General features: G+C 42.4%; 4 protein-coding genes and 2 long non-coding RNA genes across 12 annotated transcripts in view; 3 read left to right on the forward strand and 3 right to left on the reverse strand.

Annotated features, from left to right (window-relative positions):
- Positions 1–961, reverse strand: part of EDN1 (endothelin 1) — a 3,983-nt gene extending 3,022 nt beyond the window's left edge. Inside the window, exons 1-2 of the mRNA XM_059852334.1 lie at positions 827–961; positions 528–666 (exon numbers count right to left, since the gene is read on the reverse strand). Coding sequence (XP_059708317.1) covers positions 528–666; positions 827–890 — 203 coding nt within the window. The 5' untranslated portion in view covers positions 891–961. The remainder of the gene's footprint in view (positions 1–527; positions 667–826) is intronic.
- LOC132330273 (uncharacterized) lies at positions 798–4,126 on the forward strand. The gene is made up of 2 exons (XR_009487260.1): positions 798–933; positions 1,846–4,126. It is a non-coding gene; the product is annotated as an uncharacterized LOC132330273 (long non-coding RNA).
- A 32,935-nt stretch (positions 4,127–37,061) lies between these two features.
- HIVEP1 (HIVEP zinc finger 1) lies at positions 37,062–158,129 on the reverse strand. 4 transcript variants are annotated; one of them, XM_059852357.1, is made up of 9 exons: positions 157,748–158,129; positions 153,337–153,483; positions 88,772–88,825; positions 63,032–68,964; positions 56,666–56,799; positions 55,101–55,276; positions 52,977–53,081; positions 41,611–42,128; positions 37,062–38,781 (listed from the first exon to the last, which is right to left on the reverse strand). In XM_059852357.1, exons 2-9 carry the CDS (start codon positions 153,374–153,376, stop codon positions 37,636–37,638), a joined length of 8,106 nt encoding a protein of 2,701 aa, XP_059708340.1. In that variant the 5' UTR covers positions 153,377–153,483; positions 157,748–158,129; the 3' UTR covers positions 37,062–37,635. The 4 variants fall into 4 exon arrangements, with proteins under 4 accessions (XP_059708340.1, XP_059708351.1, XP_059708348.1 ...); XM_059852368.1 differs by lacking the exon at positions 157,748–158,129 and adding an exon at positions 157,135–157,268; XM_059852365.1 differs by lacking the exon at positions 157,748–158,129 and adding an exon at positions 156,450–156,669.
- On the forward strand, positions 155,219–158,319 carry LOC132330301 (uncharacterized). The gene is made up of 2 exons (XM_059852383.1): positions 155,219–155,847; positions 157,157–158,319. Exons 1-2 carry the CDS (start codon positions 155,573–155,575, stop codon positions 157,638–157,640), a joined length of 759 nt encoding a protein of 252 aa, XP_059708366.1. The 5' UTR covers positions 155,219–155,572; the 3' UTR covers positions 157,641–158,319.
- A 108-nt stretch (positions 158,320–158,427) lies between these two features.
- Positions 158,428–224,108, reverse strand: LOC132330303 (uncharacterized). Of its 4 annotated transcripts, none has more exons than XR_009487282.1 (6): positions 223,637–224,108; positions 215,997–216,105; positions 186,834–190,154; positions 186,099–186,195; positions 160,895–168,522; positions 158,428–160,098 (listed from the first exon to the last, which is right to left on the reverse strand). It is a non-coding gene; the product is annotated as an uncharacterized LOC132330303 (long non-coding RNA). The 4 variants fall into 4 exon arrangements; XR_009487281.1 differs by lacking the exon at positions 186,834–190,154 and having other exon boundaries at positions 160,895–166,174; positions 168,298–168,522; positions 214,511–216,105; positions 223,637–224,107; XR_009487280.1 differs by lacking the exon at positions 186,834–190,154.
- Positions 224,109–232,750: 8,642 nt separating this feature from the next.
- On the forward strand, positions 232,751–264,007 carry ADTRP (androgen dependent TFPI regulating protein). Its single transcript, XM_059852421.1, has 6 exons — positions 232,751–233,794; positions 240,989–241,123; positions 242,546–242,647; positions 253,082–253,197; positions 256,910–257,061; positions 262,850–264,007. Exons 1-6 carry the CDS (start codon positions 233,642–233,644, stop codon positions 262,891–262,893), a joined length of 702 nt encoding a protein of 233 aa, XP_059708404.1. The 5' UTR covers positions 232,751–233,641; the 3' UTR covers positions 262,894–264,007.
- Positions 264,008–288,358: the final 24,351 nt, after the last annotated feature.

Here is a 288,358-nt window from a genome sequence, read left to right on the forward strand (position 1 = left end):
AAATCCTACTAACACGTGGGACACATTAATTTGCAGCAGAGAGCAGTGCAAGGCAGCTAGAGCCACCCGGTGTCAAAGTATTCCTTCCAACCTCCTAACTTGTCAGAAAGAAAACCGCTCAAATTCAGGCTGGCAAAATCATGCCTTTGGCATTTTGTCTGATTCTGATTCATAGCGAAAAGTATTCTGCAGCCTTTGCTGAGCAGCACCCAAAGGAAATTCTGCTGCCCAGATTTTAGGTAGGCAGGTGTGCTAGGGCTATTAGGAACTATCTGCCCGATCTGGGTGGCCCAGTCCTGCTTGCCTGCTTCTGGTGAACAGTCTCGGCGCTAAATGTGCCAGAAAAGTAGGAGGAGGAAGGTAAAGCAGTAGGAGAACCTGTGCAAACAACTAGTCCTTCCTCCCCTTCCCATCTCTGCAGGGGGGTTGCGGCTCTTAATTTTCGCCTTCACACCTCCCTCCCTTTCTTCCCAACCACAGGAGAACCCGGGGCTGGGGAACTGCCGAAACCCCTCCACTCCACTCACTCGGGGGTGTTGATCCAGATGATGTCGAGGTGGCAGAAGTAGACGCACTCCTCGTCCATCAGCGAGGAGCAGGAGCAGCGCCGAGCGCGGCGGTGCGCGGCGGCGGGGGGCGGCGCGGCGTCCACCTCGGCTCCGGGGGCTGCGGGAGGGAGCGGCAGAGCTCAGCACCCGCGGCAAGGCAAGGCAAGGCACCCGCGCATCCCCTCCCGCTGCACCCCTGAGGCAGCCCTTCCCGGAGCCCGCAGCCCCCCGCGGGGTCGGTCCCGGGCGGAGGCGAGCGGCAGCGGACCGGCACCTACCTGCCGGCAGCAGCCCCGGGCAGAGCACGAAGAGCAGCGACACGATCATGTGGCAATAATCCATAGCAAGCGGCGAAGGGCGGATGGAAGAAGTGAGGGGAAACAGGGTAAAAATCAATAAAAGGCGAGGGAAAAGCGGAGAAAGTGTGTCCCGGCGTGAGGACGGAGCGCCGTGGCGGGTGCCCTGCGTGGCGCGGCTCGGTGCGCCCCGGCGCGTCTGGCTGGCGCGGCGGTCCCCGGCGCCCTTTTATAGCGAACCCCCATGGAGCGGGTAAACAGCTCCGGCGCTATTTTATCCCGAGACAATGTTATTCTCCTATTAGTCACCGCGCGGCAACGTGCGGGCCGAGATAAGGCCGGGGCTGGAAAGGAAATCGCCTGCAAACTTCAAGAGCGGGGGGCGGCGGCGGCGGCGGCGGCGGCGGGAGGGGGGGCCGGGGGCGCCCCGGGGGCGGGAGTGGCGCGCCGGGGGCCGCCAGGGGGCGCCCTGCCCGAGCGTCGCACCTGGGGGAGGCTCTGGGCTCCGGGATTCAGGGATTCTGGAATCCAGGGATTCAGGGATTCAAGGCTCAGGGATTCAGGGATTCAAGGCTCAGGGCTTCAGGGCTGCGGGGCTTCAAGGTTCATCGCTTCAAGGCTTCAGGGCTCGGGGCTCTGGGCTCCACCTGCTGCTCCTGCTACTGCCCTGGGGAGAACGCAGCAGTGGGACACGGGGGTCCCCTTATGCGCGATGATGGATGCCTGACTGCGCTGGACCCTGCCCCGCTCCCCTCAGACCCTGTCAGGTGGGCTCTGGGGTCTCAGGAGGTTTGAGTTTGGCAGCAGCAGTGGAGCATTGGGGTATAATCTCCCTTTTCTGCCATGGTAGGGCAAGGTGCTAAAACCAGCGTGTTTTAGGTGTGAGCAGGTGTGTAAAGCCAGGCAGGGAGGAAGGAGGGAAGATCTGTGCCTGCCCTTCACCTGTGGCTCTCATCGCTAATTCTGACGAGGTCTTTTTTCTGACATGTTTGTGTTTTCAGCCTTCTGTCAAGGAGCAGAGTCAGTGTGGAAGCTGGACTCTTGAGGAGTGGCTGCAGCAGTGCCATCACAGATATAGACATGCATGGAATCCACTGAGGTCCCAACTGAGGGAGCCAGCCCATGACTATAAACTTAATTAAGTGAACTCAGAATGCCTGTGATCCGCCGAGGAGCCGTCGTGCTGCGAAGCGTGCCAGTTTCACCTATGATAAATAGATAAGACTCTCTTGGTATTTGTGGTATTTCCGTGCACTGTGCTGTAATAATAGAAATGACCTTGGCTATCACAAAGAGCGGGACTGTTAAGCACAAGTTGCATTGTGGTCTGGCAGGTGAATGGCCAGTTTTTTAAAGTATCAAATTATCCTGTGCCACTGTATCACAGCGGACAGACTGTCTGCAGCCGTGCTGAGTCAGAATAAAGGTCCATTTAACTGGGATCCTCTCTGCCACAATGAATGCTAGCAGATGGAATGAGAAGGAGTACAAGAACGGAATGCAAGTGGAGACTAATCCTTTCCTCGGTGTAACCTCCCTGCTTCTAACAGGATGAAGTGTAGGGGCTTTCCAAGTAATAATGAACATTTAGACCATTATGCTGAATAAACACCAGTGGCCCCATCCTGAGATGGTCGTATCTATTTATCAAAGGTATTCTAAAAACTGCCCTGTAAAATATCTCTGAGTGGAGAAAGCTGGGTTATACAACTTTTTTTTTTTCACACCTCTCCAGCGTGGGAGTTTATTTTCCAGAGCAGGGATTATATTGTCTTGTGTATTATGTCTCCTTGTGTACATAGGGCAGGACTTACCGGAATGCCAATGTCTGTACCTATGTGTTTGAATTGCTGCAGTCATGATAAGAATCTGCCAGCAGGGGTCACACAGCTACATACAAAAAGTAATCACAGCCCTCCGAAGTAAGGAACTTTATCAGTGTCCTAAAGTTAGGAAAGAAACTAGGTGACTCTTTTTTCTTTCTCGGCATTAAAAAAAAAAAAAAAAAAAAAAGAAAAAAAAAAAAAAAGAAAAAAAAAAAAGAAAACAAGGCAAAACGTGAAGCAGCTGTGTAGGTTGAAAAATAACAATCGTTCTGTATTGAGTACAAATATGCATAGCCTTTCCAGGCCTGACACTTCTGCCACTTCAAGACTGTCTTTCATGCCAGTGCTTATTTAAATTTTTTTCCTGAGATTCCTTTTTCTAAGATGTGCTCTTGGAGCCAAGATGACTCACATTGGTGTAAGATATTTTCAGCCTTGTCAGACTACCTTGTTAGAAAGTATTTTGTTAGCTGACAAAAACAGCATGCATGTTTCCTCTGAGTAACAAGGCACAAACATATCGCAGGCACTTCTGAAGATGGTGTCCTTTTTTACCTTTATTTTTAATAACAAAAACATTACAGCAATTTTTCATAAGAATTCATAAATATTATTGTTGTCAGAGGCCCATTTCCTCTGATTCAGCGATTTTTGGTAGCTCCACTTTCAGATCTTGAGACTAACCAGAATCGAGCTATTCTGGTTGCTATTTGAGTTGCTTGAGTAATGCAAAAACAAACTTTTGTTCCATTTGTTACCAGTGGGTCATTTCAGGCCACGGGGAGTGCCGGGCCAGGAGGTGGGTTTCCCCAGGAAGGGGTAATCCTGACCCCTGCTTGGACACTATAAAACAAGATCAGCTTTGTGCCATGCAGAAATACCCTTTGGGAATTTGAAAATTTGCTCACTTTAAAGCTGTTTAAAGGAGGAGTCCAACAGTAGGGGTCACAATAGGGGCCTTATAAAATCTCCTGAAGAGGACTGAACTTTGGGCAGCAGCCAGTGTTTGCAGGATGGAAACACAAAGTCAGGTATTCCACAAGTCTTCCCAGTGCACGCCAAGCCAGATCACCCCAAGAGCTGGAAGTTTGCACTGTATTTGCACTGCTGCCCATGAGGACAAGGGTGGAAGCAGGAGCTGAAGCTGGCTGCTCCTGCAGCAGTCCCTTTCTAGCTGGAGCACCTTGGGCTGCCACCTCTGAGACATTGTGTTACAGAGCACAAACTCAGCTGGCCAGCCAGGCTGTGGTTGGAACGTTCCAGCTGGAAAGGGCCATGGCACCGACTTTTCTAAAGGACATTTTGTTTAGTGTCAGAAATGTGAAATGCCTGCTTATCAGCAAAACAATAAAAGGAGACTGTAGAACTGTGCCTTTCTCTCTAGGGAACAAGGGGAACAACATGCTGTTTTCTGCAGATTTGAAACACTATTCTCAATTAAATGAAAGTTGTATAACTTGTCCCCTCACTTTCCTCACTGCCCCTCTTGCACCTTACTTTCCTCTTAGGGGCTGTCCCATCTGCCCATGTCCTATTTTTATACAAGATGAAAATTTTTTACATAACATGCAAACCAAAGAGCTGACTATGCCATGCAGAGGGGACCTTAGGCTTGGGAGGTGGGTCCATGCAAACCTCAGGAAGTTCAGACGGGCCAAGCACAAGGTCCTGCACAGGAGTCATAGCAATCCCAATCCCAAATACATGCTGAGAGATAATTGGATTGAGAGCAGCACTGAGGAGAAGGACTTGGGGTTCTTTTCACCCAGAAGGTGGTTTGGCACTGGAACAGGCTCCCCAGGGAAGTGATCACAGCACCAAGCCTGACAGAGATCAAGAAGCATTTGGACAATGCTCTCAGGCACATGGTGTGACTCTTGGAGAGTCCCATGCAGGGCCAGGAGATGGACTTGATGATCCTGATGGATCTCTTCCAGCTCAGCATATTCTGTGATTCTGTGGCTGGGGGTGTTGGTGGAAAATTAGCTTCATGTGAGCTGGCAGCATATGCTTCCAGCCCCTAAATTCAGCTGTATTAGGATATACATCAAAAGCAGTGTGGGCAGCTGGTCAAGGGAGTTGATTCTGCCCCTCTTCTCTGCTCTGGTGAGAGCTCACCTGGAGTGCTGCATCCAGCTCAGGGATTCCCAGCACAGGAAGGACATGGACCTGTTGGAGCAGATACAGAGGAGGCCATGAAAATGCTCAGAGGGCTGGAGAACCTCTTCTATGAAGATAGGCTGAGAGAGTTCTTCAGCCTGGAGAAGAGAAGGTTTCAGGGAGTCCTTAGAACAGCCCTTCAATATCTCAAGGGGGGCAAAAAATCTGGAGAAGGACTTTTTGCAAGGGCATGTAGTAATATAGCCAGGGGGAATGGCTGTGCACTGAAAAGAGGGTGGGTTTAGAATAGGAAGAAGTTCTTTACTGTGAGGGTGGTAAGGCACTGTAACAGATTACCCAGGGAAGCTGTGGATGCTTCTAGACACTTCTAAACACTTCAGTTTCTAGAAGTGTCGAGGGCCAGGTTGGATGGGGTTTAAGCAACCTGGTCTGGTGGAAGGGGGCTTGGAATGAATGATCTTAAAGGTCTCTTCCAACCCAAACCATTGTAGGATTCCATGATAATTTGAGCTCTTGGAAATTACCTTATTCTCATCTATGACTACCCAGCCCTATAACGTATTTAATTCCCCTTACAGCTGTGAGAGTCCTTGGGCAGAAGTCTATTTTCTTGCAAACCAACTTTCTTCATTTCTCCCCATCTCCTGTTAGTGAGGTTTAGCAAAGGACAGGGTTGCCTGTCTCACAATACACTTGTGGACTTATTAAAGTGCTGAAGAGAGGAGTAAGGACAGCCAGTCATCCAGCAACCTCAGCCCTACATGTATGGCCCAAACAGATCCTGTCCAATATCACCAATGATCATTTTCTTTCCAAAATTCACTCCACATACAAAACTGCACTTAAGCTAGGGAGGAAAGTTGCAGTTATATGACCCTTGGTGGAGGAAAGCCTCTATCAGAAAGTTCTTCCAGACCATGCACGTCCTGATGCCACAACATCATGTGGCAGTGACTAGATACCATTTAAAATACAAAAATCAAGCTCTGCTTCGAGCTGAAATAGATGAGAAAACCAGCTTTACTGAGCAAGGTTCACAGTTTCTCCCAGGGCTAAAATTGCTATTGTCAGAAAAACAAGTAAGATGGTTTGAAGAGATTCAGGTTTCAGAGGATGAAACCTGTTGTGAAACCTTCCTCCCACTTATACTTTCCACAACAAAGAGCTGAAAGCAACAGGAAAATATTTCCCTGGAAGTAAAGTCATCTTTAAAATGAGGGAAACATCAGCTGGGAAAAGGGAAAGGCTTAAATAGCCTGGGAATAAAGAATCCATGTAACTTTTAGGTGAGAGTTAACAGGAACTTCTCCCTTACTTCAGTGTCCATCTCTGCTGCGATATTGTGGGAGAAAGAGTGTCCACTTCCCACTGAAGTGAACCACAGTGGCACTGGAGGCACTTGGCTGTCCCCTGTCCCAGCAAGTTGTAGCAGTTCCTCCTGTTTTCATCTTTTACCCTGCATCTGCTCTTGTGCAGGGGCAGCAAGCAAGCAGAATACCAGGAGCAAGGGAAAAGGTTAAGCTCCGTGGGTGGAATATGGGCAGGTGGTCTGAGCCCTGCCACCCAGGCCTTGTGAAGGTGACAGAGGTGCCTGGTACTGCCAAGGGTGTGTCCTGTGGGTGCCAGGGTGGCTCAGGTGGGTGATCATTTCTGCTGTGGTAGCTCAGGACCCTGCACACAGAGGCCCCAAAGGAATTCAATCCGCAGCCCTTTGTGCTACAAGCAATTTGTATGGTGGCGTTCAAGCTGGATTTAATTTTTTAATTGACCCAGTTCTCATGTAAGTGTCAGCATTAGCAGAAGTTAAAAGGCAAAGGCCTTACTTCTGGCCCAGAAAATCTTAGATTGGGAAATATTCCAGAGAAGGAGCTCTCTGTCTTATGCCTGGTCTCTAGCAGACACATGCACCTTCAGCTGTGTCAGACACAAAATGCTGGGTTGATCCCACAGGGCTGTGTTGTATTCTCACAGCTATGCTTGGACTCCTGAGTTTGCTTTAGAAAACAAGCAATACATCTGCGTGGTCTTCAGCTCCATTCCATCACTCAAGTTCAAAATACAGACAGCATGAACTATGTCTTCTAAAAGTGTAAAAAGATGGTGAAAGGTTACATGTATCAATAATCAGCCTCTTAAAAATGAGTTTTGCAGGTAAGAGTTTAACTACATAAAGATTAACATCAATAAATACAAGAGATTAGTGCAGGGACTGCAACAGAAGGCTTTAGCAAAGAAAAGGAAAATATTAAACAGAAAATGTTACTTGTAGAAAACCAGATCTAGTTTTGTATACAACCTCTTCTGTGAATACAGCAGCATATGACAGAACACTTATTTGCAAATAACAGTGAGTGGAAAATGTGCTTTATCAGGTTTGTTTACTTATTTCTTGGCAAGTCTGGCTTGCAAGGAACTCAAACCCCATGCTTCCAATTAGAAAATCTTCCATAGAAAATCACTAAGAGCAGTTGCTCTAACTGATACCTTGCTCCTATCAATAGGGCATTTCAGAGTTTCGTGTTCTTTAATCAGAATCACTTTCCCATGGCCTTGTCAAAAAATCAGTGATGCCATCCCAGTGTCCAGAGCTGGGAGTTGAAGCATGGAGGACAGTACTTGTGCCACCAAATGGTTTCTAAATTAGATTAACATGTTAGCTCACCTGGTGTCTGAACTGCCCTCTGGAGTATGGAAAAGGGCCTAAGGTGCCAACTGTCCTAAATTTAGGCACCATCCTCTTCTTAATGTCTATAGATAGCTGAGGATGAATCCAAGTTGGCGACTTGTCCAGGGTCCCCTCAGAAATTGATGAGGGAGTGGAGAAATGAGCTGTGTTCCTCGAACCCATGTCCTGTATCCTGCCCACTACATTGTCAACCTTTCCAGTACTTGGAGGTTTTTTTATCAAAACTGGCTCTTTTTTTTCTATTTTGATTGGTCCATCCCTTGGATTTTATGTTGCTTTGCTCAGAAAAGGTACTTGTGAGGTCTTCCTGCAGTTTGCTCAGAGGTGCTTCTTTGAATTAATTAATGTAATTGACTGTTGATGCCTAATTTTTCCACCTGTCATGTGACCTGCTCCACCTTTGAATGAGTCTCCAAAGACTCAAATCAGTAGAATTCTGAGAGCTGTCTGGCTCTACCCTTTCCTGAGTGCATAAAAGCCTTGCTGAAATGAAGGTGATTAGAAAAATGCATTGTTCCAAGAATGGTGTTGAACTTTCTTTACAGCACAGTTCTTTGGCCAAGAACATGTGGCCCCTCTGTGACTGCTTTGTCCCCTCTGTTTTGAGCCTGGGGTTTGATGAGTGGGCTTGCTGCTTTCTGTCTTTTCTTTCTGAGAGAAATGAGCAAGGGCTAGGAAACACCAGGGGTTTAGATGTGGCCTGAGCCATGGGTGTGGGTTTGTTTTTCTCCTGTTCCAGGTACTTGCTTTGTCCCCAAACCCCTTGGCACCACACTTCTGTGCATGACTGCCTGGAAAATGGACAGGAAAGTAGCTTTATTACAAGCCAGTGCCTCTAGCACTAAAGATCTGCTTGTCCATTTGGGCATATGCTTGTCCTTTTTTTTGACCAAAGTATATTTTGTGTGTAGATGGAGTGTTGATCATCTCTCTCCAGCTGCAGTTCCTAGTCTTCATCTGTCCTTGTTTCTCCCAGAAGAAGGCTGCTTTGTGAGGAAGCATTGCTCTGAACATTCTCAGCTTGAACAAATTACACCGAAAGCTGACTGAGGAGTGACACTCTAGACTAACTACAGTTATTTAAAAAAAAAAATAATTAGAAACTCTCCTTCTTATTTATAAAGGGACAATTAGAGGGACCCTCTCTTCTTTTACATGGGACATGAACACTTTAAAATATCTATGTCTGAGGCAAAATGTGGACCACACAGATCCAGGGTTTGTTATGGCAATTACTCATTGGTGACACTGACAAGGAGATTTTGTGACCTGTCAAGGCCAAGAAAAGAGGAGCAGCAGCCTGAGGATAGATGATGCCCCAGCACTGAGCTAGGATTGCCTTACAGGCTCCACCCCCCGCCTTTAGATGCGAGAGCGAGCCTGTTCTGAAGGGAGCATGCCACCTGCGGCACCGGCGCTCCCCAGCACACCGCCGAGTGCCCGGGAGATGTGCGGGGATGAGGCACCGCCGCCAGGGAAGGGGCTGGAAATGTCTCCAGGCTCCCATGAGCAGCTGAAAAGCCAAGATGCCTGACAGGGCTGTGTGTCGATACTTGGCATAAATGACAAATAGCATACAGGAATGAGGCCAGCATTTCAGGCTGCTTTCACTAAGTGTCCTTGAGGCATGTCTCTATTACAAATTTTTCACCAGCCATTTCCATTTTGACTTCTTGTCACAGCCTGAGCTGATGCCTCCGGTAACTCCACTGCAGTCTCTCAGTGCCTGCAGCCAGTCCTCTCTGTTCTTACTGTTTCAAGCAGGTTTACTTGCTGTGTCAAAAAAGGCACTGCAGTTTCCTCAGTTTTTCTAAGCATTTAGCATTGTAGTTGCAGGGATTCAGCTGAAATGGAGGAAGCTTCTATAGGAGAGGCATCCCCTGGGACTTTACCCTGATGGTGTAGCACAGCGCAGAGCAAATGCCAGTCCATGCTCTGACAAAGTTTGTGGATGGTGAAGACTTTTCTGCCATTGTTACCAGCCCTGCATATGCAACATCCTTTGATTAATCCTGTTCCAATTAGCTGGGCTGGAGCTACCCTGTTACCATTGGCATAACTGTATGTGAGCCTTAAGAATTGCTTCCTAGTGTCAATTGTCTCCAACATTTACCATCTTCCAGTTTTTAAAGAAGTCTTCTTATTATTAAGACAAACATATTCCACCTTTCCTAACAGGATTATGATATAAAACCGTAACATTGGTTTCAATTTTAACAGAAACAATCAGCTTCTTGTAATGGGTCTAGGATGAATCTTTTGAAAATAGGAACTGTATATATCACACAATATAGGTCAAAGCATCAGCTGACAGAACAGCTGACAGAACAGCTCAGCTTTCTTCAAATTCTTGCAGACGTATTTCCTGTTCAAGTGAAAAGCATCTTTCTGCAAAGCTAAGTTGGTTTTACACCATCTGAAACACTGAAAGCAGTTTCATTTTAGTTTTAGGAGGGCAGAATAGTAAGGAGGGTTCAAGCCTGACTGCAACAAAGTTTAGCATTGTGTTTTGAACACATTTCAGTGATTAGCTATCCATATAGTTTTATTACTAGTTTTTAAAAGGGCTTTTAAATCACACTTTTCTCTAGGACAATGAAACTTAGTTGGGAAGATATCCAGGCCAAATGCAAAGAAGAGAAAAGCCTCTTTTCACAAGAATTTTGATCCTGACACCAAGTTTTTTAACTTCGATTCAGCCACTGGTTACCAGAACAGCCTCTTTTCCCAGAAGAGTTGGAGCTGGCAGTAAATTTTGAAAATGTGTTATTTTGTACAATGGAAAAGAGAAGTAAACCCCTTGCTTCCTTTGACCATTCAAAGAGTTTCCCTCTTTGAATTGGGCCACATAACACAGTTCAAATCTTTGTCTGTTTCTTTGCAGCTTGCTTGTTCCACTGGCAAAGCAGAAATCAAAAGCATCAAGGCAAAGTGATCCTCTCAAAACCCACTTATCTTGACAGGAAAATGGTTTAAGATCAGGCAAAAACCAAAATCCTCACTTCCCTTTTCTGGAGAAATTATGCCATGTTCATTCGCAGATCTGTGTCTCATTTCCATCCACTTAACCTTGTTGTAAAAATAGGATGAAGCAGGGCACCTAAGGGCACCTACCCTTTGCTGCCATTAGTATTCACAACTTTTCCACTCTCTCATTTAATAGAAATATCAGTTGTGACATTTGAATGAAATAGCATCCTGTTTTCCTTGAAGTTTGCTGGTGATTGTGTAAGATATTCCTTACAATGGGAAGGTGGGATTTCCAACACTGGTAGAAAAGAGAGACTTTTACTGGAAACAATCATCTTTGCATCTCTGGGAAAACCTTACCATGTGTTTTCAGTACATAAGGGAGGCTTGCAAGAAAGATGGAGAGAGACTTTTTATGAAGACCTGTAGTGACAGGAAAAGCGGCAACAAAATACATTCTGCAAGGTTAGAATTAGATTGGACATAAAGAAGAAATTAATTATGATAAGGGTGGTGAGACATTGGAACAGGTTGCCTGGAGAAATGGTGGATGTCCCAGACCTGGAAGTGACAGGGAAATTGGAAATGGATGGTCTTAAAGGTCCCTTTAAACCCCAAACATTCTGTGTTTCTTTGGGCTTCTATCTTCAGCCGAGACCTTGCTCGCTGTGTCCGTGCCACCACTGCTGCGTGTGCTGTACAGAACATAAATGGTGAAAGCTCAGCTGCAGTAAAGGGGCTGGTTCTTGGACCTTGCAGGTGGCTCTGTGGTGCAAGAAATGCTGGGAAATCTGCAAGCAGGGCCAGCACTGCCCATCTCCAAAGCTGCAGCCAGGAGGGCAGGGAACTTGGCCCTGTGGCAGGCTGCAGTGGGAGACCTTCCCAGAATGAACCAGTTCACAGGGTCCGTGGAACTGGAGCTCTGTCTCCTCATCCTCCTCCTGAGGAACAATTACAGCAGGTGAACTGCTGCCTTGAGACAGAGAACCTGCCAGGTGTTTCCTTGTATCAAAGTACACTGTAGCAAAAGGAGGCACTGATTAGTGCATGCAATAGAAACTGCCCTGCCAATGCCCTTTTTTTTTTTTTTTCCATTTTTCATTTCTTTGGTCTTATCAGCAAGGGCATGGTTTTCTCAAAGGTTATTTGACAGCCCAGAGTCATGGCTCAAACACATTGGCCCGCAGCATGAGAAATACAGCTAAGCAGTGAAGGAATTACAAAGTGCTGCATCCTCTCTACAATGTAACATTAACACCTGAGTTAGTCCCAGAGCACCACAAACCAAAAAATGGTATGAAGGACAAAAAGTAATTAGGGAGTCAAGCCCTAGAACTGGGCACAAGGAAGCAACACACATTCATGGAGGGCCACTCAAGAGAGACAGCTCCAACAGAAGATCCCTGTAGCTGCTGGAACTGCAAGGTCCCTGCTGCAGTGCTCATTGGAACAGGTAACCTGTGCTCAGAGGTGCTAACTGCCTGACCAGCTCCACTGGCTTTGAGAATGTCTTTGAGCACATGCTCGAGTGTCTGCAGCATCAGGGCCAGATGTCTGTCCTTTTGTGGGGTGCCAGTACATGACAAAGTGCAGGTGGCAGAAGGATTTCAAACATCTCTTGAGGTATTGCATTCTGGGGAATACTGAGAAAGGAAATTCATGTTTCTGAGCTCACAGGTACATATGGTCACCCTGCTGAGATCTCTTGTGGAGTGTGCCCCTGGCATATAGAAGCCAAAGCTCAGGAGCTTCATTGAGCAGAGGACATTTCTCCTTTTCCAGGTTTGATCTTAGTCTAATGGGTTTCAGGAAATATTTTTTCTTCTCTCCATTCAGATCTGTGAGAGGTGTGGTTCTCTCACCACAAGGGTTTAGTGATGTTTTTTTGCATGTCTGAGGATGTTAGAAATATTTCTGGATGCTGTTCTGTATCTTAAAAGTGGCCAATGACATTTCTTAGAAAGTTTCTCCCTGGTCAAGGAGACCAAGTGTAGGAAAATGGCAACCTGGAGGTGCAAATAGATCCAGGGCTTGTCTCCAGTTCCTATTATGGAGAGGTACTTCATTATAATAACGACTTTCAGTGATGCAATAAACTTCATGTCACATACCCTGTGGCACAAAACAAACAAAACCACCTCTGCCTTTGTAGACCTAGCAGTTATTTTTAAAGTTCCTACCTGGGAGGGGCGAGCAACAGGTTTATAGAGGAAAAAGATGTTGCAAATAGAGAAAAAAAAAAAAAAAAAGAAAGAAAGAACAGCCTGGAAAGAAGAAAATGAGAGGGTGGTAGGAAGTTTAAGACGCGAGAGGTATTCTGAATGCAAGGAGACGAGCCCAGGTAGTTCAGTGCAGGGAATCAATACCACAATTTAGTATCAAGTTCCCAAAAGAAGTGACTTCAGAGGGGAAAGGAGAAATAGATTTTCCCTGAGTAGTGACAAAATCCTAGTCTGTTCTGGCCCGGAGAGGCTGCTTAGCTATTCAAGACTGAAAAGCTGTGTTGCTGTGGGTGACCGCAACAAGCAATTACTGAAATCTTCTTTTGCTTAATAGTTAAAAATCGAGGCTGAGACTTTCACCAAAAAAGTGCCTAAAACAAGTTGCTGATGAACTGAGCACAACTTGCATGGATTATGGAGATACCCCAATTAAACTGTCCCACTGAATTCTTTTGGCCGTGGGCTGAATTTCCCCTCCCATAACTTTTGCCCGCACCTTTCTCTCCCTGAGGGCTTCCAGGCTTGCATTTATTGTTCAAACGAATCAACTTGTTTTGATACTATAAAGAACAGGAAAATGGGAATGCTGGCGCTCTTAACTGCAGTGATAGGCGTCGTACTACATTGTTATCGCGGCGGAAAAGAGCCGGGGCTGGCTGCGCTCGCCTCTGCAGCCTGACACAGCCCCGGTGCCTCTAGGTGGTGCCTGGATCTGCCGCCTGGCGCCGGGAGCCGGGAGCAGCAGCCTCGGGCTGGGCTTTGCTCGGCCAGAGATGCCCCCAGCCCCATCCCACATCAGTGCCCTCCCGGCGCGGCAGAGGCAGCAAAGCAGGCCCCTCTCTCTGAGAGGGGGAGACTCATCTAGAGCTGGAAGGATCCCTGCACAGCAAATAGGAATGTCTGCAGTTCATCCCGACCTCAGATACGGGCTTCATCCAGACCTGACTGAGATGCGTTCTCATGAAGCTGCATCCCAAAGAAATCCATGAGTTGTTTTGCTTTGAGGATGCTGAAAAGCACTGTCTTCTAGAAAAGTTGTGTCTGTAAGGAAATGTAACCAAGTTTATACCCTTCAGACTGAAATGTTAGAAGAGAAAAATGAAGTGCTTGTGGGGCATCAGCAGGAGCAGGTGCCCATTTCTTTTCTGCTCTGCAGCCTATTTTGCTAACCTGAGTAGAGTGAAAAGTGTGCTGTGTTTGGCAGGAGCAACTACAAGAGAGACCTGTGGAGCAAAGGAGGCCATGGAGGATACAAAGCTGTCTCCTACCCTTGACTATGAGGAATTATTAAGGGCAATATTGTGTGAGAGCAGTACTAAGGATTGGAATTGAAAAGCTCCACTGAATTGTTAGGTGTGGAGCAAGCGGTTCTTGGTGTTTCTCTTTCTATCTTTGAGGGGAGGGATATTCACTAGAGAGGTTCACAGCCTTGGGGTGGTCACACAACTCTTCAAAATGCACTGTGCAGCTAGGAAGCAGAAAAATTCTTAATTGGGAACACAGGAGCTGCCTTGGAAGGGTTGCTATTTTCTTCCCTGGTGCACCATCCTTTGAGTGAAGTGACAGTGCTTGTATTTAGTATAGGGACAAAGAATTCACCCTTGGGCTTCCTACTTGTCCCTACAGGTTTCCATTTGCTTGCATGTAAGGAGTGAGCAAACCTGGGACAAAGGATGAGGTGGTGTCTCAGATGGATGGACATCCGAGAAGGGCCATCTCACGTGTCCAGCCAGAAGCAGGAGGTGCCCAGCTGGAGGAGGGGGTACATCTTTGGCATGCACTGCTCTCCCGAGCAGGCTGAGGGATTAGCCCCTGGATTTGTTTTTCAGATGATCCCATACTAACAGCTTTGGGTGGATTTGGTCTGGCTTCTCCACACTGAGTCCTTTGACCTTTTAATCCTCCTGAAATAACCTATTCCTTCCCTGCTGCTGTCAACTCCCAACCCCTCCAGATTTCCTTTTGTTGTTTTTCTCCTTGGACATGTTTTAGGAGGTTGTTGCAGCATTCCTAGTGGACTGGGTAATTAGCTGGTGGCAGCTCTGGCTCCTTCCTCCCACTGGACTGTACCTGTGGCTGTGCTCATTTCAGAGTGCTGCTGGACAAGGGTGTTAGATTGCCAGGTTTTTCTGGGCTAAACCAAAAGTCTGGCTTTTATGATAAATAAAAAGGCATATCTCTGACTTCTTTTCCCTTGTTTTAACCTCTTTGTCCCTCATTCCAATTGGCAGGACCAAAGGCTTATGCAGTTCTAAAGAGGAAGAAAATAAGCCTGTGGAAAAGAAAAGAAAATTACAGCTGGTAAGTGAGGCCATATATAGTCGTGGTGTGGATGGGAGAGGGAGGAAAAGAAGAAAGCTGGAGAGAGCTCTGGGAGGAGAGGGCTGCAGAGCTGGTCACATAGCTGAGGTGAAATATTTTAAGGACCTGGAATGTGGGGGAGATGCAGAACCCCCTAAAGCCACTGCACGCATGCACACTGCACTAAAAGCTGTGTGAGAATGTCTTTTACAGGCCCAGATTGAGCTCACATTGTTGTGAGGCTCTGAAAGAAGGAACCCAGCTAATGGCACCTCCATAGGGAGGTTCAGTCAGCTTTAGCCAGGGGATGGGTCCCTGGTGTGTTTTTTCCCTTAGATGGATAAGACACTCTGTCTCCAGCCATGTCCTGCTGTCTCCTTGGCTTCCTCTGCCATCAGTGGCTGAAATAAGAGGATCACAAGTAGCTCTTTAAAAGCATCTCACACTAGTGCAGGAGAGGAATAATTAGTCCATAGTTATTCTTCTGGGGTTAGGTCTTTAGGCAGACAGGTCAATACACTTTCTTCTGCTGTTCATCTTCAAACTCCTGTGTAGAGGAAATGCAGGGACTGCTGAGAAAATTGTGTGGTGCCCTGCAAGGCTTATAGGTATCTGTGGGATTTAACATTGCTTTTAAAATTACATATATACTCAAGATTTTCTCTCAAGAAAGATGGCTTAAGCATGCTGGAATTGGAAATGTCCTTTTCCCTCATCACTCGTCATCATCTTGTACAAAACTGAGTGAGCTCGTGGTAGGCTGACTACTAGGTGGCAAAATATACAGGTGTTTCCTTGGCTCTGGACAAGAAAAGGAAGCATAATGGGGACTCTCAGCTTTCTCCTCTTCTCTTCCAGGGAGAGTTTGTTGGAGAGGGAATGCACGGAAAGGAAGTTGGAAAGCTGAGGGCCGCGGTTGCTGTCAGTGCCTGATGCTGCAAGAGCCAAATGCAGAGGAGGAGGACAGCAGTGCCTGATCCAGCCCAACACAGGGACATTCTCCCAAGGGATTGGAGAGGAGCAGAGCTATCTCAGTAGCTCATCCCACACCTCTGCACAAGGACAGTACTGCCAGGCTTGAAAAGGTGTGGATATTTCCCCACACAGCCCAGCAGGTTTGTTCACTTTCCTTCTACAAATAAAACTCTGCCAGGGTCACAGTTTCTGAAGAGTTTACACTCACTTTCCATGTGAGCAAAGGAAGTAACAAGTTCTTACACTCCTTTGCACACCTGTGAAGGATGATGGCATGGATATGTTGGCATTATACTGCAGACCTGCTGTAAGACCAAGGTTTTGGGCTTAGTTGTGTGTGATACATAGGGAAATAAATTCCATCTGAATGTACAAGATAAAGGAAGCAGCCTTTTCTCACCTGCCATGATGTCATGTTTCATGTTTGATTGAAAAACAAAACAAAGCGCAACATGGAAAAATCTTCACAAAAATGTCCTAAGACAGGATGCTTTTTGCTTTTTCCAGGCAGTAGCATAAGTAGTCTGATTTTTAAGGGGCATCTGTGTATGGAAATAGTCAGAAACCTCTACAGCCTCTGCACCAAATACTATTAAAGTAAGCATGGTAAATATAACCCTGAGCACTGTTTGTATTTAACAAAACCCCAACAATCCAAACCACTGAAATTTTGGCAAGTCTTTAAAGTCAAAACCCAAGAATGGCTGAGCTGCCACAAGGGTCTTCAGTGGGATCCTGGAGAGTTTTTGTCAACCAGTGGTTGGAAAACCAAAAAAATAGATAAGATTTTGAGTCAATTCCTTCTCCTAGGAGTTGTCTCACCTTGCTCACCCTCATCCAGGGCCCAAGCGCTACGCTGCATCCCCTTCAAATCCCTTGTGCATCCATTCAAATCCCTTGTGCATCCATTCACATCCCTTGTGCATTCTGTATGCCTTGCTGTGAGATGGATATCAAGCTGCCACAATCCCTTTCCATGTGCATGGACCCTGTGCTGTGTCTGACCAAAAGCCACCCACATCAGTCCAAGGCAGATTCCTAGGGAGGAGTAGGAGAATGGAGAAGGAAATAACATGAGACACCCCCATGAGTCACAGAAGACGTCCTGAGCCAGGGCTGGTGCTTTTGAATGTAGTAGCTCTCCAGGGATTCTTATTCCACTGAGCTGCCTAGTTTTCAGAAAACAGATGAGCTTTATTGTTCACAGCATCTCACAGCCAGCTGCTGTGGCTCACTTGTATTTGGTGTGAAGAAAATACATCCTTCATTTCATTTTCATTCTGCTTTATGATCCTTAGTTCCTGTCACGGAGGATCCTGCATCCCTCCCTCCTGAACAGGCAAGGTTTTACAGATTCCTGTCATCACCCTGCACTCCTTCCTGCCGTACTGGTTTCCCACTCTCCTGTGCTGGTGTAAGTCAGAAGTAGCACAGTGAAGTCTGCAGAGGCTGTACAGGAAGCCCAGAAGAGAATATGTGTGTGTGGTTTCTTAATGCAAGCTCTGGTGTACCCCTGCAATTTGGCCCTAAGTCTAACACAACAGATTTCCTTATGTTACATCTAAAGCTACTTGGTGCCATTAGTAACAGAGCAAGAAGCCAGTGATCTTTTCTCTCCCGTCCAGAGGGAACAGAAAACAGGGACTTGAATGCTAAATTCAATTTTCAGCTTTGTCAAGTTATTGTTTCTGGTTTGAATGTTTTCTGAGCTTTGGTTTTAGAAGCGTTCAAATTTATATCCCGTAAGTCCATGCTCACCCAGAAATTCAGTGAATTCAGGGGAAACAACTGGTCTCTGAACAGCTGTTAGTTTGGTTTTGAGTGCTTCAGAGGATCTTATTAAAATAATAAATTTCCATAGGAACTGCTACTGCAGCATTTTTTATTTTTTTTCTTCCCCAAGAGGAAAGTTATGCAAGGCCCTGGATGATATCAGCACATCTGGACAGCTCAGAGACTGGGGGGGTTTAGTGGAAAGAGGAGATAGATGATAAACAGCAAAGAAACTCACAGTTTTCTCAGCTCGGGGCAAGTGGTGGGATCCTGGAGGGAGAACTATAAACTCTGCCAGCACCAGGAGGGCCCTGCAAGGCTCTTTGCTCTCCAAAAGGGTGCTGTGTTTGGCAGCCACCACAGACAGCAAACAGCTGCTGATTGCTGCAGTGGGAGGTGCAAGGCCAAGCAGATTCGTTCGCAATTCCAGCACTAAACACTCATCCATAGCTACAGTTTGTATTTTTGCTCTTGGGGATCTCTGCAGGGAAGGTTTGTTCCCCTTCTTGCCTAAGTAAGAAATATTGCACAACAGGCAGGTGCTGGATGCCTTGGAGCAAATTCAGCTCGGTCCTGCTGATAGGAAAACCATGGGATGTGCATGCAGGTGGAGGAGAGCCTGCAGCAGCTCTTGCACCTCACAGCTACCACTGTGCAGTTACATCCTTTCAGTGCCTTCAGATGCAAGCCAGGGCAGCAGCTACTTGCATTTTAGCTTAGAAACTCACAGCTCACAACCACAACTCCCATATCAGGTTCACAAGCCTTCAGGACACAACTGATGGTGCAGGCGGGGGGCCCTCTGGCCTGCTGCTAAAAACAGACCTGCTCATTCAAGAGAAAGTGCTGCACAGTTAAAAAAAATTGCTTTCATTTAAGTTTCTGCACGTATCTTCACAATATAACTGTTTTTCAATAGAGCCACCTCTTAAAAACATAATTAGAGGTCAAATATTAATGGAAAATCCATGTCTTCAAATGGAATTAAAAGTACTGATACAAAACTGCCTCTGCCCAGAAAGTTCCTGTGCTTGGCTAAACTTTCTGGGGCTGGTCATTACTCTCAGGAGTAGAGTTGCTTAAATCACGTTGATTCATAATCCTCAGCAAGAGAAAAATCAATGCTGGAGTGCTTTGCTTGTGTAACAACACATTTTAGTGAGGCTGGAGTGTCTCTTCAATGAGATAATATCAGGCAGTTAAAATATGTAGAGAGAGCCTCCTGAATTCATTATGAATCGATTTTTATCCTTTTAATATTCTTGATTACAAAGGAGCTCCTGTATAACACACGGGTCTTTTTCTCTGGCAGTTCACCTCTTTCTTGTTCCTTGGTGTTCTCCCAGAGCAGGCTGGTGATGAGCTCTGCATAAACTGAGCCACATAAACTCAACATTAAAGTATCTGCAGATAGAGAGGAGAGCCAAAGGAAATGCCTAATAGCCCTTGCAATGACAAAAATAAGAACTTGTTATCAGTCTTTCTCAGGTGTCCTGGCCTGGGTGAACGGGAGCTGGCTTCTCCCATGCCTGTGGACATGCCTGTTACAGCTCCTCCGTGGTTTCCAGACAAATTTCCAGGGATAAAGTGATTTGACAGGATTTGGTTAAATAATTTCGTTTACTGCCTTGCAAGACATGAAGAGTTTAGTACCGAGTGATGATAAATCATGGTCTCTCTTCAAAGGGTGCACCACATCACTTGGGCTGTGGCAGCATGGGTTAGGTCTCCTCAGTCTGGACTGTCTCTGGAAAAGCACAGGTTTTGGGGGTTGTTTTGCCTTTTCTCAACAGGATAACCTGTACCTGTAGGCTGAGCTCACGCTCTACAGCTGTGCCTACCCCAGGTGATTTTTCCAGTGTAGTGGCATCATTCACCAGCCACATCTTCTTGCAAACTCTTTCCTTCACAAATCCACCAGGAAAAGGGCATAAATATGCCTGACCTCCTGTTCTGCTTTTCATAGGCCACTGCAACTCTACTCTGCCTCAGCCCAATGAACTAAGCAGGGCTTAGGAGCCTTATTCTGCTCAATTTTTTTGGACAAATTGAGTACATGCTGAAAATTAGTACCTGATGTATGCATGGCTAGAATGTGTACTATTTGACTATGTCTTAGTTTGCTTATTTATAGATGATTAAATACAAAAATAGATTAAAGCATTTGTATGCCAGAAAATATGTTTTGGATGGGGCTGATAAGCATTTTTTCATATGCTATTTTAATAGCAGTAAATATGTAGACATATGCAAAAACCAAGGGTACCAGTGGAAAATCTTTCAACAACAGATGCTGAACACTACTAAAGCAGATTTTATGCTTAAAATCATAATTAAAATTATTTAAAGTTCCTAATATACTGATGATACTGTTACTCATCTCTGAGACTTCTAGATATTTTAGTGTCACTTGAACTGCAAAAGTGTCTGTTTATTTGATAAAAAATTTGTTGTATTTTCTTCTCTTCTCCACTTTTTACATCCAGTCATATCCTCCCTCTCCTTGACCTGGGCTCTCATCCTACAGCTTTACATTTGCTGCACAGAACCCCCCCTTGCCCTGAGCTCTCAGAGTGGCTGAGAATCCTCAGGCTCTGCTTCTCCTCAGGAGGTGAACTGCCACAGAGACGTGCATCCATCAGTGTGCTGTCATAAGCAATGGTGTTAGATAAAGTGTCCAGCTGGAAGGGGAGGAATGCTGCTTTTCCCATCAGAAAATGCCCACCCACTCCAGGGGCTAAATTGTGTCTAAGGCCCATTTGTGCTGATGTTCCCTATCATAGCAGTGATCTCACAGCATGCAGGTGGAGGAAGCATTTTGAGGCTTGGGGCTGTCCTGCACTCACAGGTAATTCTCAGAAAAGACCCAAACCTGGGAAATTATGTTCCTCAAATGTGATGTTTGATCCAGGATCAGTTCTTTGCACAGGAAGCAAAGAACTTCTCTGTTCTTCTCTGCAATTATCCCTAAGTGAAAGCTGTTACTCATGCAAACCTGTCCTTGCCTCAGTCAATTTAATGCAGCAGAAGTGATGACGACTTGTGCAAGCAGTCTTCCTGGCACATGGATTTTTTTCTGAGTAAGAAAATAGAGATGCATCATTTTGGGGCTCTGACCTTTGCAAACTGCTCATGTACTCCAATTCTTAATGAGCAGGCTAGGGAGGTATTCCCCCCCTCTATCTTAACATAAAGAAAATGTTTAAAACAGCATTTTTGTTCTCAGTGATCCATAAAGAAGCATATTTTCAAGTTTGTGCCCATGTTAGATTATTTATATCATTACAATTGGTTTCCCCATGGAATTTGTTAACATGTTGTTGGCTATTTTCATCCTCCACATGAAAATGAATCTACTGGGTATCGCAGTGCTCAGATATGATGAGGTTTTTTGATGAAAGACTTAAATTGCATCCGAGAAACACGAATTAGAGGGTCTAATGTCCCCCCAGAGGTTTAATTTAATACACAAAAGGAGCTGATCACTCCCTACTGAGGTCATTACACGGGAATATTTTTTCTAACAAACAGAGTAATTGGGACCAGTGGAGATTGTTTCCCCTGCCCCTCTCAAGAAAAAAGGATGGGTCAATTTTGGCTGCCTTCAGAGGTTCATAAGTTTTGTGAGTGATCATGCCTGAGATGAATTTTGTTGCTGTTGTTTTTATAAGGAACAAAGAACTCGTGAGAACCCGTACTCACACACAGGTATTGCTTGACATGGTGGCCTCTCCTTTCCCCGTTACAACACGACACTGCAGGAAACCCCTGAGATCCAGGTCCCCAGAAGCCTGGGTACCCAAACCTGAGTGCCAACACCACCTCCTTTCACTGTGAAACCCTCACAACACGTGGTGGGACAGTGAGAAGGAGGGTGCTCCTCCCAGAGGTTGCCCCTGTCCTGGGTGCCTGAAGGAGTTCACGGCCAGGGTAGCTGGCTGCCACTGGACAACATCATGGAGCTGATCCCACCCCATCTGCTGTCCCCTTGAGACTGCTCTGTGGATATCTGAACTTAAGGGCTGGGCAGTGCAAGGCAGATCCAGTAAAGTCCCCACATACCCGTTTAATTCCAGGATAAACAAACATGTGCTGAGGTCACCCCCAAGTTATGGCAGCGTGGGAGCCAGAGGGATGTCAGCAGGTCAGGCCACAGGGTCAGGGAAGATGATCCCACTGCAGTCCCTGGTACAGTACCATTAACCTCTGCAGCTTCTGGGCAGTTAAAATTTAAACCCTTGCATAAGTGGTTTGCTGAACTGATGCCAGAAGGATCAGTGTCTTGCAGGACTGAGCCCATTAATTCTCACTCTCTGAGAAGTAGAAGGGGGAACAGATGAGCCAGAAAACTGAGCAGCTTTGGACTGTTTGATCCAACTAGGAGAGAAAATTCCAAAGTCGAGGAAACCTCATAGGCTTTGTATAAAAAGGCAAAGGGACTTCAGGGCTTTCATGCCACAGCCATGCTTGGGGCTGTGGCAACCTCAACTTTGCATGGAAGAAGGATATTTTTGCACAGCAAAATAAGCCAAGACATTATTCATCATGCCAATTTGTAGGCACAAATTAAGTGTATCACTGGTGTGAAATTCAGCCCCTTATTTCTAACTTGAGCAAAACTTTCTAATTTTTTTTTTCTCAGTCTCCTACTGAAGAACAAAGCACTCAGGAGAACAGGCAGCCAGGAGACACGCTCACTCCGTGAGTGCCACTAAACTTCTCTAATGGATACAGATGATAACAAGTATACTAAAAACAATAATAAAATTATGACTCAAACAGATGTACTTGCAAAACAAGGCTCTCCACCACACGGGTTTCTCCCAGTGGAGAGAGGCTGTGAGAACAATCAGGTGACACTGTTTAGTCACGTCACTTAGCTGCATGCCTGGAACACTCTGGGAGCTGCTGCTGGCGGGGATGACGCCGTGAGACCCTCTGCAGAACATAAACACTGTGCTTCAGCAAAGTCTTTCACTGTGGTGTAGATGGAACCATTACTTTTCCCCAGGGATTTAGGCACTGGATTCTTTCAGGAGCCGTTTAATAATTTCGTTTTATTTCCGCTCAATCTGTATAGGAAGGCTTAGTAAAAGGACTGTTCATTTTGACAAGATTCCTCAGGGAAACCTCAAGACAAAATAGCAGTAATTTCTTCCACATATAACTCACCAAGAAAAGTAGCAGTGGAAATAAAGGGGGGTAATAACAGAAAGGGGAAGATTATCTTTTAAAAGCAATTGCTTAATACCAATGCACAGTGAATATGTTTAATGTCATAAATATTGGTTTACTTGGGGAAGACAGGAGGAAATGTCAGGAGCAAAGAGACTCTTACAGCTAAAATGAAATTAAAATTGGCAAGTGTAAGAGGAGAGGGGAGGGAGGGGGAAGAGAATCCCACTGGTGGGAGTCCCATGGTCCTGATGAGGACTTGATAGCTGTATCCCAGCTGTGTGTTTCCTGCTGCTCGGGCTGCCAAAGCTCCTGCTAACCTGGTGGCCTTACTGGTTTCCTTTCTCCTTGAAGGGAGACAGCTGAGGCAGAGACCTACAGATAAATACACATCTGTCCCTGGTGTGAACTTGCTTGCAGAGAGGAGACAAGTCATGAAGTCCCGTTCCCCCCAACATGTGAGGGCTTTATTTTCCTGCTCTGAAATGTCCAACATTGCTGATCCCCAGGCTCTTGACCCAAGCAGCCCTGCCTTTCTTCCCATCCTCTGGCTACACTCCTGACTGATGACACCTTCTTTCTGCCAAGCGCAAGGACACAGGAATTTCAGAGCTCTGTCTGCCACTGGCAGTCCCTTCCTTGCAGGAATGTCCCCCTGCCCCTGCTGAGATCTTGGTGTTGCTGCCTGGGGAACTTGACCAGGGCTCCTGCCAAGCCTGGGAAAAGCTACCTTCCAGAAGGAAGAGGAAGCCCCATCCAGCAGTTATCAGTATAATTTCTGATTGTAGATCTTTCTTCATGCCTCCACAACCAAGGTACAATCTATGTTCTTGAACTGATTAAGAGACCACCGTGCCCAGGCCTGCAAAACAGCACAATATTTTCTCACCCATACCTGTTCTGGACCTTCTGGGCCCTGAAACTTCAAGCACACACTCAACTCTGCAGAATTTTAGTTTAGTAGCAATGATTTGCCCCTTGGACTGCATAGACACCTGACTTTATGGTTTGTGATTGATGTGGTAACCATTCCCCCAGCTGATTGTGCTGCTTGCAGTGGGTCAAGCACATAAATCATGGCAGGTTTCAGGCTTGGACTTTAGGATAGAAGCTCTGGCCTAGAAAATGTGTTGAAAATACTCAGCTGGATCCATCTCTAAGCTGAGGATGTTGGTGACACTGAGTGCCTGGCGGGCAGGCATGGCTCAGTGTCCAGCACATATCCCTGCAGGTAGATTCGTCCTTCCCTCACATCAGGCAACCAGCCAGACACTGGGATCTTAAAAGCAAACTCCCTTCCCATAAATTCATATGTCTATAAATTTTACAGCCATAGGGAACATTAGGACTCTCTGCTCTATCTTTTGTTTAATTGGAGCCAAAGAGGCTCATTCAATAAATTCTGTGTCAGCTCAGAAGTTGTGATTGAGCCATGGAGAAAGTTATCCAAATATTGACATAAGACTGAAAGGAATGGGTAACATCCCATATTAAACTCTTCTCATATTGGCTGTGTATCCTCATTTGCCTTCTATCTTGGTAACAACTCACATGTCTCACTCAAGCTTCTAGCTTTAGGTCTTTGCTGCTTCTTTATTCTTTGCCAGATTGAATAATTTTTTCCTCTGCCCCTCCCTAAAAAAAAAAAAAAAAAAAAGAGAAGTGCCCTTGTTTGAGACTTAATAGCTGGGTTTTCCAAGCTACCATCACTTATACTTCTCTCTACTATCTCTACTATTCTGTGAGCAGGCTCCTATTTTGTTGCTAAAAGCTGATTTATTTCCAATTACCTACTCTTTTATTTTAGTGTGAGAAGCCCTGAAGAGCTTAAAGAGAGCCTCTTGAAGGAGAGACAGCAGCCATTTAGACTGTATGGCAATTGTTGTGATGGTTGCTCCTACAGATGACCCTGGCACAACAGACAGACACGTGGATGTTTACCTCAGCTGAGGCTCTTGGTGCTTGGCCAGCAAGGCCATGTTTTAGCCATAATAACAGTGCCTTGGAAGAATTAAATTGCAGAGTTGGAATGACTTAGAGCAAATGCTGATCCCAGAGTCATAATGTACTGACTGGACTGCTGGAGCTGTGTTTGGGCATTCAGGCATTAGGGCTTCCATATTTGATATTAATTCTCTTCACAGGGTTGTTCTCTCTAATTTTTTACAAGGCAGAACTCTTGGGAAAGGCAAAAACGCATATTATACAGAAAGAAAAGCCTGAGGCATGATTGCTTTTACAGCAGGCAGCTGCAGGATCCCATACATAACCAAGAGCAATACAAAGCTGCCTTCCTTGTGGTGCAGCAGATGTGGTCAGCAAAGACTTCGAGGAAGACTCAGGAATTTGGTGGGTATCAAACAGACTTGGGGATGTTCTTTTACAGTTGTTGTGGCTATATTCCTCAGGCTCACACTGGGTCAAGAATGCACAAATTTCTGCTGAACAGAAGAGAGAAAAGCAAGTGGAAAGAGAGATACCAGAGCTTGTCCTCCTCGCCTTATACAGACACTGTCTGAGAAAGATCCACTTCAAAATGATAGGAAAATCGATGGGAAATGGGAACAAGGAGGTAGGAAATAGTATTCTTTTAGTTGGAGAGAGTTCTTGACAAAGAAAATTCAAAGCAGGTTACTTCCACATCCCAAAACAACTGCAATCCTGGGCCTGCCCATCATTGCTTTTCCCAAAATCTTGCCCCATGCACAGACAGCTCAGCTCTCTGTGAACCCAAACTGAACCAGGTTGCTCCACTTCTAGTGCTCAAATCACTACCACAGGAATTAGAGCTCTGACTTGATGTTTATCACAAATAGATATTAAATGTGAGACTGAGTGTCAAGCAAGCAGCTAAAATCAGTCTGAGCACAAGAGTGATTCTTGCTACACATTGTGGCAGAAAGATCTGCTCATGTGAGCCCCTGTCCTGCTCCTTCCTCTGCGAGACCACTGTGCTAATGAAAAATTCATCCACCCAGAGGCAGCAGCTTTCTTGCTGCCCTCTCTCCCTTCCATAGTCTGCCTCTCTCCTTAAGAACTCCTCTCACAACCCACACAAATTTCTGGCTGCTAAGCCCAGTTTATATCCCATTTCCAATCTGTGAGTGTTTTCACACTGATGGGCATCTGCTCCAGGCTTCTTGCCTTATCCAGACCCTCAACCCATGAACGCTGGGGCGATTCCTCACCTAGCTGTTCACATCTTCCATGACAGCAGATAACGATGGTGTTCTCCTTCCCTTATTCTTTAACCTTCCCCTCCCCTTACATCTTTCCTGACATAGCTGACTCCATATGGTGCTTCTCAAACTGGAAATCTGGTCTCTTCAGTGTCTGGATTGTCCCTGAAATAACTGGAGAAGAGGAGGTTCTACAGACTCCTTTTGGCTCACATAGAACAAAAGGACAATTTTCTCCTTTTTCTCCTGCCGATTTTTAAAATAGAGCTATTAGTTTTCTGGATTGTTATTCTGCCTGACTTAATGAGCCATTCTCCTCAAACACTTCACATTAACATGTTTATGTATTGCTTGCCTGGCTGGGCTCTTTAATAGCATGCCTTTGGTTCAGGTGCTCCCAGCAGAGGCTGCTCTGCCAGGCTGCAGGAAGCTCTCCATTCACTGCAGCTGTGTCTCCAAATCATGCTCTGTGTCTGACTGCTTTTGGGGCAATTGCTCCACAGTAATAAGAAGGAATTTGATAAATTTGATCTTTTTCTACGGGACTCATTCACACTGTGCCTTGGAGAGATGAATCAGTCTCATTCCTAGCAGGTTTTTTTCTGCAGTATTAGCTGAAGGTCCCAGTAGGAGGATTATTTAAGAATAGAGTCTAGATTAAGATATCCTGCTAACCCAGAATGTGGCTAGGAAGGCTGATGCAGGGAGTATCAATAGGTTGGGGGATAATCCTAAAAGTAAATCCATTTTAATTTTAAACAAGTTTGGCAAGCCAATGCCATCCTTGCCAGAACAGGGATGTCTGATCTGGCTGATTGACTCTGGTGAAGCCAGTTTCCAATGTCAGGCTCATTTCTTTGACTGCTGTTAGAATATCTACACCTGCAGGGCTTTTTTTCTCTCTTTTTGCCCTTGTGCTGGGTAAACTTGTTCTGATTGATGTAGCAGCCACAAGAAGGCAGACAGTGAGAGTAAGCCTATCTACCATTCCTACATTGTGGAAAACTTCCTGTGAAATTGGATTAGCACTTAAATGTTTGTGACAGAGCTTTATGTTCTAGGTTTTGTAAATGTTCTCAAGGAAAAAGGAAAAAAAAAATCACTCCTCAAACTCTCTATCGTTTGGGGACAATTATAGTATTGCCAGATTAATTACAGTGTTTCTACAATGCTCTCCTCTGATTCTACTATTAGAACACAGCAGAAATCAGAGTCTGTTTTGACCTTTATTCAGAGTCTCCTGTTAAAGTGACTTTCACAACAGAACTCAATTTGTCACATTTTATTTGTACTTTAATTTTATTATTAACAGATTAATGAAGCTGGTAATGGGTTTCCCAATGCTCCCTTTGGAAATGTGAACTGTGTCCCTTCCTCACATCAATCTGCTGTCAGCAGATGAAGTGCCTTTGCAAAATGCTATTAACTGTTACCAGAAGCAATTAGTCAAAATAGCAAGTCAGCTTCAAAAGGAGAGACTCCAGATTCCCTCAGTGTGTTAGTAAAAGAGCATTAGTAGGATTTAATCTCTCCAGCAGCCACAAGCTTTAGGCTCTGCAGTAGATGTCTGGGTAAATGATACATAGAAATGCATCAGACTTAAATTTGCTCGAAGGAGCAATGCCAGGTTAAAAAAAATAGAAAAAAAAAATCACTTTCTGGTGTCATTAACAGCAATCCCTACAGCGCCAGAAATGCCCACGCTCTGTTGTAAGACACTGTCTCTGTGCCAGCGTTAAAAATCCATGAGTGAAATCCTGGCCTTCCCAAAGGCAGCGGGAGACTGCTTGCGACAATGCTGAGGCCAGGCTTTGTCTTCTTTGTCATAATTTTCTGGCCCAAACAAATATTTGAAAAGTACTTCACATCACCTTCCCAAGCATCAAATTCCAGCCCCTTCTCAGAGAGCTCTCTTTTTCATGCTGTGCCAGAAAGTCACAAGACAATTGCTAGTGAGACACACACAACCTCCAGCTTCACTTCCCCCCTGGGAAGTGATGGTTTGGCATCATCATTATTCCCACAGCTTTATTGTCTGATCAGTATTCCACAAGGGGGGCAACCCTGCACATGGCAGGAGGGGTTGGAATGAGATGGCCTCTAAAGTCCAAAACAACAACTAAATAAACTATTTAGTGCAATACAACACATTCCAACCCAAGGCATTGCATGATTGGATGGGCCTGACAAAATTGCGTCACCGTGCACATACAGACCACGAGGTGTGCTCAGTAGATGGCTCCTAGCAGGAGGAGGTAAGAGGCTGAACCCTTCTGAGGAACAAGGCAGCACTGGGTAAAAAGCCAGCAGTCCCCAGCTCCCTCATCTCTGCCCCAGATGAACTGACAGGGAGGAATGTGGGGGAGGTGAAGCATCTGGTTTAATGTCCTACATGCCTAGCGAACTCTCAAGCATGTGCTGTGGTATTCCTACTGCTTCCCAGAATGGATATACCAACAATTGCCCCCCTCCTCTTTCAAACGTTGGAAAACAATGTTATCCATCACTATTTCCAGTGCATTTCTAAACACATGTGCATTGCATACATGGGACCAATTAAAACAGGAAGGTAACGAAAACAACAAAAATTCCACTGATACTGAAAATAAAAAAGATTATCCATTTGTCCTCAGGAATGGGCAGGGAGGTTTCTGTTTCTATGCAAAAGTTTAGTATTTTTCATGTCATCTGGCCCTAGTCCCACCTCCTTTAGGTGGTTGCAGTGGCCCTGATGGCTGTCTGAGCTGCATCAGGGGGCAAACTCTGGGCTCAGTTCACATACCTCTCACAGCCCTGCCATATGCCAATACTCCCTCACTGGGGTTTCTTTTTGGAGGCAAAGAACAACTCAGCATCAGACCTTGAGGACATTTTTCCTCAAAGAAAACATAAACAGCTGAACCCCACCCAGGGACTTGGATAAACTACAGTCTGGATAAAAACCACCACCCTTTATTTTGCCAAGACCTCATTGATTAAAAATATGCACATCCAAAGATTTTGCTGAGTGTTTGCAGAGTGTATTCCTGCTGGGTATTCTTTCCTCCACTGCCTTCAAGTGAGTAGTCACAGTGCATAAGGTTAAAAGGGTTTCTTTTCCCCTCCAAGTGCAGAAGGATACAAGAAGAGTTAGAAGTCTAGGACAAAAAAAAAAAAAAAGCCTGGCAGAGTCCACTCTAAGATGTAAGAGCAGCACATCCTATCTTCTTTGATATGAGCTTAATGACAACAAAAGACTGTCCTCTGGTCCCTCAGTCAGCTCTTTCCACTGATTGGAGGAAGAGCTTCTTGAAAAAACACAATACATTCTTCAAACACTCCCATAAAAATGGCCTTCTGACTATCCAAACACATTGTCTGTCCTCTTAGATCAAGCATGGCTCTTACACTTAAACATAAGGATTAAAAGGCATCCATTTAGAGGAGAGTTTAAAATTCTATTTTAAAAAAAGCTCAGAAGCTTAAAAGACTAATTATTTGTGTAATCTTCAAGATCAAACGTTGCTGAAATAAAGACTTTAACTCCTTTATCAGATAAAACCTGTGTGCAAAGATTGCAAGAGGAGAAGAGACTATTAAGATAATCTAGTTTGACCTCATGACCTCAGGTTTTGGCGTTTCACTGGCACAGGACCCTTTCAGTTGTTCATGTAGCTATATGGAAAACTGAATAAAACCACGGAGGATGCAGCAGACTACATAAACTTGAAAAAAACAGACCACAGGTGTTCATGTTCCTTTAATTTTTGTGTTTGTAGGCAAAGCTCAGTGCTTAAAGGGATAGTCCCAAGTCCTCTGCTGATGCAGTTGGTGCAGGTCTTGCTGAAGCTCATGGATGTAATTTTCCATCAGATGAGAATCTAGCCTGAGAAGTTCCCAGCTGTAAGGGAGAACTAAGTAAGTACAAAAGTGCAAATATCTGGAAAGGGCAAATTGCAGAAATCTTTGGGTAAACTACATTCCCAAAGTCTCTCTCCATTTTTTCTTCTTTTTGTCTTTCTACTTTTTATGACAAGAGCTTCGGATTGTGTCCACTGTGCCAGTTTTCAGCAGGACAGGAGGGAGAAGCTGGGACAAATTTCTTTGTGTGTGTCTTTTCTAATCTGTTAGAGCTGTCTGATGTCTTCATATCTAATACATTTGGGACCTTTGATGTGAGTTGAAGGATGTCTCAAGAAGGAGTGATGATTCACAGGAAAACAGGATATCCACAGGGGAGCCAGTTGCTCAGTCCAGCAGAATTAATCAGCATTAGATGTGTGAGTTCTTGCTCTGAGACACTGTAAATAATAAAAGCATCACAGATCATTATAGGTGTGGGAATAAACAAAGAGAGAAACACAATTTAAACCTCTAAGTGTCAAAAATGCTTTCTGAACCACCCACTTGATTTTTTGGTGGAGCAAAACTGTCTGGTGTCCAGATGAAAACATGACTTCTGTTTTGCAAAGAGGCACTGTTTCAACATTTGCTTCTGTTCTGGCACCTAGACTGTTTTTGCAAAGCAGGGACACACCTAACGCTGGGTAACAGGTCTGAAATACAAGAGCTGCCTTCCTGTGCCCAGACAGCCCAACAGCCTGGTTACAATGCCATGCTCTCCCTGGCTTGCTCCGTCTTGCAGCTTGGTTTATCTTTCCCTCTTTCCTCTCCCTGGCCTCGTTTCAGCCAACGAGTGCCTGCAGCTGGCCTGGCCGGAGCACAGGAGCTTGGAGCAGCCTCCTGGGAGGGAGGTGTAATTAATAGAAGTGCCCCTTCATCCAGGGACCTGAGGGACATCAGCCTTCCTTGCTGTGTAGTCCCTGGCTGATGAGGAGGGAGCTGGTGCTGCACTAGAGGATGGTGACTGCACCTTCCCTGGCACCTCTTGGTGGCAGGAACACTGCTGTGGTGTTGGTAGCTGAGTGTGGAAGAAATGGCAGCACCATCTCCTCCTCCTCATGCTCACGTGTCCAGGATGAAGCCCCTGTGATTGGGTTGTACAAAGGGTACGATCACTCTGGACATAGTGTTCCTCAAGGATACTACTTTGTTAGATCCTGTGCAGGACAGCTGGGTGCCAGAAGGGCAGCTGCTCAGGCTGGGGAATGTTTGAGCATTTGCAGAATCAGGGGATGTAGTAATGTTCTGGTCAAACAGGGAATTTTGGCTTCTTGTCAAAATTCCTTCTGATTAGTCAAAAATTTCTGTCAAAAGATGCCTTTTAATCCTTCATTTTTACTTGATTTGCCTTGATCATCAGGGATGGGAAGAGTGAAGTCACAAGATAATGGCTTTCCACTCAAGTGCTTCAGGTCTGGACAGGTCCTGCTCACAGAATCATGTTTGAGTTCAAAGGCACCTTTTAAAGGTCATCTATTCCAACCCTCCTGCAATGATGCAAACTCCTTTTGCAAAATCTGCTCCTGCACGAGGCCCAGCACTGAGCAAAATCCCTACTGGTGCACCTTGTCCTTGTGCTCCTGGGAGGTGGGTGGATGTTCTCAGTGATGCTCCCTCCATGCTGTGTCCCTCACTGCAAGTTCATGTCCAGGGATCACTCTTGCCTTCCACAGGCACTCTGTGAAAAATCTCTCATGAAAGTGGGGCTGCAATGGGAATGAGAACTGTGCCAACCAGTGGGCTCTGAACTCACTTCCATACCTGGATCTGGAGCAAGAAGATGATGGGGGAACAAAGGGCTCTTAGTGGTCAGTGATTTTAAAGGAGAGCTTATTATTCATGATATGAGGTGGAACTGTCACCTGTGTCACATGCTCTCTTTCTCAGAAGGAGGAATCCAACCCTGAGGTATTTAGGTACCAACACCAAAACACCTCAGACCTGAATGACCTGCAAATGGAATTTCTGAAGCCCAAAGGGATGTTGTAACTGCCTAAACTCAACAAAAAGAGGAAATGCTGGGGGCATTTGATGTTACAAACAGCCTTCAGTTGGCCCATTTCCAGCACAAATGCCTCATGCTTGGTAATGGATTTCAAATACACTAAAGAGCACAGGCCACAAAACCAAACAAGCCTTAACATTTGACCTTATTGGGGAAAACAAGCCTACAATTACCAAAGAAAACTAAGCATGCCTAGCTAATTGACTCATCTTAGGACTCTAAGTTTTGTTTCCATGACTGAACCATCGGAATGTAAAGCCTTGCCATCTTTCAGCTAGCATGGTTTCCTTAGATCTCATGGAATATCTGAAAGTCACCAGTCACCTCCTAACATTGTGAGTAGTCTGTTCAGTATCAAGAGGAGAAATGTACAAACATAAATGGCAACAACATCTTTTTTTTTTTTTTTTTTTCCCCTGATTTAACATTCCTGGAACAAAATATGAACATCAAATCAATGATTACAGGCTGTTACACCCTTATTGCTGTATGCTCATCCACCCACTAACATTCCATGTAAAATTACCCAATAATCAATTTGAAGCACTTTAAAGTAGTTTGTTTTCATCCTAAGTCAGTAACAGAATCAGCAGTCCAGTTTCTAGAATTAAGACAAGGATCTTGTCCTCAAAGACATAAGCCAGAAATGGTGTTAAGGCTTTGGTGGTTTAGGTATCATTTAAAATAAGACCATCTGTAGGTGCTGAGACTCCTTACAGGGAACAGAAATTTCTGTAAGACATGGGAAGACAATTCTAGACATGCTTTTTTAAGTCATTCATAATGTAACATTCACAACTAGAGATTGGCCAGGACACTTTCTGCTCCCATGAAAAACCAGGAAAGCAAGGAAAGGAGGAGATGATAATGCTGGTCTCAGAGGATCTTTCCAAAGCAATGAAGCAATGGCCCATCAGATAAGTCAGCTGAAGGTATCCTGAGTGAGCACTCTCACTTGGATTGTTTGGTTTCCATGGCTCTTGGCAAGTCACTCATGCTAAAACTGAGGATTTTTTATTTTGTTTTGATGAAACTGTCCCAGTGTTAAACACATGTTTGAAGGGCAGTTTACAGGTTTAAACTACAGTGTTTATGAAAGCTTAGTGAGGATTATCTTGCAAAAAATGAGGACTTCTGGAGTAAGTTATATAGTGACAAATTAATTTTATATTCTGTTTAACCACATGTCAGTAAACTCAAGGCAAGAAAAATCTGTTAAGAAACCATACAGAATGTTTAGCTAAGTGTAAGGCATGGGATGTCTGTTTCATGGTACATCTCTGGCTTTGAGGTGGGCCATATTGTGTTCAGCCTATGTAGGTTGTCTGAGATGAAATGCATGTGATGGGCACTTGAATTTGTATGCAAAACACTGCTGTCAGACTTTCTGGCAGGGGACTGGCTGATATGGACCAACTGTGGGCTGCTCAAGCCTCAGGGCATAATTTACATCAACCTGAAGCTCAGCAAATTACTTGAGAAAGAAAGGGACAAAGGTGTGTGCAGCAGCAGTAACCAAAGCAGGGCAGAGCATCCCTGCACCTACAAAGTGCTTATTTCAGCTGTGGTCCAGAAGCTGAGAGTTGCATCTGGGGATGTAATGCCACAGGTCAAGAGATCTGAGGGCTGGTACATTGGACATGTCTGTCTCTGGTTTAGTTCTTGACCTAAGAAGTGACAGGCAGGCCCCAACGGGACACCGGCACATTTAATAGAGTTCAGTTCCAAACCCATTATTATTGTTATACGGACATGCTGCCTCTAAAACCAGGTACCCACACCACCAGCAAACATCATGCATTGCAAAGAGAAACCAAGTAAGGTCTAAGCTGAAAGAGCTACAGGCCACTGGCCACGAATTCTTTTTCTAGTGAAGGCTTTTGGCAGATCACAAGGAAGCATCTGCACAGATCCCACAGAAGCTGAGTGTCAGTACTCTGGCTGTATTTGTACCCAGCCTTTAGCTGGCACCTGCTTGCACCTTCCTGCTGGGAATAGGTTGTGAGAAGATGCCAGAATGTGCCTGGGTACACTGAGGAATAACAATTATTCTGGCCCTTCAATGTTTAAACAGCTGTGCTGTCTTTGCCAGAGGGTGTCCGACAGAGATCCCTGAGTAAACAGGCCGGTGTTATTTATTCCAATTCAGCTGTGATAATTCACACCATCTAAAGAGCAGCCTAATACTGCACTGGCAGGTTTCTGAGATGCTTGCTACTGCTTTGAACAGAAGGATCCTTGGGGCAAGGGGAATGTGATTTCCCCATCACTGATGACTCGGGACAACATAATAAAAGATAAAACACGATTTAAAACAAAAGGAATTAATTCAGAATGAAAATGCAATTGCCAAGGCAGCAGTCACAGGCTTGTGCTCATGCAGGACACCTGTGTGTGCTGACATATTTATAGATGTTGGTTACAGGCACTAACACAGGAGATATACAGAGTTTAACCTTCTCTCAGGTCTGGTCACACTCCTAATTTGTTTCTTCTTGTTGCACAAGCTGTAGGGGGAACTCAAATACCCATTTGGAAACATCCCAGATGGAAGGGAAACAGTGTAATATTTAGGACCAGAGTCTTCTACAAAACTGTGATTTCCTCCAGCCTTGATGTGAATATTAGATATATCTGCAACTACCTTCTAATAGTGGAGTTCCTGCTTTAAATGTGGCTTATCTGCTTTTCCTGGTTAAGTGATGATTCAGTATTTGTCCTCAGATCTCTTGACCTGCAGCAACTCCCATCTTCTGGGAGTTCTTCTCCCATCTCACGGCTGAATCAGTGCCTACTCTCTTGGTCCTTTCTCCCTGTTGTCCTAAAATCAACTTACCAAGTGACACATCTTAACGTTCCTCTTTATGACATATCTGTTGTCATGTCATTCTTACTCTTCAAGATATGCTTCCATCTCTACCCCTCAGCATCTTCAAAACACCTAGAATAGAAAAGACAGATGCAGATCAACCGATTCACTAGGCTGAATTTTCTGTTATACTGGAGACTTCCTGGAATGAATCCTGAGCAGAATACGAGCACACCACAAACTGTTCATCAAGTAAATATTTAAGATGTGTATACAGTAAATCTCTGGAGTTTAGTAAAATCAAGACTCAGGGGCATGTGCAACAGCAATTCCTTACCCACTGCTGCCTCATACAACTAAGGAAAATGGTAATAAGTTGTGATGGCATTCAAAATTTTGGAGACAGTTTTACTTTGCTGTAAAGCTATTTGATTCTGTCATCTTTTTTTGGTCATGCTTTAGACAAATATGCCCAAGTTAATTATCATCCTAGTTTGTTGGTAGGTGTAATTTCAAAGGAGCTAAAACTAATGCAAAATTTCTTGAGTTCATTAACTGCAAACTGTCACCTGATTCTACTAGAAAAATCTTCAGGCTCTTAAAGCACATATAACACGGCAATGTTTTGGTTCTAGCTTTGGCTGGATGGGGTAATTTCACATAGGTAAAAATGATAATGGTACAGGACATGTTGACACCACTACTACACTTATAAAAAGAACATACAGATCACAGTGACACTTCACACAGGGCTTGCACACAAGACACTCAGAAATCTGAAGTCCAGCGCTGCGGGGAGCCGAGGACTCTTAACTCTCATTAAGTTCAGTGTGAGTTGAGAGGGCTCGGTGGTTCGGGCCCTCAGTGAGGCTTGGCACATTCCTGTCAGAGACAGGAGTAATTTCCCCTTTCTGGTGTGTGTGCTTCTAATGGCTAGATTAGTACAATTGCCTGATAATCACGAGTAATAGAAATGGCTTTCTGGTACTGAAGTGCTCTTTCTGGAAGTTAATAAAGCTCATTCAACATCGCCTACAGTTTTACAACACGCCGTAATGGAATAATGTAATGAGTACAATGTGAGTGCTGTACAAAAGCCAGTGTAAAGTTAAAAATGGATCTAGGGTAGTGCTGCTTTTGAATATGAGTGGTGCAAGGTATAAATTACTTCCTTGAGATGGATACGGGAGTTAATCTGTGAGCAATGCAGCCCAGCTCACATTCAAATTCGCTCCCCTTTTTTTTGTTTTTCCAGATTTGCTTCCCATCCTTTTCTTCCAGTTGTTTTATATGTGTTCATCCTTGCTAATTCCACAAAGGTGATTGTGCTTTTAGTTTACACCTTCCAGTTTCCTACTGGAATTTGGCTATTAAAGGGGTTATAAAAACTTCTGTAACAATGTGATAAAAAGACACAGCAGGAAGCCAACTCTACTTAAAAACTGAAGCATGAATCCCAAGACAATTTGAAACTTCTAGGAATGTGTAGCCCTGTAACTTGTCAGATGTGTCTCCTGCCATAGATGGAACGCCCAAACAATTCAGTGATAATTTTACATTGTTTTCACTACGTGCAAACAGAGGAGTATTAAATTTCATTATTCTGGGATCCATCCATGTTTTGTATGCCCTTATGACAAGTTTGTTGCTAAAACAGCATGTTAACTGCATGTGTAAAACCTCTAGTCCCTTCTTCTTTCCCTGCATGAATAAGACAAACTTGTATTTAGGGAGAAAATGGCTTTGTCTACCTGTAAATGAAGATCTCCTGAAACGCAGTCTCCTAAGAGATGGATGTAATCAGTTATGCCAAACCCTCATTACAGTAGCGGCATTTTCACCAACTGTATGGCAGATTTTGCAATTAACACACAAAGAATTATTCCTTTCTTGTGTAACAACATTTTAATGTCAGTAAAAAGTGGTTTTATAGTTCAAGATTACAAATAAAAAAATATTTCATTGTGACCCTTTTGCCATTTTCCCTCAGGCAAGTCTTCAAATTCTAGTTAGGAAAGAAACATGAGGTGGATGGATGTTCGCTCTGCAGAAAGCTGAGGGACTCCCTCCCCACTCTGCAATTGCCAGATGTTTTGAGTGGAAGATTTTACTCCAAATAAAGCCCGATGAGTTACTCTCTCTCCCACGGCAGGTGAAACCACAGGGGCTTTTACCATCGCCAGATCCTTTCAAGCTGAACCAGCTGGAAGGGCACAGAAGGGCACTGAAAGGAACGAGTCAAGCACCTCTCTAGCTACAGGACTGCATCAAGAAGGCACAACATAAGCAATGGTAAAGTCAGTAAACAAAATTTTACTGTAATATTTTGTAACACAGATACTGTATTTCTCTTTGAAGTGTAAAGCTACCGTCTTACACAAGAAAGATGGACAGACCCTTTTCCAAGACTAATATGGATACAATAAATATGGAGTTTTACATACTAGATCTGTACACAGAAACTTTGTCCCACAGCCATAAAAATTTACATTTAACAGTGCAACATATAATTTAATCCTTTATTTATCTGACATAGGATGTTTACTTACTAAACACAAGCAACTACCTGGTTTTAATATACATATTTTATATATATATATTTTATATATATATATTCAACAATCTGTACAGGTTTCTAAACATAAAACTCCAAAAAGGCACAATCGTCTATACAACATGTACAAAAATGGCTGGAGCTGACAAGAAACAACAATTATTGGTCAAGAGTTCATGATTGCACGAAGATTAGTAATGGGTTTGTGTCAGAAAAATGTGCTTTAAGGAAAGGAAGGTTTGCAAAGAAACCTGCAAGTGTTATAAAAAAACCCAAAAAACTCTAAAAATAAACACACAATGAAAAACAAAAACTAGGTTGCTATTACAAGTCTATCCTCATCGTCACTGCTGCCATCGCTAAACTGCACCGTGTTTTGCCGCTGGGGCGGGGCGGCCGGCCTGGGTACCTGTCTGTCCGGGGTGACAGTTCGGTGGACTGGGGACTTGCTTAACGTGTTGGGATTCGCCTTGGAGCGGGGCTCTGCCGGGGCAGCCCTCTTCACCTGCCCCGGGTGAGGGAGGTCACGCTTTGGCTTGCTGGGGTTGGCGAGGTCAGTCTTTTCAGGATCAGCTTTCCCGGGACCAATGGGGTTTGTCAGCGGGGTGGGCTCGGGATGGCTCTTCCCGCCGTACCGCTGGCCACCAGCCACCGCCTGAGGAGAAGCATCCCGGCCGGCCTCGGCTGTGGGGTAGCCGACAGGAGCGGGCTCCAGCTGGACCTCGCTGGGTTTGGAGCCCGTGGTGGCTGCCTCGGAGGCTCCGTGCCCCTCGGCGCTGGCGGGGCTGACGGAGGGGATGAGGGTCGGCAGGGCGATGTTCAGGATCTGCAGGCCAGGAAGGGGTCCCTGCGGGCTGGGGTTGGTGCCCTGCGGGGCCGCGCCAGCCGTCAGCACCTGGAGGCCGACGGCGTTGAGGGTAATTCCCGGAGGGCGCATCTGCGGGGCGATATTGGTGTTTGCCAGGCCCAAGATGTTCACTGTCTCCATGCCCAGCGGTGGCAGAGGCTGCAGGTTGGGCGTGCCAAGCCCCTGAATGCCCGGCACGCTCACCTGGCCGATGGGAATGCACGGCACCACGCTGTTCACCTCGGCGACTCCCACGGGATTCGTGGCTGTGCCGGGGGCGGTGCCGCCTGTCTCGCCAAGGGCGCTGGTAGTTCTGTGAATCACGCTCACAGCTGGGATAGTGAGCTGCACTGGCCCCGCCTGGATGGGAACAAAGGTGGAGTAGGTGGCCAGGCCGGCAGGGACCACCTGTATGCCCCCGACGGGCACCATGCCGTAGGGAGCCTTGGCTTGCTGCTGCGAGTGCAGGGGCAGGTGGCTGAAGAGGTGAGTCTGGGGGGCTCTCAGCTCGGCAGCCGGCTTCTCCTCCGGGATTTCGGTGTAGGGTGATGGTGCTGTTGTCGGCAAGCTGTGGTCTGCCAGCGAGGACGGGGAGCTGATGGAAGGCGAGCTCTGGGAGAGAACAACACAGGAGTGTTAATGAGGCAGCCACCACTGCCCTTCAGTGACATGAAAACACGAGGGAGCTGGGAGTGCTTCCCATGCTCCCTTTTCAGAAAGAATAACAACAAAATGGTTCATAGTATATAGTGCTCAGCTTAAACAATGAACTGATTTCCTTCCTTTCTTTTTACACCTCCTTCCTCACCCACTAATTGCATTTTCCTCTGCTAATTACCCTTGCCTAATTTCTCTCAAACACTAGTGCTCAAAAACATTGTAGAATATCTTTTGCACGTGTGTTTTAAGTGGCGAGAAGGCTTTGGAGACTTGTTTTATGTGGAAATCACCTCAGGCAAGAAGGTTAAATAAGCATAAGCTGGCATTTTTGATGCACTGGGTTCATCTCCTGAAGGCATTACAGCCTCCAGCAGGCAGAGGCAGCATCATGGCACATTTGTCATGGGTGCTTCTGATGTGACAGACAGGGTATGCAATGACAGGAGATGGCTGAGAACTACAGCTCCTGCAGAGGTGGAGCTGATGGGTGAGTACTGGAGTGAGATGTGGGATCTACATCCCATTGCTGCCTCAGCTCACTGTGATTTATTTGGGGCACACACCTGGATTTATAATACTATTTTTATCCTCCCTTTTCTTCTCCTATAGCCTGTTACTGACCAAGGCTTGCAAGTCCTTTCCTAGAACCTCCTAAAACAAGTACTGTGAAAGTGCAATTGCAATCTCATGGTTATCTTTTTGTTTCTGGCACACTGATCACACACACGCACACTGGTGCAACCTTACTTAGCTTTTACAGTCCTAACGCTCAAAAATTCCCTAGAGCAGGCAAAGACCTCAATATCAGAGAGAAATGCTTTTGAAATCTGCTTGTAGAAAATGTACTGGCAAAGGGAGAATATGATTAACTGGCTGTGCAGTGCCACCCTGTCTAAATGCGAAGATGGGTGTGAGAAAGAAGACAACATCTTTCTCAGAACTGACACTTCACAGGAGATCCTGATAAACTGGTATGGATGTTTTTGTAGGAATGTACAACAGCCTTCCTGACCTATGTGGACTCCTTTTCTCGATTGCAAGATCTGGGATCCACAGCCATTCACAATAGGAACAGACTGCAGATTAACCATTGGAGATACAAGGCTGATGCTTCTTTTGATCTAGGAAACGAAAAGAAAATCTGTAAAGGAATTGCCTCCTTGTATTACTTACATGCCTTCCTTTTTTTTTTTTTAATATATTAATGTAGATAATTATTAGAGCTATATAAATGAATACCATTCAACATTTTTAATTGCATGAATATTTACTTGAGGCTTCAGTGGTTCTATTTAAGGAGGGATTATGCTCAGTTAAATGTCCTTCTGGTATCCACTGGCAACAATGGAACCAAAACTCCAAATACTAGGACCCTTCCCATTTTATGACAGGCATATACAGTGATCAGAGACCACTTCATTTTATTCTTTGTCACACTACAAACTGGCTCCAATTAACATTTGAACCTGTGTCAAACAATACAATGCAGCAATAATTTTTACTGTTTCTCCAGTTGTCAACAGTTTGCTATCTTAAACTGTGTAAAAACTAAATCTAGTAGTGTAAATTTTCAAAGAAAAACCAAGCCACTAAGTACTTAAGACAGATTGAAATTTTTACTTTTTATGCTTTTGAAAATTTTCAGTAACTGCATGCAGTTAGGTTTAGGCTTGGACTTGATGATTTACAGATTTTTTCCCAATCTAAATGATTAATTGGTTCTATATAATATTTCTAAATATTGCATTCATCATGGAGAAGGCAGTGCTTTGATTACTCCTTTAATTAAACTATTGTGCATCTCAATTTTTTGAGCGTTGCTCTGAAAAGCTCAAACGCCTTCATGGTCTGTAGCAAGAATTAAAAATTTTAAAAACTATCTTTAGGGTCAGTCTGGTAAGTGATTGTACCATCCCCATCACAGTCCAATAAAGCCATTGCTGAACTGAAAAAGGCTCAGCACCTGCCACTACTCTCCCTGATTTTGTGGGCACAGTTTTAAAAAAAACAGTTGCCAAAATTACTGAATGCTCCCACAGACCTGCACACAGACTGACCTCATCTCTCTGCACACTGCTTTGAAAATCCACATGTCTAACACGTGCGTGGGCAAAATACATTCTTTTCTGATTAAAATCTTTCAGCTTGGACAAAAGCTGAGAGCACTGGGAACTCAGGTCTCAGTCCTGTGTTCATCTCTCCTTTTGTTATTGTTCAAGGGCAAACTCCTAGTTTCCTTGGATAGCTGGCGCTCTTTCTAATTGTACTATTAAGGATTTTTGGAGGATAGATAAACAATTGCACAATTTTTTTTTTAGTGCTAAGGCAAAAAATTTTGGGACTAGATTAATTTCCCTTTGGAATTACCAATGATTGTATCATCATATTTCAGAGTGAAATGATTGCTGAATTCTATCACTTTCCCCTGAAAACATAACCACCACCATATGTTCATTCCACATATTTGTTATTTCCTTCTGATTTGTAATACAATCTACCAGCTTCAAACGTCAGCTGAAATGACCATATTACAATTAAACCTTTCAGGAAGAATACAATCAAATTTAAGAATCTGAAAAGCGATGCTCCTACAACATCCTTGTGTCTACAGTCCTATATACTTGTGCTTGGACTAATTTTTACTGTTCTGAAAGACTCATCACCAAGAATTCTAAGAATGAAGGGAAAGGCAAACATTTATTCTTTGAAAAATCTCCAAGAAGATCTTTTTAGAAGGAGGACTTAAAATCCCTCTCTCTCCCTGGTTTTAGACACTCCTACCTTTGTAAGAGCTGCAGTTGATATTAAGGAGTGGCCCAAGGCTGGATGTGGATCAGGGTAATCCACAGACATCTGGCGACCTGGAGATGCAGGAGCAATGTCCGTCAGTGCCGCATCAGCACTGCAGGGACCCACTCCTCTCTCCTGGGCTTTGTCCTCATGTGCTTCCTGATGGGTGGACTCTGCTGGCGACCTGGAGGTCCTGCTGACCGACTGCACTGTGCTAAGGACAGTCATCTTGGTCAGCAGCGCTTTTGGGAGACCATCCATGGAGTCCGTGTGAGCCCCGGTGAAGCAGTCTGGAAGCCTGATGTCGTCGTCGGTGCTGGCGGCATCCTGCAGGCCGTGGCGAGAGGGCTGGTGCTGGGGGCTGGCTGTCACCGAGGGCGTTGTGGATAGCACTGACTCAGCCTGGCTGTCTTCATCATCGTCCTCATTGTCATTTTCATCTTCATCGCCACCATCAGACTCCTCCACGTCATATCCTGACCGGTCATAGCCAAATCTTTGCTTCTCACCTGCAAAAGCAGAAGGAGAAGTTAAGACAATGAAGGCCCTGGACTGACTGGGAAGGAAGCAGGAGACAACAACTAAAACCACCAAAAAAACCACATGGCACATGTATTTTCCACTCACATCCCACTGCATCAAAGCAACAGGGAAGACTTAAATTTTGTTTTTTATTTTCTGGCTTACATATTTAACTGCACAGCTACATGATCTTTCATCTTCTGCTCCTATGTTGTTTTTAACCTTCTGGATTTGGCTGTTTTCCTTCATGCCACTTGTAACCATTTGCTCTAAGTCACCCTTCACTCTTCTGCTTGGGGAGCAGTGAGCAGATTTCCGATTCCTTAGGCTCCCAGTGCTGACATGTGGGACTGGTCTGTCAACCTTAGCAGTGGGATATTCTCTGGCTGGTTCTGACTCATAAGTGGGCGTCCTTGTACCTAATATGAATCATGGCTGCAAAGGTTTTTGAAGGATGCAAACAGAAAGACTGGAGGCTGTTAGTCAAGAATCTGTCTCGTTAACAGGCAAAAGAGACCAAAATTAGACCCTACTAGATTTCTTCACTTCACTAATGTTTTGAAGAGCTTATTAAAAAATTACCTGAGATGTACTAGAAGCCAAGAAAGCATTAATTATATCAAAACTTACCTATGAATCTTTGCATAAAGAAGCCCTCCTAACAGCCAAACCTCTGTCTAGGGGTAAATTTCTCTACAAAATACAGCTATACTGCAGCTTTTCACCTTCTTTTGTATCTAACTTGGAAAGAGAGCTGTCTTTAGTGAAGCGACAGAAAATCCCATCTGCTACGTCTGATTCCGAGCCAGACTGTCTGGGATCATATTTTATAAAAGACAAAATGCTTTGAATACATTAATATTTTGTATTTGATTAAAGGTCTGTCTCTTGAGCTGTCCAAAAAAACATATCTGCATAAAAATCATTTGGCTCTGTAAAACCAAAGATGTCTGGTTAAATAAAATCTCAGAGATGCTGTTCTAGGGAAATCTACGCAGTAACTTACCATCAAAATGAACAATTCTGAAAAAAATCATACTTTAAAAGAATTTTAATATACTGCCTATACTTTAGGCTGCTAAGTTACCAAAACCAGAACAAACATTTTGAACTCCAAATAAAATAAATGGGTTTAACTGAGCTACCTTTCAGTAAGTTACCCACCATTATAAGCCTTTATGGTTTCAAATGAGCAATGCAATTGGGAACTAATAACTTCTTTGAAAAAATCCCTCTGTTACGACTTTCCCCCTCTTTGCCTACACAATGATTTGTACATTAGCTAAATATGGAAACTAGATTTCCTACATTTACTACAGCAGGTGTGAACATGTCAGACATGTTATTAAAAATACCCCAAATCCTCCAGGTCATTGGAATGATCCTAACAAAAATATTTATCAGAATTTTAAGTAGTCTTAATTTATAATTCTCATCCACAGACAAAGCTGTTAAAAATAGAAAATACATTTTAGTGGAAAAATTAATTCATTAACTTCCATTCCAAAATTATGGCAAGTATGATTGTTAAAGATATTATTAACAACAACATGTGGACTGACTAAATGTTTTTGGTATTTTTTTTCTCTATAATTTCTATTCTTCATATAAACAGTATTTTTTCAGCACCTTGCAAAGCAAACATATCTAAAATGTTAGAACATCTACATATGTTTGATTTCTGAATGGAAACAACTACCTCAGCCTTCAATACCAATGACAAGCTAGGAGGGTCCCAGCGCCCTGAGCTGGAGGACCATGGCAGTCAACTCTGAAGTCGTGTGGGAACTGCTGCTCCAGCTGGATGCCTAAAGTCTATGGGGTCTGATGGGATTCATCTGAGAATACTTAAAGAGCTGCTGATGTCATTGCAAGGCCTCTCTTGATTTTTGAGCAGTCCTGGGAATCTGGAGAGGTCCTTGCTGACTGGAAGCTGGCTAAGGTTGTCCCAGTTTTCAAGAAGGGTAAGAAAGAGGACCCCAGAAACTACTGACCAGTCAGTCCCATTTCTGTGCCTGGTAAAGTTATGGAGAGGATTATCCTGGGAGGTATTGAAAAACATCTGGAGGACAACACAGCCACTGGTCACGGGCAGCACAGCTTCATGGGAGGAAAGTCCTGCTTATCAAATCTGATTTCCTTGTATGGCAAGGTAACCCATCCTGCTAATCAAGGGAAAGCTGCTGATGTAACCCATCCAGATTTCAGTAAAGATTTTGATAGTGTCTCTCCCGGAATCCTCCTGGATAAAATATCCAGCTCACAGCTGGATAAACAACACATCAGATGATGGGTGAACAAAAGGATCACAGGTCAGGCACAAAGGGTTACAGTGAATGGGGTGACATCAGGCTGGTGACCTGTCACTTGTGGGGTTCTACAGGGCCCCATCCTTGGCCCTGTGCTCTTCAAAATCTCCATAAATGACTTGGATGCAGGACTGAAAGGGACACTGAGCAACACTGATACAAAACTGAGAGGAGTTGTTGACTCCCTCAAAGGCAGAGAGGCCCTGCAGAGAGACTGTGACAGATTAGAGATGGGCATTCCCCAGCTGTATGAAATTCAGCAAGGGAAAGTGCTGGATTCTGCACCTTGGATGGAACAACCCTGGATGTACAGACAGACTGGGAAATGAGAGGCTGGAAAGCAGCCCATGGAAAGGGACCTGGGGGTCCTGGTCAGTGGCAAGCTGAACATGAGCCAGCAGTGCCCTGGCAGCCAGGAGGGTCAAGCATGTTCCAGGGGATATCAGGAGTCTTCTCTTTTGAAGAGCACAGGGCCAAGGATGGTACCCTGTAGAACCCCACAAGTGACAGGTCACCAGTGTGATGTCACCCCATTCACTGTAACCATTTGTGCCTGACCTGTGAGCCATTTGTTCACCCAGCACATGATGTCACATCGAAAGGGTGACCTACATGGCCAGCGGGCAAGGGAGGGCATTGTCCTGCTCTGCTCTGCACTGGGGCGGCCTCACCTCCAGTGCTGGGGGCAGTTCTGGGAGGCAAAATATGAAAAAGATATCAAGCTGTTAGAAAGCATCCAAAGCATAACAAAGATGGTGAAGGGCTTAGAGAGCAGGCCTTACAAAGAGAGACTGAGGTCACTTGGTCTGTTCAGACTGGAGAAAAGGAGACTGAGGGGAGACTTTATCACAGGCTTCAACTTCCTCGTGAGGAGAAGAGGAGGGACAGACACTTCCCTCTGGTAACCAGTGACAAGACTCAAGGGAATGGCCTGAAGTTGTGTCAGGGAAGAGACAGGTTGGATATTAGAAAAAAGTTCTTCACCCAGAGGGTGGCTGGGCACTGGAACTGGCTCCTCAGGGAAGCGGACACAGGACCAAACCTGAAAGAGTTCAAGAAGCATCTGGACAGTGGTCTCGGACATGGTGTGACTCATGAGGATGGTGCAGTGCAGGGCTAAGAGTTGGACTGCAATGATCCTTGTGGGTCACTTCAACTCAGAATATTCTGTGATTTCCTCAATGCCTCTGTAACAGATATTGAAGACTTCTCTATGTTTCACATCTAAAGGGTGACCTACAGGTTTCTTGCAACTCTTTAAATAATGCAGGGCACATTGCAGTCTTGGAATTCACTCTGGACTCCCTCTTAAATTCAGTCTCTTTACCAATGTCACATAACTATTCTCCACGAAATCCTACTGATTCTTGCTTTTTTTTCCTCCCTCTCTCCTCATGAATCACATTTTCTATGAAAGCTGATGTCAATCATGAATGATTGTTTCTACTGGCAGGAGGAATTACCTGAAGTGATTAGACTGACTTGATGCATTTGTAAAGCAAGGAAAAGATATGTGCAAACAATGATTTAGAAGAAACCATCTTCTTTCAAATCAACATTTAAAAATGCTACCAGATTTACCAGCAAATGCTGCTTATGTAGGAATTTTCTGCATCTGTCCCAGCTTTCTACAACAAAGCCATGGAAAGAGAAAGGGAAACTGTGTGTGGAACACAGATTCCTTACATGCAGGACTCCATGGGATATCATTTCCCTCTATTGTTTCCCTGTTTACCTCCACCCTTTGTGCATTTGCCAGCTTCTGTTTGAGTGTGGTTTTACCTGGAGCCAGAGCCTGCAGTGTAGGCGAGGTGACAGCGATGAATGTGGTTCCCTGACTCCCACACTGCTTTGCAACATCAGATGAGTAAAAAATAAGATTCCTGACTTGCTTGTTCTGGCAATGCACAAAGGAATGCATTGCTCTGGCTTTTGTACCTGCATGCACATTTGCTGAAACAAGAGGTGCCCAGGCTTTTCCAATCATAGATCCCACTAAGCACCGCTGTGGAGTTCAAGAGGACCCAATGCTGGAGTTTTAAGCAGTAAAAGACCCAGGCAGGTTTTTGGGTCTCCCCTGAAGGAGGCATCAGGCTGAGGCTGTGACCACTCTTTGTGGTAGAAGATTCTCTTCCAAGCAGTGTCTTTTTAACTAAGCAGCATTGGCTCCAATCCAATTCTGGTAATTGTACACTGCCTACTAAAGTTCCCTGGCAGTTTTAATTGGGGAAAGATTAATTCTTTGCTTCCTATCTTGAACTATGCACAACTATAACCATATGCTTATGTAGATTATATATATACACACATACATACATATAACTAAAACTGACTCAATTTCCAGTGGGAACAAAATTACTTCTGTGTTTAACTTTGTATGAGGTTGTAAAATGGTGTATGGTATTTTCGAATGAAGGATGTATCATAAATGTAAAGGCTCCTAACATATGGAGAAATGGCTTTTGGCATGAAAGTTCAGTTTCTTTTTTAAAAAAGAAAACAGGAAAAAAGTTTCACACTATTAAGTGAAGGCTTATGAAAGCTACTTCTCTTTCGAATTTGTAACTCAACTCTCACCATTTTAACAGACAAACTCTTCAAGACAGCCTCACTTTTTTACAAAGAGTCTTTTTGGAAGAGTAGGTGATGACTTTCATCCTCTGTCAACTGCTGCAATCTTTTCTTTTAAATTCTTAGAGAGACTCTTTCTTCTTCCTGGACTTCACAGGAGTAAGTGAATTTTACAGACCTGAACTGTGCAGAAATTAGGAACAGCTGGAAGTAAAGGCTTAATAGAAACATGGACAAAACTTGACTGGGGATTTTGTTCACATGCCAGCTACAATTATCTTTAAGAAAGCTGAATTTTTTATCCTATGTATTGAAGTGTCTAAAAATCATAGGCAAAAATACCTTAGTCCTTCATTTATTTCAGTCCTCAGTTGGTCAGCTCTGTACTGTTTGTGGTGTTGGTGTTGAGCTTGTTGGACAAGGCTCTGTCATAGTGACATTTTACCCCAGAGCAGAAAAGAAAGAACTCCAAGTTCTTTAGCACAATAGCATTAGCTGGAATTATCAGCATCCTAACATGTCCATTTGTGAAGTGCCTGGGGCTGGTAAGTCCACATACTGCTATTCCCACAGCTGGGATGCTATGAATTAGGTTATTGAAATATGTCTCCTTATGTACTTTGAAGTTTTTCATTTTATTACAAGGTTTTCCTATAGGAATCCTTACAGTACATGGTTTTTACAACAGCCATCTAATTATCATTATACTGCAAAGTTCTAAAATAAAGGCTCTTCAGAACCTCAACTTACAGCTTTTAATTTTAATTGCAGTATCATTGCCACATGACCTGACTTAACTGAGGACCTGCTACAGATACAGCAATTTCTGCACCAAATCCAGTGATGAAGTTCAAAAGCTTATAACTTTGTCACATTTAGTTATAACTTAATAATATTTAAGTAGATTGCCACATAAAGAGCAAAATGTTCATTTACATTCTTTCAGTGGCAGGAAGACAAGAACAGCTTGAAAACACAAGGCTGGACTGCTCAGTTTTACAGATTCCTAAGGAAATGTGCAGTTATGTAGATGACTATATGACTGCCATTAGCTCTACTTATGCAGATTAAAGACATAGTTTACTAAGTATCTATTCACAATCTATTAGTATCTTAATCTAAATTTATTACATTTATTGGCTTTTAGCACCTGAGTAATACAAAGCAATGTTCATTGTCTCAAGTTCTGGAAGTATCTTCAGTTATAGATTGGCATTTACATAAAAGCATTTAAAAATAAAACATCCATTCTATATCTTATATATTCTCCATCAAACTCAAGAAAAAATGTAGACCATGGCAAGAAAGGCAGAAGTATTTTTCAGCATGTCATTATATGATCATAAATCAGAAAGTGAGGTCTGTGTGTCATCAATTCACTCCATTCTTCTAAACAATTACAACTTAGACTTGCCTTTCACCCGTTGTATTGGACTTGCAATAGATCCTTCCACAACCATTCACGCAAATTTAAAGAGCAGTAAACAAGATACAGTTAAACAATGCCAGCATCTGTACCCAGCCCTGCTGTCCTCCTGGCACTCTTGGCCTGTTCATAGGCTTCAATTATCAGATTTCATTCTTGCTTCAGCTACTGTCCACTGCTCTACAGGACTCACAGTGACATCTACTGGGTTAACTTCAGACTGGTAATCACCAGGGCTCCTCAGAAACGAGAAGAAGAAAATCTGTGGGCTTTTGATTTTCACTCCTAAGATGACAGAAAGTAATGAAGTGAAACTACACCAAAAAGTAAGAGCAACTTCTGCTTAAAGAGATTATTTACACCTAAACCTTCTTTAGTAATTTGTATATTGTAAATCAAACCTAGCACTAGGTAGTCTAATGTCAGGCTGTGGGTGTAGGGCTTCACCATGCCTAACGTACATCTAGTTGAAAAACAGACACTGATATTAGAAAAAAAAAAAAAAAAAAAATTGTAAACTACACAGAGCCAGCCTTCCATTCTCTTTGTAAAAGGAGGATATTATTGCAAGGCTTTTCATTTATTTTCACTTCTTAAATGCAGATTTAGTGAAAATAGACTGAGTCATGATTAAGCTAATGAAGAGCCATTGAAACTGACTTAAAATCTACTGTAAGTAACATATAGCTAATTAACTTAGAACCGTACTAATAATACTGCAGAAAATGAAAATATTTTCTTAATATGTGCATGTGTAGATATCTATAAACACATATCTGAAAATTACAATTACCTATTTTTACTGGTAAAAATAATGAATATTTTGGGATAGAATTTCTGCAGAGAAACCCCTTAAATGTTTTGCCCATCTGCTGATTTCATTATCAAGAAATTTTCTTGTGCAAGTTTTACTCAGACATACCATACCGTACCATTCATACAAGAGCTTATTACAAGTTCCAAGTTTTTAACTGTTGCAATTCGAACACGTTATTGTTGTTTTTAAGACTAGACAGCAAAATGTTGTGTGAGCATGTGAGCAGGGCCAAAGAGGATATCCCCAGTTGCAGTCTGTCACACTAAACAGTTCACCTCCTCTGACAATTTAATTCAGATATTAACATTCCTCACATTGTAACCCAGTATTTTGGTGACAAGAACATTCCACAGAGCAGAAGATGAAAGATAAATGGCTGAGGGAATCGTTTTGAATACAAAAACCCAGGCCAGAAAGTATTTACTAATACCCAAATGATGACAAGTCCAAATACAAAGAATGCTATGTTAAAAGCTCTGATCACATACAGTCTCAGACAGCTAGAGAGCATCTTTCTTTTTTCCTGAGACACCACAGCACAACAAAATTTCAGCTTCTCAGATTACTGAAAAAACAGACTCTATGTTTGTGTGTCTGCCTGTGCTCAGGATTGTGCATGAGTTTGCACTCCTGGTTCAGTCTGTATCCATTTAATCTGTACTGCTGTCGGTCACAGCTGGCTTCTCATATGAATCTAAAAATTTGTATATTCAAATAACTGTGATTACCCAGACTCTAAAAAAAAAGCTACAAAAGACTGGAACCAGCAAATTCCTTTGGTGGCTTTTTAAATTTCCAGGGTAAAGTCTCTAATTCAAAGTGGAATTCTAGTGAAAGACATACAGCTTAGTTATTTTAAGCAAAGGTGCAGACATTTCTATTACCATAATACCAAATGTTCAGATAATGAATTAGGTGGAGACAGACAGATAGACAAACAGACATTCTACAGGTCAGGAAACAGGCCAATTTCACACAGTCTTCAGGAAGAAGTATTTTTTTCTGAGGTCATAATTATTTCTTATCAGATTTTCTGCACCTTCTTCTACTGCTTCTCACGTTGCCTTCCAGCTGAGGAAAGCAATGGGAATAACCAGACCACTTTTTAAGAGACAGAACATTTTCAACAACCAAACCCCAAACATTTAAGCATTTGAAGACGTTGGTTTTTAAAACATCTGAAGGATAAGTGGCACAACTGTGCCAGCAATGCATGCCAGAGGGAGGAGGGGTGGAAGCACCAAAGATGTAACACCACAAGTGCAGCTCAGCCCATCACACTGTCCTTTGTGGGTGATGTGCTGCTGCCAGGGCTGTCCCTGGAGCCCAGACTTGGCACGAGAGGTGCTGGCCCCAGTGTGAGCTCTGCTGCTCTGCCCTGGGGAAAGGGTAGCCAAAGAGGTGGTTGAAGCCGATTCAAACGCTGCCTAAAATTAGCATGTTCAGGATTTCATGGCAACTGAAATGGGCCAACTGAACCACACAACAAAAAACACTTATGCAAATACATCACACTTTTTTCCCCTCCTCTTGATTCTGCCTTAAAAATAGGCTGACAAAAAAAATTCTGAATTATCATGAGAAAAACCTTCATGGTTGGCCTGGTGAGCAGACGGATGAAATCACATTTTGAAGTGCAGGGTTGCTCACTGAATTTCCATGGATAATTGTAAATGCCCTGTGCTCTGCAGCAGCTGGAGAGGCTGGACTGGTTTGGCTGCAGCAAATGCACCTTTATCAGGGGTTTAATTACCCTGATTCTTGGATAAGGTTTCTAGTGCTGAACTTTGTGCTGCACTGCTGGTTTTGCTATGGGTACCTGAGCCAGATCCTTTGGAAAAGGCAGGGATTTATCACCAAGTTGGTTTTTTGGATTGGGGCTCCAGTAAAAGAAAGAAGTGCTACATCCTCTATTTTGGGGAAAAACAAAATAGGCATTGTAGTCACAAAATTAAATTCCATGAGGAATTTCAAGGATTATGTAACAAATCCTGTATGTGTCTGTGCTCTTTTTTTCCAAAATAGAGCATTTCATTTATTAGGTAATTATGTGCTGAGCAAAGAACATATTTCAGGGCATAAATAATATGCTATGGTCAAACATGCCTGTACATGATATGTAAAAAGGGAAAGCCTCTCTCTTTCTCAATCGAATAGTCTTGAAGTCAAAGGAAAGCATTCTTTCAACAAATGTTTGAAGAGGCTTCCTTTCACCCCATGTTACTGAAAATTCAGTTACCGCTGAAACATTTCCCATTGCATTATAATCACAAATGCAACTTTTAATGCATGCGAGTGGGAATATCAATTTATCAATGAATAAAATGTATTCAGTTCCTAATAAGTGGAAATATCTGTTCATCTGTAGTTTAGAGAACTCACAAAAATGTAAATGCTCCAGAACATTGCTTAAAAAAGTGACAATTTTTCTGTCATATGAAGACTGAAAATATTAATAAAAATTCCTCTGTAAGAAAAAGACAGTAATTTGTCCTGCTGCTTATCTTCTGTGTTATTTATCTGGTACCTCAAATTGTCAAGGGAGACATATTTTTTGCTTACGAAAAAAGAGTACATTGAAGAAGGTCAAAAATGGGAAAAACACAGGTTTCTTTCTACCTAGTGCACTACTGAATCACAGCAGCTGAGTCATATTCCCAGCATTATTTAGAATTAGATTCAAGATGATTCGCTTATTCTGCCAGTGGTTGTCATATGGAAGCAAGTGCATTCATCTTTCTTTCCCTTATAGCTTAAATAAAGACCTCCAGTGCTATCTTTCCTCCAAGCCTCATCCACAATCTAATAAACTATCCCACTGGAGGGAGAAAAATACACCAAGGCAAGGCAACAACATTCATCTCCCCACAGAGGAATGTGAGGGAGGGAAAAATGCCATCACTGCACTGTGACATGCCGAGATCTCAAACAGTCCTAATGCACAACCCTGTTCTCCATCTCACTGGCTCTGCTGCAGGCACACCTTTCTTATCATGCCAAGCAAGTCACTCATGAACCTGGTTTGGCTCTCTTTGATTGTCCTTGATCTCATCTCCTCTTCAGCAGAATCTTCTAGGGATGTGGGAAGTGCAGAATTCAAGTTTTTTAGTGAATACATTCAGTCTGAAAACATTCTCATCACTAATGAAGAAGTAGAACAAGTCAAGATGAATAATGTTTTTAATTTCTGTATGTTCTCTATCTGCAGATTTAACCCAATTATTTGTGAAGGAGGACAGAATTCTATGCTGGAAGATGATTAACCTCCTTGCAAGGCATTCAGCAATATATTTGTGATTTGTGTGGCATGTTAGTGATTTAATTTCTATGAAATATGCATCCCAAAACTTGGACCATTTCATGCACAACTATTTTCAAAGAAGCACTACACTTGACTGCATTTTTTCTAGGCAAACAGCTGTTTTTCTGGTATTTTCAATCTTGTCATATTTATCTGTGAAAGTGATAAAGTTAAACTGCATAACACTTTGTGAAAAATTCAGCAGCAATTTATCCTTAGCATATGCTTGTCATTTCTTTCAGTGAAAGTTTTCCCAGTGTTTCTGGCTCCCTTGGACTAGCTCTTAAGACTTTTACCTCCATATCTTTTCCCTGTACCATAATTAAAAAGCTTTGGAAAAGAAAGGTAAGAAGCTGAGATGACAAAATAGACACAATAATTCAATAAAGAAAGAAGACTTTAATTTCTTACCAAATTCTTCTTCTCCATCCTGGTCATCTATTAAGCCTACTGAGACTCCCAAATCCATGCATTTCTTGCTATGTGCCTTTGACTTCATATGCTTTGTTAAATTTCCTTAAGAAAAAAACAAAACAACATTATCTGCTCTCTGAGTATACAAATGTCTACAAATATATGCTTAACGTGTCCATCTCTTCTTCAGGTACCTTTATAATAACCTTATAATTTGATTTCAATCAAATTATAATATTTCAATCAAATGATAATTTGCTAGAACCTTGTCCCTCAATGCAAGCTGTCAAGGGCTGCAGCAGATTAACTATCCTGAATGCTACCAACTGGCTGTCTACATTTAGGAAGTTTTTTATTGAGATAAAATAGAAGAGGATGGAAACTCTAAATTATTATGTATTTTGTACTGGTTTAAGAGATCTCTCCTTTGTTTATGGCAAAGTATAAAAAGGGGTGATTCAGTCTTCAAAGTCATGTTGACAGAAAACTATCACGTGAAACTGAAGTTCTTATCTTGCAGCTCTTCCAGTATTTGATGAATTCTATTTTTAGTGTAAACACTTTCAATGCCAACTTAAGCAAACATGTTAATTTTATTCAAAATCAGAGCATGAACATACTTGATCTGAATCTCAAAAGTGAATGTGCAGCTCAGAGGCCCCACAGGCTGCTCTCCCCTTCTTAAAAAAGAAAATATGGTAAATATCAAGAAATGGCTAAGAGTGGCTCAGATCTGTAAATGATAAAATGCATGTTACTAGAAATAACTGCCCACCTTAAACTTCACAGAAAACATTTCTTGGAGGTATTTAAATAGGAAAAATTAAAGTGTAATGCTGACTCTTCTATGGTTATGGAGTACTTTATTTCTGCTTTGAAATGAAGGTGGTAACTCATCCCAAATGTTGAAATAATTGTTGCAAATATATTGACTCACAAATAGCAAAATTTCCAGTCTTTGCACACTTCATGAAGCTGCTGGCTACACTGTCCTGTCATGAAGAGTGGCTTACCAAACATCAAACACCCAACTGTGTGACCTGACTGCCAGCAGCAATGGCACGAGCCAGGCACAGCAAATGCAGAAGAGGGTATGAATACAAGTATCTGCTACGACTGAAACCAGGGAGATCTTTACACGGGCAGAACTTAATTACTTGAACTTGGCCAGCACCCCTCTTCTGCAAAAACCATAATGAGAATTTACTGCATTTGCACTCCAGCATTTCATCATGAAGGCAATATGATGACCCAGCTTGTCAGGATGCAGTGATGAGTTTTGACACATCTGAAGGCTATTCATCCCACTTTGTGCAGCACTGTGTTATTTCTTGGAAGGTTTCCACCACTGCGTAGTCTCAAACCCACTAAAAACACAAATGTTCCTGAGGTTACAGCTTGGGGGGAATTGTTGCTAAATGATGTTCAAAGCCAAGAAAAATTTTACTGCTTTTTTTTCCCTGAAATTATTTTGGCTGTGAACTTCTCCTGTCTGTTTCACTTGAGTCCTGGATGTACCACTGTTTAATATATTGCCTGCATAAACCGGGATACACTTAAGTATGTGAAGTTATAAACAGACTTTAAAAAGGAGACATCCAACTCTGGGTCTTCGAAGGTCAAGCAGAAAGCAACCCTTGTCCTTCAAGGGTAAAAAAAAAAAATTCAACATAGTAATTTATTAGAGGCCAATTTCTTTCCTAGAGCAATTGGTTGAGTGCCAATACAAGTAGAATATATGTCCACCTCCTACCTCCAAAAGACACTGTAAGGGATTTAAAATTCTGTGTCCCATCTCTATCTAGGATGAGCAGCTAACCATCTCACTTGTCTTCAGCTAACATTCATCATACTCCCATAACTTCCCTCTTCCACTCCAATTTCTCACCCACTGCGGCATGCCAGACAGTTCATTCATATAAAGATGTGATCATATGAATAAACATACAGAAGACAAAGGAAAAGCAGAAAATAAATTACAAATATTTGAAGCATTAGATATAAAATGCCACAGAGAGGGAACCTCTTTAGCTCATGAACAGCCAACTAAGAGAAGAAAATAACTGTACTTTAAAGTAGAAAGAAAAAAAGGGAAAAACATACCCAGTAAAGTAGCCTTACCTTTAGTTTTGAAGGAAAAGTTGCAGTAATTGCAGTGGTAAGGACGGACATCAGTGTGTGTGCGAATGTGCTTCTTCAGCATGCTGGGCTTCTTGCAACGTATCCCACACTCCTCACAGATATACTTCCCTCTCCCTCTCCCTCTCACATACACATAGTCTTCGTTTGACTTGTACCTAGTAACAGCACCATAAGAGTAAGGCAATCAGTTGTAAAGGGAAAATGAGTCCAGCTAGAAACCCTCATCTACCAGAATTTTTAAAATAACACATTAGATGAAAATCCCTTACTGACAAAACCAATCACGCTCTTTGTCTGTCTGCTCATTCCTGCATGTATTTGTTAAATTCATGTCCATATTTATCACTAGCTAGTCATAGACCTGTTTAGGAACAGCAGCTAATCTTTTTAAATAAAGGTACTGTTGATACTAAGTATTTAAAGATTTCAAATTTCCTCTTAGCAACACAGGAACATATTTTTAAAGGTGTCAGTTGGAAGCAGGTTTGAGCACCATGAGGGAGCTTTAAAAGCGCATCTTGGAGGCTCTGCCTTGTGCAGAAAAGGAGTAACATTAGTTACAATAATGAGAAAGTCTTTAAAATTCCCTATCAATGTCCTCTGGACTCAGCCTATGGGGACTGTCTCTAGATAGAAAAAGTCATTTGGATTCAATTATGCCCTTCATATTTCCACTCAAGGATGCCAAATGTGTTAAGCTTTTGTGACCTGGTCCTTGCAATTTCTGCATCTGAGCAGAGACACAATGATATTTTACCTGGACAGCTGGTAATGATTTAACTGCTGGCCTAGACTAGATTCAAATTGGGAACTAGTAACTAAAACCCTACAGCTGACCATTGAGACTAATCAAACATGAACTATTTGCGCTACAAAATTTTACAGGTGTCACTGGCACTTTTCTATTTAAAAATCCGCTTTTCTATTTAAAAATCCGCTTTTCTATTTAAAAATGTTATGAGATGTTGCACATAGTGCAACACTGTAGCTAAACCAACAGATATTTACATCAGGCAACAGATTTGAAGTATTATGGTGCAGGGAGGAGGGCTCTCAGTAAATATTTCCATGGCACTTTTCAAATCAGAGCTCTCCAGCCTGCGTATGCCACAGCAAGCTGCCAGACAGAGACGGCACTGCAGGCTGCTGCTTAGCCCCTGGACTATTTCCTCTCCAGCTACAGTTATACAACCTTGCTGCAGAATAGGTATTATTTATCATGTAAGAGAAACATAGGAACAGAATTTACATCTCTGGCTGTATCTAGCCGCCCTTAGCACTGATTAATGCTCATTCCCTGGAAAAAAAAAATGAATCGCACAGCCTACTGTTCTTTATTTTATTACCCCTTCTCATAACTCTCATGGCTCCATGCTACTGATGACTTTCCATTTTTCTTGGAAACATAAACCAGCATCCACAGACCACAATATGGGAACTGTTGTTTAAAATAAATCAATCAGGAAGCAAAATCTCTGCAAAGTCTAGAATCTAGGAAAAAATATCTTCTCAATGATATCTAGTGTACAAAGTACAATACTTGCCCTCCATCAAATATTTTAACTCTTCTTGGTACAGTTTTGATAAATGAATTTTCTTTATCATGCTCAGTGCTCGATTCAGAGTTTTCCTTATTGCTGAATTCAGTTGGAGTCAATTTTTTCCTGTTTAATGTTCTCTGAAAGAAAATGAGATATGCTCATCATTAAAATCAGTGTCTTTCATATCCTATTCAAACATTCAAGTTATGGTGAATAAAAGCATCATAAAAGCCACAATTCTTATTATTGTTTTTTAAAACTGTTAAGATACAGGAAACAAAAAATATCTTTTGCTGAACTTCTTCTCTACTCTGCATTGCCTGTTTGTGGGCTGATTAATCTATACAGAGGTTATGGCCCTGTAGGAAACCAGGAATGCTTTGAGTCTGAAGGAGGACATTCCTTTTCTTTGTCCTGGGAAGATAAAGGTGATGCTTTTTAGCTCACAAATAGCCTTCAGAGAATAATGTGTACAATCAAACTGAAGCGCTTCCTGAACAGCAGCACCTGGACCAACCTGTCTGCTGACCCAGGATAGAGCAGCACCTCATGGCCTGCAGGAGCTGCCTTCCCACGGCACAGCAGAGAGGAGAAGGGTGGGAAGGTGGGGTGTAGCTAGGGAGGTTATTAACAGGTAACATTTCTGAGTGCTAATGTTTTTCAAGAACTACAGCTCTTTTGCTCTGAAGACTGACTGCTCCCGATTTGGTGAGGTTATTAACAGGGGTTCCAGAACACTCCCAAAGCAAGACTCCACACCTAATTTCCTACTGCCAGACCAAATTACAAGAAAAAGCATACAGTTGTCTAGAAGAACAAGATTATATTTCTTCACTTTGCCTGATTATTAGTATAGGAACTTTTATTTTGTTTAAGGAGGATGAGTTCCCCCAACATTTGCCAATTAAAATGTACTCCTTCCAATCCTAGGATATTTATAAAATGGGCAACAATGAAGGAATGATCCAATTAGCCAGCAATTATTACTGCTGTATTTATAAACTGTTCTACCCACATAGCTGGCACATTTACCTCATTTGCTCATATTGATAAGTGAATAAAATGATGAAAGAAAAAAAATCTGGCCTTATGTTTTTCACTCATTATAAAATTTAATGCTGTAAGCTTGTGAATTCTTGGCAAGAGGAATGACTTCACTGGCTGGCTTAAAATGACAGATCAGTTATGCTGGTTGTTACATACATTGAAGGGTGACATCATTCTGGCACCTGGCTCTTGCCCATTGTCCTTCATGCAGCCTCAGACGCTGCCTTCACTTCTAATTCCCACAGGATAAGGAATTAACACAGATCGGAGGAAAAGCATCTCCCTATTCAATTGAAAGCCCCAGGAAGCTGAACATGCACAAGCACTTCCCCAATCCATACAATCCATACACTCTCACAGAGCCCTCTGGGTTGATTCAGGCTGCATTTTCAAACATCTGAGCACTTCTACCAAAGCACACATGACAACTCTGCCTGTGTGTAGGAAGAAAGAAATTTCACCCTGCATGTTTTAACAGCACTCATACAAGGTGAAAGGAGATGATGCTCTGGGTGAGAAATATCAGAAGTGAAGCCTGCTCCAATAATCACAACTCAGCCATTCTGCAGTTCCTATACACTACCTGGCACATGAACTGCTTTTGTTCCCACTGCAAACAAAGAGTAACAGCGTGAGATTTGTAGCTTAACAGGAAGAGAGCTGTGGAAAATACAGAATACACACAATAAACCGAACATATAAGTATTTCCAGCAGCTGAAATAATGAAATCTTTTAGTGCCTGATCCTTCAATACTGTATACCAATTTTTTTTTCCAGATTTATTTTTAAGTAGTGACAAGACAAAGGAAAAAGAAAGATTACAGAAGCCTTAGACCCACATTGTTATCCAAACTATGATGAAACTGTTACACTAAGTTGCATATTTACAAAAGTATTTAGAATGCAAAAACTATCATGAAACCAAGTACCTCAGATGCTCCCACTACCCAACTTTTTTTTAAAACACGTCTACGTACAGATATAAGACAGCCCAACTTGTGTTAAAATTATTTACTTCCCCTGCTGTGCTTAAGTTTAATGGTTATTTGCTGCTTTAGGAAATTGTTTCAGTGTCTTGGACATGTAAAATGCCGATATCAGAGTAAAAGAAGCATTGAGTTTCTCACAGAAATCTAGAGAAATACTCACTGACAATGAAAAAAGCAGTCTGTTTAGCTTTTTCTGAAAAATTTCAAACTGATGAAAATGACTCGACCCCTCTGTACATTTTAAAGAGCAACCAGTCTGTAACAAGCAGAGGTTTCTTGTGCGGAAATCCTTTAATGCACCTCACCTGAAATCCCCCCCAAGCCTCACATGAACTGGTGGAAAGGGCAGAAAAACAGCAGTGCAGTAAAATGTTCCTCTCTATGATTACTTCTGCCTTCTGTTTTTAACAGAGACACTTGTCTCTCTACTGCCATAGAGAAAAGGGACATGATTCATTTCTACTTTCTCATTTTGCTCCAATTTACCTCCACTGTCCTCAATTACTACTATAAAACTGAAAAAAAAAAAATTGCTCTTAGGGCTGGCCCAGAGACCAGAGTTCAACAGATACTTTGGTACTTTACAACATCCTTTGGAAAAAAAACATGCTTGCAGCCTGAATCATCAAAGTTATAAATTTCACATTAGAATATTCATTAAACATTTTTCCCACTTGCACACAGTCACTTGGGGAAAATGTTTTTAATATCTTTAACCTTTTACTAGTTTACACATAAAAATCTTCTGCATTTAACTACTTTCCAGTGGTGAGCTGGACTGTTGTGGCATATCATCCAAGAAAGGAAAGCTTTCCACAGTTAGGAGAAACTTTCCATTCTTCAGCCTATCCTTGCTCAAAAATCATCACCCTGGAATACTGCACACACTACTGATACACTTTAGTGAGAAGAGCCAAGATCAATGCGCAGGCTTGAAAAAGATATAACACCAGTGAATTCAAGTGAGAAAAACTGGTGAAAAGTAGTAATAAATGGAACAATAAAATAAAAAGAGGATGGAGATAAAATAAGCCTTTTCCATTCAGGTGAAACCTCCTGTTACATTTTAACATACTGCACTCATTCCAGGAGCTTCTTTCACAATAACATTTTGTGGTTTGTTTTCTGAATCACTGGAACGTGGCAACTTCACCTATTGCCTCTGAGCAGTGAATTGTGAAGAGCAAACAAAGTCCCTGCGCTCCTTTTTGTTTGCATTCTGTTCACGTGTATCTTCCTTTCCCATGGTACCTATTGTTGAAAGAGCTGCCTTTTTTTTTGTGACAGTGATTAGTAGTGGTTATACAGCAGCACGAGGTGTCTGTAAACACAGTTTAGTTCTGGGGGCAAACCCAGAACAGTTCAGCAAGTTGCTTTATCTCAGTGAGAAGATCAGCAGTTAGAGCCCCACGAGCAGAATACACCAAATGAGTCTGGAGAGGGCTACGGCTGTGAGAGAGGAGGTGAGACATAACAGTCCTGTGTTTTTATTATTATTCATAAATTGGATTGTGGTAGCACTTAAAGCTCTCTGTCAGATCAGTGTTAAAGTGTGCAAACCACTTGAGCAAACACAACCCCCAACACCTGCAATCCAAACCAAGGTTCCCCAAGGAACTCAGGACCCTGCCAAGTTTCTAAGCAGGAAATCAACCACATATTTTTTTTTTTTTAGAATTATTTGCTATTTTCTTTGTTGGCCTTGTTTGTGTTGGGTTTTTTGGTTTTGTGTTTGCTGTTTTTTTCAATGGACTATTAATTTCCAAAATGATCTCCAATGTTTTCCATCTTCAGACTCCAACAAAAAAACCCCAAAACAGTGGAATCACTGGGCCTGAGCTGAGGAATTTCAGTTTCTGCTTTTTTTAAACATGGCTTCTGTGAGGAAGATTCCGAGCAGGCATCAGCTATTCCATTACCAGGTCTAACTGGAGACTGGTAACAAAGAGGTACACTGTAACAGCAGCAGCAACACCATTCTGGAAAACAGCTTAAATCCTGCTACCATAATCATTAGAAGGGAAAGCAGACAAACTTCAGAAGTATTAGATCGAAAAACCTATCAGATCTTTGAAAATTTTAACTTTTGCCATGGTACACCTTGCTCATACAATCTGAGGTGCCAATTAAACTTTAATTGGTGCTATTTGCTGCACTTTTTTCCTTAGTAATGGCTCCAAGCAAAGCCTGTAAATTATCCCAAGCAGAGCTTAAAAACTCTTAATTTCTATCATGCTCATGTGCTTCATTCAAAATGTCAGCAAGAAAGACTGAAGAAAGATTAGTAACTGTTTCTTTTGTGGCAGAAGCACTGTAAATGTACCTGACAGCTGCCTATTACAGCATTTAAACACTCCTGGAGTCTTTTAAAATGGTGCTGTCAAAATATTTTAAAAAAATATTATTATCCATTATTTATATTCTAAACAGAATTTGTTTGTACAGAAAATCTGTTTTTCAAGAGGCATACAATTGCTTTGCTATCACAGAATTTCTTCTGAAAGATTGTTCTTCAAAAATAAAACAAACATGACTTGACACAAGGATGTGAGACTTGCCTTAGAAAGACTTGCTCAACTACATACAATGAAAAAAGCTAAATGTTTGTTTCCTTTTTGTTTTTTTTTAAACTTAGCACTATTTAAGAGCAACATCTCATAAAATGTATGAGGAAGCAGACTGGAAAAAAAAAAAAAAAACAGTAAGAGTTTAATCCAAGGCAGCACATTAACATGGAACCAACAAATAGATTCAACCACAGCACTAAAACAAAATCAGCAGCTTGTATGCATTTTCCACAGGGAACATTAAGGATAAAGTTTTGGACTCCAAATGTTAGCAAGCCTCCCACTGATTTCAGCAGGGCCACATTTAACTCCACTGCATTTTTGGCCTTAAAGGTTTCAGCATATCTTCCTGTAATTCTGAAACTACTTCACTTATCACACAGTTTCTCTTGCTATTGCTTTTCCTCCCACTGACAATGTTGTATCTTAGCAAAAAGGAAACAGAAACATTCCAGGGTGACCTCTGACAGCAGCAGATGCCGTCCCTCAATATCCACACAAACAGGGGTCTTTTCCAAAGGCTGTGGAATGTCTCCTCTAGAGTGACTGCTGGCCTATGGACCCTGAATCCCAATGTCTGGGACCTTTTGCTGATGGCAGTAGGACAAATTTCAGTTACTTTTATGCCAGCGCCAAACCATTTCCATGCCCTGAAGGATCATGGAGAAAGGAAGGTCTATGGCTTGGTGGATGCCCTGTTTTTGCCAGCTCCAATGTGTTTGGCACCAAAGACACAGCGTATGCAGTGCAGAGGAAGGAAAAGCACAAAACCATGCTGCACGCTTCAGAGAGCTTTACAACTTCAGTAGATGGCACAATAAAATCCACTGCTGGGTCCATTACAGAGACACAGACACCTGCTGCCATAATGCAGGGCTAAGAGCCACCTTCACCCATGCAGAGCAGTGGTTCAATCATTAAGAACACCAAATCCAGTCTAAACCAAACAGCTTTGGTCTTCTCTGTAACAAAACTGTCCAGCAAATAAAATCTTGATCACATCTGTGCAGCCCCAAAACAGCTAAGGAAATAACAAGAGACTATTTTGCTCTGCCACTTTGGACTCTGGAATGATGTGGTTTTTTATGTGGGTCACAACCTTTGCCTGGATTACATTCCTAAGCACAAGATTTAATGTTATCTTTGGAGCCATATCAATCCAAGAAGTTGTCAGTGGTTTTATGGCAGTGGCAATTTTGTTTAAACCTTGCTATTTTTGTCATTATTTCACACCACTGATTAACCAAGGAGGGAGAAAGGGAAATGTTCCTCTCACAATTAGATGATCAGTGATGGTGAAAACTGTTTTCATGGTGTATCCATGGACACCTGCTCAAGCTGAGTACTCTTTTGAAGCAGAAAATACCCTTATTGTTCTTTCCTTAGCTGAATTTTAAGGCAAAATATGTAATTATGATCTTAAATTAAGTTAGAAATGTTTAAAAAATATTTATATCAGATTTATTTTGTTCTACCCTTTTCAGGACAAAAAAATAGCCAGACACATTCCTGCCACAATGAACACTCAATACACAGATTTAAGCCCTGGAACTAATTCCCATAAAAAATGATAAATCCTTATGAACAGGTTTCCTAATTGAATTATTTAAGATCTTTTTAGCAGTTTGATCCAGCATAATTAGAATAAATAAGCACATCTATGGTATGTGTCATGCATATTACATTCTCTAAAATAAGAAGAAGCATGATTTCCAAAGCAAATCCTCTGTAAATGATCAATATATATCAAACATAGCTTAAGTACCTTGGTCAAGCTGTTCTTCCACTTGCTTGAATAGACCAATACATCAGATCTGGGGTGCGTAGTTCTTGCTAGAGTGTACAGTGGTTTTTCAACTTTTTGTTTGGAATTGAGGAGGGAGAGAGCTACCTTTGTCGACAAACCAAGTGGATTGGGGTTGTTGGGACTAATGGTCCATGTAGAATAGGCAGAGATTTTTTGATCATTTTGCAGCAGGTGCAATGGTCTTCTCTTCATGAGGTAACACCAAGTAAAATTTGTTGTGGTCTTGAGGCTTGGAAATGACAACCTCTGCATTTCTCCTGCATTCATCACAGCCAGTGTCGCTACAGGCGTTGCTTGGCCCGGGCTGCTGATGTGGGTGCCCTCATCACTGTTAGTTGGGGACCTTCTTTCTTGGCTGCTACTTACAGCCTTGAGAAGAGAACTCTGGCTGTTAACTGGAGACAATTCAGAAGGTTTCCTAACTACAAACACTGGTGATGTGGAAGACTTAAGGTCTTCGGATTCTGGTGACTTCTTTAGGGTTTCTGAAATCCCAGTGTCAGATGACTGATGGTCAGGCAGGTCTGAAGTACTGGCCTTGCTGCTTTTTTCATGCTGTGTAACAACATCAGGATCCAAGAGGTGATTTTCAAGAGGCTCTGTGGTGCAAACCTGTCTTACCAAAACTGGTTTCTTTTGCTTACTAGTAGGGTCACTAGATCTAATGTTCAGTGAATGCAATGGTCTAGCATCTGTCATACAAGCAGCTCCACTCTCATCTTTAACACGTTTTTGCTGTTTTTCCATGGCAATATCTAAACTGTTTGCTGGGGAAAGCATTCGTTTACTTGAAGCTGTAACTTCTGGTTGAGGGAAGAGTCCACTTACTGGCACTTTCTGAATTATATTCGAAGAGCTTGACAAATGTGAATTTCTGGTTCCACTTTCCAGTGGTGAATTTTCAAATTCAAATGAATTTGGCAAAGTCCTCTGATGATCTTTGTGAGATTTTGGCAGCTGAGTTTTGCCTTCAAGTGTTGGCACCATCACAACATTTGTTTTGCAGAGGGACTGATTTCCCTGATCCTGGGTCACTAAAATGTGAGGCAGGGGTGTAACAGTTGCGAAGCCATAGGATGGCATACTGCTCTGAATACGGACGGGAACCACAAAAGGAGGAATCTGATGTATCTGACTGCTGCAGTTATTAGGAACAATTTGCTTTAGAGGAGGCACAGAGTACGGATTAGACATGTCAGAGAGTTTTGTCTGCACTTCAAAGGAAGATGTATTCTGGTCCACCCCAACTTGACTTGGACCAGTCTGAGTTGATAAAGTATTTTTTAGCAATTTAGAAGAGTATGGCTGACCTATATGTAATGTTTTAACTTGAAGTTGATACTTAGGAGCAAAACAGTCCTTTTTTTCATCAGGATTACAAGAAAGTGAGTTCATGCTTGCTTGTTCCCCTTGGGCTGATGTTTTAGTAGACGGCTGAGAAGGCTGGTGAGTCAAGGATGGCTGGCCTTGATTATTCAACATGTGATCTAGAGGCTGCTGAGGTGAAGGCAGGCTAACAGGATTACAATTTTGAATCATTGAATGAGGTCTGGAGTTAGTCTGTGAATGCTGAGTACTTGAAGGAAACTCCGCTGAGGGTTTGCCAGAAGTCTGCAGTCTGTGCAATGGCACTGCAGGCACATCTGTGGCATGAGCTGCCTGCAATGAAGAAGTCGATTTCACTTGAGGCTGTTGATTTTCGGGAGCAATATTTAAAGATATTTGTCTTACAAATGGCCCCCTTCTCCTTTCTAGCAGAGGCACATGTCCAGCAGCTCCGTTTGCAGATGACACTTTCAGAGTGGCTACCTCTACAAGTGGGACAGGTTTTGATGGGGACATGCTTCCACAGTCGAAAGACTTACTCCTGTAGTCCACGACCTCCATTGAGGGCTGCGTGCAGCTGATTTGCTCTGAGGCGGCACGTCTCATTTCCCGGTAATGAGGTCCAGGCACTGCCAGTGCGTGTGAGCCAGCAGGAATCATGAGGAATTCTGACGACTTACTAACAGGCTCTGCTTTGGAAGGGTTCTCAGCCTTTAAAGTTTCATCTTTATCAAGTGAAGTTGAGAAACTGGAGGCATGAGACAAGCTACTCTCCCGACTTAGGCTTCTGGAAAGAGTGGAGTCAGTGCTAGATTCAGCAGATGAATGTTCCATTTCAGCCAGCCGAATTCTCTTCTTCTTTGGTGGAAGCTTTTCTGTTGGCAATTTTGACAGCGTTTCGCTGCGTTGTGGCCAGTTAAACCTTTCTGTCTTTTCGGGGTCACTGCATTGGTTTTCTTGCTCTCTGTCTGGTTCTTCTGTGACCAGTATTTCAGGAACCTGGATGTTATGCTGGCGAACGAGTCTGGATGGCTGAAGTGGTGCACTTCTCTCATTAGAAACTAATTGGTTTCCCTGAACTTCCCCTCTAGGTGGTTCTGAGGACAAGGGTTGGTGACGCTGGGGAGTGCTCAGATGAGAGTGTCTGTCTTCTTGGATTACAACTGTATTCAAAGAGCGGTGCTTTGCACCCTTGTTGGGCTCTTGACAAGAAACTGGCGATACTCTTTCAAATGACTCTGATTTCTCAAACGAGCTATTTCTGCTTAGTGAATTTGTGTGCTGTATTACTGAAATGCCAGTCCCTTGTCTTTTCAACTCCACCTTTTCTTGCACAGCTGAACTTGCCTGCTTTTCAATGAGGGAAGCCATCTTTGGCTCAGTAGTCTGATCTGTGCCACGAGCCACTAGCTGAATTTGGGAATTTTGAAGTAGAAGTTTGCTTGGTTGTTGTGATCCTACCACAGTTGTGGCATTGTGTTTTGACAGACTGGAAGAATTTGCTGGCTTGCTTTGGCCTTCTGTGTTCTTCGATGGTACACTCGTATCATTTTGCTGTGGGTCATCATCATCACCAACACTTTTCATTTTCCTTCTTTTCCTTATCTGGGGTGTCTGCTCCCAGACACCAGTTGAAGTTGTGACTCTGTAGTGTAGAATTTGAGGCTGTGTACTGTTCGGAGCAGTTTTGTGCTCAGGCTCTCGGACTGCTGCTTTAGTTTTAGGTCCATGCAACTCTGAACAATAAAATTTCTTGTGGTTTTCAAAATTTTCCAGTTTTCTATATCTGTTCCTGCAGGTTTCACATTCAAACATTGTTCCTCGCACCTGAGGGGACTTCTTTGTTTTTTCTGAATTTGATCCCTGTGCCAGAGATTTGCTCCTTTGCAATAAGGATTCATTTGATAAATTACACCCCAGATAATTTTCTTCTACAGATCGCACGGGTCCAAGACCTTGGCTTTCACCAGTAGAAGAATCTTCTATTGCTGCCTGTCTGACCAGGGTCCGAGGATGTCCACCTTGGTTCAGTGGAGCAGCAGGTCCCGACACAAAAACGTCATCATATAAAGAGCCAATTTTATCATCAAATGACTGGCTTCCTCGAAGAGGATGAGAGGGAGGTATGACATTAGGAGGTACTGCTGAGTAACTGGTGGTAGGCATGGAATTACTTCGTGTTATAGGTAAACAGTCAAGGGACGGTACAGAAAGAAGAAAAACTTGTTTGGATTTCTCAGTGGGTGTGAAAGGAGACTTTGGTATATCAGAGCTTGAGCTAGTTCTTCTTCCCATGGGCTTTAAATCAAACTGGAAAGAATCCTTAAATATGTAAGATTTTGGTGAATCTATGCTTCCTCTTCTTGAGAGAGATGTTCTTCTTGGTTTCACACTATCTAACTGTTTGTCATCCACAACAGCTTCATTATCAGAAATTAACTTTGAGATACGCTCCTCAAGAGTTTTCGTTGCCAAGGGAGGTCGCATTTGGCCAGAGAGAATCAGATTTTTTTCGGCACAAACTGTTTGTACCACTGATGCTACCATGCCACTTGCTCGTGGCACACAGGGCAGATTCTTATTTGGATCTTTCTCAGAGGTCAACAATCCCCTTACAAAAGGAGCTGGAGGGCTCATCGTTTGATCGGCACTTTCGGAACGAGAGAAATAACCGGAATCAGTACTACCTAAACTTCTAGGGCTCAAAAGACATTTTCCTTGCTGATCTTGAGAACCATCAGTAGCCTGTTGTCTCTGGAGTTGAGCATGCACTGGTTGTCCTGTAGATCCTGGCTGTTCCTCCAACAGGCCTGCTTCTACTTTCTGATGCTGCTTTATGTCATTCTCCTTGAATGAGGCCGTATGAAGAGTTGTGACTTTAGAATCTCCTTTTCTCTGTGCTGCAGGAAGCTCAAGTGCTGGCTCTGTCACTTTTGGGCTATCAGCCCTCAACGGAGAAACATTTACAGAATGAACTACTACTTTTGGTAAAGCTGCCCTTACTTGAGGTTCTGCATCATGTAATGAAGAGTCACCTGATAAACAGTCTGTGTTGCTTAATGGAATAGGGCTTCCTTTCTGCAGTGTTTCTGCACTTGAAATGACTTTCACTAATTGTGCAGGTTCCAGTTCTTGATCATCTTGTCTTTCATCTGCAGTGCCTTCATCTTCACTTTCACCGCTTTCTTCCACATCTGAATGAATGCTAAGTGCTTTGTCCGAGTCATGAGATAAGAAGAGACCACCTGAATCTGGCTGCAGGACAAGTCCAAGTTTGATAGCGTGTGCATGAGATTTTTTGTGCTTGTAGAGATTGCTTTTGGTTTTGAATGAAAACCCACACGTCACACAAGGATAAGGTCGCTCTCCAGTATGGGATCGGATGTGCTTTTGGAGAACACTGGGCTTGGCACAGGCCCGATTGCAATACTCACAGACGTATTTCCCTAGCTTTTTAGGCTTCTGGTCTTTCAAGAGGTTACATATTTGTTCTACACCATGGTTTACAACTGATGCTATCTGGGCTGAATTATACACGGGACCTATTGACAAGTGTGTTGAACTTGATGTGTTAATTGACAATGGTGAAGACGAACTAGCTACTAAGGGGTTTTGAGAAAAAACCTGAGTTACAGCGGAAGATGAGGTGTGAACGACAGATGAAGTTACTGCTATGCTGTAGATCTGCTGGAGCTTGGGGTTTTCTTGACTCTGCTGTTGCACCAGTGACCTAGTTAAACTTGGACACATAACAACCTGGTGATTTTGCTGACTGGTTTTAGTCATAAGGTCTTGTGAATGAGAAACTGATTGGCCTTGTGCTTCTCCAGTCTTGGCTGTTGTTGCTACATGCACATTGTTCAACGTACATGGGTAATAGGGAGGTCCAGCTGCAAACTCCTGCTGTGACAAAGCAGACTGATTTTTCACACTTATTGTATTGGACGTGAGACTAGAAGAGGTGCTTACAGTTTTATTTGGTCTCAGTTTCTCTGTCTGCATCCCATAAGGGGAGCACTCTTGTGCTAAGGTGTTCAGTTCAGGCTCCATAGCTTTTAGTAAGACATCGAAAGCAGTACGTGTACACGGGGATGACGTACTGCAATCAACAAAATTAATACATTCATTACTGTCAGTCTTTGTATTACTTGATGAGGAGTTTGAGGGAGGCTTCCTCTCTGCTGAGTTCGGTTGGTTTGCATCAGTATCCCCCGCTGCCTGTTTACACAAATCTAAGGACTGATGTGTCAGTGAAAGCTTTGCCTGCATTGATGTCTCAGATTTGGTTGTTTCAACACTTATCTCACCGCTAAGTGCTCCCCCATTTTGTTTGGTACATTGATTTCCATTTTGCACGGGCAGGTGATCCTGTGCCGCGGCATGTTCGGAGGCATCTGGAAGAGCTTTTAGCGGTGAAGGGTCTACATTTTGCTTAACCTTGGCTTCAGCAGGGCTTCTCAAAGGCGATTTTGGTATTTTTTTAAGATGGTTTTCAGACACAATCTTTTTTCTTTTCACACCCTTAATTGTATCTTGGGTTCCTCTAGTACCAGCATCTGTGATTTCTGTTAAAACACAAAGAGAATAAAAGAATTAAAAAAAAGAATATTCAAACTGGATAATGGAGTATATTTTTTATTTATACCGTTTTACCATCTCTAAGTTTCAACAGTAAGCCCTGGGGCATCAGGAGTGTCTGTCTCTCCAGCCTCCATTACTTTCAGCTAACAGTAAATGTATCTTAGAGAAGATCTACTCTGTTTTCATCTAAAATGAGCAATGCTTTCCAACTGATGCTTGAAGACATTACAAAAGTAATTCACTATAGGAAAAGCTTCAAAGGAAATGTAAGAAAAGGAAGGCTACTGAAGGAATATTTTAGTAACTCCTTTTCAGACATGTAAAAGAAGCCTCTCTCTTGCACTAGTTTAAGAATTCAAATCATTATAGGAGGAAAACTAAGAACCAAGACACATATGTCATGTTTGTCACTTTTTCCATCTCTATGTTCCCATAGTCAAGGAATGAACACAACTTCCTCATGGTTATATTTGTAAGTAGATTTATCATGGAAATGGCACAACCACCCACACCATCTGTCAAATACTGTATTTCAGAGCTCCAATTACTGAATTTCAATAGCATTTCAGATGAGCAACTACTGTGGATGAATAAAATCAGTCACACTTAAATGACTTCCTATTTGTGCATCATGAAACAAAATAAACTAAATTTGAATTATTTCATTACTAGCTACACTTGTTGCTGATTTTAAGCAGATATGCATGCAGAGTTTCAGGGGGGTTGGGAATAGCAAATGAATTAGAGCATTATTCAGCAGAATAATTTTATAGGAAGCACAGGTACTTGTAGACAGTCCAATTCCCTCTATAACAAAAACCACAAATAGACTGAATTTCAGTGTTGATACACAGAAGCCTTTTTTTTTAGTGGATACCCAAGTTACACATCTTTGTCTACTTCAAGTGTATGATAATTTATCAACTAATTTGCTTTTCTTTTACTTCTATCCTAACATAGTCAGAGCCACTGCCTCCACTAGCAGCACTGGTAGGGCAGAGGAACCTAAATATTAAATGGATGTAAATTCATTTTTTTAGGCTTTAACAACTCCGTCATCATGCTGTTAGCAAAGTCCCTACTCGTCTGACTGCCAATACTAAAAGCAAAGGATGAATCTGATACGACTGGAGGGCTGATGGCTCTGGGAAGGTTCAGACACACACATTTTGGGAAGCAGCACTGAGTAACCTCAAGCAGTTTTTCCTGCATGAGTAACTCAGGAACAGAGGTTTATGTGCAGTTCTAGGAGAAGAACAGCCTTACAACAACACAAAAAGGGATTAAATTGTCACAGTCAAGGAGGCATGTGGAAGAATCTCAGACTTCCTGGTACTCATCAACCCTACAGACCCTTGGACTGGCACACACTGTCCCCTTGCAGAAACACCGGCTGAATTCCATACTGTGGTGGGAGGAAAGCCAATGCATTGTGTGCATCTGACAAGAGATACTGCAGCTAATGAATCCAGAGTGAAATTCCTGTTCCATTTAGATGAAATGCATGCCATGCCTAAAGCCTGCCTAGCACAAGAGAATGCAAAGTGACCAGTAGGGGAAAAAAGCAAAGATGTTATGCTTTCTCCATGCCAGAGCACAACCCAACTGGGATGTGTGGTAATGCCAGATACTTGGAATTACAAAACCTAAAATCTGTCTCAATGCCAACTTAATTATACACATATATTCAGTTAGGGTGACTAGATATTCAGATTACTCTGCAAACTGAAAGATTAAAGACTATATATCACACAATTTGCTGGTTTTGGCTGGGGTAGAGTTAACTTTCTGTACAGTGGCTAGAAGGGGAATTACAGAGTCTTGGCTGCTGGCTGGGGTGAAACCACAGCACACATAACTCATTGCAAGTGTGGAATCTCTGCAGAACCTCACCCATACCTCTCCCAGCCCTACTAGGGAAAGCCTACCTATGAAGAGTAAGAGTCTGTTTTGCCACATTCAGCAGTCCCATGAAAGAGATGCTTGAATCCCTTGCCAGAACTACTGGCTCCTAGTTCTGGTAACTCTGTGCTCCTCTTCGGCATCCAGAAAGAAATTTCTGTGGTAATTGTTCACTTAACCTTTAAATGAACTTTGGATTTATTGCTGTATCTTAAAAAACTATTCCTATTAGGCTGGATTTAACATATTCAAAGCCAAGCAGTCTTCCATCACAACGTTTTGCACTTTCCACTGCTTCACAATTTAATAGTGACTTAAACTAATAACTTATCATTCATACTATTAAGGGTGAATTCTTTACAATTCATAGTCTACTATGACTGTTTTTTCTTCACTAACAACAAAAACCAATTTTATACGAATCAAAGAGAAAATAACAAGGTAATTACATAAAAGCACGCTTTTAGCCATGGTTTGGTGATCTCTCTGAAACATGGCCACCTTAATTGCTCATAAGTGATTTGGTTCCTTTTATGCACATGCTGTAGCTTTTGTGCTGTCACAATCACGCCTCCACACCGATCATACTGCCGGTGTTTGCACCGGAGCACTACGGGAAGAGCTGGGCAGATTACACAGCTAGGAAAGTAAGAGTGCCGTGAATTGCAAACATCCAAGCAAATGTACACAAAAAAGACTAAGTTGTTTCATACTGCAGCAACTAACCAATCAAATGATGTGGTGCTTCCTGATATATTGGAATATTCAAAGCTACTGTTTCTAGGTTTCAACTGTACAGTGCCAAAGAACAAGGATACTCAGTCTGCACAATGTACTGGTGAACTGGAAACCAACACAGTTGAAAGGTATAATGTGGCTTACAAAAGCCTTAACAAAAGTAAAAATGTATCTCTAATCTATCAACAAGCAATTAAAAAGATTCACTCACTTTGAATAACAAGATCAGAATTTTCCATAATATCTTTACTGCTTTACTTTTTAAAATGCTGTTCAACACATGCCAAAGTATAAAAATTGTTTGGGAAGTTGAAAAGAAAAGAAAAAAGAGTAAACAAAGGCAAGTTATGCTTGCATTACATATGGAATAAGTATTTTTTTTAGTCTTCACAATAAGTGTGCCGCTTCTATACCAATAAAATTCCAGTTTACAGAAATCATGAGAACTAATTTCTGATTTGTATTTCTGCCTCTACAGATTTTGTGATCCCAGAGATGGAGTCATAGAATTGCTTCAGTGTACCCATCTATAAAATCTTGTAAAATGTACTTACTTGACAACAACTTTACGTGGCTTAAAAAATATTTAAGTCCTGTCTTCTACCCTACTCCTGGATAATTTAGAAATCTTTATTATTCTTCTTAATGGAAATATTAACCTTATGCTTCCTAATAACCAATTTTTTGGCATATCTGGAGAAAAAAAGGAACTACCAACAACTTTGCTTCACTTATTTTTAGCTTGTCATTCTTTTTGTATAAGTCTCTGCTTTGTATTCCCAGTTTATGATGAAGATATTCCACTATAGGTTTCTTAATCTACAGCTACATGATTGCACAAAGGTCAACTGCATCAGTTTTTCCAGAGGCATCAACAAAAGTGGCAGAAAGCATCGGTCCCCAAGTGCTAAAGACTCCTCTGCCTTGCAACTTTCAGGAGTGCGATGACTTGCCAGGGCCTTCTGTGTACCCACATCCACAAACTGACACCGAACAAACAAAAAGAATGTAAAAACATCCTGCTGTGGAAAAAAAGTATGAAGTTGATCTGCTTTTCTTTCTCTCCCTGCCATGCCATGTGCTCTGCTTACCCCCTCTGCAGTCACCCAGCCATTCTCATAATTCAGTGGTAATTCCCCCTTTCCTCTGGTGGTGAAGTGGTATTTCTGAGAACTGCTGTCACCTCAATCAGATGTCAAAAAAGAATCTTTCTCATAAGCTCTACTACATCAAAGAGGATTAAGTTACCCAGGCCAGGAGAAGAGGGGACAATGCCGCTGTGCTCGATATCCCGTTTTTCACATTCCAAGGACACCAGAGCATCTCTTTTGTGCTTTGCCTGGTTGTCTTTGTTCTGCCTGCTCTCAAGATTCTCCACTTAATTCCTTTGCTTCAGTATGAATTCTGCACTCAAAACATGACAAGAGAAAGCTGATGTTTCTAAACATGATTTTGTTCACCTACAATTTCTCTGATGCACTTCGCTCTACGCACAGGAAATAGAACAACAGAACACAGGTGTGATGGTGCAGATAGCAATCTGCAGAGTAACTCACACAGCAAATAAGGGAAGTTATAAGTGATCTGATTTTTTCTTCTAAAGCATTTACTGGTGAACAAGAAAGTGTCTTGACAAAATGATCTCAATGGTTTTGTTTAAGTAACTTCCAGAACTGCCTGTCTCAAAGCCTACATGTTATTATAACACCCACTCTCTTTCTCTCCCTTCTAATAGAGCTACAGGCTTGAACTTAAAGAAAAGAGTAAGAGGGAACCATGGAAGGGCACCACTCCCTTCTCTCTCAGTGCCATCCTGTGAACATGGAGCAAGCAATCACTGTCTATCCCTGCAGTCCAATGAGCATCATAATTTTCATCACATGTACTCACTTCACATTGCAGAAATTAAAAAAATCACTGTTGGCTCCCATACAAAGACCAGAGTTTAAAATCCAAGTGCCTGATCTTTTAGCTCCAAATCCGTACTTTGGCTCTCAGGGCACTGCAAGTAAGACCAAGTCTCTTCTAAAAGTCTTCTAATTGATGTCTTAAATGAACGGCTAAGAGGTTACTGTGACACCCAGCAATGCTAGTGGTCCAAAGATGGAAGGGTCCCCAAAAGAGAGAGACTGTTACTAAGGACCTTATTCTGATTTAAGCTAAGCTTTACATACTCTTAATTTTGATTTCACCAAAACTATCAAAAGCACTCCTCAATCATCTCATTGGGTCTGTTTCCATGAATAAGAACACGATTATGAAATAAAGAAATAAGGAATAATATATTTGCTGGCAAATATAAGGCCACCAGGACTCACATTAAATGCAGCAAGGAATAACTAAATATTCATTTTTTAATAAGTTACTTTTTCAGCTTCATACCACTTCCTATGTGTTAATTACAGCCATAAATATTTCCCCTAACAACAAAAGCTTGACTACATAACCAACCCATACAACTATGAAAATGTTCACAGCCAACAAGTCAACACAAACATTTGAACATGATTAACACAAGCTTAATTTTAAGTACAAAAAAAATTGGATTTTAAAGCAAAACAATTTGAAGAGTTTTATTTCAGTGCCTAATTCCAGGCTTCATGAAGTGGCCAGAGGGTGGTCACTCCCTGTCTCAGAGGTCAGGAGGCAAGTGACAGAACTTGGGGCACTCCAAGCCAGCAGTGCTATTTGAAAAGCCCTGTCAGCAGGATTAATGCATGTTTATGTACTCTTATTACTGAGAATACCAGTCCAGACATATGTAGAGCAGACCCTTAAAAAACACTGGATTTGTATGTAAAGCACATTTTAACATGGATTAGTTAAAAAGAAAAGTAAGGAGGAGCTTTGACATTCAAAGGCTAAAGCAGTATGACAGGGATTGGATCAAGTGTTCATCTGTGCCAACATTAGTCCTTTTGTTCATACCAGCCAACAGCAGATGAGCATGCATAAAGTGAGTATGGCTTCAGGATTTCACACAGTCTGTAAGCACATGATTATTCTTCTTGGTGTTTTTAACAGACAATGATGATATGTGACCCATCAAAGGTATTGTACTGGCTGTCAGGCACAGGTTCCCCAATCCTCTTTCAAGGGTCATTTCCACCAGATTTTTGTACTGGAATGACTATTTTATCAGCATAATTTCTCATTATTAACCAAAATACTAAATATCCTACCAATACAAGCTCCAGGAAAGGTGCACCTGTGTTAATATGTAGTACTTGCACCTATTTGTGTAGTGCCACTAACCTCAATGACAGCACACATTTTTGTAAAGTCAAATTAAATTTTAATGCCCCTACTATCACACCCTGGCAAGCCCATAAAATCAGTGTTTCTCAAGTTCATATATTAAAAGTAATTGTAGAGAAAAATATATATTGATCAATACACACCAAGAAATCACATCCAGTACCTCTACCACTGAGTGAATTTTCCAAACTGAAAACTGGTATTTCATACCATCACAAAACAACTCAGGTGGAAAGGGACCTCAGAAAATCTCAAGTCCAGCCTCCTGCTCAAATCAGGGCCAGCTATGGGATCAGACCTGAGTCCATAGGGCTTTGAACTATAAAGTATTAGAAACCTCCAAGCAGAAGAGTCTACACAGCTTCTGTGAGTAACATTTTCCACTGCTTGACTGTCCTCATGTGGAACAAGCCAGTCTGCATCACTCTTGTTTCAACTTGTTCCTATTGCCCTCATCCTCTCACCACTCTCCATCACGAAGTCTGACTCCATGACAAGCACCTCCAAAACCACCTCTTCTCAAGCCTGAACGAGCCCTGGTCCCTCAGCTTCTCCTCAGAGTGCAAATGCTCCAGCCCTGATGGCTGTGGTGCCTCAACACTGAACTCACTCCAGTTTTCTGATGTTCCTCCTGCACTGGGGGAGAGTGAGGAGCTGCTGGTATAACCAGAGTACCTGAAAGTGGTCTAAGGGTTGCTGAGTAGAGGAAGATAATTCATTCCCCTGATCTGGTCATGCTTTCATCCATGCAGCCCAGGATGCTGTGGTCTCCCCTGCAGCCAGGTATGCTGCTAGTGGGCACCCAGCTTGCTGCCCACCACTCCCCAGGGCCTTTCCATAGAGCTGCTCTCTGGCCTGTCAGTCCCCAGCCTGGGTCTCCTTCTGCCTGGGTGCAGGGCTTTGCATTTGTACTTGCTGAACTACTCCTCTGGTTCTCCACCTAGCCAGACCTTACCACCCTCACCAAGATACAGCAATATTGTGGGAAACAGTGTCCCCTTGTCCCCAGCTCTACAATAGAAGCCATTTTATCATAGTTATCAGAGCTTTCATCAATTCCCATTGTTATGAGATTGGAACAGATAAAGCTGAATGTCTGCAAAGTATTTTTGCTCATATTCATACCCAAGACAGTGCTTGCATGCTTCCAGAGGTTTTCATCTTGTGAAGTCATCATGATCAGAAAACACAACAATGATACTTCTCTCACTACGCCAGGAGCAGCATCCCCAGGAACCCTGCTTTTCTATTTTCCTTTTTGCTTAATTCCTTTTCTCATTTGCGACTTCCATCATGAAACATATCCCACCACTAAATTCTGTTCACATTTCATCTTACTAATGGCAAAACTAACAGGTACCTCAACAAAATCAATGCAATATAAAAACATTCTGCTCATATGGAATTTTGGAGTTTTCAACTAGAGACATTCCAAGAAATACCCATAGTGCTGGCTATCAAAAATAAGCAATTGCTAAGAACTGGCAAATATCATTTAGTAATGTTTAGTAAAAATGGCAAAGTTTAAACTACACAATCTATTGTTTCTACTAATTCCATATTTACAGGAGTGAATTGTAAAGGTATGTTACCTATGAAGGTAACACTGAGGAAAGGAAGAAGTATTTCTTGCCTTTGAGTAATGTTTCCCTGAAATAATAGGCCTGCCTATACTCCTCCTGTGAGGGAGAGAGAAGCCAGTGTGGGAATGAGCAAGGGGCTCCTTAGCCCCCAGGTTTCAGGACCTCCCTCACCAGTGTTTAAGTTGCAAAGTTACACTGAAGCTGAAAGGAGAGAATAATGTTCTGGACTGACTGAAGCTACAGTGAAGAGATACAGATAAGATCCAGTAATTAATTCAAACCATAAACGGTTCCTCCCCAAGAACATACATAACCTCCTAAGTGAAATACAGCAACTGACATGTTTAAAGGTTCCAGCCACAAAGGTGTCCTCTGGGCTAGTCCTCACATATGGTGAAATACCATTGCAAGGGCAGAGCGGATTAGCTTTATAAATTGTGCAATAACATTTTAGCATAAGCAAAGGGAGACACCTTTGCCCCCAGGCACAGGGCTTGGGACTTATCAGGAAGCTCTCCCATGATACAGTTTCATCTCAGTTGTGAGAGCCTGCCAACCCTTGTTTGGCCTTGGGACAGGTAAAGAGGAAATGATAAGCTGCAGTCTGGGGCTGTCTTCCCAGCGGCACCTTTTCAAGTCGTGGCTACTCACATCAAGACACCCTTGACTTCTGATGAGGTGTAAAGGACATAACTGCCCAAGCTAACAAGACCAAGAAATACCTTCTTTAGAGCAGTTTGGTCTCATTTAGTGCATTTAGCACCTCAAGTGAAGAAAGTAACAACCAGCAAATTTTTAGCCATAAAATCAGCATGTTTGATGAGGAAGACCATGAAGATCAAACAACAATAAACATATCACAATTGAGGTAACTGTGAGAGCCTCCACTGAGACATTCCAACGTTCATATGCAAACAGCAATTAAATGCAACACTTGGACACATCTGAAAACCTCTGACCAAAGGGAAATAGGATTTTTTTCCCCAAAAAGAATTAATTTCCTGCCCAGCATGACATACATTAAATGAAACATGACAATTGATGCTGATCAAGATTTCCTACCATTATGGTGTAAGAAACCAGCAGAGGCTGAACCAGTGTGAAGTTTCATAAGACTTGACATTGAAAGACAGAGGAAAAGCAATGCAAAAACAGCAGACACTGACCACACAGGCTATAGTTAATGCCTAACTAAACACATGAATTGGCCATGTATGAATATTCAGCAAAGGCATATACTACAGAATTTTAAACATCCCGAAACAAATTTAAAATATTTACTATATTAAGAAGCCCTATGACATTCATGTACTGGCTCTGCATCATAGCCCTTTAACAGCTCTATCTTCCTAAACTACACAGAACCCTTCATACCAAGGTAAGAAAAGAAACCACATTTTAAGTGCTGTTAAGATAAAGCACATTGACTATGAGTAAGTGGCGAGACAATGCTATGATAATTCACATTACCAGCAATCACAGCCTAAGAAGTTCTTTCTTGCTTGGGCACTCCAAAGACAAGCAAAAAGACAGGATGCCTCCCAAAAGGCATATTCATGAGCTCCAAGTCAAAGCCAAAGCAGAAACCAGTTCCACCTAATTATCTATGTGAAAACAAAAGCTACTTAAATATAAATAGTTAAAGAAACTACACTGCCGGAAATTAACTATCTCAGGGACAAAGAAATTTCCCTTGAGTTTCAGGCAATGTTGTCAACAGTTTCACAACTAAAGTACTTGTTTTTAATTTAAGGATATCCAATTGTTACTGGAAAGTCAGGATTTGGCTAGCAAATTATTAGAACATCTTCCATCTCTAACACCACTGAAGAAGGAAGGCCATGAAAACAGAATGACAGACAGGCTCATGAAACAGCAGCCAGTTTAAGGGTTTTCAGCAGAGAGCAACTGCTACATGGTCAGATGAGACACTGAATACAAAATATCCAAACATGAGTCTGGGGAGAAAAAAACAGAAATGAAAGGAACAAGATGTTAACTAAACCATCCCTGCACATAATGATGCTCAAACAGAGCAAGCTCCTTAGTCACATTCTCTGCATTTCTTTAACATAATCTTCCATTTGAAAAGCAGGGATCAAATGGAGCAATTTCCATACTGCGTGTAGCAGCTCATTAGAAATGAAGAGTAGGAAAAAGCTCACACCTAACAACCTTATTCAAAGACAGAGAAAGGACCAGGAGGTTTGGCAAAAAGAGTAGGAAAAGTCCCATATAGAAGGTCTTTCTTTTGAGACTAAGTGGTGCTATGAACACGACAGAAGTAGAGTAATCAAGTCCATTTGACTGAAACCTAAATGTGAGAAATGTCCTAACCAAGGAATATCCAGATTGCAGTTTTGTCATGCTGCAGGTGGAAATGATGATCTCCCCAGGGTAGGTTTCCTTCAGCATCAGTGGGCAGCCCCCAATTCCGAGCTACTCAGAGTCCTTACCCCAGCCTCACCTGCCCTTTATCCATAAATGTGCAGTCTCTCTTTTTGCTCTCTCACACATCCATATGTTCAAGGAGATTCCTAGGAAAGGCTCCATGCAGGTCAGCCCATAAGCATATAGTTACCAGAGAGTGGTACATTTCATCCAACTCATCACTCATCCATTTATATGTTATATTTTCCCTTCCGAAGCAGACCAAAGGAAACTAACAACTCCCTGAGCTAAGGGAGTATCAGGAAAAAATGAAAAAAAACTCATTACTCATATGCAAGGCAGACTGCAAGGAAGCTAACAAGTAAAAACCTTGCATTTCCACAACTGGCTTGCTACCAGTTCACATCAGCTAAAATTAGCACCCTATTGAATTCACTACGCGTGTGTGTAGGTATGCTCTCAAATTAGCCAGTTTGTTAGCTCAGCATCCTCCCACCACAAAAATGAGCTTGTTCTGGCCTCAGATTCTATAAAGTTGAAAGAAATCCTTCTATTCATTAAAGCAGGACTAAGCTCAAAATTTTGCTGTGTCTGAAAATATAGCCACTGATTTAACAATCTACTGTACAGTGGATTTGGAATAGATTCTTTCCATTTACTATCAGGAAGATGCTTTCCCAATGATTGTTTTATAATGTTAGTTTGTAAAATGTCCCTTTGAAAATTATACTTGCAGGTTGGAATCTCTTTTGCTGAACTGTCACTCAGAAATTTTGCCATACTTGTCAGAAGAAGTCAAAATACTATCACTTTATTATCCCATTAATGTTTTAACCAAGTTCTCATAATAGCTCCAAAGGATGAAATTTTCAATTTAAAACTGTAAATCTGTTTGTCTGCCTGTCAAAACAACACCAGCTCTTGCTATGTCTAGCACCAGCAGTGGATATACCAAGCAGATTTCATCTGCTAGTTGTCTAAACTAAATGTACTAACAGAAGAAAACTAAAATAGAAATAACAGACACAGACATTGACTCACAATGCAGGAGGTCTACAGGAGCCAGAAAACTTCCCTGGGTTAAGCCCATATTCTAACGTTGTCTCTCAGAGCACAGAACACATAAACATCCCCATTTTTATCAGTTTGTCCCCACTGGCTAAGTGGGGACATTAAAATGTACTTAACCGTTGAAGACAAGAGCAAAGAAAAATGAGGTTAAATGATATCAGAGACTATTTCTGTTCCTACAGAAGTCAGGAGAGTTTTCTCACTGCTCTTCATGGGCAGAAACCCCTGTATTGAATGTGCTTGAAAACAGAAGGGACCTTTCAAGTTGTCACTGTTGTTATTAGCAGCATGCAATGTTCCTTCAATGTGAAAACATCAGAGATTTTAAGAATAGATGTGACTTTATGAAAATGTGAGATCTTGTATGATATGAGCTACAGACATGAATAGTTCCTGCATTAAGCCAATCATAGATGTCTGAGCTGATGTAAGTATTTTAAGAAGACATTTCAGTCTTGAATGAAAGCCTTATATATTGACACACAGAGAACAATTTAAATAAACCACCACTCATATAGATGTATTGACATATTTAAATGTAGATACAAATACTTAATGAAATCAGGTATCAGGAAAATGCACAAGTGAATTGCTCGAAATCTAACTGCTAAGTGGTAGTTTTCAACACTTGGAAAGTAAAAACTAGGTAGTTCTGGTGTATGTCAACAAAAAAAAAAAAAGCTAATCCTCTCACCAGCATTAAGTAACAAATACGACAGTACTGTAATGTGCAATTTCTGAAGATTATTTACATTTATTTCTAGCCCATAGGGTTGCTGAAGACAAGGATGAGAAGATGAAAATAATCAAATGAAACTCTGGATCTTGGTTATGTACCTTGTCCAAAAAGTAAGGCAGTTTCCTACAAATACAAAATGGAAAGAAAATGTTTTGGACTAATGATACTACACTGGTACCACACAGCAGCAAAGAATCCAGAAAGCTCCTGTGCCGGCAAACCTCCTAGAAAAATTCAAGGAAACATCTGAGGAAGATGACGTCACACTAAGCAAGTAAATCAAAACATGTAAATTGTTTAGCATCCCATTTCCAGATTTTTGTCTGATACCTCCCCTTCTCATTCCACTTTCTATTTCTCCCAAGTGAAAGAATACGGTATTGACTGCAGCTGTCTGGCTGTGCTCAGTGCTAGGTTTGATAAGCCTTTGAGCAATCCAGTCTAGTGAAAGGTGTTTCTGCCCATGGCAGGGGGTGTGGAAGAGGCTAGAACGAGATGACCTTTAAGGTCCCTTCCAACCCAAACCATTCTATGATTCTGTGATGGCCTAGGGAACAGGGCACATCACCAGCAGGGCTCCCACCTGTTTTTTTTGGAGAGGTGTAGTGGCAGAAGGCAGGAATGGGAGTGCCTAGGAGGAGGGGAGAGGAGGGAAGGTACCTGTCTGCTCCTTTGGGGCCAGATGGTGGGCTGGTGAGAGTCATCTGTAAGCTGGGACACGACAACATAAAAACAGCAGCAATCTTTAAGGTAAGACATATGCAATGCTTTGTTTACTAAGCAGAATGCTGGTATATTTATAATAATTGATTTCTAACTCCCTCTAAGATTTTGTCAACAACATGCATTCATGTAACAAGAGGAATGATAAAGCAGTGAGAGTTTGTAAAAACTCTCAAGATACAAAATATGTCTACCAGGAATCTGCGGAAGAATATATATTTGTGAACTAAAGTCTCATGCTCACATTTATAAAGACAAATCTTCTCACTTAAATCTCAGTGCTGTTCAGTTTACTAGAAAAATAACATCCTGGGTAAAAAACAGCAGATGGGCAAACAAGGTAAAGGGCATTTAATTTCGGTTGCCTCTCCTCCATGCCAAAACACTGCTTTGAAGGGACTGCAAGTGTGGGAGGGGAACATATGTGCATGTGGATTGTGCATCTCAGAGAGTACTTGGTGGTGAATGCAATCTCTCCTTTCTTTCCTCTTTCTATGCACGACAGCTCAAAGGTCCACTCACTCCAGGAGAGGTTCCACACAGCTATAGCAGGACTGAAGGAAGCAAATGGAGAGTAATATTCTGCATGCAAACAGTGACTACAGAGCCACTCCACCAAACACTGCTTCAACCTTTAGGCTTCAGAGATGTTATAGATGGATAATGAGGTGATTGGCTCTCGCAATTAAGGGATAACTATTGTGTGAATATTAAGAAAAACTTTATTGATGTATAGTTATTGTAGTTTAGATGTCCTCTGTTCTCTCCATAGCTCTCTCTCCCCCCCCCCCCGCCCCGTATTGTTGCCATCAGACAGCTGGGGTTGTCTAGGACAGGTAAAAAGAGGGGGGGCACATGTGTCCCTTGCATGGGGCAGTTGGGAATGGAAAAGCTTGGTGCTTAGGGGGTGCAGCATGGCAACACCTGATCTCCAACCAAATTACAAGAAAGCAGTTTCCACTGATAAATGGCAAAAAGAGCCTGACAGACTTTTGGAGGGGCCAGGGCTGGCTGATGCAACCCCCAGGGGTATAAAAGATTGAGCATTCATCTTGAAGATGAACCAGTCATGTGGTATCCATGAGGGCAGTTCCCAGCGCTGTAAACTTTTCCTTATATAATCCTTTTGTTGTATTTTTGTAAAAGTTTAATAAACCTTTTTAAATTTTCAAAGTGAGCAGTTGTTTCTCACAAGAGACAGATCAGCACCCATTGAAAATTATGATGGACACTTCAGGCAGCTCCATGACAGAGGCTGGAAATAAAGGGGTACTTCAACAGCACCCCAGAGTTGTTTGGATCTTGCTGGAATCCAAACCAGGGCTTTGAATGGTTCTGTGGAGGAGGTTTCTTGTGAGCACTGACAGAACCTCCGGCCATTTGAACAATCACCGATCAAGTCAAGCAAAACTCTTGAGTCGGCCAACAATGTTTCTGTATCTCAAGATAAACGTGAAGAGGCTCTACTAATATCAAAGCATAGGACTCTGGAAAAGAGCTGATCTGCATGAAATTCTAGTACTGTCTCAGGGACAAACTGCAGTACCTCTGAAAGGGAATGCTATCATCAAGACAGATCTGCCACAACTGGCCTCTGGAATACATGAGAGCAACTCAGAAATTCAACTTCACAGACTAGAAAGTGAAGAGCTATGCTGAGGATCTGAAACTGATGACACAGAAGAATGAACAGCTTAGTATTTAAATTCCTGCATCTCCAGCTGAAGGCAAGAAACTGAAAAAGCTCTTTAAGGAATGTGGAAAGGATGGAGTGAGAAACTACACCAACTTGACTGATAAGCAAATGACAGACTAAAATAGGTACTAAACAGACCTTAGCACAGACCCTTTAATTCAAATGAGTACTCCATAATGAGTACTCACTATCAGAACTGACAAACTGCAAGGGACCAACATAATGCACTGACCTGAAACTTAAGTAACAGCTTATTCCTTTCTGCTATTTATGGCATTGCCTTTTCTGGGGGTGAGACTAGGTGTGCTGCAACAAACAGCCACAGCAACATGGATCCTCATCATTCATGCTATGGAGCACAGACCTTGAAGGAAAGGTGTTATTCAAGAAGTAATTATTCCCATGCTTCGTCTGAATAAAGTCAGCTGCAATTGTTGAGGTGGCATGTGATACAAATCCTCAAATCCATAAAAGAAAAAAAAAAAAGGCTTTTCCTTGAAGCTAGACACAGAGATATTTTTCTGGGAAGAAATCAGGAGAAGAGACTGGCAGATGCCTGTATACCCTTAAGAATGTCTGGAAGTATGAGCTCAAGACGGATTTGTTATACCATATACAGCCTGCATAGACAATCAGTAACCTGTTTAAAGTTTTACCTATTGAATAGGTACAGACAGTACACTGATCTCCCCCTTTCTTGCATGTGCTATTTATAGCTGGGATAGAATCAAAATTCTTCGCAGAGGCTTATAGGGAGCTGTGTTTTGGATTTGTGCTGAACACAGGGTTGGGGATGTTTTCATTACTCCTGACCAGGGCTTGCACTGTGTCAGGGCCTTTTCTGCTCCTCGCACCACTCCACCAGAGAGTGGGCTGGGGGTGCACAAGGAGTTGGGAGGTGACAAAGCCAGGACAGCTGACCCCAGCTGACCCAGGAGATACTCCAGACCGTATGGCATCATGCTTAGCATGTAAAGCCAGGGGAAAAAGCAGGAAAGAAGGTGGACAGGAGGAATGATGTAATTTGTCACTGGACAAATGGCAGTGGACTTCTGCTCCCCTGTAGATGGAAGAACACCTGCCTGCTGGTAGGAAGTGGTGAATGAGTTATTAGTTTTGCTTTGCTTGAGTGCCTTTTGCTTTATCTATTAAACTGTCCTTATCTCCATCTACTTTTCTCACTTTTACTATTATGATTCTCTCCCCCATCCCACTGTGGGGGAGTGAGCGAGTGGCTGTGTGGGGCTTAGCTGCCAGCTGGGGTTAAACCTTGATACTGCAGAAAGTCAAAAACTTGATCAAACAATAGGCAGCAGCGTATTCAGAGAGATGAATTCACACCTGACTAACAACTAGGACAGCCTGCAAGTCTAAACTCCAATGAGGCTGATGAACACATTCATGTCTCCAGTCCATCACAGACCACCCTATAGCCTGAGGACACAACAATCACCATGAAGGAGAAGGAGAATGAAGAAATCCATCTTCATCTTACCCAGAAATTTATCATTGACCCTTTTGGTGAAACAGCAAGAAGCAGTTACCTGAAATGATGGAGTCCAAAGAGCCAGAGAGACCCCAGGATTGGAAGGCAATACAGAGTACACATCTGTATTGCCTACCAATGAGATGAGAGGGTCCTTTTGGAAACCTTTAATCGATTTTCTGGCAAATCTTGGTGCTGCTAGAGTTTGTCACCAACTTGAGTGTTTTGAATGTTCCCCGAACATCCAAAAGCAGAGAGAGAGAGATGTAGGTAGCAGACAGCATTGCTGACACCAGGTATGGAGAAAGCCAAGTTAGTTCCACTAGTCCTAAGGAACACAATGGCAGTGTTGGTAGTACTGAAGTACCTAGCACCCAGAGCGCTGGGACAGGCAAAGAACTGCTGCAGTGGTTAAAGCAGGAAACAAAATGCTTACAGCACTTCAGAGGCTGGACTGTCTCTGAGGATGACCAAATCTGATGCCTCTGTGGTGATCACAATCTGACAGAACTTGACTTGTCTGGAAGGGAGAAGACAGAGAGACACCCTTGGAATGGCTTTCTTAGGAGGATGGCCACTGGCAGATCAAAGATAAAGCAGCTGCATTCACCTGAATGTTTTCCAGCCCACAATATCCACCAAGTCCCACACCACAGAAAACTTCAACTGCATTCTCAAGGAGAAATTTTGTGTAGCTCAAGCTTACCATCCCAGATTTTAAAGAATATCATGTGGAGCAAGACCTTCTCTATCACATTAATTAAACACTGTACATGTGTCAGAAGACAAAATTCAGCCCCAAAATAGGGGCACACCCAGGGGGTAAAAGAGCATTGGGAGACAGCAGCAAAAGCAAGGAAAAGCACAGTTTCTCCGCCTGAAAATTCAGAGTGGCAACAGACCAGCAGAGAGAAAATGAAACTACATGAGAATTAGCCACCTTCCACACTCGCTGAGCAGGAAGCTGAGCACAGCCCCTAATCAACATGTTCCTGATCTCAAGTGGTTATTTGAATAAAGGCCACTTGAATAATTTGTGGACTATCACTTCAAAAAACAAAAAAGCACTTGCAACTTTATACTAAATAACTAAATTGCAAACTTGAAAACTATGTCTGCCCATTTACTGCCTCATTTGTGCTTCAGTCCTACTCCAATTTGCACTTAATTGGATTACTATAGCTAATGGCAAAATGAGGTGTTAAATACATGTATTTCTGTAGTCAATTAAATTCAACTTAAATCCTAAACATGTATAAAGTTATGACTGATCAGTGCACAAAGCAGAAACTCAGCACGAATAAACTTATGAAAAACTCCTCCCCACAAATACATAGTGCTACTGACAGCTTCTCTGACAGAGCAACACTTAACTTATGATAAATTCCACAAAATTACATTTCTTAATCATTTCAGATAGGAAATAAACAAATCTAAAGTAATCTAGATGAACTGAAAACCAAAATAAATTAACCAAGAGGAAAAATATACAGTCATACTTCACACGAAACTGTATACACAGGATTGCGATTTACAATAACTTATGTGAATATGTGCATATTTTTGTTTACTTGTTTTCCTCAAAACATGTATTTCCTTTTTTTCAGCAGCCTTCAGAGTCTAAAGCTTCAAATAAATAATTTTATTTACTTCATATTACCAAGAATGTGATCTATTCAGGCATTTAAGTAACTAAAAAAACCCCACAGGGGCAGAGGGCAGTTTTAATTTGAAAAGAGTAACTATTACCTCAGTTATTTATGTATCAGCTTTCAATGTAAAACTTTATTTTTCGATTTCCAGCCATAAGAATTTAGGCAAGAAGCCAAAAATTAAGTCAAATCTCTCTTTGATTCTGAGATGCTTGAAAGCTGAGTGCTACCACCACATAAACCTTTGTAACCCCATCCCTTTCAGAGTACACTGCTAAGTTTACCCTGGAGAATTTATCTTCCTTTATGCAAAGATGTTACTGGGCCACAAGTGAGAACAAATGCCTGAAAGCAGAGGTTAGCTTGCCTTTAGCTTGAACACATCCATCACAAAAAAATCATCCAAAGCAGTATTAATGTTGTGAGACCAACAGCAACAAGGAAGCTGTACCTTACGTGCCAAGTTTTTCACGTTTGGATGACAATACCACTTATGTATGACACGCTAAATAGAAATACATAAGAAATACTTACTAGAAGGTCTAGTTTGTTTAAAAGTTTCTGCAAACATTTGAAGGTCCACTACCTAGCCACTTATGTTTTATCTCTTTCACCTTTTACAAATACATAGAGCAGTCCTGGTGTACTCATATGAGACTGTTTATAATGAACATCTTGAAATATGAAGCCAGCTACAAGTTTGGAGAGAAAAAAGCTGAGCAAAACATGGACAAGATTTATAAAATTGTGAAGGCAGTGGATAAGGTGAGTGTAGAACTGCTATTTAAGGATTCACAGTGCTTGAGCTAGGGCTGTTTCCTGTTGAAAATGGAAGGAAAATTGGAAATTGAGGAGAAAAGATAAAATTTGTATTTTTAATCTTATTGCTAGTGAACTACTGCAACTTGCTGCCAGAGAATGTTGGGTGCAAGTAGCATTTAATCAACTGTACTCATAGATAACAGCTCCATGAATGTCTAGATAATAAAGGGATGATGCACACATCCCTAAATTCAATGTATGTGGACTTCATAAGGGGAAGACACTAAAGAAAGTGGCCAGGCTTATGTGGTATCCTTAAACAGTACATCCTACTCCCTCCATTGGAGGCCAAACGCTGGGCCAGAGAGACCCTGCTGAGAACCACTTGAGTATGTCTTCTGCTCTCTAATCCTTAAAAAATTTTGAAGTTGTTTTGAAAGATAATAAACCTTCCAGGACAGAGCATCAACAATTTACAACACTGTTAACAATGTGTCACAGGCCACCACCACTGAAAGGTGAATGCCTACCCAGAAAAAGTCAAAGCACTGACACCAGATACTAGAAAATATCTCATCTGCTAAATCCAGCAGCTCAAGAGAAGTGAGGCTGCTGCTGCTCCATGTCCCCAGATCCAACCAGCAGCAAGGCTGAAAATGATTTCCCAAGAGGGATATATACACAGATCAAACACACACCCCCCTATACATACGTCCATATATACAGCTGGACATACAGATCCTGGACAGACAGTCTGAGCACTCCTACCTCATCCTGCTCCTTGATCTGGCTAAGCAGGGCAAAGGTCCACTAATGGAAATATTTCTATGCATCCAAGGTGGATCTCACTAGCAGCTTGGCTCAGCCACCTCTGGATCCCAGACTCCTCAGTTGTTGCACCTGGACGTATCAGCCCTCAGGGCTGCAGCCCAACTCCAATTGCTGGTACAGAGCATTACAAACCCCCCAGAAACTTTTGCCCTGCCTCCTCTAATGTGTCCCACACCCCAGCTAGCAACCCTGTTAGTCCAAAAAGTGAACTGCAGAGCTGTTCCCCAACTCCACATGGGGACAGTTTCATTCCTGGACACAGGCTGGGGCTCTGCAGGCACAGGCCTGAGAAGAGATTGGGCAGGATCACTCTTTCTCTGAGTCCTCAACCTGTGTTTCTTCCTGCCCCTTTGCTCCTCTAAGCTGTGAAGATGACCTCTCATGCCTCTCCCATGACAGACCCAGTAGTAACCTGGCAAAGTTCTGTTTGGGCTTCCCACTCTGTGTCTGGGCATCATCATGTATCACTGCAGTCAGCCATTCTTGAAATGCAACGACTTTGCACCAGCTTTCTAAGTTTTAACACACAGATTAAGTCAGACACAGGTCATCTGTTTCTTAAAATAAGCTGTGATGATCAGTCCCTTTCCTCAGCATCTTGCTGGAAATCATCACATATTGCTCACCATAAACTGAGTACGGTTGTTAATGATTAGGTAAATCACATAATGAACTAAGGGTTAGCACAGGCTGTGGTCAGCAATGTGCATGTCCCTGATGCTACAGCTTCAGCAATCTCATCAGGGTCAAGGCAGGTACTTGAGTGGTTAAAACAAAGCCTTTGTGTGTCAGCTGAAGTGGGACGTTACAGACAAAGCCCCTGATCTGCAGACAGACATGCTGGGGCCTCATCCAGTGCCCAGCCCAGCCAAGTCTTTTTCACTGACACAGGAAGGCTTTGGACCAGCCTCTAGGATCACAATACAATTTCTATTTTATTTTTTTGGGGTTGTTATTACCTCTCTGTTGGTCTTCTGTTCCATTAAGTTGTTTTTGTGCTTCTTCAATTTTGTCTGCAAGAAAGAGAGGTCACTATTAAAACACATATATAAAAAAGGCAAGATTGTAGTAAGTCATTTACTGAAATCAGTCTTGAAATATCAGTTTATATTTAGGAGTGATATCATTCTTGTGCAACTATGTGGTACATTATGAGTAATACAACCATATAAAATTTTATCATGTTTTACCAGAGAGGCTATTGACATGTTAAATTACACGGAACCACGGAAAGAAAAGCACTGGCATCGGATCTGCAGTTAACAGCTAATCCCACTGTAGCTTCCTACCATCTATAATAATGTGTGCAGTCAGGGGACTCTTTGGAATAGGTATTATGGTGCATTACAGAGTGTTTTAATACATTTTTGAAAAATGCTGTTAAAGCAAGTCAATGTTGCATTAAACATAGTGAGGAGAACAGCAAAGAGGATTTGCTAAGTGAAGCAATGGAGCCAATCCTCTCACATGGGAGCACAGGGGCTGAGCGGTAGCCCCCACCTTATTTCTTTGTGAAACGACCAGAAATTCCCACACGCACAGAGCAGGAGCGAAAGGAGGCCCTGAGTCTTTACTCCCAGTCTGTCTTTGCAGTTCACCTGCTGCCCCTCAGACACACTGGTGTTGGAAGGAGAGTTGTGCTTCACGTACTGTTGCACAGAAGCTCCCATGGAAAGGGGGGTTCCTTGTCCTGCATGTGTGCATGTTTGCTTGTGCAGAGCAAGAAGCAAGAAAAGGTGCAACTGGACTGAATAAAAATTCGAGATCGATCTTCTTTTGAGAGCAAACAGTCAGGAGAAAGGGTTGTGCTGGTAAGAGGTAGCAGCACTGGTAGAGAATGAGCTCTCTCTTCTGGTGTTCTGTGCATCAAACTATGGCCTGACTGACCAAGATCTGAGCTTGGAACATGGCTTTCAGATGTAAACGGTCATTTTCTAAAATACCTGTGAAAACCTTTTTTTGTTGTATTTTTTTTTTCTTCTTTTCCCCTGGTGGGGTCAGTTTTTTATTGAACTAAATTGAAAGAACAGAATGTAATAACTGGATTCATCCTAAATCTCCCAGACTCTATTGGTGCAACTCAAGAAATGCCACACCTCATGGCTGCCATACACGGGAGGACGAAGACAGCTCTGCAAAGCCCTCACCTCTTTCTTCACAAGAATGGAGGCTTTACTCAGTCTGACTTTTACTCAACCTTGCTATACAACACAAGGTTTCAAAAAATGGCTCTTTCTTCAAGACAATTCTTAAAAAGTGGGTTTAAATGACTTCTCTATTATTTATCAGCTGAATCACTCAAGCATGTTGGAACCATTTATTCACAGTTGAAGTCTGATATGGTTTCTCCATTCTTTCCTCCACAGAACCAAATAATTATAACTGAATCAAACCCTTCTTGCAGCTTTTAAGACTGAGTTTTGTTGAGCTCATTCTGGTTCTGCATTTCTGTTTTTCAGAACAAGTACCAGGTTTCCCTTCTCATTGAGGCTCAGTAATTCCTCTGTTGTACATTGTCCCAGAGAATGGACCTGAACATCTTACAAGGGTGCTAACTGAGCAGACTCCCAAAGCTTCTCACGAGAAAGAAAGAAACCACGGCAATTTAAAAAGCCAAACTTGTTCCTGCTTCCCCTGGGGTTAGTGAGACATGCATACATATTTAATGGAAAGTTTTATCACATTTTCTTTTATACTGACTTACTGGCTGCTGAAGACCAACACAACTCAAAAAGAGCACAATCCTTCACCATCTCTTTACCAAGCCAGTTATGCAGGCTTACTTTAAGCACAGAAGACTCGATATTTAATGCTTTCCTGGATTAAATACTATGGCTGAAATACTAAATGTATTCATACTTTTTTTTTTTTTTGTATAGAAAAGGATGTAAATAACCATTTCCAACAAAAAAAGGAGGAAATATAAATAAAGCATCTTTTATATACATGTGCCATTAATACTCTCAGAGGAAAATGTATCTAGCAATCTCACATGGTTTTTCCACAGACTGCTGCTTTACAGAAAGGTGATGGAATAAGCAATTTACAAAGTTGCAGGACAGACAATAAAACATATGAACACAACAAATTACCCATGTAAATGGTGCTGTAGGTTTTAGCAAAAGGCAACAAGAAATCAAATCTATAGTTTGGCTCTCAAACTCACTTTCCCTATGTTAGAGATATATTTAATGCACAATATATGGTGTTTGTTCTCAGAGAAAATGTTTTGTCACCAAAACTTATATCTAAGTACATAGACAACTGTAGTTTTATTATTAAAAACATTATCTGCATATTTCACATAAATGCTACAAGAAATATATGCATTTAAATTCACAATCATCCTACTTTTTGGAGAAAAATTACTTAGGTATTTCGGAATCACGCTACATGAGATTGCCAGAGAGATTAAAGGCTTTGATCTCCTTAACTGAATGCTCTGTCTCTCTTATTGGAAAAAAAATAAATTAGTTCCTATCAGTAATTCCCAACCATTCCTTTGTCAGACTGTAATCCCAAACAAAGAACCACAGATAACAGGAATAATAGCTAGGTAAACAGGTGACTGGTACACAGCCAGAATGTCTCCTACACTTCCTGCCTCTCCTGATACATTTTCCCCAAGGAGTTATTTCTGCTGTGTGTATTTCTTCATACCTATGGTGGTATCTCTGTGCAGAACAGTTTTGAACATTCTGAACACTGAAAAATCTTGGTGTAGGTGCTGGAAACCTCAAGCAGTGATCTGGACAGTAAATGAGACATGGGTATTAACATCAGTTTGGGGCTAAATGTTTTGTTAGAGCCTACATCCTCCTAATGGCCAGCATCACAAGCTTACCTGCTCTGGCTATTGGACCAAGGCATGTCCAAACCATTGTACAAAATCTGTGGCAGCTGCTTCCCACCCTGCTGCATTTTACAGCTACAGATCCTACACAGGCAACTGCCTGACAGACTGCTGTCTTTCAGGCTGGAGGGAAGACCTGCGTTATCCCTAAGGGCCGTGTAGCAGGTGGCAAGAGCAGGCTTAGAGCCAAGTACCCCAGCAACACCAAAAGGCAGCCTCCCCAGGTCTTCTGCCAACTCGTACGTATGCCAGCAATAACTTGCTAACAAATTTATATTATCCAGTCATCTCCTTCTCTTGTATGCCATTAAATTAGCTGTATGTCAAACATCTTACGGAAAATTATTTCAGACAACATACCACGTTCTGTCATAATTATATTATAGGTGCTCTAATGGTACACACCTTTGAAAACACTTTATAAGCAAAAATGCACCACACAAACAATCATCTGTAAAGCCCAGGAGGAACTGAAAACCAAGAAGTCCTCTATTTAATTGCAAATAATGTTATCTGATCCAATAATTGTTTGCTCTAATATTATTTCAGAATTAAACCGGGGATACTGTCTAACCTGAACATTTGACAAAGGAAACATTTCCTTATCAATGAAATATTATCTACTTCTACTAGGATAAGAGAAAACCATCTAACTAATGGGAATTTTTAATACATGGTAGGTACAGCACTCTCTACATTTCCCCTAAGTGCCAGAATAGTACATATCTTGACTACTTTACTATAAGACCTATCCCAATGGCCCCAACCTTCAGCAGACAGCCACCTGGAGCAGCACACATCTGGAAGCAAATGACAGTGACAGACACACTCTCTTTGAAGATGGGACACTTCTCACCAAGCACTTACTAGAGGGGAAAATGTGGAGGTGCAATGAAAGAGGAAATCATCTACAGCATGGCTGTAGAAAATGGAGATTTCATGCGACAGTACTGCAATGAACCTGAGAGCCAGCTCTTGGCCATCCCAGGCAGGTGCATGCCACAAAAATGCAAATCACAAGCAGCATCATGAAATGACCTTATTTATACATTATAGATATAAATTATACACACACACACACCCCTGCATACGTGTAAAAGAAAATGAAACAACGTGCACAATGTCTTTTCTTACTCCATCATGAAACCTTTTCACGTTATTCTCCGCCACAGCTCTCCCAGCAGGTATCTGCTGTGTGGAAATACCACCAAATTCCTTGAGGTTTTAAATATGTAATGTAACTGTGCTTTTTAGGAATGCAAAGAAGGAGACTGGCGTGCAGTAAAATATGCTTCTTGTTTTACACACCTCCCGCTGTGATAGATCATTACAAGGATACCAACAGTCTGAATTAGATATGGTGGTGCTGTGGTGGGGTTTTAAATGAAAAAATAAACCAGATTTTTCAACAGCTTTACAGTCTCTATTTTTGGTCTTCACTGAGAGATACAACCTCACAGATTTTAATTAATTCATAAATAAAATGCAATTTGCAGGGTTTTTTTAAAAGAGATTATCCCATTAATGTATAAAACCTTGAATATGTCTAGTATTCTATATATCAGATATGCATTACAAATTTTCAGAGAGATTTTAAAGGCCTCACTTATATGGTGAGTTAAGGAAAATAGAGGTTTACTAATTTCAGCAGGGAAAGCAAAAATACTGAAAAGTGTGAGGTTGGCAAAGTATAAAACCAGTAACTTATGACAGCAATTTAAGCTGGAGCACACTATATTTTCTTCTAGGGTGTTTATGGGTTTGGTTTGTTTCATCTCTCTGGGGTTTTTTTTCCACTCACGAGTGTCCCCACAGCAGCATAATGAGATGACTTTGTCCTGTTGAACAAGTCACCCCGCCCCATACAATGACAGCACACAGAGGAATTAAGTCACTGAGGAAGACCTACTTTTAAGCCTCCAGGAAAGCTTACAAGGGAGTGGTTGGTGTAAGTTCATTAAGTTCTTGCAAAGCGCCCTAACAGGAGGATTTTTCATTGCACTATTTGCATGTGTCTGTATCACTGCAAATAGGGGGATTTTCTGGCTTCTTGTACAATTGCTGCTCTGAAACAGTAAGCGTTTTGTTGCGTTTGGTTTTTTAATCACAAATACTCTGTTTATGGGTAAGTGGAAAATTAGTAGATCTAGACCACTTTGGATGCTGAGAACAGGCTATGACATCAAAACTTTTAAAAATACAAGCTTATATCTTGCCTGAAAGACTAGAGTTATATTGTCAAGTATTTAACCAAAACAACTGGAAGGAAAATATCAGCCTATTTTTTCCCTTCAGTTAAAGACAAGAACAATTCTCAGGCCTTAGGCCTGAGTCATCCTAAAAATACCTCCTGCAAAACAGCTTCAGATGGCAGCAGATTTTCTTCTTGCTTTCTCATAAATTGCAATCTCTCTTACCTTGCTGCATCAGAAGACATTTGAAAAGCAATTTAGAAAATCACTTTGCATTGGTTTTAAGATGGACACAAAGAATGATGTCACTTCAATTATTTTTTGTTGCACTGATCATCTAGATCAGGAGCAGAAAAGAAAATCAAAGTGACAAAATATTCTTTAGCTGAAGCACATTAATGCAATCAGTCTGTATGCACGGGGCAGTATTACTGAAAACAACTGTCAATGTGTTTTTATTTGGGGGGGAGAGGGGTGTGCATGGCTTAAGAAAAATACTGATGAAAGTACAAAATGCTGCATTTTCCACCACTACTTAAATTCAGAGAGCAAGTGATAAGAAGCTGAGTCCCTGCATGAAAATCTCTGTCTTCAGACCACTGAAACCCACCAGGCTCATGTGCAAGTAACAAAGTGCTTCACATTTCACTGGATGAGAAGTGTGCCTGAAAGCATGTATAATTAAATAAATTCAAAAAAAAAATTAAAAAAAATACCCTGAACACCAGACAGGTGGTGCAGAATGGCACATTTTATGAATGGTTTGGGTTGAAAAGAGCCCTTAGAGATCATTTAATTCCAGCCCCCCAGCCACAGGCAAAGACACTTTCCACTAAACCACTCAAAGCCCCAGCCAGCCTGGCCTTGAACATCTCCAGGGCTCAGATTTTGACAGGTAGGACCTGAGCCCAGCCCCACATCCATCTGAGCCATTTCACACCTCCCCAGAGGGAAGACCCTCTGCTGCTGGAAGCAGCAGTGCCCATGCAGTGCGGGCAGGGCAGGAAGGGCAGCAACATGAAGCCAAGGAACGACGCAGAGATGATGCAAGCTTGGAGCATTTCCCAGATGGCAGGTTCCCTTGGCACGGGAGGCAGTGTTCAATCCCAAGGCACCCTGCCTGCAGCTGTGAGTACCCACATGGGACTGCGGAGCATGCAGAAGCGCCCACACTCCACTGCAAGGGGGCTGTGATGCTTGTCTTTCCCTTTAGCTAGGAGGAGGAAAGGCTCTTTACAACCTGCTAAAACAAGAATTCCACAGTCCTGATGTGTTTTGGTTAACTGAGATGAATCCCAAGACTTCCTTTAACCAGCTCATTAAGGAAAAAAAAAAAACAACAAAAAAAAAAACCCCTAACCCAAAACCCCAGAGTCTTGTCTGTACAAGGAGCCCATTAGGTTAATTGGGAGGTGGTGCAGCCAGTGGGATGCTGCCTCTTGGGGAGCGCGGAGGCTCGGCAGGCCCCTGCAGGTCCCCGCACTGCAGGAGAGCCTCCAAACCTGAAATCCATCCAGCCAAGCCAGGGTCCCGACTGCACCCTGGGCATGGCAGCACTGTCCCTCTGTGCTGAAGGAGAGGACCCTTCACCCAGGGGTGCAAGGGCTGGCAGACACAGGCAGCTGAGAATGCCTTTGATGGCCCCAAGTTTCCACCACCACCCTCCTGCCACAAAGCGAACAAACGCCTTCAAAGCTGGCAGACAGCAGCAAGAAGGCATTGCACGAAACCCACTGGACGAGGCACTCTTCTCACTCAGATTTAAATCTACTTTTAATTAGAAACCACTCTTCTGTCCCCATACACTTCCTTTTTCCAGTTTAATGAGGAACACTCAAGATTAAAAGGAAGAGATCAGATGAGGAAAGACAGTCTTTTCATCTTTATAATTTCATACTGTGGGAACTTGACACTTTTTGGCGTATGGTTTGTTTTGTGGTTTCTCCTTCCCAGTTGGGGCTTAGAGAATCACAGCACCACAGCTTAGAGAGCTGCCAAATGCTGAGCCTAATAACTGATAGCATAGATGTCCCCAGCCTATCAAAAATGCAAGGTAAAACAGATTAAATCTCAGTTCGTCCAGAACTACTGGGTCTGAAGATTCTGAAGATTGTTTGTACAGCTGTAAGAGAGGGGGCAAAAAAGACCTCTTAAAATTATTTAAATTCAAAACTCTTAACATCTAGTGGGGTGATGCAGCAGCAGTCATCCTATTAAGAGCTATAAACTACCTTTTTAAACATCTAAAATGAGACTTTAAACAATTTAAAATGTTCCACTAGTCATTATAACCTTGACTAATGACCTGTTTGATCCGTTTTTCAGAAAAATTTGATGCATTTTCATTTTAATGTCAACTTTGAATGCTCATCATACTCCCTGCCATATATAATTATTTGCATTTAAAAATGAAGAACTCATGACAGATACTTTATATAACCCTGTTGAAAACAGAAAATGAAAATCTTCCTTTTACTATTCTTCATTTTAAGAAAAAAAGAGGCTCGTATATTTGAAAATACAATCTATAATCTCCAGTTTAAATTTGTACCAGCACTGATCAGCTGTACTGCATAAACAGTCAATGCAAAGGCTGAATACAAATTAAATATATAAAGGCTTTATCCTTGCCATCACATATATTACTCAAATATGGTAAGGGCTCCTGATGAGGTTGGCAAGGTGTATGTGCATAAATTACATAAGCACTTTACATATGAACCCAAACTCTGTCCCTGTGTCATTTACTTGTTATTGGGGAGCTTTCAAACTTGTGTTTGTTTGTTTGTTTCCATGATTTGAAGTTTTATTATGAGGCTTCTAAATTCATTAAGAACTGAGCACAGGAGGGGGTGGGGAGGAAGAGAATTTTTGGATGACTGTTGCCTTCCAGAAGGATACAGCAAACAGCGAGGCACCTGTGGGGAGAGGCACAGTAGCTGCCAAGCATAAAATTTCAGAAGTGTAGGTGAAGTATCTTCAGAAATACCTCCTGCCTGGCACCTTCTCAGCCTGCGTAAGCCAACGCACAAGGGTGGCACTTGCCAGGGCTAGTTCCTTTTCCACCGGCCCCACTAAGCCAGGTGATCCTGAGTCCTGTGTGTGCTTCTGAGAGCACCCAGCTGAGTCGCCAGAGATAATTTCTTTACACATTGCCTCCCTCCGGTACCGAATTACGAACACAAGTACTGATTGCATTCCATTTGCATAGCTCCTAATTAGCCATCTAGCACAATAATTACCCCATTGCTATGCTGATCCTAGGGCATTGTTCTATCCCACTGCCAAATTTCAGCTGCCAACCTAGGACAGGGTGATTATTATCACTAAAATCTGCATAATAATTACTTAACAGCCTCTAGGGTATTCACTGCTCACAAGTTTTGGCTTTCTGGGTGTTTTTTCTATACCTAACCCAGTATCGGTGTTAGTAGTTATAATATTAAAGCCATGAGTTGCTGTAGTTCACCACCTTGTCCAAGCTGCAGCTAGGAGCACCTTCATACCTTCTGCACTGACACAGGTTCCCTCCCTTGGCAGTTTACTGGCCTTATGATCTGTTGTCCCCAAATGGGAAAAAAGTGAGATTTTCAATGATATATCTATATCTATCTATCTATCTATCTATCTATCTATCTATCTATCTATCTATCTATCTATCTATATTTAAGTCTCACACAGAAATTGAATAAATTGCCAGTGAAACAACAGAAATCATTAAAAAAAAATCATTAAAAACCAAACTGACAGCTTTTCTACTCACTGGAAACATAAAAAATAATAATATGTGGAGCCCAAAAGATTTCATTAAATTCTGTATTTTCTCAAATGCAGATCCTAAACCAAAGCAACAAACAGTGGAGTCAGCCACTCCCCAGCCAAACAGGAGAAAAAGTTTCCATGCATCTGTCTGATACTCCAAAAGCACTTGTTCCCAGCTGCATGGCTGGCGAAGGAGGGCTTGCTCAACACAAAAAGGCACAAAACTCGTTCAACAGGTAGAACAACACCAAGAGTTGGTGTTTCATCACCTGAGACAACAGTGAGGCTTTCTGCAAGTTCTCTGAGGGGTCAAACTTTCTGTAATTTCTTCTTCTATTTCTGGACTTCCTCAAACACTATTGAGTTTACAAGGCAGACATCAGGTAAGTAGATTCATTCAGCATAAGGAACCTACTGCACCAACAACCCTGTTTAAGCAGAGATTAATTTTCTTAAGATTAGCATATACCCTTAAAAATTTTCTCTTTCCTGATATTCTAAGGTGTCTACAGAAATGGTTTAAAATATGAGATCTTTAGTAGGACTTTGGATACTGAAGCTCTTACAATTACCTGATATTAAGATGGACAATAAAAAGTACTGCTAGCTAAGGAAAAAGGAAGTTTTTTATGACTAACAAGAAACCAAAACAACTCGAAAGCCCACAAGACAAGCCAGAAGTCCAGCCCAACATCTTGCCTCCAACAGAAGCTGACAGCATAAGTTGAGGGAAAAGCAGAAGAGTAAATTGCAGATTCGGAAACCAGGCAGCTCTGAAGTGAGCCCCAGGAGCTGTTCTTGAACTTCATGGGTCCCACAGATTATTCCTACATTAGTTTCTCCAAATATCATTTGAATCCATGGGAGCTTTTCATACTGAAGCTATGTAAGCCTTTCACATCTTTCTTCAAACTCCAGACGGCCTCATCTACTTGAGTCATTCCTTACAAAAAACTGTTCAACAGACTTATGACCTCTGGCAGCTTTTGCAGTGCTATTTTATCCTCTTTGGAGGTGGAAGTGAAGAGGGGAAAGACAATTAGAAGGAAGACATCAGAATCGATCCCACTGTTACAGATGAAGGCATACCACAGATGCTACCATGACAGATATGTTTTTCTGTACTACTGCCATAAATATTCCTAATGCTTTATTTGCTTCTTGACAGATAGCGAGTATACAGTTGACTTTGCCACACAAATACATGACCCCAAGATCTCATGCCCAAGTGTTAACAAGCAACTCAATTTAAATAAAGAGTTTAAATAATTTTCCTGTGGACATCACTTCACATTTATCTGCCCTGAATTTAATTTGTCATTTCTGCAATTTGGTTGCACAGCAACCTAATGTCATTTTGAATTCCTTTGCAATTTCATTTGCATCTTCATCTTCACCTCCCTTGATAACTTCCATCAAATCAGTAACACTGTCATTTCACTATTCCTGCTCTTTTCCTGGATCACTCAAGCGAATGGGAATCGACAGTAGCACATTTCTATTAACTGTAAAACAGAAGGCAATGTTTGTCTGCTAAGGAGCAGGTATTGACTGCAAAATGTGTAAATATCAGCCTCTCAGTAAATTTACACACAAGGGATTTTTCTACTGGGGTATGTTGGGGGAATCCACTTGGTACTGTGTCTTCTTTAAAACTTTGCTCTTATTTCCAACCTGTCTTTAAAATCAGGAGTGCCCAAACACTGCCATCCCTTCACCATGTACAGCCCAAAGTACAAAGCGCCTCTGGGTCGCTACCTCCAGCCACCCTGCCCACTCCTTCCTCACCAGCTCCCACCTGTGCTGGAGCATCTTCGTGTAATACGGCAACAACTGGAGCGGCTCTGACACACAGCTTGGGGCCTTTTCTGTGCTGAAGGGCAGCTGCCTTCTTATGCTATGCGGTAAATCCCCTTCCAACAGGGCTGCAAAATCACACCTTCGAATTCAAAATCACTCTTTTGGCATGACTGAACATTAAACTCAAAGTCAAAGCTTTTCATTAACTTGACAAAGGTATCTCATTTTTTTGCTTACTTGTTTTTCCAAGAACTTAGTAAGTCTTAATGTCAGTATAACATATGAACTGTCATACTAGCATCAGTGAGTCTTAGTGCTCACTGAAAAAACCAAAAAACTTAAAAATCCACAATTCACTTGCTATACTAGACCTTGCTCTACAGACTTTGTAAGCTTATTTTTCCATAGTAATTTTCTATTTTTGCCCTGAATTTCACATGCCAAATAAAATGTTACTAGCTACAGCTTTAAAGTGAAAAAAACATCAGAAACCGGATTCATAAAATGAAAAACACCTTTGAAAAGATACTCAGTACAAGCTGATGTAGAATTAGATGTATCTGAAACACAGAACTTTAGCAAAGGCACAAAGATATGACATTTTTTATGTTAACAATGCACTGCAGCCACAAACAGGGTGTTAGCCACTCTAAGAGGCTTACAAACCAAACAACCCTAGGGAGTTCACGTTCTTTTCTCTGTGCAAATTACAAATTGGTAGTAATAAATATACATATGAAGCCAATACCTCATTTCAGTGACTGATTTTACTGCTTTCCTCTATCTGCTCCCATTCTCCTTCAAGAGTCAAAAACTAGGTCTAAAGTATCCCAATGAGCACTTGGGTCTTTTCCAACCCATGTGCTATTCCTGACAAAGATGGCAGGAGTGAGGATAAACCATCTCTCTAGAAACTGATCATGCCCTACCTGGCTTTAGGCAGACCCTAAGCAGAGCAAGTTAGCTGTGTGGAGACTACCCTACATCACCCGAATTTTCCTAGACACACCTAAAGGAATGACTTGGGGAAGGAGGGGACCAATCAGCAGGCTTTCAGTGAGGAAATCAGGTGTGCCAGGGAGATACTCAGTACTGAAAGGACAGCTCACACCATTATGAAGGGATAATTTCTGGTCACAACTACACACCAGCCTGCTAAAGCTGTGCTCGGCTTTAAGCACCAAGCTGGTTACCCTACAAACAACATGAGCCATTTTCAAGCTCCCCAATGCTTCTCTTCTCCAAAAAGATCTCTGCTTGGAGCAGGCTTGTGCTGGTCCCAGAGTACTTGTTAAAACCTGTCTCCTACACAGCCAGCTCTGTCTCTCCTCCTCCATGCCTGCTCCAGCTGGTCCAGGGAGCCAAGAGGGGAGGCTGGCCCCAGGGCCACCGCTGCCGCAGCCTCCCTGCTCCTGGCCCTACCCACAGGCACCCTGCCCAGCCTGGCTCACCCACGTGGACAGCAGTGCCCTTGTCCCTGACCACTGCAAGAAGTCAAAAGAGCTTAGATCATACAAATTGAGTAAAAGGGAATGGAGACAACTGAATTTATACAGAAAGGGAATAGAACAGTGAAATCTTTAATCAATCTTCCAAAGCAGAGTCCCAACCAAAATGATTTTTCTTTCTTTCTCTTTGAGGAGGGCTGGGAGTTTTATAAATATTTGTCCTAGCTGGTAATCAACACGAAATCTGAAAAAAAACGCTGAAATGCCGTTTCTCTCCCCCTCCAAGAAAGATAATACATTCCCTCCCAGGAAATAAAAGAAAGGAGGCTGAAGTACCTGGCATTCCTTTTTTGATTATATCCAAGATACCCTTGGATAAGAAATCAGGTCTTGAAAAAATATATTCTGGAATATTGGCGCTGTAAATTTAACTCATTGACTTTTATACAAAAAATCCTAATCCTAGTTAGTACAAGTAGCTGAGAAGGTTTTGTTGAGTAAATAAATAATAGAAAACAAATATGGCAGTGCCGATAGTTAAGTGTATTATTATTGTGCTATGAAGTGTTTTGAAAGATAAAGAAAAAATTTTATACATCAATTCACATTCACCTCATCCCACAAGAAGTACAGTTCCTACTGCAATGGAACAGCAAGCTACTATGAATTATTATAAAAAAAACCCCAACAAGTAAAATCTACACCAATTGAAAACCCAGCCCTCTTCTCCTCTTTTTCTAGGCTTAGCGGTGAAATTTTCTTTCTGTACTTGCAAGCTTAGGAAGATAATTAATGAGCTACTTCTTAAACACCTACGAAATGATGGCACTCTGCAATGTGAACATCACCCAAGTGTTTTTTCTCTGTTTTATTTAGAATTCACGCTCAATTTTGTGCTGTCTGATTGAAGATGAGGGGGCGGTGAGGAACGTGGGGGAGAAAGCCACAGCAAGCTGCTGCACACACCATCCTGATCCTGCATTTGGAAGTGAACAATTCATCCTGGAGGGAGCTTACTTCAACAACCATGTGCCAAAGTGAACAGCCAACAATTTCAAGTCCTCAAAGAATTTTTTTTTTTTTGGCCTTTAACATAAAGATTTCACATTAGTCAACCCCATGCCACATTCTACTCTTTCTAATAGAGTAGAAAGAATTACATCCAACTTTATTAACTCATTTACAGTAAGATTTTTTTTGTTTTGTTGGAACAATGACTTCTGGAAACTTTGGTGTGTGGGAGAAGAGATGATCAGAATGTGACACTTGACTAAAACAATGAAAACAAAAACCCAGTAGAATGTCCTGAAACTGCTTTTTGGTTTTGTTTTTATTAAGTTTGTTTGGACATTTTCTTGGTAGTACTAAAATTAATGATTCAAGAAACAGCCCCAAATTTCCTGAAGTATTCAGATTTTAAAGGGCATGTCCTCCCTACCCCTATATATACTCTAATCTGTTTATTTCAGTTTTAAATGTTGCACCTATTTACAGAAGTTATCTTTTTTTTTTTTTCCAACAGCTTAGCTAAAATAAATTGCTACTTGAAGTTTCCATGTTTCCTGGCAGAGAAAGGCTAACTGAGACAAAAATTGTGCATGGTTAATAGGAAGAAAAGTAACATTGGAAACTTCACTTGCATAAGGAAGGGAAGGAGGACAGAGAATAAAGCCAACTGGATGACCTCTCTTGCTCTCTGATTTCTATTCTCTGAGGAGGTTCACAGTGACCTGTAAACCACTGAGTCTCCCGGGCCTGAGCACCTGGAGCTGTGTTGAGGGAAAAGGCTCGGCCAACTTCTCACTAAAGCTTACATCTTGAATGTTTCAACCACGTTAAGAAATACCAGTGATGGCGTGCAAGGAAGAAATGTTGCTTCCCTAGGACTTACTGTTCGCCACTTATAATCTTCTCCGAGTTCACTTTGTTCGTTGTTAAAAATCATCACACAGAACTGCTGGAAAGACTGGATTTGCTAGTGCAGAAGAAACAGGAGAATAGCTGGGATTCGTGCTCCTCAGCCTCTCTCAGGTTTTCTCTTTTGCCAACCCCTCCTCAGCCAAGAATCACAGCAGCAAGACCAAGTTTCTCCCACCTATTGTCACCAGATTCAACTGGTGCTGATATTTAGGGCTGTGAGTCGTGGGCATCCACCAAATGCACAGATCTGTTATTGCCCATGTGAACTATAGTAGGTCAAAGGCTTCTGATGGCTTGGACTTGAGGGAGACCTCATTTTCCTTTCTTTATGGTTCTCAAAAATAGAAAGTTTGCTCCATGTGGAGACTGATGAGAGAAGGAAAGGACATAGGAGAAAAAGGCAGCATAAAAGATAGCACAGGGAAAAAAAGAAGAAAAATGTTATTAAGTACAATACAAGGCATATAAAAAGAGGCTACATTGCAGAAATGATGCACTGAAATGGTTTGCTTCTTTCACTTTCTTTTTCCCAACAAAATGATAGATCAGTTCATATTTTGAGGAATCTACTTAGGAGAAATCACAGCAATTAGGAAAATACTAAACACATGATTTCCCATCTCCTTTCCCTTTTTAACAAAACACTGGACAATATTTTATCAGTGATTAAATTTAATTAAAATAAATACTCTTACAGCAGATGACCTGATGCTTTCATATCTTTGGCAGTCTTTCTGTACAGCTTCTACAATTCACAAATACAAACTGAATAATCTTGGGTTAATCCTGAGACAAGACTAACCAATTTCTTATAGATTGTCAAGTATTTGGCTTTTGGTTTCATGCTGTAGAATATATTTTAAGCACAGAATACTTTCAGAGAGACAAATAAAAGAATAAATCAACCAACCACATCCAAAAGTCAACAATACACCCCACACCCTTTTCGTTCATATCAAGTTTATGGTTTAGGTGTTTAAATACTTCAGTTTTCATTTAACCGTTTTAGTAATTACTTCCAACCATATTAAACTGAGACAGTTTTATTTTTAAGAACTTCCAGAAATTACGCTTTATTCAAATTACTATTCATTAACAACTCAAGCCAGGATTCAGTAACAGAATCCAACCATAATTACCAATTATCAACTAGATAAAATTTTCACACCCCTATTAGATGATCTTTAAGATTTTGGTGGCTCTAATTTCAGTACCTCACATGCTACAGTAAACAAAAGATTTGGAAATTATCACTCCAAATTTAGTACAAAAGCAAGGACAAACCCAGTGGCACTCATTAAATACCCCTTGAAAAATTAGGATTTAAATATGGAAAAACAGACAGAGTTTGAAAATTATTACCAGGATATAGTTCTGAGCATGCAGATAGTTTAATCTCCTGGCTTAATTCCTGGCTGAACTGCAGGCTGTCATATGGTGCCTTGCGAGTCACCTCCTTACAGGACAGCTGGAGGAATGCAACCCAACCAGCACATTAGCAGCCTAAACTCTGCACTATGGGAAAGTGTTTGTACCTGGAATGCTGTGTTACAACAAGAATGCTAAGGTAAAAAGCCACAGTCAAAGCACTGAAAAACATAAAGAAAGAAATAGGTCAAATCCCTGTACCTTTTTAAACTACTCATAACATTCAATTTATGACCTTTTGGTCTGTGGTGCTGAAGAACTGACCTGCAGGTCTTGATGACTCTCTGAAAATAACCACATAGCACATAAAGTTCATTCCTGAGCACTTTGCTGGTTTATTTTTTAAATTCTTTGTAGGAAGGGTTAGTCTTTGCAGATAAAATATTAGGCTGCTTCAGGAAAAATACAGACAATACAACTATATCAGAAATAAAAAAAGTTCAAAGAGCAATACAAACACTTACAAGCCTGCAGATGACTCCCAGTGAGAAGAGTCTGAAAGTTTACAGCAGCTTCATTTACAGAGAGGTGAGGAATATTTGAAATAAGGGCATATTAAACAATAAATGATACAGGGAAGGTCAAACTGAGCACTGGTGGAATGGAAGACCAAAGTGAAGCTTTGTAACTCTTACTTCTTAGGTCAAGTTGTAGGTCTTATGAGTTGAACTTCTCACCAATTCTGTGGTACCAATTTATCTCAGCTCCCATTTCCTCCCTGCTTTCAGGCAGATATTTAAAATGCATGTGTTTGAGATTTAGCTTTCCCACTGCAAATGAATTAATTGATCAATTCTGTTTGAGAAACACTTCAAAACACAACGAGATATGAGCTCCTGTGCTTTTGTCCTGGAATACTGAAGTTGGGTATTGGGCAATCTCAGCACTTTCTTTACTAAGAAGAAGACACCCTAGGTAAGGGAAAACGGATAACACTCTCAATGAAGATGAAATGTGACTTTCAGAACACCATCCAGCTACTAACTGCAGTGCCTAAATATTAAAAAATCCACAAAACAAAATACCACGGTCCACAGCTGGTTCTTGCAAAAATGCCCACTGAACTCCTTGTTATTCTCTCTTAGAAAGTTTACAGGAGTCACTTTGAGACAGGATCCCAACGAATCACTCTGAATTTGTTATAAAGAACTGAGGAAAGAGTTAAAAATAATTCTGGTTGCTTTAGAAACTGACATCCTTTGTTTTGCTTGAGATGAAATACCATTACATGCATGCAATACTCTTTTAAACTTGCCACCGTTCCAACAATAACTAAAGCTATTCTAAGAAACTACCACCCAAAAGGAGATCACCACAGAACTACAGTAAGTTTGCTGCTGCAAAGCTGGATTATACTTGCAACATTACCAAAAATGCTCAGCCAAGCCTAGCTGGGAGTGACCTCAGTGTAACCACCAAAACACGACAGTGACTGCTGCTCACCAACTCCATCACAACCACAGTGATCAAACTAGCAAGAGGAGTGTTTCTATTTTCAACAGCAGCTTGCAGCAAAAGGTATTTTCAGCAAACTTGATACTCAACCCAAATATCTAAGATGACATTTCTACACAAGAAAATTAAAATACAGCTCAAATTTAATGATTAAGGTAAACTCCTGTGGTTTTACCATGCATTTTTATGGTTGCATCTCACCCAAACTGCAAACTCGTAGACTGATGAATTCACATTCTCCTGTTTGCTGATACAAACGCTTCAGCTGTAGTCAGAAGCACACCTCATCACTGTCACTGTAGTATTTCTTTTAAACAATACAGACTTTTAAATTTGTAAGCTGTTTCAAGTTCCACCACTTTATTTCAAACCATCTCAGTTAATATAATTCAAGCATGGAAAGGAATTTTTGTTTTGCAATATTTTAGCTTTCACAAACCCATTCCCAGGCCCATCCAGGCTGAGTCATCTCCACGCTCTCCCCTCCACCTGACAGCCACCCATGGCCCACAAGAACACAAACCTTCTGTTTTGACATCTGTCCTTCCCAAAATGAACCTAAAAGGACCTCTTTGAACCAACCCAGAGAAAATATTTAAAATAATGTTTTGAAACATACTGATGTTCCAGTAATAGCTATGCTTATACAGTTTACAATGCTACATGTGACAATATATATGACATGACTTCTAAGTCTTGATCTGTCTTAACGTTTTGGAGATTGTTCTGACTAAAATGAAAAACATTGATAGGCAAAATGAAGCTCAATATTTTGCAAACTAAGCTGCCATGTCTCCCTCTACATATGCCTATGAATGTACACATTTTTAAGAATGCATAATTAACTGTAAGAAAATAGTTCTCAGAAACCAGAAAGCTAAAGTATTTATATCAAAAGCTGAATCTTTCTCACTCTATCTGCACAAATAAACCCACTGAAGCTGCCAGCTTTGTCAAAGTGAGCAAGATTAGGTTCTAAACATAAATCAATTTAAGCAGTCAGAAATCTACAAGTACTTAAACTGCTTTCAAATTCCTTGCAGATTTTTACAAAATAAAAGTCATTGACATGTCTCTGGAAACAAAGTTAGTATTTTCTAAGGCAGCATTGCTACCACATTTCTATTAGGGACATTTAAAAACTGATGACAATGCTGGTATTTCTAGATAGCATTGCAAGGGTGGTTTATGGGGAGTGGGGGAGGTGGTGGTGAAAGGGGATACCGATCTTACAACTACAATATCATTTTTAAAATCCCAAGTATGCATCCACACTGGTCAGTCAGATTTGCATTGCTCTGATTTGGTTTAATTTTGATAGAGTTGTTTTTTTTGGTTTGGGGTTTTTTTCTGGTTGCTCTTTTTTGCTTCCAAATTTTGCTATGTATTTATAGCCATAGAAAGTAAAGTGACTTGATTTGTGAGAGGCACTACAATCAGATAGATCTAAGATAAAAATAAAACTCATTATCTTTAAGGTTACTCTCAAAAGTCAGCTATCACACTGGCATCACAAGAAATTAATTCATCAGTATATTTTTGACAAGCACAGTTTTTTCCTCCGAAAGGTCATTTTTCTAAATTAAGCTAAGTATTAAATATCTTTGCTGTTCTGTCACACATCTCAAACTTAACTCCTGAAATGTTTTCACAGTAAAATCAAATTACATTTGAAATAAACATATGAAATAAAGTTTCACATGCATTTAAATTTGACATTTGTACCATGAGCAATGTAAGCAAACACTAAGGCCTGTTTGTACATTTTATAAACTACATTAATGGAAAATGTGCTTACTTGGTAAATACAGTATAGCCTAGTTTTGCCCAGAAAGCGTCCTTGTTTTAGAACTACCCTAAATTCACACTGTTAAGCATGAGAGGCAGATCTGGAAATCAATGCTGTTCATATCACAGTCTGCTAGTGAAGGCTTAGGACCATATTTACTGAGCATGTGCCAGAATCATAAAATAGTTTGGGTTGGAAGGGACCTTCAGAGGTCATCTAATGCAATCCCCTGCAATGAGCAGGGACATCTTCACAAGATCAGCTTGCTCAGAGCCCCATACAGTCTGGCCTTGACTGTTTCCAGAGATGGGGCACCTAATACCTCTCTGGGTAACCTGTTCCAATGTCTCACCACCCTCACAGTAGAGAATTGCTTTTTTATATCTAATCTAAATCCACCCTCTTTCAGTTTAAAGTCATTACCCCTTGTCCTATCACTAATGCTCTTGTATAAAGTCCCTCCCCATCTGTGTGGGCTTTCCTTACTGACCTAGGGAACACAGACAGATACCCTGCCACCTGTGCCCTGCCGCATGCCGCCTCTACATCCTCCCGTATCTTTCCCCTCTCTCATCAAACAGCGCTGGAATGGAATCCACCAGAGCTGCTGTCCAGGACTTTGCTTCTGACTTCTACCCTGCCTCCAGAAGGTGCTTTGCTGGGCTCTTTCAGCCAGCAGGGAGGAAGCCTTGTGATGAACTATGGAAAATACCCACCTCTCCCCTTCTGCGCTAGGAAAGGAAACCTACCCGCAACACCGACAAGAAAAAGCAGCTCCGCAGGATAAAAAACGGGAATCCTCTGGTGCCAAGCACACATGCCAAAGACAACTTCTCTTTGTGAATAAACACAGCACAAAGAACAAAGGTTCTCCTCCCCTTTTGCACCTACTGGAGGTTCTTCTGCAATGAGTGGATTTTCTGCAGCGCCTGCCTTCCTGGCAGGCGAGGGTTACAGGAGTGTCTTCACTTATGTAAGTGCATTTCTCGAGTACACAATTACCCAACACACCCAAGGCACTCCAAGGCCTTTTTTTTTTTTTTTTTTTAAACAAAAATCAGTTCCTTTCCAGCTGGAACATTTTTGCTTTTTTCAAACCTAGGTCCATGTAAGCAAAGCCATAGAAGCGCTCTGAATGTGGTGCACAGAGACCCTCACTATCCCAGTAAAAGAGACATTAATTTCTTGGCAGCACAAATCTCTCCCTATGTACTGAAACGTAGGCTGAGCTCCAGACTTGCAAGAGACCTCGACATTCACAAGAACCTCCTCCATTTTCACCTGTGCACCTATTTTCCTCCTACAGAAGGTCATCGAGTATCTGCTGAACATTCCTTCCAAAGCCACAGAAGACACCTACGCCAGCAAGCCCCACCACCAGGAACAAACACCCCTTCTGCCATCTCACAGCACAAAATACTTGACTGTGTTCTTCCTAAATTAAACACTTCAACTCATTTTGAAAGAGAAAGAGTAGGATATGAAAAAACAAGAGAGTATTTGCCCAGGAAAAGGCAACGGGGCCTTCTGTGGGGAGATACCTACAATTGTTCAGCTGCAATACCATGTAGAAAAATCTAACTCTGCATTTGAAAGGCCATCAGTGAAATCAAATACAGACCTGTCAGGCAGCAGTGAATAGACCACAAGAGCCTTATTACCAGGATTCGTACCTACCACAGTTTTCTTAAAATACCTTCTGCCTCCTGAACAAGTCTTCAGCTAAAGGCCATTCAAAAACCATGGAAAGCTTCCCTTTGGGCACACAGTCAGGAAAAGACACAGCAGGAACATTCTGTGTAGGTACCAGTCACATCCATCATCACTAGGTCTGTGCCAGGCAGAGTGACACAGAAATCTCTGATCACATGTTGGTAGAAATAGGCCTTTTTTACTGACAACCTGAACAGTTGAAAGCATGAAGGAATCCAAATCATTCCAATGCTGATGTAAGATTTTAATCACACACGAGGGTTTTTAATCACACAGGCCTGAAGGAGACATGGGGAAATCACTGGTGCTCATATCACAGTCGGCTAGTGCAGGATTAGGAGCAGTGTGCCCTGCATATATAAAAGGGAAAAAAATACTTAGTTCCTTTCTCCCAAGAAGTTTAACTTATCCATACTCTTAAAAAACACTGTTTCCATTTCACAAGCACTGCAGATTCCCAAACCCCATATCTGTGCTCAAGACCCTACACATCCTGACAAAGTTGCTGTGTCTATTCGGGTGATGTTCATTCTTTCCCCAAACACTATTTGCGATCATTTTATATGAAGCAAAATGGTGGAACTCCACAACTATAGTGGGCTTGGAGGTACTGTAGAATTTGCTTGCTTCATTGCTATGTTATACCTGATGACAGCTTAGAGGTCTGGAACAATACCTTAGGAGAAAGGAAGATGTGAAACATACCCAACCTGCAGCCTGCTCCTTGCCATGCTCCCACAGCGACCCAGGGCTTTGGGAGAGTGCATCAGTAAGGAAAGCTCTCCAGGGGGCCCTCAGGGCTGGTGGTGATGCCTGGGCAGCTGCACATCACCACCAGAACTGATACAGAGATGGAAGCAGAGATGAGCATTCCCACATCTGGCCACCACCTCGGCTACAGGAAGGGGGAGAAACATTCTTCCAGACCCCCAAGATACTGATGGAGCCGTGAATGCATCATGTTGAAAGGACGTTGACAAATATTTGTCCTTGTCATTACTTGAAGTAGAAGAAAAAGGTTAAGTTGTCTGAGAGAAATTAAATGTTTTAATAGAGACAAGGACAAATATGAAGTCGTCAGGATGCAAAAAGGCAACCTCCATAAAACTGCTCATGTTTTAATCTATGCAACCAATAAAGACACAGTAAAAATAACCATGCTACACTCTGCTTGAGTGCTGTTGACATAAAGATCTATGGGAGAGAAAATAAAAAGTAAATAACCAATCAGTCTGCCATTTCACTGCTGATTGCTGAAGATACACAGCAGGAAATGATACCTTCTGTCTCATACAGATCAACAAGACTTAGAGCGAACCAAAATTTTATTTGTAATATTTCATTTCTAGCTCCGATTTGAGATGGTTGGCCATGTTAATTTACAAATTTTTGCTTTACATCACATCTAATTAATATTTAAGTAGTAAAATTTGAAAACAAACAATGCAACAGTAAAGCTTCCTCAAGGCATAATGCCAAGGGAAACCTGAAGGCTGCACTAAACCACGCTAGCAAACACATTTTGGGAATACCTTGAACAGGCCAATAAGAAACTCTGTGCTGTATTATCAAAGGGGCTTTAAGTATTATACTGCAAATCCTGCAGAACAAGAAGCAGATCTAATATATCAATCCATACGCTCTCATCTGAAATTTCCCCTATAAAAAATAGGTTTTAAGAAAACAGGTTGACAATAAATGTCAACTGGAGACTAAAATGCATTATATAGCACATTATCCTCACATTTATCCCCAAAACAAGTAATGTATATCCATAAAATCAGAGCAAAATAAATTGAAACACATCATGGTTGGGAAACACACTGTTAAGGCACATGGAAACTTCCTAAATCCAGAGTCAATACTGGGACTCTTATTAAGATATTCCAGGATTTTGAAATCCTAAATTCAATTTTCTTTAATGATGTACTGGCCATTTCTCCTGTTCTAATACTACCAAAGAACACATCATTTATCTGTAATACATGGTGGCTGACACCTATCTTTCCCTAAAACTGTAAGCTCCCATGGAGATGACAAAATGATGCTGCCAGAGGGAATCTGACAAAAAAAAAAAAATTCTGACAAAAAAATTCAGTACCAAAATCTAAGGTATTTGTAGAAAGGATGAGCTTCAGCAAGTTTTACACTACAAAATATTTTCAGGAATGAACAGTTTCATCTTTCCTAAAAATACACAACAAAAAACCCCAAAAAACATTTGTCCAAAGCTTTATTTCAAGTCTTTTAATAATTTAAACTAGAAGCCATTCAGACTTTGAAAATTCAAATTCAGTACAAAGTCTGTAAAATTTATAACAACAAATTCCTCATTTAATGCAGAGAATTTCAGAAAAACTGAAAAACTAAGAAATATTACAAGCCTTGAGTTTTCTAACATTTTAGGTTTTTATGGTTTTCTCCTATTAAATACAAATTATAAAGGAAAACAAGGTCACTCTTCTAAAAATAATGTCAATGCTGTCCTAAGAATCTAATTTCAATGAGCTTTAATTGTAAATGTTTGAGTACAGGACAAATCTACTCTGAAGGTCATCTGACAAATGCACAATGGATGGCATGGCACACACTTACTAGGAGTGGATTTAACATCTATTCCTTATTCCAATCTGTGAGCAAATTTACTACTGTTCAGGGAACTCCTTCTGAAAATACACCTGTTTTAAGCAATTTCAATAGGGATATGTTTTGCTTTTTGCACTAACAACACCGTAGCCATTGTAAAGTGACATTTATGGATGTCCAAATGCAGGGCTTTTTCTTTGTTAAACATCCACCCGTCCTTCGCAGGCACACACAGGTGAATATCTCACACGGAATAAATTAGAATTAGATGAAGCTGAAACGCCTCCCCCAACCCCACGCTCCAGTCTCAGGTGAGCACTTGATTCTTCACCAAAATTCAGACAGTGCTCGGGCTGACTATAAAGTTCCCAAGGATTTTAAGAGAAGCAGAAATTGGTCTTTCAATTTTATTAGGAAACCAAAACTTCCTGGCACAACCCCACAACATCCACCTATCTGTGGGAACTCCCTTGTTATTACTTCCATTCCCCTGTGGCAAGAGACTGCAAACCAGCCAAATCTCACACAAAGGTTCACTTCTCCATCGCACCTGTGGAATCCCCAGGGTGGAGATGAAAGTCAGGACTGACTGCTTTGGAAAATGTCCAGGCACAGAGCAGTAAAAACAGCAGGCAGGAAATCGCCCACCAAAAGCCCAAAATTCCCTCTTTTAAGGTAAGAGGGAAAAAGGAAGGGGATTCTTGTTTTTGACCACATAGCTCAGTGATGGGAAGGCAGAAGATAATGTGTGGGATGATGATGGAGAGGTGAGGGAATTTCATAGTGAGGGGAAGTCTGGTCTCTGGGTTTAGGAACTTGTCATGGGACATGTGAGTTTGGTACCAACATCCAACACAACCTTCCTGTGTACTTTACAATTTTAGTCAATTAAACAAGATTTCCACACTACAAGAATTTATTGGAAAGATAATTAATTCCTTAATTCCTAAGGAACATAGTGGCTGCACACATGAAGACTTACAAAGATATTTAGATACTTTATTGCCAACTACTTACTTAGAGATACTCTAGAGTTAACCCCTTGGCTGCCCTCCTGAGCCTATCTTCTCATTTACCAGCGCCCTTTCCAATGATACACAAAACTTTAAAGGCAGCTTCTTCCACTGTTTTATAGAATCATGGAATGTTTTGGGTTGGAAGGGACCTTAAAGATCATCTAGCTCCCATGACCCTCCAATGGGCAGGGACACCTTCCACTGGACCAGGTTGCTCAAAGCCTCATCCAACCTGGCCTTGAACACTTTCAGAGATGGGGCACCACAGCTTCTCTGGGCAACCTGTGCCAGTGTCTCACCAGGTATTATTACTGCATCCAAGAGTGCCACAAACTCCTCCCGCCCTTACACATTCTGACAGGTAATACTAACTAGGGAGACCAGAGACTTCCAAATCAGCTAATGAACCAAAGTGCCAAACCAGAGCTCTCTTAAACCAGCCTAGTTTTCAGCGGGGGGCTTTCAGACCTTATCAGATTGTCTCAGAGTGGGCCCACACAAAGCTACTGCTAAAACCCTTTTGCAAAAACACAACTATTTTGTATGTGTCTCCTAAACACAGTGTAAACCAATTATTGTACAGACAATGCAAAACTGGGGTATTTAGAAAGTAGCCTTTTCTTCCAACCTGTAGTAATTAATTTAAAAATCAACAATCTTCATAATACAGTTGAGAATTTTCAAAAGGCCTTTGTGACGGGTTTTAACTAATTCATTTTCCCATAGAAACTGGTAATCTCCTGCCAATTAAAACAGCATTCAGCTAACTCAACTCTCAGGTGTTCCCAAGAATCACACTCATAACTCCTAGATGAGGTAACAACCCATTTCAATCTGCTAGAAAATGATCTTTAAAGATAAAACTTATTATTAAGTCATAAAGCCCTGATATTTATCTTCCAATGATGATAAAGACATATAATAAGCTATGGATGTTCAACCAGAATGAATACTGTGTTCAGTATGACGTGGTTTACAACCATATACTTTATAATATGTAAAACCCAAACAAGTAAAGACCAAAACAGTATGGTAAACCAGTAGAGGGTCTCAAATGGACACTTAGACCACACCAAAAGAAATCCATGTGGCTCTTAAAAGACAGCTCTGCCTCCCACCTGACACATCCCCTCTGGCTGAGCTAGCTTCATTAAGATTCAAAAGCCTTATCCCTGCTTCTCACTCTCGCTGTACTACCCACCTCCTGGATGAAAGACAACTTGCGAATGTTTAGGATCACTTTTGGTAAAATATACTACAAAAATGTGCACCATCAGATTTAATATCACAAAAAAACTTGCAGATATGGCAAGATTTATGCTTGGTGTTCTTCTGAAATCTCTCTCTAAATAAATTCCATGGTTGAATTGACATTTAGGCACCTCCTAAATGTCTTTTCATACCATAAGCAGGACTGGATGAAGCAACATTAACAGCTGATCCTCCAGTATGTGCTGTGTCCTGTCATCTATCATCTCCAAGGCCATCAGCACTGCTGGGGGTTGTAATCACATTATGGTCCATAAGAGATAAATGAGCAAAAATTCTTCTTAATTTAAAATGTCATTAATTCCATTTAAACTATATTGACTGTAGTAAGGGTCTGCCATTTTTAAACAATGAAAAAAACATGTAATTCCCTGTGACAAGCATACACATACCAAAATAAAGATACAGAGATAGACTAGTTCCATATCAGGGAAGCAAAAATATGAAAGATTTACCTACACAACATCGATTAACACAAGTCATAAATCCAGGGAATTTCAGAAGGGCTTCAGAAGTGAAACAGATGACATGGCATGTTTCCCTTCCTTCAAGGAGGGATTACTTACTGAAACCCTACACTGTCAAAGGTAGCAGTGAAAGTAGCAGCAATTAATGCTCTCAGCTGCATTTTCCCAGCCTATCCAAAATAATTTTATGGCCAGGCTTCATCCATCTTAATTTGTTTATAATTTTGCCAAGGTAACTGCGATTAACTTATCAAGTTTCAGGCTGAACTACTTTGGGGTCGGGGAGATGGAAGGAAAAGAAAAGCTAATGCCAAGTCATGTGTTTCCCTCAGACACCTAAATAAATATCTTGGTGGTGATGCAGAACAACACAGAATTTAAAAAAAACAGAAGTCAAATCCTATAGCTGAAACAACCAAAACATAAAGTTTCTTTATCTCTTGAAAAGTAGCAGTCAGTATGAGTAGTCATATGCAAAAACCAGCTGAATTACACATAAAACCCCTTCCTGCACTCTTTTACTTCTAGAAATGCAGCAGAAGCAGTATTTCCAGCTTCTGAAAAGTCAAGGTGTAAGCTAGTTTGGGGGCAACCGAAGATGTGTAAATGCAACCTAAGTTCTCATATCCAACCACTTCCAGTTCTCTGAGCAAACAACAATCGCTCATGCCCAGAGAGCACAGAGCCAATTTTGCAGGCTGCTTCAACAGGTACCGGGCCTGCTTTGCTAAATAAACACTCCAGCAACAAAACTATCTACCAAATTCCCCATGGGAAGTTTCAAAACCAGAAGGCACCAGAAATGGCTGCAGGCATATCTTCCATCCTCCAGGCACCCCTGCTTCCCAGGGGGCAGGGAGCTCAGAAACTGATTCTCAGCTCCTTCCTGCACCACCTGGAGTGAGCTGAACTGCTGCATAACCCTGCAGCAATAAACTTCAGTGTCTGGCTCTCTGTGCTGCCCCTGTGCTCCCACAGTTCAGTACTGCTCTAAGATTTGGCTTTTTGTGATGCCAGCTCTGACTTCTGCTTTTTCAGAATATCAGCATGCGAGCACACAGGTCGCAGCCAGGCTTTGCTAACTAAAGCAATGATGCTCTACTCAAATGTCTTCATACAATAAATGCTCAGCTTCTGAAAAACTGGCTTGGTTGGGATTTTGTTGGTTTCCAAGTATAACTGGGAGGTAAAGGCCCTGTCAGGCCCTGTTGTATAGCTTTACCACTGTAAAACCCAGTGGTAAAGCTATACAACAGCTTTGCCTATTTATACAGCACTGTCCTCACTTCAATGGTTCAGAGTTCTCGTAGTCCATTTCTGGTTTTTTCATAGAAATAATACCTGCAAAAGTGAAATGCCTTTTCCTCCATAATGGCCTTGAAGTTAATAACTATTTTAGAGCAATTCCAGTACAGTCGGAAGCTGTTATTGGCTGTTTATGTAACAGTGAATTAACCCCCACTGACACCTTTCAGGAATTCAGAACCATAGCGCACAAAATGTACTTTGCAAGGGCTTGTTAATATATGGTAAGTGCAAAAGCCGTCTCAATTCAGAAGACTGGCTTTCAAAGCAAACATGCTTAACCTGCAGTTTCAGTCATGGAAGAAATTACTCAATTAATTGCAGGCAACAAAAACAACAGGGTTATAACTAATGTACAGTATATGCTCTGTGGGTGTAACGCAAGCTCATTTCCCAGTAGTATTCTCTTTTACATTTCTTACCCCACTGCTGGAAAACTGTTTAAGAATGTTAAATTCACTTAAGACTTTTTCCCCACACACATCTGTTTTCTGGCAATGAATATTATTATTAACACAGGTAGGGGCTGCTCTCTTAAGAAACATGTTTATAACACATTAAATTTGGAGACCAGTATTTTTCATACTTAGTTCTAGACCAGACATCATCTTTTCCAAATTTAAAATCGAACATCGGAATTTATAAAGTTTTTGCCTGCTCTAATGACATCCTTGCAGCGACAAAGAAGACACCACGGCAAAAGGGTTCAATAAATCCTCACCTGCTTCTAGGAATTCTAGCAGGCAAAGAGTAGTGAGAAGATCAAAAGCACAAGAAGACCCCAAAAGAGTTGACTGCTCCCACTCTGACACCGAGGAAGAGATGGAGTAAAATACTAATAATGATTAAAGATAACGGAAAGGAAACTTACCCAAGCAGACACTGATGCCTTCTCCCGTCATTCCTTCCATTCATGTAAAAGACATCTGTCAATGATTTGATCTAGGCTCGGTATCAGCATAGGGCTGGTACTCGGACTCGCTGCTTAAGAGATTCTCAGGGTGTGTTTATGTGCACATTTTACGATTAAAACGCTGACAACTAAATGTGATAATAAAATATGCAGATGAAGATTAGAAGAATCCCCTTCCAGCACCTGCCAGGCGGTTCTCAGCAACCACTAGGAATGTCCATAAAGAGGGATGCCTCCCGTTTCCATCGAGGCCAATTCCTCAAACCCACCTCCCTCAAGCCCTGCAGTATTTTTCTCATCCTGGCCCCCATGCGAACGCATCTAATCCTCTTACCCCGAGAGCCACCCCCGCTCCCTCCCTCCCAGCTTTATTTTATTTAAAACGATGCCTGCAACAGCCCGGAGCTGCCCGCCGGGTCACCCCCCCGGGACACCTGGGCGACCCTGCCACATCACGTTAGGCGCCGCGGAGTGACGGGTTAAGACGTAATCTGTCCCTCTCCCCCGGCTTACGGATCCCAGGAATCCTCCCCCGCTATCTCGCCATGGCAACGGCACCACCGGCAGGGCGGCGGGGCCGCCGCTTACGCAAGAGGCGCGCGCCGGGCCCCGCGCAAGGCCGGGCCCCCGCGGCGGCCTCGGGGCGGCCGGGCCGGGGCTGCGGCCCGCGGCTCCTGCCCGCGGCTCCTGCCGGCGCGGGGGGCGGCGGGCTCGCCTGCGGGGTGTTCTCCCCCCCCACCCCCGTTTTTTTTTCCTTACCCTTCCCCCTCCCTTTTTTTCCCCTCCTTTTTCTTTCTCTTCTTTTTTCTCTCTTCTTTCTTCTCCCTTTCCCCCGCGATACTTTTTTCTTTCTCCCCATTTCTCCTTCGTTTCCCTCCTTGCCCTTTTTTCTTTATTCCATTTTTTATTTAATTTTCTTTTTTCTTTGTTCTTATTTTTTTAAATCCCTTTACACCCCTGTTTACTCTTTTCTTTCCCCCTTTTGTCTTCCCATTTTCTGCCTTCTTATTTTGTTTTCCCCTGTTTCTTGTTTCCTCCTTCTTCCCCACTCTTTTTTTTTTTCCCTTCTTTCCCCTCCCCCCATATTTTTTGTAGGGTTTGTGTGGGGTTTTTTCCTCTCCTGCTTTGTTTTTTTCTTTCTTTTTTTTTTTTTTCCCCTTGCATTTCCGACAGCCAACCAAGAGCCAGCTGGTACAGGTTTAACCCGCTCCAGTCCCATCTCCCACCATGGAAAACTGACCAAGCCGTTGGACAACCCGCCAATTCCCATTCCTGCTTCCCGGGGAACGGGCGCAGCAGAAAGGGGTTGTGCCTTTGAGTTCTTCAAATTAATAACCCTGGGAAGGGCAGAGAGCCGGCAGATGAAAGGCAAGGTACGGACTTTGATCGTGCAATCGGAGCCATGTGGAGCACCCCTGAAGGTCAGCCTGGGCTGATCAGATTGCAGCAAGAGAGCCACAGAAAGCAGGGCAAACGAAGGTGGAAAAATCTATACACCCAGATATCTGCCAAGAGATGAAAGAAAAGTTTGCCTCTGATGCTGCGATTTATGAATAAGGTAAATGAAGCCGTAATCTAACACTTGAGAAGATGCTTAGGTCTTCCTTCAGGAAAACACTTAAGCATGTGCTTAAACCCATTACTATTCAGGGCAGCCCATAAGCGTTTGCTGAAGGTTAAGCACAACCTTCTTACAGGGAGCCCTTAAGTACTGCGCTGATTAAGGTGGGTTTTTTCCCTTCTAAATCTGAGCCACTGTGAACCACAAAATTAATTGCCCTCATTATGTTTTAATATTGTCTCTGTCTTCTTTCAAATTAAACCAGAGAATGCAAACAGAAGGTAATTCTTATTTTACATTAAGAGGATAAAGTCCAACATTACATTCTGTCGTGTTTAATATTTTTTTTAAGATCAGCTGGCTACACAACACTCTGCATCCTTATGAATGAATATCTTTCATGAGGAAGAAAGAGCACATGGAAAAGTGATTGCTCTGCTACTCCTAAACTCTGGAATTCTCTTGATGTGCTGTTACAAGCCAGAGAAGATCACACAGAGCACTGCATACATACATATGCTTTATCCAGTGATCTCTTTTGAAGCAAACCTGAAAAAGGCTGTAGATGATGTATACATTTCAGCTATTAAAGGTCATGGGTAAGACAGCTATTTATCAGTTCAAGTAAGGTCAGCGTTACATCCACAGGCAGAGAGCTCTGCCTGTTGCACAAATGACACTGCCTGCCCTTAATGCCCCGATAAACTTTTGACAAGCTAAGCATATGTAACAAGCCACAAGCCTTACATGCAACTGCTGCAGATCATTAATGTTCATCAGGAGGGTATCATATCTGAAATGGGTTCCATTTCTGTATCACAGCACATTTCCTCTCCTCTAAGCTCTCCACTGGTGATTTCTGACAAATTGTGTCCCCTGAAGGAGAAGGAAAGCTCACTAACTAGTGAATTGGTGGTTGTGGCTCTTCCCAAGAACCATTCTCCTTTGCTGCTATTTAGGAATATTCTACCCCACATACTAAGCTATTGGTTCATTTACTTTCTTTATACACACAGGAAAAGAGACCTTGTAAAACAGTATGTGCCAGTTTTAGACTTCTGCTGGAGTGAAAATCAGGGTCTTGGTTGAATTCCATAACACACAGTTTTGGAGGAGAACACTTACGTAACTCTTCTTTTTCCCTTTCTGGGAGACAACCTTGATAAAAGAGCGTGTTAGAAGAAGTGAAATCTTTTGCAGGTCTTGAGACAGATGGCAAAGTAGTAGGGCAGAAGGTTACCTTAAGGTCAGGGTGTTTCCCATCCTTATTAGGTATATCCAAATGCTACAGGCAGGCAGGAACACTTCTGCTACATTCACCTCCAAGAAACTTCTTCTCACTTGAAGTAATTTGCCCTGCTAAATCCTGAACTAAAAGCAGGAAGCCTTGTTATTATAAACAAATAAGGACAAAGAAATGACGAATAATCTCAAATGTCTGTCCCTAAATAACCAATCTACCTTTCAAGAACTAAAGGTCTCACCATGCTCCTATACTTGGCATGGAAGGTGGTCAAAAGAGATTAAGTTTGAAACTCAGATACCACAACTTTCCTGACGTGCCTTACTCAGCCCTTCAAACAGGAGAGCAGCCTCAGGAAGTAATAGGTTGGATCTTAGAACCATTTAATCATTTAGGTTAGAAATACCTCTAAGATCATCAAGTCCAACTACTAACACGGTGCTGACAAGTCCACCCCGAACTATGTCCCTAAGTGCCATGTATAAACATCTTTTAAATATCTCCAGGGATGGTGACTCAACCACTTCCCTAGGCAGCTGGTTTGAATGCTGAAGAATCCTTTTGTTCTTTCATTCTAGACCCAACTGAATATAAAATTGTCATAGAAACATTAAGAGAAGGCCCCAATCATGCTGCAAAAAAGCCCCAAAAGTGCATTCAGCTGTCCATGGATAGTGAAATTAACCCTGAACTTACAGAGTGACTCCTTGGATGAATGCTGTAGGATTTCTGTTTAATTATAAGAATAAAAAGGGGGAAAAATAGATGTTAAAGTCTTTCTCACTATTCTCACAGCTTAAGTACCTATGGGCACTAAATCAACACAAGTATGATGATGAAATTACTAAGTAAACAACTACAACCTTCACTGCTGCACAAAGAAGCTTGAAACCAAAGATCAATAGGAATGATCCCAACTCCAAATTTGTAAGCCAAATCTAGAAGAAAATGTCTCCTTATGTGAGATCATAGTGGGGTCCAAATGGCTTCAAGAAAAAGCATACATGAACCACTCTCCCCTGTGAAGGCTCAAAATTGGATGCTCAAGTTAACCACCTGTGAGTTTTCCCACTGAAGTAGGACCTTGAACAGTGTAACTGCTGGCACCAGATTCCCTGCAATGAACTGGCAGCATGTGATTACCACATAAGCTTCTCTTTCCTCCCCCAAAAACAAGCTAACAGGATGCTAACAGTCAGTGTCATTAGGCACTGGAGATCATTGCACCTGTATCTCCCTACATTTACTTCCTTCTTGGAGGATTATTTTAAAAGTCTACTAAATAACGTTAGTTAGCAATGAAACAAGAACAGATTACGAACTGAGGATCTCAGTTTTCTAAAGCTGAACTCCCAGTCTCTATCACTGGAGTAAAAGTCCAAGTGATGAAATAAACCTTGAACTTTGTTGCTTTGCTCATCATTTTTTGAAACAAAAGAGCACCTTGTCCCAGACACCGCAATTCAGCAACTTCATTGGTATACGTGTCAGAAAGAGGGAGCAGAAAGCTCCAGCCAGCTAGTATCCAAACAAGAGAATTCCCCTGATCAACATCACTGACTGGAATTGCACTTGGAAGGGATGCACACCAGTGCAGTTACTGTCACACCACCAGGACTCAGTTCCAGGCAGGAAGCTGTGCTCCCAACCCAGTGGTCTCAAAAACCTGGCCACATGAGCAGCAACCAATCATCTAGGTACAAAATGAGTGGGAGAATGAAAAGGATGAGTTATTTACCACCAACAGGTTCAGCAGAACTCAGCCTGCATCATCCTGTTAGCTCTCCCAGAAGCAAGTGAGCAGGAAGGACGACAAAGGGCTTTGAACTGGAACTCACTGGCAGAGGAAAGGGTGGGGGGTCGTAAGGACCACAGCCTTCTCAGCTTCTAAAGTCCCCAAAGGAATAATGGGTACCTTGTGCATGTGTACTGGGTTCTCTCTCTAATCTCAGCCACCTCAATTGTTCCTGAGCATGAAACTCCGTTTCATTGAAAAACAAGGATAACAGAATCTGTGTATTTCTGATGTAAAACATTCAGCTACCACAAAAGATAACACAAAAGAGAACTATTTAACTAAGTACTTTTCCCATTTTTTGTCTAAGGTAATTCCACATAATGAGCAGGGGAAGGGAAGTTCACTATGTTATCCAGGTTCATCCTAAATCAGATTGCAAGATATATTAGAAAAAGATAGCATTTAACTTTAAATGTGATTGAATAAGAATTCCTACCTGGGCTTGTAATTATTTTAACTAGACTTGCCAATGGTTTTTTCCTATTACACTCTGATTTAAACCAGGTATAACACAATTTTGAATCAAATTTAAGCGAGGTACATCAACCAATTTAAGCTGCATTTAGACCCCAGTATTTTTACTGCTAAAGAAACCTAACAGAAGAACAACATGCTTAGAACATCTGTCGCAGTGATTGAAAGAAGTCTATGACAGGAATAGCAAACAGTTATTTTCTTACCTGAGATGATGTCAATCTGTTGAAGCCAAGTATCAGTAACTAGATGGTTTCTAAGAGGTACCTCACTCTGGCCTGTCTTCTCCAAAACAAAGATGATTAAAATACCGCCTTGCTGCATAACCTTGTCTGCTTGCTTATTATTATCTGCTATTTCTGTATCAGGGGAAACACTCTTTGTCAAATCTAGTAAGCATGTTACAGCATTATGTGAGAAAAATAATCATTTGTTCAAGTCTAAAAACTTCCACCTAATGAAATTCAAATTTTAACACACATCAGCTATTATTTACATTTAGATTGTCAACTGTATGACTCAACACAATCCCTGAGATACAGACCTCTAAGGAAGGCTGTCTGTCACACAGCATGTTGATGATCAGATCCTCACGTTCTTTATGACACAACTTTGCAGGTACTTCATGGAAGATGATGACAGAATGGCTCTCACTCCATGCTAATGGAGGATGGATTAATATGTGGTGGTCAAAATCAACATTCTTTCCTACAAGTGTCTTGCCTGCCCAGACCACACAGAGGTAGAGAATGAAGCTGAAGAGGGAAGGAGGCACTGGGGGTGTTGATTGGGCTCCCTCTGAGCAAAAAGATATAGGAAATGGGGATGTCAAGCAGCGATGGAATGACTCACAGGATTCATTCCAACTGTGGGGACCCAGCAAACTACCTCTTCTGACTTGTCCTCAGGCTGAGGTTTCAACCCCATTGCCCTTTAGCAGCCAGGGCATTGCTCCCCTGAGCTAGGATCTACTGGGGCCCTTAAATCAGGCACAGAATATGTGATCAAGAGTGGCCAGTTACCCCACATCACCCGTCTGACTGACACTATGAGCACACAGCTAGGGCAGGCACGTCTCTCTTGAGCTCTGATACAATAAGCCTGGAGGCTCAGTTGGAAGAAGACAGGTCTGGTAGACTGCCAGCATGAGAGCATGGATGCCTTTAATAACCAAGAGCTCTGCGTGACATGAGGCAATGCAGCCTGTGACGGGCCCAAGGCGGCTGCGTTTGCATGGCCTGGGTGTTTCCCTTGTGCTTGGTGCTAAACTTGGTTCAGGAGAGGCAACCAGCACCATTCATTACTAGCGTTCTCAGACCAGCCTGGGAAAGGGCTTCTCATCAGGTCACAGCCCCACCATGAATCTGCTGGATATGGCAGCACAGCCACAGCTGAGAACACCAATGGTTTTCTATCAAAAAAAAAAAGATAGATAGATAGATGACATAGTTTAGGAAATGTTTGATAGGAATTAAGACGGGAACTTCAAAAAAGCAGCCAAATAGTTTCTAAACAGTGAATACAGATGTAAAGGCTTTCTGAGAAACTAAAGTATCAAATAGCTAAGACAGAACCAAATATCAGCACTCAGGAAGAAATTACTGAAAATTTCGGTAAGAGGGTATGAAATGCCAAAGGCTGCTGATTATTTGAAGAAAAAGAAATCAAGCAAGGACAGGGATACATATTCAATGGAATAGTTTAATATAAAATACAGACTTGAAAGCACACTTTATCCTTCTGCATAGTGTTTTCTTTTAGCTGTAGGACTGTCTACTTCAAAAGGGATTGCTACAAAGGAATCATTGTTAACTTTCGGCATCAGAAGTATTTTGTGTACCAATCAAAAAAAAAATCACAATTCAGGAACACTTGAGAGCTCATTTTGGGTTCTTCTACAAAAAAATTCAGGAAAAGTTGATGACTTACTCCAAGACCTGCCTTATTGCACCCAGCTCCACTCAGGGCTCAAACCCTACTGTGCCTTTATGGAAACTGATGGACACAGATCCCACCTTCCTGAGAACAGAGATTTGATTTCACTTTGCATCCACTGCTCCTTCCTTTGAGCTCTCCAGGGGCATGTCAGCTTTTTGCTCCTCTCTTCCTTAAATTTCAACTGAGGGACTTTAGCAAAAGCTATCTATTTTAAACTGGCGGTGTAGAGACCTTTCCAGAGCAATAAAAAGGCAGGACAGAATTTTCTCTGTAGGTAGCAGACAGACAGGGCTCCTTTTTGACTATTCATTTTAGTGCTGCCATGGTTTTGTTGTAGTATTAATTATGCAGGAGAGCGCCCACAGCTTTGTATAAGCATCTTTTTGAATTATTTAGAACAAAATAACATGGAAACAGTAGTTACTCAGCACTTCTGCAAACTATGCAACTCAAATTTTAGCATTGATCACAGAACATGCTAAACAGCAAATAAGGCAGTCACCAACGTGCAAGCCTTGAAAGATGAAGCATAGGTCAATTCTGCAGGTGATTGTCCCATTTGTAGTAGCGCACGTGCTCAAGGATAGAAGTAAAGTAGGATTATTAAGTGCACTACTTTGTGGATTCAGGTGGTTAGCTACTTAAAAACACAAAACAAAAAAAAAGCAACTCCCAACTCCCTCATCCAGACCACATTGTGGTTGGAAGATGCATTAAATTAAACAATATATTTTAATTAAATTTTTGCCATTCTGGTTCGAAGTAGCCCAAGGTGAAAGACCCAAAGGGAAGTAAAGTTCTCAGAGTCCCATATGATTTCAACCCTGTCCTTGGCGTAATAGCTGGATCAGAAATTATAAAGGAATATAGCTGATATTTGATGACATGGTTTTGCAGCCACCATGGTGCACCCTTCCCTCCTGGCTCCCAAATCCACCCCAGCCTCTGGCCCTTGCACAGGCCTGTGAACCCATCCCCTTTCCTGCTGAGGATGGAAGCAGTGTGGGGTAGCAGGATTTAGAGAGTTCCCTTCAGGCTAACGAGGAAGTGTTGAAACGAAGCAGGGTGCAGTCATAGCTGTGTGACTCTCTGAAAGAAAGCATTTAGAAACAGATTCATAAACAAGGGGATTGCGGCTGTCAGTAGGGGCTTAAGACCCATAATCGGGATCAGGCAACACAACGCAAAGCGCGGCAATCGCCACAGCAGTTACTACACTTCTGTCCTTTTTCCAGCAACTTCTGCTGACTCAGGAGCACAAGTTGCTGACATCCCTCCTGGGAGTGCCTCTCACACACTCCTTTACACACACACAATGTGAATGTGGAAAGGGGTATGAAAGAACAAGTATATGTCAAAGAACTTAAAAAAAAAAAAAAGTTCCGTGCTCTAACTACCTCTCTTTTTTAAAAATACTCTCATTAAGTGCTTCACTGAATGAAAGCAGCTGAACAAACAATCTTGGGATTACTGGAAAAAATACAGTGCTGAAATTTTGCAGGATTTTAGCCCACTAGAAAAACCCACGATTTTTTTGTCCAATCTGGAAGACAAATTGTTTCAATGAGTGAGGATTTCCCCTCTTTTCAGGAAGAAAAAACTCAAGTGTGCCTGTGTAGAACATTCCAAATAACCAAAACCATCACGGGACTTGCTCTGCATAGGTCCCCACTCCAGACGCTGCAAGGCACCACTGCTCTTCCATATGTGGGATTTTAAAAAGATCACATAAAAATCTAAAGTTCCACTTCTTGAAACATACAAAACTACTATTGTTACAAGAAAATGCATACGCACAAACTCAACAGAATTAATCTAACACAATAATCACTTAACTGAATTTTTTTCCATAAGGAAGATGAAAAGGTAACACAGCAAAGCAGCTTGGGCTGCAAAGTGACAGACTTCAGCAGGCACCAGAGCAAGAAGGCAAATGTTAGTGTTAATACTATTAAGAACACTGTCTTGCATATACAAGCAAAACATTTCTTTGGCAGTCTCCTAGCCTCAAACACTTTATAACCTTGATACCCAAACTGAACTTCAGCACATTTTATGCCAAAATCCCTTTGGCATCTGCTTTAGTAACTGTCAAAAAAAAAAAAAAATACCATGTCTTGTCCTTTTTTTTCCAGTGAAATGTTTACTCCGGTATTTAATCAGGTAGTTTTCCTCTAAGCTATTGTTAGCCCTTTTTCTATTTCACTATCCCAGGCCAGCCTCACAACCTGGTTTCTATCTTTCAGCCCAACATGCACTCTCCCAGACAGGCAAGAGTTCTGTGGAAGAGAGCTAGAGGTTACAGCACAAATTAAGCTAGATAAGCATCAACAATATTATACTCTTGCAAAAAAGCAAATATTGTGCTGGAACAGACAGCAAGAGAGGTCTGTGAGGAAAGCCTGTTGCTGTACTCACCATCACTAGATGTCAACAGGAACATTTTGGTCAAGTTTCACTGCTGCTCTCCATGAGATATGTGGACAAGTTGGAAGATATTCAGAGAAGAATAGAAAGAGGATAAATTAAATATCTAATCTAAACAAAAGGAAGCTGGAGGCAGAGAAGGTAACAGTCTTCAAGTGTTCAGAAGGAAGATGCAAAGAGGAAATGAATGTATTTTCAAATTTATAGAGGAATGACTTTACCAAGACAGTGAGAAAAGCTCTCTGACAGAAAGAAAAGCACATTAACATATTTCATATATGTATATGTTTATATATACATATATACATATATATATATACACACACACATATATACTTTTTTTTTTTTTTAATTAGGATGAGAATATATATATTAATATGTTCTGTCCCTGGAAGTCCTGGGTGAAGGTCAAGTACAGCCTGCCCATCAACAGCAAATCTAAGGCAGAATGACGAAAGATGATGTAGCCATGTGGAGAACTGCAAGTCACCTGAACTGCACAAAAACCCCAGCATCCTTCTGATCAGCTACAGAGAAAATAAAATTGGGGTTTGCAGTTAGCTGCTAAGAGATCTAGAAATAAGAAAGGGAAAAAGTCTACTCCAACACTACCTTTCGCTTCTTTATACTTTACCAGCACAAGGCATACTATTTGAGGACATCAGCCTTTCCAACACCCCGCCTCTATATAAAGTACATAGCTTCTTCCTCTCCTATGTGTATTTTGTCTCCACAGATTACTAGTGGTTAGAGGCTAAAACCTATTTTACTTATTTACACCATCCTTCAGAAAAGCAGGGATCTTACTCATTTGATTAGAAGTACTAACCAGCCGTTAGCCGTCCAAACAAGTTGCATCTCCTACCTCACTGTGATTTAGCTACAGCTACAAGTTTGGGTTCAGTCAAAGTTCTTTTTCCCTGCTAATATGAACCTAAACCCACTCTCTGTAAGTTTGAAGCCATTACCCTTTGTCAAAGATTCCATAAAAACATTCTAGATTTGGGGCACTTTGGTGAAAATCAACAGGACTGCAGTCTGGGTGAAGATTGCAGCCACCACACATACACGTTCCTTTGGCTTTTCCTTTTACCACAACACAGAAATTGGCACTATATTAAGAACTGAAGCTCTCTGAGAAAACAATCCAGGCAGAGAAGAACACCTCAGTAACAGCAGTACTGATATTACTAACACATGCTTGCCTTAGCACAGCCTTGTCCACAGCACATGCCCAACTAAGTTTCAGCAACTGGTTTTGGAGTCACATCTCATGCAAAGTTGAGTTTAACTACTTTTCACAAAAAATTTTATCAGAACCATTACTGGGCAGACACTTAGATGGTATAGCCAGGACTAAGGGAGCTTATCTGAAAAGCATATTTTTCTCCCCTGCACATGCATTAGGATTGTTGGAATACTAGGCTTTGTTTCTATCTATCTATCTAATCTATCTATCTATCTATCTATCTATCTATCTATCTATCTATCTCAAACACACACACACATGTTCTCTGAACTTCAAGGAAAATAAAAAGAAAGTTTATTTTATACTTCTACTCACCCTCCTTTTTTGCTGAAGAAGCCAAAGCCTCATGCAAGGGCATGGCAGATCTGGCTTCACTGACAGGGTACCAACAGCTGGCCTGAGTGAGGTTCATGTGAGCTACAGATGTCACGCTGCACTCATTTGGAAAGTACACGGCAGCGACTCCTCAACTCATTTTGAAATCACAGAATGGTTGGGGTTGGAAGGGACTAGTCCAATCCCCCTGCTACAGCAAGTTCACCTACAGCAAATGAGAAAGGCCACTTCCTGGTTTGTATAAAGTTCATCAGAAAACCACTGTTTCCCACAGCAGTTGACTAAAAAAAAAAAACTTAGATGGCCATGCATGTGCAAGGCTGTTTTCTTAAGTGTTTCATGGACTAAATCCTGTCAGAAGGGTGGACATTCTACAACAGCTGCTTTACCAAAACTAGGTAACTAATATGGAAGTTACCTCCTTTCAAATAAATACCAAGTGCACTAGTATCAGCAAACTATTTGGAAAGTGAGGACCAAAATTAAGGAGAAAGAAAAACAAAACAAAGCTGTGGTTCATATAAGAGAAAGTGCGGCCCATTTAACAACTTTCACTGATTTCACCAGAACTTACTGTATTAATATAGGCACCTGAAAGGTAATTTGAAAAAAAATGGGCTTTAAATTCTGTTTTTGAAGACCAGTGTGCTTGGTTACATAACATGTTATAACCAAGTTTCTTCTTCTACTTGGAGCATTAGGCAGTTATAAAAGATTCTAATGACATCATAAACCTTGCCAGTGTTTGATAATTTCTTAAGGGATTTGATAGAGGAAGCAGAAAGTTACAGAAATCTCAGTTTTACTTCTTAAGTTCCTAACCTTCTCAGCAGAGCAATCACGTGGAAGAAACTAAAGTGAGTCACCAGTTGAAAGAAGGCAAGTAAATACATTTTAGGTTACTTTTAAATTAAAATAAATTCTAATAAAATAAACAAGCTTCAGGAAGCTCTGGCTGAAGACTGAGCATCCAAGGGTAAGAACACTACTAAGCTTTAGTGTTTTTTAATAAAACCTCTAATTTCATGCTGTGTTCAGGCCAGGAGTTACTACCTGAATGAGCTTCCAAATTCAATGGATTGGGCAGCAAGGGCTCCATGCACCTGTGGCAATCTGCTATTGAAAAATGCAGAAAGATCTTCTCTATCCCAACCATGGTCCATTCCCCACCTGCCCCCAAGGTGACTACTCAGCCGATGATGATGCACTCACTACCTGCAAGGAGGGGTTTTCCCCACGCACTGCAGTCCTTCCCCAGGCCTCTCCAGCATCCCATACATCCCATCACTTGCACACAAGACACGTCTTGAAGGCTTGAAAATTCTGCAAGGCCTCTTTTCTTTCAGGAACAACAGAGACACTGTTTACTACAGAATGACTTAACCGTGCTGCTTTAGCAGGATGCTGCTGGCCCTACTTCGGATGTAAAGGATGATTCCTTCCTTAGGAGCTAGGAAGGATGAAGCTATTACTCATGTAATGACAGTAACTAGTCATTTCTGCTATATAGCATGTCCTGCCCTGCCAGGGAAAACATAAATAAGTACTGAAGAACCAAGTTCTGCCCCCAGAGTTACAGTAACTTAACTCCAGCGGGAAGAAGCATGCCCAAGAAAAACTCAGAAGGGGACTTTTTTCTTCACCTTTTCTCATACATGAAATATACGCATGTATAGCAATATCCCTAGTTTGTTGTTCTGGTATTTGTTTGCCATTAAGCAGTACGAAACTTGCTTTAGCAAATATGTTTTGTGGGTTGTCATCCTTAGCTTGTTAACCACTATATTCATTTAGGGACTACACATATGCTTTTTCAAATATAGACATAAGGGGAAGTGAAAATCATGCCAGAGAGCATTGGTTAGTTCCCAGGAAAGACAGCATCTAGAATTTGGCAGCCTTTAGACATGAGAAAAGTATAAACACAGTCAGACGCAAAAATTTTAAGTCATTTGTGTGGACCATTTTTTTATCTTGGTGATCTCAACTTCTACAATTATTCATAGCCTAAATGAGTCTTATTTCTGAATGCAAAATACATACCATGGTTTCCTCCTGTTGTATTGTACTAGAAAATGACATTTGCAAAACACCTTCCCACAATTCTGAGTCCTTCCAGAAACTTATTTTTGCTGGACATTTGACAAAAAATGCTGTTGTAATTTACCATATTGCTACCAAACCTCTTACAGAAGGACAGTAGGGTTGTTAAACAGAAAATAATGAGCTTTCACTGGCTCACCAATAAAGCAGACAAGGAAAGTGGTCACACCAAATCACCAGAACACACTGAGACCTGGTCACTACCACCCAAAAGAAAGTGGCTCAAGGTCAGACTAAAATTATTTTAATTACCTTCACACATGAGACAACTGAGGTCTTGGATCCTCCCAAGAGCCACAGTCAGCAAAGTCTTCTGCACTTCATGAAGCCTGGCTCCCTGCTTGGACAGAGATCAGCCTCCCTACATGGCACCTGGCTTGGGTGCAAGGCCAGAAAAAAATCCCTATTCTTCTGCATGGTGTCCTTGGGTGGCAGCTACCATCACTGAGCAAGGAATCTGTACCTCACATTCATGTACAGCAAATAATATGCTCTACAAAACCCCTGTGCTAGCAATGAGGCTCGCTAATTGGGAAAAACACACCCATTCCAAGCCGTCTGTTTGGCTTACTGTTTTGTTAAAGCGAAGTTGAAAGAATCTTATCTTAAGCTTACAGCATTTTTCTTTTAAATAAAAAGATACTGTTGGTTCTGTTAAATAAGCCAAAACAAAAGGAACAAAACAAAACAAAACAAACAAAAAAAAAGAACAGCCAAAAAAACCCTCAAAAGGCCCCCAAATCCCCACCATCAGCAGAAGTATCTGTCTAAGTGCAGATAACAAGGGGATGTCAAACATCCCCTGCAAACACACCCTCCAGAGGGCTGTTCCCCCTGCAGTACCAAATTCCAGCCTGTCCTAGGAGCTGCCTGGCTCCCTTCCTCACCAGTGCTTCCCTCCCAAAGCGTGGAGCTAGTCAGAAGCAGATCTGTGTCAAAGAACATCACGGGGCAGGGGAGACAGGCACTGGAGTGAGGCTGAAGGCAGAGCCTCCCCTCAACCACAACTGTTCTGTGCTGCTGCTCCTCTCACTGTGAGGAAGAGCTGGCCATCACTTGGTGGTCATCCATGCACGGGCCTCTCTTTTTTTCTCAGGGAATGGCCCTGTGCCCATTTTGGCTTGTTTGTCAGTCCCCTTGGTAAGAGACAATGTTTAAAGACAAGTCTGGATACTGGAACATGACACTGTTGAGGGCACAGGTTTGGTAGCCATCACCAAAGGTCAATTTGTTCTCTCCTGATGCATCTACTTCTTCACACTTGAGTGGGATGGCCACACGCAAGGTTGAGCCTAAGGTATTTCATTGCAATTGCAAAGGATATGTGTAGAAAGAACATATTTTTATCACCATTTAAGAAGAAAAAGCTATTTATATTGACATTATAAGGAGGCCTTTTTGGGTTACAAAAAAACCCAAGCAAAACCTTCAATTATGTTCAACGTTTTAAATTCAAAATTAGGAGTTTATTCTGCAAACTGTGATTGCACTGTGAAAAGGGAATAAAACCATTCTGTGTGCTTCCTTAAGGTTTAAGAAAGTAATTAAATACTTCACATTTATAATATTTTATTCACCTCAGCTCCTGAAAAATATTTAGACACATAGGGGGCCCATTCAAAATTTTGATCTAGTTTACTTGAAAACTATTTAAAGGAAATATTAACTGATACATACATTGCTGAATCCCTCTGCCAACACTTGCTGATTATCCCAGCAGTTTTCCCTGCTACTGCTATATGAAAGAAACAGCCAACTAATTCATTAACCAGGAGGTGCTGATTACATACATATTGTTAGCAGAAGCAAAAACTATACTTTTTCCCCTTCTCTCACTTACAGTAATTTTAGGTGCTTGCAAAACAAGCAGAGAGAAAACATTCAGGCTGAAACCCAATACTTAAATAATACCTGGGCATTGCCTCCTTAGGAACCCAAATAAGACAGAGAGAACATTTGTACACTCAAACCCTAGCTAAGCACAGCTAGGAGCTATTCTCAATTAATTATTCTATTTTAAAAAAAGGTAAATTTGAACAGACACAGAACACTTGGTTTTGTTCCAGAATTGGAATATTCCCTAACTTTACATTTATATATCCTTTAAATTCAATTTAATTTCAAATGCAAAAAAAACCCAAAAAACAAAACAAAACAAAAAAAACCAAAAAAAAAAAAAAACCAAAACTTTTTTTTTTTTTGCATGGTTCAGCTACAGAAGATGTGGTTATACACATAAGGAATGGATGCTGCCTTCTAATAAAATGATTCAACTGGTTATTTTCAATTTTACAGTCCAGTGAAAGAAGGCCCCAAAACCATGAAAAAATACTTTGAATTTTTATCAGCACTTCCTGCCCATATATATTTATGAATACCAAAATTTGTAGTCACAATAGACTCTCCAGTAATTCATCACTGTGATGGCCAGAGCCCCCAAAAATTACTAACTGTAGGACAGGCTAGTAGCTGAAGACAATTCAGAAGTATCACCCCACAAGCTCAAGTCTGTCATGGATTTAATCTATCAGGTTTGGTCCCCAAGTAAAAGTAATAGTCCATGTTAATGTCATACATAATCACAATAGAGTGTTACTGCTCTAGAAGACAAAGTGCTACATGATACAATAAAGTGCTTCTAGTGCATGATATAAGTGAATTATTATAAGGTAAAACACAGGAATTTTAAGGACGCTCTTCAGCATCAAGACCTGTTCCCAAATAAGATTAAAGGATATGATAGGATCAGCATCTTGTCTGCCATATAACTGAAAACAAAACAGGAAAAAAGGAGCTTAAAAAAAAAAATCAACACAAGCACGATCTGAAATTTTATTTCTTTAACTCTAGGTAAGATTTCCCCTTACAAAGGAAGATTATAAAGGCAAAAGGCACCTTTTGCAGAGCCAGATTCTCAGATTTTTGTAGCTATAAAACAATTTGGCCAGAATTGTAGAGAAACGGGTTGAATAAAACATATAGCAACAGTCTCTGTGTAATTTGGTTTATGTTTTACATTTTTTGTTTGTGCTAATTCAGTAACCAAGGACTTAAACCACCACCTGGCTGAAACAAAACTAGTTTTTGCCTCAAGTTTCTCCAGCATCTCTAGTCCCTTTGCAAGGTCACACTGAGGAGCAGTGTTATCAAATGCCGGGAAAAGCAAGACATTTTGCCAGCAGGCAATGTCCAGTGCCTCCCTGGCACAGGGCAGACAAAACAAAGGCAAAGACAATCCGTGACTCTGGGAAACATCTGATTTCACTTATTTAGCCCTCCAAAAGAAAACACTGAGACCCATTACTTTAATTGAGGAGAATTTTATGCAGCATCTTACTTCATCAGATAATATTCAGGATGGCAAGGCAGTATTTTCACCATTGCCAACTTCTGATGTATTTCAGCAGTTCTTTTCCTTCTTTCCATGATAAGCCAAAACATTCCACTTAATATTATTTTGCATAATCTCAGGCAGAATACTAACTACAAAAGTCAGCTGGATTTACCTTCAGGAAACCCAATAGCTAATGGCAGTAACTTTTCAGAGTCAATGACAAATATATTATGGGTTTTATAGTTCCTACAGCCCTGCATCGCCCTTACAGCATAAGGCTGGTAACTCATGTGGTATTTTCAGAAAAAGCTCTCCCTCACCAGTCTGGTCACAAAATCACATGGACTAGCATTAGGTTCACAGAGGGTAAAACTGGGTAATTTTTGTACAAGAAGGATGTCTAGTGCAGTAGCTCAATACTGCTTCTAGCACTTGTCATGTGATGGTTGCTGAGGGAATGGGTCGCAATACCTCAATTCACTGAGCTTCTGAAGGCGTGCCCCAGCCCCTGACTGCAATAAGGTACCTTTATTCCCTTCTCAATATCTCACACAACAGCTGGATATCCATGCCCAATATTATTCTGTGCAACGTCCTGAGTTATACCACAAATGGCTTACGTAACACAGCTAAACCAAACTGCTCTGAGGGCACTGATGAATGGGGACTCTGTTGTTGCAGCCCTTGCCAACTGCGTGCATCGCTCTCGGTTCCGCTAGCGCCGAGCGGGGACAAAGGCTATATTCTCTCCTTTATGGCAGCACAGCACAGTGATGATGCTGTAAATTAAAGAAAGCACAACATGCTGACAACAGACTCATTACTACCTTCTTACTCTCAGTTCCAATACATAAATATAGCATAGAGTTCCTCACACAGTGCTGAAAATAATGGGAAAGGGGAATAAATGTGGGACAGCCTTTGCACAGCTCAAAAACACAGATCCCACTTCCTCCATCTGGATCTAATTTTGTTGGGTGTTTTTGCACCAACCATCTACCCTTGTTCTTACCTTTTCTTCTACATATTTTCAGAGCATATCAGAGTAATTTAAAAAACAATCTTCTTTGGAACAGGAAAATCTATACTCCTATGAGAATCTCCACCACAGCCTGTTGTAATGTCTTATCTCTCTCCAATATCTTTACTTCAGGCAAATAGAAAAAAATAAGTTTGAGGAAACATCTAAGAAAGTTTCTTTCATAACTAGATGTAGGCATTTCCCATAGAGGTAAGTAAATTACATAGTTCTGATTCCTCCATAACCCCTTGTTCTACCCCCGTTCCCTGTCCATTTCTCCTTTCCCCCACATATGTATATATATCTGACCTGGGCGGTCTGGCTGCGAGGTGTGAGCTCAATATTATCAGGATATTGAAGATAACCTAAATGGAGACTTCAGAAAACGCATATCTAAAAATAAAGCTGTCTGCAGAAAACTGGGAATTACAGAGAATATGTCAAGCCTAGAAGGATTAAGTATGCATACAGAAAAACGAGACTCAATTCTGATGTCCCAAGAGGAAACACTTCTGTATCAATACTGTGCTTCCCTTAGGAACAACAAAATGCCCATCAGCATCCTTATTATCTCTTAAAAAAAAAAAACAAAACAAACCAACACAAATCACCCCCCAGAAAACCTACAAATAAACAGACAAACAAACAAAAAGCCCACAACAAACCACAGACAAATGTCTGGCTAATTTAGAAAGTTTTATCAGTTTTACCCATTACCATTACAGTACCATTAAGACCTACAGCGATCAAAGACTAAAGGGTACCTGATCATGCCTAACACAGCCACCAGTGCCTCTGGCTGAACAGCCCCAGTTAGCCTAGACAAGCCACTGGTTAAAAAAAAAAACAAACCAAAAAAACCTGGAAGTGTTCAAAATATGACATTTCATGAAGATGACTACATTACAATTCCCATAATGTTTAGAAATCAGATTCAAAATTGGAGAAACAGTGAATGTAATCCTACTGCCAGGAATAAAAAACCAAAAAAATACCCTCAAAGTTCTCAGGTTAACAGCACCCTGAAACAAATCCCTCTCTGTATATTTGGGATATATTCTCATGCAAACAGAAATACAAATTAAAACAGTCACTAACAGGAAACATGTTTTCTTTTTTCCATGTTTCCAAAGGAAGCAGAGAATTTGGTGCAAATGTTACTCTTTTCTCAAAGGTGGATTTCTACAGAAGTTAAGGCAAGCAAAAAGTCACTATGTGAAAGCTTCACAACACAGAGGAAACATGCAGCCCATCCCAGTCAATGACAATAATTAAAATACTCTGCCAAAAAAACCCTGAAAATAAGCTTAGGAAGAGTTCAACCATTATTAACAGCTTAGACTTTAAATACAGACTTAAAAATACAGCTACTCATGGGGACATGTTGGGCTAAACCAGCTGCTGGTCTAAGTAGTGCCCAATGCTAGTTTTAAACCGGATTTGTTGGAGTGGAAATTACAGTCCTGAGCTGGCTCTGTGACACAGTGACTGACCTGAGTGCCAAAGGGCAGTGCTGACAGGTCTACAAGGATCTTTTGTTCACTTTCTGGGGTGAAACTGTATCAGCTGTGGCAAAAATCAAGATGAAACCCCAAAAGGGCTGCTGACCTCTCCCACATTGCTTCCAATTACATATTGTACTTTCAACCATTCTTACAGAGATACTGGAGAAATCAATCCAGTGACAGCCTGACCCTAACTGATTTCTTTGCCAAATAAATAAGTAAATGTGAGTAAACCCTGAGCAGCTTGTACCTGCTGCATGCAGCCACAACAAACAGGTTCCCTATACCACTCACCTGCTTCTGCAGGGATTTAATCAGGAGAGAGTGTACTTTGACAAGAAATTCCACAATCATTGAACCAGGATTTTCCTCAGGGAACATACAGAATGGCAGGAGCAGGAAAAAGAAAAATCAAGGATTTTGATGTTGCACAAACATGCCTATTTACCTACTGGACATGAACACTGAGAAACACCCAGACTCGTAAGCTTACTCACTTCAAGCAGAACTTAACACTTCAAATTAGCAACCACGCAAAAATCTACTACGTTTAAACATCCCAGAACTAAAGCATTTTGGGTTCTCTTATACAAGATTTTCTACTGCTTTAGAAGATACATGGTCTGCCTTGTAGAGTTCCACTACTCCCTTTATCTTTTCCCATTTGAATTTCCCTTTTACTTACTGGGAATGTTTTGAGGTGGGTCTTTTGAGGGCTTTTCTTTTTAGATATTTATTTACTGAAACACTCCATTAGAAAAGGGCAGCACTAATACAAAATTATTTCTTTAAATCAAGTCACACATTTCAATACCATGTAATCACCTTGATAAGTCTGGCAACTTCTGTTTACATGCCTTAACTTGCTCCTTTGTGTTCTGTAAGATATTTTGAAGTCATTAACTGGAAGTTACAGTATCCTCTCTGGTACACAAAAGGAGCCTTCATCCTGCACCCACAGTCATTTTGTGTCATTAATCTGTCGCATGATTCAAGCACATCTGGATTTCTGGTAAGAGCTTATGACCAGTAATAAAAACTATATATAACCTAACTCAGTTTGGACTCCTGCATTTAACTGTCAGCAGAAGCTCTCCCCTTGATTGTAGCTGTATTGCTCAACATGCAGTGTGCAGGAATTGTTTGTGGAAACATTTGGTATTTTTAGGCCTGGCCTCTCAATGGGAATTCCACACTGAAAATAAAGGTATCGTTTATACACTCAAACCCCTTATTGAATCCTCTGTTACAAATTTACATATAGGGGGTGGAGGGTAAATTGTTGAGTTATTACAAATGTTTTTAAGCACCTGCTGAAAATAACTACAAATTATGCTCTTGACATGAGTAGATGCTTTTCATTTTCTGCAGAGAAAAAGACTCAGCCCGATATAGGACAGGAGTACATGTAAAATGAATCAATATTGAATGAAAACCCACAAACATGCTTTTCTGATTTCTACTTCTTGTCTTAGTAGCTCAAGTATGTTCTTTTAATCTAATTTTTAAGGTAAGATACTCTATATATAATTTCTATTGAGAAAAAGGAAAAGAAGAGCAAACAATGTCTAAAAATATTTCCATGGGCATTAATCATGAATAGAAAGGGATAATCAGGAAGAAGCAAAGATGACTCAGCTGGAATATTGGAATATTTACCCCATCTTTCTCTCAGCTGCATGCTCCACCATTAGTGTCAGATAAGGACAGTTATGGACAAAGCTTTTCTTTGAAAATGTATTTATCCACTTAACTGCAAACTACTTTTTTTTGGTGACTGTATGGAGGATTTTGACACTGAGCCTGGAAGCATTTGTGTACTTCATCACCACAGGAGTGCAGCTATTAGGAAGGGGATGAAGCAACCACCATTACTTGGAAGAGAATTTCTGTAGCAATGCCTCAGCTCCAGTTTCTGAAGAAAATGGGTGGGGCGATTGGATTTGCTTCTGGAAAAAGCTCATGTTTTTTTCCAATGAGCTTTTTACTTAGAAGGCTGCATTGTTATTTTAATGAATATTTAGAATAGCTAGAAGAGCTCCAAAAGAAGCTAAGCAATGTGCAGATCCAGCAGTTTTACCTAGGGACCAAAGAAGCAACCTACCAGGAGTGAGACATCCCTTCTCCATGCGTTGGCAGATTCCTGGATGATTTGCACACGACAAAAAAATTGACATGACACAAAAAGCAGCAGTGTGGCTTCACGCACCCATGCTACAGCATCATTAGCCCTCTACAACTTCTAAACACTAAGTAAGCAGATCTGCAGTTCTAACGTTGGGATTTACATATGAAGCAGAAGGAACAAACCAGGCTTTTTAAAATTCATTCACCAAACACATTTTTCTCATGTGGCCACACAGGAAGGATAAATCCATGTCAATTTTTACCAATGCAGCATTGCACCAAGGTCCTTAGCACTCCTGAGCACACAGTGGTGGAGAATAAGTTTTCCTCCCTCTGGGCAGCCAAAAGTCTATTCCTTCTATCTTCCCATGAGGATCTCATTCCTATGATTCATGTTTTATGGTTCCTAGGCTAGTGCAGGTCCACAGGCATGAAGTCAGCTGCTTCACGGAGGTAGCATACAGATGAGAATTCCACAGCCTGTACACAACTGGGGCCAGGCTCCACTGACCCTGCTGGTGATTCAAAATCAGGAGTATGTGCCCTAGTCCACTGCACAGGCTTGCTCTACACACAGTTCTTCGCATTCAGCAGCATACCTGCCATATTCATTGCAACAGCCCAGCTGAACAGCCACAAACACAGTTGCAGGGACACAGAGAAGGACTTGGCCACTACTGAAGGAAATTAATTCTCAGCAGCAAGATATCCAGATGTTAATTACTTCTCAGGATGAATGAAAGTCTAACTGTGTCTTCAGGCACTTCATTTCAGTAATTCATTCACCACAGAGAGCTTCCTTCAGATAAAACTCATAAGAGGAAAGTGCAGACTGGGCAGCTGGTGATGCTGTTCAGTTGTGTCCCTTTGGCAGTGTAAGGCAAGGGCCTCTGCACAAACACATCTATATTTCATTAATCTATACCCTGTAGTGGTAGGCACAAATACATGAATGGGTGGCTCTTGTAAAGAGAACCACAGAGCTCAAACATTTTAGGAAAGGATCTGTTGGAAAACAGTGGGTCAGCAGTAACCATTGCTAACCAGGCCAACCAGGAAAGACCTAGCTTCATTGCCCAGCATGACCCTAACTGACCATTCCAAGGTGCCTACACATCTTGGTTAAGCTGTCTCTTAATCCTCCCGTGCCTCCGCTTCTTTGCTTCATGGTAGCTGCAACAGCAATATCTTATTTTCAAAGGTCTGTTGAAAGAAATGCAGCTAAAATTATGGAAACCCCAATGACAGTTGGCGAAAAATGTGAAAAGCAGAAGGGGAGGATAAAAAAAAAGAAAATTATGAAAAAAAAAAGCCAGTAATATCAGTTATAGACTTGCTCACCATGAGAGGAGGGCGATTGTTCCATTTGTTGCTTGCATATGTTTACTTACTATTCCTTCCCAGTCCTCAAAACCTCTGCCAGCTCAACAACAGAAGTCCTTCTGTGTAAACAGAAGTCTACTCTACAAGACCAGGTAGAAGACTAATAAGAAACCTTGCAGAGGATATCAAACCTAATGCAACAGAAATACAGCAGGTGGAGGGGAGAAAAGGTTTGTGTCATCAGAAGGCACAGAAAGGATATTGAGTTTGCTTTGGAAGAAGGAAGAGTCAAGTCACCCTGTGCAGGAATTCCCTGTCCAACTCATGAGCACAGTACATTGTCTTTCCTTTCAGGCAGTCACGTTAAGAGGAAGAGCAGCAGTGGCTTTTCAGAAGTGTCCCACCTTCCTGGTGTTATCCCTGTGTGAATATTCCCTTTCAAAGTTAAATCACTCTACCTAAAATTTCTTTGAGAACAGCTCAATCCTTGTGTAAGAAGTCAGTTTTTAAAGAGGCATCATTTAAAAGGCATAGGGTAAGAAGCAAACATAAAAACAGAGAGTCACGAGAAAGCAAAGGAGGGGAGGAAGGGAGGGAAAGGATTCCGTTTTGCCTCTCTACAGAAATTGTTTTGATACAGTATCCCTGTTGCATGAATTTTCCATATGCCTGTGTCAGATCTACTATTTCAAGCCACAGAGCTGTCAGATGCTCGTTTTTTATGGCATGCTTACGTGGCAGGCCAACCTTTCTGTTGAATCAGTCAGTTTTTTCATGAAGTTGGGATCTTCTTTAACCCAGAAAGATGTGCATGCTCCTTTGGCCACAAAGTATCAGCTTTCCAGCCCAAGTGATTTGGCAAAGCAAACCACTATCTCTGGTAGCTAACAACTGTCATCAGAATCAATGCTTTTGCATGGAAAAAAAAACGCATTATGAGCAAAATAAGGAATAGTAACTATTCTCCACACATATATGAAGCAATGGAAATGCAGATTTAGATGATCAGATGCTATCATAGATTGCCAGTTCTTAAAATAATCAAAAAAAAAACTTACAAACTTTTGTACCAGCTCAACTTGCTTTGTGTTTAACAAAATGAGGAGCAGGAGAAATTTAGTTCAGGAACAAAAGTCTCAATACTTAATTTAAAACTTAATTTTGTAACTTAAATGACACAAACACTTCTTCCTTTAGTCATATCTGATTACGAAACTCCATAATCCCACAACTGAAGTGAAAATATCAGTCACATCAATATCACTTTACAAGGCTAAGGAAGGTGGGTACACATTCTTCACCTTACATCCCCAACATTTAGCATCTGAAAGATTATCTCCATTCTCCATGCCTCATATTTTGCTAAAATAAAATTGCACATTTAAATACAGCCTAAATGCTAATCAGGATATAAACATTTAAATAACAGAATGCAGATCCGTTAATCAAAACTGATTACCAGCTTGCTTTCCATTTACTGGGGGCTCTTCTGTAAAATACCGCCTTAGTTACGGTTGCCAAAATTGTGTTTTTAAAGCCTCTTGGAGAAAAAGCTGATTACTTACAACACTGGCTCAAGAGACACATTTTAGGACTATGTTTCCTAGAAATGTCAGACTGCAATTTACTTGCAGGTAACCACTACATAAATGTGCATTTGCATTAACCCTTTTCTGTTATCTTAACACCAGGCTTTGTCTCCTCTCTCCCCTTCCCTCATAACATAAGATTTTAAAATATTTCATATTTCTGAATGCCCTTGCAGAACTACGTGGTTAGCCAGAAACTTTCAGCTTTGGAAAACACAGACCACTACATCCTTTTCAGGCCAATAGTTCCCACTTGTATGAAATTAATATTCAGATTCTCACCTGTTTCCAAGTATTTTTTAACAGTTTTTATAAACTAATACATCCAACTATGGAAGGCCATGCTGGTGAGCTAGGACCATCACTGGCCATGCTGTGCAAATTGAAAATCAGAAGCAGTCAAACTGAAAATCAGAAATTCACAAGCGGCATTTATAAGGTTTTACCACTTGACTGCAGGCAATACTAAGGTCGACAGGAAAATATATTCTAATGGTTTCAATCTATCTTTTACCCCTGAGGCTACAAAGTGACACAAGAAAGGAGTCTGCCAGGCATGTGGGGCACATCAGCCTGCTTATCACACTCAAGTTTCCTTTGACTAAAGAGATCTACTGGAAAATCTCATCAGTGTTTTGCTAAAACATGGATGTTGAAAATTCAAAAGAAAAGCTGCTAGAATGTGAATCTCCTACAAACGGGAAAACTGAGAACTGCTCTCCCCATCTCCCTCTCCATACCCTTCCCCAAAAAATAACAAAAGAGCTAAAATTACTGTAAAAGTTGGGAAAATATTCCAATATTAACCCCCCCCTTTTTTTTTCACTTTCAAGCAGTCCTAAATGTGTTTATACAGACCTATGAGAAATGCATCCATATGCACACTTTCTCTTTTTTCTTGGAGACACTGTTTGTAGAAACACTGCCTAAAATAATGGGGTCAGTTTTCAGATATCCTGAAAATCCATTACTTGTCCTTGCTTCCCAAGCATGTTACATACAGGTATCCAATGCTTCAAACTTGGCTTCTCCACAGCCAACTTCTTGTTCTGCTTTTTCAAAGCACTATACAGATGTTATTCCTGCAGAACATCCTTTAACTGTATTTTTTTTTGTATCTACAACTTTGTCAAGGAGCAAACTGAAATGTGTGAGATGTTCTCAGTATCAAAGATTTTTCAGGTTTTGAAACAGGAGGAAAAACCAGGCAGGAATAAGATGACACTATGAATTTTTCTGTTTCCTACATGACCATTAAACTGTTTGTCATACTTGCATTAGCAGGCAGAATCATAGAAAAGAAAAAAAATCACAGAAGAAGAAGAAAAAAAGAAGCTGTTAAAAAAATAAATTCTTAAAGAAGAATACACTCTTTATTTTTGAAAAGGCATGATGGAAGTCAGACATAAGATACTGGGGAAACATTAATAATTAAAATGTGTTTTTTGCCAAGCCCACATCCCACCTGGGTGCCTATGAAAACGTCCCACGAGCTCTGGGATGTGCCTCATCTGTGTGTGATGCCTTCTCACTCTAGGATAGGATTCTAGCCTAATTAATGAGTCTAAGAGAGAGAAGATTGACCCTTTCAACAGAGAGGCAGACCCACATTTTAGCAGCCAAAAAAGACAAACTGGCATGCTTTCTTCCACTGCAGAAATGTACATGTACATGAACAGGTTCTGCAGCAATTCTGGTACTAGACTTTGCTGAAAGGGCACTAAGGACCAATTGCATTTTATAAGTCTGACAAAAGGAAAACCATCTGGTATGAGTACAGCAATTTCTCCTGATATCTCCAAAAGTTACATCACCATTTCAGAATTTTAAGAAAGAAAAGGAAAAAAAGCACGTAAGGAAAACACAATTCTGGACATACTAACGGACACATATATCTACATAGCACACGCAGGCAGTGTTCTAAAATAAATGTAATATTTTATTGTCACAGAAATGTATGCTGTTTAAAATAAAGGAAAAAACACCAGGGGAAGACAAAATTAAATGTTCCATAAACTGTTAACACAAAAAAGGGTCCTATCACACCTCCTAACAAATACATGCAATACTTGAGAAAAATGCAGCAAGTCCTCATCGTGAACTACATAAAGATATGTTTGAAAATGACTAAATCATTCTTGCAACCAAGTTTAGTATTTTCACAGTTCCTAATCTGCCTTTCAGCCACAAAAGCACTGCCCTTACACTCTTTTACAATTCCTGGCATTAAACTGTGCCATGTACGCATCTTGCTCTGCCTCTTGACAGTGGAGAATTACAGGAACACTTGGGTATATTAGGTATTCTGCTAATAAAAATTATACTAATATAGTATTTTAAACATTATTAATACATATACCATTGCATTTCTCCATGGACTTGTGACAGAAATACTTATTTCTGTAAGAAATTCTGAAGCAGGGAGGAAGGTAAAATCCATACATCTACTGAGTATGAGACATGCACTTCACTTCCAAAAGCATGGTGGCTAGAGATTCCTTACAGTAATGGAACACAAAACCACCACAGCAATTATATTTGAAGTGTCACTTCCATACATTTTTTCTTTTTCCTGGCTCTGTATTCTGTCTGCTTTGCGAACTTCAGGGTAAGAACAAGCCTGCAATCTCCCATCTGACTTAACAGAGCTCAGTAGTTAAAAACAATGCCATTTAATATTAACTTACCCTACTTCCCAGCCCCCAAAATTAGGCCAAAAATCAGAGGAAATCATGCGGTGTGCTCTGGATATTCCATGACTACCACCGCTGGCAGGGAGTAAGCCACATATTTCATAGGTAACTAGGAACACACACACAGTTGTTTTGTAGCGACACTACACCACGGGTTCCTGCTGAACCGCTGCTTTTCCTCCCTGCAGCTCATTCCAAACCTTTCCCAGTTTCAGCTCAGGAGGTCTCTCCTGGAATTTACAAAGGGCACTTGCTGGGAACTTATCTTTAAAACACACAGGAATTCAGCGGGAAGAAAGTTCATGGGTATTTCAAATATGAACATGCATTCTCTACTTTCTGTTGGTAATCAAAGATGCTAAGTCCAGTTTACTGAACTGGCCATATGCATACGATAAAGATTAAATTTTCAATTACAGATACTTTTTCAACTTTGCCTTAGCAAAAACCCACCTTCTGCTTTTCAAAACCTGTGGATCCTGACAAAGAGATTTCTTCTTCAGCCTGCCACCAAAGGTCGTACAGGAATTGCTAAGCCAGCATAGTCTCTGAGCAGCCTCATTCTGATAGAAGTTTTAAAGGCATTTTAAAAGCTTTTATTTAAAAACAAACAGCACTGCCTCACTTACTGAACTAGAGCTTCCCTACTTTCCCCATAAATGCTTTACTGAAGGCTCCAAAAATCTGCCATGGTGTTTTCCCCCCCTCTTCCTCTAAATGCAAATATTCTGAGTTATGATACATTTAAACAAGTGGTGGGAAAGACTGCACTTTGCCCAACACATGTAATGTGGAAACCTAAAGTCCAGTTTATTTATCTGTTTTAACACAGCAAGGAAAATCTTAGTTTTCCAACTAAGAGCCCCAGTTTCTCTCTCCATAATCTCATAAGCCATTTCTGAACTAAAATGCTTAACACAGAAGTCCAACATACCAAAGAATGAACCAGCCTAGGAACTTTGTACTGGTATAACCAGCTCTCTAAAAATGTGTGGCTCTAGGAAGTCTACTTTATGTTTTCCAGCATAAATATTTACAGCAGTTTGCAATTTGAAATCAAAATATCTGATTGCAAGAAGAAACTCAGAATACACACCATGAAAGGGAACAATTCCTGCATTAAAAATCAAAACAAGAAGATAACTCTCAAAACAGTCTTTGGCAAAGTTTCCTGAATACATTAAGGTGGGCTATGAGTGACTGTTTTGAAGGTAGCAGCTGACTGTGGTTAGAAAAAAAACAGTTTTCATTTTCTCAACAATTTTGCAAAGGGTTAGGTCAAACAGATGCTGCACCTAACATACAGGCAACTGTGTTACTGAGCTCCCTGCCCAAGGTCCTGCTGCTTGCCTGTCTGCCCAGCTAAAGACTGGGAATTCTTTCCATAGATAAGAATCCTCACCTGAAGCAGCAGGCAAGTACTTGGGACACAAGCCCAGACACTCATAGTAACACTGGCTTTATTATTTATTATTTGTTATTTATTCCTCTGGTATTTTTATTGAGAAGAATTAATTAGAACAAGTATTTTTAAATGGTAACAATGTTCTTGGATAGTTTATTGGGCTGGGCAGAAGACATGGCATTAACACTACCACAACTGCAAAGCCCAGTGGACTGAAGACTTCAAAGTTTGAAAATACTGACAGGAGTCAACAAACTTGCATAGTTCTGAAGCCCTAAAAAGTCAGTTGTGAAAACACCAGACCACAAGCCTTTGCCTTTTTCAAAACAGCCATTTAAGGTGTAGTTGACCATAAATCTGCAAGAAGGCTCTCTTAACCAAGGTTCTCTGGAATTTTGCTATTTACACGTTCTTTCGGTGGCTGTTGGGTTTTTCATTTGTTTGTTTTGGTTTTTTACACACAAACACACACACACACACCCTCCCACCGTTTAAAGTTACTTTACATACACACAGCAACCCAAATATGGATTCTGAGATGTGAGGGCTTAAAAAAACCCAGAAAACTAAACAAAAAGCCATATTCTCCTAAATGCTCATAAGAAACCTTGGTTCTTAGAAAATGTAATTGTTCTTGGTCTCAAAAGGCTGGTCTTAGTTTCATCCCAAGGTCAACTGCCTGCTGTAACAGAAATACGTGCAAGAACAACTGCTGAAATCTTACTTTTTGTTTCTCTTTCCACAGCTACCATTTTCTTCATGACCTTCCTAACACACTGGAGTTCGTGCTTCAGCAAATGTCAAATTCTGTAGCATTTCTTACTCCACGCTCAATTAGCAATAAAGAAGATACAGATGTAAAGGTGATGCAGACTTAAAGACGTGCAGTGTTTCCACCTCAATGAATTCAGAAAGAAATCTAAACTGGCTTATACATAGCTTTCAAGTCCCAGTTCACTGCTACTTTTTTGTTTCCATAGGAATTCAATTTTTTTGACATTACCCTTGACCATTCCTTTCCAGCTCAAGTATGATATCTAACTGCAATTATAATGGTTTTCTATTCCATAAAAATACAATTTGTTGTTTCCTGAAAGCAAAAGAGCAGAACTAAGCTCCTTCCTCCATTCTTTTATTTTTTATCAACATTCTTGCAGGTATTTCTTTGCAATCCTGTTAGCTGGAATACCATTCTTACACCTTCCTCCTTTATGTTATTTTAACACCCTCTGAAAGCACCTATTTTCACCATGGTCTATATCCAGCAGATTCTCTTTGTATTATTCCAATTCTCTTTCCCCAATATTTAGCATGAATATGCAAAAATCTCTATATATTCAGAGCTGTCAGTGCCAGCTACAATCAAGTTTAGTTTTCTGGATCTCCTTATGAATTTGATAAATCTTAGCTGATTTTTTTTTCATTCTGAATGAAAGTTCTATGCCAAATTTTAGAGAGTGTGTTTTATTTTATTTTTCATTAAGGTGTCAGCTGAGACCAGTTCAGTTTCCTGCTGGCTTACCAGTACAATAGAATTCCTAAAGTCATCCATTAAGAACCTGCATCACTTGTGAAGTTTGGAAATTCGTCAGTAGAAGGAGGGTTCTGGAAAGCAAAGCAAAGAAAGCAGAAACAGGGAACACACCTTTTGTTATCCTCATGAAAATCTAGACATGCTTTTGGGCAATTAAAGAAGCTTGAAAAAGCCTGCTGCTCACAGATGGCAAATAAATGCTTACAACATAGTTTCATCATGAGTTCAAGCAAGAGGCTCAAGACAACTCCTGCCTCTGCACTGTCTCTCCCTGTCTGCCACTGCCACCAGCTCCAGCAAGGGTGTACAGCATCAGGGAACAACCAACCCAGCCCAAAAAGCCAGCCCAGATGATGCTGGCATAACTCGCTCTGGGTGCCACTACTTCCATGGTGGGGCCAGCAAACAGACAAGTGAGAAGGGCAACAAGCATCTGAGGTGGGCAGGAGGCAGGAAAACTACACCACCTCCTCTTCCAGCAGCAATGGCTTAAACCAGTCTCAAAACCAACTAGGAAATAACATTAAAGCTGTTCCTCTCTAGAGACCTTTCCTGCCAGTGAGTATTCCCTTCTGGCTTCAGGGGCTTTCTCAGCAACAGTGTGAAACTCTGACACATGATGACGAACACTCACTGATGGGAGAGATTCCTTTCTCCAGAGCCCTGTGCCAGGTCCAGGCAGGGCACACCAGCACACGCTGCCCAGGTCACACAACAGAAACCTGCGCTGCTGCTTGAGGTCCCAAAACGTCGATGACTCACAGAAGAACTTTGTGGTTCCATATGGTAGAATGTCTTGGGGTTTTAGTTTGGTATTTTAGAAGTTAGGAAGTAAGCTTTAAGAATACCTTCTAAATGTTAAGATTGTGAGGTGAAGCAGCAAGAAGTTGGAGGATGCCAAAAGCAAGGGTGTTTATGCAAACGAAGCCAGTTGCAAACTGAGCTGTGCTCACTGCTTGGCTCTGTTTACTACCAGTTTCTTCATCATCTTTTCCGTTATTTAGCCACCAAGTGTCTGCTTCACAACACTAACAACTTCATCTTCTGAGTCATTAAAAGCTGATGTGGAACTGGTATCTTCAGTTTACAGCAGAAAACAGAGGCATAGAGGGATTAAGAGACAGAGAGAGATTAAAAGATATGCCAAAATTGTTGGCTAATTTTGGATCTTCAGCTTACATCACCTAGACCTTGATTTATTTTTTTTTTTCAATGTACCTTGCACTTTTGCAGTATTTTGCACCAAACTGTCACCATAGTGGAACAACTGTTGTTGCATAAACTCAGAATTTGTGCCTGAGAATCTCAAGGCAAAGTGCAGCACTCACTATTAGTGGGTGACTGCAAAGGTTTTGTAACAGAATCTCTCAGTCTCAACACAAGAAACTCAGTGGTAGATGCAGAAATTCAACACAGCTGTTTCAAGGCAACAGTGACCACTGTTATCCACCCTAGTGCTCCCTCCCCTCTTGCAATCCACTCTTAACAGGCTTTTGTCCATCAACTGTGGCTACTGACAAAATACCCCAACCATCCTGGCAGTGAATAGGTCTACACTCTGCTGAAAACACATGATCAGATTTGGGAACACGGCACAATGAGACAGGAGCAATAGAGGTGATTGGAAAGGTGGCAAATTGCAGCTTTAAACATAGCCTTTCTTACACCATGGAGTATGTGGGACAGTTTATTGCATTTAGACATCATTCACATCACAATAAAAAATTTAAGGTCTGCAGGCACACTGGTATCTAATTTGCAAGATGCTGGACCATACACACCATAAGACACAGACTAAAGATCCTACACCTTTAACCAGTAAAACAAAAAAAAAAAAAGCAAAAAAAGAAACATTATCCTTCCACATCTCAAATGAGAAACTCAAGACACACAGGGAGAGAGTACTTCTGTGGTCAACAAGAGATCTGTCTATTCACTGCACTACAGGTGGATCTGCTGGTACTCCAGTTGGTGATAAATTAACAGAGCCATGCATTCTCTCCACCGTCATGAGAGATGTCTGGAGCACAGATTTGGTTTGTAGAAGAAATTATACAAAACTATGTGACATACAGAAACAAAAACTGCTGCCAAATCACAGGATATTTTCTGTAGCAAAGTCACCAAGTCAAAACTCTGACTTCTTGTCCACCTGTGTCTCACTCTTGCTCCAGAAACTTAGGCAAAACATATACGCAACACCTTTGCAGATGCCCACAAGTAAGCCACAAAGCGCAAACCACCAGCACTTCTGATGGACTAATACTGCACCAGCAGCCCCTCTAGAACATCCTCAATTAGGGCATCATTTTTTGTCTCAGAAACAATACAAAGACCCAAAAGTCAAATATGCTTTTACATTTCTTTCGACTCAAGCAAGCACAAATTCTAGAAGCAAGCCTTGAGAAAGCTCAATATTTTTATTAAGTCATTTGATGAAAATCATAAATAAAGCACAGCACACAAATCTATTCATAACTTATACAGGCCACAGGACCAACACTAATAAGGAATATCAATCTGTCAGCTTTCAACATAGACAGACTTATTTCAGCACTAAAAGCACATTACAATCTTAAAACAACACAGAGAGACTTTGTTAACTCACACTTGAGAAACAGAAGATGCCCAGCTCTTCTGTACATTTTAAGACCATTACATACACAGCTTTCCAGCAAACTTAAGCATGCTTTTTAGATGACTGCAAAGCTATCAATCTATTCAGAAAAAGTTACTCATATTATACTTGCATTTCTTTATCAAATGCAAAGCGCTAGAAGATTTGGAAGCGGCTGTTGAACATTATGGACCTGTCTGCCATTGTTTCCAAAGAGAAATACTTGATTGAGAAGGAAAAACAGCAACAACTTGTCTTCTGAAAAAATAACAGAAAGCTTATCTAGAAAGAGACAAAATTCAAAATATTTGTTACAGTTTTGTTTTGGTGAATCACAGCACTGTTCTAAACAGGGTACACATAATAAAACTTTTCATTTTAAACTCTGCAATTGGGTACTTCTAAGTAAACAAAAACATGAGCCGTTTTTCCTTCTATATCCTCACAACCATCTGACAACAAACCAAGCCCACAGCCCTGCTAAAAGCATGATTCTCTAATGTAACTGTACTTCTGGGAATACATTACAGATTCCGTGAAATGTTTTGTTACACGTGTGGATCAATTGGCCATGTAAACACAGAGTGCAGCCACATGCAAAGGAGTCTTTTTGTTAGTTTTAGTGAGCTAAAAGGGTAAAGAAAAATAAGAAAATGAGACCTCTGGGTGTCTGAGCAAGACAGGTATTTTCCTCTTTTGCAAATATTTCCCTTTTTGTTTTCTGAAGGAGGAATGATGATGCTTTTGATTAGCAACACAATACACACCCTTAATATTTAAAAGACTAGGACAACATCAGGAACACCTGCTTATGAACTCAGCTCCAGTCACATCACTGATGGACAACCCATGCCAGGCTTTTCCCACGCATACATTTGGCCTTCACCTCTGAAACTACTAAACACTCTCCAGAACTTCCATCCATCCAATCCACATCTTTCTTTGAGACACAGAAAACTAATTTCTCTCAAATTTTAGCCTCTCAGCCCCACTGCTGGGGATGACAACGACTGTAAAGTTGGGTCACGAGACTCAAGCTGATGCTGTGCGTGACTCCTCTTACCAAAACAGCCCAAAGCAGAGCAGCCTGCTGGTGATGGCAACGTGTTTCACATTAGGGAGGGATTTGCAGTGAGAAGCAGGGAAGGCTGATGTGACAAAAGAACCTAATGAAACAAGGGCAGCACACCACAAGCCTTCTTGGTACCTTCAGATTCAACATGCTCTTTCAGATGCAAACAGGCATCAAAGCCATGTCACTAATACACTCATGAAAACAAATGGCCAACTAATTGGATTCATTTTTATTTGCAAAATAATGCTTTCCATACCCCATCTTACTTATATAGGTTTCTTTTCCTGTTGTAACATCAGGTCAGTATAGCACTATATTCAATCATCTATAAGCAGACAGTGAAATCTTCAGGATAAAAGACAGTGAGTGAAATCTTCAGAATATGAGGATCTTCACTGATCCTAAAACTTTAGGACCGCAGCTTTTCTGCCAAAGGCTGTCAGATTTCACAGAATATACAAAATGAGCAAAATCAAGCCATGACAGAAAACAAAGAGCCTTAAGGTTTCCTGACAAAATCTTAAATTTACCTCTCTATATTAAACAACGCTACTTTATTTTCCCCAGACAATAAGGTTGCTTACGGTAAACACAGCCAATATTAAAGCCTTCAAAACTTATTCCTGCATTGCAGCAAACCTCAAATTAACTAATGGGAGTGTGTGGGGGGGATCTCTATGGTGGTTTTTCTCCTGTTGGTTTTCTTGGCAGGAAGGGAGAGAAGGATTGTGTTGGGGTTTTTTTTAAGGGAAAATACTTTAGGTTCTTGGTTATTTATTCTCCGGGCTGATTTAGACTGCAAGTGCAACCCAAATAACTCATCTAATGCACAACAGCATAGAGAGTGTCTCAAGGGTTGTTCAACAGTGATCTCCAAAAAAGTTAAACATTGATGGGCTCTGAGCAAGCCTAGTTAAAGCTGTTGGCAATTTGATTGCTATGGGGCAATGAGAGGAGCTGGCAGCAGGGAAGGAGAAGCCAGGTAAGGCCATGGAGTGTTCTTTGTACATAGTACAAAAGGTGACAATCAGGTTTAGACAACGTAAAAATAGCTTTTAACCCAAAAACCTGTAAAAACACAGGTTACTTAATCTTACACCCTTGTCTTTCAAATGTTACAGAACATACTTTTTTGGTTGCCAAGTCTGCTGAGTTCCACCTTCGACCATATACATTTATGCTTTTTTGCACACTCAGTTGTCATCAATACCAATTACCATGGATTAAACCACATGCTAAATCAACTTTTTAAAAAGTTTTAATAGTTAATTAATATTATGAATTTAAGGTGTGTCTAACTTTGCATACGCACAAGTAAGCTGTCAGAAAACAGACCTGTGAAACCTTTCAGTTGCCACAAGTTCCAGCACAAACTGAGGGTTCAAGCAAGTATTTTCTGCAATGTTCTTGGGGACTGATAAGGAGACTAAAGAAAGTGAAATCCAGTTTTCTTCATTATCTAGACTAGAAATGGAAATTGTGTATAACTAATGAGAAGTAAACTGATTTTTCAAATCACTTCACCTCTAACAACCCATGACAGTAGCAATATCTGCTCACAAGGTGTTGAAATTTACAGCAACCTGTGTAGTTTTGACAATCATTGAGCTGTTCCAACATAATTCCTAACTATGGGCTTGCTGTACACACTGCTATTTCCCTTCCCAACATTTAACCCATCTCAACTCATTCAAGAACTCCAGTAGTTGTAGGAAAATAGGAACTTATGAAAACTGCTGTAACGGGGTTGGTAAAAGCTAAATGACTGGAGAAATTACACAAGGAAAAAAAGGCAACTAATTTCTTACACAATTAAAGAGTTTAATTAGATTATTTATTTAAGTGAATATAGAGCTTTACAATAGATTTAACTCCTATTAAGTTTCAAGCAATACAAGAGTAGATATCAGAGTAGTAAAATTATATCAGTCTCATATTTGATCAGAAAACATAAGCTCAGTTATGTCAGCAACTTGGTAAGCAGCAATATTGAAAACTCAGCTCTGATTTATTACTTCACATCCTGTAAGTAGGAGAAATGTAAAATTCCTGATCTGTGAGAGAGGTTTATCCATCATACCAAAATGCTACTCAGCACTTCCTGAATAAATACACTGCAAAAATGTCTTCTCCAGCAGAGACTGTTAGTGGTAGCAATGACAACAGTCTGCAAACATGAGGTCTCAGATACAGCTGTATGCACAAGCCCTTGAGAGACGCTCAACTGTAAACTAACTGAGACACATGAGAATGTTTGCTGTGTTTTGACATAAAAAAGTTAAAACCAGAATCAAATGCTGTTCCTGCCCCTAAAGCTTTATGTTGATGTTTGTGGTTTTGTAATGGCTTTTTTCCTCTGAAGGGATGCTTCCATACTGCAACTGTAAAATTAACTTGAAAAAAGCTGATGACAGCTACATGTAAGGGTGCAGGTGGAAGCATGTTCTTCCAAAAGCTGGGCAAAAGGGCGGGGATGGAAGCATGTTCTCCCTCAACATGGATGTCTGCTCTTCAACTGCCCTGCATTTTTCCTCTCATTTAATTCCTCTAGGGCCACTTCTACCAAGGCAGTAACAAATATCCATAGGATCATATTCCTCACGTTCACATGGGACTGGTAAAGTGCACTGGGATTTTTCTCAAGGAAATGCCAGGACATGTAAGCTTGCCAGTTTGCAGAGCAGCTTTCTTGCCTGCTTGCCCCTTACAGTGAAGCTACCATGTGGCTGTGCATAGGCAGGAGAGGAGCAAGGAGACCAAGGTCAAACCTAGCAATGCTCAAGGTAGCAAGGGTGACAGGTGATAGATAAGCAGTGAGAAGCCATGCATGGGAGGAGGTTTTGATCCCCTCAAAAGCAAGCTGAACTGACAACTATTAAAGAAAAACAACTAGCGGCTGCAGGACGTCAAGTTCTGCCATGTCACACCCATTTCCCACCTCCCCCTGTATTTCAACTGTAAATTCTCTGATAAGGAAACTGCTTCTTCCTTTGCATTTTCAAAGTTCATGCTGGCTATTGCTGTAAGCTGGAGTATATCAAGAATGCTGTCAAGCACACAGACTGCAGGAATAAGGACAAGTTCCAGTTATTTCTCTGTGAAAATCAGAGTGGTCTCACAGACAACTCCTAAAACTTGTTTACAAATTACTTTTGGAACAAAACCAACTTCTTAGATACATATTCCTTTAACCTCATAATTGAAACTGCAACCGAGTTTCCCAAGAGCTTTTCCTTCTCAACTGAGAGCTACATACCTCTCAGATTTCTGGGATGTATCTGCTTTGTCCGAGGCATTTTCCTCTAATCTCATGCACCACTTTCTCCTCTCAGAAACGGAAAGTACAGCAAGCAGAGAGATGGCAGCTCCATAAACTTGTCAAAGGGCTCAGTTAATCCGTATGCTAAAAAAACAGAGAGAAAGTTATGAGATGTAGGCATCAATAAGAAAAACAAAGATACCTATCTGATCCCTTTCATCCTCAAATGACTATGGAAATTAGCAAGAAATATTTCTGCACCTATGATTTGCTAAGAAAACTTTCCTGTCTGACAGCCCAGGAGCCACCCTGGCAGTCACACTCCGACCACCAGAGTTACACTGCTGGGACTGAATTCTCTTCCAAGCAGGCTTGACTCCCTCCACTCTCACACAGACAAGATTTCCTTGCCGGCTCAACCCACGTTTCCCACAGCAGAGTCACAGACCCCTGGTCCCTTTAAGTAATTTTCTCACGATGCAACAACAGAGTAACAGCCAGTAAAGCTGGTGCCTCAGAGGAGGGATCCTCAAGGATGCCCCGGGCTGTTACACCCTCCCAGTCTTATGACTGCCAGAGTCGGGGGTCTTCCAGCTGAGTCCCGGGTTCCCGCTGTGTCCCTGTCCCCCGGCAGGGCCACAGATCCTCGTGCCTTTATTGTGCAAAGCGTCGGCACCACTTCCCGGCCTCTCGCCCCGGGCTCCCGCCACCCAGAGCTCAACCTGCAGCTCCCAGAGCGGCTGCACAACCTGCACTGAACGGATTCCTCAACAGGGTTTATGGAGTCAGGCGTTCCAGTATCTTAAGAGAACCACGTGAGGCTGAAACTCCTTTTAGGATTACTCAGGAAGCATGAGAAAACGAAAACACTTTTCCACATTTGTCAGCTGTTTTCTAGCCAGAAAACATCTTCCAACAACCCTTGTCTCATGCAAATAAATCCAAAAAATTAAACAAAATTTGGCATCTGGCTTTCAGATACGCATCTTCATCTTCGGGTGGGGGAAGTACAGAGGGAAGGGCAAACACACAAAGCATCATCCTATTTGTAACATTACCTACAGAATCCTTACATGCAGCATGTCAGTTTGGAAGAATTCCCCATGGGATAGTTCTGCTGAAATATCAGTGTAGAGCCAAGGAACACGCCAGCTCTTGACCTACCTGCACTTTCTTACTTTTCAAACACTCTTAGGAATTGCTAACAGTTCAATGAGCATTTTGTTCAGTTTCTGATACAGAATGTGAAATCTCTCAAAGACCTATGAAAAACTACTTATACACGAGAACCTAAAGAAGAAAATGACTGGTGTAATTACACTCTTTCATCTAAACAAAATTTTAAAATAACAAGTTTCTGCTTCTTTTTAAAGTAATTCTACTTAATGTGAACTGATTTTTCTTTTTAGTAAACATTTAGTAAACAATAATTTTTAAAACTGTATGAACTTTGGAATGGCCCCTAATATAGGCAAATTGATTAAGGACAGCTGTTTGAAGGAGGAAAGATGTAGAGTTTTTAGCATTTGTAGTAAGTATTAATTTAGGGGCACTTGCATTGTTTTTCAAGACAACCATGTTTTTGAGAAAATTTAATTCAAACCAAATTAAAATAGACTACTTGCAACCACCCCTTCAGTCTACATACTGTTGAGGAATATAATCATTAATTTTTAATGTTTCTTTTGTCTGTTGCTGCATAAAAAGATCCAAACAGGAGAAAAAAAATACTGCAACTGACACAAAGGAAAGCTGGAAAATGTTATTCTGACTAAATGATTCTTCACTAGGGTATTACCACACGTTGAAGGAAAAAGACAGAAAAAATCCAAAACAGAGCACAGTGCCTGTCAAGCTGTTAACTCATACCAGTTTATCTGCAAGCGTAACAGAAATATTTAGAAATTAAATAAAACCTTATGCTAACAGGTCCATTTTCCAGGTCTTAAGCACGAACTGGAAATGGAGAAAAGTGGCTGGATGGCTTGAAGCGACCAGCACTCCCTGAGCCCCAGTCCCCCCCGTCCGTTCCCCCCCCCACCGCGCTTTCCTCTGGCTCGACTAGGAAAGTCCCTGGGGGTGGGCTGACGTTTTTAAAGACGCTAATAAACACCGTCACTTCTTTACACAAGTTATTTGGAGCGAGAGTTTGAAATCCCCCGGTGTCTCCGTAAATCGGGAGCCCCTTTCCGACGCTTCCCTGCAGCACAAATGACATCCTACTGACGCTTTAATGCCACCAAGCTTCCCCGCTCGCCAGCAGGACCCTCTCCTTCGGGGAAGAGATGGCCGTGTGAGAGCCACGGCGGAAACACCGGGCAGGACCCACGCCAAAAGTCATTCCCTCTCTCGCTTAAACAAGGGAAAAAAAAAAAAAAAACCAAAAAACAAAACCGGGGAGAGGGAGAAACGGGCCTTTGCGATCGCAGCGGTCACATCCCCCGTATCCACCCAAAAATGGGGGAGCGGGGCGGGAGGCAGCCCACGGCGGGGCCCGGGGAGCCGCGGGTATGTGCGAGCGGGACTGCGAGGGGAAGGGAGGCAAAAAATCCATGAATGAATAAAGAGGGAGGAGCCTGGGAAAACCCCTCTGCAACGCCGCACCGAACAAAGCGCTGCACACATGCCGCGGGGGGTGGGGGGGAAGGGGGAGAGAGGGACGGGGGGCGGCCGCGGCCCGGCACCCAGCGGGGACGGCGGCGGGGCCGAGAGGAGCCGGGCCGGGGCTCCGCGCCTCCCAGTGCCCCCGAAACCCCGGCTGCAGACCCGGCGCGGAGGGGGGGGACGCCCGGACAAACCCACCGGGACCCGGAGAGCACCGGCACCCCCGGGGGCAGCGCGGGCGCAGCCGGAGCGCGGAGTCCCCGCGCGTCCCAGAGGGGCCGCAGCGGAGCGCGGTGGGTTGAGGGGGGGGATCGGGGCCTGCGGTCCTCCCCGTCCCCGCCCGCCCGTTCCCTCCCCCCCCCGCCGCCGGCGGAGGACACATTGTGTTGTGGCTGCCGCAGCTCCACGCCGAGGGGGGCGGCGGGGGGCGGCCGTCCCGCCCCGCACCCTCGTCCCCGCAGCGCCTCCCGAGCCCCCTCCCGCCCCCCGCGGGGCCCGCTGCAAACCTGGCGGAGGGGCCGGCGCGGCGGCTGATGGCGGCGGCAGCGGCGGGGAGCGCGGCGACCCCTGCGCGGCGGCGGCGGCGGCGGCGGGAGGGAGAGAGAGGGAGGGAGGGAGAAAGAGCGGGGGGAGCGGGGGGGCCGGGAGCCTCCTTCACTTGACAACCTCAAACACAAACATGACCCAGCGCCGCCGCCACAGCCGCCACCGCGCCCGCACACACACGCACACACAGAGCCCGGCAGCGGCACCCACCCCTCCTCCATGCACCGTCCCCCCGGGCCGGCCAAGGCGCCGCCCCCCGGCACGGCCCCGCTCCGCAGCCCCCCGGCCCCCGGCCGCGCCCGCCCCCCGCGGCAGCAGACCCCTCCTCCGGGAGCCCCATCCCCCACGTCCCACTCGGGAGCCCCCATCGCGGCCCTGCCCCTCGGCCGTGGGGCGCTGGACGGGGGGGGACACAATGCGGGGGAACGGGGGGCGGGGGAGTGGGAACCTCCCCTGGCAGGCAGGAGAGGCGGGGCGGGCCCGGCATGGGAGGGAGGGAGGGAGGGAGGACGGGCGGGCTCGGCGCATCCGCCGGGGTCCCCTCGGGGAGAGCCGCGTTCCCCGCCGGGCCCGCCCCGCCCCGCCCCTCCCCCCGGCGCCCCGGTCACCGTCGGGGGGAGCGCGGGGGGGCGGGGGGTGTTTTACCTTCTCTCACTTTCTATTGCAGGAAGCGCGGCCGGAGCAGTGACGTCACCGGGTCTCCCGGTCCCGCCCCCTCCCCGGGTCGGGGGAGGGGTCACCGAGGGGGTTTCCTCGCGGCCCGGTGGGGGAGGCACGGCCGGCGCGCCGGGGGGCCGCCGCTGCTGCTACCCCGCCGCCTCCTCCCCCTCTTCTTTCTCCTCCTCTTCTTCCTTCTCACCGGTGGAACTGCCCGGGCGCCACCGCCCCGGCCCCTGCTCCTGCCCCGAGGCAGGGGGGGCACCTCGCCGCCGCGGCTCCCGGGGGTCTCCTCAAGGGGGGGGTCCCCGCTCGGCACGGCACGAGGAAACGAGGAAGCGCCTCCCCCCGACGGCCGAAGCCGCCGCCGCCGCTCGGGGCGCTGCGCGGTGCGTGTCGCGCTCCCCCCTGGCAGGGCCCGGCCCCCGGGGCACCGGCACGGCCGGGCGCGCACACACACACACACGGACGGACACGCAGAGAGACGGGGCTGACGCGAAGATCCCGGAGGTTCCTCCCTGCCGCCCGCCCGGACGGGCTTCCCCGCGCCCCCGCCCGCCCGCCCGGCCCGCCGCGCCCCGGCGCCGCCGGGTAAACTCACCGCCGCGCCGCGCATCCCGTCGCGGCTACAACTTTCCATCCCGGGCGGCAGCCGGCGGCGGCAGCGAGCCCCTCCGCCGCTGGAAGTGGGCGGGGGAGGAAATACGAGGAGGAGGCGCGTCGTGCTCTCCGCCGCGGCGCCCCTTTTTTGGCCCGGGACGCGGGTTTTGCCGGTGGGGGCTGTGCTGCCGCGGTTGGTTTCCTGCATCAGCTGCGGGGGTGTGTGTGCTCAGCACACACGTGTGTCTGTGTGTGTGTGTGCGCTCTCCGTGCTGGGTCACCCTGCCCGGCCCAGGGCTGCCCTCCCTTCTCCCACACCCCTGGCAAGCGAGCACTGGGCCACCCTCCAAAAGGCGAGGGGGCCCGGGCTGGGCTTTGGGTACTGAGGAGGGGAATTTGGCATTTCTTTTATTTCTTTTTTCTTTTTTTTTTTTTTTTTTTGTCACCCAAACTCCCCGACAAAGGAGTGTTGGCAGCTTTTCATTGCCACTCAGGTTTTCGATCGGGTTTTGCTTTTGAAGCAAGTACGTGATGTCTTTAGCAAACAAACCCAAATAAATATTTCTTGCATCACCCCTGTGTTCTCCCTCCTCCCGTGCCTGCACTCCCCTGGCAGTCTGTGTGCTCAGCTGTGAGCACCTTGGCCCTGCTACCACCTCCCCTTTGGAGTTCAGTGTCCAGACCAGATCCTGCCTTAAGCAAACAGGACCACCATTCTCAAGAGTTTTCAAGTTTTTTACAGGAAGTTCTTTCAACCCACATTTAATCATGTTTGTAAAACAGATGAGTATTTTAATCCCCATTTCACAGGGGAAGGCAGGAAGATGCAGAGTAGCTCGCTGCATAGCTCTGGACTGACATGACACCACTTCTGCCTGAGCTTTTGGCCACAGGCGCTGTCTCTGGGCTATTTTTCCTCTTGAGTTCACTTAAATTATACCTTGAGAACACTTCCAGCTTACAGTGGTGGCAGGTTCTCTGCTGTGGGTAACCTGTCCTATGTCCTGCCCAGAGGCAACACGGGAGGCAAATGTAAGTGAAATCCCTGGCTAGTTTGCAACTGGTGGTTAAGGCAAGAGATAGTATTCACTCCTGAACTGGAGATTCATGAAAAATCAGACCCTCAAAGAGTATCTTCAGGAGAAATGTGTTCTGCTGCTCCTATTGGACAAGCAAGTGATGATTCTTTATTGTTAGAGACAGTGCTTGTCTTCTCCCTTGTCTGTCCCCCCCCCCCCCCCGCCTTGTTCTTCCTTTGTCTGGCTTTTAGGCTTGTGACTCTGACTTGCTAAAGAACATGAGTTGCTGTTATCCGAAACACATCAGCATGAATACCATCCTACAGGTGCCATAAGCTTAAATTAGTGTACCAAGTCTGACCAATCCCCAACCCAGGACCATGTGACTTCTGAAGCTAGGTCTGAACTTGTGCTGCTCAGCTGTCCCTTAAAGTCTGTCCTACAGGCCTCTGGGACACATAGCACCTAGATCCTTCTTTGAAAGCCTCAGATCGTGATCACCGGAGTCATCAGGGAGGAAGTGTCAGATACTGGCCCTTCCTCACAATGAGATGCCTTAGGAAGAAGGAGCCATCACAGCTGCTGCTGGTGCCAAAGGCGGTTCTAGGTCACTCATCTTTTCACAAGGACCCAAGTAAGTTCAAAAAAGATGCTCCAGCCTGCAAGTTGAAATGAGACCATAGCAAACACCCTGCAGCCAGCAGGAAAAGTTTCTTCTGCTAGTAGCAGTCAAACTGCCTGCCGGCCATCAGTAAAAATCCAGCCCTCTCACCACACCTATGTGCACAGGAATATAATAAGTGCTCTTCCTCTGCAGACAAGCTCAACTGTCTTAACAAGAAAGACTCAATGAGGTGTCAAAGAGGAGAGAGGTCCTCAGGGATGTGTATCCTATAGCGGCAGCTGATCCACCCTTGAACATAAAACCAGTCATCCCAAAGTCAGTTTGGGTCAGAGGACAAAACCAAGATGCATAAGTCTGGTCCCTTGGGGTTATTTCCACAGCCATCTGAAAAGTGACCAAAGAGGCAGCTGTGAGCAGGGGACTCTCCTCAGCCCGTTCCCCTCCAGTGAGCACAGCTGAGGGCCAAAGGGCTGCCGTGAGCCCAGTTCAATGTCATTCCAGCAGGCTGCCCCCTGGCCAGGTAAAATTGCAATCCTGAGGGCTTTGAAAAGGCAGCATACCAAGCTGTTTATCCCGGGCAGACCACTTCATCTTTTTCTGTCTGTTTTTCCATCAGTAAAAAGGAAGTGCTTACCCACTCAGTAAAGTACTTTGGGAAAAATACTGTGGATGATTGCTAGTAGGAGGCACAGAGTAATCTTCTCAAACCTGCAAATGAGGGAAATTCTTTAAAACTTTTCAGTGAGATTTAAAACACCGCATCAATATGCACGTAGGAAAAAAAAAGATGTACCACCTTCATTGCAGAATTTAGATACTTTTAAAATTTCACCCAAAAGGAGTCCTGCAGGATATAGATCCTATTTAAATGACTATGTGTATAGCTGAGCAGGGAAGATTATAGAGGTTTTCTTCTCTCTAAAACTCTGCTGTATTTTCAGGAGGACACCTATTTTTAAACATCCTCTAGTTTTACTCTTGAAACCTTGTTCAGAAACTGGTTTTCTGTAATGGCTCACAGGTATTTTATGTATAAATATATACACATACACACATTAGGCTCTCAAGAAATCACGATACTTTAGGTAGTCTTGAATAATTCATTGTTAAGCACCCCATGATAAATCTCTAGTTGAACAGTATGTGATTTTGATAGAATTCTTGGGATAAATTGAATGTGAAGCACTGTGGTAAATTTAACTATGCTGAGCGTCAAATGTGAAAACTTTACATTGTACATTACATCCTGACATGCAACTGAGAATCATTATTATTAAGGCTTCGGGGAATTTTCAAGGGAACTTCTGAAGTTCTGAAAAGAAAAAGAACAAGACTGAGTGCTGTTCTCTATAGAAGTTGAGATTTTCTCAGAGAAGGGAAATTCCATAAGTAGTCTGTATTGAATTAACATAAAGGTTTCACTAAAAGAACTGCTGTCTATTAGCTTATGCTCTGAGGCTTCTCATTGAGCACTACATATAAAAGTCAAAGGAGCTTGGCTTACCTGGTACCAGCGTGTGCTTAGAGCTTTTCTAGGGCTTGCCACTCCTGCAGCGGGGCTGGAGAGATAGGGCAGCAACCGCTGATGTGAGGGGAGGTCATTTTCCCCTTTTCTGTAGCAGTAGCTGTCACCCCAGATACTCACAGCTCTCCCTTGTCAGCAGCAGCCAGACGCTTTCCTGGAGGTAGGCAAAGGCAACAGCACAGGGACCTGGTCATGCACCACTCCTCACAGCCTGCAGCTCCAAACAAGAAGCTGGTCTTCATTGGGACATTTTGCATGGCAATATCCTTCATCTCCACCCTTCTCAGGATGTCCTGAAGCTGCGTTGCTTTTCATTGTCCCATAAGTGGGCTCAGTTCTTTCTGATTTGGAGAAACTGGCATTAAATAATGTAAACTGTTCCATCGAAGAATTTTGGCAAAACCTTCCTTTTTATTTATGCGTATACACTGCATCTCTGTGTTCTGGTACCTGGTACCTGGTAGTCCTGTGGCCAGGAAAAGGTACAAATCTGTCCAGCTTCAGGTTAATCACGTGATATAGGGCACAGTTCGCTGACAGAGCTTCACCTTTTTTCCAGGTATTACTAACCAAACATTTCAATGAACTTCAACATCACCGATACCATATCTACTTATTTATATCATGTTCATCTTAATGATATCAGAGCATCTCAGACAAGAATACCTGTGTTTAAGAGGCCATGCTAAAATCTCTTTTGGTGATTTTTTGTCCTTCTCCCTCTTTGGAAGAGTCGCAGCTGCTGGGGTGCTTCCCCAAGGGTAATCACAGGACAGCTCATGGAGGTAGGGGAAGAAATCCTACTTTAACCCTATTTTTACCACCACCACCACCACAGCCTGACATCAGCCTTCTTTCCTCCCAGCACATGAGGCCTCATGTGGCTGGTCACAGGACAGAGATCAGACAAGAGACCAGGCACAGAGCAGAGCAGCCAATGAGAAGAATGCCTTCCGATAGAGTGCCTGTGAGGTGTCCTTCGGTACTGCAAGCCCTGGTGAGACCAGCGCCAAGCCCACACCTCGTGCAGCATCCTCCCTGCAGAGACACCTGGTGAGGCCAAGAGACAGGGAGTCACCCTCAGCACTTCCCAGGCTGGCCCCACTCCATGTCTGGCCAAACCATTTATGACAGCATGCCAAAGTCTAAGGAGGAAAACAAAAAATTAAAATCGTACTGGTTGAACTGCTATTGGCTTTTTGTCCAAGAGGAAGCCCCAGTGGTGGGCAGATGGTGTGGCCCTGCTGCTGACCTGCCCTTAGCAGGATAAGGAGCAGGCTGGACCACTGGCATGCTGTGAATGCCCTGTACTCAGCACACCACACATCCAGCAGGGTTTTGTGGGATGTGACATTAAACATTTCTAGGAGGGAGATAATAGCCACACAGAATTATGAGATCTGGAATGGAGGATCTGGGAGAAGGCAAAGGCTCATCTGAAGTGCATGGTTATGATACCATTTGGGTTATATTAAAGGGCTGAGCCAGCACAGACTCCCCACCTCCTCCCAGAGATGGAGCTCACCCAAGGCCCTGAGCAGAGTCTTGTGTCCAAACACGAGGCAAGTTTGAGCTTGGGCCGGTGCTCTGAAGTTAGTGTAGATGTACCCATGAAAAGCAAGTCCCACAGCTTTTGGCTTTCCACTGAAAATTGCTTCTGTCTTTTCACAAAGAGCTGCTTCTCTATAGGTCAGCGGGATCTGCACTTTCACAGCCGTTTTACTCCCTTCCACTCTGGTATTTTTACTTCTGAGTTAGACAGGTTTCTGAACTTTTTCATGAAGTTGCTCATATTTTCCACTGCATCTCCTTTTTACCTCACCCCACCAGTTCACTCTGATCTTTCTTTCTCAGTAGCTCTAGGTTCTGAACTGTTCATTTAAATATGGTGTTGCTTGCCAGCATTTTTTCCTAAGCCTTTTATTTTATCAGTTAAAGAAACAGAAGACACATGAGGCACTTAACACAAGTGCACCTTGCCAAGATGCCTTCAGTGGTATGCTTTTTCTTTAGGGTTGACCACAAACATTTTAACATATCTAAATTATTAAAAAGCATTCCAACCCATGCTTTCTTCCTGAAGTATTTTTGCCATTCGGTGGCCCTCTACTATTGTTTGCCACAGACATGTGTGGGACAGTTCTTTTAAATATCACTTTTTGAGCATGTTAAGTTAGCTTAGCAGCTCAAAGGTTGCAGGGTTAAAAGGAAATAAGCAAAACAAAGTTGTTTTCTGTGGAAATGTTTTCCCTTGCTTCCTTCCCAGTACAGATATGAATAGAAGAAATCCACAAAGGAGAAAATAATTCCCATTCTATTGAAAATTCTCAAATATATTAAAATTTATTTGATGACTGGAATGTTTACTTTGTAAGCATATTGCAGATCACTAGGTACAGATCAACAACAAAGCTTCAAGTTTCTTTAGCCTTTATTCCTCAGAACTGTGAAGTGGCATTCAAATAGTACACAGAATATTTGCAGAGGTGCATTACAAACCATGCAGCTCACCTTTTGTAAGCCATGCTCTATCATTTAAAGATGTTCAGTCATCCTTAAATTCAAATGGCTATAACAATAATTAAACATATGGTTTTGCTTTGAATTATTGTGGTTCTGTGTAATTTCCCTGTTTATAGGGGTCTCCTGAAAAATAATTTTCTCTAGTTGTGGCCAGTGATTTTATAAATCTTTTTAGTCTAAGGCTAAGAAGGTCAAGCTCCAATGCTAAGGGAGTGTAGAAAATTTTAAAAACACACTGCAGGAAACAAATGCAAGTTGAAAACACAGCACTTGCAGTCTTGCAGCTGTCCAAAATTTCACAAGGCCAACACTGTAAAAGCCATGGATCTCATTTTCCAAAAATCCTATCACAGCAGTATGACTGCATCCTTTACCCATTTTCACACACGGATAAACAATTGCCCACGTAGCGTACAAGACAGAGGAAAGACAGATGAAGGAGAACTTCAGTGATATGAATAAGAAACATGGTCAAGGCTGGCTTCTCACTGCAGCAAGGAGAGAAATAATTGAGGTTTGGTTTTTCATGGATTAGCTGATGGCAGCTGATGGCTGCAACATCCAGTTCTGTTTGCCTCTGACCCAAGATATTGCTCCAGTCTGGCTTGGCAGCCTCCACACCGGCTTCTTCAGCTCCAGCTGCATATTGCACCCCTTCTAGAAAGTTGTGCCATGGCTTCACCACGTTCCAATTGAAGCTCCTTTTCATCAAAAAGGAGTAAAACATTTCACAACTGACTCTATCTTCTGTTTAAGCACTTGAAAGGCAACATCAAAACATGTTCTAGGATGCAGCAGCAGGTCTCAAAGCTGTTTGTCTGTTGGCTTAAGAAGTGGTGCAACGAAACAGCCCACTATTTCCTTCAGAGGTGAATCATTCCCAGGCCCTATCTTTACAGCAAGTGTTAAGGCCCTTTTTAAGTCACAAAAAAGTGGTTTATATATTATTTTGACCAAACGGTGGAACAAATATTCTGGTGAATTAAATGTGTGCACATTTGTGGAAAGTAGAATCTGACACTGATGCACTGTTAAGCTTGCAGATAAGCTCATGGAAACACAAGAAAAAGCAGATGTTAAGACACTGAATCCTCCACTGGCTTAAATTGTCAAAGTTCCTTCAAAATACTTAGATTATATTATTGCCATAGAAATGCTACAGGAGGAGCAGCCAGTCAACCCATAAACCCCAAAAACGGTGTGCACTCACTTCTTAAAAATACTGGGTTTGTCTGCTTGTCCAGAAGAAATCCAGCATGGAGGCCAGGCCAGTTGAGATAAAGAATACCAAGCCACATGAGGCAGATGCTGGATGCAGATAGGAGACAAGCCTGTGAAGAGCAGCTCAGCTCCCCAAAGGCTTCAGGCACCAGAGTGCAGTGAGGGGCAAGAGTACATAGCACAGCTGTGAGTCCCTCTATGGAGAGGCATTTCCTTTGTGGAGTAATTTTTCCTGTGCCTATCTTCAGGAAAGAATTTGTGTGTCTGTTAAGTCCCCCTAATGCACTCTCAGAAAACCAGAGCATGTGCTTAAGGGGTTCTTGTATCAAGTTTTACAGGCATCATTTGAGCATGTGTATTATCCCCTTGGCTTAGTGGGACCATGCATTCCTGGAGTCCCTGATGATCTTACTGTAGCCTCCACAGTGAACTCAAATGAAAAAGGAAAGTGAATTTTACTATATCAAGAAAGTTCATCATTGAAACATTACTGAACACCTCCTCCCCCATCTAAGGCTCCACTTTGGGGTATCTGATCCTGTAAACAGCTTGCACAACAAGGCACCAAGGTCAATGGGCTAACAAACCACAGGCTGTGCTTTCTGTTGAGTCAGAGGCTTTGCTGGCAAACGTTCAAAGCCAATTCTGCAATGGTCCACCATGCATGTTCTTATTATCAAGACAGTAGTGCCATTCTGGTGTAATGTTTTAGAGCTCTTTCTCTGGTAAAAAAACATATCTGTGCATTTCTTTTTGTTGTCTCTTAAACAGAAGTACACAAAGCTGTAAAAACACTTCTAATTATGTTTAAAAACCAATCACATTAAAACCAAAGCTGATGCCAAGAACATATTATTCACACAAACCAAGAGATGCAGAAACACTTCACTGCTATGGACTGCAGGATAAAGTAAACAGGATAATTCAGTCTGGTTTATGGAGGCCAAAGTCATGGTACCTACCTTTGTATCTCCCCCTTTTGCCTCACAGGCTGCATATAAACTTTATTTTTAATATACCTTTTCCACTTACACACTCTTTTTAACTACTTCTTCATTGCCTGCTCCCATTCCCAGGGCCTGTCTTCCCACTGTGTTTTGTCTCTGTATCCAGTTGCTCTCCACATTACTTCTCTCCCAGTTTCAAAGCCCCTTTTTCCTACCCAGACTGTGTGAGAAGACACTGTTTCCCATCTTTTTTTTTCCAATCTGGATGTATCTTGAGAAGCTACAGGTTAGGAAAGGAAGGATTGACACTTCCTTCACTCATTTCTCTATCATCCTCTGGGCTGACCATTTGGTGGATACCTGTTAAGCATCTCCCAGTGGAAGCACAGAGAAGACATGGAAATACAAATAGTGGCTTCTTGTTTTCAAGTTTGGGACCTGCTGCCCAGCTCTGTTACTACTGAGGCCAAAAACATTCCTTGATTTTGTGGAGTTGGTTGGATGCAGTGGCAAAAAGTGATCAAAAGGTGATTCTGGAAGCTTACTGCAGAATCCCAGTCCCCTTGCCCTGTAAAACACAAGTGGATCAGTCTGAGAGATAAGAATTACCGAGTCTGACCTGAACACTGAGCTCCGGAAACACAAGAGGCATGCCAGTGCACATTTTTTACCTAGACAAGCAAGGCTTTGCAGTGAAGTGAAACACTGAATAGAGGATTATCTGTATTTGTGGGCAAAGTCCTCCAGCTAAATCTGAACCACAGATCTTCACATCTGAAAATAAAACCATTATCTAGATTTTCCTCCTGTGGTGCAGATAATATAGCAATGCTGCCAGAGACTTCTATTCCGTATCTCTGCCTTCTGCTGTATAGTCTGCTGCTTTCCTGCTTCCAGGGGAAGAGTAGACAGTTAACAACATCTCCTGCCTCCTTAGGCAAAAAGATGGCTTCAGTTACAGCATTTCTGTAGAGTGGGTAGGAGCCACCACCTTCTGTCACCGTGACAGCACAGTACCTCACCTCTGTGCACTCACACACACACACTTGACGGAAGCAGAAGAGAGAGCAGCAAATCCAGGTCTTTTCTCCAAGGGATGGAAGCCAGGAACTGAGCTGACTCCAGAGCCTGCCCCTCAGCCTCAAGTGAGCCAAGCAGGATGAGCTCAGAGATAGCAACCGAGAGTCCAGACCACAAGGGAAAAGCATGCTGACAGGGCAGATCCAAGATCAAACCAGGAAGGCAGAACCAGGAAGCCAGTTCATAAGTCAGGTCCAGTGATGGTAGGGCCATGATGATGAGACAGTGCCCAGTTTGGGCTGGGAAACCAGTCCAGACAATGAGTTCCAGAGAAAAGGTCTCCATAGCAAGCCCTAGACAGGCTGAGCTGGAGACCAAAATACCCCCCAACAGATCAAGCAGAGGCTGACAGACCCCAGCTGAACTAAAAAGGGGCTCTGCTCCCTTTTAAGGTGGTTGGGTGGAGGTCCCAGATGGGGCTGGCCAGGTTTATTGAGAACTGTTAAGTGTTCTCAGGACCCTGATGGAGTGAATGAGCAAAAGAAATTGCAAAACATACACATGTGTATATATATATATATATATATATATATATATATATATACACACAACCTATATGTCACTATGTTAATTCCCTGTTTCTTAAGTTCCCCTCTCCATTTCCAAACATCTGGCTTATGATTTTAGAACCTCTAAGGCTTGGAATAGACCTTAACTCTAAAAATCTATCTAATGTCACAAAGCAAGCAAAAGATTAGGAAGTTAAAGAAAGACACAGCTGCAATAAAGGGATTGCAAGTACTTTTAGGCAAAAGTTTCAAGCTCCAGATAATATGGCCTGCATTCCAATTTCCATCCAGGCTACTTTAAAATATATTCAAGGACTTCCTAGTCTGCTTGTCTACAAATCATTATAAATCTGGAAAGAATTGTTCTGCACTTCCAACATCCTTCCACATGCCTTCTTTTTTTTTTTTTTTTTAATTTGCATTACTGCTTTGTAATTCTACCACTACCTGTTGTGCTCACTTTTAGACTGTTTTCCCCAAATTGATTCTCCCTTTGATCTTTCTGTTCCACAAGGATAACTTTTCCAAGATCCTCTCTATTTTTTATGGTCTTTAGTGGCACCTGTACTCTTTCCTAAGTTAAAAATCAACTGAAAAATTAGTGCTGCTTGCCTTCTCCCTGCTCTCTAGTAGATACTAGTGAGTATCTGGCACATCAGTCAGGTTATTCCAAGCAGTGTACAGACAGACTTAAATGCAAACACACACAGGGCTGGGCTTGCAAGTGCTGGATTTCCTGGAACAAGATTATATTCTAATTATCCTGCAGTAAGACATTTCAGGGCTGTTGAAAAAAAGTGTACAAAATATGAAACAATGATTCTCATTAATATCTTACTTTACCTCATGTCTTAGCTTAATTTGGTTTTCTCTGTGTTTACAGTCTGATTTTATGTGATAATTATTCCTGGCCAAATTATCTGAAACAATTTTTAAAACACTTAGTTTTGCAAATGTTCCCGTACAAATGCAAATCCCTTAATAGAGTTCAGTTATTATGTTTATTCTTCCCTCTTCATTGCAAGGTTGTGTAATTAGGTTTTAATTTAGTTTGTGTTGGAATCTTTTAATATTTAAAATCTGGTCCATGTGCTACCATTACCTCAAATGGACCATGTTGAAGTCAGATGGATTTCCAGGCTGTGGATAGATGTCTTCTTCTTACATACTTTTTCAGCAGTGACTGTGTGTGTCCGAGTCCCACCTGAAGTTCACAGCTCCTTCTCTGCCAGCAGAAGGGGTTGTGTGGACACTCCTTGAGCTGCTCCACTGCACATGGGCTAGTTCAGACTGCCTTCTTCAGTGGTTTGAGATAACTGAGTTCATTCTGTAAAGAAACAAATGGTGTATGTAAACACATTTCCACCTGCTGGCTGATCAGTGGGAATGGAGACCTCTGTGCTTGAACAGTCACCAGTACCTCTCAGAGACACTATCTTCCACCAGCAGAGACAGCCTCACAGTAAACATGTGCTTATGACCTGGCTGAGCTAAAACCTGGAAAGCAAGAATGCTGCAGAAGCGGCACTACCTTTGCAAAGAGGTGGGGGATGACCAAGAACAGTGCATGGTGCTGCAGTGCAGTGCAGTGCAGGACACCGTGAGCGACTGCACGGGCCATTTCCCACTGGGTTGTTCTGGAAAATGCAGGTGTGGAGCCAGCATACAGCAAACCCTCCCAGATTGCACAGATGACTCAACAGAATGTCAAAACCATCTCCATGGAAGAGTTATTCAAGGATGATTCATGACCACCGTCAGGAGGAGATTATCCAGGGAGAGGACAGGGACAGTTTCAGCTTCTCAAATTGCTTCAGAGAAAATGCATCTGATTCACACTAAACTCTGGCTACCACGAGTGCCCATCATGCCCTGATCTTTAGAGACTGGCAGCTGCTTAGCACGTCCTAATGGAGGAGGTCTGAAATATTTTAGAAACTACAGAGCAGCCCATAAGGCTCGAACCAACAATTTCACACAAGGAGGATTTGGGCAGGGACTGCAGCTACCTGCATCCAGGAACACTCTCACGTGCTGGAGATGCAGTGAGGGCTCCTCTTCTCACCTAATGAGCATCTTCTTATCAGAAGAGAAGCCTCACATTTGAGAAAGCAAAGATGAGGAGAGTGAAAAGAGAAAACCAAACTTGATAGAAAGAGCACTGCACATGCACATTTGAGTCCAGGCAGCTTCTTGCACCCTTTTCCATCTCTGTAATTATGGAGGGGCTGCCAGGATTCAGCCTTCAATAAAAGGCATCTGTTCCTGAAGTGAAAACCAGCACTTAGCTGCTAACAGAACACAGTAACTCTACACATCAGTGCAGAGCAGGAAATGAAAAACGCCTTTTCTAACTATGTTATAATGGCAATTTTAGGTAGATGGAACATTAGCAGCAGATGCCAAGCTGGAAGCTGGCCACACCATTGGCTTTTCAGCAGCAGCTTTGGTCTTTGGAAGCTTTTCACAGGCTGACAATGCTTCAGAAGTGTCTACTTTTGTCTGGATTACAAAAATCAATTGCATCACTCGTACATAGCATGAATGGTTACCATGTGGACAGCCTCTTCAACCAACTGGCATTTATTCTAGGTTATCACATCAAGAGTGCCACAGGAAGCTTTCTCCACCTTTGTGGTACAGTTTGTCAGAAGATGATTTCCATTTTTAAACTCAGTTTTTCTCATTCAAAGAAGAATAGATTCTTTTTCTCCCAATAGGCAAAATTAGTTCCCTCAGGAAAGGTTTGTGTGGAAAAGTGGTAAAGTGTCTTTTAAGACATTTCAAGGCTTGTGCACAACATTGATGTCACTGTAGTGGTGCACCTCTTGTCTTTTAAATTTCTATAAAATGGTCTTGAGCTCTAACTACGTTTCAATCCTTCTTTCAGTGCAGAAAACTGTACCAGGTGGTGGGAATGTTAGTTCTGCCAATGCCAAGCCTCCTTGCCATTGGTAAATCCTTCTCAATCAAAACAGATGCATTTCATACATGAATATCACTCCAGGTACACCAGAGCAGAGGGGCAGGTTTCCCAGCTCAGCCCACGTATCTTCACTACAGTCTTTTGGAATAGCAGAGACAAACCAAAATGTCCTGAAAACCATCTGGTTTCACTCTGGGGGAGTTGCCTAACTTGCTAATATGAAGTTAGCAGAGCACCTCATATATCCTTTTAACTTCTCAGAGGATGACACGAGGATTTAAACTTGGGCATCCTCACCACTTGTCGATGCTTGGTTGCTGCCCTCAGCCTATTTGCTTCTCTTTTCAAACTGCTCTTGGGACCACCAGTTGGCTCAAATCAAAGAAGCTTTCAGACTCTACCTTCAGTTAGGAAACTTGTTTTGTACACTTCTGGCCTAAGATTTAGGGTATGGTTTAAAAAACATCTCCCTTTTCAACTCCCCCCACCACCACCCCCCAGCCCAGTTATGCCATGTATCTAATGCAGAGACTTGGGACACACTACTTAGCAAATCCCTGGTGAATCAAACATGTTACACAATGATTTGATTAAAGGAATCATTCCTTTTCAACTGAGACACTGTTATGGCATGGATCTGCACAAAACACTTTCCAAATGGTCTTTCGTCCAACAGTCCAGAGCAGCTGTTAATATTTAAGGAGCACCAGAAGTTAGTAAGTGTCTCTGAAATACCTATGGGATTTAAATGTTCTCTGTGAGGTCTACTTGATAGACTCATTGTAATTTTGACTGGGCCATAGGACTGATTCATTTGCCCCTTGAGTATTTCCTAGTGCATAGCAAAGAAAAGGTAGCAAAAATGCATTTCCTTACATATGCATGGCACACATATACCTTATGTAACATGTATTTCCATGTGTGCTGACATATAAAAATGTGCTCAGAATACATTTCACACTGTAAAGTTCACCACTTAGCAGTTGGGAAACACCATAAGAAATGTCACCTGTGCAGCATAGTTTAGTCCTGTGCAGTGAGTACTGGAGCCCATTGCTGTGTGTGAAGGCCAACCCATGCTCTGTGTGTTGCTGAGAGTGGGACCCCAGAGACACAGGATCAGATGTGTTTTGATCACAGCTCGTCCCAAGAAAGAGTCACTGCCCTGGCGCTACCACCAGCTGCTCATCACCCCTTCTCTACCAGGGACATAATCACACTTTCTGATCTGCCAGCACAGCTCCATCTGTAGTCATTTCCTAACTCAAATTCTGTCAAATGATCCAGTTTTTTGGGGAGGCAGCACGGGGGTGTGTGTGCTTTTAAATGGCAGTCAAAGCAGTGCCCACGCTGAGGCAGATCATTTTTGCAAAGCCGAGGAACAGTGAGATGTGCTCTTCTATCAGCAGACCTGAGAGGTCAGCAACCCGTGAGACAGGATCTGCTGCAGCCAGAAAATTGTGTGTGATTGCACCATTAATGAGCTCCTGTTCAATATTCCTTTTTACCATCTTGCTCAAGGCATGGTACCAAACCTTAGTAATGGTGCCACTCAAACCCTGTGGTGGAGACAGAATTACTAATATCCATAACACCCGCCACTCTAATATCACAAATACCCATTTGTTCATTAATTTTAAATGCCCAGTCTGATTTTTTTTGCTTTCAGAAGCTTTAGCATTATACAGCACTTTACTTGACAAGGGAACAACTTACGTCGACTTTTGCTGCAAACATAAGCATCAGCACCTGAAATCTGGAATACAGTACATAAGAAACACACTTGCTTAAATAAGCTGTCAAACTGTCAAAGCTTGATTAACATCTTACAGGAATTAGAGCAGAACCAAGATAGAGCTCTGACAATCTCTAGTCTCTATCCTCAGTTCTTTGTCTCATGCAATATCCATTTGCCAATTTCTATGTAAAGTAAGGAAGGGGACCCTGGGTATGTCCCAGAGCAGATCCATCCTGTGTCTCCAGCAAAGAAGTGTCCTGAGGGGAAAAGTATGTATGATGATGCAGTTAAAATTATAGGTCTCAGGGCTGACAGCATTTTGCAGCCTTAATTCTAGCATTGCCCAAAAAGGACCTGATATTTTTAAACATTAACAAGGAAAAAAAAAATGGCCATTATTTCCTAAGTTTTTAAAAACACACTGAAAGCACAGAAATGTGCTTCTGTTTTCTTGCAGTTCCCCAGCACACAGGAGCCTTCATACTGTTCTTGAAGGCATCACCTACTTTAACTAAAGAACATTTTTCATTAGTGTTTGACCTGGTGTATCTGACAGGCTCTCACCTGGCATGCACGTTTGTGTGTGTGAGTGTGTGCACCAGAAACACACACACACTTTGCCAGTAGGTTTCAGTGCTGTTTGCTGACACTGTATAAACCAAAGAAATATATGCTGCAAGAGGCACACGGAGTCATTGCTAAGAGCAGGGACACCTTTCACTGGACCAGGTTGATCAGAGCCCCAACCAGGCTGGCCTTGAACATTTGCAGGAATGGGGCAGCCACTACTTCTCTGGGCAACCTGTTCCAGTGCCCCACCACCCTTATAGTCAAGAATTTTTCCCTAATATCAGATCTTTCAATCTGAATACATTCTCCCTTGTCCTGTCACTATATGCCTTGTAAAAAGTCCCTCTCCATCTTTCTTGTATGTTCTTCTGCTTTTCCTTCCCGAGCTTGACTGACTCTGTCACACCCCACTATGATGTTTCTGCTTTGATTATTTTCCTTTGGAACTCCTCATCCCTATCCATTTCTCCCTGTCAGCTGAATCCCTTCCTTCCTTCCTCCCTTCCTTCCTTCCTCCTCTGAGCTGTGAATCCCTATCTGAGGCTTTTTGCCAAACTGCACTTTGCCCTACCTGAGTCTCTTCCTTCCCTCAGTCCTTTTGCTTCACAAGCATCCCCTTGCTCTACAGTCTTCCTGTCCCTGAAGAATACTCTGCCTTTGCTGCCTTGCCCAAAACAGCCCCAGCTCTACCTCGAAGCTTCCTCCTAAAAAGTTTCTCAGCCCACCAGGGTGCCTCCGTAGACCCTTTATCCAGCTCCAGTCTTCTGCCTTTTCTTATCCTGACTACTTTCCCCTGTCCCACGGTCATTCTGATTTTCCAAACAGTCTCACAGAGTTGAACCAGTTCTGAGTCTACTCTCCCAGCTCCCATGCTCATCCTTCTTTTCCATTTCCTTATCAAGCTTGTCATCTTCCTTTTAGCTTCCCCTGTCTCATTATCCTTTAAAACCTGGTTCCCAGATTCCTCTTCCACAACTTCTCTCTCTTGGAGCAACCAACTGCTTGGCTGGTAGCATGTGGATGGATTATCAAAGATGGAAAGAAGGGAACTCAGTCTAGTCCCTTCAACCCAAGGCCTGATGTTCTGGATTGCAAGGCAGGATGTATTCTATTACCATCTGTATGGCAGTTGTCTAGGTGTTAAGTGGGCAATTTCCCCTTATCTCTCTCCCTGCGAGATCACAATCACTCCTCCCTCAGCAGGGGGCATCCCGTGATAAGAGGCTATTGAATGTCACTGCATGGCTGATAAGAACTGTAACATCCCATTGTGAGATGCTCCGCCCAGAGGGAGGAGCCGAGCATTGCTATCCAGATATAATCAGGAGATTCTGACACACCAGCACAGCTTCTCCACTGGATTCACCAGAGGAACAGCAGCTGCTTCTTCTTCCACGGATCTGCGGAGGAAGAATCACCCTTTTTCTACAGGACCCCCTGCTCCAACAGAACCACACCTGACACCTCAGGAGGACTGCAGCCACTTTTCCAACTGGACTGCTGCCAGCACCCTGACCAACAGGGTGTCAGGTTGAGTTCTGACTCTGTCATTTTAGTGTACTGCATTGTTTTTGTTTTATCATTTTATGGTTTTTCCCCCCTTCCCTATTAAAGAACTGTTATTTCCTGCTCCCGTATTTTTTTTTTTTTTTGCCTGAGAGCCCCTTAATTTAAAATTCATAGCAATTTGGAGGGGTGGGGAGGGTTTGCATTCTCCATTTCAGGGGAAGCTCCTGCCTTCTTTAGCAGGCACCTGTCTTATCCAAACCAAGACAGATTTTTGGCGCCCAACGTGGGGCTCGAGGGCAAATAAACAAAAAGGGAATAACAGTTCTTGAGTAATCTAATTTTTGTGTGGCTATACAAACCTCATCAAGTGACACCATGTGGTCCAGTTTACCCTGGTTTGGGTGGCACGTGATCATGGCTGTATTTCTCCCATTTGTAGGCCCTTATCTTAACATGGGTCCTATAACCAAGGCTACTGTGGCTATTATCCGGTTTGTTTTATGGGTGAATAAGGTGAGGAATTCATGGATTTTTAACTTCCTCTGGAAGGCAGGCACATGGATTCACAGCTATCACACCTTAACTATGTGTTTTTGGGGTTACTTTAATAATGGCACCTGCTGTAAGGAAATTACACCAGGGGAAATTTTCTCCCAACCCTTTAATCACCTCTTTGGGTCCACCCCACCAGTTTTTGAAGGGTTCAGATCCAATCTAAACATTAATGATATCATACAGTGGCTGGTGTTGCTGATAGGCCTGTTCTATTTAGCATTTAGAGAGAGAGAGAGACTAACCTGGATAACTACCCTGACACCTGCATCAGAACCTAACACGCCACCAGAGTCCAGGGATGCTGTTGCCCCAGAGCCTACTCCTACCCCACAGCCCGTGCCAGATGTGAACTACCCAGATTGGGTGGGGGGTCTGGTGAAGGAGATGCGTGAGATAGGCCAGATCCTGAAGGAGTACACTTCCCCAGCTGGTGCAGAGCCCTCCCCCTGCTTTGAAGAGAGAGAATCTAATAGTGCAGCAGCAGAACCCACAGATGTTACAACTGTCCAGGTTCCAGCTGAACTGCAGAGGCAGTCACAGCCAGCAGCAGTTGCCCCTGTAGAAACAAGGAGATCTAAAACAAAAGCAGAGCACCCAGATAGGGGAGGGCCCTCACAACCCACAGGGGAGCCAGAGGTTGCAATCATCACCGAGTCCCTGACTTACGAAAGTCTCCGTAATCTACACAAAGACATTGTACGACGGGGACGTGAGGCTTATACAACCTGGCTACTTCGGGTCTGGGACCTTATGGGTACAGGTGTGCAACTGGATGGTGGTGAGGCAAGGAATCTGGGACCCTTAACTCAGGACTCCGGTATCAATCAGATTTTTGTAAGGGAGCCAGGGTCCCTTTCCCTCTGGGAGCGGCTTTTAACAAGTGTCAGAGAGAGATTTGTCCACAGGGAAAGAATGCAGGAGCAGCACCACAGAATGCGCTGGAAGACTCTTGAGGAAGGGATCCAACAGCTGAGGGAAGTGGCAGTATTGGAGGTACTCTTTGGGAGAGATGGACAGCATGATAATGACCCCGACCAGGTCAGGTGCACAGGGCAGATGCTGTGGAGTCTGGCAAATCTGGGGCCATCTCAATACACCACTTTCATTGCAACGATCAATGCTGATACCAACCGAGAGACAGTGGGTTCTGTGGCAAACAAACTTAGAAATTATGAAAGTATGATCAATGGCCCCATGCAAGCTCATGTCTCTGCCGTGGTCCAAGAACTCAGAGAGGAGATGAGGGAGATGAGGGAGGCGGTGAGAAGGAACAATTCCCATATTGCACCAGTGCGAGTCACAGGCCCCAGAGTTAGAGCCCAACATTTTCCACCTAGAGAGAGAGGGTACACCCCACGGGCTGACTTGTGGTTCTTTCTGAGGGACCATGGGGAAGACATGGGAAAGTGGGATGGAAAACCCACTTCAGTCCTGGCAGCAAGGGTGCGTCAACTCAAGGAGGGAAACACTAACCGAGAGAACTCCAGTAAAGTGAAGGTAGCCTCAACCTCCCATGACCGAGCTGCTGAGTATGATCCGTCAGATCCCCTTGAGGGTACCTCTACCATGTATGCCCAGGGAAGAAATAATAACCAGGGTTAGGGGGGCCCTGCCTCTAGCCAGGGAGAGGCACGGGAAAATCGGATTTTCTGGACGGTGTGGATCCGATGGCCTGGCACATCAGAACCACAAAGGTACGATGCTTTAGTGGATACTGGTGCACAGTGTACCCTGATACCATCGGGACATGTGGGGGCCGAACCTGTTTCCATTGCCGGGGTGACGGGGGGATCACAGCAATTGACCCTTTTGGAAGCTGAGATGAGCCTGACTGGGAAAGACTGGAAGAAACATCCTATTGTGACTGGCCCAGAGGCCCCATGTATTCTAGGCATAGACTTCCTCCGGAATGGCTATTACAAAGACCCAAAAGGACTCAGATGGGCTTTTGGCATAGCTGCTGTAGAGGCAGAGAACATTAAGCAGTTGAACACCTTGCCTGGACTGTCAGAAAACCCATCCGCAGTAGGACTCTTGAATGTGGAAGAGCAACGAGTGCCAATCGCCACCTCGACGGTGCACCGCCGGCAGTATCGGACGAATCGAGACGCCGTGATCCCCATCCACAAAATGATCCGTGAGCTGGAGAGCCAAGGGGTGGTCAGCAAGACTCACTCACCCTTTAACAGTCCCATCTGGCCTGTGCGCAAGTCTGACAAAGAATGGAGATTGACTGTGGACTATCGTGGCTTGAATGAAGTGACTCCACCACTGAGCGCTGCTGTGCCAGACATGCTGGAACTCCAGTACGAGCTGGAGTCCAAGGCAGCAAAGTGGTATGCCACCATTGACATTGCTAACGCGTTTTTCTCCATTCCTCTGGCAGCAGAGTGCAGGCCTCAGTTTGCTTTCACCTGGAGGGGCGTGCAGTACACCTGGAACCGACTGCCCCAGGGGTGGAAGCACAGCCCCACCATCTGCCATGGACTGATCCAGACTGCACTGGAAAAGGGTGAGGCCCCAGAACATCTGCAATACATCGATGACATCATTGTGTGGGGGAACACGGCAGTGGAAGTATTTGAGAAAGGAAAGAAAATCATCCAGATTCTGCTAGAAGCCGGTTGCGCCATCAAGAAGAAAAAAGTCAAGGGACCTGCTCGAGAGATCCAGTTCCTGGGAGTAAAGTGGCAAGATGGACGGCGTCAGATTCCCATTGAGGTCATCAACAAGATCACAGCAATGTCTCCACCAACTAGCAAGAAGGAAACACAAGCTTTCCTGGGTGCCATAGGCTTTTGGAGGATGCACATTCCCGAGTACAGTCAGATCGTGAGCCCTCTTTACCTGGTCACCCGCAAGAAGAACGAGTTCCACTGGGGCCCTGAGCAGCAACAAGCTTTTGCCCAGATTAAGCAAGAAATTGCTCATGCTGTTGCCCTTGGCCCAGTCAGGATGGGACCAGAGGTAAAGAACGTACTCTACTCTGCAGCCGGGAACCATGGTTTGTCCTGGAGCCTTTGGCAGAAGGTGCCTGGGGAGACTCGAGGCCGACCACTGGGATTCTGGAGTCGAAGCTTCAGAGGGTCCGAAGCCAATTACACTCCCACAGAAAAGGAAATCTTGGCTGCCTACGAAGGAGTTCAAGCTGCCTCAGAGGTGATTGGCACGGAAGCACAACTCCTCCTGGCACCCCGACTACCGGTGCTGGGGTGGATGTTCAAAGGAAAGGCTCCCACCACCCACCATGCCACTGATGCTACATGGAGTAAATGGATTGCCCTCATCACACAGCGCACCCGTATTGGAAACCTGAATCGCCCTGGGATTTTAGAGATAATTACAAACTGGCCGGAAGGTGAAGATTTTGGTCTTTCTGATGAAGAGGAACAAGAGCAAGTAACACGTGCCGAAGAAGCTCCACCATACAACCAACTCCCAGCAGAGGAAACACGCTACGCTCTTTTCACTGACGGTTCCTGTCGCATCGTAGGGTTGAACCGGAAGTGGAAAGCAGCCGTATGGAGTCCCACACGACAGGTTGCTCAGGCTATCGAAGGAGAAGGTGGATCAAGTCAACTTGCTGAACTCAAAGCTGTTCAGCTAGCCCTGGACATTGCTGAGAGAGAGAAATGGCCAAGGCTCTATCTTTATACTGATTCGTGGATGGTAGCCAATGCTCTGTGGGGCTGGCTGGAAAGGTGGAAAAAGGCCAACTGGCAGCGTAAGGGAAAACCAATCTGGGCTGCTGAGGAATGGAAAGAAATTGCCGCTCGGTTGGAGAACCTACCTGTGAAAGTCCGCCACGTAGATGCCCACATCCCCAAGAGCCGGGCTAATGAGGAACATCGAAACAACGAACAGGTAGATCAGGCAGCAAAAATAGAGGTGTCGAAGATAGACTTAGATTGGCAACATAAGGGGGAGTTGTTCCTAGCTCGATGGGCCCACGATGCCTCAGGTCATCAAGGTAGAGATGCCACCTATAGGTGGGCACGAGACCGAGGAGTAGATTTAACCAAAGACAGTATTTCTCAGGTTATCCATGACTGTGAAACGTGTGCTGCCATCAAGCACGCCAAGAGAGTGAAGCCCCTGTGGTATGGTGGGCGGTGGTCCAAGTACAAGTATGGGGAGGCCTGGCAGATCGACTACATCACACTGCCCCAGACACGCCAAGGCAAGCGCTACGTGCTGACCATGGTGGAAGCCACCACGGGATGGTTGGAGACCCACCCTGTGCCTCACGCCACTGCCCGGAACACCATCCTGGGCCTGGAAAAGCAAGTGCTGTGGAGACATGGAACCCCTGAGAGAATTGAGTCGGACAATGGGACCCATTTCAAGAACGGCCTTATCAACACCTGGGCCAGGGAACATGGTATTGAATGGATATACCATATCCCCTACCATGCACCAGCTGCCGGGAAAGTTGAACGGTGCAATGGACTACTCAAGACTACCCTGAAGGCACTTGGTGGGGGGACTTTTAGAAATTGGGAGATGAACTTAGCAAAGGCCACCTGGATGGTCAACACCAGAGGGTCTATCAATCGAGCTGGTCCTGCCCAGTCTGAACCCCTGCACACTGTAGATGGAGATAAAGTCCCTGTTGTACACATGAAAGGTATTTTAGGAAAGACTGTTTGGATTACTCCCACCTCAGGCAAAGACAAACCCATCCGTGGAATTGTTTTTGCTCAAGGACCTGGTTACACTTGGTGGGTAATGCAGAAAGATGGAGAAAGCCGTTGTGTACCACAGGGAAACCTAGTCTTAAGTGAGAACTGTGTGTAAGGATTCATTGTGATGCAGATGGAAATAGAATAAGGGGTGGATTATGTTCTGGATTGCAAGGCAGGATGTATTCTATTACCATCTGTATGGCAGTTGTCTAGGTGTTAAGTGGGCAATTTCCCCTTATCTCTCTCCCTGCGAGATCACAATCACTCCTCCCTCAGCAGGGGGCATCCCGTGATAAGAGGCTATTGAATGTCACTGCATGGCTGATAAGAACTGTAACATCCCATTGTGAGATGCTCCGCCCAGAGGGAGGAGCCGAGCATTGCTATCCAGATATAATCAGGAGATTCTGACACACCAGCACAGCTTCTCCACTGGATTCACCAGAGGAACAGCAGCTGCTTCTTCTTCCACGGATCTGCGGAGGAAGAATCACCCTTTTTCTACAGGACCCCCTGCTCCAACAGAACCACACCTGACACCTCAGGAGGACTGCAGCCACTTTTCCAACTGGACTGCTGCCAGCACCCTGACCAACAGGGTGTCAGGTTGAGTTCTGACTCTGTCATTTTAGTGTACTGCATTGTTTTTGTTTTATCATTTTATGGTTTTTCCCCCCTTCCCTATTAAAGAACTGTTATTTCCTGCTCCCGTATTTTTTTTTTTTTTTGCCTGAGAGCCCCTTAATTTAAAATTCATAGCAATTTGGAGGGGTGGGGAGGGTTTGCATTCTCCATTTCAGGGGAAGCTCCTGCCTTCTTTAGCAGGCACCTGTCTTATCCAAACCAAGACACCTGAGTTGGAGCTGCTGCTGGCTCTGTCCTGACAGACACCTTGACATGATCTCAGACACCTTAAGTACCTTAGCATGTCAGCTGCACAAATAAAGTCTCTTGATTGCTTACAACTTGAGAGCTTAAGCTCCAGTCCTCAGGGAATGGCAGGCCAGACCTTGGGGTCAGAGACCGGGCACTTACACCACTATAAAAATAGCCAGGACTATCTTTATCCTTCTAATACATTACTATAAAACCCATATTGAGTATCAGGATCAGTTACCTGTCTGTACTTACATTAGACATTGCAAAATATGCTTCAAAGCATGCACAATCTAATTAGACCAAAAAATACCCACCCCAAGAAACTAACCAGGAAAAAAAACCTACAAGCCCAGATGGAAGTGCTATTGCCTTAGTATAATTTACTAGTTCTGGATGTACTCTGGGAATGCTGATAGCTTGCTCTGCAAGGCCATTTACACCATGCTCTGAAAATCCCCCGAGGTTCCCTCCTGAGCAGGTGCCGAGGACCTGGAAGTACACAGTCATGAGCTCCTAGCAGAGAGCTCTCACACACTTCCATCATTTGTGATGGAACACCCACTGCACTGATCCTCTGCATTCACATTCCCTTCACCACTCCTGCTGAGCTAGCAGAACAATTCAGGTAACTTAGGACTTCCCTTCCCAGCCAGTGAGGTATGTTCACGTTGAAGGTGAGGCTCGGTACAGTGCAAGGGGCCAAGTGCATATCTCTGCAGGGGTCTGGGGTCTTGTTCTTGGGAGCAGACAGTCAGAAAAAGGAGCAGGAGCACGGGGACCTGGAACACAGGAGAGCAGCAGAGACTCTGTCTGGCAGGATGAAATGGGAAATTTCAGCTGATTTGGGCAAAGGTGGAAGTTATCTGCTGGGGACAAAGGCCAGGAGGAAAAGTGCTAAGAGGCTGGCTCCAAAAACGTGGGTTACCACTGGCCTAGAGACACTGGCAGCTCGCAGTAATTAATGTATTCCATTACCTCATGATTTTATGCTTCAGATGCAGATTAATAGCACTCATTCAAAGAAAGAATGACATCATCTGCATAAAATCCTTTCCAGTGTCATACAGGACTCTCTTGCTCTCTGATTATTGCTGGTCTAGTGGATTAGTGATGGAGTTTCAGATTTTGATTTACTATTAAAAAATGTAAGTCCCTCAATCCTCTATCCAAGCCTGTCTTGTAAGAATCCTCTTAATGGAGAAAGGGACATTATATCCAAATATTTTTTCTGTCTCCTCCACCTCCTCATTCCTACAGCAAACTTTCTGCAGAGGTTTCGTGTGTCTTTGCAAACTGAAAGGAGATTGTAGTGAGTGGGAGTCAGCTGTGTCGCAAGTACCAGCCAATAGGAGAATAGGAAATGGCCTCAAGTTGTGTCAGAGGAGGTTTGGCTTGGATATTAGGACCTTGCCCAGGGAAGTGGTTGAGTCACCATCCCTGGAGATATTTAAAAGAAGTGTAGATGTGGCACCTGAGGGCATAGTTTAGTGGTGGACTCACTAGTGGTGGGTGAATGGTTGAGCTCAATGATCTTAAAGGTTTTTTCTAACTTAAATGATTCTATGATTCAGCCTTCATCCTAGCAGGGTCATCTGGGGGCAGTTTGCATACTTGTGGGATTTTTTTTTTGAGGAAAAACAGTCATTAGACTCCTACACACCATTCTGCGTAGGCAGCACAATCTAGCTCTGCAATTTTTTGATGCCATTGCCTTATTAAAAATAAATAATCTCTAAAGATAACATGGAAAAGGAAATAAGCCAGACAATATTCCTTTGGACAGAAAGTGCCTCATATGCCCATATGATATAACCTGATATCAAAGTTACTACTTGAATTTCAGAGAAATATGGTTTTTCTTTAGCATTTTCACAAAGCTTCCATTAAACACCAACTGAGTTCACATGCATGAGGCAGAAGAAGAATATACCCAAGAGTGCATATAAAAAATGAATGAGTGAAACAAATTCTGAATACTTTACTGCTTTATTTGTCTATTCATTTTTCAATAAATTTCTAATCTGAAACCTGCAATTAAGATGTTGTGCTATCGGAAACAATAGGCTGGGTTTACATATAGCTGTCAATTACCACAGAAGGTGCTGGGAAACATTCTGTAAAACTCTGTCTACACTATGCAAAAAGGAAATCACAGCTGCAGCTAAGCAAGCAACATAATAATAATTTCCCTGAAGTCATCTGCTTGAATTTTCAAATGAATTCACCCTGAGCAGGCTTAAGTCCAAATAACATTCCTTTTCCAGCAGCTTTCTGTCAATTCCATAGCCCAGACCCTTGTGGAAAGGATACTTCCAGGACCTTAGATCTGGGAAGATTTTCTGTGTGTCTGATTATTGTTCCCTGCTGTGGCTTGCAGAACACACTGCATCTGAATTCATATAAATGACAAAGCCCTGTCTTTAAATGGAAGGGCCAAGGAAGGAAGGGGTAAGGCAATTCTTTCCATTAATTCCTCTAAAAAGATACTGTCTGTTCAGAAACACCTCGCTGCCAGCTTGAACTTTTCTTAACTAACCTAGTCTTTTCATGTCAGTGATCTTCCCAATGTTTACCCAGTATTTATACACCACTCCCATAATCTCTCTCAGCATTGGTTTTGACAAGGTAAACAAGCTAAGCTCTTCTGGCATCCTCCAGAAAGTTTCTAGATGATCCAACAAGCAAGCAAACAAACAAACAATCAAAGCAACCCAACCTAAACAAAACAAAAACAAGCTAACCAACTGAACAGACAAAAAAATCAGAAAAGCAGACCTGTATCCGGACTTATATATGGAGGTTTCCGTCAAATGTCTGTCACCTTGCAAACATCATATAAAATCTCAGCACTACTCTGTGTTGTTGCAAGAAAACAGACTGGCCCAATGCTCCAGAGGGAGTGAAAGGACTGTATTGTTTAAACCCCTGGCTCAACATCAACATAACCTTGTGCATCTTAGGCCTATTTTTCATAAATGTTAAACAGCTTCGACCCTCCTCGACTTCAGGTGGAGTTGAAGATGCTCAGATAAGGCCCTTAAAATCACAATTTGGCTCTTGAGGTAGGTGTAGAATGAGTCTTTGTTCACACAATAGTCTGATACAGCATCTCATGTCCTCAGGTACATTTACAGCTGAGAATGGTGGCAAGCTCTCCCACCCTTAGAAACCTCTTCAATCGCTTCAACTTGGCCCTCTCATTCTCCAAGTGAATCACAAGTGGTCAAAAACTCTCTGAAGAAAGTGTTCTCTGCCCATTGGAGAAAGCTGACTCATCCACACCATATCCTCTGAAGAGACTGATTACAGAAAATGTCCAGTTGTTGATGCTATGTGACCCTCTTGTTTTCAGAGATCTTTCCTGGGACTTGTGCTTGGGTAATGGATAGATGGATGAAATCTGCACACTGTAGGTGAAAGAGAGGTGAAGCTCTGTCTTTGGCAAGGGATTAGATGGGTCACTGGCACTTTCAAGAGATTTAGATAGTGCAATAGATATCGTAAAGATATGCAATAGGTATGATAAAGAAAATAGTGCAAAGAGGAATCATTTTGACTGTTTGTTATTAATGCTGGAAGAAAGAAGGGGTTAGGGCTCACAAAAGAAGAGGAAAACTATTGGTCCATGTTGTAGGGTCAGGTCCAGAGATAAGAGGCTCTGCATTTCTGAGAGCAAGACCCCAGAAAGCTCTCAAAAATGTTCAGCATGATTAGAAAACTGAGGCATAGTATGGCACACAGACATGTTATTGTTTTGCCTAGATCTGTATTTCTCTTGTGCTGCCTAAAATAGTGTTGAGGGAACTGTAAGGGGGAGGATTGGGATGTGGTTGGAAACCTCATGCAAATGCTGCAGTATTCACTTCAGCTATCATGTGTCCCCGAGGAAGCGGCCTGCCAGAATATCCACAGAGCTGGTGCTCTGGGAAAGAGTTTGATTAAGCCATCAGGGAGTCTCTGAGACCTGAGACCAGTCTCAGGGTCTGCATCAGCGGGAGCAAACCACTACACAGAGGTCAAGTTCACTCTGACTAAAGATCTGAGTTGGCACCAAAGGCAAATCAACTACAAAGCTTTTGCTCATGAACTTGGCACTCAGCTCCAAAACTCCTGCTGAATACCAAGGCTGACTGAATTCCAAGGTCCCAGTTCTCATAAGGGGATGCTCAGAGAGGGTCTGCACTGTGGGAATCCTTTGAGAAATCCAAAGTCGTGAAGCAAAGACATGCAGCCGACTGGACCAAGTCACACAAGGAGGAGGGAGAGAAGGGCTACAACACCAAGCTCTCCAGAGATCACCATGTGGAATGCTGGGGAATGATGAATTGAATCACCAGTTTGCAGCCTTGCAGCTGCCTGGGAAAATGGGAGATGCTGTGATTTTCAGGCTCACTGGTCCCAGTCCTGCCAGTCACATGGAAAGCCCTCGGATGAGAGACTGAGGGTTTCCAGCACCCTCCCTTGTTCAGCAGCCTGCCAGAAATGCAGTGACCCAAGGGCTTTCCCTTTCATGGAAAAATGTTGAAATTTAGGTTTCATTCCAATTTGAAACAAAACCAGATTTTGCAATATCAAAATCCTCCACAAAACAAAATGACTTCATAGCACAGCTTTACTGATTGATGCAGACTGCATGTAACTGAGAAGAGCCTGATAAGTGGGTGTTTCAATCAGAATTTCCTGGTCTGTCACTTCCAAGAAGACAACTCACTACAGAACTGATGGCTGCAGTTTTGCAGGAAGGTGGTGGAAAAACAGATTAGGGCACAGCATCGGTGCAGTGTCACACGGTGTCTGGGTGCTGCTACTGGTGTGACAGCTTCTCAGGAAAGGTCCATTCACACGCTGCACCTCCCCCTTTTGCTGCTGCTGAGATGCCTAGACCGTGGTGAGAGTCTTTTCCTCATGGACACAGCCACAGTTACCTGGCTGTCTTGGCTTAGAGGTGTTCACACTGCAGGTAGAAAAGCTACAGCAATTGGGGTTGGCTGAGCTCACCAGTAAAAGTAACTGATTTAAGGTGGACAGGAAAATAAACTGGGGATGGAGGAGCTCTGTAGATGAGGGAACGCTGCATCAGATGTTTTTGCGCAGAAATGAGTTCTGTTTATCACCATTAAGCTCACACACATGCCTTCAGTTTTTACAGCAGTTGCCCAACTTACCTGCTGCGTATGGATGATAAGATACTCGACTGTGAAGAGGATTCAATTATTCTACTCCACAGTTAGTTTGGTAAATTCACTTGATAGTCTGGTCTGAGTGACACAGTGTTATTAATATCTGCAGGAGGCACAGGAAAATGCTGCAGAGTAATATTTCTGAAACGAAGGCTCTAAGACACGATTGAGACAATAAAACTTCTCCCTTGTACAAGTTGATTACTTTATACTCACTTCTCATTAAATATCAAAAAGCTGGTGCCACAAAGATGGGTTAAAAATACTTATTTTTACTATTTCTTTTACTTGAAGAAGATTAGAACAGAATAAGCATAGACTTTAAATTACGCTTATCAGAAAATACAGCTTACAAAACAAAGAAACAGACTTATATGGCTTTTTTCATATCTTCACCTCTGGAACAAATCCTGAGTTTAGCTGCATGTACATGTTGTCCTTTCTGTTGTAGGTGTTGCTTTTTTGCTGGCCTTTTTCATGTTATTAATTTGTTTACCTCCAGCAGTTATTACAAAATAGACAGCCTTCTCCCCCCAGAGAAGGGCAGAAATGGGTCCCCCTAGAAGGAATTTTCCACCTAAGGAAAATGAGGCATGACCTGTTCCTTCAAGCTACACAAACATAGGGAGCACTGATTTCCCACGGGTTTTATTTAAACCATTTAAATTGTTTAAATAATAAAATAAATTAATAATAATATTCTTGAGACAGCCAATGGCAAGGTGTCCTGGACTGTCTAAAATCTCTGCCTGTCTGTAGATTTTTATAAGTATGGCAGCCCCGTTCTCCATTCCCCTCCAAATTCTGATTTTCTGGATGCAGTTTTACAATGAGAGCCCCAGCTCTGCAGCCCATACTTACAGCAAGCACTTGCATTAGACCTGGACCTCTCTGCTGTGACACCCAGCTTGCATCAGGACGGCCAAGGCAAGTGAAAATATGCTCCCAGCAAGGTTTTCTGCAAACAGAAAAGGAGAAATCTGTATTGAACAAAGTAAGCAAGAAAGTATGTTCACTACTTAAAAATCAATATTTTCTGGGAACTTCACCTGCTCCTTAAGGTATCTAATTACTTGTGAACCTCCATTCACAGTGACATGTAGCATTGAAGGGGGAAAAGCCAATGGGAACTCTTTGTCTTCCTTTATCCTGCAGAAATGTCAGGTTTAAGGGTTGTATTTGTTACAAGCACACTCTTTCCTTTGGGAAACATTACATATTTAATCCACTTAGTATCTTGCTATGAAGACAGGTGCTGTTTGGAGCAATATGTATTTTTTCAGTGCAGTCTGGGATCTAAGTTTACCAATAAATAAATTACAAAAAAAAAAAAATTCAAGAGAGTGTTTCTCTTTGGCCCGGGTTGTAAGGCACACAAAATCCAGGCCTGGTTGTAGCACAACCTCCTCTTCCACTCTACCAGAATACACAACCATTTCAAAAAAAAAAAAAAAAGAAGCACAGTGATTAACACAGTGAGCTCATTTGAAAAATATCTGTAAAGTTTCTAGGAGCATTTCCACTGACCTGCTCTTTCATACCAGACATCTTTTGTTCCCCTCCTCTTTAGGCTGCAAGCTGTCTATGAGTACTTACGTGTCAGTAGTGGTTTACACTGGAACAGTAACATTTCTCTGGGGACTTTCAGGTGTATGCACAAGGTGTGGAGGTCTTTATTTTGTCCAAAGAGGAGCTCTTCCAGGACAGGCCAATTAGTTGTTTTAATCAAGGAGAAATAAATGCAGCTACCCATTCTCTTTTATTCCCTCCCCCCTTTTCTATTATTTTGTTTCAAATTAACTTTATACTGAATGCTAGGCAAAATAAACATCTCCCATGGACTTCTAATGGATAAAAGAGTAAATTCCAGAACTTTACAAAATAAGTAAATAAACTGATAATTCTCTGTGGTGTGCTGGTGGAAATGTGGAGTAGCCCAGAATGAAATTATTGAAGTAATTACACACAAAGGAGTAAGTATGAATTAAAAATTCATTCACGGTGCTAGAAAGGATCAAAGAAGAGGAATGATCAGGTAGGAGTAAGGATGATGGTACACAGACTTTGTCACAGTAGACAAAGGGAATCAGCCACCCTCACTCACACACAGGGCTGCTGCAATACTGGAGAGTGTGTTGCTACTTGGGTGAAATACTCTGCATTGCCTTATGGGGTGTGCATGCCTGCAAAGTTCAAATATTCTGTGTGAGACCTCTCTGGCCTGGAGGGAAATTCCTGCTGCCCCTATATTTAACTTGCATTACAGAAGGCCAATAAAATTTGCCTTGGAGTTAACTGTCTCAGTAACAAGTGCCCGAAATTAGCAGGCAGCCTTTCTTTTTTCTTTTTTATTTTTTTTTAAAGAGTCTAGAGCAATCCAAAGAAATTTTACTAGATTAAATAATGTTTACCCTATGCTAAAGTGGGATGCCTCTTGAGAGGAGCCTGGCTTGTGGCAGAGAAGGGGATGTGAAGGGCATCTCGACCCTCACAAGTGACCTCCCCCTCTGGATCAAGCAGTGTGGCCAGGCAAGGGCAGGTGCCATGCTGGCAGTGGTCTGGGACATGCTCCCAGCTCCATCACCTCCTGCAACGTGGGGAAGGTGCTCAGGTGTTTCTGTAGCAGCATCCCTGGACACCCTAGCCCATCCAAGGGTGGGCTGAATGGGGCTCTGAGCAACCTTATCCAGTGGATGGTGTCCCTAGCCAAGGCAGGGGGTTTGAACTGGATGTGTTTAAGGTCCCCTCCAGCCCAGAGATTCTGTGATTCCATGAAGAGGCTTCGCAGCAGGCGCATGCCAAGAGGGGCTGTGCCTCACTGGGGCAGGGTGAGGGGCAGAGATGTGCAGCAGCAGGAAGGTGTCAGCAGCTCTTGCAGGGCAACACCAGCAGCTCAATGTCAACACCAGCCTTGGGAGCAGAGCTGAGGCTTCCCCACTGCCATTTATGAGGGACAGACTGCAGCTCTTCCTTGGCGCCTCTTCTGCTCCCTCCTTCAGAGGCAAGTGATGTGCTCACCAATTCCTTTGGCAGCTGTGGAGCTGTTGAAGGTGGCAGTCCAGGAGAGGATGTCTTGTGTTCCCAGCTGTGCTGCACCTCAGCTACACTGACACCACCAAACTACAAAACTGATGACAGGGACTTATGGAGATCATCCAGTCCAACCTCCCTTCTCAAAGTAGGGACAGCTCTGAGCAGTTTTTGAGAGCCATTTTTAGTTGGGTTTTGAAGGAGGGAGATTTCACAACCTCCCGGACACATATCCCACTTTTGGAGTGAAGGCTTAAACCTGTATTTCAGTGTGTGCCCGTTCTCTCTTGTCCTGTCACTGGGCACCACTGAAAAGAGCCTGTCACTTTACATCTTTCTTTCAGATATTTTTACACACAAGGCCCATCTTGAGCCTTCTTTTCTCTGCATGAAACAGTCTCGTCTTTTTCAGGACAGAATACAGCTGCAGGCCACAGCCATATAACTGACCAGTCAACAGCTTATGGACAACCACCTCTTTTTATACCTTTGCCCTGCTATTTTCCCACTTTTGTTCCCACTAAAATCATCTAACTCCCTCCCTTGTACCCCGTATCACATAACCTAACACACTGATATTGTTGTAGAAGGCTATCAGATTGATTGAGCACACTTTTGCCCTTCTGAAGTCCATGATGACTCCTAGTCACCTACTTGTTCTTCATATGTTTGGAAACTATCTCCTGGATGAGTTTTCCCATAATCTTCCTGGGGATCCAAGTGAGGCTGACTGGCCTGCAGTTCCCCAGATCCTCCTTCCTGAAGACAGGGAGTGAATTTTATTTTTTCTTCCACTCCTAAGGTACCTCTCCCAAAAGTTAGGGCCTTTTAAAGGTTATCAGGAGCAGTCTCACAATTTGTCAGCCAGCTCCCTCAGTGCCTGTGAGAGCACCCTGCCAGCTCCCATGGGATCAAGTGTGTCCAGTTTGTTTAAATGCTCCCTAACCCCATCCTCTGGCACTGAGAGAACATCTCCCTTGCTCTGGGCTTTCCCTCTGGTCTCAGGGCCCTTGGATTGCTGAACTCCAGTCTTACAGTAAAATCCAGTGGGAAAAAGGCATTGACCTTTTCTTAGCCCTTTGCCACCAAATCTCCTGCCCTTCTGCCCCATACAGCACCAAGCCCATATTTTCCCTGGTTTTCCTTTTCCTATTAATGTACCCAGGGAAGCTGTTCTTGTTAACCTTTACTGCCCCTTGAATACTCAACTCCATATGGGCTAACTTTTCTTTCCCCAGTCATGCACTCAGTGTCTCTGTATTCCTCCTGAATCACCTGCACCTGCTCCCACTTTTTGCATACTTCCTTTTTGCATTTTAATTTGGTAAGGAGCTCCTTGTTCATCCATGCCCATCTCCTGCTACCTTTGCTTGATATCCTGCTCATTGGGATGGACCATTCTGGTGCTGGGAACAGATAATCTCTGAAAATCAATCAGATCTCCTGAACCACTCTTCTCTCCAGGGCCGTCTCCTGTAGGATTCTTCCAATCAGATCAAAGTCCAAAGCTTGCTCTCCTGAAGACCAGGGTTATAATGTTGCTTTGAGCCTTGTTTCCTCCCCTCAGAATCCTCAACTACAGCATATCAAATGCTGAAGAGCAGACAAGCACCTTGTTCCCAGCTTGGGTTCTGGCATAAGATGCATATGAAAAGCCAATTCTTCATCTGCTTGAACGAGGCAAAAGATTGAGTCTAAAAATAATAATAATAAAAATGATAGATCCTTCTTTGGAAATGTTGGCTGAAACATTTGTTGTTGTCTCTTTTTTTGTTCCCAAATGGCTTTTATGAGAATATTTCTTAGTGCTTTTACATAACATTTTATATTGTGTTAAATCACTGACCAGATTTCTTTGAAGAGAATTCTTGAGGGGCTTTTGCAATGCTAGGAAAAAAAGAAAAAAAGGAAAGCATATTCTTTTATTTCTTTCCAATTGGAAAAAGTCAACCCAAATCAACAGGGAAATGGTTTAATTTCAGGCTCCTAGAGAGATACTAGAAACACTGGCAAGGAGGAGAAAAATAATTTTAAAAGGTACAGCTGATACTTCACGTTCATTCTGAATGTTTTGCATTGTTTTCCTTGTCTACTAAAATTGTGTCAACAATTCTTTTCAAGATGCAGATTTAAAATCTCCAGCTCAATCAGATCCATAGTCTTTGTTTGCAAAGAAGAAAAGGCCAGTGTTCCTGAGAGGCAACACAGCATGATGAATTCAGTCTGCTACCACTGCCCTGCTTTTTAACAGACACAGCTGAACCAGGGAATTTTTTTATTTCTTTTGATGAGTGTAAGAATAATCTCATTAAGGTTTTTCTGCTCACTGTTTATGGTTTTTAAACTATAAACATCTAATGGCAAGCCATTTAAACTGGACTTCATATAAAATTTCTGCAAAATAGCCTGATATAAGATAAAGGATGTACATCATAAATATGGCCACAAGTTTGTAAAAGTACATGAAGCAGTTGGTGTGGCTAAAAGGTTTACAGAGGTTGCTGGCAAACGTGGCAAGTTTTGGAATCTGTAAACACTGGCGGAAGGAGGTTTCATCTCAAATGGTAAAACTTGCATGTTAACTATCACCAGGCAGATTTTCCATTCTGTCTTGTAGCCTTTGGGAGCAACAGTGTGGAAGATGGAAGAACACTATTGCCCTTTCCATGGGCGTGGGTGTGATGGACATTAAATTGCCAATTTGTGTGTGGTGCTCATTTTGGCACCCCCAGGAAAACCACCTCTGTCTGCTCTGGCCCCTGACTGAACAATGACCATTTTTATTTCCCACTTTCCAAGACTGCAAATAATTTTCATTTTAAGACCAGAATGAAAATAATTTAAGAAAGTGCTCAATAACTTTACAGAAATAGGTAGCTTTTTATTTTTTTCTCAAGAAAGCTCAACAGCTTTCCTATGAGGGAATTACTGAGTGCCAAACTTTCTTCTGATCATTGCTTCAGTTTGGCATCTTCACTCGAATGTCTCACAAGCTGAGTACTGGTCCATAACAAACACTCTTGACTGGATTTCTAATTGAAACCATTTTTCGAGTTCTGTAATAAAAAAATAAATATAATACAAATCAGGCTGAAAATTTGGGGGATTTTTGGTATCTAAAAGTAACTTAAACTTGAGAGAAAGAGTTGTTGTTATTCACAGTATAAGCCACTGGAGCACATTCCAGCACAGATAAACGAAATCTCTGCTGCATTAAACAGAGATAGCAAAACAAAAAGAAGTCTGCTTACAAATCCAGGGAGACTTTTGTGCATAAAAGCAAAGCTGCTGAAGTTCTAATAGGATTAAAAATTGGAAAAATATGCAATTACAACCTAGTATTTCATAAAGAACAATTTAAAATTATTCCACCCTTTTAAAATACTGGTGCCTATTAAAACACAGACATATTCATGTGGCTTTCAAATGCATTCCAGTAGAGTGTAAACTGACAAGTCACTGCATTTCATCACACAATAGTCAGAAGCAAAAAATGATGTCGCATTCTAAGCACTCATTAAATGCAGAAATATGCACTGAGGATGTAAATGTTGCATAGATTCTCAGGAAAGTTTATAATTTATGTTCAAAACTAAGATTCATATTAAATGCCCAGCTTCAAATCTCCTTGGACAGTGTCTCCCCATAGATTTCTAAAAGTGTACATTTATGGAGTAAACAGAATATTTAATGGCTGCTAGCAGTATATCAGATTTGTTATGCTTATGGCAGCTGTGGTCATCAAATATTCATGCTGATGGTTCTTATGCAATGCTGACAGCTTTCTAACTTGTGAAATAAGTAAGGGGTGAGTGGGAATTGATGAGATAAGTAGACTGCTTTATCTAAAAAGGGTGACCAAGCTTTTCTGTGGCAGAAAGAAGATTAAGAGTTGCATTCTTAGAGCAAGAGGGAAAATCCAAAGGTGTATTTCTTCAGATTACAAACCAGACACATCTCTTGATCTTGCCATATGTTTTCTTATTCTTCTCACTCTAACTGTCCTTTTCAGCCCCTAGGATTTATTTGTTGGTGTCAGGGTCAAGTAGTGGTAAAAATGGCTCATGAGTTTCTGCTACCAGACAGGCTGAGCTGAGATACTGGGTCGTTTCAGTCAAGCTGGGGGAAGAATGATAACACATACATAGACCAGTCCCATATTTCTTACCTAGGCAGTTTGCCCTTGCTCCAGGGAGGGCAAATAAAGGATTTTACCTCTTTAGGAACATAGGGGATGGTCTATAAGAGGTTTTGTTGTTGGGGTTTTTTGTTGTTTTAATGGACTGCAGTCCTCAGTGTTGGTGCATCTTTATTACATTGTCTCACTACCGCCACTAAACTGTGTACTTCAGTTTGATTATTTGGCCTAATTGCATTGGAAAAAAGCTTCAGGTTAACCAGTTATCCTGTACCATAAGCCAAGACCAGATCACAGAAAATTTCAAGCATGGATGTTCTTCACTCTCTTAATAAATTTTTATTTTATATGATAGCCATTACTGTGCAGTAGTTACACATCCTTCATATTATCTGATCTCAGCATCCAGCATTCAGGCTTCCAATTCCTGGGATATCTCTATTATAAGTCAAAGAAAGAAAAAGTATCTCCACAACAGTCTGGAAAAAAAAATTCAAGTCCAGTACATTTTATGATCAATGACAGGGACTTAATCACCAGATATGTAATCACTAATATTATCTTTAATTCTTTCAGTATGAGTTTCCTTCCCTGTGAGACAACACTTGAAATAACTTTGGTTCTCATGCGCCTACCTTATTAGTTGTTTCAAGTAGTAAGTGAAAGAATTGCCATAAAAATAGTTCAGAAAGTCCATGTTAAGTGTGATGTGAATTTAGGCAAAACTATATATGCAACTCAAAAGTCTGGTTTTCAACCACGAGAAAAAATGTTTCAGAACATATGCCAAATCCAATCCTCTTTCCAATAAAAAATATACTCCCTCATACTTAAATCAAGCAGAATTGTATCTGCACTCCCAAAACCAACTTTCCTTAAACAGAGATGCAGAGGCATCTGGGTAAGACCAATTTTCTATTGCAGACCTTGAAAGACAAGAGCATTACTGAAAGGATAAAAGCCCTAAACCTTGGTGCTACTCTCAGATTTATCATAAAGTGTGAGTAACTTGAAACTGAGTCTTGCAAATTTGACTTGGGAGGTGCCTCAGAACAGACTGAGCAATAAAAATAAGGGGTATAGTCAGAATGTCTACTTTTTGTCTCATGGAGTTTTCCTCAAAGCATAAACTATGGTTTAGTGAGAATGTGCAGTACTAAAAGTTTGCACCAAATTTCCTTTGCTGGAAGTTGTATTGTCACAATACAAGCAGGGTTACAGGACACATAAGAATTTTTGTAGTAGATAAGTAAGGGATTACTAAGTCTTCCTGCTAGAGGAATTTCTTTCTAGTGTTCTAGTAGTCCAATGTTCCCTCACTTCCTGAAGAAGAATAAACTGTGTTCTTGCCCAAATTAAGCTGTTTTATTCTCCTCTCCCAGAAATCTTTGTGCTGTATATTTTTAGGCAAGGAACAGCTCCAAGCCAATTTGATGTCCCAGGTGAAGTCATATTTGTCACTCACACTGCTCTAACATGACTTTAATTTTTAAAATTGTTCACTATTTACAAAAGGCTGTTACAAACATGTAGGACATAGGGAAAACGAAAACCAGTCATCTACTTCTCTATGCTCTCTTCCAAGTACAGATATGTTTTTTAAAAAAAGATATTCCATCCATCTTTTGACCTGTTCTAGGTTCTCTTGGGCTTCTTTTCACTAAACACCAAACCCAGAGGAAGCTTCTTCATCAACTCTGTTCTAATTTTCTGCAGCCTTTCTATAAACATTCTCTCACTACAGTTCCATATTCCCCTTTTGCTTTTTCTGCCCCAGACCAGTTGAGGTTGGCAAGTGTAGATCAGCAAAGGTTCAAAGACAGAGGGCGAAAGAAAAATACATTGAAACTCCTTGTTTTCAGGCTTTTCAGCCCAGTGGGGCTTTTTTCATGTTTTTTTTTTTTTCCCTCTGTAGGACCTAAAATTTTTGAATATTTCTTTGCTTTTATGTGATTTTTAAAATCATTCCTCTAAAGTACTGTGTTATTGGACTACGCCAGGATACATTTCCTTGTCCAAAGATGAGGAACACTATTTGTTTAATGGCCGGCAGTTCTGTTTGAAACCAGATTTATACTTTATCAGTGTACTATAACATACTTGAATAGACTATGACTACTATTTTTATTCTTTAAGGCATCTAAGCATTCTCCACGAGCCCCTGTCTTCCAAAGGGTAGACTAAGTCCACCTGCTGAACTGTATGCCCTTTCCCCTCATCTTCTGTTTGCAAAATCTATATGGATGGAAAGTTCAGCAGCTTCCAAATTAGCTTTTACAGTGGGAATTTGTACTAAAATTGGTTCCTGGTGGAACAACAGCTGGCCAACACACATGCATCTTTTTCCAGTGAGGTTTCTGCTTTCTCCTTCAGGTGGTTTATGGGTTTTATATAATAACTCATGTGTGAAAATACTTGACTGGCAGTATAACGTGATGGAGAAATTATCAGTCTATTCTTGCATCTAATTCACAGGTCTGTAATTAGGGTTGTGAAAATGAGTAAAATCTTCTCACATAAGACTTTGCTTTTTATTCCTGTGCTTAGCCTAAAGGTATGGAAAAATCCTTTGCATTGTCCTACAGAATATTTTTATTTCTTTTCCTAGAAAAGCTCAGCAAATTTGCACAAAATATACAGTTGTTTAACCAAAGTCTTCTGGAAATTCAGCAAACCCTTATTAAATCTGTAAAGGTGTGTTATAATAAAGACAGGAAAATACATGTGATATCAGGTAATGCAAAAAAGGTACAGCAACTTTTGCAATATTGAAATTGATTCACTTCTCGTCAAAATAGCTAATTCAACTGAAATTAATAGAGCTACACAGCTATCCAAGTAGTGCTAGCAAGACGAGGATTCAAAATCCAACTGTTCCTCTAGTTTCTCACAATGAAATGAATCAGGAGAACCCCACAGGAGCCAGAAGAGCAAAACTAGAGAGGAGAAGCCATCCCATTAGGGGTGAAGCACAAGAAAAGAGCATGTGCATGGCCTCTAAGGCAATGACCACCTCCTCTTCCCCACACACATAGTTCCTTATACATAGCATCCCTCATGAAGAGCTTTGCAGGGCTGGTGGAACAGATGGGAATAGCAACAAGAAAGAGAGAGCAGCCTCTGGGGCATGTTCCTGTGCAGAGCCATATAAGCCCCTAGCAGTCAATGTTTAGATGGGTACCAACAATTTGCTGGCTCAGATCCTTAGCACAAAGCAACTGGCAACCTTTTAGACTTGAAGGAAGCAAGCACAGCCAAACTAAAATAGCTTGGATACTTAGTGATGTGCAGTAATGCTTCTCAATAAACAATTCCATTTGGCTAAGAGGAAAATGAATACTAATAAACCAGCTGAGGCACAATAACATAAATTATTTCTAAGATGCTGAGGAAAATCCAGAAGTGTTTTACTAGGAGAGACAGACCATGTGGACGGAAAGTCTGTATTACATGCAGTGGATTTGCTCTTCTGATGATGAATTACATCCATCCCATTCTTTCCTTTCCTTCCTCTCTAACTCTGTTAGGACAATGATACTTCAACACAAGGAAATAAACCTTCAATTAATAGTCTATGAAGGAATTAACTTTTCTGTAGCACACTCACTCTCAGTATGATCTCTCAGTGTGATCATTCCCTATTCTTCTGTCTTCTACCTCAATATTCCTGTCTTCAGGAATATTCCTATTCCTCGTTTTCAACTTTTGTGTTAATTTTTAAACATGGCATGAAATAAATACTACTACAATATGTCTGACTGACAATTACACTACTTACTAGGTCAAGCTATTGTGGATGCTGAATACCTTCTCTGTGTGAACACACCACAATTGTATTTCAGAGGTACTGATGATATCTTACCTTTCTTCCTTCCTCTCCCCTCCCATGGTTTACTGCTAAATTTTTTTCTCCTCTTTGCTGCTTTATATGCTGGCCAAGTATAATTTTTAGAAAACTTCTCTAAAAGTAAGATATTGGAAAGCCAGTTGCACACATGCCAGTTTGTAGCCAAAGAATACAAGATGGATGACAACCATTGTACCACACATATTACCTGTGTTTTCATATGACTTCTAAGAAGATTAAGAAAACAGAAGGCAAATCTTCGATTTTCATTTATGACCGCTCTCTTTGGTAGAAATAGATCAAAGTTGAGGGAATCAATTATTGCAATCTATTGAGGTAAAAGGTATTTACCCACTGTAGTTAAAATATTTAGCATTTCTATCTACTGATTCTGCAAAGTGCTGAGCAAAAGGCCTCTGTAATCCCAAAGTTATGCAGATGCTCATTTATGAACTTTCAGCTGGTTCCATGGCAGTCAGAGACTGAAACAGCCAGAGGAGAGGGATGGGGTGCAACCTGAGCCCTCCAGCTCCTCCCTGGAGTTGGGCAGAGGGAGAGACATCACCAGACACACTTGGCAGCAACCAGCTTCCTACCTGCTCTGCAGATGGGGAACAACCCCTCTTCTGGGTAAGAGCAGGGAAGGTGGCCACTTTTCCCACCCTTCCCACAAAACTGTCTCCCTGAAACAGCTGACAACCTGCCATTCCAGGGAAAAGAGTGAGATATCTGCCTGTAGTAATATCATCTTGAATTGTGAATTAATCAAGTCTCAGAAGTTGAGCTTAGATGTTACAAGCTTCTCTGGGGAGCTCAAATTTACCTGAAAGAATTCAAAGAGTTTTAAACAAAATTATAGCTACAATTTAGCAAAGGAAACGTGTATAGTTCTGTTTCTTATCGCTGGAGTGATGTAAAATTGAAGCGAATTTTCAATGTAATTCATTCAGAATGATTCTTGTTGAGCAATTACCTTCAATAAAGATCTGTCAATACACTTTCAAGCCATTGTCATTTTATATCAAATATAAATTAGACAGTATAATGAATTCAGGTGCACCTAAACTCAATGTCAGATGAAATTCTTCTATGATAATCAAGTGAAATAATTGCTCTAAGAAGATAAAAACAAAGCCATTTAATACAATAAGAGTAAAACTCATTCTTTCTGCATTAACCTAGCAGAGATGATTTTGCAAAATCATCTGGGGTGTACATTTCAGGAAAATTCTATCTAACAAAGTTTACAGGATTGTTTTTTGGAAAGAAAGTGCCATTATGTTGGCTGGTATAAAACACATCATTTTAAAATAGATAAAATTGTGTCTGTTTAAACTAGGTGATGATTTGCCATACAAACACTGATTTAAGCTTGTCAAGGTGCTTAAATAAAGGCTGTGTAGCCAGACTCACTGAAAGAGTGTGCCGCCCAAGGGGCTAATTAAACAATACTAATGTTTTCTGAGACACAGAGACAACTGTTTAAATACCTTTGGTTAGGGCATCACCAGCTGATGCATGGCCTGACACATCTGAGCAAGAAAGAGTGTCAGTTCAGCAGCTATTATGACTGGACCTGGAAAACAAGACTGTGCTGGATCAGAGGTTAGGTCACAGCTCCCATCAAGACCAAGGGCAACTGAGTATCTTTTTCCAACAAGAACATTTTTCTGACCTACTCTGTGTTTTATAGTGAGTGGACACAAAGCAGTAGAAGCTCATTGTCCTCCATCCTGTCCACTGAGGCCAGCAGTGGCACAGCCATCAGGTTGTTATTTTAACAACCTTCAAAGTGTTAAAAGTAGTGAATACTTTTTAAGGAGAAAGAATTTGTGCTTTTAAGTCCATTCATTGTTATTCTGCTGTCTTTATTCTATCTTTAACTCTGAATGTTTCTCCAAGCCAAGCTGCCAGAGATATTATTTAAATTTGTCCTGCATATCCACAACAACTCAACACTTTTTGTTTCTGAATACAAAATTAAGCTGAAAACTACTGTTTTTATACATCTATAGTTAATAAACAGAGAAGACCCAAAGATAGTTGGAGAAAAGGGGACACGTTTAAAGGCTCTTTCTTTACAAGCACAGCAGCAAATTGAAACATGGATTATCCAAAGCAGAAAAGCCAGCAGCATCAAGCAGTGCCACACCAGAGATCTGAAACCAGCATTCAGCTCTTGTAAAACAGAACAGAAGCTACTGGGAGAGTCCTCTTCTGACTCTGAGTAGCAGGGAGTGCTGACAATGGGGTCCTGAAAGACAAATGGCTGTTGAAGTGGCCTTTATTTTTTTTTTTTTTTCAAGTTACTAATAACTTTTCTAAAATCTTCCACAAAATGTGGTCTGCTCCAGTGTCAGTACAGCTTATGTGCATAAAATAGGACAATGCATATGACAGGGGGAGTGTCTGTCTAGTAAACACAGCTCATCTCTCCAAATGGATTTAATAACAAAGCATTTTTAACAGAACTTTGAGTAGTCAAATCAATCCTTAATGGGAGACTGGTGCTGCGGGATGCTGAGAGCTCTCAACCTCCAGCTACATCCGTGGGGATGTCCAGAGCCTTGTTGGGTCAGGTCTCTGCGCCACCTGCATTTGGGGATCATTGAGGAGGATGCCAATGAAACCCTTAAGCATTTTGGGTGAGTCTGCACAAGCACATGGTGTTAGGTTAGTTCCTTAATGCTTTGCACCTGACGTTAAGACTAAATTATGCTGCAATTTAGAATTATTTCTCTTCCTGACTGTTTAAATCTGTTCTTTCTGGTTGCTGTAAATCCCTGCTTTGTTTTGCAGTGCTCCTTGACTTCATTTGCTCTATTATTAGTGATCAACTTGTGCTGTAAATCAGCTCAGACAGAAGGACTGCAGAGTTACTCTTACATTTACCCTCTGCCTGACCAGCAGGAGTCACATCCAAGTACCCAGGAAAGCTGGTTACCCACAGTTCAAAGTAGGGAATGACCTGTAGTGCACAATTTACTGGCACTTGTGCCACAATAAACTGTGTCCCAATGGAGAAAAAAGGAATCCCATCTTGAGAGACACTGGAGCAAATACCGATTAAACCCTGTTGTCTTGCCCACATTTGATATTTTAGAGTAGGGTAGTTAGAATTGTTGTTTAGCTGCTTCTTTTACTTGCATTACTCATTACCTTTCTCCTATACCCGGACAGAGCAATCTGGAAAGATTAATTTCTCTGGAACTGTTAAGTGACCATCTACATATATAAAAATATGCTTTTGCAGACTGCAATATAAAGCAGCATTTTATAATCACAGGAGAGTTAAACTATGGAATTACATTAACATTCAGTTGGGCACAAAGGAGGTTACACTCCACATTGCCTTTAACCTGTTTTTATGGAACAGAAAATGCAGTTGTATTGGCATTCAACAGAACAAAGATGGGTAGAAAAAAAGCTCTTGAAATTATTTTCCCCAATGTAAATTTTGGAGCTGGTTGAACAGCATGGAAAAACAAAAAAGGTAAAAAAGAATATGTAACAAAATTTAGAGTATTTATCTACTAATGTATAATCTGGTTAAAGTGTTCTTACCTTTTGTGAAAGCAGAAGTGATCTAGTGAAAGAAATTGTTACAGTAAACAGAACTAGAGCAGTTTGAAGTTACCTTGGCTGAAATCAGTACCATGGCCTGGGAGCAGTGTGTACATTTATAAAAGCACGTGCCACACACGCTGGACTCACAAATGAGCATCTGTCACTTCTGGTGCTGAGCCACAGGGCTGAGCTTGGCCACAGCAGCACTGTGGTCCCTCATGGCATCTGTTCATCAGCAGACATCATCCCCTTCCAGCAAACACTGTCCGTTCTCCCACTCCTTCCCATCCCTCAAACACTGCACAGAGGGCAGGAGCGCTGCTGCTCCGTGTTTGCATGGGGACTTGGAGCATTTGGCCACTTTCTAGGCCACCTGCACTGTCCTTGGGGACCTGAGGAAGCATCCCCAAGGAGCCATAGCCACCAGCCCAGGGGGTGACCATATGACCACTGGATTCTTTCTGCTTTCCCCTGAGAAGCCTGGATATTGGGACATTACCTGAAATACTGAAAGTCCATTTTTGTCCACAAAAACTGAAAACACTTAGTTATTAGTTACTCCTAGGCCAGCAAATAACTATCCCGTGTAGTGCGATGACTGTTTTGGCAGCTTGATAGGCAGAACATGTTTCCTTTCTGATTATAATCTACCTCCATTTCTCCTGCCAAGCTGGAGAATGGGGAAGGCATGTGAGCAGCTTGGATTTGGGTTGTCTTCTGATTGCAGATAGGTTATTTAAGGGATACACAGCCCTCCTTGGGCAGATCTGGTGGCAGGGGCAAGCAGCCCTTGAGTCAGAAATCACAGTCTTGCACTGCAGTTCTTGACTGCCTGTAGGGTGCTGCCCTGACCCAGGAAATCTGGGAAGCGGAGCGCAGAAGCCAATTTTTATTGCCATTTGTAGCAGCTTCTCTGGAAAGAAACTGCCTTAGAGGTGACAACAAGGTTGTCTTCTGAACTTAGAACAAAACTGACACATTTAGAGGATGAACACATGAGTCTCTTACACAGCACCCTCTGGCAATCCCCAAGCAATGATTTCACCTATTCTGCATCATGAGGGCACACTTCTTTTGCCCTCAAACTCAGGGTCAGACACGTGGAGAGGCTGGAGGATTGTGATCAATAACTGTCAGAGATGCGTATCCCCTTCAGGACCCTTTGGAAGATCTAAGAACACAAGGAGTGCAGAGGCCACTGGCTGCTTATCTGAAATCTCCCAGCACTGGGTCTGCCCCCAGAGTTACTGTCACACATCTTGTAGCTTGTGCTTGAACCTGGCAGAGAAGCCAAGAGCTTTAAATGGCAGCTGTTTTTTTCTCCGCTGAGCCCCTTCCTGTGGGGCATCCCACTGGTACAAGGGTCACCAGCTCAGGTGTACTTTGCTGGGAGCCTCCTGTGTGATGGCAGAGGACCCCAGGACTGAATGGCAAGATTAAGCCATGCTGATCTTTTTATTAGAGAGTAGCTTCACTTTCCTGCCCCTACAACTTCTTTCACTTCTCATCTCTGTAGAAAGCTGTGTTCTGTCAGGCTGCATTTTTCTGGAGTGGCCACAGCCACTAGATCATGTTCTCTGCAGGTGGAAATAAAATGTGCCACCGTGGCAGTGGTGTGTGCTGGGCAGAAACTGCTCAGATGGGCTGAGCAGGTAAGAGCTCACACACGTACACAGAAAGCCAATGTGCTTTAAAAAAGGCAAACACAATGCGAGGCCTCTGTGCCACGTTCACCAGATGGTCTCACACCTGCCAGTATCTTCTCCTGGTTTCACTGGGGTAACCATAAAGCTTTCTTGCCCTCCCCCACGCCATTGCATCTGTGGAAAAACAGCTGCCACCTTAAAAGACGTCCCCAGAACTCAGCCTCCTGCAAGGCTGTGGGCCTCATTGTAAGCTGGTGACAGCCCCATGTGACAAAGGGCAGTGTCAGAGCAGGGCAGGATGTCCCAACAGGCATGGCAGTGTGTGTTTGCACAGATGTTCCATGCAGGGCATGATCCTCCACTCCTTGCTGCTGGAGGAGTGCAACAGGTCGGAGTCGGCCTCTCCGGCTCCCCATGCTGACACATGTGTTAAGTCCATTATCCTGTTTGCAGCTCTTTTTCAGGATAACTGAGATGTGAATGTTTGAGCTGTGTCAACAGCACACACTGTTAGACCTCCAAGGAAATTAAGGCCCCGAAACGATTGCAAATGGAAAACCTTTTTTTTTTTTTTCCTTTTTAATTAGTAATCCAACCAACCATTTAATAGAGAGCAAAATAATCACAGAGGGGTGAAGGCAAGGTATGTAAACTAGATTTCTGCTTGACTGGACCTGCTCTCTCAGGGTGCAATTGCTAACACTTGTCTGCATTAATAAATCTGCGCCTACCTGAAACACATGGGAAAGGCTGGGGGAAAATGTCATTGTTGGCTTCTACAAAGACGTTTCTAATACTCCTATTTGCTTCCAATTGTTCCTCAAAGGCCAACTTCAATCCCACTAAAAAGCTAGGATTTTACATTATTTTGAGAAAATTAAGAATATGTTTTCAAATGGATATTTCCACCCCTATTACTGAGATTTGAGATCCTCATTAAAAGCCATTAAATATTGAGGAATAATTAGACTGTTTCTTGTTAGATGAGGTCTGTGCCAGTAGGGCTTCTTAGCTCCATTTATTTACAAAAAAAAAAGCAAGCTTTTACAAAACATCCAATCCTGAAAGATACTCTTACATCTGCATATCTGAGTTACATTCCACACTATATTTTAGCCCATACATTGAACTCCTGAGTCCTCCTTATTATAAGAAACAGGCCTTTCAAATTCATGCATCTGCATCTAAAAGTCTGCACTCTTCCTTTGCACTGAATTTTTGTTCTGTGCTTTTTTTTTTTCCCCCAAGCTAACCCAGTAGGAGGTATTCTTGCTGAATATTTTACCCGAATATCTAATCTGTGTCAGCTCCTCTGCAATGGCTTTTGTGGTTTTTTTTCCAATTTTGCTTGCCAAGAGAGCTCTTGTTAGAAGGGATGTTTCGGGCATTAACTGTGTGTGGAGGGAGAGAGCTGGCATGTCCCTGGTGCTTCACCTCCTCGGGGTGAGCCAGGTGTTGTCACCTGCTGCCTGATCCCAGCCTCCTCTGGCGTGCCGGGCTGTCCTGGAGGAATCCCGGGTTTCACTTCATTGTCCTCTGCCGCCTCTCACACAACAGCCACACACATCATTGCAGGGAGGTCTCCCAGCCATGGGCAGTGGCAGCTGTGGAAACACGGGGCAGCTTCCCTACATCCTGGGCTGGGTTCAGACCTTCCCTACATCCTGGGCTGGGTTCAGGCCTTCCCGTGCTCGAGCGTGACCTGCCACAAGCAGCAGATCGGGCACCGGCTGCTTTAACTTAAGCCATTCCTACAGCCTCCGGCGGAGGCTTTCTTGCCTTTGTCTTCCCTCTTTCCCAGCTCTTAGGAAGGGGGAAGACTCTACCCTGTCAGAGATGACACGTAGGAGGGTGAGATTCAGAGATAGTTGGCAGAGAATTACCACTTAGGCTAATCTGGTGAAAGGCATATTTTAAAGCAACGGAGAAAAAAAAAGAAGATAAAGTACATTGCTTTATACTGCGAGGTGCCTTTGGACAGAGATCTAAAAAGAGTCCCAATGTACAGGGTTGTTCCAGTTCACAAAATGAGAAAGCAAAGCTTCTCCCTTCCAGATTCATCATGAACTCCAGGAAGGAAAGATTATAAATGCTGGACAAGCGCTGGAAATAAAAACATAAATCTACCACAGAGAGTGCACTATTTAAACAGTGTTACTCACAGCCCTGCACCCCTGAATAGCCCCACCACTGCTATTTATAACACCACAAGCACCCTTGGAGCTATGGAAAGTCCAAACACTACTGGGACAAGCACTTTCCCACCCGTGAGAACAGAGAACCTGTTTGTGCCGCGGCAGTGACTCAGGAGCTGCTGGGGCTGCTCCATCCATCGCCTGTTTGCAGGGTGGTGGGGGGACACAGACCTTGTGTGCACCAAGCTGCAGCTTTGTGAAGCCCATCGTGTCACATACAGACTTGCAGAGCAGTTTTAGGCTAAGCACTGGAAAGGAATCAGTTTTCTTTTCAGGAGGTATTTAATTAACAACAACCAAAAAAAAAAAAAAAATTAGTGAATGTCCACATGTCCAGAAAACTGTTTCTGCTGTCTGAGGCTGAGTCATCTGCTGTTGTATTTGCAACAGGAGCTTTCAGAGCTTTGTCCCTCTCCCTAAGAAAAATTCAGGCTTCTTGCACCTTGAGGTTACCTGTCCTTGAATTTTCCCAAACAATGTCCTGTGGCTTTGCTAAGAATTTTTTCTGGCCATTTCAAATTCACTATTTCACTTGCTCTAGTCAAGGGGTTTATATGCGAACTCTCATGCAAGTCTTATCCTTTAGTAAGCCACAGTAACACCCTTGGCACTGGATGTATTCAATGTGGAAGCCCCCTTTAGTGTGAAGGGATGCATGATGACATAGGAAGTTTAGCCCTTCCAAAAAAGTCTTCTCATCCTTTTCCTCTGAACTCTAGAATATGCTATTCTTCTGAACGTGCCTAGAAGATACCTGATGCTTGAGGATGAGAGAGTTTGTCTGGCTCAGTACCTTGACTGCTCTCTTGGAAAGTTTCAGCTGCTGCAGGAAATGAAGAGAATGGTGGTGTACAACTATGACTTTTTTTTTTCCTTTTGGGACCCAAAGCCAGGATTTTGTTTGGTACATGGAGATTTTGTTTTAAACAGATATTGTATCTAAGGGGAAATGAAATTTCTGCTCTAATCTTAATGTAAAATTAAAATGTGGAATGTTTATTCCTTGAGAGCACCTTGACAGCATAGAACTTCCATCATCACATTCCAGAGTAAATATGTAGATATGCCTATCTGCCAGGGACAGTGACTTAGAAAACTAATCTTCAACTGCAGAAACCACAGCCTCTGGCTCTTGCCCCTTGGGGCCAAATCCAGTAAAGAGAAAAAGGCAAATGTCACATTTCCCTGCCAGTGAAGTTCCTGACCACCCAGAAGGCTATTCAGCCCAGGGAGAAGCAAGCAGTTTTTTATGCAGCTTCTATAACATCTCCTTCCAATCCTATTTAGACACTAACCAGGCCTGTAGAGGCAACAAACAGACTCTACAGGGGCTGTTATTCTGCATTTTAGAGTCATGGTAAGAGGTCTCACAACACTGCCCATGGTGACAGGCCCCACAGAAACCCACCATAAGAGGCAATACTTGTCCTGATGAGCACCAGAGCCTAGAGAGAGGAAAAAAAAGATCATCTCAGTGGGGAAATGTGCCTGTGATGACCCAGCCCAGCAGCCAAAGAGCAGGAGAGCAGACAGATCAGACAGGGAATCATAGAATCATTTAGCTTCACAAACACCTTTAGAGTCCAACCATAAGCCTGATGCTGACCAGACCATTGCTAAACCGTCTCCCATACCACTGATCCTCGTGTGCTTTTTACATTTTATCCTGGATCTAATTGTCTGTGACCATATACAAACAGCACTGAGATGGACAGGGTAGGAGCAAGTGAAGCTCTGATTCTCTGGTTTTCTTTGGCAGACCTCTTCTCCTACACATTATGTGGGCTTTCATCTGATTTTCTAATCTAGACCTGGTTTAAAGCTTATCATCCTCAACACAAAGGACAGCAGCTCTCACCCTGGCAGAAAGGGGCACTCCAGCAGACAGTCTTGCCTCAACTTTCCTCTCAGGCAGATTGGGGATTTTGACATGGGCTTTCCCCAGCGATTTCTGAACCACAAGGCTGTTAGCTACTCTGCTTAAAGATTCAGCATTTCCTGGTGGAGCTGCTCCACTCCGTGCCAAATAGTTTAGTGTGAACAAATCTGGTTTGGTCACTCTTGTTAGGCTTTAAGGGAAATAGGACTAGGGAAGGGTTTTCATAAAGACAGTCATGATCTACATCACATCATGTCATGAGCAGAAGTTGCAAATTTCCTCCACACAGAAAGAAGGAACTGAAGTGGAAAGTGCAAACCCTGGACAACCCCTGCTGTTCCAACCACAGAGTGAAACAGAAACAAACACAACTAAAGGAGGAAGCAATGTGACCAGCAAAGTGTCACATCAGCACTGCTCCTCTGGAAACCGCCTTGCCCAGGTCTGCCTGCCTGTGGGTGGGAGAAGACTGAATGAGGCAATGAGGAGAGAAAATGTCTCTTCACTCTGCTCGTCCTCAGCTCAGCAGGGTTTCTGAAAAATCCCTTGTGTGCTCTGGATGTGCACATCTATTGGCATCCATTACGTCTCTCAAGTAAAACTCTCTTAGGTGTTTGAGCTCTGAGCAAATTTCTCAGGGGTGCAGAGCAAATTAAACAATATAGGGATGGCCTTGGCATGGGGAAAATGCAGATGTTTGAGAGCCATCCCCTCGCACCACGCAGCTCAACATAATCTGGCTTCTTGAAGATCTGTGTCTTGTAGTTGATGTCAAACTCCCAGGGAAGCTTTTCCTGTGGTTGGGACATTCATAAAGCCTCTCTCTCTCATGTGGGTGTTCCAGCAGTTAACACCATCTGCAATCATGTTGCAGACATGCAGACATTGCCTGTGCTGGAGCACACTTTTTCCTTTCTTCGTCTTTTTTTTTTTTTAATGGAGACTCTAATTTTCACATGACTGATTGAATTTACTGACATCTCAGACATTTCCCCCTCTGAAAAATGTGCCTAAAAATGACCGAAGGATTCAAACACTGAGAGATCCAAGCCAGGCAGCTAAAGTGATTGCGTAAGACTTGCTTCCTTAGAAAAGCCATGCTAGAAAACAATGAAATTCAAAGTAGCTGCTTTTCTGTTCTCTTAATTCTCTAATTCTAACAAACTTGTCTGCCAGTAGGACTGGAAAATTTTCCATTCACAGAAGTTGCATATCTGTATCTGTAAGGTCCTAGAGATTTGCTGAAATTTGTGGGTGCCCAATCCTCTACAGAGGTGTGGAAATCAACCCTGTGTTTAGCAAAATATTCCCTTGTTTGCCTGTGTCTTTTGATGAGAATAAATAATGAAAATTCTGTTGAATATATTCACAGCCCACTTGAAAATCAGATACAAATCTGTGCAAAACTGAGCAGACTTCTCTTCAAAATACCTTCTTCTCAGGAAAAGAAAATTTAAAAGGAAAAAGTTGATTGATGGTGTTCATCAACCTGTATAGCTGAGGGGGGAGCAAAACCACCTCACTTACAGGCTGGAACTGTAAAAAGGAGGAAGATGACAAGGCAGGGGAATGGACCATGTTCCACACCCACTGTATAAAATCCAGGGAAGGTGGACCTGCTTCCTCTGAAGAAGCTCAGACAAATGCCACAGAAACACCTGGGAGAGCGGCACTGTGTTGATTTCTCAGTGGATCAGCACTCCAGGGTTGGACAGCCTGGATGGGATTTCCCACACCCCCTACAGCCTTACCATCCTCAGGGCCACCCCTCTGAGTCAGGTGAAATGCACAGGTGCTGCTGGCAGGAAGGACATAGCTGCAACCCCAGAACAGCCCAAGCTGGCAGATAATGCCAGCCTCTCTTCCTGGGGCTGGGAACATACACATTTGGGAGGAGGAGGAGGAAGAAGACAAGGAGGAAGTTGGTGTCTGTGACATATCTCACATGTATGGCAGAACCACAGCAGCTGAGAAGGCTCCTGAGCTAGGAAACAGGATTACAGATAACTGAGAGTGTTTTCTCCTGTGTCCTGGGGGTCCATAAACCTACATGTGGGTGAATTATCTGCCTGGGAGCATGTCTTGCCCCTTGACCAAACCTGGGCCAACAGCCCGTCCTTTCCAACAGTACCCAGCTTTGTGTTGAGGAGCAGCTTGTGGCTTGAACAGTGACTTTGTCATCCTATATATAAATAACAGACACAGCACAAGCTGCAGCATGTCTAACTGGAAGACAATCATAGCTTCTCTGGATTTATTGTTGACTGTGAACACACTAACATGAAAATACTATTTTAAAAGTCTGAACACAGTACATGTTTTCTCGTCTGTGTTCTTAAATTGATAAAATACATCTGCTCTGAAGAGCCATTACAGCTTATCACAGAAACTTGGATGTAATTTATTGCCAGCAAAAAGCTTTCTTCAAGCCTCTTTCTTTTTCAGATGCTCTACCATAAAACATGATAATTCACATTAAGAATGCATTTAAACACTGCTGAAAAGACAACTTGTCCTGAATAAAAAGGTAGCATTCAGGGTGATGGTTAGGATAAAACATAGCCAAGATTGGAAATACAAGCTTTAGTGATTTGGAATGCATCAAATCTTGCCTAATAACCCTTATATAGCCAAAGTAGCCTACAGCCTGCTGAAAATCATCTCTCCTTAAATCAGTTTCCTTTTGAGTCCTCAAAATCGCCTGCCAGACGTTTGAGAAATCCAGATCCATAGCTTTCACCCATGACACTCTCTTTATCTTTTTTTGTGGCTTTGGGGGTGCAGTCATCAGGCAAAACTTGTTGCTCCTCAGAGGTTTTAAAATCAAATTAAATCAAATCAAACAGAGGGGTGTACAGTACCAAACATAATTGCTGACTGTGGCCATGGGCTGAGGACAGGCACGGTGATGGACAATCTGAGCCCTCCTCCTCTGCAGGGTCGAGCAGCAGATACCACAGTACCTTCAGAGACAGTCGGGGGAAGAGCTTACAGAAGGAGCCTGAAGGGCCAGTAAGGTCTTCATGAAGCAGTCCTGCTTGTGAGAAGTCCCTGTGCAGGAGAGGATGCTGCCACACCCCCCGGATGTTCCACAATTATCACCCAAATTCCTCCTCATTCTCCCTAGATTTTCATAACTTTGTGATGCATTCCACACCAGCCCTTGGCTCTTGTGAGAGCCCTTGGCTCTCTCCTTCGCCCTCCGGGTAACGGGAAAGGTGATGTAAACACACCCCTGGCATTCCCAAGGAGCACGTTTCCTTAAACTGTGTCCTAGAAGCTGTGCTCCTTTTGCTCCTTCACCAAGGATGCTCTCCAGATCCTGCGTGTTTCCATAGTGGCTCTGCTGGATTTGGACAGGGAGAGCTGCAGTTGCCTGCTAGAGTTGGTGCCTGTTCACCTGCTCAGGTGCTTTCCTCGGGTCCTGTCTCAGTGCTCACGACATGAATGTAAAGGCACTGTGGGTGGCACTATGGGGTAGGAACTCCCTTCTCCCAAAGAGAAAGGGTAATGGCCAGACTTCATCTTCTGGCACCAGGACAGATCCAGCCTTCTGGATGATCTCAGGGATTTCCAGGCAGCTGGCAGCTTTTTTGCAGCCTTGTCTTAGACACTGTTCCCTGCTTGCATATGGAAATGAACTGCTTTTCCCAGGAAACAAATGGTGTTGAAGTGTTCCTTCATCAAACCCAAACCCTAACCCTAACTCTAACCCTAACCCTTTGTTGTTCCTGTCCAAAGCTCCCCTACTGAAGGCCCCGTGGGTGGTGGGGCAGGACAACCCATTGTGAACAAGACCACTGGGACTCACCTGGTGGCTGAGGAGACGCCGGGCAGAGTCACATCCCTGCTCCAGGATCGACTCTCCAAGCGTTCAGCAACCTCCCTCCCTAGCACTCATCAGCTCAGCAAAGAAACCACCCTGCTCTGGCCACTCCAGGATCTCGTAGAGCAGCAATATTGGGCTTGGTCACACTTCTAAGTTTGTTTCCATTTCTGTTTTAGTTCCATTAAGTGCCCCCTAAAAGCTGCTGTTTTGAGCATTGCTTTCTTAACTCACTGGAAACACGGAGTCACTGCATTGCCCCTGCTCAGTGCCTATGGCAGATGCACTTCTGTGCAAGACTCTTCTGCTGATATTGGTGCTTTCCTGAGCAGCACCAGCAGAGCACAGCTGCACACAAGCATGGAGGTGGAGAAGGCAAATGAATGTTTCCCGTTTAAAAGTGCAATGTCATAGAGTAGTAGAAAGAAGGGAAAAAACCCCAAACCACCACATTGGTAACTCTGCTCCCTCAAAAGGATCAAATTCACTGGCAGATTTAGTAGTTTGAAAGCTAACAATGCTCTTGCATTATTGCTTGAACAACTTGGCCAGATCTTCCTCCCTCTGAGCAGAACTCAGACTTTCCTGGAGACATCTCTGCAGCCACGGGTAAATCCTATTTTTTTGGCAGTACTTAAGCATTACTGGGGATCTCTTTTCATGCACTCAGCCATCCATGTAAAAACACCATCAAGGTCTCCAGTGCCAAGCACGTAGCAAAAGCTGTGGACATCTACATTAGATGCTTTGGAAATGCCACCACGGAGTACGCTCCTACAGATACTGTCTCCAGCTATTTGCTTGCCATGAGAAAAGGGCCTGCTCAGTCCAACACCCACAAATCAAGAGTGTTGTGCAGTAATACAGCATTGTTCACTTTCTTTTCTCAAAGAAAAAAAAAAAAAGAAATCTGATTTCATCGCTTCTTTGTGTGTTACAGTTGCTTAAATGAAAGACTTTGCTTTGAATTTTCTTACAGTCATTTTCTGTCTTATTTTTGTTATGCTTCCAAATAACATTCACTTGGGCATTCACTTGGGAAACACAAGAAAAGGAAAATGTTGGAAAGCTATTGATCTGCCAGGTGGAAAACTCTACATTTCATTTCCAGGACTCTTTTTTTTATTTTTTCAGCTTGAGAAACAACATATTATCTGTTCAGTAAAATTCTGGAATCATAAAATTGTTTCATAACAAGAACAATCACAAAGACAATTTATTCTTTGAATTTATTTTGAAGCCTGCACATCTATTGTATACCATGCTTATATGTATAAGTCAGTTGTGAACACAGTTTTGGGTCATGTTCACAAAGCTGATTACAACCAGAAAAGAAAAAACTGCTAGCAATGCTAAAATTCGTCCCTATGGAAAAAGCATCTCTAAAATGACTGGTCATGTGCCATGGAAGATGCCAAATTACAGCACCTCCCTTTCCATTAGTCACTCCACAACATTGTTCCCAGTTGCCACATCTTGCTCTTCCCCAGCAAGAAAGCAAAAAGGGCCACCAGACTCCCTGCTATCCTTAAGTGATAGATTGAAAACATTTCCTTTGTTTTTTGTCTTTTAGGAAGGGGAGAAATGGACCATGCATTTAGAGAAGAGTTTGAGATGCTGTAGTTCTAAATTTCCACAAAATGCTCACTGGCAGAACTGTGAGAACCAAGAAGGCTCTGCTTAATGGGGTTTCAACACCCCATGCTACATATATTTTCTCCAACTAGTTCTCAGCTTATCATGTCACTTCTCTCCAAAATGAAGTGCCTGTCCTGCACTGTCTGTGGCAAAGCCTATGCTCTAATGTCCCCTGGTCCTTCAAACACAGAAGCAGCAGGTACTCATTAATTGCCTACCTCAGCCATTGCTATTGTCAGACCTAAGGGGCGGTGGGGGTGACATCACAGGTTTCTCTAACTTAATGAACACTGCCTGCACTGCAAGGGTCAGAGAAACCCTAGACAAACATCACCTGATGTTGAAAAAGAGCCTTAAAAAAAAAAAAAACAAAGGTCAGAATCCTGTTCTTCCTGTGTTTGCTCCAGAGTGGGTGAAGTTGTAGAGAAAGAACAGCTTTTAAAGGCACAAAGTGGATTCTGGCATGTTTCCCCTTTTGTATTCCAAGCTTCAAGTTGGAAAAGGCTGCATTAAGGGTGGGGTTTTTTGTTAGTTTAGTTGAGCTGCTAGACATATATTTAATCTCTTTCCCTGATATTCCTGTTATGAGAAGCGGCAGCCAGATTTAGGGAGACATTTATCAATAGAGAAAGCATACATGCAATTACTACAGCATGGTCTAAAACAAAGGGAGTTCACTTTTCATTACCCTGAGGCATTGAAAAGGCTCTGCCATTCTTAGTATTCCCTCTCTCTTTCCAATATTAAGTTATTGGGAACTGGCACCCATCCTTTCCCCATGAAGACATGGAAGTTTGCAAGCTTTAGGTGAAAGCTCTGGAGGTGGATCACATCAGCCTGGCTGGGGTGAGAAGAGACCTGTGGGGATCACCTGGTCAAACTCCCCTGTTCAAGTGTGGTCACCCGGAGGGGGTTGCTCAGAACTATGTCCAGAAGACTTTTGAGGATCTCTGAAGATGGATATCTGTGCACTTAGAAGCATTTGTTTACCTCACGTAAATGCACAAAAGTGCCTTATTTTACCCAAACTGTCCTTCCACAAGAAACAAATTCCATAGATCATGGATAGGTTCCCATGTAAGGGAAAACAGAGCAAGCCTGAAGATACTGCGTGGTCAGGGCGGGCATTAATTTCTCCCACGACACAAATCAATCCTTTCACTTGTTGTGAGAGAAACAAACTCACTTTCTCTTTTCTCTGCATTTTACCTTTTTTGCCTCTCCAAACACCCATGCTTTGCCTGTGGCACTGGGCCACTGACGGGAATTACCGAGACGGAGGGAGCCCTCTACCAAGATGCCCAATAACCACACAGACAACTTTCTAATCATCTTGTCCCATCATGAGGGGCAGTAGGGGTGACAGACCTGGAATTTTTACATGGGCCAGATGGGTGGTTTTGTAGACAAAGGAGTGACTAAGCAAGTTTCAGTTCAGCCACCTTCCTGCTCTTCCCCTGGGGAAATACAAGCCCATGTAAGAATGAAGAAGTGGTTAAATATGGGGTTACCTGACCAGATCTCTCACCAATCTTCCACACTTGGGGATTCCTTCAGTACATACATTTCTGAATTTTGATAACATATACTAGTGCAGCTCTGCATATTCTTGTTAGCCTTGGGACTGTTTGTTTGGGAGTCGCAGAGGGGGTTTTGCTGTTTTTGGGGGGCTTTTGTTTGTTTGTGTTTTTCTTTGCCTGATTTTTGCTTTGTTTTGGTTGTTGTTGTTTTGAGGTTTTGAGGGGGTTTTATTTTGGTGGGGGGTTTTTGTTGTTTTTTTGAATTTCAGCTTGCTAACTTGTGGACTGTACTGACTTGTGGTGGTGACAAGCTTTTCAAACAATTGTCCCTTATTTAAGGAACTTTTTTCACCATATGCTCAACAAAATACTCTTTGGAAGCTGGCACAGATTCCCCAGAACTTTCCAGTTTTCCTGTTAGGTGTTATAATATCCCTGCTCCAGCATGAGTGGAAATAATTAGGAGACATCTCTCTGTGCTTCAGCAGACTGAGAACGAAGCTTCCAATTTGCTCTCTGAGACTTTTTGTAAAATCATACACAATTAGTTGCTCTGAGGTGTGAGTCTTACTCAAGAAGGTGTCTGGGGCAGCTGGGGCTGAGGCCTCCTTCCCTTATCACTAGCAGGGAGATCTATAGTACTGCTTCACTGTAGTGACTGCTCTTTTAAAACAACCTTGTCTTGTATTACAGGTTTGCTTATCCCAACTGCTATCCAAACTTATTTCTTCATTAAAAGGATGGTGTGACTTTAACAGCCCAAATATTTCGGCTAATAATTAATGTTCTTGCCTAGACTGAGACTTGAAAATACCCTATTAGTGAAAAAAAATCAGCATGATACATTTGGCTTGTGTCAGCTTATATTTTTCATTTGCCTCATATCTCAACTTTGGTAATCAAGTTAATTTTATTTTTATTTACACTTAAGTGTCACTGGCTGATTCAATTGCAAAGGCTGAAATAGGGAGGGGACAGAATCCTGTATGAAAACCAGCTGTTGACATTGGAATTAAAAAAAAAAAAAAGTGAGGGAGGGAGGGAGAGAGAGAGAGAGAGAGAGAGAGAGAGAAACATCTTCTGCATTTCTTTCCTTATCATTGCCTAATTTGTGGCAAATCACAGACACATTCCCACATTCCTAGGGATGCAGATGATGACAGCATCAGAAGACTCATTGTTCCGGAGGTCACAGGAAGTCAATGGCAATCAGAGGACCCAAGTTTCCCCTAGAGAGATACTTCTAGTGTTTTTTGTATTTGTCCATAACAAGGTGAAATTTAAGCTGACAAAACTGCTTCAAAATCAGTGCCTTGGAAAAGATACTGCATATGTTTTCACTTCTACCCCATACATTTGATTGTTATGTCAGGGCTTTTTTCATACTTTTTCCACAAACACAAAAAGTGCCAAAACATGAAATTCTCTATCAACTGTGCAGTCTATCCTGTAAGCAGGCTACAAATCAATGTGTTACTCTTGTCCTTAACCCTATAAAAGTGCATTAGAAAATCTGAATCATGCTGTTTCAAAAAGCTCATGTCCTAGAGATGGGGTTCAGATGTGACACATTGATATCACACATAAAATATCTCTCCTGCATGATGCTACCCAGCTGAGGGGGTATGAGACCACAGCCCCACTCAGATGCCCAGTAAAGCCAGGAGGGAATCACAGCAAGGCACAGGCACAGAATTTGCCTGCCTCTACTGGCAACAAATACTATCTACACACAAACCTCAGGGGTGCTAAAATGCTTCACTCCCTCCCAGGCAAGGCCAGGACATCCCAGGGATGCTGTCAGCCAGACACTGATAAATCATCCCATTTAAACAAGGCAGTGAGAGCACCTCAGCCACGCTTTAAAGAACATGACTTTTAACCCAGCTCACACAGGCCTGGGACAGCACTGTACTGTTTGCATCTTTTTCCTGAAGTCAACAAAGAAGCTGTGGATACCCCATTCCCAGTTGCATCCAACACTTACCCCCAAGTATTCAAGTCGAGGTTGTATGGGGTTTGGCATAGTCTGTCTCGTGGAAGGTGTCCCTGACTGTGACAGGGGAGTGAAACTAGGTTATCTTTAAGGTCCCTGTCCAACATAAACTACCATACAATCACTACTGTGATTCTATGTCTTACACAGTGTTTTCATATTCTCTCTCACTCCATCATTCGCTGCTTGATTTGGTTTCACACGCTGATGAACTCCTGCATTTTACTGTCTCTCACCTACCAACTCACTTTAGTTTCTTTAATCAGGCCATTGCTTCTCTCTGATTCAGCAAGCCAGCTAGTTCCACTTGGGTAACCATCAGCTTTGTATACCAAAGGCTGCTTGTTTTATTCCTGCAATTTCAATTTTCACTAGCTCTGCCTACCTCCCCAGGCTGCAGTAGGCAGCAACATGAGGAGATTCAGGACACAAGCAGACCAAACACCAAACAGTCTGTGGCTACACAGCTCTGAGGAAGCAGCTCTGCAGTACAGCTGCAGACAGCAGCTCCCAATATCCTTCACTTTGAAGGGAGACAGCTTTCCCATAAATGCTACCCAGCAAAAACTCAGTCACCCATCAATTGCTATTGATGAAAAATTAAGACCTGAATATCTTGGAATCAAACTCTGAAAGAATAAACTATTCATAAGAAATTACCTCTCTCTTCCTCTGTGTGCATTTTGTTCACCAGCATTTCCTAACTTTTAGACATGTGTCGTCTGACATAATTCATCAAATAACTTAATCTACATGACAAAAATTATGCACATAATTTGGGAGCAGACTCCACAAACACTTAATATTCAAAATTCAAGCTGTGGTGATTAGTCTTGATTGAACACCCAAATCAGCCAGTGTCTTACTGTATTTGAATGATTAACTCCATAGTTTTTGGAAAAAAATTCCACACTTATGATTATGATGAATTCAGAATCTGCTTTTTTGGGACTACTCTGATATTTGCTTGTGATTTTGCCACCCCTCCCTTTTCTTTTGGTTTGAATTCTATAACTCTCTCACCATTTAATCCACTTGAAGACAGTAAACAGAAAAGGAGAATGTGTTCCAGAAATGTATTCCAGGATGCATTCTGGTAGAAATTTGGAATTGGCTTTTTGTAAAAGCTTTCTGCAACACTTGCTCTGACCTCTGATTTTTCAGGCAGATAATGAATTCATGCTGATGAACAGTGTGCAATTTGATGATACCAAGTCAAAAGTGCTTTAGAATTATTTTTCTTCTTCCTGCTCCATCTTTCTTTTCTAGTATCTGATCAGTACATATGAAAGACCACAATCTGGATGTCTTCCATTTAACTATTTTCAGAGGAACATCTTGAAAGTTTCCTTTCTCCTTCTTAAGATGAAAAGTTCTTTTGAACTCCATTGGCACTTCGGTGCCAGAAATGAGATCAAAATGAAGGGTTTCTTATTTCTTCCCCTCAGTGAACACCTGGAAGAACACCAGAGGCTACCTGATATTCTGAATATCTGCCATTTTCTCCTGGTAGCAGATGGTCTCTTCATCCTTAGACACTTCTGTCCTGTACTACACTTAAAAGCCCAGAGTCAAGGAAGAATGCTCTAGAACAAAAAAAAAAAAAAAAAAACAAAAAAACAAAAAAATCAATTACTAGAATATAAACATCAGTATAAATACCTCATTTGTAATCAGTTTTATTACACTGTTACAGCAAAATGCACATTTCACCCCTATGTGGGAGATGACTGAAGCAGTAAGTATACAGCAAAGCAAAACCACCATTGGAAGAGCACAACTTCCCTTGGAAAACAGCCTTAGAGCAAAATCAGAGAAGTACAAAGTCCTGCCAAGACGTCAAGTTTTGCTGACATTTTGTTTTGGAAATAACATCAAAAAGTAAATGTCGTCAATACCAAAAAGGAATCTGATAGCAGTATTTACAGTTTCAGTGTGCTAAAATAAAGTTGCTAAACTTAATTCCAAAGCCACCTTTGCTTCAAAGTTCAGTCAGTCATGGTACCCGACTTAATACCCAAACCCTCAAGAAAAACAGCGGGATGGAAATGCTCCAGTTACACTGAAGCATGCTGATGAGATTTGAGTTTTATTAGTGTAAATATTTTGGGCAGGAATAGTGCAATTTGGGAATGTTAGTTTGAATTAACATAAAGTCACAGCTGGAAAAAAAATTCAGAAGGGATAGTTAAATAAAACCTCAATCCTGCACTCAGCTCCTGGTGTGGAAGCAAGGGGAAAGTTGTCCAGGTGCTGCAGATGTTCAACCTCTGCCCAGCAGGGAAGATCCTTAGATCTTTTGGGGTTTCCAGTCTCTATACAAGGGAGAAGGAGATGCTCAACATCCTACTGCCAGTGACAGAGCAACAACAGGGCAGGGACTTCTGCAATAGAAACCTCAAGAGGGCAGAAAGGGTAGCAAGAAATTTGGTGGGTGTACGGAAAAGGGAAGAGCAAACAGGGCCAGCTGCTCCTGGATATGGGGCAAAGGTGTTTTCTTGAGGTTTCAGCAGGAGGGAATTCCCCAGCAGCTATTTATTGCCATTATTGACTCAAAGACAAGACTGGGGGAAATACAGCACAGGGGTAGATGGTACTGAGAAATACACATATCCCTCCATCTCCCATTTCTTCTTTAGATGAGGGAACCAGCTGAAGCTTGCTTCTGCTCCTCTAAGCAGCTGCATCACATGCATATACAGACGTTATGTGCATATTTCTTTTTAGGCATCTTTTCACATGCCCAGGAGGACAACAGGTCACAGGGAATGATTACATTTACAGAGGTAGAAAACCTAGATTAGTTTCCTGGGAAGAGCAAGGTGAGGTCCGATAAGGTGCAAATTGGCAGAGCTATGCCTGTTTATGCTACGGGGTATTTTTGGCAGAAGGGGAACCCCAGTTTCAAAGTGAGCTTTATCCTACAAATAGGAGCTATCTCGTGACAAGGAGCCCATCTCCCATGTGCCTGTAGGGAAGTGAGAGTCACAGCACTCCCAAAAAAAGTGATGCCTCCAAAGCCCAGAGAGGAACGAGGAGTCCTACTCCACCTTGAGGTTTCCTACTAAACACTGCAAGACTGGGCACGGATGAGACCCTGTGCTGCCACCATCCCGCTGAATTAAAGGATGATACCCTGCAGTCTTGCTGCAACATCCTTTTGGGATACTAAATCCCACACTAGCAACTTTTCACCTCCTTTGGGGAGATGGGGCTACGCTGTGGCCAAGGATGAGGGTGCTCTTTCCCACGCCAAAGCCAGACCCTTTCTCCCAGAACAGAGCAATTTCATACACCGAGAGACCAGATGGCAAAGCTCAAATGTCATATTAGCTTGTTTCTGAAAAAAAGCCACAGCCCAGGACAAGACTGGCAAAGCAGAGGGAGCGCAGCACATGAGCACACACGCCCACTCACCAAAACACAGCTGGCTGGGGTTATTTTTAGACCCGATTTGACAGGGTCCCTTTAAATTTCACTGGCTTTTGTCAGTTTGTATCACAGAGCGAACGTTGTTTAAACAGAACACATTATTTTTGGCCCATGAATCACAGGACCTGCTCAGCAGCCTTTTCATGCAAACCACTGAGAGGCCTCTGTTTTTCTCTGCACCGGATTATTGCAAAAAACCCTTAATCACCAGGTACGGCGATTGGCTTCAAAGATTTGCAAATTAGGAGTAAGCTACCAAATAGCTTCCTAGGGGCTGTAAATCACACAAATCCCATTGCCATTAATGAGGGCTTATGCCACTAAATGATATCTTTCTGTACATACACACATATATATACACATACACACACACTCGGAGTGTAGAGCACGCCTGGCTGGTTTGCTCCTGTAGGAGGCACATGGGATTTCCCCGATGTAACAGCCTTGGTAAACCTAACTGGCAGGCAAGCGGGGAGATCTCCCGGGGACCCCTCACTCATCCCTCTGGGAGCCAGCACCCTGGGAGCAGCGCTGGTAATTGCTCAGCTGCGGTTCTAAGGGAGATGCTGGCAGAGGAGCTGTGGGAGTGTTACGAGGGAGGGTGAAGCACCAGGGGACTTTTAAGTGTGGCAGGGAAAAAAAAAAAAAGAAGGCAAAGGGAAAAAAGCAAAGGCAGTTTGTTTTAAAGGTCCCAAAGACCTTTGTAAATACGTGTGCCTCGTGCCAGCGGTGACAGGGATCTTCCCGGCTCCTCCGTGGCGGGAGGAGGAACATCCCCATCCCTGAGCTCAGCGCCTACGTAGGCTCGTGGTTCCCCAGCCCCGCTGGGCTGCGGGCAGCCCTCCTCCAGCCCTGGAGCACCACCAGCACCCTGAGTCACAAGCTGCCGGGGCCGGACGCCTCGGCCAGCCGACCGCAGCCTGCGCAATGCTCGGGGAAAGCAAAACAAAAACAAGGCACACGCTCCCCCGCCCCGCTGCCACCCCAGGATGGGTTTGAAATGATTCGCAGCTGCTGCACAGAACTGTCAGCTCTCGGCTGCATCAGTCCCTTCTCAGCGCCCAGGGGACGGGACGGCAGGGCAAGGGGAAAGCTAAGCCCGAGGAGGGCACAGTTCTGGGAAACCCAGTCCTCCCGCTGGCCCATCCCAGTGGTTACTGCCTTTCCTCAGCTTGTGCACATTCAGACCCACTCATTTAGAATGGCAGTATTATCCAAATCATGACATGCATGTGAAAACGAAAGGAATGCAAGTGTTCAGTTTGTTTTTTGTTTTGTTTTGTTTTGTTTTTTTAACTCAGATCTGCAGATTCTCTTCTGCTCTGAATTAAAAAAAAAAAGGGGAAGGAAAAGAAAAAATAAAAAACCGAAAAACCACCCCACCCCCCCCCCCCCCAGGGAAAAAAGAAAAAACAAAACCACATAGCTTCCATGTCCCAAGCTGAAATGAAATAATGCAGCGTTTGCTCTTTTGCGCTGGGGATTTCCAGGACCTTCCTTCCTTCCTCCAGGAGGACCGGCCCCCGAGCGCGGCCGGGCTGCCCGGCACAGCCGGAGCCTGTGTCAGCGCCCCGGGCAAAGGGCAGGGCACCAGTGGGCGGCCTCCAAAATAAACTCAGCTGCGGCCACAGTTCCTCCTCACGGCCCTTTCTGTGACGAGGCAGGAGCCTTGCCCAACCCTGTCTAGCCCCATTTTTCTTAACCGAAGCAAACGCTGCTGCAGTTTGTCCAAAAGGGGTAAGGAGAAGGCGGTGGGGAGGGCTGGAGCGGAGCCCAAAAAAGCAACGAGGCTGTGAGGGACAAAAGGCAGGATTAAAACAACAACCATGATTTCCAGGATAAAAATGGTAACTCCTGAGAAAAGATGGCTTAGAAAGTCTCCAGGCAGATGGAAAGTCTCAAAACTTTCTATTTCTTTATTTAAAAAAAAAAAAAAAAAAAAAAAAAGGAAATAGGGAAATAGAAGGAGAAGCCCCACCTAATGATCTCTGTTTTATACACTGCTTTCCCAGTGTGGCAGCAGCAGTTGTTCCCTTCACTGGCTGCTCAGCCCTGTGGAGAAGGCACTGAAGCATACACCCCAGTAACATGTCTGAGCCAAACTCCTTGTCCATTTCTATTTATACCATCATTCCAGCGTCCCAAATTCAACCATTCCAGAAGGGCCAAGGAGGTACCTGTGTTGGGAAGCTCAGGGCAGGGGGCCTGAGGTTGCAGGTGAGGCACTGGCCCTACCACACACAGGTCACTTCACCTTTCCTCACTGTAGCCACAACAAGAGTGAGCAAAACAAAAGCATTCAGGTCTCAGGGGAAAGTCTGGGACAGGTACTGGACAAGGGCTCAAAGCAACAGCAAAAAGAGGCCTGTGAACACAAGGTTGGATAGATGGTTCTTTTCCCCTAGCAAACATTTCCATTTTGTTCACCCTCTGATGACATTGTCTCCTTTGTACAGTACTCTTGGAATTTTGGCCCTCTTCAGCATCTTCTTTGAAAGACATATCATCATCTGGGATTTGTGGATAACTTATCCACTTAAAAAAATACACATTACATACAATTACAGCTGTAGGAATTGTATTCTCTCCAAAATAAGCACTCTGGGCCAGTGAGCTTCAAGTGACTTTCAAACAAGGTTTACCAAAACAGAAACAAAAGTGAAAGATGATACCTACTTTCTGTATCCCTACCTCTCAAATAAAACAGTTTTGTCCTCAGTGGAAGGTTCCACCAGAAACAGAGGAAAGATAGGATTACATGGAGTCTCCCACATTTGGTGGGGGTGGGGACTATTGAGAGAGGAAAAGACTGATTACTATCTGCTGTTTCTTCTCAACAGTTGAGAAACAAGGGAAATGAGTTAGTTTTGACACTGGGGCACTGGGGACACACAGATCTCAGCAGGTTCCAGGGAGTAGCATCAAGAGAGCTTTTCCTGAGGTCCTTGGGACAAAAAACAAAACAAAACAAAACAAAAGGAAAAAAAAAAGGCAAGTGAGGGCAAAGGAATTAACACTTTAGTGCAGAGCAAGCATGCTAGTATCACCTAGTTTTGGGGGTAGGTCAGGTTCTGGGTTTGGGGACAAGGCTGATATGTGTAAGCTTTGTCATTTTCATTAATGTCTAATTCCAGTTCCAGATCCTCAGCAGCACACTGGAAATATACTGGATTTACTCAAGCTTTCAATTCACCCTGCTTTGGGTAGGGACTTAACCAAAGAAATAGCAACCTACAAGTGAAATGTGAGTTATCACAAGAGTGGTTATCAATCACCAGGGTCTCATACAGGAGTCCAATGCATCCATCTTCCTTCCATCATGGCATCTGATAGAAATGGAGCAACCCATGGAAGGCCATTCAGCATGTCATCCACATGCATGGACATGATATAATAAAATAAACACAGGGACTCCAGAAGACAGAATGCTCCTCCCTGCTTCACCCAGCCTTTGCAGGACATCCTCCTTTAAGGAATTAATATCCAGAGGTAACAAGGCCATTCTGAGCTGCTGCTCCTGACCTAACTGCCTACTTGCACAGGTGATCTTCTACATTGGAAAAGCAGAATACTTTGGAAAAAGTTATGATCCAGCTTCCTGGAGATTGTTTGCTCTTTCCTCTTTCCATTCCTTTAGGCTGCTTTCTCCCTTGCCCTCCTTCTTTCTTCCTGTAGTTCTCATTATATTTTTGAATCCTTGACTTCACCTTTTCTTGCCAGCCACACTTCTCTCAGTGACCTAAATTCAAATCTAAACATCAAGGCTTATTGAAAGAGAAGGTACACTCAGTGAAACCAATTACACAGAACAGACAGCTTATTTCTCCATTGCAAAAAGACACTTTAAGTGAGTTTTAAGAGTCCAAGCATATCCCACAGGTTTGCATGGCTAACTTCAGATTTGCAACAGCAATCCTCAAACTCATCAGTTAAAGATGCCCAGACCACTGCACTACTGAGTCAGTTCAGAACCCACTTAAATCTATGCTCTCCTACATGTTTCCATATGTATTTCTGGCATTATTTAATATTTTCTTATATATATTTAGAAAAAAATACCAAATAGTAAATGAGATATCCATGTGCTGCTGACTGTATGTATTCAAAGTCCCAACACTGAAATGCAAGGCTCCTGTTGTAGATTGAAAAATCTGTTATCTTCTGTCTCCTATGAGCTGGAACCATTACTTGAATGGCTTCTGCAAGTCCTGCATAGCCATGAATTTTGTGGACTCACTTGGAAGTTACAAAAACTAATTATGAGGAAGAAGCAGCTTTGAGGCAGCTTAGCTTTCTTTTTATATATATATATTTTTAATTATCCCTGTAGATAACATTTTCACTAATCTGTAGCAAAGTCCTCACATGCCCTGACTTTCGTGTTGTTGGGAAACAAGCTTCTGTTCCACAAAGATGCAAGCCACCTCTGTTGCAGCTCAGATCTGATCAATATTTTACACTTCAATTTCACTCTGCTCAAGATCTCCTCTGGAACTGGCTTCCAGCAGAGCAATGCAAAGCTGCACCAGCAAATCCCTCTGCCAGCTGTGGGTCTCAAACCCGCCAAAGCTCTCCTTGGAAGGAGCCCTTCCAGTCCTTTGCAGGGCCTCTCCTAATTGACTTTCACTGCGCTCATGGAAACCATCTCCAGCATGATCCAGCCTTTGCTACCTCCATGGATGGTGCCCTGTTTTGCCTGGGTGCACACACCCCATGAGGATGCATGTCAGGGCTCCTCTGGAAGGACACTCAGGCATGTGGCAGGAGGGAAGTTCAACAGAAGGCCTCATCTGGATAGCCAGGGAGCAGGGCTGCAGAGTGCAGCACTTTCTACCTCCCACACTGTACAGATGCAGCCCAGGTGGCTCAGAGTTTTTATTACTGCACTGATGTAGAAGCTTGAAGGAATGTAGATTTGGACAGTCTGGAAGTCATTATCCCATGGTGCTGTCTTTAGAGTAGCTATTCTGCCTTGGACAAGCTCCCTGAAAATGTGCACAGGCTAACTCTTATGCAATAATAAATGAAATAGAGCTTTACATAAAAATAGTGATTGCCAGGGTGTGTAGATTTGTCTTTGAGGGAAATATGCATTTGCTGAATTACAAGAACTGTTGTGGAAAGCAAAGATGCTCTGCTCAAGGTTGTTACTAGATATCTGCAAAGAACCAGAGGCCCAGCTTCATTCAGCCCAGACCCTCCTTGTGCTGTGCAGTCAGCAAAATTCACATGTGATACTTGACCTTCCTGAACTGCATATTTTACAGCTCGATTTTTTTTTAAAAAAGCAAAAATAAAAGCAAAAAAGACACTTCAAAGCATCTTCAGCATGTGCTGCAGGCATGTTCTACATCCTAGCTACAGCTAGTGGGATTGAACCAGACACTGTCAGCAGACAGTAGTTTGATCCAGTCACTGGGGTCCCAGCAAAGCCTTTTTTCTGGAAGAGCATCAGTTTGCTTCAGCTGTCACACCAAGCTGGCTAGCAGATTACAAAGCTTATAACTTTTTACGTGTTATGAGTGTATTTTTTCTATTTTCTGGTCACAGAGCAAGAGTTCTTTCCCCTTTGTGTGTCCTAAAACACATTAGATTTTGAGTTCAGAAATTTACATCTAAATGGAGAGGAAAGAAAGACAAAGAAAAGGGTAAAAGAGCAAAATACGTGAAACTGGGAAGGCTCACCCTTTTAATGTGGCAGCCTCTGTTCCTCCCATTGCTGTGTGAACTGCGAGTCCCTTCCTTTAACCAGCTAGGTCTGCTATTTGGTTATTCCTCAGTTGTCATTCTCCTCTGTTTGGCTCCTGGTTTCCTCATGAAGCAATACTGCCCAGTTTCCCAGCACTGAGCCCACTTAGCTGACACCACCACCTTTCCTTCTAGCCTGGGTAGTCTGAACCAGGTTCTCTTACTCCACAATGACTACAGCATTTAGTGAGAAGAGCAGTGGCATCTGGAATCATGCTTTTTATGTGAGTGCACCAGCAGGCATGAGGAAAGAAGCACAGACTGCTGACATACATGGCTGTGAGAGCTTCTTCCACCCAAGTCAATGGCACAACACCAAGCTAAAACCAAGGGCACAAGCAAGCCCTGGGCTCTCAGCATCAGCACTGTATCACCTACTTTTCCCCTGTGCTTTCTGCATACGTGCTGGGCTAAACTCCAGGGATTAATTTACCACCCACTGCGCAGTTTTGCAGAGGAGGAAGGGATCAAAGATTAGTTCAACAACATGAAGTTGTCACTAATGACGCAGAGGCCGATATTTCCTCTTGGCAGCCTAGAGTGCCGAGAGGGCTGGTGCTGGCACCTCCTTAGGTGACACCAGCCCCGCTCTCCGTGACAGAGTAGCACCACTGGAAGGCAGCACTGCCCAGACCCTTATACATTTGGCTGCAAGAAAAGCTCCAGGTGTGGTATCCCAGGAAAATGCCAGCTCAGCTTGCATGAGGCTGGTGCTGATGGTACTCAGGGAAAGTGTCCTCCAGATCTGAGGTACTTTTGATTATTTTTACACTCTTATCCTCCCCCCACCATATATTTTCCTGCCTTGATCACCAACACTGAGAGGAGTCATCACAAGGACTGATGGAATCATCACAAGGAGTCTGAGTCCTGCTCTCAGACACCTGCAGCATCAGTCCATGTTGGCATGGGGAAAAATTTGTGAAGAAACAAAAGTCTCTGAACTCCTAACTGTTCTTTGTCTTTTTACCAGCTTCCATCTAATGTGTTGGAACCAGCACATCTGCACTGCTTGTCTAGAAACTCAGGTTTCCTTTTTCAAAGCAAGGGAGGTGACACCCTCACCCTCCTTCCTTAAAGGGTCTTGGAATGCACTCAGAGAAAGCAGTACAGCACATCACCTCCGAGTGCTACAATTAAACACCAGCAGAAAGCTCCTGAAGAAAACAAGCAGGCAGCTCTGTCTGTCCTGCACTCTGCAGATGAACTCAAGCTCACTGCCAAACACAAGCAGTTCTCTTGCTGTGTGAACAGTAAACAGTAGAATTAGCTGATAACCAGCATCTTGAATTTGGCAAAGGCCCACTTTTTTTTCCACCCCCACTTTTAGGAAGCAAGAATGCATGAAAACTCCAAGGCTTTGAGATGGAAAGCGAACAGCAAACACTGCCTCTCTTCACCAGCTGATCCCAGAAACATAAAGGTGTATAAACTGCTCTGTGCTTTCACTAAGCAGCTAAAGCACATGACTGAGAAGGTTCAGATCCTGCAAACATATTTAGTGTTAATGAAGCACAGCATGATTTCAGAGGGCAGGGAAAAGGAGGCAGCACAAGAGTTTCATACCACATGGCCTTATTCCAATCTCAAATTCCTCACAAATACATCTGATTATCTGACCAGTAATCAAATGAAATGTTGCAAAAACTGGAGGCACTTCTCTTCAGCAGTGAAAATAGCTGTAAGGAAAGGAAATGTGCCAATGTGCATCATGTAATGGAACTGACAGTGGGAGAAGGAAAATTCAGGTGTATGAAAAAGTGGATTTTGTGGAGAATATTTTTTTGTCTTTTTTTCCTCCCTTTTCCCCTCACTCAAGTTCATTTCTACACAGGATAACTCCTGAGGGATAACACTTTGTTATGGGATACAGCCAGTCTTATGAACAGCTACGGCAAAATGCTCTGTGAGAAGCCATCACTAAATCAATCCAGTCCATGAAATTGTGACGTGCTAAATCAAGTAAAGAGGCCCTGGCTGCAGATGCAAAGGTAAGCCACAGCTGCTCCAGGAAGCACAGGGCTCCCCATTGTCTCTCACTCCCCTGCAGAGGGCAAGCTCAAGCTGTGCCCCAAGCACAGCCTGCAAAGCAAGAGACGGGCTCAGAAGCAGAAAGAAAGTGCTTGTACTGCCACCTCCCTCACACCTAGCACTGCTAGAGCACAGGTGCACTGCAGGGAGGTGCTGTGGGCCAGAACTTGGTCATGCCTGGCACAGCTCTTTGGGCAATACACATCACCACTGCACTTTAAGGAGGTAGGAGAAGCCACCCAGGGAGGAAGACCTGTGAAAATCAGGAGCTACAGTGAGTGTGGATACATGTGATAACTAAGAGGAAGCTGGTGGGAGTGGATTGACATCCTCAGAAAGGTGCTGGTGTTAGGAAAAATCTTTATGTGGGGGTTACCAGGGTCCTGGTGATCAGGATAAGAAGAAATGAAGCAGAGGCAGCAGGCCACTTCAGCTTGGGGAAGCAGGGCAGGGCTTGCCCCTTCCCCATCCCAACTTCTCCAAAGAAACAAGAAAATTCAGAGAACTTCCCAGGATAAAGGGTCTGGATATTAGGGGCAATTTGCCAGCTCTTCACAGTTGCAGGAATACTCATACATTGCTGGTGAAGAACAACAGCCAAGACACTGAGATGTCATTGGTATCACACACAGCTTCCGCTGCAGGATTTGCTTTTTTGTTTGAGAAGAGGGAGATGAAGAGCAGCATTGACTTGGTAAACTCAACATGTGCCTGCTGACAGTGCCCAGCTAGAGTCTATTGCCATGGCAATGCCTCCCTGGAGAGCTGAGCAGGGGGTTTAGGCTGTGCCTGAGCCGGAACAGCCCTCTGAGTAACCTCTGCCCCAGCAAGGGCCTACTAGCAGCTGACTGCTCAGGACACAAGTAGGATTGAGAGCCACAGGCTGAGTCAGACACTGCTGATACTTTTTGTGAAAACCACAGCAGTGGCTCTCGAGTGGGAAACCCACTCTCTGTACCCATTGCTTGAACAGCAGTCGAACCCACTGGTTCAAACTTCATTATGTTGTTGCCATCATTAAAACATTGCAACCTTTGTTTTACCCTGTCTCTGACAGACTCAAAACATTACTTTGTTCTTCAGTGGCTGGTAGTGAGCAGGAACGGGACATGGATTTGGTGTACAAAGGATATTAGTGTCCCAAGGGAGAGGAGATCCTTGTACTTGCCACTCCAGCCAGCATGCAAGGTCCCAGCATGTAGGAGGATTTAGGAAATTCTTGGCATTTACACATGTTTTATAACCCACTGAGTCATCCATCAAGATGATACCAGTGGTGCGAAGCAAACGAGCACCTCTTCAACATCTCTTGCAGAATTATGTCCTTTCCTCCAGCATGATTCAGAGGTTGTCAGGACTTAATGGGAATAATCATTAATTTACATTTCAGCAGAAGATTTCCATGTGACCAGAACACCCTTTCACTGCTCTGGATTACCCTTCTCCATGCACATGGTAGGGATAAGAAGTTCCATGCTCTGCTCTGCATTTGTTGCAATCTAAGTACCAAAGGTTGTGAAAACAGATTTAGGTACTATACTAATACACACTATAGAATGGACTTTATCTTATTATCTAATACATAATCCAATATTATCTAAGATAGATTTGCACATAAATGACACCAATTCAGCAAGCACTTAGTGGAGTCAGTGCTGGATCTCTATTGCCTTGTCTGTGGAATAATTACTTATGGTTATAAATAGACCACATTAAGAGTAACATGATATGCAGTATGTTATCAAACACACATCTATTTACAAGACAAGTTCTTGACCCCCCACTAGAGAGGCCAAAGCAAAAAAAAAAAACAAAAAAAATCCCCCATCTATATATAAATGTATATCTTAGCTTGCCCAACAAAATTGTCTAGAAGGACAGAGTCCGAGAATCAGTTATACTTTGTGTATGCAGGATAAATACCCTGGCATTTTTTCCCCAGTACACTGTGGTGTGTTTTTTTCACTCTGAACTTCAGGTTGTTTGTGCACAGTATTTCTAAATAGTCATATAGTAATTTTGCCTCTCTGACAGAAAAGGGAAAAGGTAAAATTGGGAAGCAACTTATATGTCCGTTTAAAAAAAGTGTATAAGTTCTTGGAAGCTATTGAAAATAAGTGAAAAACATGTGTTTTATTTCTAAACAATATTAACCTTGCCAAGTGAGAACACACTCTTGGGGTTTGCTGGTAAGGTAAACAATTACTAATTTCCCCTATGAGTAGGAGATAATGAGATAGGCGAGCATTTTTGCTGATAAAATGCTCCTTAATTTCAACATATCTACTTTTAGAATCCAAGTTGTTAGCTGAAAAGATTTTGTTTTGATTGATGTCATAATTCTCATTCATTTAAAAGAGTCGGAAATGTCAAATCATTGTTACACAGGAAGTTTTGGGCTTGAATCAAAGTGACATTTCATTTAGCAGTCTGAATAAACACACAATTTAAAAGCCAGCTCAATGAGAAGGAGATACTCTGAAATCTAAGCAAATACTTCCAACTACTGAATCCAATTTCTGCTTGTACACAAGTCATCCCTTTGGGACTGAGAAATCCCTCTGAATTTCGGCTTTTTGGAACAACCTTTTAATTCAATTCAGAACAAAGATATCGAGATGAGGTAAGCCATTTCCTGCCTTCTCCTTAAAAATACATATTAAAAATATTAATCTTACACAAGAGAGAGAGAAGAGGTGCATGCAGGATGATGCATAAGCTGTCTAAGAACCGTAAGATTTTCCTGCTTGCCACAGACATTAGGTAGATGTTGCAGCAGTGCTTATTCTCAGATTTGTAGTGAAATCTTTCAGGGTATTTTTAATCAATCTTCATTACTTGTTGCTGTCCCTGCCGCATTGCTGGGCAAAGCCCTCATCTTTTATTAGAAGTTAAAATATTTTTACACTTGTTACTTGCACCGCTGTGAAGAAAAGTTAACTCAACCAGAACTCCCAGAAGCTACCAAAGCCCAAAACAAATAAAACCAAAGAGAATTAAGTCTTGTGAATTACACCAACTATATCACTTTGCCTCAGGATTTGATGATGCCTGGAGCAGACTATGCCAAACTGGAAATTTTGTCAGTTATGTTTCATTTCATACATTGGGGCTGTCATAGAATGAATTGTTATCGTAGATGTCCCTGGGGACATACAGCTCAGGCAGCCTCACACTATGTGCTAAAAAGCTTTCTCAGACGGGGCTTGTCAGAAAACACATCTTCCACATAGAGCCTTACCTGCAACTGAGCCAGCAGGAGGGAAGCAGAGCCCCCAGACACATTCACATTCTGCACAGAGGATGCTGCACAAGAACAGCCCCGGGCCCCCCTTGCAAGGGATGCTGCCCCTAATGCAAGCCAGCTGACAACATCAGTACATTAAAAACAACCAAACTAGGAAATCTTCATGTGAAACAGCAGAACTGTGTCCAGAACAGAAACATGCATCAAAAAACTAGAAGAAATATGTACTTGCCCAGCTCCTTGTGGTTTTCCCACCTTATAAAATCACTCTGGCAGAAGCAAGACCCCCTTCTGTACCAGTCTCTTATTCTTAGATGGTGCCTAGAAAGGAGGGCTAAGCACAAAGGCGGGTTTTTTTAAGCCCCCAAACCTTTCCTAGGCTTTTGCATGGCTTTGAATCTGTTCCTATCATCTGATCCTAACTGCTGTTCACCTGACAGTAATTTCCTGCCTTGCTCTCACTTGTTTTGCCATCACTGGATGCTGCCATGGCAGGGAGGAAGCCTTACCTGTGTAAAAATACTGAAGAAGATTTGAAAGGCGCCTATCTGGTCTCTAAACAAATTGTCAGAAGTGAGGAAGCAAGAATATTTTTTTCTATCAGCTGCTTCATTAGCGCAGGTTGAGGTGGTAATTAAACACTATTATGATGATGATGGACTTAACTGGGGGCTGCTCAATGGCCTGGAAATACCATGCCCATCACTGAAGACACACAATTATGTTGCAACTTCACACTGTTTGCAGTCACCTCTGTACCTGAACCATACTAATAACATGAGTGAGTCAAACCCAATTTGATGCAGCCAAGCAAGCTGGCTTTAGTCACTCTCATAAAATTGGGAATGAGCAGACATTTTGTGGACATAAACCGGATTTATGCCACCGGTTACTTGTTCTATCCTTCAGCTGAATCGTGTTAATGAACTAACTGGGAGCTCCCAGTTTGCTTCAGCACGAAGTCAGCTATTGCTGCACAAATCAGATGAGCCCCTGAAGTGGATTGGGAGCATTGTCAGAGTGTGTGAATGTGGCTCAGCTCCAGGGGAGAAGCAGATGCAAGCTGGGGTGTGGTACCAAGCAGATGGAAAACGGTGTTTCCCTAAACAGTCCCACTAGATCTGCAGCAGCACATCTGCTGCACCCCATTGTGTGCCTTCTTCCTTTTTCCACTCACTGCAAAAAGATTTGGACCAAATCCTCTATTCCACTGAACCTTCAGTTGATGTTCAGACCCATGGAGAGATGACATAAGATATGACCTTTCCTGTGCATTTGCTTGCTACATCACGTTGGCTGTGAAATAAGAAAGACTCCATGAAGTGTGGAGTGTTGGATTTCAGATCATATTTGGTGCTCATGCTTTCTTTGCAATGTTTCTGCATCCAAATTGTATCCCTTAGCTAGGCTGAAGGGAATGTATCTTCCTTCTTGTATATGGGAAAACAAAGCAGATGGTCTCAGTCTGAGGGACAGATGTCCACATCAGAAAACTGTCACCGCACTTGACACCTTCCCAGCCATACTGGCCAAAATCCTCCAGAAAAGAAAAAACACACCTTGCCATTTTGCATACATTTACATTCATTTGCATGCATTCAGGCACCTGCTGAGCAGAATGCTCAGCCCTCCCATTTCTTAAGTTGCACTCAACCTCAGAAAGACTGGTGTGAAGATTACTTGTTAAAAGTGCTGACTGCCTGGTGACTTTGGTATGCAAGCTATTAATAAAAAGGACCCTTCCTTTGCCAGTGTCCTATTCTCTTTCTGCCTTTTGTCACAGGGATTAATCTAGACATGGAAGAGCAGCTCATAATGGCACTGCCCCTACCCAGAAATTTTGTAAAGGCAAATGAAAACCCTTTTCTGCTAAATTTTCTAGGACATGAGCAAAGCATTTGACACTGTCCCACATGACATCATCCTTGTTGCTAAACTGGAGAGACACAAATTTGACAGAGGCACCACTCAGTGGATAAGGAATTGACTGAATTAGCTGCACTGAAAGAGCTGTGGTCAACAGCTCAATGTTCAAGTGGAAAGCGGTGGAAGTGACATTCCTCAAGCATCAAGACCAGTGCAACTTAACATCTCTGTCAGTGACACGGACAGTGGGACTGAGTGCACCCTCAGCAAGTTTGCTGGTGACACCGAGCTGTGTGGTGCAGGCAGCACACTGATGGGAAGGGATGGCACCCAGAGGGACCTGGACAGGATGGAGAGGGGGCCTGTATGAACCACATGAAATTCAACAAGGCCAAGTACAAGGTCCTGCATCTGGGTCAGGGCAATCCCAAGCACAAATACAGGCTGTGGGAGAATGGATTGAGAGCAGCCCTGAAAGGTCTAGGAGTTGTTAACAAGAAGCTCAGCGTGGCCTGGAAACGTTCATTTACAGCCCAGAAAGCCAAATGTATCCTGGACTGCATAAAAAGTAGTGTGGCAGTCAGGTCAAGGGAAGTGATTCTGCCCCGCTATGCCACCCTCATGAGATCCCTCCTGTAGCAGTCCCATTCAGCTCTGTTTGTAAGAAGGACATGGACATGTTGTAGCAAGTCCAGGGAAAGCCACAAAGATGCTCAGAGGGCTGGAGCACCTCTCCTATGAAGACAGGCTGAGAGAGCTGAAGTTGTTCAGCCTGGAGAAGAGAAGGCTCCAGGGAGATCTTAGAGCAGCCTTCCAGTACCTAAAGGGGATTCTGCAAGAGAGCTGGAGAGGGACTTCTTATAAGAGCATTTGGTGACAAGACAAGTGGGAATGGCTTTAAACTGACAGAGGATGGGTTTAACTAAGATATTTGGAAGAAATTCTTCACTGGTGGTGAGGTACTGGAACAGGCTGCCCAGAGAAGTTGTGGATGCCCCATCTCTTCAAGGGTTTAAGGCCAGGTTGGATGGGACTTTCAGCAGCCTGCTCTGGTGGAAGATTGGAAGATGTCCCTTCCTATGACAGGGGAGCTGGAACTAGATGATCTATAAGGTCCCTTCCTACCCAAATCATTCTAGGATTCTGTGATTCTATGAAAAGACTGGTGACATTGTCAGAGTCCAAAACATAATCCCATCCTGTTTTCTTTTTTTTTTTTTTTCCTGGCAGGGAGTTTTCTCTTCCAACCTCAAACAACCACAGAAGGCTCTACGTCTTTATTTTTCATAAGAGAGGCAGCAGTAATTCACTGGGATTGTGGTGGCTGGAATGCCTGGGGGATCTGGATGCGGGCAATCTGAATTAGGGGAGAAGCCAATGAAACACAAGAGAATACTGAAGCGCCTTAGTGCAAGGTCTGTTTCCCAACAAGCAGGCACATTGCTGTCTGAGTTCATAGGAAATTATCCCACATGGAGCCTTGCATCTAGTAGGAGGGGGAAAAAAAAGCCAGATAAAAACAAACCAAACCAAAACACAGCAGATTGCTCAATGCTGTCTGTAAGCAAGTTAAAAGGGGAGGAAAAGGAGATCTCTTAATGCAGTCTGCTTGGCCAAAGCTGAGCCCTGCTCATGGGGAAATGTCTGCAGGGGCAGGAAGAGTATCCTGCCTCCCCATCCTGCATGAGGAATGTCCAGCTGTGGGCTGGGGCGTGATACCTGCCCTCCATCAAGGCCCCTCTGAAACACTCAGGTGGCAATTACTGCTGAGAGCACAGCAGTTATGAAGACTCTAGGAAATGCTGTGTGTGTTTTCCAGTGCTAGTTATGACTGCTTGGTGAGGCAGGAGGAGAGGGAAAAGCAACCATTCTCATGGGAATTTTTTTGTTTGCTTCATTTTAGGGTCATTTTTTATTGGTTCTTCTCTCCTCAGCCCTGATGCTGCGATGATGTTGCGCCAGGGAGGAGGGGCTGTCTGAAGGTGAATGGCAGCAAATACAGGAGCAGAGAGGCAAGACAGGCTGTTCAGCACTTCCTGTTTGTCACCCAAGGCCTTTGCCCTGTTGTCTCCATCCCTGCAAGAGCTTCAGAGTAACTCAGAGTTTGTCCAACCTGCCATGCACAGCTGTGATGAATTCCAGCTGCCGGGAACAGCATAAAGGTGGCAGAGCCTTTTCCCACAAAAAAAAAAAAAAAAACAGCCAGAGAGATTTTCAGCCCCAAGGACCTTTGCCTATGAATCTGTCAGCTTCCTTGCTGCCTCCATAGCTTATCAGCAAATCAAGTAGGTTTTTCTTTCACAAGCCATTACATTTCCCACTTCTTTCTTTGGCACAAGGCAAAAACAGTCACAGAGGCATCCCAAGCTGAGCTGGAGACATGGCTGCACACACAGCTACAAGTGAGGAAAATGCCACTTGTTTTCACTCTCTACCAACACATGACAGCCTGTTACACAAAATCAGCAGCAAAACTCCCCCCCACTTTTGCAAAAGAATAACCCAACCCAAAACTTATGTAACTCTGCAACTAATCTTTGGTAATCTTGAGCAAGGCATTTAAATCCAGGGAATAAGCCTCATCCCCCCCACCCCCCAGCCTATCTGTAAAGTAAAAAGGGAAACAAATAGAAGCGAAGTTCACAGCCTTGTGATTTTTCCTTTTGACCAGAGCAAAGTAGCATCGCGTCCCGAGACTGCTCTGAAGTAAACCCTCCTGCCTTGCCTTATCCCATGCACTGAGCACCTTAAGAGAAAAGCTGCTTTCAGAGCAGCTGTCAGTTGCTCTTGGCTGAAGCATGGAAATCTCTACCCTCGCCACGTACCACTGCCTTGCTTTTGTCTGGTACTTTTTCGTTGCCTATTCCATCACACAAGTAAAAGCAGAGGAGCGGCCATCTGAAGTGTTCCTTTACGGTGGGCAGTGGAAATACTTGACAGTCCTCAATCTGGTAAGCAAATCCTGTTGTACAGTGATACCAATATGTCTGTTTGTTTGTCTGCCATCTGCGCCTCAAGACATATGCAGCTGGTGTATTTGCTGCTGTTAAACTGCTTCCTTTGGTGGTTTTTACCCCAAAGGAAACTAAGGAGGGATCTGTGCTTGTGCTGTGAAATGTATTCACAGGTTTCATGCAGAAAGAATATTGACTGGTGACATGCTTGGTTTTCAGAAAATACTTCAAAGCTAGCTGCCTCCTTGTAAAAGAGACATTGTCAGTGAGGAGAAGGACAGAAAAGTGAGGGTATGTCCTGTCAGGACACATACAAGTTTGGTGCCTGTTTTCTAACCTTTGATTCAAAACATTTCAACACTGCTTGGAGTTTTACTTCAATTTTCTAAATAGGCTCTTATGTCCTCTAAATTACTGGAAAAGTGAAACAAAGCAGAGCACCGTGCTAATTTAGCCATTCAGAGTACCTGCTTCGTTTGACAATCAGTTGAGAACACAAGGGAAAGAAATTCCAGCCTGTGGAGAGAGGTGCTTGTGATATTATTACATGAGTTTCAGAGAGCTTTCAACTTTGCACATTTCCTAGAAGCACACAGAAAAAGAGAGACAGTAATGTGTTCTGGTTCTTCTAATGTGCTATCATTTCACAGGATAGAAATTCAAAGTGAAAGTACATGAGATACCCAGGGAAGAAGGCTTGTTCAGAGTCCCAGGTGTTCATCAGCAGCTTGGGGAAGTAGTGCTGGTGGGGTGGAAAGACCAGACTTGTGGAGAGGTTTCCTATGAGGGAAAAATTTCAGGCACACTTGCTAATTTGAAGGATGACCACAGGGACCTCCATAGCTTTTCATCCATTCTGTGTGACCATCAGAGTTAAATTCCAGTGGAAGGTCTGCTCTGGGGCATGTTGGTCTCTACTTTTACCCTTCAGAAGGAGACATCCTATGTTGGAGTTCAGTGGAAGGCTAAAGGCTCCCCAGCTCCAAGTAGGGCTTTTGGAGACCTTCAGGGAGGCAAGGATTTTTGTTCTCTTCCATCCTCAAGCATTCTGTGACTCTGTGAAACATTTGCAACCAAGAGGCAGTGAATGGCAAGTGAAGTGACCACAAAAACCCAGGGATTCTGGTAGCCCCAGCCCTCTCCTCAGTGGCCAAGCCAGCTGTGGAAGGATGAGGACACATATATATCACTGCAGTCGGGTGGCATTTGTACTGCTAATTGTGATGGCGCCTGTTTATCAGTATTGCCATTTTGGGGGAATAGCTGACCCCACTAAAATACCACCCATACTTTCAGGCAAAACAGCATCTCCACCCCCATCCCCTGGCACCATTATAATGAGATTTACCACCCAGCCCTAAAGCATGAGATCAAAAGGACAAAGCAAGTAACCAATCCCCCAGTATTTTGGGATGAAGAAATACTCACTGAAATTGTCATCCAGTTTCCCTTAGTGACCAGCGGTGGATGGTCAGGGAAAGGCTGCACAAGGCAAGAGCATGTCCAAGCGTGAACTGAAGTTTCCATAGCTTTACTGTCCCACTAGCATTGCCAGCCAAAAAATAAATCCAGGCTAAGGTAACTTATATCCATTCAAAGCCTTCTTTCATCTACCTAAAGGAAAAACATGCCTGTTCAGACCTCTGGTACTTTCCCTGTCCTCTGCGCCATGAGGCAAATGTGCCTTGTGTGAAAGAGCAGTTCATTTTGTTGGTGTAAACCTGCTTCCTTGACAGCTGAGCTGGATGCCTCATTATTTCTGTGTTGTAATTTAATCATCCATCCCTGTTCACGTTTTCTTTGCCACTCCTTAGAGTGCCATTAGATTATCCTCTCCGTTACTGTGTTCTGCAGGCCAGAAGCCCAAACCTTTTTCAATTCTCTTCACAAAGGGCTGCTTCTCATTAAAGCATCCATGTCACCCTTTGCAGCAGTTTTTCAAGTTTCAGGAGGGAGTAGGTGGAGCAGGCTGCAGTGGTCAAGTTATGAGCATATGTGGGTTTATACAGTGGCCTAAAGGTGTTTCCTTTTTTGTAGTTTAATACTTCTTGACTGCTCTTAACTCTCTATTTGTCTTTTTTGCTCACTGGTAGGCAAGGAGGCAGCAAGTTCAGAGAGCAATCCACACTGAGACTAATATTTTTTTACTGGATGGCGACAGCTAATATAGAACCCACTGTTGAAAAAATATAATAGAAGCTGCTTTTTAATTTTTTTCTGAAATGCTTTACATTGCACTTATCAACACTGATTTTTGCCTACTATTTGATCACTCAGGCACTCAGCATCCTGAGGTTCTTTGGCAATTTTACAGTCAGGTCTCTTTGCAAGGGAAAAAAATTCCATCAGATTCACCAAAGTGTACCACCTCAGTATTTGCTCCCTTTGCCAGCTCATTTACAGATCTGTTGAACACCTAGGAGGGTTTTATTAAATCTCCGTGAGTGAGGGCTCTTGCTCCACTTCCCCAGTCCTTTGACTCCCAAATTTTAACCACTCATTGATCTGATCCCAATGCTAAAATGGAGCTGGCAGCCAAAAGGGAAATGGTTTGGGCTGAAGATATTGCCCCTCTCATGCAGAAAATGTGGCAATGGGAAAGGGTGTGCAAAATTACTCCTTCATGGATGGTAGTCCTTCTTCTTCAGAGATTTATTTATTTCAAGAAAGGATTGCCAAAAAATGAAGAGGCATTAGGGAAAGAAATGTTGTCACCTCCCTTCTCCTGCTGAACTGGGTAGCATTTTTTGGTAAAGCAGCAGCAAAAAGGTGGCAAAAGGTTCTTGAGCTGCTGTATAAGAGAGGAAGAGTGTGAGAAGACAACATTTCCCACATGCTGTGGTGCACTCTGTGGCGCTCCACTGGACTTAAAGGACTCATCCCATGGTCTGGCATTAAGCCACTCCCTGTTGATGGTGAGGAGCATCGAGGAATAAGAGGTGCCTGTCAACCACACTTGTGCATTGGGTGCACACGCAATGCATTGAATTTTGGTCAGTCTGAACAAACCCTAGAAAACCCCTGGGGATGTCGGGAGTTATGGTTGTGGGGAAGAAGAGCTGGCAAAAGCTTCACACTGGGCTGTTCTGGTTCAGTGGATCTGCTGTGCTGGGCAGGCCTGGGCAGTGCCTTGGAGGCTTCCCCAGAGCCAGGAACACAGAGACAGCCTTTGTCCAGCTCTTCTGCCTGTGTCCTGCCAGACTGGGATTGCCTGCCTTCTGCCACTGGCTGTCTGAATCACTTGGAAATTTTCCCTCCAAAATTTCTCTTATTTCTTTGGAAAAGCATTTTAAAATTTCTTCCTGTGGAAAGCTGCTCTGGCCACCTCACTGTGATCTGAAATAGAAATACTGGGAAAACTAACATTTTCTGGGGATGGAAATGGTGCTTGTCTCCCATTTTGCTGGAGAGATGCTGGAAGAATTCCTTCTAGGTATGACCCTCTTTTAGCACCTCATTCAATTCCTTGCTAGTCATGTGGCTCTCCCAAGAGAGCTACATCTCTGATATTGCTTCAGATTCATCTTCTTAATGATCATAGCAATCAAGATTCAGTAAGGAAATATTTTTGTAGGGGGAAAAAAAGGATAAATGGGCTTTGTACCAAAGAGGTTCATTGACCCACTATTGAAGAAGCAGAAATGACAGATAAAACCAGTTTTGTATTTATTTCATTCATCTGTGACATAAAACAGTGCAAGCAGAATCATTCATTGCCTGAAATATCTGAGCTCATAAAAATCTGCTCACAGCTGTAAATCTATTAGTAAATCACTGTATAATGAGAGCACACTGCACCTTTAAAAACTATTACTTGTGTTCCTGCCCCAGTTTGTTCCTTATACTTTTGTCTTTCATAATGGAAATACTTTTCAATTGTCCTGAAAGCTGCTTTGTATTTATTTCAGAATGGGCCCAGGATTTAGTAAAGATACTTTCCAAGACACTATCATGTGAATGGATATGTGTCTACACTAAATGTTAACTTTTATGTCTAATAACTTGCTCAGAATATTGGATTTATCCCTCCCTAAAGGGCAGAGCTCGGAGCCCGATTTATTTGTACTAGTTGAAGATCTCAATATACACATATGGCAAGATCTTATACACAAAAGTAAATCATGTCAGGTTAGTTAAACAGAAACACCCTTTTGATCACTGCACCAGATAAAAATTGAGCTTTGTCTCTGTCACTGTGAGTCTCAGTTTGGAAAATTGATCTGGCCAAATTAAATGTTTCTACAGCACCCAGCACCATGGAACTCTGCAGGGTCTAGAGGGGAAAGCAGCCTCTCTCCAGCAGGGATAATCATATCCATATTCTCCTCTTTGGGTTAATCATTAGCTTTCTGAATGCTTCCAGTCTTCCTTCTGTTCGTGTGGGAACACTTTAGGGAATCCTTTCTATTTACAGCCAGTGGATTTATATTCCATGAGTGCCTGCAGTGGATTTGTGAGTGCCAGCACTGCTGCTTGGGAAATTCACAGGACATCTGGAATAATTTGATGTTTTCACATATTTATTTTTTTTATGTCAACATTTTCCCTTTAATGGAGGGCTACACGATTTGGATGCACCTTTCTTACAAGAATAACCCCAGTGGGTTTGGAGCTTGGATTTTAATCTACTGGGGGTGTACAATGCCAGACTGTGCAGTATTAGGGATGATCGTAGCTAAGTTCAGTTTTCTGGTTTGAAAATTACTTGTATAACCTTCCATTGCTCTTGGAAATACAGGGTGATCCCTAAATTGTCTGAAACACCTTTGAAACTATGGTGATGAACAAGGGTAGAGTTACAGCAGCACAAATCCAAGCTCCTGAGGCTGAGTTCAAACTTCTTCAGGAGTTGTTCTTCTCCATGTTTAGCTGGAGAAATGGGTCAGGTTACACATTCAGATAAGAATTTTCCATACAGAAGATAACATTGTCCTCCCCTGTGTATAACAGAATATTTACTAGGCTGAGAATGTGGCTGTTTTGGAACTGTTTCTTTTCAGTAATGTTTATTTTAGTTAATTTTGAAGTGGGGAAAGAAGCAGCCTATCCCTGTCCCATGATTAATGTAAGGCTGGCCATGAACAAGATAATAATAGCCCCATCCTCTGGGAACCAGGCTTCTCCCTAATTGCTTTATTGGCAATTAGTCACCATGTGTCACTGGACTGTCACCACCCTCACGTTCATTTTTCATGCCTTTTACAGAAAGTTACTGCTGACTCTACAGGGTGTAGCAAGAGCTTCTGTTTATTACCAGGCTTTTCTTAGCTCTTTAAGGACTCGGTATTGGTGTCCTGGTGAGGCCAAGGATTGGGACAAGGATTTGGCCTGAACCTGTGTTAAAGTACACTGCACAACAGTGTGGACTTTACTGAACCAGACCCATGACTTGCAGGGCTGAATCCCTACTGACTGAAAAAGTGCCTGCTAATTGTGATAATGGGGAGGGGAAATCACACTTGAAAGAGATGCTTTGGGTGCCTCAGAACTGAACAAAAACCTGTGTGGGTTCTGATGAACCTATGTGGGTTCTGATTGGGGTTCTTCCTTGATAGGAAACATGTGGCTTTTGCAGCTGAACTGGTTGAGGCACAACCTCTGGTCCCTGGTCCTGGGTGATCTTGGGCCAGTTACCCAACCTGTGTCAGCACCTCCCTACCTCCACTGCTGTGGGTCTGCACGGGGAGAGGGACAATCCAACAGTGGTACTTACTGTCCTGGCTCTCTGGGCTGTGGAAAGGAGAGGGAAGGAAGACTGTATCTTTTCCCTGTTCTGGGCAGAAACAAAATGTTTGGGGATGGTTGCAGATAAGTGCAAACTATGTTGCCCAGGAAGACTCAGTCTCTGGAAACGAAAGCTTGCAGAAGCCCTTGTTTGACAACAGGCATGGTGAAATCATAGTCTCCTCCTCCCCTCATATATTTTGATAATAAAGGAATTTCTGATGGAAAAAACATTGCACTAATTTTATCCCCTCCCAAGCACCACCCTTTTCAGCTTCTTCAGAAACTGATGAAACAACCAGCCACAACTTCAGAGACTTTGCTCTAAATAAATATCTGAGTCAGAGTAAGATCATGGCAAAAGAGATCTCATCCTGAAAGCTGTAGCCCTCTTTCCATTTAAGCATCACTAACTGATCCAGTGTTTGCAGTAGACTGCTTTTCCCATATTGCATGTGACAACCTAGCCTTAAAAAGAAGAGATCACCCCATGAGTTAAGTGAACTGAACTGACTTGGTGCTAAATGTAAGACAGTGGGAGAAGTATTTTTCTGCAAGGTTCTATTCTGCCTTTGTGTGTCTGACAAATCTGGTTCATCTTGATCTGCTGTGGAGTATTAGGAGAGAAAATGAAGCAATTAGAAAAGCAATATTGGTTTAAACCACAATAATATGACAATTTTACATATAATTTGGAGAACTCTGTTTTGTCGCTGCGCATGTATTTAATTCTTTACCAAATCATCCTATTGTCCTCCCCAAAAAATCCCACCCTCACTACCTATAAATGATTTAAAGAAAGAAGGAAAAAACCTTCAAAACACAATCTCCTAATCTTAAAATTCATTAGTTATAAATTGTTTCATTTAAACTTAAGTAAAACTTCATTTTTAGTTGATGACATCTGGATCTTTGTTCTAAGCACTTGAAATCCTTTCTTGAATCCCTTTGAGTTCAGCAAAAGAGGTTCTGTTTTTGTAACTTCTGCACCTAATTCTCACCTTAGATCATTTTGAGCTACTTGGCACTGAGATCAATTGCACTGTGAGTCCCTAGAAAGAAGAACCTGTGTTGGCTAAATAATAGAAAAGCTATCTAGCAATTTCTTTACAGGAAAAATGTCCTGACATAATTTGTTCTTTCCTGCTCAGATATAACCAGTGGTCAACCATTAACATGGGAAGTGTGATGGAGCTGGCTTTCAACATGTCCCTTCACTTCACCCGTCTGAATCCCATCACACATCTCTGTTTAATCTCTTAACTGGGATACTGTTAAAGTTATCTCCTGACCAACTTTATTTAATCAGTTTGGGTTAGAAAAAGAGATTTAGCCAACAGCTATTTCCCTCACACAGGCTTGCAGCTCATGAACAAAACAGCTCCCTGAAGAACAAGAACAGATTTCATTGAGAAACATGCTAATGAAAGCTGGATGAGTTTCCCTCATTAGGTGTAATTACTTTAGTTTTTGCAGGCTGTCTTCTATGGGGTGTCCTTCCTGGCTGATGTGTTGAGACTAATTAAGAAACTGCGATGTGCTAAGTGCATAATTTCCACCAGAGACCTTCTTTTCAGTGTCCTGGCTTTCCCAGTGTCCACAGTAAGTACCCTTTGTCTCTGTATGTGAAAATAACGTTTGCATAAATGATTAGGGGTGTATAGCACCAAAAGTATGTGTAGGAAATAGATAAGAACTAAGGGCTTTCTTTTACCATTGAATTTGGAATGGATTTGGACCATTTAGAAGAAGAAACAATGCTGAACCTGTCATGGTTGAGAGCAAAGCCTCTTGCACAAACATTAGGGTTGCTGTCCTCAAGTGGACACAGATTGACCCCAAAGGGTGAATGAGGTGTAACCTCTCTGTTAATCTCATGGTCCAAATAGCTGTGGATTTATCAACTTAGGGCTTTTCTCTAAAGGGCAGCACAGGTCAGGAGGACACAAGAGGGTACCTAAGAGGCAGCAAAACCTCACATCTCCTTCTTTGATGCCAGAGTAACTTTAAATAAGCACGGGAGAGAAACAGATTCACGGAGAAAATAATTATAGTCACAGCCTACGTCAGATTCATCATGGATCACCTACTCCCTCACAGACAATGCTGTTTATCAAAATGCCGTGGGTTGGACAGGAACTGATGGGTTATTTATACATGTAGGTACGCTCTGTGAGAGTGATGCCTGCAGCCATCACTGAATCTCAGAGGGCTGAGAAACACTGCTTAAACATGGTCCACAAGCAGCTCGGCTAGCTGGCTCCATAAAAAAGCCCTGCCAGGGATGGAGTCAGAGTGTTCACTATGCTGCTCTCATATCCTGCCAGGCATCCTCCCCATGCCCGCAGGACTGTGGCACAGGCTCACTCTTCCAGCATCTCACATCCCTGATTTCTAGCCCCAAGCACGAAGTGCACTCAAATACAAAGCCGGACCAAAAATTGCAAGTCAGCTCCCAAGTATCAGTAACTGATACCAGGGATCATTTCCTCCAGTTAAGTTGTCCCACTGTAATTCCTGATCTACTGGGGAAAAAAATGGGTGCCCATAGTGTGCAGCTTTCACCTGCAGTTTAGGAATTAGGCTTATGAGATGTGAAGGTAAAGGGTAAGTTTATGTGAACTGCCTTATCAAGATCTGTTTTTACTTTCTTACTGAGCAAAACAAAGGCTTAACAGACAGTCTCTTGATGAGGAGAACTACTTGACCATCAAAAGATCCCATCTGCAAAGGGAAAGGGAAAGAGGAAAAAAAAAAAGCAGCAGCTAATCTCAGATTCCACAGAAAATGTCAGTGTTGGCAGTTTATAAAGCGGGGTTTTTTTTGCTCTCAGTATCAACACAGAACACTGCATCTCTGAGTAAATGTGAGATAACATGAGTTTTTCTGGCAGTGTCATCATTTTTCATGTAAAAAAAGCATGGAGACATTTTGCCTTCTCAGAAATGAAAGCACTAACCAAATCCCATCAGTTGTGTTTGTCTTCCATTTTTAAATTTCTTTCATTTTGCATTTTGGTTCCAGTTTGTGTGTATATCCTTCTGGACACTGTATAGCTACAACCGAGAGCTGGTTTACCCCAAAAGCCTTGATGGAGTCATCCCGCTCTGGTTAAATCATGCTATGGTGAGTAAGAAACACCTCAGCCTCTTGCAGGGAAAAGGGAGACTGTGCCCCACCACTGCATTGTGCCGTTTTCCAGAAGAGCTTCACAGCTTTTCCGTTCTCACCTCCTCCTTCCTGCTTATCTGAATCTGATGTTGAGCTGTACGCAGCAATCAGATGCATGTGCTTGAAGCTGCCTCAAGAAGCCTTTTAGCACACAAGGAACATCAGTTAATCGGTGCTTGTCAAACCTCTGAAGTCAATGAAATGATGTGTAGTCATAAGGAAAGAAAATCTCACTTATTGTAGCTCAAAAAAGAAATTGTGTCTGCTAACAGAAGTCTCTGAAATACAAAATGGCTGTGAAGGCAACAAAGCAGCCCTTAATTTTTGAAAAAGGTGAAATAACAAAAGAGAATCTGACAGCTCTGCAGCTAATAAGCTAATGTGTGCACAGCTTTGAATAGCTGGATTGCAGTGATTGTTTACAGATTTTCTATAAATACTTTCCAGATTTCTCCTTCATTTGCTCTGGCCGTTTTTATGATGTGTTGAATAATCACATATTTCTCATCAGTCAAGTGAAAGGAGGCTGACAGTAACATGGAAACTGTGGGTGGATTGCAAGGTCAGGGAGGCCTCGTGGGACGAATGGGAAGTGGGAGAGAAGGGAGAGGTTCAGCTCTAGGCTGAATCAGAGAAGCCAAAAAGTATGAAATAATCACATAAAAGACTCATTTCTCTTCAGACTTCATTTCTTAAGAACTTGCCATCCACTGCAGTGGATATACCCAGTGAGTGTTGAAGGTAAATCTGGGAGGGTTTGGGGTGTCTGGCTGAGGAGAGCTCAAGGTTTGAGCAGCCCCTTGATTTAGACAGGTGCATTCAGAGTTGTGTGACTGGAATCCAAACACACAGAGGCATGTCCGCATTGCTGATACCCGAGTGGTGAACCACAGCCACCATGCACTTTTAACCTCATCACCTGCTCTCTGTCCACCAATTCATTTCCACCAGGATCTTTCTGTGGCTGTTCAAATGTCTGCACAGGTGCAAAAGGGCTCTGCTCTTTCTGAAAACCATCATCCACCAAAATGAAAGATTCTTCATGTCCTCAGCATCATGCTGGTTTCAGGTCCAGGATTTAGTATGGACAACTGGTTTAAAATCCTCACAGTGGTGGAGGTGCTGAGCAAGGGGGAAGGGAGGAGTAGCACAAAGTGAAGCTCAGAGAAGATAGGCTTTGCTGCTTGTTTTAATCCTGGCTCACAGCTGAGAATTTGCCCTTTCCATTTCCACATTTGTTGTTAATGACATCGGAAGGTTGAGAGGTGTTAGGGCATGCATTTTTATTTCATGTGCAAGAACTCTTTGCAGGAACCCCTCAAACATATCAGTTATAACATCTTCTTACCTTACCTTACCTTACATCTACATTTCATAACAGAGTCATTTTGACTACAACAAAAAGCTTTTCTGTATCAGAAGTGTCAAAAACAGGCGTTAAAAAAGGAAAACCAATTCTTCCTGAAAATTATTTTGACGGGAGAGAAACTTCGCATAAAGCAAACCTCTATCACAACCTGATATTTTATTTCTAAAGCTCTTAATACACTGCAGACATCTTGTGCTTGACAGTTCCTGGGTAGGAAATTTTCCTTCCAGTCACTATCAAGCATAAAACATCTGCCACCAGCATAGACTGATCCTGCTATTGACAATCCTGTGTTTTAGAACACCTTCCAAGAGGTGTCTTCAGGCTTAGCTGAGGCATTTCCTTCTCCCAACACAGAATATCTGCTGGAGACACTAAGAAGATCCAGGGACACTTTAAGGGACAATCTCCAAGTTCTGATTGCCAAGCAGACTCTTTTTCTTTGGGTTCCTTTCCTTGCATATTGCTGTTACATTATGGCTTTGAGATTACAGGCATTTCATGGCAGATTGAAGCAGCATGTAGCTGGCTTTGGAGGAGAAAGACATGGGTGTATCAGTAGTAACCATCAGTGCCATATCATTTGCAGTGGGAGTACTTTTTTTTTAAATCTCAGTCTATTTTAATATTGTACAGAGGGAAAGCATATGTTGTTATGTAACTGGAGAGCTAGCCTAAAAAATAACCATGCAAACCCACTTCAGGAATACCTAGCTCCTTGCCTTTGTAGTGATGCTGCAGCACCTTCCTTGCAGAAATGAATAACAATTTTTATCCTCACATGAACTGCTCTTACAGTGGATGAAAGGGTTGTTGTTGCCCACCTGGTAGCCCAGAGTTGCACAGTGAGCACTATAATTTAGCCAAGTTTTTGCACTCTGAACAGAAACATTTTGTTTTGCAGACAGGATGCTTAATGTAGAAAGGAATTTTGCTCATAGTTGAAGGAGACCAAATATTCCAGACTATCTAGTTTTCTCTCTTTGCTTTTCTACTGAGTTTAACCCAAAAGCCGGGCCTCAGTTTCCTCTTCTCTTTGCCTGGGATAATTATGTTTTACCATCTTTATACAAAACCTTGACCTTTCGGGATGAAAACAGTCCGGTCTACTTATGTCTCAAGCACAATTATTTTATTTGAACAAGTTTTTTGAAGTGGAAGATGGCCAACACAAAAGATATGCTGGCCAATTCATCAAGTGAATTTGTTTATTTCTTTCCCAGTCATCGCTTTTCAAGCAACATCTGGATACTCTCCAGAAGGAGACTTAACTGCTGGAGACAGCTTGGATTAAACCATGTGCATGTATTATTCAACTTAATGGCAGTATTGGGGAACACTACACTTTGAAAGGTCTGACAGAATTGAATGCTAAATAAAGTGGGCCACTGGTGGGTCAGAAGAGATAACTCAAAAACATTTTTGATCTATAACAAAAGATACATATAAATGTTGAGCAGATGTGTTCACAAAAATAGAAATGGCACAATTGTGTTTTGTAAAAGAAGATTTATATTTTCAGTCTGTTGGCACAGTTTTCTTTATTTTCAAACTGCAGCTAAGTTGAGTTTGGCCACCTCTTTTTCTAATTTACCCTGCAGCTGTGTTACCCTTTCACCTTTACAAAAACCAGCATTTTAGTTCCCCGGGCACTCTACTGACACATGGTTATGAATTGTGCATGTTCAGAAGATATTGTAAGCTATAAAGCTGAGAATAGACAAGGAAGGAAGGTAAATGGAGGCTCAGAAGAAACATTTCTTACCTGGCAGACTTTCAGCAAAGATGACAACAGATCCACAGATCGATCCCCTGTCGCCTGAGCTTCTGAAGCTCCTTTGCACTTTGCCCTGTTGTGGCTAAGCTGTACCTGAAAACTAAAAACCAAAAATGTAAGGTAGTGAGAGAACAAGCAAGGTACATACAAGTAATTTGCCTTCACTGAAGCAGGCCACAGATGCCCTGACAGCAGGAATACCAGCAGAATTCACTATGTCCCCTCTCATCTGGGATCTTTGTATATGAGCTGCTTGTGTTCTGCCTACCTAGCTACACCTCACCTTACCTTACCCAGCGTGGACACATCTACATCAACAGAAATGGTATTTTGGATTGTGTGATTTATGTCCATCTGGAAAAAATGTAAGTTATGTGAATATAAGTTACTCTTACCCTCATGTGAGGGTATCTGTATGAAGTATTACATCTTACTACAGCTGTTTGAGGAAGCTGCTGCATCACTAATCAAAAAAAGGGGGTGCAAATTCAGTTTGTAGGGCAGAACCCTCTTGTCCAGGCCATTCTAACTTGACTCCTACTCCAGGTGTGTACACGAGAACAACCTCAGGTTCATCTCTGGCCATCTTAAACTATTCTCTTTGCAAGCGTTATTTAATGCTTAATAATTCTTGCATATTTACACAAGGGAGAAACATTTCCATTTGTTTGCATTTCACAGTATCTCAATTTTAAGCTGTCTGGCAACTATGGACATTCACAGGCTGCCAATTACATTCAGCTTTTGGCAAAAGAAGAAGAATGTGTGTGTGAGGAATATGGCACACAAAATTAATCACCCCACACATTTAAGAGCAAAGATGCTTAGCTTTTCCCAGCGCTACACAGATTTTTTTGAAGTTTCCATTTTTGTTGACATAAGCCCATTTCCTCAGGGAGAAAGTATGTGTTTCACAGACAAATGTTATGGCAGGGAATCCTCCCGGGCTGCTGCTACCCCAGCGTGCACAGGTGCAGTCTCCGTAACCCTCCCTGCACAGGAACAGCTGGAGGAAAATATTCCACAGCAAAGGATGTGTCACTTCAGTCTCATGTCAGCCTCCAGCTGCAGTGCAACATCAGTTTCTTAGACTACATATCTAATGTCAGGGAGGAAGGCAATTAAAATTCTGGCATTGACACTGAGACAAAACATTTGCTAGTAAGCAATAGGATATTCAGCCAGGACCTTATTCCCAAAAATGCATGTGTGCAGGCAAGAAAATATCTCTGAAGCTCTTTTACCTTTGATCATACAATTGGTCTAATGTTTTATCCATTTTTCACTATAACGTTCTCAAACTACCTACACGTCTAATGAAAAAAAAAATTACGTTGCTTTACAGGTGAGGATGAATGGATCTGGAAAGGGCAGAAACAGGTAGCAGCTGATGGTTCAGAGAGGAGTGCTGCTGGAACTAAATTGAGCAATAGCTTCCTCACTAATCTGCTACACACCTGCTCAGGAACAGGACTCCCCGTGCCTCCCGCTCTATCCATAAAATAAATCCGTGGTTCCCCGAAAAGGCACTGATGGTTGGACACACGAAAGACATGTAGCAACCCCAAGAGAGAATTATATCTTCAACTAAACATGGCAAGATACTAGTTAAAGAAATAAAATGAACAATAAAACTAAAGCCCCTTCCACCCTGAAAAATAAAGAGAGGTTAAGGGAAGAAGAAAAATGTATAGGGAGAGATTGCAAAAGAAAAATTTGAAGGGGGCTTTTGAACACAGACAAAATAATAGCAAAATAAATCAAAAGAGGGAATTAGTTCCAAAATTTAGCCAAGAAAGTAGAGACCATACAGAGATTTGGAAAATTATGAGTATAAAAACTAAACAGAGGTTATGGTGACAGGAAGCCATTTAGTTTTATTATGCTCAGATAACACAGGCTGTAATTGTTCATGAAAGCATCCAACTGAAGGAAATTTCCATAGACATGGGGACATTTTCCAACAAAGAGCTGAGTATCTGAGTAAACACCTCAAGGGACAACCAATGAGCACTGGCTTATGAGCCTCATAAGGCAACACCAAAGTGGGTTTTTCCTTTTACTTTGCAGTAACGTACCGATGGGGAGGAGAGAAGCACGAGTATTGGCCATGACTGCTTGTCAGCACACAGGCTCTGCGGGGAATTGGTCTGAAAGGAGAAACACAGACAGTTTTTCAAAAGCACTTGAAGGTCTCCAACTGTGCCCAGTGGAGTTTAGTTTGGCCAGGGGTAACTGTTTGTGAAAAGATCCCTCCCTAAAGTCTCACATGTTAATGGAAAGCAGACATGGAGGGTATGTAAATGCAGACGAATTAGAAACAAACAGCTCTGGTCAACCGAGGCATCATTTCCTTCTCTCTGGAGTCAAACAAGGTCACACCGAGTCAACTGCGACACACGCGTCAGGAGCACAAGTGATCTCAGCAGCTCTGGGGAGAGTATTCATGGGCTCAAAGCTCAGCCTAGGCTGGAGCCTGCAGCTGAGCACAAACTCTACCCAACCCTGCCTTCTCAGCCCCAGGAAGCTCGCTCTTACTTGAATTCTCAACAGCGAAACAAGGATATAGCATTAAATAAATACATGAATTACTCAAAATACGGGAAGTAAAAATTCCATATGGTCTTAGCAAACACTGGAAATAATATTCAGAGAAGACTATTCATCTCAGCTTGAACTCATGAACTTGAAATGTATCCTGGGAAACATAGAACACAGGGTAGGAAACAAAAAGTAAAGAAGCAGGGGAATGTTCTTCTCTGCAGGAGAAAAGTTAACGTGCCAATATTTGAGATAAAGTTCAGAATATGTTTAAGAAACCTTCTTCCTCCTGTATTCATATGCCAGAGTTTGTATAAGCAACAAAAAAAAAATTTGTAATTTTATAACTAGTTCAGTTTCACGTGAGTTTTTCAGGAAAGAAGCAAAGAAACTAAAACCAAATGGAAAATCACAATGACTGCCAAAAAGAGACACAAAGGATTTTAAAATGGAATGTTTGGAAGCAGAATTTAGGCTAAAAGTGTGATTAGTTAGCTAAATGTCTCTGATCATTTTGAAAGTCCCATCACATTTATCTCTTCACTCTAGGAAGAAATTTTTAAAACTCTTCTCTTGCAAAATTTGTAAGCTGAAAGCTTTCCTCAACAAACAGAGGTTGTTAGACAAATAAATACATTAATATTTCAAAGAACATAAAAAATAAGTACCAACAGGATCCTTGCCAAGAGTAGGGAAAAGCTCTCTGATTCAGTTTGGTTCATTGATAACCTGATCAGTACACACAGCTATTGTTTTAGCCTGTTTTCCTTATCTTGGAGTGAAATAGGTGGGTTTTTCCCCCTCCCTCTGTGATAATTATTTTTGACAGTTTCATTGTTTATATATGAAACTGAGAAACTGTTAATTGAAAGAAAAAATGAGTCACTGTTTCCAGCAAGTTTTGCCAATGTTTTGATCTGTGTCAATCTGAGCTTAATTATTAAGTTTTCTTTAAAGGAAGAGGCAAAACTGTATATTTTAATTTGGCCCCATACAAATACTGTGCTCCTCAGACATACGTCAGTTTAAGAATATGAAACACTGGTAAGTAGGATCGAAAATATATTTAATGACTGTGCACCAGAGACTTACAGCCAAAAATAATGTGGATGAGAAAATATATCTATTTTTTTCATCCTTCTTTTTTTTTTTTTTTTTTTTTTTTAGAAAAGGATACGAGAAGCCTTTATAGCCTTTCAGCAGATCTGATTAGCCATGATATATGCTCTATCACTAATGATGTTGCCAAAGTCAACGTCTCTGGGCTGTAAGAGGGAAATCATGTGGAAAGCCAATTGTGTGTCGTAGGCGAGGGGCCGGCTCTGTGCCCTGTAGCCATCCACACATTCCCCTGGTGTCTGCTCTACAAATACTCATCTGCTGTCATAAACTTGCTTGGGTATTCGATGGAAATTCCTCTGTGATTTTACTGTTAATACACAAATTCAGCTTGGCAGAAATAGGCTCTGGGATAGCAGAAGTGCGAGGGAAGATTTTCCCACATGTTTACAAGCCTGGGGTGTAGATGAGAAAGAATTGGGGGGCAGAGGGATAAATGAAAAAAAAACAAAAAAACCCCTTTATATCCAAAAAGGAAAAAAAAACCAGTTTTTTTTTTAAATTGTCCTGGGGGTGCTTGAGGAAGCTGAGAACTGTTGTAGTAATCTGTCTCAAGAAGGCATTTTCACAGCAAATTGAAATGACTCTACAAAAAACCCCACATCTAGTTAGTATACTTGGCAAAATATATTTTAAAAGATGCAATTATTTGAACAGAAACACAGCACACAGTCATGGGCCAGTGACATCACTGGACTTAAGAAGAGAGAAGCTTGCAGCTTTCCTATGCCACAACAAATTTCTTTCTTTGTTTTTGGGGGGTTTTTTTGCATTTGTTTTTCCAAATCAGTATAGCTCCAAGAACTTTATGAAACTGTTTGCAAACCAAGAGGCAGTCAGTCCCACTCCTGAATGCTTTTGCTGTCCTTAGACATGGAAACATTCTTACAAGCGGTGGAAAGCTCATTGAATCAGGAATAGCAGAAATTTCAACCTACCCCTTCCACTAAACTCCTGGCTATTCCCAAAAGCAGCCAAATGTTCCAATTTTACTAGTAACTTTCAAGCTTCTATTGATTTATAAGCCCCCGAGTGTTTTCTCTAACTCCTACATAAGTGGAGGAGCCTGAAAAAAATGAGTAGTAAAGCATATCAGCCTTTTCTAAACCAGCACAGACTAAAAAGCAGATCTCCCAGAAATCTTTTGCAGGCACTACCAGCCTGCTGCTCAGCAGCAGTGCCAATGCATGGCGTGTTTGGGCAGCAGGCTGCCCCTCACCACCCCCAGCCTGTCCCTGTGACTGTATCCTCTGTCCACACGTTGTCTGTGTGCTGCTGGAGTGTATGTGCTTCCCACATGAAGCTACATCTCTCTTGTGGGACACTGAGCCACTCACCCCTGGTCAGGGACACGGTGGACATGGAACACTCACCCATCACAGCTATCACTGCATCAATCTCATAAGCCTTTGAAACTTCTCATTTTCCTCTCCTCTCTAGATGCAGCAACACATTCAGTGCATTCACAGTTTCTATGCCTGCCTTTGGGCTGCTTCACTGTTCATACTTTCTGGCTTTTTGTGCTGCTCTTTCCTGGGCATCCTCCAAAATACCTGTCAAAATGAGGTGCTCTAAATCAGCGTGCCCGCCAAAGGCTTAGGCTAAAGCCTAAAAATGAGGACAAGGTGTAGGTTTTCCATCACTGCTGCCTTGCCATGGGCATTTTGGGTTTTGTTCAAGGACAAACTATTGTTCAACTATGGAAAATAAACTCTTTTAAATCTTTTTGAAAGCAGCTTAACACATAGATTTCTGACTAAAAGAAGTTACAGGGATTATATATGAAAACTGTGTGCACTGAAGATATTTTTCTTGTTAAATTAATTCAGGAATCACTTGTACTGCTACAAAACTTCTGCAATCAACCAAGCAGGTTGCAAAGCTGAAGAATATCTTTGTGAAACAGAACAGAAGAAAAGAACAGTGCCAATGACTGAAAGGAACTGGAACATCAAAGAAATATTTTCTATCTCTTTTCTCTGAAAAAGGAATAACTGAGGTGGAATGGTTATTTTGATAGAAGGATAGCCAGGTATGAATAGCAGCTCCTGGTTGTGGTAGGAGGCTGAGGAAGGACACTCAGCTTCCAGGGAGTGGTCACTTGGAAGCAGCAGACAAAAGTGGATGTCCATCTCTTAAACAAATAGCTAAATACATGCATGCTGTTTAAAGCTCACTGTGCATTTGAAGAAATTAATGTGTATTTTTCACATCCTCTAGCGTACATATAAGGCAATGGAACTTTGACACCGTATTACCATATCAGATACTGATCGCAGTTTCTGAAAAACGTGTACATTAAAAATGTTAGAAACATTTCTTTGGGACAAGAGAAATCTTCATACCATACACCCAGCAGGTTATGCCTTTAGGGAGAAAGACAAAATAAAAAATCCTTAGTTTCACATTTTTTCTATTTAAAACTCTGTCTTTCTCTGTTGCCGTCCTCCCATACCTCCCCCATCTACCTATGAAACTATTTACTTAATTACCAGGAATTTAAGCAGCTAATCAGCTACAGTTTTTACTATAGTTTTTCTCCTGATGCATTTCATTGACTAGTTTTGCTTCGTTGCTCCCCATCATTGTTTAAGCCATCTGTCCTAGGTATTGCAATTCAAAGTTATTGTTTGCTTGCATCGGGAGTACAAAATTTTCAGTGGGGAAATTTCACCTAGGCAAATAATTTTCTGAAATTGCTTCAAATCAGTCAAAAATTTGAGGCATTAGCATCCCATGAATCCCTGTATTGGCCATTTAACATCTGAGCCCAGAAGGCTTTCTGCTGTGCTCCCAGCATCCCTGTGGTGAGGAGCATCCCTCTTGGAGGCAGCTCCTCACCACAAAAGAGTCAGTGCCACCAAACTGTCTGCCCAGTGCTGAAAATCCTCCATGCTCAGACAGTTATCATTAAAGTCCTTGAAACTGAAACTGCAATTCAAGCTCTTCAACAAGAAAAAAAAGGACAAAGAATAAAAACACATTTCTCCATCAATTTAACTCCTTTCTGATTCTGAGATAAGCTTGTTTGAAGTTTCTTCATCACCTTCAATTACAGCTAACTGAAGTCTCCAGTATGTTTACAACCTCATTTTTCCATTTACAAAGGGAAGCACAACACACTGGGATTGCACTGGAGCAAGTAATAAATGATACTATATAAAGTACAATAATGACTAGAAGGGAACATGAAGGCAATTCAGCAATTTCTCAGTGAATTCAAGGAGCACTCTTCTGACATCCTCAACTGCACATAAAGATAGAGCTCAATATCTTTGTACTGTAATAGGAATTATAAAAAAAAAAATAGTACTACAAAATGCAAAAGGAGAGCTTGCCTATTATAAATATAGACCACGCTACAGGCAAGACTCATTTTGATATCTTATTAACAAGAAAATTTTTGTGCTTATTACTCTAGGGGTACTTCATTGTAAAAATGAAGTATGCACATTTGTATACAATTATTCTCAGTATTGTTAAATAATTCTCTGCTCTGAGGAGGTGCCTGAACTTTATGATCAGCAATGACTGAAGGCAAGGCACTGTGATCTGTCAGTGACAGACTCTCTTTTTTCCCCAGCACACGGCTGTATTGCCATTTGCTCTCCTGGAAATCCTTGCCTTGCCACATCGTTACCCAGCAAAGAAGAAGGGATTGATCCTACTGGGATTTGTGGCTTTTCTGTATATCAGTTGGTAAGAATTTAAGTATTTTTTTTTCAAGTAATCTACTTTTTAAAATAAGGCCAAATGCTGTACTTTAGATTGAAAGTTCCCACCCAGACACAAGGAGTACGGCAGTATTTTCTGTGGAGAACTCATTTAAACTTCAGTTGAGACCCATGAAAACTATTTCCAAATGTAAGCGAGGCAGGTTTCTTCAAACACAATATAGATCTTGAGAACTTACACAGTGTCTCCTGCTCTTGTATGGCCTCTTAAAAGAAAGTAACTAAACTGTCATGAATTCAGGGATAATTTGAGTAATTCCTTCTGGGCTGGAGTTTTTACTTCTACTGGTACCATCAAATTTACCTCCACTCACTGTCCTGCTAGCTGCAAAACCAGAAAATCCCGAAAGGTCTGGGGGTCATGGGAGCAGGAGAGGAGTAAAACTCAGTTTAGTGTTTGGCAGGGACACGTGGCTGGTTTTAGAAACTTGAGACAGAAAATGATAAGCAGAGCCAGGTGCAAACTGGTGGGTAGCAAGGAGACATCTGCCCACCACCACCTCCCACTCCACCAGTGGACACTGCCCACATTTCCAGCAATGCACCAGGTGATCCCCAACCTGCTGGAGAAAGATCTTGAGAGAATAAGCTAAATCTAATCAGCGCCTCCCACAGCTCATAGCCATCTGTCCAGGTGTGTGTGATGCACCCCTGGAGTGGGTTTGCTCATTGCATCCTGGCTGCAGGGCTGGGATATGGAGGCACGGCCACCCCATGGGTGGGCATCTGTGGACCTCTGCCAACGTCGCAAAGCTCTCAGAGGATGCCTTGTATTGAGACCCAACTCAGGAAGGAGGCTGTATAATTTCAGGGTATTATACAACTTTCCAGAGCTGAGGAAACATCCAGGCTCTAAGGTGGAGAATACAGAGCATGTCTATAACAACAAGAGGAAGCAACTTGTCCTCATGCAAAGACTTCTGAGAAGTCACTGGAACTAAGAGGAAACCCATCCTTCCCATTCCTACTCACCAATTCTCACTCTCATCTAGAGACCGTCTTCAGACCAGTGAGTGAAAATCTGAAACAGAAAATAAACTGTTCAGATGAAACACTGGAGTGACTTGAAGCCCATCAGAATGGCTGTGGAAACAGGGGACTTGATTGATACATTACATAAGCAAATTAGGAGCCATTTATTCTAATCCTCCCCAGAACCTAATAGGATTACGACCACAGCTTCCTAAATTCCTTTTCTGTGTTCTGATTCACCCCATTGCTTAATGCCAGCTTTGTTTTGCTTGTCTTATGACAACATTTGGGTTTTACTGTCTTTGAGACCAGACTGCTCTTAGAGCCATGTGAGCCCTGCTTTCCCCTAAAATCCCTATCAGCTGAGCAATTTCATCCCTCGGGAGACATGACTCATATCAGGACCTGAATCCACACAAAGAATGAAGATCAACACAAGCATCAACACATTGGAGGCCTCCAAGTGTCTTCTATGAGTTGGTGCTGCATTGTGTTGCCAGGGTCCTGAGTGGAAGGTGGTCCCTGTGTGCCAGGCCCCTCATGAGTGGATAAAAGATATTAGAATGTCACAAATCAGCAAGGAACCTCCTGCCTGGTTTCTTCTTGCCTCTACTTCGTGGTTCCCAGCAAAACATAGACAACAGCTTTCAGCCAACAGAAATATTTTCTGGCCTGTGCACTGAAATCTCAACACTCGTACATATTTTACTGTTGGTGCTACAACCTGGTGATTTAATCGCCCCACTTGGGCACCATATGTTTCACAAGCAGCAGAGTCCTTCCTCCAAGCCTCTCCTTGGACTATCACTGCCATTGCTGCCGTGCCAATGGGCTGAGAAGCGACTGGTCCCTCCAAGGCAGCAGAGAAACTGAGCAGCCAGGTACACCTCGCACAGGACACCAGCCTCTGAGCAGGGTGTCACTGTGGCTTTGAACAGTCATTTACTTGGGTTTGAAAATACAGGTTGGAGTGCTTCATATGAGACACACCAGCTGGCCAAATTGCATTCAGATAATCTAGTTCCTCGCTATATAAAAGAAAGGTGGTTGTCAGTCTCTGTTTTACTCTTTGAGCTACGATATGGAAAGAGGAGTCCTGTGCAGTGAAGAACTCATGCTGACATTTGCACAGGCTCCACTTAGCAGTTGGACTTCAGTGTTTCTGCTCAGCCTCTCAGGGGCCTTTCCTGCAGGCTTTTTTTTTTCATTTTTTCTTTTAAAATTACTTAGGTTTCACAGCTCTGTTTGTTAGATAAAAGAATCTTGAATCATAAAAATGAGTCCCTACATTTAAATATTTCCATGCTCAGTCCAGACAGCTCGACTATCAATCTCCTCCATTTCTCCTCTCTATCCCTCAGGTGAGGATAGTAAATCTTTATTTACAGGCAAGACAAAACCACCTTTTAATGCCCCACTCCTTCCTTTTTTTACTAGAGAAAGGAAGAAGCATCTTTTCAGCTTTCTTTTTTTTTCCTCCTTAGAATTCTCCCATTCCTCAATGTCATGACACAGTTTCAGGATAGTGTGGCAGCCCGTTTGTCACTTCACTTTTAAGCATGATGCTCAGTAGCAGGCTGGGTGACATCAGAAAAAATTGCAATTGTGTTCCCATGTTAGCACTGGTGGTGGAAAGTATGGCATAATCCTCAGATATGTTTTATTTTAATGAAGAATTTAACCTTTTAGGACCATTTGGACCCACAAGTTTGTTTTAGGGAAGTACTGTCCTTATTAAAGTGGCACATTGTGGTAACAATCAATGAAGACTTACCCTATTTCTTAAATTCTTTACATAATAAATACAAATATAAATAATTTTGTTCATGAAAAGTATTTAAAAAACCCCATTTTTTCCTATACTTAAGATATAAAAGATCACTTTTATATTCTTTAGTTCAGGCATTCTCTATTAACCACTCTTATGAGCCATAAACAACAAACATATTACCAGCAAAGTGACAGCCACGACAAGATATTCTCTGAGAGAATAAAAAAGGCAGAAAGAGAGGGCACAATTAGAAGAAAAGAAACCCTATAAAGCAGGCATATTAATCTTCTTTCTTTTCCAAACCATGTTTTGCAAACACTTCTGGTACAAAAGGGTGAAACAGCCACATCTGTTTCCCACCTAGCCATTCTTCTTCTCTTCTTTCTCTTACAAAAGAAAAGCTGCTGGAGAATTCCCCTTGCCCTCCCACCTCCTGAAAACTTCTTTCCACTCCTCAAAACAGTGGTCAACAGCAGAAGGATTGAGACAGGGAGGAACAGCTCTGTGTCTCCACTGACTCTAGGGATCTGGATAGGGGCTGAAAGGCTGTTGTATCTAAAGAGCAAACATATGTGAGATCTTATTTGAATAAGCTTCACTTAGCATAGCCAAGTGCATATCCCTGTTCCTGAACATTTTGCTATTTTACTGTGCTTTTACTGCTGTTAATAGCCAATGCCACCAGGGTGACAGCAGAATATTGTGTGCATTTCAACCTTCACTGAAACCCATCTAATTTAGCACTGGCTCAAGTGTGCTTCACAGCAAATAGCCCAAGAGCCCAAGTGCCGAGGAGATGCAGTGACAGCCGAGCTAATTTTCTCTGTATCAAGCCTGTTTTGATAACTCAGCCCCTCAGGAGCTGGAAATTTTGAAGTGGTTCTTCTAATTGAATGGTCCTAACCAAAGGTAAATTCTCTCCTTCCTTGCCTAGGGTCCTGTGGATTTATTCTGTAACAGGAGAGTGGGTATATCCTCTCTTTGCTTTGTTCAGCCCCCCTGGACTAGCAGCCTTTTTTGCCGGTAGCCTTGCCATCATCGTCGCCTTCTACAACTTCGGAGAGTTCCTCAACCGTATGATATGGGGTCAGCCCAAGTTTTCTTCATTACTTCTATGCATATGAAAAAAGTACCCCTGAAATGAACTGCTGTGATTGCCCAGGCAGGCAGGAAGAGGAAGGGGGCATGAGTACAGTGGGGAAGGTGTTGGGATGGTGGCACTAGGGTGTCAGATAGTCATTGTTGTGTCCCACACACGTGCTAACAAATAGAGAACAGATTGGAGCAAGGATCCCAACCCTACCAGACAAAGGTTGGACCAGCTTCCTCTAATTTGGGTCAAGAAGCACTTCTTACCAGCATAATCACTGGATTTTGAATTCCTGCTCAAAGAAGGGTCCAGAGAAGCCACATGTCTTGGGCTAAAACTCTTACACCTGCATCACATGTTGTTTGTCAGACTAGGGATTAGCAGCATTTACTGCAAATTTACAGGAATGCATTCGTGTATCCAAGGAAAAGCACTGTGGCAGCAGCTCCATGACTAAAACAGCACTTTGGAAACTTTTACAAACTGTTGAGAATTTTTCCCTTCTGCTTTAGCAGTGGTATGACCAGTAGTGACCTAAAAAAAGTGAAAAGCAGCTTCCTTGGACATAATGGGCAGTTGGAGGGGGGAAAAAAACGTAGTTTAGGAAAGCATATTTAACAAGTGGAAGAAAGAGAGAACTGAGGAAGCACCTTTGGGGGTTTGGCATGGGATACTATTATTATTGTTGCTATTATTATTTCTGTCATTGTTATTCTTTCTGGTTTCCTCTCCTTTTTCATTCATTGAATTTTTGAGGATGAAAGTGTTTCTGTCAGGAAAACGTGTGTATTTTATTAAGGACAAATGTGGGAACATTTGCAATTTCTTAAACTAGCTTTCTGATTAAAGAAAAAACACTGCAAAAACACCTCTGAAAATAAATAAGACAACCTCCCTCTGTTCCCAGGGAACATTTGATGCATGATCCATTTTGCAAAGTCTCACATGCCTGTCAAGCCAAAGTAGAGTGTCTGTAGCTAGTCTCTCACCATCCGTACTCAGCTACCTAAAAGCAGCAGATTGGCTTTCAAATGTGCTGAATAACCAGCTTCACCGCTTGCTACCTTTGCAAACAAGATGCTTGCTCTACATGTCCATGTTTGGAGATTTTGGCCACATTCTATTCTGCAAAAACATCATATGAGATGAGGATTTCTGGTAAATGAAAACAGATCTGCAGCCTTTCTGAACTAGCTCTGGTTTAAGAGGCATCACATATAAATAGTAACTACTGCTAATCAAAGACTGCACCACCACCACATGATGGCATAAGTCTTTATTTGAGATATTTGATACATTTATGTATCAGATTTTTTCATCACTGAGTACATATTAGTAATTTTAGGCCTAGAGTATGCCTGCTGCATAAGCTGGAGATAATCAGAATAAAAATAATTTGATTTCCAATGTGTTAACTGATTGGACAAAATATTGTGCCAAGCAGAGATCAAATTAACTGCAAAAATTAGATGCATATTCAACAGCTGACTAAAGAAACTTGGGCAAGAATTCAACTTTACTGTGCACACAGAGAGGCAGAAAAGCACCCCAGTTGTGGTAGCATGAATGTAACCTCAGAGTATGTATATAAACAATACACAATATTCTCCATTGATATCTGGTGTGCTCTTGTGATCCCAAGAGGCCTCATCTGTGTGGTGGGTCTGCCTGTCCATGCATAACTGCTTTTTTTCAAAGGAGCCACAAAATCCTGGCCTTAACAATTACATGGTGTTTTCATCCACATGCAAGACACTCCCCTTGAGTTACAGTTCCCCGTGTTGGTGCCAAGTGTTCTTACTGATCCACATCCCAGCTGTGTCCACCCAAGAGAAGAGTAGGACTTCCTTAAGCTGGTATCAATAACGAAGTCCCAATAAGCCTTGAAACATAGCCACAGGGAAGCTATTCCAAATTACAGTGTGCCAGAGTTTTAATATATTCCTGACTGAGACAAATTTTTGGTTCAACATTGCCAGAGAAAAAAGAGCTGCAAACTGAATGAAAATGCGATTCCAACATACCTTTGTTCCCACAGCAAAAATGGCTCCGTGTACTTTTTTGCATCCTACCCTTTCCTCTCTCTCCTTCCCATCACAATAAGGCAGAGGATGCAGTGGAAATGATCCCGCAGAAAACAAATAAAAGCAACCAACCAACCAAAAAACATGCCCCCCCTCCACCACCACCCCCCAAGCAAAACAATCAGTGGTGGTAGAGGACAGACCTCTTAATCTTTCCATACTCTCCACTCTGCCCACCTTCTCTCTCCCTCAAAAGATCAAGTGCACTTTTGATCTCTCTTTTGCTTCTTCCTCGTTCCCCAAAGGCAGTTTGTGTTACAGGTTAATACAGATATCTGTTAGGTTCCTATAAGCACATCTGAAAACACCTTGTGCAATAACACCTGAAGCCACCAAAAAATTAGACCTGATGCTGGTGGGATCTGACAAGGCAGAGCTCTCTGGCTGGGCTGCTGGCACCAGGATTCTACCCAGTAGAAAAAAAATCTGAGGCTGTTGCTTCTTTTTATTTCTTTCCCACTCGAATGAAGAATGGTTCCCCAGAGGTGTTTATTCAAAGGTGCAAGAAGCGATTAACAAACAGCTCTACCAGAGTGGAAAAGCCTGGCTCCCTTCTGGACTTACATCCTGTGGCAGACCATAGGCTGCTAATGAAGCTTGTTCCACAGCACACCATGCTTCATTTGGGCTCTTCCACACTCCCTTATAACTCTGGGACATTATTATTTTTCCTAAAACCAGCTACATAAATATTTACTCTTTTTCACACTTAAAGGGATATTTAGTTCCAGCTTATTCCAAAGTCTGTAGATGGCAGCTTCCAGCTTCAAGCAAGTAAGTGTTAAATCTACGCCCTGTGCTTGACCGAAAAGATGCAGAATCATTTCCGAGAGCTGGAAAATCTAGGCTGTAGAATAACATAACCTTTTTTTTCCTTTTCAGGATGCCAGACCCTAAATTCATTTTATTATTTATAGACAAACTGTTTCATACAGTATTGGAGGTTTTAAAAATGTATTATCTCTCATGTGCCTCTCCTCTCCCTCCCTTTGCACAGTTGGATTGGTGGTAACTAAGGCAACCCAGCTGCACAGCCTGAGAGGCACAGAAAATAGTACCAGTAATGACTTCTTTTTGTTTTAAATCCCAGAGTTTCTAGAGTACAAGACAATGTTGAGCAATAGAGAAACTCCAATGAGGATAATTTGAAACAATGAGCTGATTCTTTTACTGCCATAAATTTACCTCAGCCAAGGACTTGGCTGCAGGGTCTGAGTACCAAAGATGAACCGTGTGATAGTTTCTCCCCTTCCTGATGGATGGAAAGCATCACACAGGCAACTGATCTCATGTTTCTTTGACCAGTCAAACTAGAATCCCCAAAAATAAAGCAAAGCAGTGCTTGCTTGGGGTTTGCTCTTGTTGGGTCAATCAGATCCTTGGGAGAAATTTGGATCAAAGTTCTCCACATGAGACAGAGCAACCTTTCAAGTGAGGTCTCTTATCTAGAACTCACATTTAAAGATGGAGCACATTCATTTATCTTCCATCTAACACATCTGAAAAAACCCCAAATTAACATTCATCGGCTGCTTCATTTCAATACTCTGAAATGCAGCTGGAGAGGAGCTATAGCTACTTGCTCCACCAGTGATTGAAAAGCCTCCCGACACTTTTGCCTCTATTGGCAAGATTTTGTGGGCTCAAGGCCTCTCCCAGAGAAATGCTTACCACCACATGGTGGAACTGTCCTTTGGGAGAGAAACAGGGGAGGAATGGAAGCTGATTGTTGGAGTGGGCAGCAACTCCAAGAGACCCACCTAGAAGGTTGCTGTCCACCAGAAGAGAAATCTTTGGCCAGCAGCTGGCTGAGGAACACTGTCAGGGGAAAAACAAAAATTAAAGATATTATACTGCAAGGGGAAATGCAGCTCAACAGGAATAAGAGCCATTGCTTTGAGGAAAAGGAGAAAACTTATGGTGGAATACCTTTCTTATGCTCAGTGCAGAGATGGATGCACTCTTCCAGATCTTCTATGAGCTCTTAAATATCTTGGGAAGACATTGCTGAAACCTATTTACCTAAGGCTAAAAGAAAGTTAAACAACAATCTTCTCTTTAGCCTGTTTTTCCTCCTTTTTATTTTGGAGTACTTTTGCATTCAACGCATTTTCCAGAATCATATAACATGTTTTCACAACTGATTATTTTCCCTGAGTTTTATTTTTGTATTTATGGGCTTTTGAAACCAAGCTCCCTTAATACCCTGTAGCCTTGGGAAATCCAGCCTATGTGACAGCTCACAAATCTGTGCAATACAAAGCAATACTATAATAAGATTGAATCCTTGATGCTGTCATTATTCCGAGCAGCTGTTGAGATTGCAGAAACCCAAATGGCAAATAAAGGAATGCAAAGGGCAACTGTGTGGGGCATGAAGCTGTGCCACCATTGTACTGGTACAGGCTTATCAACAGCAGGTTTTGTATGAAAGTTAAAATGCTGATGTTCTGCACATAGTTAGTACTCCAGACACAGGTTCTACCCTTTGTTATTACAGTATCCAGGAGGGATTTTTAATCTGAGATTCCTTTCCAGAGGATTTGTTGTATCATGCAAAGAATAAGAGTCCAGAGTCTATCTATTCCTTTCAGTGACCAAATGATGTTTATATCCATAATTTCCCTATCTTGCCAATGATTAATGGAACTCAGATTTTACAGAATTTAAATCCCAGAGTTTGGAAACTAAATATGAGTATTTACTTTTGACTCATCCATTCGTCCTAGTTGTACCACAAACCTGTGATGGCCCATTTATGTCCTTCATATTTGTCACTCCCCAAAGCTGCAGTTTATCCCTCAGGCAGAGATGACTGACTGTGTAAAGGAAACCTGCACTATTTGTCACAGGTCTTATTTTTGGTGATAAGTCTATCTGGCGATCCAGTGGAGGCAGACTGGATTGGAACCTCTCACAAACCGGAGCTTATGCATTCATCAGTGGAGGCCAAACATTAAGAAGCCCTGGTTAACACACTGGTCCTGGCCTGCCAGGCTATTTTTTTTTCTTTGTGGTTTGGATTTTTTTCCCTTAGCCATAAATATAAATTTGGTCAGTACACACCAAGACAATACAGCAATTAGTGTTTCAGAGCCTCTGAGGTCCATGGACAAGGAAAGACCATTTAAAGGAGAGTTTCCTATGCGTGAATGATCATCGGAGGGGAAGAAGAGAGGCTGAGACAGTGTATTAGAAAAGGTACCCATAAACAGTTGATTATTGCCACACTGGGTGCCCCAGAGCAGCACAATAACTGGTGCTTCAGAAAGCTGTGGGATTTCAGTAGGTCCTGTGCTGTCCTGACCAGCCATGTGAGGATCCTCCAGCTTTTCACATGCTCTTACAACAAGCTAGGTTTGCGTGGTGGCAGATAGTTTCTCCCACTGGCAAAGCACAATTATTCTCAATGGGTGTGGCCCATGGCAGATTTCAAATAATTCTTCAGTCGTTGAGTAATCTGTTACTTGCTGGGGACAGCCCAGGCTCATTTGACTTCTGCAGCACTTTAGCATTAGCAGCTGGTCCAAGACATGCACTTGCAGTTCACTCCCACTCCCAGATGGGTAGAGTTCCCCACGGATGTTGGGAGGCTGGGGCCAGTTTCACATCCTCCTCATCCCTGATTGTGTGAAAGGACTTCTCTGTTGTGCCTTCCCCCTCAGATCCCAATAATGTCTTCTCCTCTGTCTCCAAACAGGAGATTCAATAGTAATACTGGACCACAAGTGGAAAGGCAAGTGAATCCTCCTCTTGAAGCCAAGCAATCTCTCCATGAATGCTGAAGCCACGAAGTAGAGGAAAATAAACATAGCTGTGATAAATCCTTTCTCTGATGCATTGCAGCTTCTGGTGAAACCATTATGACATCAGACATATGGAAAACTGGTGGAGAATATGAAATGTTTGCCTCTTTCATGATAACTCTGCGACTGCTATGAATAAGAAAATTGTGTTCATCTGTTTACACAGATTTCTCATCTCTTGCACAACGTACGTGAGGATGTGTCCATGGTTAAAAGTTGTCACTGGTAAATGCACTCCCTCATGAGCCTCACACCACTCTGTAAAAGACCTGTGAATGCAAGCCAGCTCTTGTTTGGATTGCCCTTCATCAAGTCTGGAAAAAATTAAGAGGAGAGATAATTTTAACAGTGCTGCGACTTCCAAGCTAGCTAGATAACAAATTGGGCTAACAAGCACTGTAATTAGAAATGTCTGCTCAGAAAGTTCACCAAGAAGCCGAGTTCTTCTAACGAGAAACTTTCTGTAATATTAATATGCTTATATTATGCTTAATATCTCCCCTCCATTTTAACAGGAAATCTGAAGGCAACAGTTTCTTCCTTTTTCTTGGTTTCGGTTAATCTCGCAGCAAAAGTAACCTAATTATACTGACTGTATGATTGCTTTGACAGAAAGCATGTTAATTTAAAGCACTGTTTAACATAAAGCTGCCTGCCATATAATTACACTCCATTCACATGTTTACTAATTTTCCTCAATATAGTTGATTTCTGTTATTAGCCTCAACATTTTGTTAACATCCAAACACTGGAGATCTGCTTTGCAAACTCCAATAAACATGCAAAACCGAGAGTAGCACAAGTGTTCCTTAACGGTCAATGTGAAAAAGAAAAATCTCTCTTATTATTCCTGCATTCAAAGAGGATTTGAAACTAGTTGCAGTACTTAAATGTCTAAATCCATCCTCATTGCCAAAACCCTCGCTTAGAGCTACTGTGCACACCGTTCACCAGGGTGTTATTTTCACCTTTCAAATGCCGCTGGAGCTCAGTAAAAACAAAACACATTGTAAGCTGCCTGTGAGCAATAAAAAGATAATGTGTATACATAAGATTGTTCTTCTCATGTGTTAAGCACCTGATAAAAATTCTAATCTGGGAAGTTAACGTGCTAGGCCTAGGCTGTAAACTAAGTGAACTCAATGAGTGACATGCATGCATTCAGTAATTCCCAGCCTATCTAGATAACTCGCTCCAGCTAACTTTGCGAGGGGAATGCAAGCAATTACACATGCCCACGCACAAACACACTCCTCCCTCCTTTTTTGTTGAAGCTGAAAGATGCTGGTCAAAGGAAATATATTGGAGAGACAATCAGAAGAAAAAATATGGAGGGAATTAGGGAAGAAGAGAAAGTTATGGGAACTGTCTGTACAGGTTTGTTGGGTGTTTTTGTCTCTACTTCTCTTCTTTTTAAATTCTTTTATTTTGTACTGATACACCAGTACAAAGAGTTTAATTGTCAGAAACTCAATACGAAGCCTGGGCCCCAGCACGGTGGGATAGGTCTTTCAACTTTCACCCAGAGAAGCCAAATGACAGACCTCACCTCTCAGCTCCTGTTCACACCAGTGGTACATTTGGGATCTGATGTGGTGACTGAGCTGCTGGACTACAGGGCTTTGGGGAGAATCACAGGGAAGATTGCTTATTTATTTATTTATTGTTTATTATAAAGGGCTCATAAGAGACACTTCTCTCTGCTACATCCTGTATGGAGAGAAGCTGGATTCTAGTCATGCACTTTGGGAAAGCAATGAGGAATGCCTGTCCCCAAAATACTACTGCTGGGATCTTGGATTTGCTTTGTTTCTTTTCTCTCATATCCACAAAGCTCTGAATGGATGAAAATGTGTCATTGCTCACAAAACAACATTTTCCCTCTGATTTTTCAAAAGGCTTTGCTGAGACACCCTGTGTAAGGATCTGGCCTTGATGACATTTACACCCAATTTCTCTTTCCAGTCCATCAGTCTCTCCCATTTCATTTTAAGTATGCGAAGCCAGTCAGAACTGTTTATTTATAGCCGTCAGTGTGCACGGCTGTATAAATTAGCTGTTATTACTGAAGGAGGTGCCCGCCCACTCGCCCAGAGCAGCTGCACAGGAGCCCTTTCATGCTGCTCCACGGAATGCAGCCCCAACGGGCAGGGAAACGATGCTGTCCCAGGCAGACGAAGGGACCACGGCTCAAACCCCTGGGCGAAAAAACAGCAATTAATTTTTTCCACAGTGCAATCTGCAGCATGACAACCACAATTACCTAATACTGTTTAGACCTGCCACTTGCATTTGGCAGAGAGAGAGAAAATGAGGGATTAAATTCATCAGAGGAAAAAAAAACACCCAGACTAGAACCTACCCCTGGACTTTCGTTTTATAAGATTAAGCAATATTTGTTTAGAGGGGGTGAGGGGGAAAGGACAGTGGGGGGATGGAAATGCAAAACTGGTTTTTATTTGAGACAGAGGACCATCAGAAAATAAGGACCCATCCCATAGACACACACACACACACACACACACACACACACACACACACACACAGACAGAGCTGTTTCCAGCTGAAACAGCTGGAAAGCAATATCCACCACCATGAGGAGCTTTCATCTTAACTCACACCTTTGTAACAGTTTACTTCCACAAAAAGCATAGGCAAGTGCTAATTTATTCCCTCCCCAGATTCCCACACAAATTTCTTGGTTTGGGTCTCTGCCAGAGCTTCAGGGTCACAATGTGACCTCAACAACATAATTTAAGATTGTTCCAAGTCTTCAGTGGAACTACTGAGGATTTACTTTGATGGATATGGAGCCAGGATCTGGCATGCAGAAAATATGCATTTACATTCTACCAAAGTGTCTAAAATAGTTGCCCAGGGATGCTGAAATTCAATTTGAGACCTTGTATTCACTTGGCAGAGCACATAATTAAATATTTTGTGCCACAAAATTAACCAGAGTCTCAGGGGTATGGGTAAGGGACGGCTTAGAATCAGCTGTGAGAGCCAAACTAAGACCTACTTCCCAGGCAAGTTATTCAGTAAATATTGGAAAAAAATCATTGCCCAAAAAGTCATAAATGGGTTCATAATAATTTTTGCTAGTATTTAATCTTGCTGATTATCTGTACTAACCTCTTACCTCAGAGGAAGAGGCTATCAGCAGTAGGGATTAATTTAAATAACCCAATATCAAGAACTGCTCTTGAACTAAAGCTCCTGCTTTACAGCTAAAAACTGTTCTTGAATTAACAAATTGGAAAGAAGCATCAGGTAAAAACCAAATACAATTACAATAGGCCAGACCTCAGAACAAGTGGTTAAAAGCCCTAAAGCAGAATTTTTGCCTTTTGCGGTCTCCAGAGACCCTACACTGTAGAAGTTCCATGTTCCTGAAAAACAAACCAAATTCCTTTAGTGTTTGATGTCACTACCCCTCAGTTTAGATTTCAGATATGGTGAGTCTAAAAACAAGGGTTTGAGTTAAACCTCTAGGATGTGGTCCAATAATAGTTCTGAGCTATAAAATTTAATGGTAATACTTGGTGTTTCAAATGTCACTTTCTATCAAATGCTCTCAAAACATAAACATAAAGCTGCCTGCCATGTTTATGAAGCTTTAAGCAAAGCTTCAAGTTCCTTTCACCTTGAGAGGGAAATTTCCCTCAGTACCTGGAGAACGGCATACTATAAGAGAATAATGCTTTATTTTACACCTTAGACAAGCAGAATTACCTCCTCCAAGTATGCAGGACAATATGGTTTTACTGTTGGTATGGACTAGGTTCCTTAGGCAGAGGAGAAAGAAACCAATATATACCAACACAAGACTGCTTTTTGAGATGTTAGTTCAAGTTTTTGGTGGGGAAACCCCCAGTGAGTGTGCAAAAGCATCAGTGCTCAAGTGGGAAATGAAGACACGTGTATAACAGGGGCTCCATGGTTAAGCATTTCTTCCCATCAGGCTTTTCTAGCTGCGGACAGAGAGAAGCACAACTGTGGAAGTGTGCTTCAAACAGGGAAGAACCACACTTTCAACCATAGAGGTATTACGGCCGGAAAAGACCTCTAAGATCATCGAATTCAAACATTAACCCAGCACTGCCAAGTCCACCACGAAACCATGTCCCAAAATGCCACATCCACGCGTCTTTTCAGCACCTCCAGGGACGGCGGTTCCACGACTCCTGTGGGCAGCCAGCTCCAGCGCCTCCAGCCGCCCATGTCCCTGCTGCAGCGCGGTGCCCAGAAGCGGACACAGCGCCGGAGCCGCGGCCTCACCGCTGCGAGCACCCGCCGCACTCAGCACAGAAGCGGCAGCACCGCTGCCACCGGGCTCCCCAGCGCCAGAACCAGCGCGGCAGAGCCCAGCAGCCCCGCTCCGCCGGAGGTGCCAGCGCTGCGGCCGCTCCGTGAGGGGCAATTCCCGGAGGGAAGCGCGGCAGGGCGGGAGTGCGGCCCCGATCCCGAGGTGCCACAGCGCCCCCTGGCGGCGGCCCGCCCCGCAGCCCTGAGGGGCACGGGCGGGAGCCGAGATCCCGGGGCGATTCCCGGGACAGCTCCGCCGGGCCCACCGCCGGGAAGGGCCTTTTCCCACCGCGGAAAGAGCCGCGTCCTCCCCATAGCAGCTCCTTGCATCGCCCATGGGTGGGCGACTCCAGCGTTTCAGGGGTGCAGCGGCCTCAGCGTTCGTGAATAATTCCATCAGGACACGCCTGGTGGGTTCTCAGGGATGCAGCAGCGTTCACCTCTGGAGCACGGGGGCAGCCCTTTGGCCCTGGCGTTCTTGCACTCGCACATCTGCGAGCCCAAAGCAGCCCCAGGCCAAAGCAAATCCCCGCGGCGTCCCACTGCGGCGCCTCGCAGTCAGCCAACACCACCTTATTAAGTCAAAATCGCAGGAAGAGGGAGAACAAATAGAATGTCATTTTGATCAACGCATGTGACAATTATGTGTGAGAAGAAAAACCCCGAAAGTTAGGAGAGCACATTGTTTTTATCCATAGGTTCGGTTTTGTGGATGTTTTGCACTTTTTTCATTTTTTCCCCTCTTTACCAACCCTCTCCCTTTTTTTTTTTTTTTTTCTGTTTTAAAAAACAGATGTTGCCAAATGTTTTTGAATCACACATACTCCAAAATGCCTCACAATCATTTGTGGAACCACCCCCAGGCTCTAAAGCCTTATATCACTAATGCAGCCTCCTTGTTGCTAGCTTGCCAAACAATAGCCATTGTTCCTGAAGGGTCTAGCCAAAAATAATATGATGTGCAACTGCCTTCCCACTGTTGTCTTTGCAAAACTACTTAAAAGTTCCAGAGATGCCTTTACGGATGGTGTACAGTACAAATAAATCCGAAAGGAGCAGAACAATTGGAAAAGCTTGTAGGAACATTGGAAATGGGTGGAGTAGAAATAAAAAAATTGTGGGGGGTGGAAGAGAGAAAAGCATTATGAGAAAGAGTTTATATTAAATGATAGTGAAGTGTTTAGTTATGCAGCTGTTTTTGTGTTGTTGCAGAAGTGAAACCAGAAATATTTGAGTATTCATATCACTACAACTTGCATATAATTCATGAGTTTGGTAGCTGTGCAATTGCACCTAAATGATTCTTTTATGCAGCTCTGATTTTGGAAAGAATCACTTTGAATGAAGAATTGGGAGGGAATATAAAATGGCTACCATTTCTGCCTGGAGAAATACATTATCTGAAGAAGAAATATCTGGAAATCATAGGGGGGGGTCACAGACCCACAGATATATATATATATAATATACATATATAAATATTGCCTGTAGCTTATGGGCAGTCTGGTCTGTATTGAATTCAAAACGTAAGCATTGAGGCACGGGAACAAAAAAAAGAGTTATTTTGAACTGCCATCATAAAAATTTAATTTATTTCTTATGTGTAGTTCATTAAATATCAGTGAAGGGTCAGCTTGACTTTTCTGCTCTTAGTAGTCCAGGCCATGAAAGTGGCTCCTTCATGAACCAATAGAACTTCCTACGGCTGTTCTCTGTGTTGTACATCTCCGGATATAAAGATCACGCATCTTCCGTCAGCAATACATTTATCGATAAAGAAAGCCCTGCAAGGCAGGTCAAATCCACAGGCACACTGTGTGTGGTGTAAGAATCGACTCTCAAGTGTTCCTTTGCATTTCTACTTCGAATCATCGATCGACTTAGTCATCCTAAGTCTCAGTCCTAGACTCTGATACAAATTCAGAGCTGAACTTTGACCGCAGTCCTGAATCAGAGGTATAGGAAAAAACTGAGCAAGTGAAAAAAAGTCACCATAACTATTTCAGAGGAAAGCTAATTAAAAAAAAAAAGAAAAAAAACCCACAACATTTTGGCAAATACCAAAGCTGATATTTCTACCTAATGTAATTCAATTATGAGGTATTTACTAATCACATTTATTGTTAACAAATTGTTGCGAGTGCCTACTACAATGGGCCTCTGTTTAGCCATTACTGGCTGCTTGACAAATGATCTGCAGTGTTAGAAGGTCATAGAAAAGTAGGAGAGAAGCACTGGGAGGGGGAAAAAAAGGGAAGAAAAAATACCTCAAACCCCAACTATACAGCAAGACGAGACTGTGGGAGAATCTCAGATATGCTCTTTAAGTATAGCCATCCCTTATAAGGAAGAAAATCATTACCAAAGTAAAGCACAGCCTGTGGACAAAGCCTGTGCCACTCAGATGTACCCCCAGTGTGTGTCTCTGGTGACGTGCCCGTGTACTCATCATGCAAGTATGTTCCACCCAATGTACAGCTGCAGCGTCTTCCTCCCCGGGGGACACGGCATCCAAATGTCCAGAGAAACAACATGTGAGCCCAGGTCTGACCTCCTGACCTCCACACGCTGCAAGCTGCTTCCAGAGCTGAGGGAAAGGAAATGACCCAGAGGAAACAATGCAGGACATCATTCCATGAGTGCACTCTTGTGGTCAGCTGGGAAAACAAAAAACCAAACCAAGAAACGAAACAGTCATGACAGAAATTAGGTTGAGCTGGTCATTACGCTGACAGAAAAAATGCCTTTCCTTTTAGTGGCTGTGGTGCCTTTTAGGAGTTTCTGTTTTGTTTTGCAGAATTGCTGGGGTTTGGAGTTTCCCGATTATCAGAGCCCTCCCAAAGCACTCCTACACTCTCTGTCTGTGCATGTGAGTGCTGTCTCCTATTCCCCTATGAGAAAGGCATTTTTAACAAATTGATAAGACAGAATTTTCCCATACAGTCACTATCAGGCAAGCAGAGCACTGCATGGAGTGTTAGAAATGAAAAAATGTGCTCTAACTTGGACTAGCCCACCAGTTTCTCCCCCTTCCTTCTCCCAGGGTATCTGGGAGCCAGATAGAGAAACATCTCCCAGTCTACAGCACTCACATTCCTGAAGCAAATTCCAGATGCAGTCCTGTGCCCTGGGTTTGGTCCATTTGCCCACCTATGTTAACTATTGAGGAATTTCAAGGGAGCAGGAAAACCAGCAGCTGAAGGAATGAAAAACCAGCCACTGTATCCAACATTGGCAGCAAGCACACAAAATCTATGTGCTGTGTCTTCCTTGTGTGTTGCCCCATATGCTTTGAGGAGTAAGGCCTGATTTCCCTCATACAGATGGAAAATATCTGAGATCTGAGCTTGTAATGAAAACCATGCTTAGACAGGGGTTTGTATAGGAGGGTTTTTCTATGGGAATGAGGCAAGGGGCTAAGTAGAATTCCCTTTTTGCTAACATACCATCCCATAAAACATCTAAAATGTCCAAAGCATTGAAGAGGAGATTGAGCTTTGGGCAAGAAGTATTGTCACAAAATAATTTAATAATTAATGGACAGGTTCTTTTGTTTAATTCCAGCTGCAGTGAGCTTTCAGTTCTCCTTGGTGTCAGGAGCAGCCAGGGCTTTCCAAGGGTGGGCAGCATGAGGCAGCAGGCCATATCTGTCAACAAGGCACTGTGTGGGCCAGCTTAAAAACCTCTCTTCCTGCCATTGTTATCCTTGAAGCCCTGGAATTTCATCCAAATGGATTTGACCCCTTGCAAAACAGCCTGTGCATACTTCCCTGATTAGGGTATTCCTGTTAGATGAAAAGAAGGAGGGGGTGGAAGTACAAGGAGAGCGGCTTTCTCCACCTCTGCCCAAGCAACACAAGTGTCCTGCTGTATGCTGGACCCCAGGATGGGCACGTGGCTTTGAGGAAAAATAGCTTGTCCATTGTCCGGTGGGGGAGCAGGTCTGTGCACCTCAGGTGTGACCCCCAAGCAGCAACTGCTAAAGGGGAGAGAAAATAACTCAGTGGATACAGTTCTTCACCCAGCTTGCATTTGCTTGTGGAAGAAAGTTGTTGGTGTCATTTTGACCCAAGCTTTAGGAAAGGTCTTTTATTGTGGCAAATTCAAGTCTGAAATGCATTGTCCTTTCCCATGATGCAGCTCTCAGTCTGCCCTAATGCTTTGCTGTGCTTGCAGGTAGTTCTCAAACCTCTCCAACTATTTCCCTCCTCATTTTTGTACCAGTTTATGCCCTGCTAAATTCCCTGTACCTGAGTAGATTATCTCAAAATTTCATATAACTCAGAATAGTCACTGATTAGTATTACCATCTGCTTCCAGCTCTCCCACTTTGTTTTTCTCCATTCTATTTCCCCAACCTTCCTACAAAAGGGACTTCACAGTTTCTTCCTTGACAGGACTGCTGATGTCCAGGACAGGCCACTGCTACTACTTCAGCTCTATCACTCAGCATATCCCTCTGCCCAGACATCATGGTGTTCAATAATCAAACTGGATTTCCTGGAAATAGGAGAGCAGTTATAGCAAAAACTACCTTCAAAACATGTGAAACTAAAAGGTCTGGACAGAACATTCCAGACTTAATCAGAAGAGGATCTGGGTCTTCTCACTTCTGGCACAAGATTTCATTCCCTTTGTCTTCACTAGGCTTTGGATCAATGCATGCAAAAAATATTTCCACTGGGCTTTAACTCTGGCCATTCACCCAGCTATGCACTCCTGTACAGCCATGTGCTGTTATTGTGGTTCTAATTAGCAAAGGTTACACAGCCATATCTATTGTTTCAGCAAAGTTTGGGCCACAAAGTTCACATGATCATACTGAGCTGAAAATAGAGGTTATCAAGCAATCAAGCTAAGCACATTACTTGCAATTACAGCTCCTTATTTGTTTTATTCCCATACACTCACCTTCTGGTCCTGCCTTCCCTTCTCCCCAGCCATATTGCCAACATTCCACTTGGAGCAGTGCTGCACCTTTGCTGTGAGCAGTGACCCTGCATCGTGTAGGCAGCTGAATTAAACCCTATCACTGCACCCATCTAAAGTGACATTGGGACAGGGGTGACATGGACTTGGCAGCCACGTGGCAGTAAATGATATTACAGCAAAGACACACCACTGGAAAGGACAAAGCACATTGAGTTAAACCTCAAGCCAGGCTGTTTGTAGGCAGTGGATGCAAATGATTGACTGAGAGTTCTCCCTGTGCCAAAACAATTATGAGAGTTAAAAAGGGACTTGGACGTTGTTCCCCTTTCACTCTCAGCCAGAATCCAAAGAAACAAGCACCATGCACACATTCAGGTATTTTGAAACAAAAGTGCACACAGAAGATTGAAATTGTGCACCCAACTCTGTTCTTAGCATCACTGACAGTAGTTGTGTAAACTGCTGTGGCTATATGGCCGTATATGGCTGTTTTCTTATTTACATTTCACCCATCCTGGCCCCTGTTGATGAGTGAGACCATTTTACTTTTATATTCAGCCTGTCATCCTGTCATGTTTTTGATTCTAAGGAGCTAGCATGAGTTATGCTTGGATCACAGTGATGAATGCTGATATTCAAAGTTTGCAAAAGGCTAGCTTAAAATAGATTGTTAATTGAATTAGTTCAATACCTGGAAACTATTTTATGGATAGTGTTACCTGTTTAAGCCCTGTTTAGTTCAGTTTAGTTGTGCCTCTTAGAGATTCAGGTTACTGCTAAGTGTGGTCTGCCACCACACTCTGCTTTTCACTGACTTAAATGCCATGCTGAAAAACTGTGACATTAAGGGTACTTCAACATGGGGTTCTTTTTGTTTGTGTTCTGCCCAGAGGACCCTTAAGCCCTATGCTGTTCTCAGAAGCAAAGTGATGTCTAGAATTTCTTTTTCTGCATTTTGTGCTCTATTTACGAAAAAGCAGATTTCCTCATAATTAAGTGACACTAGAACAGTGGACTCTAAACCAAGATGCCACTCCTATTCAGGGAAGGAAAACTAGGGGCTTCCAGTGTGGCTTCTGCACTCCATAGAAACAGTCTGGTACTACAGCCTCTTCCCAGAGACCACATTTTGTTCTTTAACTTCTCCCACTAGTTTATTCCTCAACAGCTTCTCCATATAGAGGTACCTTAAATAGCTCTTCTTGAGCTCTCTAGCTTGAGAGAAAAGGTTGCCAGCTATCCTCAAATCTAGCAGTGATCCCTCCACAAAAAACTTGTTAAAAGCAAGGGTTATTTGTGGGACACACAGATCTGTTTTTAGCCAAATACTTTGTGCCTGTCGTGGAGTGGTTACCTCCTTTCTCATAAATACAACAGAAAAATCACATTTAGTTTAATTAGATGGTAAGAGTTATCATTTTCTCAAGAATTACAGGTGTTTCAAATATGTTTTCTAGATCTCAGTGCAAGTGAAACCAAGTCCTCGAAGACAGCTATTCTTGGAATACCCCAAAATGAACATTAAGGGAAAAGGCGCAGGCAGTTCTTTGATAAGAGGCTAGAGGTCAGATCTGATATAGCAAGAAGAAAATTTTTGTTCTTTCTCAAAAAATAAGGGGAGAGATCTGATCAGGATTCCTCAAAAAACTGTGCAAGAACTGACTTACACAAAACATGGCAATTCTGAATGGTAATTCTGCCCTTCTCAAACATCTGTTTTGTTTTCCCAGGTAATGCATTGTTAAGCACAGTATTGATTAGCTTTGATTTAATGCAGGTTCTCCTGTGACTACTTACCCATAACAATGAAGATGTTTCCTCCCTAAATGGAAATAAGAAGCAATAACATTTTAGAGCAGTAGGTATCAAACCCCATGGTGGCTTATACCTGGAATATAAGAGTTCAGAAATTAAAATAAAAAATACTGTTCATTCTTAATTAGCCAAAATTTAAATATTCCCTTTACTATATCTACTTTTTTATTTCCCTTCCTAACTTCCGCATTAATAAAGGCTGTAGCTATAATAAAGTCTGGGAAGCTAATGGAGACATAAAGTACCTTCAGAACCAGGTTGGAATGGTAAATATCAACCATATTTCATTTGACTCCATGTAAGAGAAACATCTAGTTGTCCTTTCCCAAGCAAATTTTTGTGGTTCTTTAGGAACACAGAACAGTTTGCATTTTGTTAAAACTGGTGCCACCTATGGAAAGAAATGCAATCTTTCTAATACAATGTTTTCTAATACAATTCTTCTGTCCCTGCAGGAAATTCATATTGCGATGAAAAATTAGCAGCATAGCTTAGTTGTACACTGGAGACTTTTTGCTAGCCATTTCATTCCCAAGCTTTGAAAAGGCTTGCAATTAAATCTGGCAGGCACAAGAAATTACATAACACGAGGCTCACACAACACAGAGCTCCTGAGAAAGGCCAGAACAGCAGACACTCCCATCCCAGGCCTCTGCTGCTTCTCAAGGAACAGTGGCAAGAACACCTTATTGCACAAGTGCCATTTGTTTAAGTAATCTGGTTCAAGCTGTCCTCATGTGAGGCATCCAGCCACTGGATGGCTGAGCAGGACACAACAGGTGACACAGGAGGTAGAATGCCATCAGACAGTGCCAGACAGCTTGTACAAGGGCACTTGACTGCTGAAATAAAGGTGATAGATCATGCCCACCTTCTACCCCTTCTGGCAATGACCCCTGGGTTCTGTTCCAGGTCTGTTCAGCTGACTTCCTTATACACATGAAGAGAGCAGAAAGGAGCAGTGATCTAAAGCCTTGGTTGGCATTTTGGAAAGGTCTCTGGTTGGGTTTGTTCTCCCTGCCTCACCCCAAGAATAGTATTTCTATTTCTGTCTCTGCCACTTCTCCATCTCTAATGGCATCTTTAATGTCAGACACAGAGTAAGAAAGAAGTATAACAGAGATTTGGAAGCTACTACAAACCAAACCCTTTTGCTAAATCTCTCTCTGCATTCCCAATTTCTATGAGTACGAGTTGAGACCAACATGAGCTCAAAGAGGCATCTAAAAGCGCCGTGCTACTTTACAGCCTTTGAGACAGGTTTTCAATTATTTTCTTTTTTTTTGAGTGAAAGTGTTCAATGAACCTAAAAGAGTATTTTTATTAGAAACTTTTAAAGTGCTTTAAAAACCACAGTGGTGCAAGGACACAGCGGAAGTCTGCTTAATGGATACAAAAATATTTTAACACCAGAGCTGGCGTTATAGACTTACTTTCTATTCCACAACTTGCTCCTGCTTGCTTCCCTTTTGGTCTCCTACGTGTTGTACATATTGATGGCAGTCTTCCAGTGGTGAGGTTGCAGAGAGAGTGCAGACAGCAGCCCTCACCTGCAACAGAAAATGAGCTTTTATTTATGCCATGAATATCCTATGCCATTTGTAAATGACAAGTTGTTTAGTTGTGGGTTTGGGTTTTGGTTTTTTTTCCTAAGATATATGCATTTTGGAAAACATGCTTGCTTCCTCAAAATTCTAAGCAGCTTTACAATGTCTCATAGGGAGGAAATATAATTAAGAGTCATCTTTTAAAAAGTGACAACTGGCACATGAGTAGCAACTGTGCCTCATGCAATATAATTGCTGGTATTTCAAAAGGTGACTTTGTAAGCAGGGATGTTTATAAGGCACCCTGCTGTTTGCATGCTATTTGAAAGCTGCTGTGGATTTGTGTGATTTTCTTTTAAATTTTTGTTTGTTTTGAGCTTTTATCTTCTCTGTAAAAGCAACACTTTGACATTAAAACAGAGTTTGGCAGGCAATTTAATTCTCAAGTAACAAAACTGTGGTCTCATATAGTGTCTGATATCAGAATGGAACATGGAGAATAGAAATGAAACATGGAGATAAATTCTGAAAATTATTTTAAAAATACCTATTTCTAATATACTGTGTCTCTGCGTGAAAAAACAGCCATGTAAGAGAGAAACATAAAATGCACTTCTACCAAATAATTTTTTACTGAAATTTGCTCAAGTGATGCATTTAAGTTACCTGCTTTCACCTCAAACAGATTCATAGCACCATGGACTAAGCCAGGTTAGAAGGAGCCTAAGGAGATCACCCAGTCCAGCCTCCTGACAAAGCAGAGTCAGCTGTGAACATGGGGGTTTTAAAAAACAAATCTCCCAATTCTTTTTGTTTTTATCCTAACCACCACTTAGGACTGGAAGGCAGCCCCCTCCTCATCAAGCTTTTGAAAACAATTACACAGGAATTTCTTTTTCTTCTTTAGGTACAAGGGTATTTATTTTAATATGTCAGAACATGAAGCCTTTTCCATGGTGCAGTAAACAAAGCAGGGAAGAAAAGCCTCTCTTGGTAAATAAATACATCAGCACATACAAGCAAGGATTCATGGAGACAATGGAAATGTGGACATCTGACTTGTACCAGTTACCTCCAGGGAAAAGAGGTAAAAACACTATTCTCTAGTTACAGCTTTGCCATATGGAATTACTGTGATGTAAGCCCAGACTAAGTGAGCCCAAAACCAGGCTTTTCAATCTAGTCAAAGGAGGTGTTGGGGAGAGGTAATGTTGACAAGTAACTAAAGTATAACTGAGGCAGTATCATGAACAAGAAGTAGCAGAAGTCAGAAAAAAAATATTGCTCCCCCCCACCAAACCTCCCTCAAAACAATAATTTTACTTTCAGGTCTGACTTTGATGCTGTTGTTCACATGTAGCGAACTTGAGTTTAAGCCCAGGACAGCTTAAGGGTTTCCAGGAAAGAAAGTGGCTCAACAACAGAGTAATAAAAAGGTAAGGAAGCCCACATCATGTGCTGAGTCCTGAATGTCTGCTCAAGGAGTGAGCTAATGTGCAGTGTGATGAAGTAGGAAGCTGCTAATGACAGACAAGCTCCAAACTGGATTGTTCCTGGGGATTCCCAGGTGCATATCAGATGAAAAAATAATAGCAGCAAGAAAAATGCAGGAAAACGTTAAAAGAAAAAAAAGAGTATTCTTACTAACTCCTGGTTGTGTAATCTTCTCCATAGCCTCATCTTGAGTCACTTTTCCAAGGCTTTGTCAAGTCAATTGGAAATACACCTCCTAAAGAAACAGAATTGCATTGGCAGGGAGAAAGATGTGGTGATCCAAAGGGTCTTTTCTATCTCTAATTACCATGACCTCAGCTGGACATGCCCAAAATCTTTTCGAGAGGAATGTGTGTTAACACTTCCATGAGGACATGGGCCCCTGGGGAGGTGAATGTGTAATTGCTCCAGCAAAGAAACATCATCTAACTAGTCAGGAATGAAAAGTTATTGTACATTGAGCCAGTATTAGTCCAGTTGAGAAATTTCATGTCTTTTTTTTTCCTTTAGCATCAAGTTTGCCAGTGTGATCCATGTCAACTAGGCTTTCTATCCCACTTAGCAAAGAATCTCCCAGATTTCAAATATTTTTAAACTTCAGATGACCAGTTTAATTCAGCAGTATTTTGTAATAATTTTAAAAAATCTTTATTATTATCAGATAAGCAAAATTTAGTTTTGGAAAAAAATTGCAACATGTTTCCGATAGTCTCTTTACTGAGTATGCCTCTCCTCTAAAAATCAGTGTCTGTAGTAATAACTGGAAATTATTGTACTGCTATTGCTAATGCTACTTGAATGAAGAAGAACTTTTCAGGAAATCTAATGAATATTTCTATGCTGGAAAGTTTTTAGCTAAAAAACTTTAGGTTTTTGAAAAAAATTTTTTATTTTTAGTAAGTTTTCAAATAACAAATATTTTCTTTTCAATTGTTATAAAAACTATATTTTTCTATTATTTTCAGGTTTTTGAAAAAATATTTGCATTTTTAGTAAGTCTTCAAATAACAAATATTTTCTTTTCAATTGTTACAGAACTTTTCAGCAACATTTTATGCAAGTTTTTTATTTACATCTTTCTATTCAACAGGTACATTAAAGTGTCATAAGAGATTTAAAAAAACAACAACAAATTTCAATCATTTCCATCTATTTCCTGTGAGGGAAAAGGAATTACTGACATTTTAATGTTGTTTTATTTTAGTAAGAAGAGGCACAACTGGTCTGTTTTGATAGCAAGACCTGAGAACTTAAACTTACCAGAACAAATATTACTAATGACTTAAGTGGTGGTAGTTTGCTGCAATTTAGGTTCAGCATTCCCAGAAGAGCTTATTGCATAGTCAGTTTGAACCTCTATGGTTAAACCAAATCAAAGGATTAACATAAAAATCAGCACAGGAGCATATAACCCTGTCAGACCTAGGCACACTTCATCTCTGCTTTCAGTCTTTGAGGCAAAGACCTGAGAATAACATTGAGAGTGGAACTATTGAGAAAGTTGGGGAGGCTTCAGCCTGGGGCAGCAATGGGGTGCCCTCCAAGTCTAAAATCAGGGAAAGGTGTTGTGTTTTAGGGTCTTTTCCACCACAAAACCTGCCCACCACCACCCATGGAGCACTAGCTTAAAACTTGCTGAGACTGAGAGGTTTGGAAAAGCACATAACTGTGGACATATGCCTCTGGCTCTTGATATCAGTTTTGTCAGTGCTGAAGATAAATATTTGGGGAGAAAAACTTACACATTTTTACTTTTCTTTGTTAAAATAATAACGGAAAAATCTCCTGCTTCTTGCTCCACAGTGATGTGACTTTTTTTGGTCACTGATAGCATTCAAATTGCCTTAAGGGCTACGACAGGAAAAGACTACATTTAAAATAAGGTTTGAAAGAGGCACGAACTGCCACCCAATCTCTGAGGGAAGTGGAGATTTTTTTATTATCATCATCATCATCATTACTTTGTTATTGTCTTGAGATTAGCCTTAAAAACAAGAGCTATTTTTGAAACTGAAACATGGGTGAAAAATGCTTGGGTACTGAGCCAAGGTTTCCTAGGGCACTGTTCCTTAGCTGGGTTTTTAAACATTGTAGAAAACACTTCAAAAAGTTTATTGTTTTTAATTTTTTTTTAAGTAATATACACAGTACAATGCTCCTTGATAAGGCTAAACCAGACCTGGAGATGCTCGAAACCAGCTGGAGGCAGGCAGGGCTCCCTCTACTTCAGCATTGGGAGCTGATCAGCTTTGGGGCACTGAGGGGAGACACAGCCATGCCAGAGGAATCTGTTTCTGTGCCTCAGAAATCCCTTTATCGTTCAGGTGGGTGAAAGGTCTGCAGTCAGAAACTTACTTAGCCATGCTCTTTGAGGGTCACTACTTAGCAGGGCCATTAACCCCACATGTGGAGCCCAGCTAGGACTGCAACAGATGGGAAAAACTGCTCCTTTCCTCCCTATGGACTGGCTTTCCATAAGAGCAATGCTCTCCTAAAATGCAGCTTGGCTGTGTTCGTTAAAAATTCCAAACTGCATGGACTGCACATGACAGATGCACATCAGCAAGGAATTTGAATGTGTACCCCACCTTTAACTCGTTTAAAACAACCTGTGTGCAGCTGAATATGCATTTACCCATCTTGGTAAACTGGAAAGGGTAAGATCTGCTAGGGCCTGCTACCATATAAATGAGGCACATACTGCTCTGTTTTCTCAGTTAAAACTTGGAATGACAGTCTAAGGAATGTAAGATGAAAGAAATGTTTTTCCATGTTGTTATGAAAATTCTTATTGATTAAAAATAAATATTTACAACTGACATTTTTTCTGAGGTAGATAAGGAAAGAAGAGCTTTTCCTGTTAGCAAAGTGTGATTTTTAGAAGGTCATTACTTGGTGGAGAGGAGATAAGTGGGTACCTCTTTTCAAAAATGTGACGGCTTCACTGTGTCCTCAACTAAGATAATTGATTAAGCGCATATTGGATTAAAAATTATGTTCTAGGGGGATCCTGTCAACTGTACAAATGCCCTAATGTCTACAGTATTACCATGTGAGAGCTGCAAGATGAATTCCTAAAGAGGGATTATTTACTGTTTTCCTCTCAAAACTGAGTTCTTAAAAAAAAAAAAAAGGCATAATCAAAGAAAACTTGGCATCTGCCCAGCTGTATGTTGGAAATAACTTATGAATTAGCACTTTGTAAAGCACAAACTCAGCCTGTGTTTTGGAAGGGTTTTCTGCGTTGCCCTTTGTTTGTCACTGGGCTGCTCTGCACCTGTTTCATACTGTACATATTTGGAATTTTTCTGTATTCTTCATCATTTCAAAGACAGGAACATAAACAGCTCAGCTTTTCCTGAGATGACTGTGTCTGTGTGTATATATGCATCACTGAAACTTCCTAGACTCAAATGCTGTTTTCTCTTGCCAGACTCGCCTGTGGGTCTTCCTGAACAGCAGGCACTTTTTCAATAGCAACTTGGAGATACTGAGGGAGAATAGAAGGTCATTTTCTAAGACAGGATGCCAAGAGGACGGGAATTGAATGGTGCTGGCTGGCCGCTAGACGCCATGCAAATCAAGAATGCAGCGTGGTCCCCAGGGAAATGGTTCATGAGCCTGGAGTATATGATAAACCTGCAACCAAAGCCTTCTCAGGCAAGTGCGATAACAATGTGTCACATTCCAGAGGAGTCAAAAACAAAGGTTGCAAAAGTCCTCGCAAAGCAGCACTCCCTCAAGACAACTGTGCTTTCAAGGAAAAGGAAAGATTTGGCAGGTTCTGTCACTTCTGGCTATTTTCTGCAAACAGCACTGAGCGGTTTAGGGTCAGTCTGTCTCGAAGCCTCTACGTAAGTGACAGCAGAAAAGAGATGTAAGAATCTCTAACCTTTAAGAGGTTAAAAAATTGATATGCATATGCAGCCACATACTGAAAATAGAGTAAATGCCACAATAAGGAGGTGGTAAACAGATATTTCCACAGTACATTACAAATAATTACCTGTTTTGATGTAGTGTTAGCCACCAGCTAGACTAAGCCATCTCTTTAATTGCTTTCTTACCTTCCTCATTTGCATATTGCACTGCTTTCATAAATGAGTAGTCACTTCATTGCTGCTCATAAATTGAGAGTAAACAGCTCAAGATATGTACTCCTTTTGTTTGCCATTGTTCAGGGACCAGTCTGTGCAAACAGATTATGAAATAACTGCACTGAGGAGATGTTATTTACTATTAGTTACTGATGTTGGCTGGCTGGCCAAGTCCCATGGTCTGCAGGAGAGGGGGATAAGGAATGGGAGTCAAATAAATCACCCTTGCTAAGGTGACAGACAAAATCCTGATATGTGTGCATGAAGCACAAGATTCCCCAGGTAGAGCATAACTTATGGTGTCCTGAGAATCAAGGAAGGAAAGATCAAGTGTGCCCCAGAATTCAGAAAGTAGCTACACTGTTGTTCTGTGAATCAGATCAAGCTTACTGCCTCACCCTGCTTTCAACTTTGAGGTTTGCTGCTCCTCTTTCAGATCTGAAGGTTATCTGAGCTCATATGCTCCTTTGTTCCAGATATTCCTGCCAATACCAGTACAAACAACACAGATCTTTGTGGTGTTGTTTCGTAAAAATTCTTTGATATCATCAAAGATCCCTTCTCCCTTGCAGAGTATCACAGTGCACCTCACAACACACCACTTCAGCAGTGGGATAAAAACCTTTGTGCCAAGCTCTAGAGCCAGAGATCATTAGCTGAATTGCAAAAAAAAAAAAAAAAAGCAGAAAGCCTGCCTGGAAGAAGAAAAAGTTAAAAATAGCAAAACTGAAGGCTGGAAAGACTGCCAAGATCACAGCTGAGCTGTCTGTAGCAAGGCCATGTTTTTCACATGGATCCCCAAAAGCTGTTAAGTCAGGTTAAGGTAGGCACTGATTCCTTATTCTCAAAGGCACCCAGAATTTATGCAAAGGTGAATACGAAACACACATCCATATCAGAAAACAGCTGCAAAGAGAGCCTCTAGAACAGGATCTGCTGTGCAAGAGTGTAACACCATACAGCCAGGAAACCAAGAGTGTTCAAAACCAGGTAGATGTCCTCTATAATAATTTCCATTTTTGGCACTGTTTCTTAAGGCATTTTTCTGCCTGTCCTACTGTTTATGTAGTGCTCTATTTCTGACTACACTCACATGACAACCTCTAACAGCCCTCAGAAGGAACTGTTCAGACCACCATATTTAAAAAAAATAAATAAAGGCTAGCAAGTTACCAGTCAGTCACATCTTGCAAGGACCAAAAATTATCCTCAAGCACTCCAGCAGCTTCTAACTAAAAATAGAGCAAGTGTCAGGTGGATCATAGACAGTGCTAATAAGCTCTTTAACATGTGCAATTTAACTTTGTAACTGGCTCCTGTAGAAAAATCCAAAGGTTGCCATTAATTTTACTTTCTCTTCTCAGAAGTGCATTAAAGACAATCAACCCTTTGCTTCACTGGTAATCCACACAGTAAAAAAGCTTTCCCTTTCTCCTCTGCCCCTATCTGTGCTTCTGAGGAAACACAGAGCCTTAGAAATAAAGGAAAGTTGCAATGTCAGTCATTCACTTTCACAGACCTCCCCTTCCTCCTGAATAATGTCTGCTGGCAGCAGTCTGCCCACTCTGGATAGTTTGGAAAAGTTATCCGTCAGCTGGCCAGGGCATTACCGGGGTTTGGGAAGCCAGGACATTTTGTTGTTTCTGCAGCTAGAGAAAATGCAGTCTTTGTGAGTGCAACAGAGTGCAACCTCTGCAACAATCACAGGTCTCCTTTCCTCCATCCTATCCCTATCCTGGGCAGTCATCCAGTTTTCCAACAAAGCTCCAATCTCCAGGTGATGTTATCTCTGAAAGTCTCACACATACCAGAGGTGACTATGAATCTCAGGTTGGGATTTGCAGCCTGAATTTTCCCCATGGCTATAAATTGTTCACATTTAATCTTCTAGTTTAGACTCACCTGCAGGGATTAGTACATTTGGGAAAAACAAGAATAGCAAATTAGAACAGTGATTCAAAGCCTGCCAACTAAAAATAGATCAGTTTTCTGTGCAGATATCACTTATAGCTGAACATATGTATTCATCACAAATATGTATAAGTCCTGGCTCTTATTTTCTGTTTCCTCATACTTAAAAACCTCCTACATAATTATTTCCTATATGATTCTTTCCTTCCTACCCAGCCCAGCCACTGCCCTTCCTGGTAGTGCTCCAGTTCTGTTATTGTTCAAAGGTGAAAAACAAGACCTATCCCAGGAACTCACTCTGGCAAAGCTTAACCCAAAATGATTAATTCAAGAAGAGGGAAACAGCCCAGTGCAAGGGCCTCTGAGCAGGGGCTTGTAGCACTGATACAACACAGAGAGCCACGGGCATGGCTCTGCTGTCCACTCACTTCACAGTGACAGGGGGGACAGTCCTGCAAGGACAGAAAGCTGATCATACTCAAGGAGGCCACAAGTTACATTTAGGATTAACTTCCAGGCAAAGTAATAATGAGGTTGCCGTGAGGATGCTCTGGGGTTTGAGAATGAAATGGGAGGAAAGCCATTAAGTTGTGAAGAGAAGCAGTGCTTCCCGCCCACATAGCCTGAACACACAGCTAACGATTTTATCCACTTACACCATTTGTGGAACAATTTGACTTGGCATCTGGGCTGCCCAGGGGCAAGCTACAGCTTCTGCAAAGCCACCTACAAAATGAAGCTGAATAATGAAGTTCTCAATATTTGTACCCACTGAAGACCTGCTCCCCCAAGGATTACTAGCATTCCATAAAATTTCACTGTTGAAATTTCACACTTCTCTTTCCAGTTTACAAGATCAGCTCATTGGTACTTTGTTTTATTATGCTCTTTTCTTTTCCTGAGAAAATAAGCAGAAACTATATGGAAGTGAATTAGCCTTCATTCAAAACATGTTTTGCAAAAGGTTGGATTTCATTCAGTGCCAACCAGAAGACAGACAGTGATCTTATTTATGAGGTCTGGGTCGATTGTCCAGGTGTAATTAGCTGATTATTACACTTCCCATTTCTGTTATTGTAGATCCTTAGTTCTTTTTGTAACCTGATATTCTTTGATGTTTTTCAGAGCAAGGAAAATACATTTCTATTTGTCCTAATTGTTCAGGAAATTAAAACTGCCAATATTTTTCCAGCTAATTATAATGAAATACTTTGTTTGCTACTCCCAGAACTGACCTGTAACATCTTTGTTGCTCTTTCTCTAAATCACCAACTGCTCATTTGCTTCCTTTCACCATCCTCCATCACTCAGCAACTTTTTCCACAGGACATTTCCTCTCACCAGTTGTCCATTTGCCCATAACAAAACATATCCTAATGGACACATTGAGCTTTTTTTCTCTCCAAATATGACATAGCATACTGCTGTTGACAGCAGAAGTCACTTCTGCAGGAATAGAGGCTGCTGCTTCACATGTTCAATAGGCCACTGCACTGCAGGCATGGGTAGGTAGGATGCTGAACAACTACTTCTTCATGTTCTTTAAATATTGTGATTATGGGGGAAGAAGAAAAAAGGAAAAAGTTTTAGGGCTTTGTCATTGCTGCTTTAGCCAGTAATTAGTGCAATCACTTTTTGTGAGTCCTAAGGGTCTTTAGAAATCTCTGTCAGCACCATATAGGACCCATCAATTAACTCTTTCATATGACTCACGAGTTTTAGAGGCCTGTTTTAACAACACTTGTCTACACCTGATCTAGGCTAACTGCTCCCATGTAACTTTCTGTAGACCCTCTTACCTCAGAATCAATTACTCTTCCACCTTAACTTCATATTGTGGAAGCCATCCATAGGAAGCCAGGCCATGCACATCTTACCTTGCAAGCCTCTGTGGTTTTTGAAGCGTCTGAGACTGTGCCTATCCATAGGCAATTTGCTTCTGTAGCCATTGCACCTGGTACACCTTATCCTTCTTCAGATCCTACACTGCTGCCACAAGGCTAAGGATCTAAAGCTAAATTTACTCCTTCTTTTGACATTGGGTCGCTGCCCCCATGAAGTGTGCTGCAATGAGGAATCAGGAGTGAAAAGCATTTCCTAATGCATGGTTTGCTTTTACTGCTACTTCAGTGAAACATGGAGCGCTTACTTACAAAGGTCAGTGGCATGAAACATTCATTAAAAGTTTTTCTATGAAAACAAATCAGAGCATGCTTAAAATAACAGTAATTCTCCTGAAGGGCTGACAAATATTATTTGGTACTGATACAGGGAACACTGTCTCTATCCATAAATCAAGATGCCACAGAACAAAGCAACAGGACCTCTTTATATTCTCCTTTCCTACACCTTCACCCCTTCTCTGATGATGTCATTGCCCCAGGAAAATGATAAACACTTACAGGAACAAAATCATTCTACTGCCAAGCCTGTTCATTACGTGTCATCCTTCAGATTGTACTAATAGCTTGTTCTTGTGGCATTTGCAATATGAACAGCCATCTGCAAAGCCTGAAATCCTCAATATACTTCTAAATATATCCTGCCTAATTGAAAAGTTTTGAAATGCCCATATCTAGGTTTGGGGGTTTGTTTGTTTTTTCAGGTTTTTTTTTTCCTTTCATTTTGTTTGGTTTCTTTTTATCCTAAGTGTCTTTTGGCATAGGAAAAAAGATACCAGAGATTTTAAGTTATGCATATTGACAAAAGCAAATTTAAAACCCTGTGCATGTGCTAACTAAGGCTGTGGTAGTGCTCATCTAGCTAAGGAATATTGCTAACTTAAGCTATTATCCTAGAATTGCCATTTTCTAAAATAATCCTAGGTCTCAGAATAAAAGATGGGACTATACCCTACATCTTCCCCCTTTCTCCACTCTAGTTGCAACACTAAGTCTTCATGGTAGGAAAGCAAATGAACAACAATATTCTGTAAGATAGACACATTTGCAGTAATATTGCTCATCTTCAGCTTGAAATTCCTTACTGTTCCCTGGCAGATTGCCTTTCCTAGAGAACAAGAAGGAAAGGAGATTTTACTGTTGTACACCCATATGTTTCCCCTCAGTCCTAAAATCCAAGAGGCACATTCTCTGTACTGGTGTCCTTTTGCCTGGCATAAATCAATTATTTCTTTTCTCTTATATAACTAAAATGAGTCATAAATGCATAGAGTCAGACAGGTACTGCACATCCTTAAAGCACCTGGAAAAAGATACCCAGGGGTAGGGAGAAAACAGTAATTTTGCTTGCCTACAATATAATGGTGGGGTTTTTTCTTTTAATTGATTTTTAAATAGATTTTAAAGAGGTAGTTATAGGCTGCATAATTTCTGTCCCAAGCTGGATGAACATAAAGTTCTCTTTTCCAGAGCTCATTTAAGGAATCCAGCCAAAAGTAAACCTAGGTAAAAAGGAATATCTGACAGTACTTTTGCATAGCATCATATTTGTAATATCATCTATCCCAGGCAGTTCAAGACAAATAATTTTTGATATCTTGTAGCAAGCTTTATTGGAACTGGGGACAGAGGAGAGAGTAATTCAGGAGCATGCAAAAGCAGCTGTGATTTCACATCGGAACATAAATGAAAACATTTAAAAAAAAAAGTGTCATCTTAAACAAAAAGTGGTAAGTCAGAGAGATAATTCCAGGAAGAATTAAGTTATTTGAAAGAAAATTATACTCACTGAAAAAGAGGCCTATGGTCAGCATAGCTGCCAGCAAACCACAGCATGAATAAGACCTGGCAGACTACTGAAAAACCCTTTGAGTGCTTGGCTAAGAGCAACTAAATATTACTGTGCATGTTGCAGGACTGATACACCCTGGGAATTGCTCCTTCACCCCAGCTTGTGCTACTCTAATAAATATATGCATGTATGAGCCATACCTAGGGCATACCTAGAGGATTATTTCTTTGTATAAAATATCTCAGCTGACTATGGCAATGAAAAAAATGAATCCCATAATTTTACTTAATCTCGTGCTCTCTGTAAGGGGTGAGTCACTGGAGGCCAGGGGGACCAGTAGGGAGCAGGAAGCAGTGCAGGTAGGTAGCAGCCTTTTAGAAGAGTCCCGCTGCAAAAACCGCATCAAGAACCTGTGAAAGAGAAGGCAAGAGAGTCGCAGCTGTTAGTGAGTGGGAACTATTGAGAAAGAAGCTAGCCTTAAAGATATTCACACCTGGAATTTATGGCTACCACTGACCACTGCCTACACACCACTCCCTGTGCTGTTTACACAATAGCAGAAACTGCGCAGGCAGTAGGGAGATTTCACAGAATATTCACTGCCACAGAAAGGAACACCCAAAATTGACACCATGTTGGTTTTTTGTAGGGCTCTTTTTCACTACAGACTAACAAGAAATGTTATGACCCTCCACCCTCTCCCACCAAACTGTGCATGCTCTGGTGTTGAACCCTCTGCATTTATTTTTATATAACCATAGGAGCCAAGCAATTCAACCATGCCCCCATTAAATTACATGCTTGTGAAACTGAGCCTGGAAAGGGAAATTTCCTGGCAAATACAGAAGAAAAGCTGGAAAGATCAATTGATATAACCTGTTTGTGACCCATCTGTTATTCATAGGAAGCAATTGGGCAGGCAGTGTTACAATTACTGATACTTTCACACAGGTGCAGCACCATCTGCTTCTGCTCTTTTTGGCATGGGGCTATTAAATGTTCAGTCCTAACTCCCTGATTTAGGTATAGGATGAAATTGGTAGGTTGAACCTTTACAAACCAAGGGAGACCAGTGTCAAACACTTGCAGGAAGATCAGAGCAGAGAACACTTAAGAAGCCTGAGACTAGGCTGTACCTTGCAGACCTGTGGCATAAGATTTGTAATAGCCATTTATCAAAGAGCAGACATACTTTTAAAAGCCTCAGATGCACATTTTTACAGGTGAATAGGGTTCATTGTTTAGCTAATACTGAGACTCCACTAAAGGAGGTTGTCCCCTTCTCTCACCTGGAGAGAGAAGTCAGGGAAAGAAGCTCTTGACCATCCCCAGCAGCACATGCTCACCCTGACTGCTCTGCTGAGGAGCACTGAGTGTTCAGAGGGTTGGGCTGGACTCTCCCGTCTCAGAAGATGGATATCCATGCTTGTTCCTCCTGCGCTTCCCAAACTCAGTCTGACCTTTGAGTATGGACTTGTTTTGCAATAGACCAGACTATTTAGCCTTTTGTTTCCTTGTTTTGTTTTTAAATTAAGGAGTGATGTCTTCAAAACTCATAGCTCTACAAGTTTCAGGTTCAAAGCTGGAACTATGTGAACTTGCTCAA

The sequence above is a fragment of the Haemorhous mexicanus genome, chromosome 1 (assembly GCF_027477595.1).
Source record: "Haemorhous mexicanus isolate bHaeMex1 chromosome 1, bHaeMex1.pri, whole genome shotgun sequence".
NCBI classification, from domain to species: domain Eukaryota; kingdom Metazoa; phylum Chordata; class Aves; order Passeriformes; family Fringillidae; genus Haemorhous; species Haemorhous mexicanus.

Coding starts and splice junctions, on each gene's coding strand:
- LOC132330301 (XM_059852383.1), top strand. CDS start 155,573: ATGCCACCAAGCTTCCCCGCTCGCCAGCAGGACCCTCTCCTTCGGGGA. Junction 155,848..157,156: donor CGGGGCCCGGGGAGCCGCGG/GTATGTGCGAGC, acceptor TTTCTATTGCAG/GAAGCGCGGCCGGAGCAGTG.
- ADTRP (XM_059852421.1), top strand. CDS start 233,642: ATGGAAATCTCTACCCTCGCCACGTACCACTGCCTTGCTTTTGTCTGG. Junction 241,124..242,545: donor TGGCTTTCCCAGTGTCCACA/GTAAGTACCCTT, acceptor TTTTGGTTCCAG/TTTGTGTGTATATCCTTCTG. Junction 253,198..256,909: donor GCTTTTCTGTATATCAGTTG/GTAAGAATTTAA, acceptor TTCCTTGCCTAG/GGTCCTGTGGATTTATTCTG.
- HIVEP1 (XM_059852349.1), bottom strand. CDS start 108,278: ATGTGTGCTTGGCACCAGAGGATTCCCGTTTTTTATCCTGCGGAGCTG. Junction 88,826..108,208: donor TTTTCTTGTCGGTGTTGCGG/GTAGGTTTCCTT, acceptor TCTTTCTTGCAG/ACAAAATTGAAGAAGCACAA. Junction 55,277..56,665: donor GTTAAAATATTTGATGGAGG/GCAAGTATTGTA, acceptor TGCTGTTACTAG/GTACAAGTCAAACGAAGACT.